This window comes from Muscardinus avellanarius (genome assembly GCF_963383645.1).
Source record: "Muscardinus avellanarius genome assembly, chromosome: 21".
NCBI lineage: Eukaryota > Metazoa > Chordata > Mammalia > Rodentia > Gliridae > Muscardinus > Muscardinus avellanarius.
This window is the reverse complement of record NC_137807.1, coordinates 1,029,937-1,310,530: the sequence shown is the minus strand read 5'-3', so window position 1 is coordinate 1,310,530 and position 280,594 is coordinate 1,029,937. Positions and strand designations below refer to the sequence as shown.

Sequence of the window (280,594 nt, the reverse complement as noted above, 5' to 3'; positions counted from 1 at the left end):
ATTTGAGAGGCTGAAACAGGAGGATCGCAGTTTGAGGGCAGCCTCAGCTACTTAGCGAGGCCCTTCGCAACTCAGTGAGACCCTGTTTCAAAATAAAGAAAAAAAAAATAGGGCTGGGGTATCGCTTAGAGGTGGAAGGCCCCTGAATTCCATCCCTAGTACCATAAAATGAATAAATTAATTAATCAAATAAAGATAAGTGGCCTATTGTGTCTCTCTCCTTTCTCCCCTGTTCCGCCATGTCGTAGCATGTATCTGAATCTCATTCCATTCCAGAGCCAAATCCCATCCCAGGATCGGGACAGGCCGCGTTTTATCCATTGAGTCACCTGCTGACGGGTACCTGGGCAGCCTCCGCCTTTGTCCATTGTGTACAATGGGGACTTGTGCTGGTACTGGCAGGGAGGTCCTCCTGCTCCTCCTGGGAGGCTGGCATCTTGGCATCAGCTGGCTCAGCTGCAGGAGGCCTCTGCTCACCTCTTATTTTAGCCTGTGCGCTCAGACCTGGACTGCAGCGTGCCGGGCGCCCAGACTCGGGATGCTTGCTCAGCGGCGGGCCTGCCATGAAACCTCAGGGCTCCTGCCAGGGCTGCCCGTCCAGGCCTCAAGCCAAAAGGCTCTGGGGCCAGGAGGTGCCCACAGGACCTCCTCTTGGAGCCTACCCTGGTCTGTGGCATGTGGGGGAGTTGTTTGCACCCAGACTCCCTGGGAAACTCCCTTCACCCCAAGTTGTAAACAAGATTTTTTTTTTTTTTTGGCAGTACCAGGGGCATTCTACCTCCAAGCTACAACCCCAGCCCTATTTTTTATTCTGTGTGTGTGTGTGTGTGTGTGTGTGTGTGTGTGTGTGTGTGTGTGTGTTGGGGTTCTGGGGATGGAACCCAGGGGCATTCTACCTCTGAGCCCCACCCCCAACCCTGTTTTTTATTCTTTATTTTGAAACAGGGTCTCACTGGTTGCAAAGGGCCTCGCTAAGTAGCTGAGGCTGGCCTGGAAACTTCGATCCTCCTGTCTCAGCCTCCCAAGTACTAGGAGTCTAAGAATACACCACCACACATGGCTGTATCATATTTTTATTTGGAAACAGGGTCTCCTGGGTTGAGAGTCTCTACTTGCTAAGGCTATCTTCAAACTTGTCATTCTCCTGTCTCCGCCTCCCAAGTCCTGGGAACACATGTGTGCGCCACCACACCCAGTAAATAAGATCTTTGACAGGAGCCCAGCCAAATTCTAGCTATTGGGATGTGCCAAGTGATAATTAGAAGCATACTAATATACTTTACTTATTTACTTATTTATTTATTCATTGCAGTACTGGGGATAGAGCCTTCTATCCCCAGGGGCATTCTACCTCCAAGCTACACCCTGGCCTTATTTTTTATTCTTTATTTTTGAAACAAGGTCTCAGTGAGTTGCAAAGGGCCTAAGTAGCTGAGGTTGTCCACGAACCTCAATCCTCCTGTCTCAGCCTCCCATGTACTGGGATTACAAGCATGCGCCATCACGCCCGGTTTATTATACTTTTTTTTTTTTTTTTTTTTTTTTTTGCAGTATTGGGAAAAGAACCCAGGGGCATTCTACCTCCGAGCTACACCCCCAGCCCTAGTTTTTACTCTTTATTTTGAAACACGGTCTCACTGAGTTGCAAAGGGCCTCGCTAAGTAGCTGAGGCTGGCTGCGAACCTTGATCTTCCTGTCTCAGCCTCCCAAATGCTGGGATGACAAGTGAGAGCCACCACGCCTGGATTAATATACTTCTCAGATGCTTGGAGAATTAGCCCTTGGAGGTGATGTTTTGGGTGTGGCCAGGCCTCCCCACCTATTCAGGGGTTTGTGAAAAACACCAGCAGATGCTGAGCCCATAGGAAGAGGAACCTCCTAGACCTTCTGACCCACCTGCTAAGATCAGGAAGCCCTAGCCCGCCCAGGTGCTTCCCTGCGGGACCCTCCCCTGAGGCAGGGGCAGGTCAGGGCTGGGCAAGAGCTCCTTGTCAGGTGGGATTCAGGCTCTGTGTGGTCTCCTGAGCTCAGGAGAACAGATCTAGACCACCAACTGCCACTCAAAGGTGGCTCTGGACGGGGCACCAGCCAAGGGACAGTTTGGACTAGGGTACGTTGCGAGGAATGACAGGCCAGTGCACACTCCAGAACCAGCTGGGATCTGGATCTGGACCGAGGTGCCATGCGGCAGCCACTTTCCACCCTGAGCATCAGAAGGCTATGCAGGGCGTGGTGGTGCCCGCCGGTCATCCCAGGGCTTGGGAGACTGACGCGGGAGGATTGCAGGTTCACAGCTGGCCTCTGAAACTCAGTGAGACTCTCGGTGATCTAGTGAGCCCCTGTTTCCAAATGAAAAATAAAATACTACCGGAGGTGTAGATGGCCTGGTTCCACCCCCAGTACCATAGAAAGAAAGGAAGGAAGGAAGAGGAGCTGGCACGGTGGTAACGCCGTCATCCCAGCTACTTGGGAGGCCGAGGCAGGAGGATGGCAAGTTTGAGGCCAGCCTGGGCAAATTACCAAGGTCCTGCCTCAAAATAAAAATAAAGCCAGGCGTGGTGGCGCACGCTTGTAATCCCAGCATTCGGGAGGCTGAGACCACAGGATGGCGGTTCGCGGACAGCCTCAGCTACTTAGTGAGGCCCTCTGCAACTCAGTGAGACCCTGTTTCAAAATAAGGAACAAACAAACAAAACAATAGGGCTGGGGATGTAGCTTGGAGGTTGAATCTCCCTGGGTTCCATCCCCAGACCCGCAAAAAAATAAAAAATAAAAATAAAATGGGCTGTAGCTGGGTGTGATGGTTCATGCCCATAGTTCCAGTACTTGGGAGGCTGAGACAGGAAGGTTACAGGTTTGTGGCAGCCTCGGCAATCTAGTGAGAACCTGTTTTTGTAGTTGTTGTTGTTTTGGTGGTACTGGGGTTTCTGGAAACCCTTCTACCTCCGGGCTACACTCCCAGACCTATTTTATATTTTTATTTGGAAACAGGGTCTCTTAAGGCAGTGAGGCTGGCTTTGAACCTGTGTGATCCTCCTGTCTCCGCCTCCCCAGTGGGAGGATTACAAGCGTGCGCCACCACACACTGCTCTTTCTTTATTTTAATCAATTGATTAATTGTGTGTGTGTGTGTGTGTGTGTGTGTGTGTGTGTGTGTGTTACCGGGGATTGAACCCAGAGACATTCTACTTCCAGGCTACACCCCAGACCTATTTTATTTTTTAGAATTTATTTAAGCCAGGTATGGTGGCGCACGCTTGTAATCCCAGCATTTAGGAAGATGAAACAGGAGGATCCCAGTTTGAGGACAACCTCAATTACCTGGTGAGGCCCTCTGCAACTCAGTGAGAACCTGTTTCAAAATAAAGAATAAAAAACAGGGCTGGGGGTGTAGCTCAGAAGTAGAATGCCCCTGAGTTCCATCCCCAGTACCACACACACACACACAAATATGTATGTATGTATGTATGTATGTATGTATGTATGTATGTATTTATTTATGACACTGGGGGTCGAACCTGGGGTCTTCTACCTCCAAGTTACATCCCAAATCCTACTTTATTTTGAAACAGGATCTCCTTAGGTTAAGGAGAGTCTCACTACTTGTTGAGGCTGCCCTCAAACCCGCGATCCTCCTGTCTCAGCCACCCAAGTCCCGGGATGACAAGCGTGTGCCACCACGCTGGACCAGGACTGTGGCTTTTTACCTTCACACTCCAGGCTGAGAAGAGAGGAGAGACTTGAGCCAGGCTGTGGTGTGTGTGTGTGTGTGTGTGTGTGTGTGTGTGTGTGTGTGTGTACAAGCAGGCGCACGTGTGTGCACGCATCTTTCAGGGTGGAAGGTCCATAAATTTGCAGGTGCTCAAAGAGGTTCCGAACCTCCAAAGAGCGACTAAGCACCAGTGTGGCCGCCGGTTGGCCCTCCAGTTTCCCCTAGGAGGTCTCTGCAGAAGGGGGCGGGCACCGCGGCGCGGTTAGCGCTGGGGACGCGTTGCCATAGCGACCCCAGCCGGGCCCGGCCGGGGCGAGGCGGGCCGGGAGCACAGGTGAGCACAGGTGAGCACCGGCGGGCAGGGGCGCGGACCCCACCCCGCCACCCTCCACTGCGGTCCCGCGTCGCGTAGGATCCCAGCACCCCGGCCGGCGTGCAAGGCCCTTCCTCCCGGTAGCTAGGCGTGAGCACTGCGCCCTGCCCCTCGGTGGAACCGGGGTTCTGGAGTGCGGGAACGAGGTGCATTTTCTGTTCCCCCAGGAAGGGGCGATACCTCCAGTGACGTCACAAGAGCGGCCAGAGTCCTGGGGGTGTCACTCGAGCTGACCCTAGCGGGGGGCAAGGCCCTGAGTTCCCTCCAGCACCCAGGGGGGAAATGAGTTACTAGATCCTGTGCTTATTTGTATTTCTTTTTATTATCAATAGACTAAAACATATTTTATTTTATTTATTTATTTTGTGTGTGTGTGTGGTACTGGGGGTGGAACCCAGGGGCTTTCTACCTCCGGGCTACACTCCCAGAACTTTTTTATACTTTATTCAGAGACAGGGTCTCACTAAGTTGCCGAGAGCCTCACTCAGTAGCTGAGGCTGGCTTCAAACCCGTGCGATCCTCCTGTCTCAGCCTCCCAAGCGCTGGGATTGCAAGCGTGCGCCACCACGCCCGGCTAACACATATTTTATTGTGTATACAATAGAATGAAATTATAGCTCAACTTAATAGTGGGGTAACTATTAAATTTATTTATTTTTCTGATATTGGGGATTAAACCCAGGGGCAGTCTACCTTCAAGCTATACCCCACCCATATTTTTATTTAATTTATTTATTTTATTTATTTTTGTGTTACCAGGGATGGAACCCAGGGGCATTCTACCTCTGAGCTACACCCCCAGCCCTATTTTTTATTCTTTATTTTGAAACAGGGTCTCACTGAGTTGCAAAGGGCCTCCTTGCTAAGTAACTGAGGCTGGCCACAAACCCGGATCCTTCTGTCTCAGCCTCCCATGTACTAGGATTACAAGTATGCACCACCATGCCTGGCTTAACTATTAAATTTAATAGTAGGACAGCTAAATATTATATACTAATGTGACATAGTATAAAGTATGATGGAATTTATTAAGTGTTCTTTTTTATATTTTTAGTAAGGCAAAGAGAAAGTGTCCTTTGAGGCCAACGTTGCATTAACAGGTCTCAGATTTATCTTAACTGTTTTTTTTTTGTGTGTGTGGTACCAGAGATGGAACCCAGGGGCATTCTACCTCGGAGCTACACCCCCATCCCTGATTTTTACTCTTTATTTTGAAACAGGGTCTCACTGAGTTGCAGAGGGCCTCACTCAGTAGCTGAGGCTGGCCTGGAATCTGCGATCCTCCTGTCTCAGCCTCCCAAGCGCGGGGATTACAATGGTGTGCCACCACGCCCAGCACGGAGTCCATTTTTATCAGCCCTGAGCAAACCCCATGGAGATGGACGTGGACATCTGTGCTGTCCATTCTGAGGCCATAAGGAACACAAGTGGGGACTCCCAGAATTCCAAGGGAAGGTTCTGGACCGCCTGAAGGCACTCTGCAACTCTACTTAGGGGGCAGAGCCAGAGGAGAGCCGGGTCCAGCGGAAACGGGGCCAGGCAGGCGCCGGGGCCACGTGTAGAAGGGGGGCCGACAGTCCGGGCCGGCCGGGTCTGTGCCAGTTTTCGCACTGCAAGTCGGAGCTCTCAGGAACCCTGTTTAGTGGTCAGGTCTAGGACAGCTCACACCTCCCTGCAAAGCAGCCCTTCGGTGCCAGGTGCCGGGCCCCGGGGTCCCTGCAAGCCCTCCAAAGCCAGCTGTGCCCTGGAGTAGATCCAGGCTCCCCACATTCAGCTCTTACGCCGCGTTTGTCCTGCCACAGGGCAGAACCCATTCGGATTGGCCCCCTCTTTTTAATTTTATTTTTTTGTGGTGCTGGGGATTGAACCCAGGGGCATTCTACCTCTGAGCTACCCCCACTTCCCCAAATCTATTTGATTTTTTAGTTTGAAACACGGTCTCAGTAAATTGCAGAGGGGGCTCGCTAAGTGGCCAAGGCCGGCCTCAAACCTGTGATCCTCCTGTCTCAAACCTGTGATCCTCCTGTCTCGGCCTCCCAAGTCCTGGGATGACAAGCGCGCGCCACCTCGCCCGGCTTGATGGGTCCTTCTAGTCATTAACTATGTGACCGGGTCCTGCCTCGTAGGAGACGGATTCTCCCTGATGCCATCACAAACCCTACCGGTCTCCCTGGGTTCCAAAGCCATTGTGATCACATCTCCCCCCTCAGGAGAAGGCAAGGGAGGGGAAGGGTCAGTCCAGCCCAAAGGGGTCCCCACCTGGGCCGCTCACCGCCCCGGGGACTCAGGACACACATGACCCACACCGCTGGCGCCGCCTCCCCGAGAAGCCCCCGGGTGCCCGTGTTGTAGGAGGCGCGCCGAGCCCCTCATGTCCCTCCCCTTCATCAGCACCCCTGCAGAAGCCCCACAGAGGCAGCCAGCATGCCGGCCTCCAAGTGCCCCCAAAAGCCGGAGCCCCCGTGGAAGGAGTGGGACCAGAAGGCGCAGAAGAACGGGCTGAGGCACCAGGTGTTTGCGGTCAATGGCGACCAGTATGTGGGCGAGTGGAAAAATAACATGAAACATGGTAAGTCAGCAGGGTCGGCGGGGCCAGCGCGCCGGGACTCAGAGGCGACCCCCTGGAGGCGCACGCTCCTCATCCCCGAACCTGGGAGGCTGAGACTGGAGCATCGAGGTTCGTGGCCAGCCTCGGCTACTTAGTGAGGCCCTCTGCAACCAGTGACACCCGGTTTTAAAATAAAGAATAAAAAATAGGGCAGGGGGTATAGCTCGGAGGTCGAATACCGTGGGGTTCCACCCCCAGTGCCACACACATACACACACAAAAAGATCCTATTTCCAAATAAAAAAAAATAAAATAAGTCTGGGGAAGCCAGGCATGGTGGTGCATGCATGTAATCCCAGTATTTGGGAGGCTGAGACAGGAGGATCCAGGTTCACAGGCAGCCTCAGCTATTTAGTGAGGCCCTCGGCAACTTAGTGAGACCCTGTTTCAAAATAAAGAATAAAAAATAGGGTTGAGAGTGTAGCTCAAAGTTACAATCTCCTGGCTTCCATCCCCAGTACTGCAAAAAAAAAAAAAAAAAAAAAAAAATAGGGCTGGGACTGTAGCTTAGAAGTACAATGCCTCTGGGTTTAATTCCCCAAAACCACACACACACACACACACACACACACACACACACACACACTAAACAAATAATCATAAAAAAGGCTGGGGTGTAACTCAGGGGTAGAATGCCTCTGGGATCAATTCCCAGTTAACTCAAAAATTAAAAAGAAGCAAAGCCCAAGAACTGAGGGATGGATTTGTACTTGGGCAATAAGTGGCCATTTGCGTTTGCTGTAGGGCAGAGGTGGAGAAGTGCTGCGGGTAGGAAGGCGCCGTGCCTGGGGTCTCTGAGGCCTCTGGATGCGCCGCAGCCTGCCCCCCACCCCCACCCCAGGGTCTGCAGCCAGTGAAGGGGCCGCAGCCGTGTCTGCAGTACTCACATCTCCCGTGTGTTACCAGGGAAAGGAACTCAGGTCTGGAAGAAGAAAGGAGCCATTTACGAAGGGGACTGGAAGCTCGGGAAGCGAGACGGCTACGGTACCCTCAGCCTTCCCGACCCAGGGACCGGAAAGTACAGGAAAGTCTACTCAGGCTGGTGGAAAGACGACAAGAAATCGGTGAGAGGTTCCAACAGGCCCGGGGCCTGGGAGGAGGGGTGCGGACTCTCGGGGTCCCTCAGAACACAACCAAAGAAAGGGGGAAACGGGGAGCAGGAGGAGGGTGAGGGAGGAGCCCCGGAAACCTTGTGGCAGGAGGCAGTAGGCTGGGGCAGGCCTTCCCCACTGCCCTGGCTTCCTTTCCCCGGCACCCCTTCCTAAACGAGGTGTGGGGATGCACCCCTGCGGAATCCCATACTTGGGAGGCTGAGACAGGAGGACGAAAGGTTTGAGACTAGATTCGGCAATTTAGGGAGACTGTCAGCAACTCAGAGAGACCTTGCTTCAATTTTTTGACTGCAGTTTTGCGGTCAGCCTCAGCTACTCCATGAAGTCCTCGGCAACTTAGTGAGACCTTGTTTCAAAGTAAAGAATAAAAAATAGGACTGGGAGTGTAGCTGGGAGGTAGAATGCCCCTGAGTTCCATCCCCAATACCGAAAAGGAAGGAAGGAAGGAAGGAAGGAAGGAAGGAAGGAAGGAAGGAAGGAAGGGTCGGTCTGGGGGTGTAACTCAGAGATAGAATGCCCCTGAGTTCCATCCCCAGTACTGGGGGCGGGGGGAAGCCTTATGACTAAGCTGGGCACATGGATGCACACCTGTGTTCCTAGTACTTGAGAGCCTGAGACGGGAGGGTCACGGGTTTGAGGCCAGTGTCAGCAATTTAGTGAGACCCTGTTTCAAAACAAAAATAAAATAGGGCATGGGGTATAGCTCAAAGGTAGAGTGCTCCGGGGTTCCATCCCCAGTACCACACACACACACACACACACACACACACACACACACACACACATTCTGGCTTTATCTTTTTTTTGAAACAGGGTCTCTAGCCGGGCGTGGTGGCCCAGGCTTGTCATCCCCGCGCTTGGGAGGCAGAGACAGGAGGATCGCGCAGGGCCGCCCGCGCTGGCTTAGGAGACCCTGTTTCCAAATAAAAAGTATAAAATAGGTCTGGGAGTGTAGCCCGGAGGTAGAAGGGCTTCCAGGAACCCCAGTACCACCAAAAAAAAAAAAAAAGAAAGAAAGAAAGAAAGAAAGAAAGAAAGAAAGAAAGAAAGAAAAGAAAAAGAAACAGGGTCTCACTGAGTTGCAAAGGTCCTAAGTAGCTGAGGGCGCCCACCAACTGCAAGCCCCCGTCTCGGCCCCCCACATGCTGGGATTACTAGCGTGCGCCACCACGCCCGGCTTAGTCTTTATTGTGAAACAGGGCCTCGCTAAGTAGCTGAGGCTGTCCTTGAACCTGCGGCCCTCGGGTCTCGGCCTCCCAAATGCGGGATGCCAAGCGCGGCCCCGCGGCTGTGGCGTGCGGGGACGGCGGGCGGCGGCCGGGCCGGGGCCGCAGAGGGGCCCTCGGCAGGATCAGGGCCCCCGCGCTGTTTTCAGGGCTACGGAATCCAGTTCTACGGACCCAAGGAGTACTACGAGGGCGAGTGGTGCGGCAACCAGCGCAGCGGGTGGGGCCGCATGTACTTCGGCAACGGCGACATCTACGAGGGGCAGTGGTGGAACGACAAGCACGCCGGCGAGGGCATGCTGCGCCTGAGTGAGTCCCGCCGGCCCCGCCCGCAAGAGCCACGCCCACCGGCCCCGCCCCCGGGATGACCACGCCCCGGCTGGCCACGCCCCCTCTCCAGCTGGGCCCTGCCCCAGAGTGGGTTAAATAGGATGAGATGCCCAGATCCGTCCCTTTTGAGATGTTTTTTTTTTTTTTTTTAAGGTATTGGGGATGGAACCCAGGGGCATTCTACCTCCGAGCCACACCCCCTGCCCTATTTTTCATTCTTTATTGGAAACAGGGTCTCACTGAGTTGCAAAGGGCCTAAGTAGCTGAGGCTGTCCGCGAACCGCGATCCTCGGTCTCGGCCTCCCGAATGCTGGGACGACAAGCGTGCGCCACCACGCCCGGCAAGATTTCTTATGCTCTAATAAAGGGACATAACTAGCAGATTAATTTTTTTTTTTTTTTTTTTGCGGGTCTGGGGATGGAACCCAGGGGCATTCGACCTCTGAGCTACAACCCCTGCCCTATTTTTTATTCCTTATTTTGAAACCGGGTCTCGCTGAGTTGTAGAGGGCCTAAGTAGCTGAGGCTGTCCGCGAACCGCGATCCTCCGGTCTCAGCCTCCCCAATGCTGGGATGACAAGCACACGTCACCACACCCGGCTTTTATTCTTTGTTTTGAAACCACGTGTCTCTAAGTTGCTGAGAGCCTCACTGAGTAACTGAGGCTGGCTGGTTGCAAACCTGCTATCTTCTTGTCCACCACGCTTGGTCCTCGGCCATTTTAATTATTATTATTTTTAAAATTTTGAGAACCTGGTGTGGTAGCGCACGCTTGTAATACTAGCATTCGGGAGGCTGAGACAGGAGGATCACGGTCCGCGGACAGCCTCAGCTACTTAGTGAGGCCCTTTGCAACTCAGTGAGACCCTGTTTCAAAATAAAAAATAAAAAATAGGGCTGGGGGTGTAGCTCAGAGGTAGAGTGTACTACTTAGTGAGGCCCTCTGCAACTTAGTGAGACCTTGTTTCAAAATAAAGAATAAAAAATAGGGTAAGGGGTGTAGCTCGGAGGTTGAATGGCCCTGGGTTCCATCCCCAGACACCCCCCCCACACACACACACACAAAATAAAGGATAAAAAATAGGGCTGGTGGTGTAATTCGGAGGTAGAATGCCCCTGGGTTCCGTCCCCAGTACCGCAAAAAAAAAAAAAAAAAAAAGAAAGAAAAAGAAATAGGGCTGGAGGTAGAATGCCTCCTGGTTCCATCCCTAGTACTGCAAAAATAAAATAAAATAGGGTTGGAGGTGTAGCTCCTGGGTAGAATTTGGAGGTAGAATGCTCCTGGGTTCAATTCCTAATACCATAAAAAAGAAAAAGAACAAGAAAAAGGTGGTAATAGCTCAGAGGTAGAACTCCTGTGGGTTCAACCCCCAGACACACACACACACACACACACACACACACACACACACACACACACACACACACAGTGCTTAGCATGGACTTTGGCACCTGCTGGTTTGTGCCCAGTGAGACTCTTACCGGCTCGACTTGACAGCAGTCTGGGGCCAGGCAGGGTGGTCCAGGCTGGCTAGGGCTCACCCTGCCTAGCACCCTGGCCTCCTCGTCTTTTCCCCAGAGAACGGGAACCGCTACGAGGGCTACTGGGAGAGAGGCCTGAAGAACGGGCACGGGCGTTTCTTCCACCTGGACCACGGCCAGCTGTTTGAGGGCTTCTGGGTGGACGGCGTGGCCAAGTGCGGCACCATGATGGATTTCGGCCGTGATGAAGCCCCCGAGCCCACCCAGTTCCCTATTCCCAAGGTAGGCGCCCGCCCTGGCTCCTGCAGCCATCCACAGAGGGAGACGGGCGGACAGACATACGAACGTCAGCCGCGCCCCGGCCCCACCAGGGAACACAGGTGGTTTTGTTTTATGCCTTCCATGGTCTCCTGACCAAACTCTGCTGCCTTCCTCCAGGTCAAAATTCTAGACCCTGACGGCGTGCTGAGGGAAGCCTTGGCCATGTTCCAGAAGCCAGAGGAAGAAGAAAATTGAGACCAGGTGAGGCGGCCACACCTGCCACCCGGGACTCAGAAGGCCGCGCAGGTCTCCTGGGGTCCCCGAAGGGCTGGGGTGTGGCCAGAGAGGCAGCTTGTCCTTAACCTTTCCTTCCTCTGGACCTTCTCCCCAGTGGTGACCAGTGCGGGCCAGTCCTGCCCGTCTCCCAGCTCGCAGGCTGGAGTCAGGGGGTCCGACTGCCCCAAATGCCCTTGAAAGAGCCGGGCGTGGTGGCGCGCGCTTGTAATCCCGGCATTCAGGAGGCTGAGACAGGAGGATCCCAGTTTGCGGCCAGCCTCAGCTACTACTTAGCCCTTTGCAACTCAGTGAGACCCTGTTTCAAAATAAAGAATAAAAAATAGGGCTGGGGGTATAGCTTGGAGGTAGGATGCCCCTGGGTTCCATCCTCAGTACCGCACCCACACACAAAAACACCCTTGAAAGGGGGTCAGCCCTGGGTCTCCCCTTGCTCTTCTGACTCGTGTGCCATAGAATTTCTCTGCATGGCGTCGCTGCAGCCCCTTCTGGGGTGGGTGTAGGTGGGGCTTTGGGAAGAGGGCGCCGGCCCGGCAGCTCTCAAATGCTGGCTCCACTATGCCCCTCTCCCCCGCAGAGTGCACGCCAAGACTCAGGAGAAACTCAAGCCATGTCACCCAACTGCTCAGACCGGTGAGGCTCCTGCTGCAGGAGGGAGCAGCGACTCTGGGCATGCCCTTGGCACCCACGGAGGGCACCTCACCCCTCCCAGCACCGGCTGCCAGTAGGGGAGAGAGCTCTCCCCAGCCGGCCTTGGGGACCGCTCACCCAGGCCTTTGTCCCGTAGCCTCAGCGCGGAGAGCATGAGAATAAAGAACCTGGTGGCTTTAGCCCGGGTCCTGTGGCATGACAAGGGACAGGGCGCAGTGGAGAGACGGCTGGCAGAGAAGAGGGGAGACCCCCACCCCGCCCTATCTACTATTTATTTGCTAGCACTAGGGATTGAACCCAGGGGCATCCTAATTCTGAGCTATACCCCCAGCCCTATTATTATTATTTTTTTAACAGTACTGAGGATTGAACCCAAGGGCATTCTGCCTCTGGGCTACACCCCCAGCCCTATTTTTTTTTTTTTAATCTTTATTCTGAAACAGGGCCTTACTAAGTAGCTGAGGCTGCCCACAAACCTGCAATCCTCTCATCTCAGCCTCCCAAGTACTGGGATTAAAAGTGTGTGCCACAGGCCGGGTGTGGTGGCGCACGCTTGTAATCCCCGCTTAGGGGGCTGAGACAGGAGAATCGCACACGTTCGAAGCCAGCCTCAGCTACTTAGTGAGGCTCTCAGCAACTTAGTGAGACCCTGTTTCCAAATAAAGTATAAAATAGGTCTGGGAGTATAACCCAGAGGTAGAAAGCCCCTGGGTTCCACCCCCAACACCACCAAAAGAAGAAAAAAAAAAAAGTGTGTGCCACCATACCCAGCTAGTTTTTATTAAAAAAAAAAAATTGTGTTGTTCTTTGCAGTACTGTAGACTGAACCCAGGGGCATCCTACCTCTGAGCTACACTCTAGCCCTTTTTATTTTTTAATTTTTATTTATTTATTTAATTATTTTGTGGTACTGGGGGTGGAACCCAGGGACTTTTCTACCTCCGGGCTATACTCCCAGACCTATTTTATATTTTATTTGGAGACAGGGTCTCACTAAGTTGCTGAGAGCCTCACTAAGTAGCTGAGGCTGGCTTTGAACCCGTGCGATCCTCCTGTCTCAGCCTCCCAAGTGCGGGGATTACAGGCATGAGCCGCTACGCTTGGCCTTTTGATTTTTTTTTTAATGTTTTTAAATTATTTTTTAAATTTTGAAAACAGGTCTCACTAAGTTGCAGAGTCTCGCTAAGTTGCTTAGGCTGGACACGAACTTCTGATCCTCCTGTCTCAGCCTCCCAAGTACTGGGAGGACAAGTTCGCGCCACCACGTGGCAATCCATGGAAATTTTAAAGCCATCAATACAGCCAAGCATGGTGGTGCAGGCTTGTAATTCCAGAACTTGGGAGGCTGATACAAGAGGATCATAGGCTTGAGGACAGCCTCAGAAACTTAACAAGATTCTTAGTAACCGAGCCAGGCGTGGTGGCGCACGATTGTCATCCCAGCATTTGGGAGGCTGAGATGGGAGGATCACGGTTCACGGCCAGCCTCAGCTACTTAGTGAGGCTCCTTGCCACTCAGTGAGACCCTGCTTCAAAATAAAGAATAAAAAATAGGTCTGAGAGTATACCCTGGAGGGAAAAGGCCCCTGGGTTCTATCCCCAGTACCACCAAAAAGAGAGACTGAGAAACCTCACAGGAGTGCCCAGAGCCTCTGACCTCGACAGTCACTCGTGTCGAGGTTGAGCGTGGAGCAGTGCCCGGGAAGCGCTGCAGCACTCTCAGGGCAGCAGCATTCCTGAGTGATAAGAGCAACTCTTGCTTAACAGCACTCTGGAGCCAGCTGCACATCTGGGGAGAGCCACCCCAAAGCTTTCGCCAGAGCTCCTCACCTGTAACCCGGGAGAATTACGAGACCTACTCCCCCAGAAAATGATTATAATTTTTGGGGTGGTACTGGGGATTGAACCCAGGGGCATGCTACCCCTCAGCTACACCCCTAGCCTCATCTTTTATTCTTTATTTTGAAACAGGCTCTAAGTTGCGGAGGGCCTCACTAAGTAGCTGAGGCTGGCCGCGAACCTCCGATCCTCCGGTCTCAGCCTCCCGAATATTAGGATCACAGGCAGGCGCCATCACACCAGACTCCCAGCCCTTTTTTTTTTTTTTTTTTTTTTAGGTTTTAGAACAGGGTCTCGCTAGGTTGCTGAGGATCCCACAACTTGCGGAGGCTGTCCTCAAACCTGCAATCCTCCTGACTCAGCCTCCCAAGGACTGTGGTAACAGGCCGTACCCCCAGGCTTGCTGTGGTTGATTGCTTTAATAAGAATGACGTTAGGTAGTATTTTCAAACAAAGTGGGATCTATGCCAGCACCTGGACACCTGGTAATGTCTGGGGACATTTCTGTTTGCCACAACTAGTGAAGCCAGGCACGGTGGCGCACGCTTGTCATCCCAGCATTCGGGAGGCTGAGACGGGAGGACCAAGGTTCACAGACAGCCTCAGCCACCTAGGCCCTCTGCAACTCAGCGAGACCCTCTTTCTTTCTTGTTCTTGTACTTATTTATTCATTTATTTAATTAAGCTTTTTTTTTTTTTTTTTTTTTTTGCAGTACTGAGGATGGAACGCAGGGGCATTCTACCTCCAAGATACAGGGTTTCCCCGAGTTGTAAAGGGCCTCGGTAAGCCGAGGCTGTCTGTGAACCGTGATCCTCTGGGTCTCAGCCTCCCGAATGCTGGGGTGACAAGCGTGTGCCGCCACACCTGGGTCAAGACCCTGTTTCAAAGTAAAGAATAAAAAAATAGATTATTATTATCTAGTGGGTAGAGACCACCCCACCCCGGCTCAATTGAAAAAATGCAACAAAAAGAACCAGTGCATGCCTATAATCCCAGTACTTGGAAGGCTAAGACCCGAGGATTGCAGGTTCAAGACCAGCCTCAGTAATTTGGTAAAACTTTGAGCAACCTAGGAAGATCTTGTTTCAAAACCAAAAGTAAAAGCTAGGCATGGTGGCACACACTTGTACTCCCAGAACTTGGGAAGCTGAAATGGGAGAATCACAGATTTGAGACCAATCTTAGCAATTTAGTGAGACTCTGTTTCAAGATAAAACAAAATAAAAAGCCGGGCGTGTGGCGCATGCTTGTCATCCCAGCATTTGAGAGGTTGGGTCAGGAGGATTGTGATTTATGGACAGCCTCAGCTACGTAGTGAGGCCCTTTGCAAGTCAGTGAGACCCTGTTTTAAAACAAAGAATTGCCGGGCGTGGTGGTGCACGCTTGTAATCCCTGCGCTCGGGAGGCTGAGACAGGAGGATCGCACGGGTTCAAAGCCAGCCTCAGCTACTTAGTGAGGCTCTCAGCAACTTAGTGAGACCCTGTTTCCAAATAAAATATAAAATGGGTCAGGGAGTATAACCCGGAGGTAGAAAGCCTCTGGGTTCCACCCCCAGTACCACCAAAATAAATAAATAAATAAAACAAAGAATAAAAAATAGGCTGGGGAATAATTTGGGGGCAGAATGCTCCTGGGTTCCATCCCCTGTACAGCAAAAATAAAATAAAAATATAAAATAAAATGGAAGCCGGGCATGCTTAAAATCTCAGTACCTGGGAAACCAGACAGGAGGATCGCAGGTTCACTGCCAGGCTGAACAAGCTACTGAGGCCATCGTCAAGTTAGAGAGCTTGTTTCAAAATAAAATAAAGCCAGGCATGGTGGCACAGGCTTAAAATCCCAGTACTTGGGAGGCTGAGACAGGAGGATCGTGGTTTGCAGACAGCCTTAGTACTTAGTGAGGCCCTTTGCAACTCAGTGAGACCGTTTCCAAAGTAAAGAATACAAAATAGGGCTGGGGGTGAAGCTGAGAGGTAGAATGCCCTGAGTCTCATCCCTGGTAATGGAAAAAATAAAAAGAAAACTGGGCTGGGGCTGTAGCTCAGAGATAGAATGGCCCTGGGTTCAACCCCTAGTAACACACACACACACACACACACACACACACACACGTCCCCAGGTGTAATAGCAGCATCTGTCTGGCATTCCTAAACACAAGGTTATAACATCTTTCACAGAGTAAACACATGTTGTAAGCCTCGTTCAGGCCTGAGTTAATAGCCCTGCTGGCTGTGAGTTCAACGGGAGTGAATCAACACTATTAAGATCCTTTAAACAGAACTGCACCTAGCTGGGCGCGGTGGGCACGCTTGTAATCCCCGCGCTTGGGAGGCGGAGACAGGAGGATCGCGCAGGTTCAAAGCCAGCCGCGCTGGCGTAAGAGATCCTGTTTCAAAAATATAAAATAGGTCTGGGAGTGTAGCCCGGAGGTAGAAGGGCTTCCAGGAACCCCAGTACCACCAAAAAATAATAATAATAAAATAAACAGAACTGCACTAAACCAAGGGGAGGTCTTCATCCAGTGACACAAATACGACAGCCAGAGGCTGACAGGAAGCTGCCCTGGCTGTCTCCCAGGGGCAGTTTCAATAGGTGTTAACGCAAAGTTCAGAGACTTCACAGAACGGACCTATGGAATTGGATGGAAACTGGGAGGGGCCCTTCAAGTTCAGAGGAGAAAAAGGACACCCCATACCAGTTCCAGGGAGTTGATGACGGTGCCTTTTTAATTTTGTGATGCTGGGGGTTGAGCCCTTAAGCATTTTACCTCCAAGGTATACATCCCCCAGCTCTGTTTATTTATATATTTATTTGGTGGTACAGGGGATGGAACCCAAGGGCATTCTATCTCTGAGCAACACCCCCAGCCTTATTTTTTATTCTTTATTTTGAAACAGGGTCTCACTGAGTTGCGAAGGGCCTCACTAAGTAGCTGAGGCTGTCCGCGAACCGTGATCCTCCGGTCTCAGCCTCCCAAGTACTGGGATTACAGGTGTGGGCCACCGCGCCCAGCTTCTTTTGTTTATTTTGAAGTTACTGAGGCTGGGTGTCTTAGCTGCAATCCTCCTGTTTCAGCCTCCCAAAGACTGTCCTGCCACACCTGGCTCAGACAAAAAAAATTTTTTGGTATTAGGGAGTGAACCCAGAAGCATTCTACCTCCAAGCTATACCCCCGACCCTATTGTATCTCTTCTTTGGAAACAGGTTCTGACTAGGTTGCTGAAAGCCTTGCTAAACTGCCAAGGGTGGCTTTGAACCTGTGATCCTCCTTCTCAGCATGTATGTGATATATATATATATATATACTCTGAGATTAAAAGCAGGTGGCACCACGCCTGGCTCTAATTGTGCGTGCGTGCGTGTGTGTGTGTGTGTGTGTGTGTGTGTGTGGTACTAGGGATGGAACCCAGGAGCCAGCTACCTCTGGGCTACACCCCCAGACCTGTTTTTATTTTTTGGTGGTACTGGGGATGAAACCCAGGGGCATTTTACCTCTGAGCTACACCCTCAGCCCTATTTTTTACCCTTTATTATGAAACAGGGTCTCACTGAGTTGCAGGAGCCTCACAAGTTGCTGAGGCTGGCCGCCAACCTGAGATTCCCATCTCATCCTCCCAAGTACTGGGATTACAAGAGTGTGCCACCATGCCCGGCTTCCCAGACCTATTTTATATTTTATTTTGAAACAGGGTCTCATTAATTCCTGAGAGGCAGCTGGGCACAGTGGGGGGGGAGGGCACACTTCTTAATCCCAGCATTGGAAAGGTTGAGACAGGAAGATAGAAGGTTTGTGGCCAGCCTCAGCTACTTAGCAAGGCCCTCTGAAACTTAGTGAGACCCTGTTTCAAAGTAAAGAATAAAAAATTAGGGCTGGGCTGGGCGTGGTGGCGCACGCTTGTAATCCCCATGCTTGAGAGGCGGAGATAGGAGGATCGCGCAGGTTTGAAGCCGGCCGCGCTGGCTTAAGAGACCGTTTCCAAATAAAAGTATATATAAAAAAATAGGTCTGGGAGTGTAGCCTGAAGGTAGAAGGGCTTCCAGGAACCCCTTGTAACACCACCAAAAAAAAAAAATAGGGCTGGGGGTGTAGCTCAGATGTAGAATGCCCTGGGTTCCATCCCCAGTACCACAAAAGAATTAAAAAGCTGCTGAGCACATCACTAAGCTGCTGAGGCTGGCTTCAAACCTGCACGATCCTCCTGTCTTGGCCTCCCAAATGCTGGGATTACAAGCGTGCGCCACCATACCTAGCTTCTAACATATTTTTTAAAACTTTGCTCAGAGGTCTCATCCGACTGAGGAGAAAACCTATCAGACGCCCAACCCAACAAATGCAGGCACGAGGAAGAGGTGTCCATTGTGAATACATTTCTGTGTTAACACACACGCACTGGACGCTCAGTGGGGCAGGGCGGGGGGGGGGTTGAGGCAGAAAGAACAGGGAGTATCCGGATGGCACGGGCACAGGGGTGGAGGAGGGACAAAGACAGCGTCTGTCTGTCCCTGCTTGGGCCCCAAGGCCTTCTCCCAGAATGTGGACCTGGAGCTGGAAGAACAGGAAGTGCTGCTCCTAGAGGAAAGTCTCAAAGTGCAGCAATTTTTTCTTTCTTTCTTTCTTCCTTCCTTCCTTCCTTCCTTTTTCTTTCTTTCTTTCTTCCTTTTTTGTGGTACTGGAGATGGAACCCAGGGGTATTGTACCACTGAGCTACACCCTGAGTCCTATTTTTTTAGTCTTTTTAATTTTGAAACCGGGTCTCACTGAGTTGCGGAGGGCCTTGCTGAGTAGCTGAGGCTGGCCGCGAGCCGCGATCCTCCGGTCTCTGCCTCCCGAATGCTGGGATGACGAGCGTGTGCCACCGCGCCCGGCCTCAACCATTTCTTTTCAAAAAGCCCCTCTCTGCCCTGAGCCCTGCGCAGGTGGTCCTCCGGGCTGGGCAGGATGAGGTCGTGGGGAAGGGCACGAGGCCCCAGCCCGGGGTGGGGGTGGGGGGCCTGGCTAGGAGCATTCAGGCGTAGTGGCTGCCGGGGGTCAGGGGGTGGTCTCCTCTGTGGTCCAGCTGGTCCTGCAAGCGGGCAAATTCGGCCAGCTCGTTGAGCTCTTGAAACTGTCGGTCCGTCTTATGGCTGACCAGCGAGCGGTAGAAATGGACGGCAAAGACGATAAAGACCAGGCCGAAGGGGACCATGATGGTGGTGGACGCGATGGCGGCTGCCTGGCCCGGGGTGATGCTGCTGCCGCCGCCGCCGCTGCTGATGTTGGTGCCTGTGCCGCCGTGGGGCTTGCTGGTGGGGCGCGGCTGGCCCGGCTGCTTCTTGAGGGGCAGGAACTTGACCCAGCAGAGCAACACGACCTCGGCCAGGAAGAGGAGCGTGCCGATGACCGTGGAGAAGGCCCAGGCCAGCTCGATGTGGCGGTGCATGCGCTCGTGCGGCGACTCCTTGACCGAGTTGAGGTTGTGCACGTTGCTCACGGCCTCGATGTTGGGCAGGATGCAGGTGCTAATCATGAGCGCAAACAGGTGCACGGCCACCAGCACCGTGGTGCAGGCGCTGAAGGCGATGAGCAGCCCCGGCGGGTAGTCGTGGTCAGCGTCCAGCTGCACCTCCACCATGGCCACCTGCGGAGGACACAGGGCGGTGAGCGGCGGCTCCTCTCCCCCTCCTAGGGAGGCGCGGGCGCGGGTGCACCTCCGTACTCGGGAGGCTGAGACAGGAGGATCGCAGGCTCGGGGACGGCCTCAGCAAGCGGGGGGGACTCTCGGCAACCTAGCGAGACCTTGTTTCAAAGTTTATTTTTGATTTTTGGTGGTACTGAGGGTGGAACCCAGGGGCTTTCTACCTCTGGGCTATACTCCCAGACCTATTTTATATTTTACTTTGAAACAGGGTCTCACTGAGTTGCGGAGGGCCTCACTAAGTAGCTGAGGTTGTCCGTGAACCGCGCTCCTCCTGTCTCAGCCTCCCGAATCGGCTGGGCTGACAAGCGTGCGCCGCCACGCCTGGCTCCAAGCATTGCTTTTTTCGGTGCCCAGCTCTGGGCACAGGGAGCAGGGTGGGGGACAGAGAGGCGGAGGCCCTTTACGTCACACCAGGCGCTTTCTGAGAAAAGGGCGCACAGGCAGACGAGGAACCGAGAGGTGAGCCCAGCCCGTGCGTGTGCGTGCGCAGCTTGGGAGCCCCGCGGCCACCCCTCCTCCGGCCCCAGGGAACACGAGCTGGCTGCTCCCCGGTTCCTGGAGACCTGCAGATCTGGGGTCACTGGGGACAGGCTCCGGGCCGGCCGCCTGCTTTTCTCTTGGGCCTTGCAAATCACCCCCATGTGAAGGAGCCAGCTCATCAGATTTGGGCCGGGGCAGCGGGCAGCCTGCCAGGGTCTGCGGGCTGGGGCTGCAGGGCTGGGGCCGGCACGCCATGGCAAAACGCCACCCAGGACAGCGACTGCACAGGAAGCACCGCTACTTGTGCGGCAGGCTTGGAGAGAGGGCTGTCTGGTCCCAAAGGGTGTCTCCTAGCCTCACCTGGGGATGGCCACAGCTGCCCTGGGCTCTGCTGCTCCCCCACACACACTTATAATCCTAGTACCTGGGAGGCTGAGGCAGGAGGAAGGAGGGGTTCGACCCTGTTTCAAAATAAAAGGATAAAATAGGGCTGGAGGTGTAGCTGAGGTAGAATGCCCCAGGGTTCCATCCCCAGCGCTGCGCGCTCTGACTGTGGGGCTGCGGAGAAAGAGGGGAGTCTCTCCTAAAGACGCCCGGGTGTCGACAGTCACAGGCCCTTCCCGGCCACTTCATAGGATTCAGAGACTTCTGCTAACAAATTCCCACAACACACAAGGATTGCGTACTTTCACCCGGGAGCTTACAGAACAGTTCAAGCTCCTGTAAAATTTGGGGCCCGGCCATCAGGACCGTGACCGTGTTTTAAGTTTGCTGGTGGCCTGATGCCAACCCGACAGTTCTCGGTCCATGCGGGCGAGGGTGCTGGGCAGCTCGGTCCATGCGGGCGAGGGCCACGGGGCATCGGGGCAGGCAGGTCAAGGGCCACATCCCAGGGCTCCCTGCTCTCTGTCCCAGGCTGCTCACACGTGGAAAATACGGGGTGCCCTCTGCAGCCAGAGCCTCGGCACCCCCCCCCCCACTTCCTCTTCCTGTTTTGATTTGCCCTCCAGGAGCCGGAAACCTGAGAAAGGGCAGGCGGGAGCGGCGCTTGGCTTATCCAAGTTACTTCTCCAGTCCCAGGGTCCAGTCCACGAGTGTCGGACACTGTGTGCACGGGAGCTTGGAGCTGGGCCTAGGGAGAAGCTGGGGCGGGGGGCTTTCAGAGAGCTCCCAGTCTCCGTGTCCCTGGCCTGCGGCTGCCGGGCACCCCAGACACCTGCGAGCCTTCTCTCTCTTGAGAGCCCTTCGGCCGGAGACCCAGGGTACACAGCGCCTCCACTTCCAAATCTGGGGACCCTGACAAGCCTTTCAACCTCTCTGTGCCCCCTTCCTGTTCTTTCTCTCTCTCCGTGTGCTACTAGAGATTAAACCCAGAGGCGTTCTACCTCGGAGCTAATCCCCCAGCCCAATTTTTAATTATTTCTTTCTTTGTTTATTTTGGTGGTAATGGGGCTGGAACCAGAGACTTTTCTACCTCTGGGCTATACTCCCAGATCTATTTTATACTTTATCTGAAAGCAGGGTCTCACTAAGTTGCTGAGGGCCTCACTAAGTAGCTGAGGCTGGCTTCGAACCCGTGCGATCCTCCTGTCTCAGCCTCCCAAGCGTGTGGATTACAAGCGTGCGCCCCACACCCGGCTCAACGATTCTTATCATTATTCTTCTTTTGCAGATGAGGAAACTGGGCTCAGAGAGGGGACTCAGTCATCCAGGAGCCTAGCTTATTGTTGGGTAAAGGATCCCAACTCAGATGTCCCAGAAGCTCGGCGGGGAGGCGCACACCTGTGATCCCGGTACTTGGGAGGGAGGGTTGCGGGTTGGAGGCCAGCCTCAGCAACTTAGCGAGACCCTCTTCCAAAATAAATATAAATAAAAGAACCTGGGAGTGTGTAGCTCAGAAGTAGACTGCCCCTGGGTTCAATCCCTGGTACCCCTCTACACACACACACACACACACACACACACACACACACACACACACACACGGTCTGTTTAGCACAGGGGGGGGCTCTGCAACTCAGTGAGACCCTGTTTCAAAATAAATAATAAAAAATAGGGCAGGGGATATAACTCGGAGGTCAAATGCCCCTGGGTTCCATCCCCACACCCACAAAAATAAATAAACAAACAAATAAATAAATAAGAAAAAAAAAAAGAAAAACGGAACTTGAGGCAGAAGAGAAAGAGCTCCTGTATATTCTTAGCCCAGGCTGGAGGGGGCGGACCCTGCACCCCAGGCCCACCCCTCCCTCTGGGCCTCCGCAGGCCCCAATGAGAGCCCACCCAGCCCCTCAGGCCCTGGGTGAGAAAATCCAATCCCCCCCCCACAGCACACCTGGCCCAGAGGCCGCAGGACACTGGCCACACCCACAGGCCCCAGGGCCAAAAGACAGCAGCTGCTAAGAGCGCCTGGCCCACAGACAGCTAGGCAGCCCTGGGAGGCCCAGCTGGGGAGAGGCCGGCCTGAGGAAGAGGAAGGAGCCGGTGCTCCGGAAGAAACCCCGCGGCCCTGGCCTGCCCAGCCATTCCTGGAACCCATTCCTGGAACCCCAGCCACGCAGGTCACCTGTGGGGCTGAGTTCAAGGCCACAGGCAAGAAACCATTCTGAGCGAGAAGAAAGCCCGGCAATGCTCTTCACAGGCAGAAAAGCCACGGCCTTTCCAGGCGGCGTCCTGCTTGGGAAATGTCCTGTCCTCTCGGGTGGGGAGAGAGCAAAGCCCGGGTAGGGGCGGGGGGGGGGGGCAGGGAGGCTCCCGTCTGGCAGCTGAGTCCCAGAGAGATCTGAAAAGATCAGATTACTCGCAACTTCACAAGGTAAATATAGCCTGACCAACCATAACCTAAAATAAACAGCTCCTGAGCAGCCGGCTGGGGGCCTCTGGAAGCCTGGACACACAGTGCTGGGGGGGACAGGAAGGGTGAGGGACCACCCGCCTGCCCGCCCACTCCAGCATCCCTCCTGGTGATACCAAGTCATTAGGGCCAAGGAAGATTACATGAGTGTGTGTGTCTGTGTGTGTTAGTTACTGGGGGTGGGACCCAGGACCTCTGAGGTATACCCACAGCCTTTATTTATTTATTTATTTATTTATTTATTTATTTATTTAATTTTGTGGTCCTGGGGATGGAACCCAGGGGCATTCTACCTCCAAGCTACACCCCCTGCCCTATTTTTTATTTATTTTGAAACAGGGTCTCACTGAGTTGCAGAGGGCCTCACTAAGCAGCTGAGGCTGTCCTCCACTCTCCTCCTGTCTTGGCCTCCCAAATGCTAGAATGGCAGGCATGCGCCACCACGCCCGGCTCTTATTACTTTATTTGGAAACGGGCTCTCACTAAGTTATGGAGGCCTCACTAAGTAGCCGGGCTGGGAGCCAGGCGTGGTGGTGCAGACATGAAATCCCAGTACTTGGGAGGCTGAGACAGGACAATCCCAGGTTCGAAGAGGCCCTCTGCAACTTAGTGAGACCCCATTTCAAATTAAAGAATAAAAAATAGGGCTGGGGGATGTAGCTCAGAGGTAGAATGCCCCTGGGTTCCATCCCCAACATACATATAAAAGAGGACAGGAGAGCGAGAAGCCTGAGGGCTAGTCCAGCTGTGTATAAAGTCTACTGACCACTGCAGTCCAGGGCTCCAAGTGTCTCTATAAATAGACGTGCGCGCTTTTATAATGGAAACAAAAGTTCCATCAAACACCACTTATCCTTGAAGCATGCTGGATTCTTACAATATACAGTATGCACTAGCGCTAATCCCCTCTACTCATTTACTTTTGGTACTAGGAATTGAATCCAGAGGTATTCTACCTCTCAGCTATATCCCCAGCCCTCTTTAATTTTAATTTTATATTTTTTACGTTCCTGGGAATGGGACCCAGGGGGCATTCTACCTCCGAGCTACACCCCCAGCTCTATTTTTTTTAATTATTTATTTTGAAACAGGGTCTCACTGAGTTACAAGGGGCCTAAGTAGCTGGGGCTGGCCGTGAACCGAAATCCTCCTGTCTCAGCCTCCCAAATGCTGGGATTACAAGCGTGTGCCAACACACCCGACTCCTGTTTTTTATTCTTTGTTTATTTTTATTTATTTATTTTTGGTGGTACTGGGGTGGAACCCAGGGTCTTTCTACCTCTGGGCTATATTCCCAGACCTATTTTCTATTTTATTTGGAAACAGGGTTTAAGTTGCTGAGAGCCTCACTAAGTAGCTGAGGCTGGCTTTGAATCTGCGTGATCCTCCTGTCTCAGCCTCCCAAGTGCGGAGATTACAACAAGCGTGCGCCACCACGCCCGGCTTATTCTTTATTTTGAAACAGGGTCTCACTAAGTTGCAAAGGGCCTCACTAAGTAGCTGAGTCTGACTGTGAACCGCGGTCCTCCTGGCTCAGCCTCCTAAGTACTGGGATTACAAGCTTGGGCCACCGCGCCCGGCTTTCATTTGTAATCTGAATCTGGGTCTTGCTAGGTTGCTGAGTCTCACTAAGTTGCTGAGGCTGGCCTCGAATCTATGATCTTCCTGTCTCAGCTTCCCAAGTACAGGCGTGCACAGCCATGCCCGGATGGATACTCGTTTCATTTAAAAAGATGCTGGCAGCCAGGTGTGGTGGCGCACGCTTGTAATCCCCGCGCTTGGGAGGCTGAGACAGGAGGATCGCACAGGTTCGAAGCCAGCCTCAGCTACTTAGTGAGGCTCTCAGCAACTTACTGAGACCCTGTTTCCAAATAAAATATAAAATAGATCTGGGAGTATAGCCCCGAGGTAGAAAAGCCCCTGGGTTCTATCACCAGTACCACAAAAAAAGAAAATCAAAGGAAAAAAAATAAAAGAAAGAAGACAGGAAAGGAGGAAAGAAAGGAAGGAAGGAAAGAAGGCAGGCAGGTAGCCAGCCAGCCGGGCGTGGTGGCGCACGCTTGTAATCTCCGTGCTTGAGAGGCTGAGACAGGAGGATCGTGCAGGTTCGAAGGCAGCCTCTGCTGGCTTAAGAGACCCTGTTTCCAAATAAAATATAATAGGTCTGGGAGTGTAGCCTGAAGTTAGAAGGCCCTTGGGTTCCATCCCCAGGACCACAAAAAAAAAAAAAAAAAAAAAAAAGAGAGAAAGAAAGAAAAGGAATCCCATCAGATGGGGGAAACCTGCTGACTTATGTTTAGACTTGATGTTCGGTTCTCTTCCTCCAAGGGCACTCGACCCCACTCTGGCCGCCATCAGCTGCTGCAGCTCAGCTTTAGGAAACCGTAGGCTGACTTCTCCTTCGCCAGCCAGGCCCTGGTACCCAGGAGTCTTCACAGCTCCCAGGGAGAACTGCGGAAATACGCCACAGGCGCTTGTTAAGTTTGACAAAAGCAGCCGGGCGAGGGGGCGCACGCTTGTCATCTCAGGACCTGGGAGGCTGAGACCCGAGCATCGCGGTTCGCGGCCAGCCTCGGCTACTTAGCGAGGCCCTCTGCAACTCAGTGAGACCCTGTTTCAAAGTAAAAAATACAAAATAGGGCTGGGGGTGTAGCTCGGAGGTAGAATGCCCCTGGGTTCCATCCCCAGTAGCAAAAAAAAAAAAAAAAAAGAAATGCGTTCTGCAAAATTCCATTCACACACAGCCCAGTGTCTCATTCTAACACACAGAACTGGGTGTGTGAAAGAATTCAAAGGCCCAGTTATCAACCAGCTAAGGGGGTGCAGGGGCAGGGGGTGGAGATTGGAAAAGGCACCAAAGCGGACAGACCAGCGCTTGAGTGCTAGCTGGTGACCTTAGCTGTTGTGTGTGTATGGGGAGGAGGGTTCTGGGGACTGAACCCAGGGGCCTTCTACCTCTGAGCTACACCCCCAGCCCTATTTATTTTTATTTTTTGTGGGTCTGGGGATGGAATGGGGGGGGTGTTTGACCTCCAAGCTACAACCCCTGTCCTATTTTTATAATGCTGGGATTACAAGCGTGCGCCACCACACCCGGCTTTTTTATATTGAAAGAGCATCTCAGTACGTCGATGAGAGTCCTCACTATGTTACAGAGGCTGTCCTCGAACCTGCGATCCTTTTGCCTCAGCCTCCCAAGTACTGGCTGGGCTTCCAGGCGGGCACTAGCGCGCCGGGCTGCCTGCCGGAGCGTCTAAGAGCCTTAGTTTTCCCCTTTCAGAGCGTGCACTTTTAAGAGCTGCAGTGAGGATTAAGCAGGAATGGAGAAAGGAGTTCGGGTTCATGCCTGGCACAACGGGGGTTCGGTAAACAGTAACTACCTTCATCATCGGTGTTACAGAACTCATGCAACTATGTCTAAAGCTTTCAATGGCTCCCCACTGCCTGGACAAGCGGTTAAGCTTCTTAAAACAGCCAACCACAGCCCTCCAGCACCCGCACCCCCAGTCGTTCAGCCTCCCCGTGCCCCCCCAACCCTGTAACTTCTCATTTTTATTTGTTTGGCTTTGTGGAACTGAGGATTGAACCCAGGGGCATTCTGCCTCTGAGCTACACCCCCAGCCTTATTTTTTATTTTGAAATGGGGTCTCACTACGTTGCGGAGGGCCTTACCGAGTTGCTGAGGCTGGCTGTGAACCTGCGATCCTCCTGTCTCAGCCTCCCTAATGCTGGGAGGACAAGCGTGCGCCACTCGCCCGGCCTAATTTCTCATTTTTGTGACTGCCCTGACTGAAGGCTCTTCTTCAAGTCCTAACGCCGCCATCTTTGAGATTTAGCTGGAATCACATTCTTCTAAAACTCAGCTAAGTCTCAGAAAGCAGCCGAAAGCCGGGGTGGTGGCCCATGCCTGTGATCCCAGCACTTGGGAGGCTGAGACAGGAGGATCGCGGGATGGAGCGCAGCCTCAGCAATGTAGCGAGATTCTCAGCAACCCACTGAGACCATTTCAAAACAAAACAAAAATAAATAAACAAATAAAAAGGGCTGGGGGTGCAGCTTAGAGGTAGATTGCCACTGGGTTCAATACCGAGTACCCCCCCCCAAAAAAAACAGCCTGTTGCCATGGGAACGGTTTCCTGGATACCTAATCAGGTATTGCCAAATGCTTTGCAAATATTAATTTGATGAAAACTTACACTAATGAGTCTGCTACAGTTATAAACCCTTCCTCCCGTTGAGCAGCACCGGGGATAGAACTCAGGGCTCACGCATGCTACGCAGCCCTTTGCCACCGAGCTCCACCCCGGCCCTTTAGTTCTGAGATGGGGTTTTGCTAAGTTAAGCAGGCTGGCCTCCGTCTTGCGATCCTCCCGCTCAGCCCGCCCATTAGATGGGATGACAGGTGTGTGCAGTCATGCCGGGCTACCCCAGGGTTTTATGTTTGTGGTTGTGAAGATTGCACCCAGGGGCATTCTACCTCCGAGCTTTACTCCCAACCTTATATATATTGTGTGTGTGTGTGTGTGTGTGTGTGTGTGTGTGTGTGTCTGGAAATTGAGCTCAAGGACATTCTACCTCCAAGTTACACCCCCAGCCCAACTTTATTCTTTATTTTGTAACAGGGTCTCACTGAGCTGCGGAGGGAGGGCCTCACTAAGTAGCTGAGGCTGTCTGCGAACCACGATCCTCCGCTCTCAGCCTCCCGAATGCTGGGATGACAAGCGTGCGCCGCCACGCCCGGGTCCCGACCCTATTTTATTCCGAAACAAGATCTCGCTATGTTGCTGAGGGTTTTGCTAAACGGCTGAGGCTGGCCTCTACCCTGTGATCCTCCTCGCTCATCCTCCCAAGTACTGAGATTACAGGTGTGTATCGCCAGCTACTGCATTTTGGAGAAGAGGTAACCACAGGCCGGAGAGGTTAAGCGACTTGGTCTCAGCCGTAAGAGGCCGAGCTGGATTTGAACCGAAGGCGTGGGACCGGAGTCCCTGTGCCTGCGCTGCTCAGCGGTACCGGGGCTCCTGGGCGCCACCCCACGATCACTGCGCTGCGCCCTCGGTCCCTACACCACCATCACGAGTCTCCGCAGCTTCCCAGACGGGTGACCTCAAGCAAGTCCTTCATCCAGGATGACCACCAAGCCTCAGAGGGCCGGAGGAAGACCAAAGAGGGCCATTCGGGCAGAGAGCTGGCACAGTGGCCGGCTTAATGCATGGGCCCAAGTGAGCCCGCCCGGCAGGGTCTGGGTGGCAGCCGGAATCTCTTGCTCAGCGCCACGCCTCTGAGCCCCGACCTGTCACTTGTCAAGCAACCTTAACCTCCCCAGGTCCAGCGTCTCGTGACGCGCGCGCTCCCCTCCAACTCCCTCTCACGGCGATCCCAACCAACTTCTGAACCCCGAGCTGCAACCCGGGAACAAAAGGGAACTTGAGCAGGCAGATAATCCCAAAATAATTGATCCCAGGTCGGGGAAAGCATTTTGTTTACTGCTGCCGGCTGACCTTCCCAATTACTGTCTGCTTAGGCTAACGTTACAGCCCGCCCTCCCCAGCGGACCGGATCGCCACGCGTGATGGCCACAGCCCTGCAGGGGACAGGGCGACACCGGGGAGAGGCGACCCGAGGCCTGAGGAGCCCCGGCCGTGGTAACCGGGCCGCAGGAGCACCGCAGGATCAGGCTGATGACCATACGCTACTATCCAGAGCCCCTAGTTTATCTACAGACCTCAGATCATTGCCATCAACAGGTGGCTGTTTATAAAAGTGCGTCAGGGCAAGATCCAGTCTGCAGACAAGAGAGGGTCTGGCCCAAGGGCATGTCATCAGATCCTGAAAATCCTCCACCCTTCATAAGTTCAGTCGTAATGAAGGCTCATGCAATTTGTGTGTGTGTGCGTGCGTGGGGGGGTCTGGGGATGAAACCCAGGGACATTCAACCTCTGAGCTACACCCCTATCCCTATTTTTTATTCTTTATTTTGACACAGGGTCTCACTGAGTTGCGGAGGGCCTCACTAAGTAGCTGAGGCTGTCCGCGAACTGCGATCCTCTGGTCTCAGCCTCCCGAATGCTGGGATTATAAGTGTGCACCACCACGCCGGCTTGCTCATGAAATTTCTGTGTGTGTGTGTGTGTGTGTGTGTTTGAAAACTGAAGTTTAAGCCCAGGGTAATTCTACCTCTAAGCTATACACCTAAGCCCTACTCTTTCTTTCTTTCTTTCTTTCTTTCTTTCTTTCTTTCTGTTTTGCAGTACTGGGCACTGAACCCAAAGGCATTCTATCTCCACGCCACACCCCCAACCCTATTTTGTTATTATTATTTTCTTGTTTGCAGTATTAGGGATTGAACCCAGGGGCATTTTTCCTCTGAGCTACACCCCTAGTCCTATTTATTTATTTTTATTTATTTATTTTTGAGCTACTGGGATGGAACCCAGGGGCATTCTACTTCCAAGGTACACCCCCGGCCCTAATTTTTATTCTTTATCTTGAAAAGGGGTCTCACTAAGTTGCAAAGGGCCTCACTAAGTAGCCGAGGCTGGCCACCAACCCAGATCTTCCGGTCTCAGCCTCCCGAATGCTGGGATGACAAGCGTGCGCCACCACGCCCAGCTCTTATTTATGTGTGTATGTGTGGCACTGGGCTGGAACCCAGGTGACTTCTACCTTTGGGGCACACCCCCAGACCTATTTTTTACATTTTATTTGGAAATGGGGTCTCAGTAGAGGGCCTCACTAGGGAGCTGAGTCTGGCCACAAACCTGCGATCCTCCTGTCTCAGCCTCCCAAGTACTGGGATGACGAGCGCGCGCCACGACGCCCGGCTCTTTATTAAGTTTTGAAACCGGGTCTCGCTCAGTTGCTGAGCGTCTTGCTACACTGTGGAGGTTGTCTTCGAACCTGGGAGCCTCCTAAGTACTGGGATTTCAGGTGTGCACCACCAGGCCCAACTCGCTCACACAAATTTGAGGGAAAGAGCTGTATCTTTCCACTTTTGTGCACCTAAGAAACTGGCTTCAAAGAACTAGACAGCCCCCCAGCTCCTCTCCAGCACTTTGCCAGGGCCTTTTGCCATGAGGCCAGGAATTGCCTGAGCCCCGCCGGGCTTTCTGGGAGACCCGAACCTCAACCTCATCTGGTGGACAGGTGAATGTGGGATCTCTCCCACCTCCCCCGGGGAGGTCAAAGGCCATGCCAGCTCCTGGGCTTTCCAGTCTCTCCAAAGGAAGCCCTCTGGGGGCAGGAAGCTGGTAGTGCTGACTCACAGGCCAAGGGAGGCAATCCAGGAAGCCTGTCATTCTGTTGCCATGGTGTCCATCCGGGCTCCCTGGCACCTCTTCCTCTCTCAACTCAAGGACCAACAGGGTTTTGCCGCAGAGCTGGGGCATGGCCAACCCCCCACCGCCCATCCAGATCTATCCCATAGAATTCGCGCTCCGGAGCAAACATGGTTACCCCCTGGTAACCAATGCCCTAGAGTGGAGGCCGTCACGGGGTTCGACCCTTCCCCGCCTGCAGAATCTGCGGGAGTCCATCGGGGTGAAGCCTTCTCCACCAAGGCCCGGAAAACGAAGGTCCCCAAGAGACAGGATGAGCCAAGGCCCACCCCACCCAAGGTCACTGCCACCCCGGCCTCCCGACTCCCCCCACTGTTTTGCCAGGGTCGCACCAGGTTGATGAGATTCTCACTACTTGCTGAGGTGGTCCTGGAACCTAGACTCTATCGTCTCAGCCTCCCCAGTACTGGGATGACAGGTGTGTGCCACCAAGCCTGGCTCGGCACAGCTGATCTTACCCTCTCCTGGGGAGAGAAGGGGCCAGGGGCAGATTGAACCTATGACCCAAAGGAAAAGAGAATAACCACCCACCATCTTGAATCCAGTGTTGTGCAGGGGAAGCACTAGACGGGCGGCTTCTCCACCTTCTCCGGTTTCAATGGGATTGAACCCAAGGGCGTCTACCTCTGAGTTACACCCCCAGCCTTGTGTTGTTGGTACTGGGGGTGGAACCCAGGGGCATCGACCTCCGAGCTACACCCCCAGCCCTATTTTTTATTCTTTATTTTGAAACAGGATCTCACTGAGTTGCAAAGGGCCTCGCTAAGTAGCTGAGGCTGGCTGAGAACTCTCATCCTCCTGTCTCAGCCTCCCGAACGCTGGGATGACAAGAATGTGCCACCATGCCCGGCTTACACCCCCAGGCTTTACTGTTTACTTTGAAACAGGGCCGAAGCTGGCCGTGACCCCGAATCCGCCACGCCCGGCTTTTGCGGTACTTCTTTTCCCTGGACCTAGTCCTACCACGCTCTTGGCTGGACACTGACCAGAGCTTCCTACCCCACAAATGGCGCTTGTGCCTATACAAGTTCTGTTTGCCAAAAGACCTGAGTTCAGATCTAACTCCACCAGACTAGCTGTGCGGCTCTGGGAAAGTCCTTCATAAAAATCAAAGGAGTACTGGGAGGCGGAGACAGGAGGATCGCACAGGTTCGAAGCCAGCCTCAGCTACTTAGTGAGGCCCTTTGCAACTCAGTGAGACCCGGTTTCAAAATAAAGAATAAAAAATAGGGCAGAGGGTGTAGCTCGGAGGTCAAATGCCCCTGGGTTCCATCCCCAGACCCGCAAAAAAAAAAAAGGTCTGGGAGTATAGCCTGGAGGTAGAAAGCCTCTGGGTTCCACCCCTAGTCCCACCAAAAAAAAAAAAAAAAAAAAAGAAATAAAGAAATCACGGTCCAGCCAGCTTTGGTTTTACCTTGTAATCCCAAGTACTTGGGAGGCTGAGACAGGAGGATGGAGGGTTCAAAGACAGTCTCAACAAGTAGCAAGGCTCTCAGCAACCTAGAGAGCATCTCAAAATAAAATTAAAATAGGAAGCCGGGCGTGGTGGCGCACGCTTGTCATCCCAGCATTCGGGAGTCTGAGACAGGAGGTTCGCAGACAGCCTCAGCTACTTAGTGAGGCCCTCTGCAGCTCAGGGAGACCCTGTTTCAAAAAATAAAGAATAAGAGCCAGGCGTGGGAGCGCACGCTTGTCATCCCAGCACTTGGGAGGCTGAGACAGGAGGATCGCACAGGTTCAAAGCCAGCCTCGGCTACTTAGTGAGGCTCTCAGCAACTTAGTGAGATCTTGTTTCCAAATAAATTATAAAATAGGTTTGGGAAAACCGGGCGTGGTGGCCCATGCTTGTAATCTCCGCCCTCGGGAGGCTGAGACAGGAGGATCGTGCAGGTTCGAAGCCAGCCTCAGCTGGCTTAAGAGACCCTGTCTCCAAATAAAATATAAAATAGGTCTGGGAGTGTAGAGCCTAGAGGTAGAAGGCCCCTGGGTTCCATCCCCAGTACCACCAAAAAAAAAAAAAAAAAGTCTGGGAGTATAGCCCAGAGGTAGAAAGCCCCTGTGTTCCACCCCCAGTACCATAAAAAAAAAAAAAGAAAGAATAAAAAATAGGGCTGGGGGTGTAGCTTGGAAGTAGAATGCCCCTGAGTTCTATCCCCAGTACCACACACACACACAAGAAATCAAGGTCCAACCAGCTGTGGTAGCACATGCCTGTAAAGCCAGTACTCAGGAGGCTGATGAGACAGGAGGATCACAGACAGGAAGTCAGCCTCAGCAACTTAGACCTCGTTTCAAAAAAAATAAAAATAAAAAGGGCTGGGGGTATAGCTCAGAGGGAAGGAAAATGCCCCTGGGGGTTCAATCTCCAGTACAAGAAAAAGAAATCAAGGTCCACCTGGGTGTGGTGGCACACACCTACGAAAGTTTGAGGTCAGCCTGGACAGCTTAATGAGACACTGTCTCACGCTAAAAACATAAAGGGCTGGGGATGTAGCTCAGTGGTGGAGTGCTGGCCTAACGTGTGTGAGGCCCTGTGTTCAATCCCCAGCAGAGGGGTGGGGTGGGGGGAGAAAACGTAAAAAGAAACCAAGAGCCAGAGAAGGAGGGCCACGCTTGAGGTCACACAGAGTTGGAGGACGGCCTCCCCGCCCCACTGCCACCCCTCCGCTAGCACACTGGTTTGCAGAACACAAGGGGACCCAGACACACTCCCTTCCCAAGAAACACTAGGGCGCGGCCACTCCTTCCTCAAGGCCCGGGGCTGAGCTCACAGGAGGGGGAGGCTGGAGCGCTGGGGGCCGGCCCCTGTCCCTGCTAAAATGCCCGCCCCAAACCAACTCCAAGACTGGAGGCCTGAAGGTATCCCCAGACCCCCGACCCCAATTTCCCACTCCAGCCTCTTGGGATGAGACAGGAAAAAAAAAAAATTAAAACAAGGGGGACGTGTCCCACCTCCTCCCCCACAGCCAGAAACCGAAGGTGGTTGTCAAACTTCGGGGCTGGGGCACTCGGAAAATGTGGCGGAAAGGGGGAAAAAAAAAAGGGTGTCAGGAAACTCCCCGTTAGTAGCTGAGCAAAGAACAGAAATTAAAAAAAAAAAAAAAAAAAATCAAGATCCAGAGAAGGAGGAGACCTCGGCCAACAGCTTCTGGCTGCAGGGTCTCCCCCTCCCCAGCTCCTGACACCTGCGCCTCAGGGTCCCTCCTCTCCCCCTGGACACACGCGGGTCTGTCCTCTTCGGAGGCGCATCCTTGGGGCTCGCTGCCCCTCCATTTGCTGCACCCCACTGGCCCATCTGAAGGCACCCGAGCCCCCAGCCAGGACCCGGGCTTGCGGCCCCTCTGAAAGCACCGAGCCCCCCGCCTGGGCCCGGCTCGCAGGGCTGGCCACCGCCCCCTCGGGGCCCCCGGCCGCCCGCCCGCGCCCCCGCGGGGCCGGAGGGGGAGGGCAGCGGCCCCGGCTCACCATGGCGAAGCCGGACAGCAGCGCCGAGGTCCTGCTGGACGCCTTGAGCTTGGCGCGGCTCAGGTAGAGCTTGCGCCAGGACAGCGCCTGCATGGAGTGCTCGTTCAGGCTCATCACCTCCGAGTAGCTCTGGCCGATCCAGTCCGGGTAGCTGACGGCGGCCGGCGGCGGCGGCGCCCCCGAGGGCTCCCCGTCCCCGCTGCGGCGGCGGCTCCGGCGGCTGCCGCTGGCGGTGCTGCCGCCGCTCGGGGGGAGCTCCGGGCTGCCGCCGCTCGGGGGCGGGGCGGGCTCCGGGTGCATGGGGCTCGCGGCACCGGCGCGGGCCGGCCCGGACGCCCGCCGCGGCGGCGGCCCCGGCCCCCACGCCGATCCGGCCTCGCCCGGCCGGCCGCACGGGGCGCGCGGGAGCTCGAGCGACCTGCCGCAGACCCGGCCCGGACGCCCGCCGCGCCGCTCCGAGAAGCCCCGGGCGGCGGCGACGCGAGCCTGCGCGCCGGCCGGCGTCCCGTCCCCGGCCCGGACCCTCGGCGCGCCCCGCGATTGGCCGCCGCCCGCGGCTGATTTGCATGGGCCCGCCCCGCACAGCGCCGCCCCGCCCGCACGCAGGTGGGCGGCGCTGGCGGGCGTCACGTGGTCCTCCGCTGCGACGGCCCCGCCCACCGTCCTGGCGCGCCGCCCCGGGGGCCCGCACCTCTTCCAGGAAGCGCGCGTGGCCCGCGGGCCTGTGCGCCCGGCGCCTCCCGGCCCCGCAGCTGCTCCCGTGGCCCCGTTCCCGGAGCTCGACTCCCGTGTCCCGCCGCCCGAGGTCACCTCCAGGTGCCTCCTGACGTCCGTTTACCCCTAGGAACGCGGTGGCGCAAGGGGTGCTGGAAAAAGAGCTCGGCGCCCCGGGCGTGGTGGCGCCGTCTGGGAGGCTGAGACGGGAGGGTCGCAGGTTCAAAGCAGCCCAGGGGGCCCTGGGCACCCAGGGACCTAGCACCCGACAAGCAGTCAGATCGGCCGGCGGGGCGGCTCAGGCCTGCCGTCCCGGAGGCTGCGATGGAAAGGTTTGCGGCCATCCCCTGCTACTCAGTGAGACCCTCTTTGAAAAATAAGGAATAAAAAAGCCGGACGTGGAAGCCCGGCTCACGCTTGGGAGGCTGAGACAGGAGGATCGCCCAGGTTCGAAGCCGGCCCCAGCTACTTAGTGAGGCCCTCTGCAACTCAGTGAGACCCTGTTTCAAAATAAAGAATAAAAAATAGGGCCGGGGGTGCCTCTCAGGGGTAGAATGCCGCTGGGTTCCATTCCCAGCACTGCAAAAAGAGCCCGACGTGGTCACGGCAGCACATGCTTGTAATCCCAGAAAAAGAAAATCATACATTCCATGGAATCTTCTTTGTTAAGGTATATTTATTTTTGCGGGGTTTTTTTTGTTTTGCTTTGTTTTTTGGTGGTGGTACTGAGGTTCCTGGAAGCCCTTCGACCTCCAGGCTACACTCCCAGACCTATTTTATACTTTTTTTAGTTTTGGAAACAGGGTCTCCTAAGCCAGCGCGGCTGACTTGGAATCTGCGCCATCCTCCTCCTCCTGTCTCCGCCTCCCAAGCGCACGCCCGCCCGGCTCTTTTTGCGGTATTGAGGATGGGACCCAGGGACACTCTACCTCTGGGCTACACCCCCAGCCCTTTTATTTTATTTTATTTTATTTTATTTTATTTTATTTTTGCGGGTCTGGGAATGGAACCCAGGGGCATTCGACCTCCGAGCTACACTCCCTACCCTATTTTTTATTCCTTATTTTGAAACTGGGTCTCACTGAGTTGCAGAGGGCCTCACTAAGTAGCTGAAGCTATCTGCGAATTTCGATCCTCTGGTCTCACCACGCCCGGCTTTTTTTTTTTTTTTTTTTCGGTACTGGAGATGAAACCCAGGGAAATCCTACCTCTGAGCGACACCCCAGCCCTGTTTTCTATTCTTTATTTATAGTTATTTATTTATTTTTGCTGTACTGGAGGTGGAACCCAGGGGCATTCTACCTCGGAGCTAAACCCCCAGCTCAATGTTTTATTCTTTAACAAGTGGCAACCAGTTTATTAAAATTGCTGACTTAGGCATCTGCAGTGGTAACTTCAACCTCCACTCCTGGCTCGATACTGATGGAAGTAATGTGTTTAACAATCTCAGAAGGGCTGTGTAAGTCAATTAGTCGCTTGTGGATTCTCGTCTGGAAGCGACCCCGTGTCTTAGAACCTTCACCGCAAGGTGTTTTCCTCCTCGTGATTCTCAGAGTCTTGGCAGGCATGCCAACAGGTCCTTTCACCTTAAGGTTCTTTTCTTTGGCGCCTCTGAGCAAATCAGCACCCACCTTTTCCAGCGACTTCACGTTCCGGCTGGTGAGGGTAATTCTGATTCTTTGAATCGCCACCTCTGGTTCCGCGGTGGTCCTTCCAGTATCTTTAAAAGCCAGAGAACAGAGTCAGGAGCGGGAGGGCGGACAGAAGCCCTGCAGCACTCACAGCCGCATCACCCTCCGAAAAAAAAAAAAAAAAAATTTATTTTGAAACAGAGCCTCCCAAGTTGCAGAGGGCCTCGCTAAGTAGCTGAGACTGTCCGCGAACTGCGCTCCTCCTGTCTCAGCCTCCCAAATGCTGGGATTGCAAGCGTGCGCCACCTCGCCCGGCTTAGAGTCTTCTATGGGGTGGGGGAGGCTGCAGACGAAGAAGAAATAAGCTGACAACTTCTTGACTGCCGCATTGGGGCTGAGCCCCAGGCCAGCAGTCAGAGCCAGCCTGGAGGTCTCCAAGCCACCGGCCGGTGGCAGGCCGAGCCAGGCACGTGACGGTCGGTGCCTGCCACCACTAGAGGGCGCCGCGCCACCCCATCACGCTCTGGGTCAAAAGAACTGCAAGCCCCTTCCGAAGTGTTTCCGGGACTTCCCGGGGAGGTATTTATTTATTATTTTATTTTATTTATTTTCCGGTACTGGGGATGGAACCCAGGAGCCTTCCACCTCTGAGCTACACCCTCAGCTCTATTTTGTAGTCATTTTGTTTTATTTATTTTTTTGGTGGTATAAGGAGTGGAACCTAGGGGCTTTTCTTTCTCCGGGCTACACTCCCAGACCTGTATATTATACTTTATTTGGAAACAGGATCTCACTAGGTTGCTGAGAGCCTCAGTCAGTAGCTGAGGCTGCCTTTGAACCTGTGTGAGCCTCCAGTCTCAGCCTAGCAAGCGCTGAAATTATAAGGGTGCACCACCACGCCAGGCTTGTATTTATTTATTTATTTATTTATTTATTTATTTATTTATTTATTTATTTATTGTGGTACAGGGGTTCCTGGAAGCCCTTCTACCTCCGGGCTACACTCCCAAACCTTTTATATTTTTATTTGGAAACAGGGTCTCTTAAGCCAGCGAAGCTGGCTCCGAACCAGCGCGATCCTCCTGTCTCAGCCTCCCAAGCGCGGGGATTACAAGCGTGCGCCACCACGCCCGGCTCTTTATTTTTGAAACAGGGTCTCACTGAGTTTCAAAGGACCTCACTAAGTAGCTGAGGCTGTCCGTGAACCAAGATCCTCCTGTCTCAACCTCCCGAATGCTGGGATTACAAACAGGGGCCACCACGCCCGGCCCTCCATGTTTTTATGTAGATTGAGAATTTGGAACTTGAAATCTCACCCCACTGGGATTATTTCTCTGGTGGACTTTCTACTTGTTACTGTCCCAGTTACCATCTGGGTCTCATCTCAAATGCATGCACCTGTTATCCCAGTTCTTGGGAGGCTGAGACAGGAGGATCAAAGGTTCACAGCCAGCCTCAGCTACTTAGTGAGGCTCTTCACAATTTAGAGTCTGGCTCAAAGTAAAGAATAAAAAAAATAAAATAGGGTTGGCGATGTGGCTTGGATTAGAATGCCCCTGGGTTCATCCTCAGTTCCAGGCCAGCCTCAGCAATTTAGCAAGACCCTGTTTCAAAATTAAAAAGTAAGCCGGGCGTGGTGGCGCAAACCTGTAATGTCTGTACTTGGGAGGCTGAGACAGGAGAATCTCGGGTTTGAGGACAGCTTCAGCAACTTAGTGAGGCTCTCAACAATTTAGTGAGACCCTGTTTTCAAATAAAAATCAGAGCTAGCCGGGCGTGATGGTGCACGTTTGTAATCCCAGCATTTGGGAGGCTGAGACTGATGGTCGGACAGCCTCAGCTACTTAGTGAGGCCCTGTGCAACTCAATGAGACCCTGTTTCAAAATAAAGAATAAAAACTAGGCCGGGCGTGGTGGCGCACGCTTGTAATCTCCGCGCTCGGGAGGCGGAGACAGGAGGATCGCGCAGGTTCGAAGCCAGCTGCGCTGGCTTAAGAGACCCTGTTTCCCAAAATAAAAAAAGTATAAAATAGGTCTGGGAGTGTAGCCCGAGGTATAAGGGCTTCCAGGAACCCCAGTACCACCAAAAAATAAAAATAATAATAAAGAATAAAAACTAGAACTGGGGACATAGCTTAGAGTTAGAGTGCCCCATCCTCAGTACTGCAAAAAATAAAATAAATAAAATAAAAAGGGCTGGGAGTAGTTCAGAGGTAGAACACGCCTGGGTTCAATCTCCAACAGCAGACACTCAAAAATATTAAAAATAAAAATGGCCGAATGTATATATAGCTCAGGTAGAATGCCCATGGGTTCAATCCCCAGTACCAAAAAAGAAGAGAAAGAAAATGGAATAGAATAAAAATATACAGGCCCGAGGGACAGGCATCTGGACGGCCACTATCCCGCCCTAGAGTTCTTGACCTTGTTAGAGCCACCGAGGCCACGCGTGGCCCAGAAGCAGCCCGTGGCCAAGCAGCATTGGAACCTGAATTCTAGTTCCTGCAAAGCTCCGGGGACCATGCGTGGCTCCCCCTAGTGGCCAGGCGGTGTGCTCTCAACTTCTGGTGTTTATATCTGAAAAAACAAAATCGAATTTTTTCCCCCACTCAACTCTGTGCTTGAAGGTGTAGAGATCTAGCTGAAAGGACCATGACAGCCCAGCCCACGGTGATTAATGGCCACAGCCTGGGGCTGACCAAAGAGGTGGCAGGTTCCATTACATCTGGAGTCAAAAGAATAGTTACCAGCCAGCTAGCATTAACTAAGGACAGGCACGATTCTAAGCACATTGTGTGTGCGTGTGTGTGTGTGTTACTGGGGATAGGGCCTAGGGGTTTCCTACCTCTGAGCAACACCCCTAGTTCTTTTGTTTTGAAACAAGATCTTGCTAAGTTGTGGAGGACCTAAATTGCTCTGGATCTCCTAGACCCTGCGATCCTCCTGTTCAGCCTCCCAAGTACTGAGATTACAGGTTTGTGTCACCACAACCAGCTTCTAAAGCGCTTTAGAAGCCCTTCAGAAGCTTCCTCAACTTAGTGAGACGCTGTTTCCAAATAAAATATAAAATAGGTCTGGGAGTATAGCCCAGAGGTAGAAAAGCCCCTGGGTTCCACCCCCAGGACCACCAAAAAACAAAATAAAGAATAAAATAAGAAGCCAATTGTGGTGGTGCATGCTTGTAATCCCAGCATTCGGGAGGCTGAGACAGGGGGATCGCAGTTCGCAGACAGCCTCAGCTACTTAGTGAGGCTCTCTGCAACTCAGTGAGACCCGGTTTCAGAATAAAGAATAAAAAATTGGGCAGGGGGTATAGCTTGGAGGTCAAATGTCTCTGGGTTCCATCCCCAGAATCGCAAAAAAAAAAAAAAAAAAAAAAGGGCTGGGGGTGTGGCTCAGAGGTAGAATGCCCTTGGGTTCCATCCCCTGTACTGCAAAGAGGAGGAGGAGGAGGAGGAGGAGGAGGAGGAGGAGGAGGAGGAGGAAGAGGAGGAGGGAGGATGTTGTTTATAGGAGCACTGGGGGTATATCTCAAAGGTAGAGTGCCCCTGGGTTCCATCTCCAGTACTACAAAAAAAAAAAAAAATTGTTCCTCGAAAGAACACTTGTCTGGCAATCAGCGTAACCCTCCATAAAACAGTGGCTACTCTTTTCTCTCTCGTGGGATGTGCTGTGCTCCAAGGGGATTGCCTCATTCCAAGTCTAATGAGTAGGCTGATCTGCATTCAGCAAAGGCAATATATGCCAGAGAATCCAACCAGCAGAAACAGGTACCAGCCTGGGCGTGGTGGCGCAGGCTGCAATCCCAGCATTTGGGAGGCTGAGACAGGAAGGATCCTGGTTCACAGACAGCCTCAGCTACTTAGTTGAGGCCCTTTGTAACTCAGTTAGACCATGTTTCAAAGTTAAGAATAAAATATAGGACAAGGGGGGGTGTAGCTCGGAGGTAGAAACTGGCTTCCACCCCCAGTTTCAAATAAATAAATAAATAAATAAATAAATAAATAAATAAAATAAGGCTAGGGGTATAACCCAGAGGAAGAAGGTCCCTGAGTTCTATCCCCAGGACCACACATACAAAATACATATATAGAGCTGGGGGACGGGGGAGGGAGAAACCCCTGGGTTCAACCCAAAAGAAGAAAGGGAAGAAATTGGGCCTAATAATTTAAGCATCTACTCACAGAGAAATGACTACATAAAAGAGCATTTGGAAGCAGTTCGGCTCCATGCTGGGGTGGGGGAGGCAGGCTGGAGGTAAAGGAGATGTTTATACCATTAGCTGTTTTTCTGCTCAGAGGATAAAAAGGGGGCCGAGGACTGGGCCCAGACAATAAACTAGGGGTGCAGGCTCAGAGCTAGTGCAGGTGATATTTTTATCCTGGGGAGGCGTCCAACTGTCCCAGGTCCATCCTAAGCTGGCGAGTCTGCCAGATTCCTTTTAGAAGTCCTGAGTCAGGACCGGCCACACCGTGTCCAGGGGAAGACGCAAGTCTGACCTCCACGAGATTTCAGATCCACTGGATTTTCCGTGGGTTTTTCTGCCTCTGCCTCTGCTGCCAATCTTTCCCCAGCCTCCCCCAGCCTGGGCCGAGCCACTCCCAGGATCTCTCTTTGTATAATTAAAAAGAAAAATAGAACACTCTGTGTTGCCAAACATGTATTTAAAGTGACACCCAGGGTTCAGGGAGTGGAAAATAAAAACGTTTAAGCTTTAGATGAAACGTCTCCGTGTGCATCTGTCTCCTGACCCTGCGATTTCTCTGAAGCTTGGCCGCCTCTAATCCCTGGCCCCGGCTCATGAAAGCCTTTCAGACTGAGGGCATTCATTTCCCAGAGAAATGTTCCAGGGTAATCACATAAAAATGCTCCAAGTTCAGGAACAACCCGCCAAGGGCAGGGCGACTGTGTGAGGCCCCCGGCAGAGCAGGGAAACTGGAGACGACACACAGAGTTCTGCACTGTGCCCTTCACCCACACACCCAAGCCATCAGGTCAGGTCCTTAACCGTTCCTTACACTGGGCATGGTGGCGCACGCCTGTAATCCCAGAAGTTGGGAGGCTGAAACAGGAGGATTGCAGATTTGAAGCCAGCCTCAGCAATTTAGCAAGGTCCTTTGCAAATGAATGAGGCCCTGTTTCTAAATAAATAAAAGGTAAAAGTCTTTCAGTAACCTATATAAGATCATGTCCATTTTCTGGCTGTATTAGTTTCTGTTGCTGCTGTAACAAGTGTTACCACAACACAGATTTATTCGCTTAGAATTCCGGAGACCAGAAGTCTAAAATGAATCGGCAAGGGGCTACAATTTCAGCGTAGGTAGGTCCGGTTCTACCTGGAGCTCGGGAAGAAGAGTCCTTCTAGTGGACACCAGGGTCCCTTGGCTTGCGGGCCCCCCTCCATCTTCAAAGCTCCTAACACCCAGCTCAGCTGGCATCATCACTTCTCCTTGTCTGTCTGATCCTCCAGTCTGCCTCTCCTAAGGACCCTGTGATGACATCAGAACACCTGGACAGCTCAGCACACCGTGTCCCCATCTCAAGACCCTCGACTTGATCACCTCTGCAAAGCCCCTTCTCTATACAGGCTGAAATCCTCATAGAGTCTAGAGAACATGGCCAGCAAGGAGGGCATCACTCCCCTTGCAACCCAGGGGCTCCGCATCTCAATTAGAATAAAACCCAAGCAGCCGGGCGTGGTGGCGCATGCCCAGCTTCTATTTTATTTTGATTTGGAAACAGAGTGTCAGTAAATTGCTGAGGGCCTCACTTAAGATGTTGAGGCAGGCTGCAAATTTGTAATCTTCCTGCCTCAGCCTCTCAAGCACTGGGATTACAAGTATGCACCACCATCCCTGGTTTATATTTTAAAACAAGGTCTTAAGCCAGGCGTGGTGGCGCACGCTTGTAATCCCAGCATTCGGGAGGCTGAGACCGGAGGATCGCAGTTCCCAGACAGCCTCAGCTACTTAGTGAAGCCCACCGCAACTTAGTGAGACCCTGTTTCAAAATAAAAAATAAAAAAATTGGGCAGGGGGTGTAGTTCGGAGGTCAAATGCCCCTGGGTTTCATCCCCACACCCGAAAACAACAACAAAAAAACACAAAAAAATAACACAAGGTCTTGCTAAGTTACTAAGGCTGGACTCAAACGTGGTATCCTCCTGTCTTAGCTTCCTAAAAACTGAGATTACAACCTGTTTTAAAATAAAGATATATAGCCGGGTGTGGTGGTGCACGCTTGTCATCCCAGCATCCAGGAGGCTGAGACAGGAGGATCGCGGTTCGAGGACAGCCTCAGCTACTTAGTGAGGCCCTCTGCAGCTCAGTGAGACCTGGTTTCAAAATAAAGAATAAAAAATAAGGCAGGGGCTGTAGCTCGGAGATAGAATGCCCCTGGGTTCTATTCCCAGACCCGCAAAAAAATTTAAAAAAATAAAGATATATATTGGGAGGCTGAGACAGGAAGATCGCGGTTCGTGGACAGTCTCAGCTACATAGTAAAGCCCTCTGCAAATTAGTGAGAACCTGTTTCAAAAATAAAGAATAAAAAATAGGGCTGGAGGTATAGCTCAGAGGTAGAATTCCTCTGGGTTCCATCCTCAGTACCACAAATATATATACATATTTTATAAAATAAAAATATGTAGCCAGCATGGTGGCACAGACTTGTAATTCCAATACATGGGAGGCTGAGACAGGAGGATCGTGGTTGAGGCCAGCCTCAGCTACTTAGCGAGGCCCTTTGCAACTCAGTGAGATCCTGTTTCAAAAATAAAGAATAAAAATATAGGGCTGGGGGTGTAGCTCAGAGATAGAATGCCCCTGGGTTCCATCCCCAGTTCTGCAAAAAAAAAAAAAAAGTTAACTCTTCTTCCTCATCATAACCCCTCGTCTGGACTTCTTGTGTGCGTGTGTGTGGCACTGGGGAGTGAACCCCCAGGCATTTTATTTCTGAGCTGCACTTCAGACCTATTTTATTTTTATTTTTATTTTGAAACAGGGTCTCGCTAGGTCGCTGAGGCTGTTCTGGAACCTGCCATCCTCCTGTCTCAGCCTCCCAAGTACTGGGATTACAGGTGTGCACTACCATGCCCAGCTTCCTTTCTTTAAAAAAAAAAAAAAATTCACTAATTTACACATTACTTTTTTTTTTGTGTGTGGGTCTGGGGATGAAACCCAGGGGCATCCTACCTCCAGAGCAACACCCCCAAAACCTATTTTTTATTCTTTATTTTGAGACAGGGTCTCACTGAGTTGCGGAGGGCCTCACTAAGTAGCTGGGGCTGTCCCCGAACCCTGATCCTCCGGTCTCAGCCTGCGAATGCTGGGATGACAAGCGTGCTCCACCACACCCGGCTATGCATTCCTTTTTAATTGTGGTTTTATCCTCAGGTAGTTTAAGACATTTACAAAGATAATTTTAATAATGTACAGACGGCTATTGTTACAAAATGACTTAAGAGTTTTTCATAGTAAAACTGAGTCAGAATTACTTTGGGAGCTACTGATGGCCAAAGTCATAAAATAGTGCTACTGAGGGCAAGTCTGAAATTAACATTGCACACTTCCTAGTATATAGGAATAAACAAACTCAGTTTCTCCCTGACCCTCACAATACAAAAACTCTTCTGACCTATGGTCAGAAAGAAATATGTAAGGATTTCTTTTCGACATTAACCAATCAATGGATGGATGGACCAGTCAGTCCTCTGGAGTCTGCAGGGGATACTAGCTGCGTATTCTGGAATTCAAATCAATCAATTCCACCGGGCGTCGTGGTGCCCGCTCGTCATCCCAGCATTCGGGAGGCTGAGACCGGGGGATCGCGGTTTGCGGACAGCCGCAGCTACTTAGCGAGGCCCTCTGCAACTCAGTGAGACCTTGTTTCAAATTAAAAGAATAAAAAAATAGGGCTGGGGGTGTAGCTCAGAGGTTGAATGCCCCCTGGGTTCCATCTCCAGTACTGCCAAAAAATAAAATAAAATAAAATAAAATAAAAAATAGGGCTGGAGGTGTACCTAAGGGGAAGAATGCCCATGGGTTTAACCCCCAGTACCAAGGGAAAAAAAAAAAAATTCTGTCCCAGTCTAGCTGGGATGGAGATAGCTTCACCTCCTACGCAGGCTGAGAAGGCTAGGCACCTAATACTGCCTTTGACTTCTGAGCCCCAAGCCCCATTTTCTCTGTGCTATAAGTTGGGGTTCCACAATCCTCTTTTTCTTGAGTTCAGTTAATTTCCTAGAGCAGCTCAGAGAACTCAGGGAAACTTTATCTTTACCAGTCGATTACCAAGGATGCTACAAAGGATACAGATGGAGATGCTGGGGCAGGTGCGGGGTAGGGATGAGGAGCATCCAGGCCTCTCTGGGTACCACCAGCCAGGAGCCTCCTGGGCTCAGATCTCAGCTCTCTCTTTTGGCTACTGAGGATTAACCCAGGGGCTTTATATCTCCCACCTGCACCCCGGCCCTCCCTTCCTTCTTTACTTTTGAGGTACTGCGATTGAACCCAGGGGCATCCTATCTCCAATCTATACCCCCAGCCCTATTTTATTAATTCCTTACTTTGAAACAGGGTCTCACTAAGTTGTGGAGGGCCTAAGTAGCCGGGGCTGGCCGCGAACCTCTGATCCTCCTGTCTCAGCCTCCCAAGTACCGGGATAACAAACAAGTGCCACCATGCCCAGCTATTTTATTCTTTTTATTTTAAAACAGGGTCCCACTAAGTTGATGAGCACTTATTAAGTTGCTGAGGCTGGCCATGAACTTTTTTTTGCCTGTCTAGGGATGGAACCCAGAGGTTCTTTTGAAACAGGGTCTCGCTAAATTGCGGAGGGCCTCACTAAGTAGCTAAGGCTGTCTGCAAATCAAGATTCTCAGGTCTTAGAAAGGTGGGATTACAAGCATGGGCCACCACGCCCGGCTGGCCATGAACTTTTGATCCTCCTGTCTCAACCTCCCAAGTACTGGGATTACAGGTGCTCGCCACCACATCTGGCTTTTATTTTTTTATTTTGAAACAGGTTCTCACTACTTTACTGAGAGCCTCAGTTAAGGGTGGCCTCAAACCTGTGATCCTCCTGGGCCTCCCCAAAAGCTGGGCTTTTGTTTTTGTTTTGTGGTAATGGGGACTGAATCCAGAGGCATTCATTCGACCTTTGAGCTACGCCCCCAGCCCGATTTTATTTATTTGGAAACAGGGTCTCTCTAGGTTGATGAGAGTCTCACTACTTGCTGAGGCTGTCCTCGAACCTGCCATCCTCCTGTCTCAGCCTCCCAGATACAGGCTCACAGGTGTGCGTCACCACGCCCGGCTTAGGCTTTTGATTTTTGAATTTCACAGTCCTGGCTGGCGAAGGGACCCAGTCACTTCTGTGTTTCGGGAAGGCACTGGACCATGGAGTCTATTCTCAGCCCCCTTCGGGGTTTTCATGGAGAAGTCAGTGCACAGGCAGAATTAATCAAGTCCCTGAGTCTTGGTAATCAATTTAACCTCCCCCCCCCCCGCCCCCGAATCTGGCCAAAGTCTAGAAGCTACCCCAACTAGAAGCTACCCACTCTAGACAGCACACTGGGCTCATCAGCATACAAAAAGACAAATCGCTTTGGAGACTCCATGGATTTTAGAAGTTCTAAACCAGGGAACAGGCTGGGAGGAAGATCAGGTATTTCAGAGAATTACAATCGCTTAATTGACTTGTTGTACTAGGGTTGGAACCCAGAGGTATTCCACTTCTGAGGTGCGTGCCCAGCTCTGTGCTCCTCCTAAGCCTCCCAAGTTCTGGGGAATATAAGCGTGCGCCACCACGCCAGGCCCTAATGTTTTTTGTTTTGTTTTCTGTACTGGGGATGGAACCCAGGAACACTCTACCTCCGAACCACCCTCAATCCTATTTTTTATTGTTTGTTTTGAAACAGGGTCTCACTGAGTTGCAAAGGGCCTCACTAAGTAGCTGAGGCTGGCCATGAACCGGGATCCTCCTATCTCAGCCTCCCAAATGCTGGGATTACAAATTATTCTTTATTTTGAAACAGAGTCTCACTGAATTGCAGAGGGCCTCACTAAGTAGCTGAGGCTGGCCACAAACCTGTGATCCTCCCGTCTAAGCCTTTCAAGTACTGAAATTACAGGCATATGCCACCATGCCTGGTTCTGGGATCTAATTTTTAAATTGGAAACAGGATCTCACTAAATTGCAAAGAGCCTTGCTAAATTGGTGTGGCTGGATGTAATCTGAGATCCTTGAGTCTCAGCCGCCCAAAGACTGGGATTATAGGCCTATGCCACCACATCTGGCTCACATTTGCTTAATTTAAAAATTAGGCCGGGCGTGGTGGCGCACACTTGTAAACCCCGCGCTTGGGAGGCTGAGACAGGAGGATCGCGCAGGTTCAAAGCCAGCCTCAGCTACTTAGTGAGGCTCTCAGCAACTTAGTGAGACCCTGTTTCCAAATAAAAGTATAAAATAGGTCTGGGAGTATACCCCGGAGGTAGAAAAGCCTCTGGGTTCCACCAAAACAAACAAAAAAAATTAGAATATGCATATACATATATGTGGTTTAAAAAATAATGTACTATCACCATCAATTTAAGAATAAAAATATTCCAGATTTGCCTGCAATCCCAGTACTTGGGAGGCTGAGACAGGAGGATTGCAGGTTCCTGGCCAGGTTCAGCTAATTAGTAAGGCCTTTTGCAACTAGTGAGACCCTGTTTCAAAAAAGAGAATAAAAAGCCAGGCGTGGTGGCGCACGCTTGTAATCCCAGCATTCGGGAGGCTGACACCAGAGGATCGCGGTTCGTGGACAGCCTCAGCTACTTAGTGAGGCCCTCCGCAACTTAGTGAGATCTTGTTTCAAATTAAGAATAAAAAGTAGGGCAGGGGTGTAGCTCGGAGATTGAATGCCCCGGGGTTCAATCTCCAGCACCATGCCCATCTCCAGCCTGTGCCACCACGCCTGGCTCCTGCCCATCTTCTTTAAACAGGACACATTTTGGAGCCTGAGGAATTCATTGATTCAACAAACATTTTTGATTAGTTATATGAGCCAGGTCCTTGGGGTTGAATACAAGAGGCAGTGAGATGGAGGGGTACTGTGTACTCAGGGTTTCCTTTCAATGAGAGACAGATACAAAACTATTTCTTGCGGTGCTGGGGATGGAACCCAGGAGCATTCTACGTCCTAGGACACCCCCAGCCCTATTTTTTTCTTTATTTTGAAACAGGGTCTCACTGAGTTGCAAAGGCCTCACTAAGTAGCTGAGGCTGGCTTTGAACCTGCACGATCCTCCTGTCTCAGCCTCCCAAGTGCTGGGATTACAAGCGTGCACCACCACACCCGGCTCATCCAAGACTATTAACACAATATTTTATTATCCTGAGAGGTGTTCCCAATGAGGAATTTAAGGTGAAGAGAAACTTTAAAAATTTATCTGCCAAGCTGGGCATGGCGGCGCATGCTTGTAATCCCAGCATTCAGGAGGCTGAGACCAGAGGATCTGAGGGCCAGCCTCCTGAATGCTGGGATTTCAAGTGTGCACCACCACGCCTGGTTCATATATATACATACACACACACACACACACAACCACACACACATATATTATATATATTATATTATATATATTATATATATTATATATATTTGGTGGTACTGGGGGTGGAACCCAGAGTCTTTCTACCTCTGGGCTATCCTCCCAGACATATTTTCATATTTTATTTGGAAACAGGGTCTCACTCAGTTGCTGAGAGCCTCACTAAGTAGCTGAGGCTGGTTTCGAACCTGTGCGATCCTCCTGTCTCAGCCTCCCAAGCGCGGGGATTACAAGCGTGCGCCACCACACCCAGCTCCAGCTCATATTTTTTATTCTTTATTTTGAAGCAGGCTCTCACTAGGTTGACGAGTCTTACTACTGGCTAAGGCCGCCCTTGCACCTGTGATCCCCGTCAGCCTCCCAGTACTAAGGTTACAGGTGTGCACCACCAGCCAGGCTTTAGAGATTTCTTTATTAGTGCTAGAGAGAAGAGCCTCATTCAGAATACTGCGTTCTTAGAATGGGGGAAGCTGCTAGCAAGAGGTGAGACCCTTATCAACCTAGGGAGACCCTATTTGTTTCAAAATAAAAATACAGCTGGGCATCCTGGCACACACTTGTCAATCCCAGTACTTGGGAGGTTGAGACAGGAGGATAAAAAAATTAAATAGCCAGGCTCATGCTTGTAATCCCAGAACTTGGGAGGCTAAGACACGAGGATCACAGGTTCTCAGCCAGCCTCAGCTACCCAGTGAGGCCGTCTGCAACTTAGCGAGCCCTGTTTCAAAATAAAGAATCCAAAAAAGAGGGGTGTAGCATGGAGGTAGAATGCCCCTGGGTTCCACCTCCAGCACCAAAATTTTTTAAATTACCTAGGATAAAATTTATTTATTTTGGTGGTATTTGGTGTGGAACCCAGGGGCTTTCTACCTCCAGGCTAGCTCCCAGACCTATTTTGTATTTTATTTGGAAACAGGGTCTCTTAAGCCATCAAGGCTGGCTTCAAACCTGCGGGATCCTCCTGTCTCAGCCTCCCAAGCGCGGGGGTTTCAAGCGTGCGCCACCACGCCCGGCAGGTGCTAGGGAGGCAAATTCTATGTTCCGAGCTACACCTCCATATTGGTTTTGTCTTTTTTATTTGGAAACAGGGTTTTCCTAAATTGTTGAGGCTGGCTTTGAACCTGCAATCCTCCTGCCCCAACCTCCCAAGTACTGGAATTATGGGTTTACCACCACCACATTTATTTATTTATTTATTTATTTATTTATTTATTTATTTATTTCTGTGGTACTGGGGATGGAACCCAAGGGCATTCTACCTCTGAGCTCCACCCCCTGCCCTATTTTTTATTCTTTATTTTGAAACAGGGTCTCACTGAGTTGCAGAGGGCCTCATAAGTAGCTGAGGCTGTCCGCGAACCACGAAGGGTGCACCACTGCGCCCGGCCTTACCACCACCATTTCACAGGTAAGAAAACCGAGGATGGGTTTGCATGCAGTGTACGAGGCCATTCTACTCTCTGGGCATTCAAATTGTTTTTCCACGTCAATCCTTTTGTTTTAGCAATGCCATTTACATGAGGCCCCGCATGCAAAAGCCCCTTTGTAATAAAGCTGTCAAAATAAGAGGCACTGTTGGTTACACTGTGCTCTGGGACCCATCCAGTCCAGGCAGCATTGAGAGCATGCAGAAAGGAAAAACGATTAAAATCAAAGGCCCAGGGCGTTCTTAAAATCCCCTAGCTCAGCCGGGCGTGGTGGCGCAAGCTTGTCATCCCCTCGCTAGGGAGGCTGAGACAGGAGTATCGCACGGGTTCGAAGCCAGCCTCGGCTACTTAGTGAGGCTCTCGGCAACTTAGTGAGACCCTGTTTCCAAATAAAGTATAAAATATTTCTGGGAGTATAGCCCGGAGGTAGAAAAGCCCCTGGATTTCACCCCAGTACCACACACACAATAATCTAGCTGTGTGCTGGGCTCCTCTTCAGGACACCTCCAGATATTATCTTCCGCTAAAGAGAGAGTCTGTTTCTCAGAAGTTGTAAACGTGGGCGGTTAAAAAGAAAAAGCAAAATCCAGCAGCAGCATCCCCGCTCTTAACCACCTCCCCGGCAGTTGCCCGCACACAAAGGGTCTGAGCTTGCAACAAAGTCGCGCTGACGCCTCCTCTCTCCAGCTGCCGCCGGGGTCTGGGGCTGCAGCAAAGGTCACTGGCTCCACATCTGTGGGCAGGAAACGCGATTCAGTCTTCCCAGCCACGGGTCAGTTTGCAAGATTAATGGCATCGTCTCCGACCTGGGTCTCTGTTCCGACAGCACAGAAAGTGAATCGAACTTCTCCCTCCCTCCCACTCCAGCTCTGCGAGGTCAGCTGGCCCCCACCCCATCTGAAAAGGTTCACAACTGTGCTCCAGCGAGCGTGTCGTCTTGGGCTAGGTGAACTCCTGCTGTCCGGGGGGAGATCCCAGTACGGCACTGAAAGGTCTGGGGACTTTGCTTCCGTCTCTTATTTCACTTTTGAAAATTGCACAAGGCAGGTCGGCGCAGGGAGGGTTAACCGCCTGTCCTCCGGTCCATCCCTGGGGGATCGTCGTCCAATGACAACCGAGCACGATGAAGTAATGCTTGGGCTTGCATGGCCATTGGCTAATACTCCTGTCAATCAATACAAAGAAGCAAGTTTTTTTTTTTTTAAGAAAGAATCTTTGAACTTTTATGACGCTTCCTGGCTTTAACCCTTTAATTAACTCACCTGTTATTTCCGAGGTTCTTTCTAATTCTCAAACAGGAAGGGACATTATAAAATACAGAATTCTAGGTAGAAAAATCAACATTTCTTACTTCTGTACACAAAGGACTGAGGGGGTAAAAAAAAAAAAGACAAAAAGGTCTTTACAGATAATTACTGTATGTGTGTATGCGTGTGGTACAGGAATTGATTCCAGGGGATTCTACCTCTACATTATATCACCAGCCCTATTTTATTTTTATTTTTATTAAATTCTTTTGCGGTACTGGGGGCCAGGGGCATTTTACCTCTGAGCTACACCCCCAGCCCTGTTTCTTATTCTTTATTTTGAAGCAGGGTCTCACTGAGTTGCAAAGGGCCTCACTAAGTAGCTGAGGCTGTCTGCAAACCATTATCGTCCAGTCTCAGCCTTCCAAATACTGGGATTACAAGCATGCCTGTCCAAGCCAGGCTCAAAAGTATATTTTAAATTGTAAATGTAGCCAGGCCTGTGGTGCTGGCCTGTATTCCCAGTACTTGGAATGTTGACACAGGAGGATCACAGGTTCAAAGCCAGCATTAGAAACTAGTGAGGCCCTCTGCAATTTAGGGAGAGCCTGTTCTCAAGTAAAAATTAAAATAGTCCTGGGATGTAGCTGGAAGGTAGAATGCCCTTGGGTTTTTCCCCAAGCACCACACACACACACATACATACACACACACACACACACACACACACAAGGGAAATAAAAAAAATCACAAAACTCTTAAGATTTAGTAATACTAGGTGCTCTTTGCTATATTTATATTTATTTTTGGTGCTTGGGATGAACTACACTCTCAGCCCAATTTTATTCTTTTATTTTGATGCAGGGCCTCACTAAGTTGCTGAAGCTCGCCATAAACCTGCAATCCTCCTATCTCAGCCTCCCAAGAACTGGGATTACAATTGTATCCCATCATACCCAGCTTTTAAATTTTTTAAAATTTTGAAACAGAGTCTGGCAAGACCGCTAAGAGTCTCACTAAGTTGCTGAGGCTGGTCTTGAACCTTTGCTCCTCTGGTTTCAGGCTTTCAAGTACTGGGATTACAGGTGTGTGCCAGTATACCTGGCTTATGGTTTAATTAAAATTTGGGTTGTGGGAGAGCCGGACGTGGTGGCACATGCTTGTAATCCCAGCATTTGGGAAGCTGAGACCAGAGGATCGTGGTTCACCTATAGCCTCAGCTACATAGTGAGACCCTCCCCAAATTAAAAAAATAGGGCGGGGGGTGGGTGTAGCTCGGAGATCAAATGTCCCCGGGTTCCATCCCCAGGCCCGAAAAGAAAAGAAAAAAAAAATGGGGTTGTGGGAGGCTAAGATAGGATGATTGCAGGTTTGAGGACAGCCTCAGTAGGTAGTGACACTCTCAGAAACCTAGGGAGACCCTTGGGGTTTTTTGGTGGCACTGGTTTCTACTTCCGGGCTATACTCCCAGACCTATTCTATTTATACTTTATTTGCAAACACTCACTAGGTTGTTGAGAACCCCACTAAGGAACAGAGGCTGGCTTCAAACCTCTGCGATCCTCCTGTCTCAGCCTCCCAAGCGCTAGGATTACAAGCACGGTGGTGCATGTTTGTGAGGCCCTTTGCAACTCGGTGAGACTCTGTTTAAAAATAAAAATAAAAATAAGGCTGGGGGTGTCGCTCGGAGGTAGAATGCCCCTGGGTTCCATCCCCAGGCCTGCAATAAATAAATAAATAAATAAATAGCCGGGCGTGGTGGCGCACGCTTATAATCCCAGCGCTTGGGAGGCTGAGACAGGAGGATCGCGCAGGTTCAAGCCAGCCTCAGCTACTGAGTGAGGCTCTCAGCAACTTAGTGAGAACCTCTTTCCAAATAAAAATATAAAATCGGTCTGGGACTACAGCTTGGAGGTAGAAAGCCCTGGGTTCCAGCCCCAGTACCAGAAAAAAAAATAAAAATAAATAAATAAATAAATAAAATAGAGCTAGGGGGTGTTGCTCAGAGGTAGAATGCCGGTGAGTTCAATCTCCAGTATTACAAAATGAATGAATAAATAAATAAATAAATAAATAAATAAATACACAAGCGAGTGTATGGAGGGTGTGACTCCGGGTAGAACACCCCTAGGAGCAACCCCCAGTACCCCAAATAAAGTAACACATATATGGTGGTTGCAGGGTAGCCAGCCCTGTGGCTCTGGATTCCTGTAAGCCCTGGGTTCAAATCTGCTCACGGTGATTTGGTAGGTATAAAGTTTGGCCGCGTGTAACCCGACCTCTTTTTAGCCTCTCCTATAAAAGTGGGGATTTGTAGCCCCTCCACACAGAGCTTTGGCAGGGATTCAAAGCAGCAGCAAATGTGACCGCCGGCCTTTGCTCAAAGACTTGGTCAATTGTCAAAAGCCAGGCACTCTTCGCTCTTAGGAGTCTGAGAAGAGGTTCTTTTCTATTTCTTTTCCCTTTTTCTTTCTTTCTTTCTTTCTTTTTTTTTTTTTTTATACTGGGGATGGGACCCAGGGGCATTCTACCACCAAGCTGCACCCCCAGCCCTATTTTTATTCTTTATTTTGAAACAGAGTCTCACTGAGTCGCAAAGGGCCTCACTGAGTAGCTGAGGCTGCCCTCAAACTGCAATCCTCCTGTCTCGGCCTCCTGAATGCTGGGATGACAAGTGTGCGCCCCCACGCCTGGCAAAGCTTTGGTTTCTTAATGGCCCCTGAAATCTGGATTCGGATTCCCTCTAGAGTGGGCCCTGTTTGTTTATCCAGCTCCAAGCATGCCTAGATGTGGAGCTGTTTCTTGTATCGCTTCTTTCTTGGGGACAGAGCTGCTCACCCGACCTTTGATGATGTGCACCGGCAGGCGGCAGGCAGATGATACAGGCAGGATTTGACCTGGCCTTTTGCAGAAACAAGCCGGAGAGGCCAGGCAAGTCATTATCACTTAGATCCCCACAAAACTGGCCAGATCTCTTCCTCCAAGAACGTTTCCCTTTGGGATAAGCACCTGTGGCTTCTCGGCCCCGCCCTCACCTCCCGGCGCTCCACTGAGATGGTCCAACTGGGAGCTCTAGGGTCTGGGCCCTTCCCCCTTGGCCCCAAATAACCCCCTCCCCCCTTCAGCAAATGCTTGGAATTCTTTCAACAGGAGGACAAAGCCTTTCATCTGCCAATTACTGAAAAAGAGAAAATGCAAATACGCCACAGAAGGTAATCCATCAAGGGCCCTACATTTATTGAGCAGACCACTTAGGACCCAGAGGCTGGGTAGGCTCTCTGGGGGAGTCCAAGGGGGACCAACCCCCAGCTGGCTCTTTCTTCTCTAGGGATGGAGGTTTCCTCCACTTCATAAAGGCAGAGGATGGGAACTCCCCCTCGTGATAAATGCGCTTAATTGTTCTTACACTAAGGTGGCTGCCTTCGGTCCTTCTGGTCCTTATCCTAATGGCTTTCGGGATACCAGTGGCTGCATGGAGAGGGAGCCCGAGAAGAAGAAATGCAGGAGGGAAGCCTAAACAAGTTCCTTTTTTTTTTTTGGGGGGGGGGTCTGGGGATGGAACCCAGGGACATTCAACCTCTGAGTTACATCCCCTGTCCTAGTTTTTATTCTTTATTTTGAAACAGGGTCTCACTAAGTTGCGGAGGGCCTCACTAAGTAGCTGAGGCTGGCTGTCAATTGCGATCCTCTGGGATCCTCTGGGATCCTCAGCCTCCCATGGGATTACAAGCGTGCACCGCCATGCCCCAGCAGTCCACACAGAGGCTGTGTGACTGGGTCAGTAGCTTAGGCTTTCTGGGACCCAGTTCCTTATTTTTATTTTGTGTGGTTCTGGGGATGAAACCCAGGGGCATTCTACCTCCAAGGTATACCACTGGTTATATATATATATATTTATATATTTATATATATATTTAATATATATAATAATAATATATATTATATATATATATTTTTGTGTGTGTGTGTGTGTGGTATTGGGGTTCCTGGAAGCCCGTCTACCTCTGGGCTACACTCCCAGACCTATTTTATATTTTTGAAACAGGGTCTCTTACGCCAGCGCTGGCTTCGAACCTGCGTGATCCTCTCGTCTCCGCCTCCCAAGCGCGGGGATTACAAGCGTGCGCCACCACGCCCGGCAAGTTCCTTATTTTTAAAATAGGGAATAACAGGCCGGGCGTGGTGGCCCACGCTTGTCATCCCAGCCCTTGGGAGGCTGAGACCTGAGGATTGAGGTACAGCCTCAGCTACTTAGTGAGGCCCTTAGCAACTTCGTGAGACCAACTCAGTGAGACCAGGTTTCAAAATAAAGAATAAAAAATAGGGCAGGGGGTATAGCTCTGAGGTCGAATGCCCTGGGTTCCATCCCCAGACCCGCAAAAAAAAAGGGGGGGGGCTGGGGGTGTAGCTCGGACATAGAATGCCTCTGGGTTCCATCCTCAGTACCAAGAAAGAAAAAAAAATAGGGCAAAACAAGATGTATCCGTACATGGTTTTCTTTCTTTCTTTCTTTCTTTCTTTCTTTCTTTTTTTGGTGGTACTGGGGTTCCTGGAAGCCCTGATACCTCCGGGCTACACTCCCAGACCTATTTTTACATCTTTATTTGGAAACAGGGTCTCCTAAGCCAGCGCGCGCGGCTGGCTTCGAACCTGCGCGATCCTCCTGTCTCCGCCTCCCAAGCGCGGGGATTACAAGCGTGTGCGCCACCACGCCTGGCTCTTCTTTCTTTTTAACTGGAGATTAAACTCAGGGGAAATCTACCTCTGATCTACACCCCTAGCCGTATTTTATTATTTTTGCGGTACTAGGGATTGAACCCAGGGGGCATTGTACCTCTGAGATACACCCCCAGCCCTATTATTTATTCTTTATTTTGAAACAGGGTCTTGTTAATTGTAGAGAGCCTTACTGAGTAGCGGAAGCTGGCGTGACCCTGTGATCTTCCTGTCTCAACCTCCCAAGGACTGGGATTATAAGCCTATGCCACCACAACCACCTGGGCAGCCTTATTTATTTATTTATTTATTTATTTATTTATTTACTGTGGTACTGGGGATAGAACCCAGGAGTACTCTACCTCCAAGCTATACCCCCAGCCCTATTTTTATTTATTTTGAAAACGGTCTCACTGAGTGGCAGAAAGGCCTCACTGAGCAGCTGAGGCTGTCTGTGAACTCAGATCCTCCTATCTCAGTCTCTCAAATGCTGCTGGGATTACAAATCTGCCCCACCACGCCTGGCTCCCTATTTTATGTTTTACCTTTTGTTATTGTGGTTGGAGCCCAGAGGCATTCTACCTCCGAGTTATATCCCTAACCCGATTTTATTTTATTATTTATTTACTTATTTATTTTTGGTATTGAAGATGGAACCCAAGGGCATTCTACCTCCAAGCTACACCCCAGACCTATTTTATATCCTTCCTTCCTTTCTTTATTTTATTTATTTATTTTGTGGGTCTAGGGATGGAACCCAGGGCCATTCTACCTCCGAGTTATACCCCCCTGCCCTATTTTTTTTTTAATTATTCTTTATTTTGAAACCGGGGTCTCACTAAATTGTGGAGAGCCTGAGGCTGGCAGCGAACCGCAACCCTCAGGCCTCAGCCTCCTGAATGTTCGTATTACAAGCCTGCGCCACAATGTCAGCCTGGCTTTTATTCTTTATTCTGAAACAAGTTCTCACTATCCTGCTGAGGCTGGCCAGGAACCTGAGATCCTCCCTTCTCAGCCTCCCAAATACTGGAATTAGGAGTGTGCGCCACCAGGCCTGGTCTTGGTTTTATTTCTTATTTGGAAACAGGATTTTACTAAGTTGCGAAGAGCCTCCGTAAACTGCTGAGGCTGGCCAGGAACCTGCGATCCTCCTGTCTTGGTCTCTCTAGTACTGGGTACCGCCAGGCCTGTCTTTATATGGCTTTCTATTCAGAGAAAAGCAAATCAAATGGTTTGGGTTTTAGCCGAGAGCTGAAGAGCCTCATTCACAGTTAAAAGCTGTCATTGGACAGAGCAGGGTCAAGTTGCTGGTTTTACTTTGGAGATAAATTTTGGTGCTTCTTTCCTACGTTAGTGAACAAGGATTAATAGAAACTTTAGAGCGTATGCCTGCAATCCCAGTACTTGGGTGGCTCAGACAGGAAGACTGCAGGTGTGAGGCCACCCTTAGAGTTAATGAGACTGCTACCCACACAGGGAGACCCTATTTCAAAATAAGAAATAAAAAGCTGGACATGTTGGTACACCTGCCTAATACCTGGGAGGCTGAGACAGAAGGATTGCAGGTTTGTGGCCCGCCTCAACAATTTAGTGAGGCCCTCTGCAAATTAGCGAGACTCTGTCTTAATATAAACAATTAAGGGCTGGGGATATAGGTCAATGGTAGAGTGCTTGCCTAGCATGCAGGACTGGGTGTGTAGCTCAGAGTTAGAACACTGCTGGATTCAATCTCCTGCACAAATAAATCTCCTGCATAAATAAATACGTTGGCCATGGTAGTGCACACACGCTTGTAATCCCAGCATTTGGGAGGCTGAGACAGAAGGATCACGGTTCACAGAAAGCCTCAGCTACTTAGTGAGGCCCTTTGCAACTCAGTGAGGCCCTGTTTCAAAATAAAGAATTAAAAAAAACAAAATAGGGCTGGGGGTGTAGCACAGAGGTAGAATGCCCCTGGGTTCTATCCCCAGTACTGTAAAATAAATAAATAAATAAATAAAGTAAAAAATAAAACGGGACTGGAGATATAGCTAAAGAGGTAGACTGCCCTGGGTTTGATCCCCAAGACACACACACACACACACACACACACACACAGAAAGATACAATGGAAAAATTTTTTTCCAGTTCTGGGGATTGAACCCAGGGCATTCTATCTCTGAAGTACACCTCCAGCTCCTCCAGCTCTATTTTTTATTATTTTGAAACAGGGCCTCACTAAGTAGCTGGAGGCTTGCCGAGAACCTGCGGTCCTCCTGTCTCAGCCTCCCAAGCCACAGTGACATCTTAAGGTGGGGGCGAGGCTCTGCCTTAGGGTGACCAATAGGAGACTGATGGATGGTTCACAACCAATCTGGAAGCCACTTCCTCCCCACAACTGTCTGACCCCTGTTCACACGGGGCCAGTAGGCTCCGAGGCCGAGTACGTATCCAGATTTCAGATTCCTAAATCCTTATAGCCTCAGTTTCCCCATCTGCTCACCGACCTGCTCCAACCAGCACAGTCAGTGGTGGGAATAAAATGCCTGGGGGACACCCGCTCTGAGCATCTCTGCTGTCCCTCCGGGCAGGGCTGGGGCCATGTCAAATGGCCAAGACCAGGCCTTGCAGGGCAGAGGGGTTGGGCTGGATGGACGCTTAGGCTTACCGTTCCTGGAAACTAATGTGGATAGATCTTCCTGGTGGAATGCAGGCCGGCCCTGGACCCACTGTGGGAGCAGACAGCAGCACTAGCGGGCTGTCAGCATCCGCACGCCACAGAGGCCGAGGTCCTGGCCCTACCCTCTCAGCAGCTCTGTAGGACCAACCAACGCGCCCTAGACCCCCGGCGCCCTGTCCCCTAGGGCCACTCGCGTTTGCACCTTCTCCTCCGGTGAACAGCCCACGGGGCTTACCTCTGGCTGGTTTCCGAGCTGCGTCAGGAGGTGCCAGATCCGCATCTCCGGGCATTCCATTCCCAGCCGTCCTCCTCTCGCAGAACTCCCAGACAGGCCTGGGAATAAAACGTCCAAGTTCTGTCTCGGGAGCTGGTCGCTGAGTCAGGGACTCCACAGAAGAAAATGAATGAACGAGCCGCTCTGTCTTCCGGTCAGCTGCGGTCTGAAAGGGCTCAAGTCGGCAGTGTTTCCTGTACCTGTGTGCGCGTGTGCGCGTGTGTACACGAGCATGTGCGTGTGCGCGTGTGTACACGAGCATGTGCGTGTGCGCGCGCGCCAGTCTGCGAGTTTAAAAGTTCCCAAGTCGGTACAGATTGGGAGTTTCCTTGTGAGCCCCTCAAATTACTAAGGCAGGTTCGCGTAGAGGAGGGGGCGGCCTGGACAGTGCCGCCCCCTCCCCCCAGGAGGAAAGCAAGCCATGGAGTAAAAAAACACACACACACACACTATATATATATATATATATATATATATATATATATATATATATATATATATATATAGCTTTGAAACTGGGTCACCAACTCAGGTAATGGGGTCCAGTAAATGAAGTAAAAAAGAGGGGCCACCCCGCGCCCGGGAAGCGGGCGCGCTGGGGCTGGGGTAGGGGTTCTGTTCTTGGGGGTGCCAGGCCCCAGGGGCGTTCCAGCCCCAAAGCTCGGCTTGCATTTCCGCGCCTCCCGCTGGGGCCAGCCGTGCAAATCTGCACCTCCCTCCCCGCCCCTCCCCCGCCGCCCTCCGCGCCCCGCCATCTCCGGGATGCGCCGGCCGCCGGCAACAGCCCACAAAAGTCAGCCGCGCTCGCCGCTCCGGGCGGCGCCTGCGTGCAGGGCGCGCTCGTGACCCGGCTGGGGGCCGCCGCCCCGGCCCCCCCCCCGCCCGCCCCGGCCCCCCCCCGCCCGCCCCGGCGGCCCCCCCCCCCCGCCGCGGGCTGAGCGCGATCGCAACAATGTTTACGTTCCGGGGATTATGACGTCGGCGCCGCCCCCCCCACCGCTGCTGAAAATGGTTTCCTAGGACTTTGCAAACGGATCTGCCTAAGTGTTGGTGCAAAACTTTGTAGATCTCGGCTCTGGCTCGCTGTATTTATTTATTTTTCCGGGCTTGTTTCCTTTGGTCTTCCCTCCTCCCCCCCGCTCCGCCAAAATGCAGGGGGCAGGGGTGTTGACAATTAATTGGTGAACTCTCCTTAAAAAAATGGAGGCAGAGAAAGACTCTGGAAGAAGATTGGTGTGTAGCGCTTTTTTTTTTTTTCCCCTCATCCCCCAAATCTGTATCTGGTATATGATAGTTCTATTTTTTTTTTTTTTGGTTTGTTTTCTGGCTGCCTTCTCTCTCTCTCTCTCTCTCTCTCTCTTTTTTTTTTCTGTATTTTGCAAGAGGACCGGAAAAAAATAATAAATTGCATGCAAACAGAAGCAAGCAGCTTACTCCTCCAGTCCCTTGTAGACACTTACGTGGGGAGCTGGTAGCGCGGAAGGAAGGGCGTGGAGGGGCCGCGGGCCGGGGTCGGGGCCGGGGCTGGGGGCGGCGGCGGGGAGCCTCCCTGGGGGGGCGCGGGCCGGGGGGAGCGCAGGCAGCGGCTCGTGCGTTTGGGGGTCTCGGAGCTGGGTGGCGGCCGAGCCTCCGCTGCCCCGCGGCCCCGGGGGGGGCGCCAGTCTCCCCCGGGCCCCCCGGCTCTGCGCTGACCGCCAGCCGGGCCTACCTCTGCCCCCCGCGCGGGTTACATAACCAGGCTGCGGCCCGAGGGGCGAGACTGGACCCATCGCGGGGGTGGGGGCCGGGAGAAGCCCCCTCCCCCGGCGCCTCGGTGCCAGGGCTCCCCCGATGCCCAGGGGCGGGCTCCTCTCCCGCCGCTGCTCCCGGAGAGCATCTTTGGGCGGGGGCGCGGGCCGCCCGGATGGCGGGGGGCGCGGGGGGCGCGCGGCGCCTGCACCTGCTCGTGCTGGGCCCCGGGGTGCCAGGCGACCCCAGCCCCTCCATTAACGCCCCGGGCTCTCCTTTGGGTCCCCGCAGCGTCCGATCGACCGCCAGAGGTACGACGAGGACGAGGACGTGTCGGACGTGGAGGAGATCGTCAGCGTGCGCGGCTTCAGCCTGGAGGACAAGCTGCGCAGCCGGCGGTACCAGGGGGACTTCGTCCGGACCATGGAGGGCAGAGGTGAGGCGCCCCTCCCCGCCGCCCTCCGCGCACGTGGGAGGGAGCCGCGGCGGCCGGGTTCGTATTTCGCGCCCGCGTCCCCCATTCCAGGGGATCCGGTGACGAAAGAGCTCTGGGGGGGGGTGGCGAGGAGGAGGGCAGGCGGCCAGGGGGCCGGGCGGGCCCAGGCCCGGCCGCAGGGTGGGCCTGCGGACCCCAGGGGGACCCAGGGCGGCCGTGAGCGCCGCCCTCTCCCTGCGCTGGGCGGCGGCCCGGTGGAGCCAGGTTCGGGGCGCCCCTGGGACAGCGGGGAGGAGGCACCCCCAGCTAGAGCCTCCTGGTCATCTCCGGCCCTGCCGCCTAGGGGCTGGTGGCCGGGCCCTTTGAGTTATTGGGGTTACGCCCCCCTGAGGCCTGGGGTCTGTAGAGCCCGGCGCGCTCCTGGGCCCTGCCAAGCTGCAGCTGGGGCTGCCCTCCGGATTTATGGCCCGACCCCCGCCCCACGCGGGCCTGAGGCCTTGGGTTCAGCTGCCTTGACAGTTTGAAGCCCCGGGTGGGGCTAAGGGGTGACTCCCCTCAGGCGTAAGGCTGAGGGCCCTGTCTGTGGAGAAACACTTGGGGCACCCCTGGGAAGCAGGGTCTCTTCCCAGGCCTGAAACCCGTCCTCTGTGGGCCGGCGGTTCCAGGGCCTCCTCAGCGGGAGACCGCAGGGCCTGGGTTACTCCCTGGCCCTCCTACTATGGGTGTGTCTTCCAGCCATTGGGGTGCTGCTGCTCCTACTTGGGCAGCCATGGCCCACCCCGTCCTGCAGCCTCAAACCCAGCCCTGCCCGTGGGGTGCGTGTTCTGAAGATGCGCTTGGCCCTCCGGGGCCTTCCTGGGATGGAGGATTTCTTTTTATTCCCACGATGTTTGAGTTTCTATTAAGTTACTCAGTTTCCAGTTTGTGCAACCCCAGCCCCCCCTGAGAAAGCCCTTCCCTCTCAGTGGGCTGGCGGCCTCCCTCCTCCTCCCGGTTCTGGTTGAGTGGCTGGGGCCTTGGGTTAGCCAGGAGAAGAGAAGAGACGTCCCTCTGTCCCAGCTTTGCTTTCCGTTTCTCTTTTGTCCCGTGGCCCCCTGGGGCGCCGGGCTCTGGTGGGGTTGGGGAGAGAGATGGGGACGAGAGAGCACATTTTCCCACCCAGCCTGCTTGGCCCAAGAGGAGGGTACCAGTCCCAACTACATTTAGAGTTTCTCTGTATAAATGGGATATTAATTCCTTTCTCTTCTTAGCCCGTTTTCCCCGAGTCATTTGGCAAAGCCCATCGGCAACCCATAGTAGACAAACTTCCTGGTGGTTTGTGGGGGAATCTCGGGCCCAGGATTTCAGAGCTCCTCGGAGGATCCTGAGGCTGGGGGTGGGGCGGTGGGCACTTTGGGTGTGTGGGTCGGGATGGGGGAAGGTTCCCGGGATGGGGCTCTGGGGAGGGGGGGGCTGTCCTTTCAAAGGACAGGGCCTTAGGGTTTTGCTAGTTAATTCCGAGTCTGGCCCCCAGACCAGATAGAGGGCGGAGCTGCAAACCCTTTGCCTGGATTTCAAATAGAACCTTCTTAAACTTTCCTTCCTTCCAGTCCTTCTCCCATTCACTGGGAGCCCCTGGGGGGCTGAGCCTGGAGGTCAGGGCTCCCACCCCCACTCCTGCCTGGGTTTTGTTCTTTCTTCTTGGCCTCCTCCTCCCCCTACGATTTCAACTGTTTCACAGGGGGCCGCGGCTTCAGCGGCCTGAGGACCCTTCTCTGTCCTTCTGACCAGCCAGCGGTGGGCTCGCGTCCTCTGGGACAGCCTTTGCCACCTGAAGAGATTTGGGGGATTGATCTCAGCCCCTCTCTGGTTTACTCTTTATTCTAAAGGGCTTTCTTGGAGGAGTGTGTGTGTGTGTGTGTGTGTGTGTGTGTGTGTGTGTACACGCGCTGCACATGGTGGGGTCTTTATGCCAGATCAACCCCAGATAGGAAAACAAAACAAAAACTCCCCTGGAAAATTTTCTTTGGGCCTTCCTGCGCTCCACCTAGAAAGAGCATCCTTCTTCTTATCAGACGAAACAAGGACCGAGCGGTGCTCCCAACAGAATTTTGCTCCGAAGGCAACAAAGCTGTGCCCAGTCCCCTAGTTATTTTGGCACCAAATACACAGTTTCCAGGGAAACCGCCCCCCCCCTCCGCTTCACCATGCAAGATATTACAATAAGATTTTCACTGATGCTTGGCTACAATGGGAAACCTCCTCCCGGCCTCCTCGCTGGGGCTTCAGATCCTCCCAGGTGGGCATTCTTCCATTCTGCGGCTCCTTCCCTCCTCGAGCCCAGTCTGGGATGGGTTTCTGGGTCCGGGGCCCCCTTTCTCAGCAAGAGCTGGGTCTCTTTCAGCGCGAGTGTTTCTAAGACTCCTCCGCAACCCTGGCTGGCCCTGGGCTGTTGGTTGACAAGTTTGGACCCGTGGGGCCTGCGCAGTAAGACCGAGTGGGCAGAGCCCATCGCTGGCTGGTGCAGCTCCTCCGGGGCTGTGTCTTCTGTGTGTGCTTGTCGTCTTCCATAGACCTGGCTCTTTCCACGCTGCCCGACCTCTGCCTCCTTCCTCTATCATTTTTAAACATGTTTTCCCCTTTAGCCAGGCGGGGTGGCACAAGCTTGTGATCCCAGCATTTGGGAGGCTAAGACAGGAGGATCGTGGTTTGAGGCCAGCCTCAGCTACTTAGTGAGGCCCTCTGCAACTCAGTGAGACCCTGTTTCAAATTAAAGAATAAAAAATAAGGCTGGGGTGTAGCTCGGAGGCAGAATGCTCCTGGGTTCCATCCCCAGACCCGCAAAAAAAAAAAATTTTTTTTAATTAAAAAGTCTTCCTGTTCTCCGATGGATAGCTGTGCATCTGTTCCTGAAGAACTTAACCAACTTGTTTTAATTCAAATATCCAAACAGATTTCAACTATGAGTACGTACAGAGAGAAGCCCTCAGGGTCCCCCTGGTATTTCGAGAAAAGGACGGACTAGGAATTAAGTAAGTTGCCCAAACGAATCGCGTCCCCGGGTCTCCCTAGCGCGGTCTGTAGCTTGGGCTGGGTTTTTTTCCTCCTCCTCTTCCCACACATATCACAGAGAAGGATCTTTTTTCTTTTTTTTTCGATCCGGGAACAGTATCTCTTTGCTCGAGGGCTGGCCAAGGAGGAAAGTCTCCAAAGATGGGTCTTTTGCAGGGGTCTGGGCAGAAGGGATACAGGGTGCTTCTGCTGTGGGGGCATTCCTCCTCCAACTATCCTGGTTCTGAGATCGTACTGAGATCACACCTCCCCTCTGTCCTTACCCTCAAACCGAGAAACCGAGGCCTAAACCGTGAGGGACTGGCCAGCCTCTAAGCCCAGACTCCAGATACCTGACCCTGCGGCTTCTACGCGGATGCTCACCGTGTGTATAATGGCTCACTCCTGCCGGGCGTGGTGACACACACCTGTAACCCCAGTACCTGGGAGGCTGAGACAGGAAGATCGCAGACTGGAGACCAGCCCCAGCAACCTAGTGAGACCCTCAAAAAACAAGGTCCAGGAGCCGGGCGTGGCGGCGCACGCTTGTCATCCCAGCATTCGGGAGGCTGAGACAGGAGGATCGCAGTTCGCAGACAGCCTCAGCTGCTCAGTGAGGCCCTCTGCAACTCAGTGAGATCCTGTTTCAAAATAAAGAATAAAAAATAGGGCTGGTGGTGTAGCTTGGAGGTCAAATGCCCCTGGGTTCAAGCCCCAGTACCCGCCCCCACAAAAATAAATAAATAATTAAAATAAAGAAAAAGTTCTGGGAGTGTAGCTTGGAGATAGAATGCTCCGGGTTCAATCCCCTGTATCAAAAAAGATAGAAAGGAAGAAAAGATAAAAGAAATGGGGTAGACGGGCGCGGTGGGCACGCTTGTCATCCCCGCGCTTGGGAGGCGGAGACAGGAGGATCGCGGGTTCGAAGCCAGCCGCGCGCGCTGGCTTAGGAGACCCTGTTTCCAAATAAAAATGTAAAAATAGGTCTGGGAGTGTAGCCCGGAGGTAGAAGGGCTTCCAGGAACCCCAGTACCACCAAAACAAAAAAAGAAATGGGGTACCAGTGTCTCCCTTGCTTTGCCTGTCTGTGTTGGGTTTGTGTGCCAGGCGAGGTCTGCCATAGCTCCAAGTGGGGCAGATGTGGGAGCGGGAAGAACAGGGTTCCTGCCCCCTGGGCAGGGGTAGGGAGGCGGCTCCGCCAGATCGCTGGGTCCCTAGAAGTAGGAGATTCATGTCCCTAGGAGGAATTCAACCTTCAGGCTCTTTGCTAAAGCATGGCTGCAGTTAAAGCAGGCAGCAACATCACATCCCTGGCACTGGTATGCCCACCCCCCAAACTTAAAGGGGCCCCTCCCATTTTCCATACAATTCTATAAGGAGAGTTTTCTTTCTCCTCCTTCCTTCCTCCCTCCTTCCCTCCCTTCCTCTTTCTTTCTTTCTTTTTTTCTTCCTTCCTTTTTCTTTCTTTTGCAGTACTGGGGGTGGAACCCAGGGAGGTTCTACCTCCAAGTGACACCCTCGGCCCTATTTTTTATTCTTTTTATTTTTTATTTTATTTATTTATTTATTGGTGGTACTGGGGGTGGAACCCAGAGGCTTTCTTCCTCGGGCTCTACTCCCAGACCTATTTTATATTTTATTTGGAAACAGGGTCTCACTAAGTAGCTGACGCTGGCCTCGAACCTGCGCGATCCTCCTGTCTCAGCCTCCTGAGTGCGGGGATGACAAGCGTGCCCACCGTGCCCAGCTGGAATTTATAGATTTGATTTATAGGATACACAGCTGGTATCCCCTTCAGACTCCACAAGAATGCCACCCGCCTGGCTTTTTTATTCCCCAGAGGTTTTCTACCTTCAAGCTACACCCCCAGCCCTTTTTTTTTTTTTTTTTTTTTTTTTTTTTTAGTACTGAGGATTGAACCCAGGGGTGTTCTACCTCTGAGATACACACCCCTGCACTTTTTTTTTTGGTGGTACTGGGGTTCCTGGAAACCCTTCTACCTCCGGGCTACACTCCCAGACCTATTTTATACTTTTATATTTGAAAACAGGGTCTCAAGCCAGTGCAGCTGGCTTCGAACCTGCGCGATCCTCCTGTCTCCACCTCCCAAGCATGGAGGTTACAAGCGTGCGCCACCACGCCCGGCTAGTCCTTTTATTTTTGAAACAGGGTCTCACTGAGTTGTGAAGGGCCTCACTAAGTAGCTGAGGCTGGGTGTGAACTTGTGATCCTCCTGTCTCAGCCTCCCACATGCTGGGATTACAAGCATGCGTCACCATGCCTGGCTCTAATTTTCTTATTTATTTATTTATTTTTATGGTACTGGGGATGGAACTCAGGGGCACTCTACCTCTGAGCTATACCCCCAACCCTATATTTTATTCTTTATTTTGAAACAGGGTCTCACAGCGTTGCAAAGGGCCTCACTAAAGTAGCTGAGGCTGTTCGTAAACTGTGATCTTCTGGTCTAAGCCTCCTGCATGCTGGGATTACAAGCGTGAGCCACACGCCCGGCTCTTATTTTTTTATTTGGAAATAGGATCTTGCTAAATTGCTGAGGCTGTCCTCAAACCTACCATCCTCCTGTCTTAGCCTTCCAAGTACTGGGATTGATTACAGGCATCTGCCATCATGCCCAGCCGATGCCCATCTTCTCCTGAGGTTTTGTTTCCGTCTTGGGGCTGAGAAGGGGCTCCCTGGTTCTGGGGTGGCCCTCCTGTAAGGACTGCCTGGTTTACCATCCGTGTGTGTGTGTGTGTGTGTGTGTGTGTTTGTGTGTGTGTGTGTTACCCGGGATGGAACCCAGAGGCAGTGTACCTCCGAGCTACAGCCCTAGTCCTATTTTTTAGTCTTTTTTTTCTTTTTTTTTTTTTTTTTGGCAGTACTGGGATGGAACCCAGGGGCATTCTACCTCTGACCTACACCCCCAGCCCTATTTTTTATTCTTTATTTTGAAACAGAGTCTCACTGAGTTGCAAAGGGCCTCCTTAAGTAGTAGCTGAGGCTGTTCCCGAACCGTGATCCTCCTGTCTCAGCCTCCCGAATGCCAGGATTACAAGCATGCGCCACCACGCCCGGCTTCATCTTTTTAGTCTATTTATTTATTTATTTATTTATTTATTTATTTTTTATTTTTTGGCGGTACTGGGGTTCCTGGAAGCCCTTCTATCTCCGGGCTACACTCCCAGACCTATTTTTATTTTTTATTTGGAAACAGGGTCTCTTACGCCAGCACGGCTGGCTTCGAACCAGCGCGATCCTCCTGTCTCCTCCTCCCAAGCGCGGGGATTACAAGCGTGCGCCACCACGCCTGGCTCATTTTATTTTTTGAAACATGTCTCACCGAGTTGCAGAGGGCCTCGCTAAGTAGCTGAGGCTGTCCTCGAACCGCGATCCTTCAGTCTCCACCTCCCAAATGCTGAGATTACAAGTGTGCGCCACCACGCCTGGCTACCATCCTCTTTTTTTATTTTTTATTTTATTTTATTTATTTATTTTTTTTTTGTGTGTGTGTGTGGGTCTGGGGGTGGAACCCAGTGGCATTTGACCTCTGAGCTACACTCCCTGCCCTATTTTTTATTCTTTATTTTAAAACCGGGTCTCACTGAGTTGTGGAGGGCCTCACTAAGTAGCTGAGGCTGTCCCGGAACCGCGATCCTCTGGTCTCAGCCTCCGGAATGCTGGGATTACAAGCGTGCGCCACCACGCCCGGCTTCCATCCTCTTTTTGATCCATCTTGATCAGGATCCCCAAACAGAGCAAGAAAAACGGCCAAGTGAGCCGGGCGTGGCGGTGCACGCTTGCAATCCCAGCATTCGGGAGGCTGAGACAGGAGGATCGCGGTTCGCGGACAGCCTCAGCTACTTAGTGAGGCCCTCTGCAACTTAATAAGACCCTGTTTCAAAAGAAAGAATAAAAAAAAAAATAAGGCAGGGGGTGTAGCTTGGAGGTTGACTGCCCCTGGGTTCCATCCCCAGACCCGTAAAAATAAATAAATAAATAATAATAAAATGGCCAACTGGGAAAATGGCTTCCCTACCCAGGAGCAAGGCCGGGTCGTTTCTGTCTTCTCACCAATGTATGTGCTTTGCTTTCTCCAGGATGCCTGACCCCGATTTCACAGTCCGAGACGTGAAACTCCTAGTGGGTGAGTTGCTGGCTGGGTGTGACTCAGATGGGGGGGGCTGGCACTCTCATGCCTGTTTGGACTTTTAACTGTTTCTAAAAAGAAAGCTGCCCTCCCCCTCCCCGGAGGAGGCCGGAGCAGGTGCGGTTTGCAACCGTCTCCTTCTGGACCATGGGTCAGGTTGCAGAGTCCTCAGGAGTCCTGTCTCAGGGGCGTTTGTTGGCCCTGGGTTTTCTAGGCCGGGCTTGGACCCTAGCCTCCAGCCTGGGTGTCAGCCATGCAATCTTAGATCTCTCCTTTGCTGTGTTTGTGGGTTGCTGGGTAAACACCGGGTGCTGTGTGACCCCTAAAAGACTTTCAGGTTTCCCTGGGCTGGGATTGGTCCTCTGGCTTCCTCCGGGTTCTAGATAGGCCCAGGGCGGGGCTCCCTACTCAGCGCTCTCAGTGTCTGTTAACTCCCCGCGCACCTGTGCACTGGGACCGATGACCTCCTGCTCCGAGCTGTCGACCAGGTAGCAGGTGGCATTTTTTCCTTCTAAAGGAAGTCTTTCATTAAATCCATTCTTTCCAGAAAAACACTTCTTTCCTTACATGGTGGGATGTGAGTTTGACAGAATGTGAGTTTCAGCCCTTTGGGTTGGAGCAACAGGCATTAAAGAACTGAACCATGAACTGGATGGGGTGGTACATGCCTGTAATCCCGATATTTGGGAGGCTGAGATAGGAGGATTGCAGGTTAGAAGCCAGCCTCAGCAATTTAGCAAAACTCTGTTTTGAATTTTTTTGAAGGGGGTACTGGGGGTGGAACCCAGGGTTATTCTACCTCCAAGCTACATCCCTAGCCCTATTATTTATTTATTTATTTATTTTTTGCAGTATTGGGAATGGAACCCAGGGGCATTCTACCTCTGAGCTACACCCCCAGTCCTATTTTTTATTCTCTATCTTGAAACCAGGTCTCACTGAGTTGCAGAGGGCCTCACTAAGTAGCTGAGGCTGTCCGCGAACCGTGATCCTCCCATCTCAGCCTCTCGGATGCTGAGATTACAAGCGTGCACCATCATGCCCGGCTTGTTTTGAAGTTTAAAAACAAAATAAAATAGCGCTAATGTTGATAACAACCTTAAGGAAATAAAGCAGAGGATGCTGGGTGTGGTGGCGCACACCTGTAATCTCAGTACTCAGGAGGCTGAGACATGATCACAGGTTCGAGGACAGCCTCAGCAAGTAGTGAGACTCTCATCAGCCTAGCGAGACCCTGCTTCAAAATAAAAATAGAAAATAGGGCTGAGGGTGTAGCTTGGAGGTAGAATACCCCTGGGTTCCATCCCCAGTGCCACAAGAAAAAAAGAAAAAAGAAAGAAGGAAGGAAGGAAGGAGAGAGAGGTGGGCGGGCAGGCAGGCGAGCCAGGCGTGGTGCTGCACACCTGTAATCTCAGTACTTGGGAGGCTGAGACAGGAGGATCACAGGTCCCGGGACAGCCTCAGCAAGAGATGAGACTCCCATCAACCTAGCAAGACTCTGTTTCAAGATAAAAATAAAGGGGCTGGTGCTGGCTCTAGCTCAGTGGTAGAGTGATGAGCAGGAACAAAGTCCTGGGCTTAATCTAGCAGCGGGCACATGCACACACAGGCGCGCACACACGCGCGCGCACACACACACACACACACACACACACACACACAGAGTGATGGGAGTGATATCTGTCACTCCAGCTGGCCTAAGCAAAACAGTTCATTGTCTTACATAATCGAAGTCCAGTGCAAAACCTGCGAGCCCAGGTGTGCCCGACGCCTCACGTCATCCCAGGAGGTTACCTCTCCCCTCTCCTTCCCTTTCTCTTTCCTCTTTCTGCCCCTTACTTTTCTTTTTGTGGTGCTAGGGATTGAACCCAGGGGCATTCTACCTCCAAACTGCACCCCCAGCCTGAGCTTTTATTCTCGATTTCAAAACTGGGCCTCAGTGAGTAGCTGAGGCTGTCTGTGAACCCGGATCCTCCCATCTCAGCCTCCCAAATGCTGTGATGACAGCGTGCGCCGCCACGCCCGGCTCTGCCTCTTTCAGTTCTGGGCAGGCCTCTCCTGGTGTGGTGGCCGGGAGCCAGCGCCTGCGGCCCCAGGGTAACATGGTAGCGGCTTAGAATTCTCCTCCCTGGACCTCCAGCCTTCCCTGCGGGGATTCTGGATCGGTTCGCAGAGGCTCCCCACGCCCCGTGAGAGCTGGTGGTCCAGGTCGCCCCGTGGAGCCAGGTGGACTGAGACTGGGGACGAGCCAGTGTCTGGGGTTGCTGGGGAACAGAGACCCAGCCCTAATATAAACAAGGATCTCTGCGGGCAGGGCAGGCGGGGCTGGGAGGCTGGCCCAGGCAGGTGGAGATCTGGGAGATCTGCAAAGGGCGCTTCCCGGAAGGCTTTTCTCTCTTAGCCGTCTGCTCCTAGCGGCCCGCCTCGGATTTATTGTAATGGAGTCTTGCTGTGCTGCCCAGGCTGGCCCGAGACTCTTGGCCTCAAATGATCCTCCTGCATCAGCTCCCTGAGAAGCTGCGATTGTGGGTACACACCACCACACCCAGCTACCTGGCTTTCAAACGACGACAGTAAGTCGGGCGTGATGGCGCACGCCTGTAAAATCCCAGCATTTGGGAGGCGGAGATAGGAGGATTGGGCTTCGAGGCCAGCCTCAGCTACTCAGAGTGAAGAACCTTTGCAACCCCGTGAGACTCTACTTCAAAGTAAAAATACCGCTGGGCTTGGTGGCGCACGCTTGTCATCCCCGCGCTTGGGAGGCAGAGACAGGAGGATCGCGCAGGTTCGAAGCCAGCCACACGCGCTGGCTTAGGAGACCCTGTTTCCAAATATAAAATGTAAAATTAGGTCTGGGAGTATAGCCCGGAGGTAGAAAGCCTCTGGGTTCCACCCCCAGTACCACACACACACAAAAAAAAGTAAAAATAAAAAATAGGGTTGGGGGTTCCTTCCCTAGTACCTCAAAATAGATAAGTAAAGAAATATAAATAAATACATACATAAAAATAAATAAAACAGAATACAGCAACACAGAGAGCCAGGTGCATGCCTTTGATCCCAGCCACTTTGGCGGCTGGGCAGGAGAATCACTAAATTGGAGGCTAATGTGGACAATTAACCGTGTCTCAAAACAAAATATAAAAGTGGCTGGGATACGGCTCATTGTGTCGAATGCCTCTGGGTTCCATCTCCAGTACTGTAAGCAAAAAAATGTAGGGTTGGGTTTGTAGCCCGGAGGTAGAATTCCCCTAGGTTCAATCTCCAGTGCTGCAGAAAATAAATACAATAAAATAGGGCTGGGGATAGAATGCCTCTGGGTTCGGTTCTCAGTACAAAACCCAAACCACGTAGTCAGTGAGCAGAGGCGCTGGGCTTGTGGCAGGTCTGTGTGGCGGCCGTTCTCGCGGTTCCTGAGCAGGGCTGTGGCTGGTTCTTGGCCCCATCATCCTGAAGTCTCCTCCTTGTTACGTCTCGGGGACTTTGCCGATTTTCCTGCCTGGTTGGGTCTAGCGGGGATTTGTCAGTCTGAGTTTGTGTCTCGTTAGGTTCGGCCATCCGTGGGGATCGCGGTCTCACAGCACTGAGATGGCGGCGCACGCTCGTCATCCCAGCATTCGGGAGGCCGAGACCGGAGGATCATGGTTCGCGGCCAGCCTCCGCTACTTAGTGAGGCCCTCTGCAGATCAGTGAGACCCGGTTTCAAAATAAAGAATTAAAAAATAGGGCTGGGGGTGGAGTTCAGAGGTAGAATGCCCTGGGTTCCATCCCCAGCACCACAAAACAAAACAAACAAACAAACAAACAAAAAACCCAGAAATATGCCCTTTCATAATTTCGGTAGCCAGAAATCTAAATCAAAAGTTGGCAGCATTGATTCCTTCTGGTGGCTCCCAGCGAGAAGCCTTCCGTCCCCTTCCATGGTGACCCCAGAATTCCTTGGCATGTGGACACATCATTCCAGTCTCTGTTCTCATGGCTGGCGCGCGCTCTCTCTCTCCCTCCCTCCCTCCCTCCCTCCCTCTCTCTCTCCACACACACACACACACACACACACACACACACACACACACACAGGACCTGCCTGTGAAGCACTGGTTTTAGGCCAGCCCTAAACCCAAGATGACCTCATCTTGAGGTCCTTAATTTAATTACATCTGTATAGACTTTTTCTTTTTTCCAAATAAGGTAATAGTCATAGGTTCTAGGTAAACGTGTATTTTTTGAGGGTGCTGGGGATCTAACCCAGGAAAAATTCTATTTCTGAGCTACACCCCCAGCTCTAGTTTATTCTTATTTTTAAAACAGGGTCTTCCTGAGCTGCTGAGACTGGACTCAAACCTGCGATCCTCCTGTCTCAGCCTCCCAAGTACTAGGTTCACAAGGAGTGTGCCACCACGTCTTGTCCTACATTTCTTTTTGTTGTTGTGCCGGGGATTCTACCTCTGAGTTACACCCCAGCCCTGTTTTAAGTGTTTATGTGAAGAGAGGGTCTTGCTGAGTTGCTGAGAGCCTTGCTCAGTTGTTGACGTTGGCTTCAAATCTGTGATCTTCCGTTTCGGCTTCCCTTGTCCTGGAATTACAAATTGTATCAACATACCTGGCTTTATACTTCTTTCTTTCTTTCTTTCTTTCTTTCTTTCTTTCTTTCTTTCTTTCTTTTTCTTTTTTTAACGGTACTGGGGATTCTATCTCTGAGCTACACCCCTTTTCCCTATTTTTTATTCTTTATTTTGAAACCGGGTCTCACTGAGTTGCAGAGGACCTCACTAAGTAGCTGAGGCTGTCCGCGAACTGTGATCCTCCGGTCTCAGCCTCCTGAATGCTGGGATTACAAGCGTGCGCCACCACGCCCGGCTCCAGCCCTTCTAATTTTTAAGCTGGGTCTTGTTCAACTGCTCAGGGTCTCATTAAGTTGCCCAGGCTGGCCTTCGGTCTGTGAGCCTCCTGTTTTAATTTTGCAAGCATTACAGGAGTACACCCCTGCACCTGGTTCAGATTTTTTTTTTTTGGTCATTATTCCCTAAATAGTACAGTATATAACTATATATGTAGCACTTAAATTATAGTTGGTATTATAAGAATTTGATGTGCCAGGCGTGGTGGCACACTCTTGTAATCCCTGCGCTTGGGAGGCAGAGACAGGAGGATCGGGGACATTCGAAGCCCCTTGCTGGCTTAAGAGAACCTGTTTCCAAATAAAAATATAAAAAGAGGTCTGGGAGTGTAGCCCGGAGGTTGAAGGGTTCCATTCCCAGTACCACACACAAAAAAAATATGATTCAATCCAAGCCTCATGGTACATGCCTGTAATCCCAGTATTTGGGAGGCTGAAAAAGGAGGATTGCAAGTTTGACAGCAGCCTCAGCAGTATAGTAAAATTCTTGGCAACCTTGTTTCTAAAAGAGAAAAAATAGCTGGGCGTGGTGGTGCACGCTTGCAGTCCCAGTACTTGAGAGACTAGGACAGGAGGATCACAGGTTCGAGGCCAGACTCAGTTACTTAGTGAGACTCTCCAGAATTCAGTGAGACCCTGTTTCAAAATAAAGGATAAAAAATAGGGCTGAGGGTGTAGTTCAGAGGTAGACTGTCCCTGGGTCCAATTCCAAGTACCAAAAAATAAATAAAATAAATAAAATGAAAGCTGGGCGTGGTGGCGCACGCTTGTCATCCCAGCATTCGGGAGGCCGAGACCAGAGGATCGCAGTTCGCGGACAGCCTCAGCTACTTAGTGAGGCCCTCTGCAACTCAGTGAGACCCGGTTTCAAAATAAAGAATAAAAATAATAGGGCAGGGGGTGTAGCTTGGAGGTCAAATGCCACTGGGTTCTACCTCCAGACCCGTAAAAATAAATAAATAAATAAATAAAATAGAAAAAAATAAATAAAATGAGCCGGGCGTGGTGGCGCACGCTTGTAATCCCAGCATTTGGGAGGCTGAGACTGGAGGATCATGGTTCGCGGACAGCTACTTAGGCCCTCTGCAACTTAGTGAAACCCTGTTTCAAAATAAAGAATAAAAAATAGGGTAGGGGGTGTAGCTCAGAGGTCGAATGCTCCTGGGTTCCATCCCCAGATCCTCAAATACATAAATAAATAAAAATAAACAAATAAATAAAATGGGTTGTGGGTATAGCTTGGAGGTAGAATGCCCCGGGTTCTATTTCTAGTAACACACACACACACACACACACACACACACACACACACACACACCACCCCGGATATAATGTATTCTGAAGGATGTGCGTGTATTTTATAGGCTATCACTTTATATAAGGAATTTAAGTATTCTTGGAATTTGGTATCTTTGGGGCTTTCTGAAATAATTCCCTCTTAGATACTGAGAGATGACTGTAATTAAAAATGAAATTGGCTACATTACCTCCCTGCAGGTACTTCTTGTATTTTATGTTTATTAACTCCTTTAAGTCTCAGGTCAACCTTTGGGCTGGCTACTATTTTTGTTCTTATATTACAGACAGGGAAACCAACAAAGAAATTTTAGAGGTCCAAAGCCGGGCGTGGTGGCGCACGCTTGTCATCCCCGCGCTTGGGGGGCGGAGACAGGAGGATCGCGCAGGTTCACCCTGTTTCCAAATAAAAATATAAAATAGGTCTGGGAGTGTAGCCCGGAGGTAGAAGGGCTTCCAGGAACCCCAGTACCACCAAAAAAAAAAAAAAAAAGAAAGAAAAAGAAAAAGAAAGAAATCCAAAGCACAGACAGGTTGGAGCCCAGCTGTACTTACAAAGTGATAGCTCAGCTGGGTATAGCAGTGCAGGCCTGTAATCCTAGTACTCAGGAGGCTGAGACCAGGGGATCGGAGGACAGCCTCAGCAACAGGTAGTGAGACTCAGCAGCCCAGGGATTCTGTTTCAGAATAAAAAATAAAAAGGGCTAGAGGTCCCAGTAATCGGGAGGCTGAGACCAGAGGATCGCGGTTCACAGACAGGAGGCCCTCCACAACTTAGTGAGACCCTGTTTCAAAATAAAGAATAAGCCGGGCGTGGTGGCGCACACTCGTAATCCCCGCACCTGGGAGGCTGAGACAGGAGGATCACACGGGTTCGAAGCCAGCCTCAGCTATTTAGTGAGGCTCTCAGCAACTTAGTGAGACCCTGTTTCCAAATAAAATATAAAAAAGGTCTGGGAGTATAGCCTGGAGGTAGAGGTAGAAAGCCTCTGGTACCACCAAAAAAAAAAAAAAAAAAAAAGAATAAAAAATTTATTTATTTATTTGTTTTGTGGTATTAGGGATGGAACCCAGAGACATTCTACTTCCAAGCGATACTCCCAGCCCTGTTTTTTTTTTTTTTTATTCTTTATTTTGAAACAGGGTCTCACTGAGTTGCAGAGGGTCTCACTAAGTAGTAGGTAAGGCTGGCCATGAACAGCGATCCTCCTGTCTCAGCCTTCCAAATGCTGGGGCTCGAGGTTGAATACCCCTGGGTCCCATCTCCATACCTGCAAAAACGGGGTCGGGGGTCGGGGGAGGCTGGGGATACAGCTCAGCGGTGGAATGCCCGGAGTTCAGTCCCCAATCCTCCCCCCCCAAAAAAAGTCTTATGATTAGCCTTCATTGTGACTAGCCTTCCATGGTGACTGGTCAGAGCCTCCAGGGCTGTGATTTAAGTACTTTTATCCCAAGTACTAAAGTTCTACTTAGTACTTTTAGCCCAGTAACTTCTCTGAACTTGACCTTGAGCAAGGTTAGAGTGAGAGGTGGACAAGGGGGTGTGCTGGGGCTCAGGCAGCAGGTTCTCTGCCAGGGGGACCTCCCAGAAAACCTGTGGGGGAACACCTATTCCAGGTGCCCTGGTTAAGGAAGGCCCGGCAAAGAGTGCCAAGATCCCAGCCAAAATTTCCCGAAGGCCAGGGATGCCCCCTGCTGGATCTGTACCTGCTGGTCATAAAAACAAAGCCGGTCTTTGGATCTACTTTCCCAGGACCTGGGGGCTGGGGAGCTGGCCTCTGCCAGCGAGGGCCCTTTGTTTTCAGCCCCAGCATGGGGTCAGTCTTACAGGGGCAGGAGGAGAGTCAGCTCTGCTATTGGACTGAATTGGCTTCTAATTCCTGTTCTGAGCTGGGCAGGCTGGCGCATGCTTGTGAGCCCAGTACTTGGGAGGTTGAGACAGGAGGATCTTGGGTTTGAGGTCAGCCTCAACAAGCAGGGAGACTTTCAGCAACCTGGTGAGATCCTGTTTCCAAATAAAAATAAAAGAGGGCCGGGCGTGGTGGCGTCCGCTTGTCATCCCAGCATTCGGGAGGCTGAGACCGGAGGATCGCGGTTCGCGGACAGCCCCAGCTACTTAGTGAGGCCCTCTGCAACTCAGTGAGACCCGGTTTCAAAATAAAGAATAAAAAATAGGGCTGAGGGTGTAGCTCAGAGTCGAATGCCCCTGGGTTCCATCCCCAGACCCGCCAAAAAAAAAAAAAAAATAGGACTGGAGGTGTAGCTCTAAAGTAGAAAGCCCCTGGGTTCAGTCTCTAGTAACACACACACACACACACACACACACACACACACACTCACACACACTCACACACACACAGACACACACAGACACACACACACTCACACACACACTCACAGACACACACACACTCACACACACAGACACACACAGACACACACTCACACACAGACACACACACACAGACACACACAGACACACACACACAGACACACACACACACACAGACACACACACAGACACACACTCACACACACACAGAGACACACACACAGACACACACTCACACACACAGACACACACACACAGACACACACAGACACACACACACAGACACACACAGACACACACACACAGACACACACACACAGACACACACACACTCACACACACAGACACACACACAGACACACACACACAGACACACACACACAGACACACACACACTCACACACACACAGACACACACACACACACACACCAGCTCTGCTGCTCACCGACTGGGTTTGGTTTTGTTTTGTTTTGTTTTGTTTTGTTTTTTTGTGGTACTGGGGATGGAACCCGGGGACATTCTACCTCCGAGCTATGCCCCCAGCCCTCTTTTTTATTCCTTGTTTTGAAACATGGTCTCACTGAAACCGGGCGTGGTGGTGCACGCTTGTCATCAGCACTTGGGAGGATGGCGCGGGTTTGAAGCCAGCCTCAGCTACTTAATGAGGCTCTCAGCATCTTAGTGAGACCCTGTTTCCAAATAAAATAGAAAATAGGTCTGGGAGTGTAGCCCAGAGGTAGAAAGCCCCTGGGTTCTACCTCCAGTACCACACACACACACACACACAAAAAAAAACCCATGGTCTCACTGCATTGCAAAGGGCCTCAGTAAGTAGCTGAGGCTGTTTGCAAGCTGCAGTCCTCCTGTCTCAGCCTCCCCAAATCTGGGATTACAAGCATGCACCACCACACCCCGCTAATGGACTGGGTATTCTTGCACAAATGAGTTGTTGAGCATCGGTTTCTCATCCATCAAATTGGTATCAGTAAAGTTCCAGCTCACAGAGCCGTGTTCAGGAGAAAACAGTAGAGGGCGTGCTCATATGTTGGCCTAAGCAAATGTGCAAAGTGTATCTCCCGAGAGCCAGGCCTGGTGGTCTATGCCTGTAAACCCAGTCGCTGGGAGGCTGAGACAAGAGGATTGCAGATTTTTGCTGCCAGCCTCAGCAGTTTAGCAAAGCCCTCTGCAACTTCATGAGACCCTGTTTCAAAATACAAAAAATAAAAAAAATAAAATATATCTGGGCGTGGTGGCACACGCTTGTAATCCCAACGCTTGAGAGGCTGAGACAGGAGGATCGCGCAGGTTCGAAGCCAGCCTCGACTACTTAGTGAGGCTCTCGGCAACTTAGTGAGACCCTGTTTCCAAATAAAATAGAAAATAGGGCTGGTGGGGGGTGTAGCCCAAAGGTAGACTCTGGGTTCGATCCCTAGTACCATGAAAAAAAAAAATAGGGCTGGGGTATAGTTTAGAGGTAGAGTGCCCCTGGGTTCAACCCCCAGTACCAAAAAAGAAAAGAAAAGGAAAAAAAGAAAAAACCAAAAACCAAAAAAACAACTCAACCGGGCAGGATGATACATATATACCTGTAATCCCAGGTCCTGGGAGGCTGAGATAGACGGATTGTAGGTTCGCAGCCAGCCTCAGCAACGTAGTGAGGTCCTCAGCATCTTAGCATAACTGTTTCAAAATAAAAATAAGCTGGTATGGTGGTGCACGTTTGTAATCCCAGTACTTGGGAGGCTGAAACAGGAGGATCACAAGCCCCAGCTACTTAGTGAGGCCCTCTGCAACTTAGTGAGATGCTGTTTCCAAATAAAGAATAAAAATTAGGGCTGGGGATGTACCTCGGAGGTAGAATGCCCCTGGGTTCCATCTCCAGTATGAAGGAGGAAAAGGAGAAGGAAGGAAGGAAAGAAAGAAAAAAAGAAAATCGGAATCTGTTGCGTTATCTCTGGGCCTAGGTTTCCTTGTTTGTAAGGTCCCTGGCTTGTGAAAATGTGATCCTCAACTCCCAGATAAGAACAGCAGCTCTAAGGGCCTCAGGGTTACTTTTATTGTCTAGTTCCTACTGTGTGAAAGGTACTGTGTTTATTTACTCAACAAATATTGACCTTTGGCCTGTTACAGGATAGGTTCTACGCCCAGAGCTGGGCAAGAATTAACCACGTCGGGGACCAGGTTCAGTGAGAGTCTTCTCTGTTCAAGGGGCTTTCTCTGTGAAGAGGCCGCCCGCCTATAATCCCAGGATTTGGGAGGCTGAGACGAGGATCATGGGTTAGAGGACAGTCTCAGCACGTTAGTGAGACTCTCATCAACCCAGTGAGGTGCTGTTTTAAAATAAGAATAAAGCAGGGCTGGGGGTGTAGCTCGGAGGCAGAGGCCCTTGGGTTCAATCCCTAGTACCCCCCCCCCAAAAAAAAGTCAGAAAGTAAACATTGCAGGCTCTGCGGCCCTGCACTTTCTGTCCCAACGGCTCAGCTCCAGTGTCATGGTAGCAAGTGGCCCTAGACAACACCCCACGGTATCACTGAGTTGCCAAGGGCTTCACTAAGTAGCTGAGGTTGGCCATGAACCACGATCCTTCTATCTCAGCCTCCCAAATGCTGGGATTACAAGTGTGCGCCAACATGCCGGGCCTAATTTATTCTTTTTGTGGTACTGGGGATTGAACCTAGGGGCATTCTACTTCTGAGCTATACTTCCAGCCCCCCCCCCCCTTTTTTCTGTGGTACTGGGGTTCCTGGAAGCCCTGCTACCTCCGGGCTATACTCCCAGACCTATTTTTACATTTTTATTTGGAAACAGGGTCTCTTAAGCCTGCGTGGCTGACTTCCAACCTGCACGATCCTCCTGTCTCCGCCTCCCAGGCGCCGGGATTACAAGAGTGCGCCACCACGCCTGGCTACTTCCAGCCCTTTTTATTTCTTATTTGGAAACAGGGTCTCACTAGGTTGAGAAGAGTCTCACTCATACCTGTGGCTGTCCTTGAATCTGTGATCCTCCTGTCGCAGCCCCCAAGTCTTGGGATGACAAGCGTGTGCAGCCACGCCTGGCTCCTGTTCATTAATCTGCTGCCTTGAGGCGGGTTCTGTTCAAGATACTCTGTACTAACAAGCAAGGTGACAAAGTTGCCACCTGCTTACAGTCTGTAGGGAAGAAAGTGTGTGGGGTGCACCTTGTAATCCCTGTACTTGGGGATGCTGAGACAGGAGGATCCCAGGTTTGCTGACAGCCTCAGCTCCTTAGTGAGAACCTTGAAAGATTAGTGAGACCCTGTTTCCAAATGAAGAATAAAAAATAGGGCTGGGGTGTGTGTGCTCAGAGGTAGAATGTCCCTGAGCCCAATCCCAAGTAGCCGCAAAAAAAAAAAAAAAATAGACGGGCGTGGTGGCATGCACTTGTTATCCCTGCGCTTGGGAGGAGGAGACAGGAGGATCGTGCAGGTTCGAGACCCTGTTTTCAAATAAAAAATATAAAAATAGGTCTGGGTGGAAGAGTTCCATCCTCAGTACCACCAAACAATAATAATAATAAATAATAATAATAATATAAAATAATAATAATGCTTTGTATTTTTTTTTTTTGGTGGTACTGGGGGTGGAACTCAGAGGCTTTCTACTTCCGGGCTATGCTCCCAGACCCATTTTCTATTTTATTTGGAAACAGGGTCTCACTAAGTTGCTGAGAGCCTCACTAAGTAGCTGAGGCTGGGTTCGAACCCGTGCGATCCTCCTGTCTCAGCCTCCCAAGCACAGGGATGACAAGCGTGCCCACGCCGGCTTTACTGCTTTGATGTGCTGATGGAGGCGCTTGGGGCTGGAGAAATCTGGGGTCAGGACACTGGCAGGCTGAGCCTGTGAGCAGACCTGAAGGAGAGCGCGCAGAGTGGGCAGCCCTGGGGAGGAGCCGTGTCGTCCTGTGGGCGCCTGGGGCCCGCGCGAGTGGCCGGCGTGTGGCTTGTGACCCCAGGGAGCCGGCGGCTGGTGGACGTGATGGACGTGAACACGCAGAAGGGCACGGAGATGAGCATGTCGCAGTTCGTGCGCTACTACGAGACGCCCGAGGCGCAGCGCGACAAGCTGTACAATGTCATCAGCCTGGAGTTCAGCCACACCAAGCTGGAGCACCTGGTGAAGAGGCCCACCGTGGTAGGTCCCGCGGACAGGCCACGCCCACCAGGCCACGCCCACAGCCCCTCCCACCTGGCCCGTCCTGACCGCCCCGCCCCTCCTGGGTCTGGCCTGCCTGGCCCACACCGCAGTTGGGCCCGCCCTCTGGCCACGCCCCGCGGCTGGGCCCGCCCCCGCTGGCCACGCCCTTAGGTGGCCTCACTCCACCCAGATGGCTCCGCCCTGTAGGTGGGCCTGTTCCACCCCAGCTGGACCCCCTCTGTACAAGCGGCCCCGCCCACTAGGTGGCCCCGCCCCGGGAGGGTGGGTGTGTCAGCTGCTGGTCCCCTGGGAGGGAGGGAGGGGATGCTTCGGCCCTGGGGGGGCACAGCTCAGGGCCCCCAGAGACTCCTGGGTGCTGTGTCCTGGCTATGGGGGCAGGAGCGCTAATGGCGGCCTGGCTTGCAGGTGGACCTGGTCGACTGGGTGGACAACATGTGGCCCCAGCACCTGAAAGAGAAGCAGACGGAAGCCACGAACGCCATCGCGGAGATGCAGTACCCCAAAGTGAAAAAGTAAGGCCGCCGGGGCGGGCGGCTGCCGCTCGGGTGTCCACCTGCCTGGCGGCTTGGCGGCCGCGGGGCTGCGCGGGGCCCGCGCTGGTGGGCCGGAGGGCGCCCGCTTCCTGGGATGCCGGTTCTGCTTTGTGCCTCTGTCCGGCCCAAGGACCAAGGGCGGGCGGACACAATCTGAGGCTGAGACGGACGGGAGCCGCCTCCGTGTGCATCTGTGTGTGTGTGCGCGCGAGTGTGTGTGCGCGTGCGCGCGAGTGTGTGTGTGTGTGCGTGTGTGTGTGTCCGCAAAGCCTTGGTCTATGGCGTCCTGTGACAGCGAGTCCTGAGTGGGTTTTCAGCGTGGACACTGCTTTGGGCCTGTGACTGGGCTCCCGTCTGGTTTCTTTTCCCTGGTTGAGATGTCTAATCTCAAAGAACATTTCCTGAACAAAGTCCAGACTCAGTCTTTTGGTTTCTTGGTGGTACTAGGGATGGAACCCAGGGACGTTCTACCTCAGAGCTACACCCCCAGCCCTATTTTAATTTTTTTTTGGGGGGGGCAGTACTGGGGATGGAACCTAGGGGCATTCTACCTCCGAGTTACACTCCCAGCCCTGTTTTTTATTCTTTACTCTGAAACCAAGTCTCAGTGAGTTGCAAAGGGCCTAAGTAGCTGAGGCTGGCTGCGAACTGGGATCCTCCTTTCTCAGCCTCCCAAATGCTGGGATGACAAGTGTGTGCCACCAAGCCCGGGTCCTATTTTACTTATTTTGAAACCAGGGCTCCTGAAGTTGCTGAGGGCCTCAGTAAGTAGCTGAGGCTGGCCGTAAACCTGCGATCCTCCTGTCTCAGCCTCCCAGGTACTAGGATTACAGTCGTGTGCCACCTTGCCTGGCCCCAATCAGTTCATACCAGAAGTGTCTTGGGTGGCGACCTCCAGGAGGAGGTCGGCGCAGGCTGGGAAGGTGACCCAGGTCAATAGCAGTGACCTTGTTAGGCAGGGGCACCTGGTGGGCTCTTCATGTTGATGGAGGAAGTCACCTTTGGGGTTTCTACCAGCTCCCTAAGTTGCTGAGGCTGGCTCTGAGCTCCCATCCCTACAGGGGATGGAGCTACTGGCTGGCCTGGGCGGGGTTAACACTCCGGGCTGCCAACTGAAGTTATCTCTAAGCCGGGTGCTGTGGCCCATGCCTGTCATTCCCATACTTGGGAGGTTGAGCGAGGAGGATCCCAGGTTCCCAGGACAGCTCCAGCAGCAACTTAGCGAGATCCTGTTTCAAAATTAAAATAAATAAAAAGGGCTGGGAGTAGTGGAGCTCAGAGGTAGAAAGTCCCTGGGTTCAATCCTCATTACCACCAAAAAAAGAGAAAAAAAGAAAAAAGAGAAAGAAAGGGAGAAAGAAAGAAAGCAAAAAAGCAGGCTTTTGGCTGTGTCGGCCTGGATCCAGCAGCCTCTGGACTTAGCCCTGCGGCCAGCACCGCCCCGGGAACTTCCAGGCTGGGACCGACCCTACCCCTTCATCCAGTGGGAACTGAATGCTGAGCGCCTGCCCGGCTCTGCAAGGGATTCCAGCTCACCGGTCCTGGCTTCTTGAGGTTTTGCCTTCAGCAACCCCCTCTTTCTCTCTCCTTCTGCTTATTTACTTGGTGGACGATTTTCTTTGTCCCTGAGCCAGAGCTCCGTCCGTCCGTCCGTCCGTCCATCCATCCCTTGGCTCTGGGCTGCATCAGAGGCAGAGGCGGGGCTCCAGGCGGGGATGGGGAGGGAGGGTGGCAGAGTTCGTTTTCAATTCCGTTTGCTTCTGGTTCAGTTGCAGCAAGGCTTACAGAAGCGGAGGGTAGGAAGAAGAGATATGAAGAAGGAGCCCCGTAGCTCGGGGGCCACAGCTTGGTCCGCATCCTGGGCGGGGGCCGCAGGTGCCAGGAGGAGGACAGGCGGGGGGGCCCTTCTGGGCTGGTGTTGTCTAGAGGGCTTCTGGGAATGGACACTTAGACTGGGCTTCGGGGCCGCTGGGAGGGCTGGGGGAGGGACGGAGGAAGAGTGTTATGAGACGTGCAGCTGGAAGAAAGGGTGTGGGTCTTTGACTACTCAGGCGCAAAGCATGGCTGCTACTGATCGATGAATTGATTCACTTGGTCAGTGTATCTGCACCTGATTGGTGCTGGGCACTGGGCTAAGGCGAGGTGGCGGTGCCTGATGAGATCACTGTCCTCGTACACCAGGGGGGAGACAGATGTTAGTCCACCAGTCGGAGAAACACCTGGAAGCACCTGACATGGTGTTGCACGCCTATAATCCCAGTCTGTGGGAGGCGGAGACAGGAGTATTTGCAGGTTCAGGACCAGCCTTCAGTGAGACCCTCCGCAACCTGGCAAGACCTTGTTTCAAAACAAAACAAAAAAAAGAGACCGGTGTGGTGCCGCACGCTATAATCCCAGCACTTGGGAGACGGAGCCGTACTGAGTTGCTAAGTCTGCCTTTGAACCTGGAAGCCTCCTGTGTTAGTCTTCCAAATACTGGCATGACGGGCTTGTGCCACCATGCCCAGCTTTGAGTTTTCTCCGCAACTCAGTGAGACCTTGTTTCAAAATAAAGAATAAAAAATCGGGCTAGGGCTATACCTCGGAGGTGGAATGGCCCTACGTTCAATCGCCAGCACCACAAAATAAATAAATAAATAAATAAATAAATAAATAAATAGGCAAAGCACATACCTGCTAATGAATCCAATCATTTCGAAAGACTTTTTTTTTTTTTTGTAGTTCTGAGGATTGAACCCCAGAGGCATTCTACCTCTGAGCTCTACCCCCAGCCCTATTTTATTTTCATTTTTTGAAACAGGGTTTCGCTAGGTGGATGAGAGCCTCACTACTTGCTGAGGCTGTCCTCGAACCTGTGATCCTCTTGTCTCAGCCTCCCAGATACGGGGATGACAGGCCCGCGCCACCATGCTCAGCTTCCAAAGGGTTTAGCGTTTTACCTCACAAGCAGATTCTAGACGGTTGTATGGAACAGGCTTTGCCATAAAAGACACAGGAAGCAGCTCCCTGTCCTGAGCTTTGACCGCTGTGAAATGGCTTCAGTGTTTGAATGCCCGGATGATGGGGCTCTTTAAAGGGTAAAATGAATTCTCATGTATTCACATGCAACAGCTCTTGTTGTTGTTATTTGTGTGTATGGTACTGCAGGTGGAACCCAGGGTCATTCTATATCCACCCCAACCCTGTTTTTTTTTTTTTTTTTTTTTTTTGTGTGTGTGTGTGTGGTACTGGGGGTGGAACCCAGAGGCTTTCTACCTCCGGCCTATACTCCCAGACCTGTTTTTGGCAACAGGGTCTCACTAAGTTACTGAGAGCCTCACTAAGTAGCTGAGGCTGGCTTCGAACCTGTGCCATCCTCCTGTCTCAGCCTCCCAAGTGTGGGGATTACAAGCGTGCACCACTATGCCCGGCTTCCAACCCTGTTTTTAATTGGTTTCACTAAGTTGCTGGGAGTCTCACTACTTGCTGAAGCTGTCCTCAAACCTGTGATCCTCCTGTCTCAGCCTCCCATGTCCTGGGATTATAAATAGGTGCCATGCCTGGCTCTATTTTACTTTTTGTGTGTGTGTGTGTGTGTGTGGGTCTGGGGATGGAACCCAGGGGTATTCGACCTCTGAGCTACACCTCCTGCCCTATTTTTTATTCTTTATTTTGATACAGGGTCTCACTGAATTGCAGAGGGTCTCACTAAGAAGCTGAGGCTGTCCGCGAACTGAGATCCGGGTCTCAGCCTCCCAATGCTGGGATGACGAGCGTGCGCCCCCACATCTGGCTCATGCTTGGCTCTGTTATTAATGTTAATTCTTGAATACTTAGAACCTATTAGTTAACATTGCTGAGTAGCCCCAGGGAATGGTGTTTGGTCAAAGGATGGAGAAATTTGATTTCTGCCCTCGCTGAGGCCCCTGGACTGTTTTGGGGAAGGGCGTGGGGACCAGGTCGGGGAAGGAGGTGGCCTCGGTGACTCGGAGGGTTGGGCTTGAGTTGAGCTGGGTAAGTCTGCGTGGTTGAGGCTTGGCGGAAACGTCTCCACTGTTTGTTAGACTCAGGGGACTCCCAGATGGGGGGGGTGAGCGGCGAGTGCCACCGCTGAACAGGCTGTGACCAGGATGAGGGGCCGTACTTCAGAGCCTCAGCATCCCATCTGGCAAATGGGACGATCCTGGGAGTGTTCACAAGCCCTTCGTAGGGCTCTGGTGAAGTTTGGATGAAATAATACTTATCATTGTTTCTGGTTAATGGGTGTTTATCTCTCTCTCTCTCTTTTTTTTTTTTTTTTTGGTGGTACTGGGGGTGGAACCCAGGGGCTTTTTACCTCCGGGCTATACTCCCAGACCTTTTTTATATTTTATTTGGAAACAGGGTCTCACTAAGTTGCCGAGAGCCTCACTAAGTAGCTGAGGCTGGCTTCGAACCTGCGCGATCCTCCTGTCTCAGCCTCCCAAGTGCGGGGATTACAAGCGTGCGCCACCACGCCCGGCTTTTTTTTTTTTTTTTTTCCAGTACTGGGGATGGAACCCAGGGCCATTCATCCTCTGAGCTCCACCCCCAGCCCAATTTTTTATTCTTTATTTTGAAACAGGGTCTCACTGAGTTGCAAAGGGCCTCACTAAGTAGCTGAGGCTGGCCGCGAACCGCGATCCTCCGGTCTCAGCCTCCTGAATGCTGGGATTACAAGGGTGGCCACCATGTCCCACAGGTGTTTATTTTAGTAAATTCTCACAGTAATTTTGTGTGTGTATGGGGGCCACTGGGGATTAAACCAGGGGCATTCTACCACTGAGATATACCCTCTGCCCAATTTTATTTATTTATTTATTTACTTTTGGTGCTAGGATTAAACTCAGGGTCATTTTAACCACTGAGCTACATCCCCAGCCCTAACTTTTTTTTTTTCGGGGGGGTGGTACTGGGTATTGGACTCAGAGGCATTCTACCTTCAAACTACACCACTAGCCCCATTTTCTTTCTTATTTGAAAATAAAGTCTTGCTAGGTTAATGAGAGTCTCAGTACTTGCTGAGGCTGTCCTTGAGCCCGTGATTCTCCTGTCTCAGCCTTCCAGGTACTGGGATTACAGGGGTGCACTACCACGCCTGGCTCCCCACTCCTATTTTTAATTTTAAAATTTGAAGCCGGGCGTGGTGGGCACGCTTGTCATCCCCGCGCTTGGGAGGCAGAGACAGGAGGATCGCGCGGGTTCGAAGCCAGCCATGCGCGCTGGCTTAGGAGACCCTGTTTCCAAATAAAAATGTAAAAATAGGACTGGAGTGTATGTTAGCCCGGAGGTAGAAGGGCTTCCAGGAACCCCAGTACCACCAAAAAAAAAAAAAAAAAAAAAAAAATTGAAACAGGGTGTCACTAAGTAGTGAAGGCCAGTTAGTAGCAGGGGCTGGGCAGGGGATCCTCCTGTTTCACCCTCCCTCAGTAATCCCTATTTTATTTTTTATTGGCTAAGTTGCCGAGAGAGCCTTTGCTAAATTGCGGAGGCTGCCCTCAAACCTGTGAGCTGCCTGTCTCAGCCTTCCAGATACTGGGATACAAGCACGGGCTGCCACACCTCGCTCCTACAAGAATTCTAAGATAGTGGGGTGTGGTGGCGTTTGCCTACAATCTCAGTACATGGGAGGCTGAGACTGGAGGCTGCCAGGTTCACGGCCTGTAGTGGTGAGGCCCTGTGCAACCTAGATCCTGTTTCAAAATAAAATAGGAAGCCGGGCGTGGTGGCGCACGCTTGTAATCTCAGCATTCAGGAGGCAAAGACTGGAAGGATCGTGGTTCGCGGACAGCCTCAGCTACTTGGAGAGGACCTTTACAACCCAGTGAGACCCTGTTTCAATGTAAAGAATTAAAAATAGGGCTGGGAAGCCGGGCGTGGTGGCGCACGCATGTAATCCCAGCATTCCGGAGGCTGAGACCAGAGGATCACGGTTGGCAGAGTGAGGCTGTCCGCAATTTAGTGAGATCCTGTTTCAAAAAAAAGAATAAAAAATAGGGCAGGGGATGTAGCTCAGAGGTCAAATGCCTCTGGGTTAAATCCCCAGACCCACAAAAATAAATAAATAAATAAATAAATAAATAAGTAAGTAAGTAAGTAAATAAATAAGCAGGGCGTGGTGGCGCACACTTGTAATCCCAGCATTTGGGGGTCTGAGACCAGAGGATTGCAGTTCTCTGACAGCCTCAGCTCTTTAGTGAGGCCCTCCGCAACTTAGTGAGACCCTGTTTCAAAACAAAGAACAAAATAGCCGGGCGTGGTGGCTTGTAATCCCGGCGCTTGGGAGGCTGAGACAGGAGGATCGCATGGGTTTGAAGCCAGCCTCGGCTATTTGGTGAGGCTTTCGGCAATTTAGCAAGACCCTGTTTCCAAATAAAATATATTTTAAAAAAGGTCTGGGAGTATAGCCTGGAGGTAGAAAGCCTCTGGGTTCCACCCCTAGTACCACCAAAAAAAAAAGAACAAAATAAAGAATAAAGAAATGGACGTGGTGGCGCATGCTTGTAATCCCAGTACTTGAGAGGCCAAGACAGGAGGATTGCAGGTTCAAAGCCAGCCTCGGCAGCTTAGTGAGACCCTGTTTCCAAATAAAACATAAAATAGATCTGGAGGTATAGCATGGAGGTAGAAGGCTCCGGGGTTCCATCCCCAATACCACCAAAAAATAAAGAAAGTATAAAAATATGGCTGGGGGTGTAGCTCGGTGGTAGAATGTCCTGGGGTTCCACCCCCAGTACCACAAAATAAGATAAAATAGGGTCAGAGGGGTAGCTTAGAGGTAGAATGCCCCTGATTTCAACTCCCAGTACAAATAAATAAGTTAATAAATATATATTCTTCGATGGAGGTAGCCACGAAAGGGTGGCCCCAGAGCCGATCAGAGTGCAGCCTTGGGCCTTCCTGGCTGGTTGGAGGGACCAGGAACTAGCTCAGAGAAGGCAAGTAAGTTGCCCAAGGTCACACAGCCCGCCTCCCGCCTCCCAGTCGGCGCCTCCTTCTGTCTTCCTTTCTGCGGCCTCCCGGACCTCCTAGCACGCAGGGACCTTCCAGGCAGGTGGCTTTGCGGGGATGTCACCCCAGCACCCGATGCAGTGGCAGGCCCTCCCCTGGTGGCTGCGCGGTGTTCGGTTTCAGCACGGGGATGAGCGAGGACCTCGGAGACAGGCGATGGGCCCTTGTCCCCGGCCACCGAGGGTAACCGCGGGGTGGCGGGGTGGGGGTGAGGGTGGCCCCGCTGGTGTCCTGGCGCCTCTTTGTGTCTCCCTGGATGCCTGCCTTCGTGCCCACCACCTGCGCCCGCCCTCTGACCTCGGGGACACTGGACGGGGCCTTCTGGGGGAGAGGAGGAGACTTTCCCTTAAGTTGGAGGGAAGATGGCCGAGCGGAGCTGCCCTTCGCCTCTGCAGACCCTGAAGTTGGTGCAGGTGCAGCGCCCCCTCTCCCGGCTCCTCCCTGCCACCTCGGCGGAGGGCGGGAAACGCTCCAGGCTGGCAGGGCTTGCAGTGGCTAACCTGGAGGGCGCCCTCCTTCCCGCACAGAGCCACCCGGGCCGGGGTGTCCGCCTGGTGGCCGGCCGGGGAGGGGCCGCCAGGACGCTGCGGAATCCGGGGCGGCGGCGGCGGCAGGGGAGGTTGGCAGCCGTGGCACCGAGCCGGGCGCCCATGTGACTGCGGTGTGCTTGAGAAGAGGAATCTGTGGAGGTCAGAGCAGAGGCATCACGCCGGAGCCAGCAGGAGCCCGGGGAGCCCGGGGAGCCCGGGGTCCGCGCCCGGCCGCCCTCGGGGTGGCCTGCGGGTTAGGGTTAGGGTTAGTGCTGCGGGGACCTGGACAGAGCCACCCTGCCACAGCCTGCCAGCGGCTCCAAGGCGAGCGGTCACGGGGTGGGAGGGGTGGCCAGGAAATGAGGGACAGCGGGAGGAGGGGCCTCCTCAGGAGGGGCGGGTCTGAGAGTGGCGCCCCCAGGCCCCGAGGGCCTCCGGGGATGCGGAGATCAGACACGGCGCAACTCGGAGAACTTTCCTGCATTACAGCTGCTAGGAGATTCCCATTTCCCACGTGCTAGGGAGATAGGGGCTGGGGCCGGAATGCAGTGACCATCCGGGCTTCCTGGGGCTGCAGCGGCTCGGGATCTGTCCCCATGCTGTACGTCCTGGGGGAGCATGCAGCTGCAGGCTGGAGGAAGCAGGATTTGGGGCTCTCCCCTCCGGACACACACACCCTGAATGTGTTCCCCCAAACTGTGTTCAGCCGAGGCCCAGAGAGGGTGGAAACCAAGGTTAGATTAAAAAAAAAAAAGAACCCTAAACCTAGACGAAGAGGTGGTTTTAGGAAAACAAGGACTAATATTTTGAAGTGGTGCCTAGAGAGGAGAGGCCGGTGTGGTCTGTGGGGGTGGGGTGGGGTGAGACTCAGGACCCCCCTAGTCCTTGGACCGGGGAGGATTCCGGAATGGAGGTTCCGCCTGGGGCTCCCCCGGCTGGCCCGGGCGGGCGGGCAGGGCGTGGAGCCCAGAGTGAGGACTTCGCAGCCCCGGTGCCAGCTTCGTGCCGGCCTGCTCCTGGACTGTCAACTACCCCTCCGATGGGGTTGCTAGGCAGCGGGGCTCTGATGTATGGGGAGGCCTTCTGATTTGCCAGCCTCCTGCAGACACATGGTTAAGGCTCCTTCCAGCCTATCCGGAGGAGGGACGCGGGCACGCTGCCTGCATACTGCCGAGCCCCGGGTCCACCTGAGCGCAAGGTGCCAAAGGCGGCCAGCGGGAGGGGGCCCCTGGAGCCCCGCCACCTTCCAGCCGGCTCAGCCTCCCTTTTTCTCCACCCCGCGCCCTGCTGGCTCCTCCCAGCCCGTCCCCGCCCCATCCCTCCCCTCTTCCCCAAACCAAAGCTAAGTGCAGCCGGAAAAGAGGTCAGTGGGGTAAGCCTGCGTGCGCTCGGGCCTCGGGCGCCTAGGTGCTTGGGCATGGGAGGGGGCTGCCCCGTCTGTGCTGCCTGGGGCTCCTGTGGGAAGGGGCGAGTGGCGGGGGCCCCGGGCACTGTTGTCTGCCGGGCCTGGACTTGGCATCTTGCTTTGCGACCCTTCCTAAAGCTCTTCCTACCTCCAGGAGAACGGGGACTGGGAAGGACGGACTCCCAGGCTCTCCTGATGCTCCGAAGGGAGGAGAGCCCCTGGCGGGCTCTTTCTTCCCCCGGCACACACCCTCCGTCCAGCCTTTAAGGCTTGTGCTCTCTCCCCTCTCTCTCTGCTTGGCCACCCGCACCCACCCACCCAGGGCTAGGGTTAGGGTTTGTTGATCTTTACTGGGAAAAAAAAAAACAGCGTTACCGAGATAAAATTCCCATACCACTCACCCATGAAAAGTAATGTGATCCCCTGGTTTTTAGCATATTCTCGGAGTTCTGCAACCACAGTCAATTTTAGAACCCTGGAATGAAACCCTGTTATTCAGTCGCCTGGCTCCTCTTCCCTCCAGCCCCGGGAGCCCTGGCCGCCCCTGGTGCCCCCGCCACCTCTGGACGCTGCGGCTGGGGGGGGGGGTCGTGCGCCGTGGGGAGTCCCCCACGTCTTGGCTATCCGGCAGCTTTGCTTACTTTGGCGACGCGATGCGGGTGGTTCTGTCATTTAACTTTCGCTGTGCGTTGCTCGGAGCCTGTGGGCGGCAGGGGCAGGGGTCTCGCGTGTTCTGGTGTGGGGCGGTGTGTTTTTCTCTGTGCCATGCCTGGCGGGGGCTGGACCGAGAAGAATGGGTGGTTCGCAACTGAATTCCAGGGGGCCTCAGCTGCTGCAGAGGGGGCTCTGGTAGGTGTGTGTGAGTGTGTGTGTGTGTGTGTATGTGTGTGCATTTGCATGTGTGTGCGTCCGTGTGTGTGTGTGTGTGTGTGTGTGTGTGTGTGTGTTGGGATACCAGGTATCAAAGCTGTGAAGGCGCAGACAGCACGGCTCTTCCTTGGGTGGGGGTTCAGCGGGGTGTCGACAGACAGGAGGAGACATGAGTGGCCTGTCCCTGGCCAGCTCTCTCGGGGGTCTGAAAAACAAGGGGCCACTGCCAGCCTCTAGGGTGTGTGGCCCCTGGGGTTTGAGACTCATCACCTGGCCTCAGGGGCATCCTCCCCTGGGGAAGGGTAGAGAGGAACTCCAATTAGATTTAGAATAAAATGAAGAAGAGCCAGGCGTGCTGGCTTGTCATCCCAGCATTGGGAGGCTGAGACAGGAGGATCGTGGTTCTCAGACAGCCTTGGCTATTTAGTAAGGCCCTCTGCAACTCAGTGAGACCCTGTTTCAAAATAAAGAATAAAAGCCGGGCGTGGTGGCGCACGCTTGTAATCCCAGCATTCTGGAGGCTGAGACAGGAGGATCGCGGTTTGCGGACAGCCTCAGCTACTTAGGCCCTGTTTGAAAATAAAGAATAACCGGCGCTTGGGAGGCGGAGACAGGAGGATCACACAGGTTCGGAGCCAGCTGCGCTGGCTTAAGAGACCCTGTTTCCAAATAAAAAAGTATAAAATAGGTCTGGGAGTGTAGCCCAGAGGTAGAAGGGCTTCCAGGAACCCCAGTACCACCAAAAAAAAAAAATAATAATAATAATAGTAATAATAATAAATAAGACGGGGTGTAGCTCAGAGGTCAAATGCCCTGGGTTCCATCCCCCAGACCCACAAAAAAAAAGGAAAGAAAGAAAGAGAAAGAAGGAAAGAAAGAAAGAAAAAGAAAATAGGGCTGGGGGTGTTACTTGGAGGTAGAATATCCTTAGGTTCTATCTTCAGTACTGCAAAAAAAAAAAAGAAAAAAGGAGGAGGAGGAGGAGGAGGAGGAGGAGACAGGAAATCCCCAGCAGTTCCTCTCAGAGCACAGGGCGCCCGCTCTATGGGTACCATCACCTCCCGCAGTACCCTGGCACCCCTGACCTGCGTCCTGCCCTCCACGCATGTCTCCGCAGGTACTGTCTGATGAGCGTGAAAGGCTGCTTTACCGACTTCCACATCGACTTCGGAGGCACGTCCGTGTGGTACCATGTTTTCCGGGGCGGGAAGGTGAGCTCCAGCAGCGTTGGGGGCTGTGCATCTCTGAGTCTTCCCGTGTTGGTGTGGGGGGCTAGCTCTCCTGTCCCCTCCCGGCCTCCGCCAGCCGCTGCCCAGGTTGTACCTTCAGGCCGCTCCATCCCCAGGAAGGTGCTTGGTTCCTTCTAGAAGGGAAGGTCAGCGTCGGCAGGACCTCCAGACCCATTCCAGCCCGCTGGCCCGGGCAGTTACTCTCGGCAGTTACTTAGGCCGGTGCGAAGCTGGGGCGTGACTCCCAAGAACGGTCAATGTGGTACTGGGGATGGAACCCAGGACCTTTCTACTTCTGAGCTATACCTCCAGTGCTATTTTTATTCTTTTTTTTTTTTTTTTTGGTGGTACTGGGGTTCCTGGAAGCCCTTCTACCTCTGGGCTATACTCCCAGACCTATTTTATATATATATATATATATATATATATATATATTTTTTTTTTTTTTTTTTTTTTTTGGAAATAGGGTCTCTTAAGCCAGAGAGACTGGCTTCAAACCTGTGATATCCTCCTGTCTCTGCCTCCCAAGCGCGGGGATTACAAGTGTGGCCACCACGCCCGGCTTTATTCTTAATTTGAAACAGGGTCTCACCGAGTTGCAAAGGGCCTCCCTAAGTAGCTGAGGCTGTCCACGAACTGCGATCCTCCTGTCTCAGCCTCCCAAGTACTGGGATTACAAATGTGTGCCACCACGCCCGGCTGCATGCATTTGTTTTATTTATTTATAAATTTGTTCATTTATTTTGTGGCACTGGGGTGGAACCCAGGGTCTTTCTACCTCCGGGCTATACTCCGAGACCTATTTTTTAAATATATTTTTATATATTTTATTTGCAAACAGGGTCTCACTAAGTTGCCGAGAGCCTCACTCAGTAGCTGAGGCTGGCTTCGAACCTGTGCGATCCTCCTGTCTCTGCCTCCCAAGCGCTGAGATTACAAGCGTGCCCACCACGCCTGGCTTGCATTTGTTTTAAACAAGTGTGTTGGAGGAGATTCTGAGAGGAAGTCTCAACACAGTAGATTCCAGATGTTTCTTTCTCTTTCTTCACAGTGAGCGGGAGCTGGGCCATTTTATCCTACTACTTAGGAAATTCCCTACTTCGCCTTCTCCCACCTCTCAGACAAGCTTGTGGCTCTGGAGAGAGAGAATATCCTGGGCTGGTATTTCAGGCAAAACAGAGGTGTTCTCTCTCTCCCTCTCTCTCTCTCTCTTTTCTTTTTTTTCTTTTTTTTTTGTGGTACTGGGGGGGTGGAATCCAGGGGCCTTATACCTCTGGGCGACACTCCCAGACCTTTTTTCTATTTTATTTGGAAACAGGGTCTCATTAAATTGCTGAGCGCCTAAGTAGCTGAGGCTGGCTTTGAACCTATGATCCTCCTGTCTCGGCCTCCCAAGCGCGGGGATGACAAGCGTGCGCCACCACGCCCGGCTGGAGCAGAGGTTCTCTGAGGCTGGTCGCAGCCTCCCCTGCCTCCTCGGAGACCTTTGGGACCCAGCCTTGAAGGAGGCCCTTGGTGGATTCATGGTCGGTCTCCGGGTGGTGACGGCCTGGAAGGATCAGAGACCCCGGCTGACCATCACCTCTTTCCCTCCCCAGATCTTCTGGCTGATCCCGCCGACCCTGCACAACCTGGCGCTGTACGAGCAATGGGTGCTATCAGGCAAACAGAGCGACATCTTTCTGGGAGACCGTGTGGAACGATGCCAAAGAATTGAGCTGAAACAGGGCCACACGTTTTTCATCCCTTCCGGTAGGTGCCGGCGTGGCTGGCCCCGGCCTCTGCTCGGCCAGAGGGTCCCCCAAGCATCTCTCTGTGGCCTGCTGGGTACGACTGGGGAGCAGGCCTTCCGTTGCTGCCACTGGGACGCTGGGAGTCCCCTCTCTGCTTTTTCTTGAAGCATCTTGGCAATGGAGCAGATAGGAACAGGCCTATCTGGCGTGGGAAGGAGGGCAGGTAGAAGCTTCTAGAATCCCTCGAATTTCTAGAAGCTTCTAGAATCCCCCGAATTTCTAGAAGCTTCTAGAATCCCTCGAATTTCTAGAAGCTTCTAGAATACCCCCAGGGCTTGTGCAGATGCTCTATCTCCATGCTGGTGACAGCAGCCCTCTCCTGTGAGGGTAATAGCTATAAGTCCGTGGCGTTGGCGTTTCTAACTGCTGGGGAAGCCCTGAGAGGCCCGGCTGATAAATGTCAGTGGACAACGTGGGCTTCATGGCCGATGAGGAGCCCACCGCCAATATCAGTGGCAACTGGTAGTTCAGGCCAAGGGAGGCGCGGGGAGGTGGCGGGCCGGCTGCTTGTCACACGTGCTGACCAGAGCCGGGGGTGGCCTTCCCGCAGGGGGCAGAGACGCGCGGGCGCAGGCCCCTGGGGCTCAGGGCGTCTGCATTAGGCTCAGGAAGTGCCGCTCCAACCCCACCCATGGTAACAAAGTGGGTGACAGGCCCGGCTCTTCCATGGGAACGGAGAAACGTGTGTGCCGGGAACCTCGGCCGCTGGCTGCTGACTGTCTTCTGTCTTTTTTTTTTTTTTTTTTTTTTTTTTTTTGCAGTACTGGGGATGGAACCCAGGGGCATTCTACCTCTGAGCGACACCCCCAGTCCGATTTTTTATTCTTTATTTTGAAACAGAGTCTCACTGAGTTGCAGAGGGCCTCACTAAGTAGCGGAGGCTGGCTTTGAACCTGTGCGATCCTCCTGTCTCAGCCTCCCAAGCACTGGGTTACAAGCGTGCGCCACCACGCCCGGCCTATCCTGGAGGATTTGATGACAAGATGCTGGAACTCTGAAGCTGGACGTGGTGACGCATGCCTCTAATCCCGGTACTCGGGAGGATGAAACAGGAGGATTGCAGGTTCAAGGCCAGCTGCAGCAACTTGGTGAGACCCTCACCAACTCAGTGAGACTCTGTTTTCAAATAAAATAGGGCTGGGAGTTCAATCCCCAGGGACCACAATAAATAAACAAAAAATAAAACAAGAAGATGTGCTGTGTTGGGGAAAATGCTCTGGTAAGATGGCATGGCTCCGAGCCGCCCTTTCTGACTCTCTGGATACTGCTTTTCTCGGGGATGCGGAGAAGCCTCTGGACAGAGGCGCGGCTGGAGATGAGGGTTACCAGCTCCCTGGGCAGCATAGACGCCGGGGACAGGGCCCGTCTCTAGATCTCCCCGCCTGGGTCACCTAGGGCTGCAAGCCTAAGTGCCCCAGGCGAGCCGGGAGCCCGGGCTTTCCGCACCACGCATCCCTGGACACCGGCGCTCCGGGCTGTAGGGGCATCCTCCTGTCGGCTATTTTTCCTTCGTTGCTGGGTAGGGGGTCCCCAAGCACCAGCGCTCACCTCCCTTTTCCCTCACACCCAGGCTGGATCCATGCCGTCTACACCCCTGTAGACTCCCTGGTGTTCGGCGGGAATATCCTTCACAGCTTCAACATACCCATGCAGCTGCGGATATACGAGATTGAGGACAGGACCCGGGTAAGGGCGCCTCCTCTCCCCGCGGCGTGCCCGCCATCGCGGGGCCTCCGTGGCCCCTCTCCCTCCCGCCCATCTCAAGCCGGGGTTCCTTCCCGGTTCTACAGGGGAGTTTTAAAACCCCCTTGCGGAAGAGGAAGTTTTTCTTGATAGTGTGAGGTTTCGGGAACCGGCCTTTCCCTTCTTCTCGCGCTTAGGAAAGGGTGTGATTGTTGCTGATGGTTGGAGGGGTTGGGGGCCTTGGAGAGGGGGCCCAGCTTGGCCCTAGGTTGGGTCTTGGCCATCCACCCCCCACCCTGGGGGACCCTGCAATCTTATGAGTCCCCCAGTCCCATCTCTGAGCTAATCTCAGTGTCTGCCGGGGGCGGCTCAAACTCCCGGGGCTGAGACTTTCCTCTGCTCCCGACAGCGATGGTGACGTTTCTTATGTCAAGTGTCCCCCAACCCCTGCCTCGGGGTCCATGGACTGCAGGTGTCATTTGCTCCCAGAGATTCTCCCTGAAAAGCTTTGGTGGCTGGGACTTGGCGCCCCCTCTCTCTTGCTGGGGTTCAATCAGGTGTCCTAGGATTGGTGGTGATGATGGTGATTATTATTATTGTTGTTATTATTATTTACTCTTACTATTTCTTCCCCTCCTCCTCCTCCTCCTCCTCTTCTTCTTTCGCTTCTTTATTTATACACGGCTGTTTTTCTTTTTCTTTTTTTTTTTTAGCAGCACGGGGGATGGGACTCAGGGCATTCTACCTCTGAGCTTCACTTACACCCCGCACCTACAGGGTCTCGCTGAGTTGCGTCGGGCCTCACTAAGTAGCCGAGGCTGTTTGCGAACCTGGATCCTCCTGTCTCAGCCTCCCGAATGCTGGGATTACACGCCTGGCTCTATTTTTCTCTTAATTCAGTTATAAGTTCCATACCATAAAACACCATTTAAACCGCACAACTCAGTGTTTTTTTTTTTTTTTTTTTGGTGGTGCTGGGTTCCCGGCTACACCCCTAGACGCCTATTTTTTATATTTTTATTTGGAAACAGGGTCTCGGCTTTGAACCTGCGCGATCCTCCTGTCTCCGCCTCCCAAGCGCGGGGATTACAAGTGTGCGCCACCACGCCCGGCGATTCAGTGGGTTTTTTTTTTTTTAGTATATTTACAGGGTTGTATAAGCATCGCCACTACATTCTAGAACATTTTCATCACCCCCAAAAGAAACCCTCTACCCATCCATTAGCCGTCACTCCTCCCCCTCCCCCAAGCCTGGCAGCCCCCAGTCTTCTTTCTGTCTAATGGATTTGCCTGTTCTGGAATTTGGTATAAATGGGATCATACCATAGATGTCTTTGGTGTCTGGCTTCTTTTACTCAGCGCTAAAGGTTTTCAAAGTTAACTTATCTTGTAGCCCAAGTAAGCTCCTCCTCTTCCTCCTCCTCATTGTTACTATTATTATTACTATTATTATTATCCTCCTTCTATTTTATTCTTATTTTGAGACAGGGTCTCTAGGTTGATGAAAGTCTCACTACTTGCTGAGGCTGTCCTCGAACCTGCCTCCCAAGCGCTGGGAGTGCAGGCGTGTGCAACACCATGCCTGGCTTTTACTATTTCTTCTAAGGGCTGGATATATCTGGTAGACGGCACCATTTCTTTTTGGGATTTACCTCAGAAATGTTTTTTTTTTTTTTGCCCCAGAGAGGCATTGATGCGCCTGGACCCTACAGAAACGCTTCACAGAGGGCTGCCAGGCTTGAGTTTGTCGTTCCTGATCTTGTCTTAGAGGTCTCGTTTTTCACAGAATCACCCACCAGAGTCACAGTCGCGACTGCACTGTGGTCAGTCCTGGCGTCCAGGGCCTGGACCTTGAGATTCTCAGGTCTGCAGAGCCCGGGCCTGGGCTGGGCCCCTCTGCGGATCCCTTGCTGTGTAAGCTTTCTGGGCCCTTCTGTGTCGGCCAGCCCTGGCTTGAGTACGCCCCCCGCGCTGTGGTGGAGGGTACGAGTGGTCACCTCATCCCTGGGTCAGTGCTGCCCGGGGCTCCAGCCAACTGGCCTTTGGCAGGCCCCGACGAGCCGGCCAGTGTGTGAGCAGGTCAGCAGGTGCGGATGGAAACGGAGCGACCTAGGGGAAGCCGGACTCGGGACTTGCCAGGCAATTCCTGAAAGCCAGATTTGGACTGGGATTTCTGACGGTTCAGCAAGCCGGGTGTGGTGGCGCACGCTTGTCATCCCAGTGCTTGGGAGACTGAGGCAGGAAGATCACAGGTTCAAGGTCAGCCTCAGCCACTTAGTGAGGCCCTCCAACTGAGTGACACCTTACTTCAAAATAAAGAAGGAGGAAGAGGAGGAGGAGGAGGAGGAGGAGGAGGAGGAGGAGGAGGAGGAGGAACTAAGCTGGGCGTGGTGGCGCGTTTATAATCCCAGCATTTAGGAGGCTGAGATAGGAGGATGAGGTTTCCAGCCAGCCTCAGCTACTTAATGAGGCCCTTTGCAACTCAGTGAAACCCTGTTTCAATATAAAGAATATAAAAAATAGGGCTGAGGGTGTAGTGTAGCTTGGAGGTAGAATGCTCCTGGGTTCCATCCCCAGTACTGCCAAAAAAAAAAATAAAATAAAATAAAATAGGGCTTGGGGTTTAGCTTGGAGGTAGAATGACCCTGGTTGGGTTCAATCCCTAGTACCTGCAATAAAATAAAATAAAATAAAATAAAATAAAATAAATATAAGGGTTTAGCCAGATGTGGTGGCGCATGCTTGTAATCCCAGTGCTTGGGAGGCTGAGACAGGAGGATCACACAGGTTCGAAGCCAGCCTCAGCTACTAGTGAGCCTCTCAGCAACTTAGTGAGACCCTGTTTCCAAATAAAATATAAAATAGGTCTGGGAGTATAGCCTGGAGGTAGAAAGCCAAAAAAATCAAATTAATCTGGAGTTCCATCCCCCGTACCACCATAAATAAATAAATGAATGAATATGTAAATAAATAAATGAATGAATATGTAAATAAATAAATAAATAAACAAACAAACAAATAAATAAATGAAGGCTTCAGCGGCTTGCAGGCAGCGGTCCCCTCCCCTGGGAGTCTGCTTGTGTGTCTCAGGGGACCTGAGCCCCATCTTTCCACCCTCCCTCCCCCACTGGCCTTGCTTCAGTCGGGGTTACGAGGGATCCCAAGCAAGCTTCAGGCCTAGCAATTAGCGAGCCCTGGTGGCAGCCCCTCCCCAGGGCCCCTTCCCTGCCCTCTGAGTGGACCCCATCTGGTTTTCAAGTGAGCGGGGTTGCCTGATGTGGGGGATGGGGCCAGCTGGCAGGCAGGCTGGGTGGGACCAGTGGCAGGCTTTTTAATCTGCTTGGCTACAAGGCCCAATTGTTATGCCTTAGGAGCCTAGGCAGACCAAAGGCACTGGAAAGAGAGTCCTGAAGCTAGATAAAATGGGGGGGGGGCTCCTTGTCAGCATTCTACAGCTTAATTCTTTGCCCCCCCCACCCCATGAGCATCCTTAAGAATGTTACGACCATATTTGGGGGGGGGTAATGGGGATGGAACCCAGGGGCATTTCTACCTTCCAGCATTTCTACCTTCCAGCTATACCCCCAGCCTTATTTTTCTTTTTATTCTTTATTTTGAAACAGGGTCTCACTGAGTTGCAAAGGGCCTCACTAAGTAGCTGAGGCTGGCCTCTAGCTGCGATCCTCTTGTCTCAGCCTCCCGAATGCTGGGATTACCAGTGTGTGCCACCATGCCTGCCTTAGTTACAGCCATGTATTTATTTATTTATTTATTTATTTATTTATTTATTTATTTGTGGTACTAGGGATAGAACCCAGGGGCATTCTACTTCCAAGCTACACCCCCATCCCTATTTTTTATTCTTTATTTGGAAACAGGGTCCCACTGAGTTGCAGAGGGCCTAAGTACTTGAGGCTGTCCACGAACCTGTGATCCTCCTGTCTCAGCCTCCCAAATGCTAAAATCACAAGCATGCGCTGCCACGCCCAGCTTGATTACGGCCATTTAAAGATATTTTTTTCTGAGTGTCCTCCAACATGACTTTGCTTGGAAACCAGATGCAGGGGTTGGGCCAGAGGAGACTGTCAGTGTGCAAAGCCCCATGGTGCAGCTCTGTCTTAGAAAAGGAATTTGCCTTTGCGGCTCCTCGTGAGGGACCCCCATCCAGACCAGGGAGCCCCAAGATTCTCCCAGATTTAGGAAGTCGTATCTTTTCCACATTTGGATTTTTTTCCTGGGCTCGATGGTAGGCGACCTCGCCCTATAATATCACTGCCCGTGACGTAGCAGAAACAGGTGCAAGCCTTGGGGGACTGGGGGATTGCTCTGGCCAATAGATGAACTCGCCCCCAATACATGAACTCACCCCAGCTTTGGAAGATTAACCTATGGGAGAAGAAGAGACATTGGTGCGTGCTGTTCTAAGATTAACCAATGGGAGAAGAGGAGACATTGGTGCGTGCTCTTCTAAGATTAACCAATGGGAGAAGAGGAGACATTGGTGTGTGCTGTTCTAAGATAACATCACCACCATGGCACTACTCCTTATAGTTAATGAGAGCTAGGGATGGTCCGAAGATCGCTCATTAAGCTGCCAACTCTCTTATGCTTAATATTATTATTTTTTTCTTCCCCTAATGGCTCTAGTGAAAGCGGCCTTCCCAGAAAAGGTAATGGTGACTTCTTCACAGCCAGTGACTCTGTCTGGAAATTGCAAATCTTTTCCGCTTCCTCTCCCCTTCCCTGTACCATTGGACTTTACTTTTTTCCCCAACCCATTGATTTTTTTTTTTTTCCAGGAGAAAAACAAATGTTAAGATACTTCCATCCACCCTGAGGTTGTGCTTTATTTTTATTTTTATTTTTTTTATTCCTTGAGACCTGGGAGTTCTAGGTTCAAGGAGACAAGGTTGGCTCTTGGGCCCCAAGGCCACACTCAGTTCTGAGAGGCCTGGGGCTTGGGGAAGGCCTCAGCTAGGCCACTGGAACTCAGATTGGACCCTTGAAATTCACGGATAGATTGAGCGCCCTCCTGGCGGGAGCAGACGGCCCTGCCTTTGGGTTTGCACTGAGTTTGCTCTAACAGCTCGATTTGGTGAGGCTCCGAGTTGGTCACCAAACAAGATTGAACAACCGCGTGCGTGCGTGCGTGTGCGTGTGTGTGTATTTAATGTTCCCAGGCATGTGGCTGAAACCTTTTGCAGGCAGAGGCTGGAAGGCGACATCCCATTTGTAAGTCAATTTTCCGCTGGACTCTCTTGGAAAAAAAAAAAAAATTTAAAAATTTTTTTAAAAACCTCAAATTCCTTCATCAACATTTGCTTTCGCCCGGCTGGTTTCCCTTGGGTTCAGCAACAAAGAAGAGAGATAGCCTCCTCCCAATTTTTGCTTTTTGCCCCCTCCCACCCCCCCCAAATTCTCAAATGTTGTGGTGCCCATCTTTGGCACGGCGGCTCTGACTGTCCAAAAATTGGAAAAGTCAAAATAAACTTCAGAGTTGTGACCCGTGGCGTCAAGAGATGTGGGTGAGGGTCTGTCTTCTTTAACTTGCCTTTTGGGGATTGGCAATTTGATCCCAAATCATTTGGCCCTTGGTCTGGAATGGGCGGGGGAGCTGGAGGCCTCCCCTAGCCCTTCGTCCTAGGAGGTCAAGGTCTGTTTCGTGCTGAAGAGCCCCTCTCTTTTGGTAAACTCCAGGGGCACTGAGCCAGTAACTGAAAAAAAAAAAAAGAAAAAAAAGAAAGAAAGAAAATGAATACTCTCCCAGTAATAAAACCGGGGTTCTAGGAAAGTAGCTGGAGCCAAGGAAAACCCTAGGTCATGGGTGTTCCCAATCCATGCATCTCCCCAAGGAAAACCCTAGGTCATGGGTGTTCCCAATTCATGCATCTTCCCAAGGAGTTGGAACGCATGTGCTGGTCTCATTTCAAAGCATCCCATCCGCCAGAGGCCGGGGAGCTGATGGACCCAGGACACAGGTGGACAGAGCGCAGGAAGGAGAACGAGCCAGGCAGAGGGGCGCCCCGTCTAGGTGGGCCCTGGAGGATGGCGGGAAACCGCATCGAGGGCAGAGAGCCGGGTGGCTGGGGTGGGGACTGCTTCCTGAGAGATGAGGGGTCAGGAGGGGTCCCCGACCCTCGCGGGCACACCCTTGGCCAGAGGGTAAGAGGCAGGCTAGGTGTGAGTGTGAACGGGCACCCAGAGGAGAGAGCCCTGCAGCGAGAGGGGGTCACTCTCCCCCATCCTCACTCCTTCCTTGCCCCCATGGGATGGAGTTTCCAGAAGGCTCCTCCGTGCCCAGGAGACGACGTTACTTCCTTCTGTCTCTGTGTAGACCCTACCCTACTGCCTGTCATAATCCTGGGGTCCAAGCCTCTTTATAGCTCCCCTACACAGACTCTTCTTTTATTCCCCGGATCCCTTAAGAAACAGCCCAGGTGGTAGTGGGGCTCCATGGGGGACTCTGGTTCCAGACCTGGGTGTGTACCCCCGGTGTCAGGACTCCAGGGTCAGACTGGGGACTCTGTGTCCCTGGGAGCCCTTGGTGGAAATACAGGTTGAGCGGTGCAGTGGGCGAGGGGGAGGAGCAGGAGGCGGGCACCTCCGAGGCCCCGCCCCCAGGCAGGTGAGGCCACACTTCCATCCTCACTGATCCTCCTGGGGCAGGAAGATGCCCAGCAGCCCGTCTACAAAATGTCTGCAATCGGGGATGGTTGGAGGGCAGAATTCTGTTTTTAAAGGGGGAGGATTAGGAAGAGCAGGGTCCGGCAATACTCTAGAACCTGGAGCCTGGCAGGTCTTCTTCTGCAGATACCCACAGCTGCTGCCCCCAGGTCAGGACAGAACTCTGATTCGGCATCATCACAGAAGCCACAGAGTAGACCCCCCTGCCTTCCCGGGGTGCTGCCTCCCCCCAGCCTCGAGCCTCGCCCTCCACCTCACCGATGCATGCTGCTGGCACCCCTTCGGCGCCTCCCTCCGGCCTCCCCTTCCGACATGGAGAATGACACCCCCATCCCAGGAGGCTGTCCTCCCGATTCCCTCCTCGCTCCTGGCCCGTCGCCCTCGGAGACTGACCTCTGCCCACCACTCTTGGCTTCCAGGTGCAGCCCAAATTCCGCTACCCCTTTTACTATGAGATGTGCTGGTATGTCTTGGAGAGATACGCGTACTGCGTGACGCAGAGATCCTACCTCACTCAGGAGTACCAGAGGGAGTCCATGCTCGTGGGTGAGTGACCGCCAGCCCGCGGCAGCCCCTCGGCTGCGGCAGAGACGGCTTCTGCAGCAGGATCTGGGAGAGGTCCTGGTTCCTAGGAGGTCTGGGATTTTTTCTTTGTTTGTTTGGTGTTTTGGTACTGAGTCACTCTGTCTCTGAGATACTCTCCAGCTTTTTTTTTTTTTTTTTTATTGGTACTGGGGATTGAACCCAGGGGCATTCTACCTACGCCCCCAGACTTTTTTTTTTTCCTCTGTACTGGGAATGGAGCCCAGGGGCATACTATCTCTGAGCTACACCCCCAGCCCTATTTTTTTTTTTTTTTTTTGGTGGTACTGGGGGTGGAACCCAGAGGCTTTCTACCTCCGAGCTATACTCCCAGACCTATTTTCTATTTTATTTGGAAACAGGGTCTCACTAAGCTGCTAAGAGCCTCACTAAGTAGCTGAGGCTGGCTTTGAACCTGCGCGATCCTTCTGTCTCAGCCTCCCAAGCGCAGGGATTACAAGCGTGCGCCACCACACCCGGCTCCCCAGCCCTATTTTTAATCCTGTATTTTGAAACAGGGTCTCACTGAGTTGCAAAGAGCCTCACCAAGTAGCTAAGGCTGTCTGTGAACAGCAGTTCTCTGGTCCCAGCCTCCCAAATGCTGGGATTACAAGCGTGCGCCACCATGCCCAGCCCCAGCCCCAGCCCATTTTTTATTTTTTATTTTGAAACAGGGTCTCACTAGGTTGCAATGAGCCTCACTACATAGCTGAGGCTGTCCGCGAACCCCAAGCCTCCTGTCTCAGCCTCCCAAATGCTGGGATTACAAGTGTGTGCCACCACGCCTGGGACCAGGATCCTTTGAGCTAGAGAGTTGGGCAAAATCCTCCAGAATCCTCCAGGGAAGCTAATTTTGTCAGCTTCCCACCTGGGATACAGAGCCTAAGAAAATGAACTCGTGACCCCCAGAGAGTCACATCTGTCACTGGGTAGCCCAACACTGTGCAGATACGGGAGGGGGGGTCACCCGCAGGGTTGCTGAAGTAGGGCACCCCCACGGAGCAGAGAACCCTGGTTCTTGGTTTCTCTGTGGTCACCAGCTGATTCGCCCGGCCAGCCAGAGGCTGGGGTTTTGTCTGGGGGGGGGCGGGGGGGAGAGCAGGCTTGTGCGCTGCAGCTAGTCCCTGCAACCCCGGCCGCCTTTGTGGCAGCCGGGGGAGAGCTTAGAGCCACGGCCGCAGCGCCCTGCCCTACTGCCTGTGCTTAAGGGACTTCATCCCCTGAGTGGCCCGGTCCTTGAATACTGACTCACACACCCGCCCTGAAACTGCGTCTGGCCACTGGTGACAGAAACACGGTTCTTCCCCTCGGAGTCCCTGAGTGCTAATGTGGAAGGCTTTTCCTGGGTGGTTTATGTCAGCTCACAGCATATTTATTCTCACGGGATAGAGACATTAGATTGGTCTGTCTCCCGAGGGGCTATGCAATTTCTCTTTCTTTTCTTTTTTTTTTTTTTTTGCGTCACTGAGGATGGAACCCAGGGGCATTCTGCCTCTAAGTGACACCCCAGGCCTATATTTTTATTCTTTATTTATTTTTATTTTTATTTTTGCGGGTTTTGTGGATGGAACGCAGGGGCATTTGACCTCCAAGCTACACCCCCTGCCCTATTTTTTATTCTTTATTTTGAAACCGGGTCTCACTGAGTTGCAGAGGGCCTCACTAAGTAGCTGAGGCTGTCCGCGAACCGCGATCCTCCAGTCTCAGCCTCCTGAATGCTGGGATGACAAGCGTGCGCCACCACGCCCGCCTTTTTTTCCTTTATTTTGAAACAGGGTTTCACAGAGTTGCAAAGGGCCTCACTAAGTAGCTGAGGCTGTCCTCGAACTGCAATCCTCCTGTGTCAGTCTCCCAAATGCTGGGATGACAAGTGTGCACCATCATACCCGGCCTCTTTTTCTCTTTTCTTACAATACTGGGAATGGAACTCAGGGGCATTCTACCTCTGAACTATACTCCCAGCCCTATTTTATATTCTTTACTTTGAGACATTCTCACTAAGTTGTGGAGGGTCTCACTAAGTAGCTGAGGCTGGCCATAAACTTGAGATCTTCTGGTCTCAGCCTCCCAATTATTGGGGTGACAAGAGTGGGCCACCACGCCCAGCTGGGCCCGTGATTTTTCTTGCAGTGTCTTGTGTTTAGATCCCACCCCCACCAAGTAAGAATTTTCCTTCCCTTGATGCCCATCTTCAGTGGCTTTTAAGGGTCCACAACCCGCATTGTGGGATGGGAATGGCTGTCTGCAGGGGTCTATATTGGGAAGGTCACGTTTGCCACCTGGGAATGGTTGACGTCCTCTTCACGGCAGGTGATATGGTTCTAAGGTACTCAAATAACTGAAACCCCTCAGCCTGCTTTTTTTGGGGCTCCCAGCCCAGTAGGAAAGATGGGAAATTATCCAGAAATAGCAGAATAGCTTCTGTGATTGCAGTGGATTCCAGTTCTGAGGGTGTGGGGAGCAGAGAGTGTGTGTATTTGTGTATGTGTGGTGCTGGGAACTGAACCCAGGGGCATTCTCCCTCCAAGCTATACCCCCAGCCCCTTTTATCTTATTTATTTATTTATTTATTTATTTATTTATTTTTGTGGCGCTAGGGATTGAATCCAGGGGCATTCTACCTTTGAGCTACACCACCAGCCCTATTTTATTTTTGTTTTGAAAGAAGGTTTCGCTCTGTTGATGAAAGCCTGAGTACTTGCTGAGGCTGTCCTCCAACCTGCGATCCTCCTAGCTCAGCTTCCTAAGTACTGGGATTACAAGCGTGCGCCACCACAGCCCACTATTTTTTTTTGGTTTTGAAACAGGGTCTTACAGAGAGACTTGTTAAATTGCCGGGGTTTGTCCTGAACCTGTGATCCTCTCCTGTCTCCGCCTCCCAAGTACTGGGATTACAAGCGTGCGCCACCACGCCTGGCTTACTCTTTATTTTGAAGCAGGGTCTCACTGAGTTGCAGAGGGCCTCACTAGGTAGCTGAGGCTGTCCAGGAACCGCGATCTACCTGTCTCAGCCTCTCGAATGCTGAGATTAAGAGCCACCACTCCTCCAAGCTGGGCATGGCGGCGCACGCTTGTAACCCCAGCATTTGGGAGGCTGAGACCCGAGGATCGCGGTTCGCGGACAGCCTCAGCTACTTAGCGAGGCCCTCTGCAACTCAGTGAGACCCGGTTTCAAAATAAAGAATAAAAAATAGGACAGGAGGTGTAGCTCGGAGGTCGAATGCCCCTGGGTTCCACCCCCAGACCCGCAAAAAAAAAAAAAAAAAAAAAAAGCCACCACTCCCTGCTTATTTTTTTATTTAGAGATAAGGTGTCATTAAGTCGCCCGGGCTGGTCTTGAAATTGCAACCCTCCTGCCTCAGCCTCTCGTCACTGGGGTTACAGGAGTGTGCCACTTCACCGAGTTTGAATCCACTTTCCGTCTTTAGAGATTTTCCTTTGTTAGGGACACTTCAAATGCGTGGAATCGTATAATCTATGCCGTCCTTGCCTTGTTTTTATAATTCAGTAAAGCACCAGGTGTGTTTAGAGAGACGCAGCAAACTCACGTGGGTACACACAGCCAGGAAGAAGCAGAGATAGGATTTGAACTCCCTTTGGAGAGATGGCACCCTTTGTAGGGGCTGGGAGGCAGAGAAAGTTCCGATCCTTGGAGAAGCCCTATCCCTACAGTGGGGGGTGTTTGGTGAAAGGTTCTAGAGCTTCCAGATGGATTGAGGCCATCAGCCCTCTGTCTTGTGCCCCCGGCCCTGCAGATGTCCCGAGAAAGGCCAGCGTAGACGGCTTCTCATCCGATTCCTGGCTGGAGATGGAGGAGGAGTCCTGCGAGCAGCAGCCCCAGGGGGAGGAGGAGAAGGAGGACGAGGGAGACGTTGGCGAGAAGTTGCCCAGGCCGCCCAGCGACGGCCCTGCCTCGCCCACCAGCACCCCGTCGGAGGAGCAGGATGCCTTCGGGAAGCAGCCCAGAGCCTCTGCCACGCGGCTCCTCAAGAGGACTTTGTCTAACGAGTCGGAGGAGAGCGTGAAGTCCCCCGCGATGTCCGTCGACTACCCCAAGACGCCCACCGGCTCCCCCACCACCGGGGTCTCCACCAAATGGACGCACCTCACTGAGTTTGAACTGAAGGGGCTGAAAGCCCTTGTGGAGAAACTCGAGTCCCTCCCGGAGAACAAGAAGTGTGTCCCCGAGGGCATCGAGGACCCCCAGGCCCTCCTGGAGGGCGTGAAGGTGGGCAGGAGTCGGGCTGGGCCGGGCCGGGCGGCCCTTTTCAGTGTGACGGGTGGCTGGTGCCAATGTCCTGGGCCCACGCAACTCCGTGCCAAGGGCCTCTGTCCAGATGAGCTGGTCGGGGGAGCTGAGCTGGGGCCGCCACTGGGAGCTGCAGAGGGGGCCCGGGGTACACGGGTACCACGTGCACCTGTGGTCTGAAGTCTGCATTCTCACCTCCATTTAACCGATAAGCCAGTAGGCCCAGAGATGTCGGGAGGCCTCCCTGAGGTCACGGAGCAGGCGATGTGGAGGCAGAGATGTCGGGAGGCCTCCCTGAGGTCACGGAGCAGGCGATGTGGAGGCAGAGATGTCGGGAGGCCTCCCTGAGGTCACGGAGCAGGCGATGTGGAGGCAGAGATGTCGGGAGGCCTCCCTGAGGTCACGGAGCAGGCGATGTGGAGGCAGAGATGTCGGGAGGCCTCCCTGAGGTCACGGAGCAGGCGATGTGGAGGCAGAGATGTCGGGAGGCCTCCCTGAGGTCACGGAGCAGGCGATGTGGAGGCAGAGATGTCGGGAGGCCTCCCTGAGGTCACGGAGCAGGCGATGTGGAGGCAGATGACCCAGGAAGGGCTGAAGAGCAGCTGAGTGTGTCTCTGGGCTCGCGGAAGCTCTGCAGAGAGGCTGCCGAGGCCCCGGCCTTCCTCTGCCAAGGGTGTGAAGTTCACCTGGGAAAGCCGCCGCCAGCCGAGGCCGCCACCTGCCCTGCTTTCTTCCTCGTGAATCGATAGTTCATTTGTTTGCTGAGGCAATGCTGCGTCAGGCCCGGGGATGTGGAACTATCAGGACCCTCCTGGTGCCCAGGGGCTCAGTGACCAGGGCTGAACCTTTGGGGGCCAAACACAGGCGACCCATTGCCCCAGTCAGAGGGCGACAAGGTGCCGCCAGTAGAGGGAGCTGGTGTGCGCAATCCTTAACCTAGGTGGCCTCGCTATCTATTTATTTATTTATTTATTTATTTATTTATTTATTTATTTATTCATGCGGTTCTGGTGATGGAAACCAGGGTTATTCACTTACCCCCAGGCTACACCCCGATACTGGGGATTGAATCGAGGGTCATTCTACTTTTGAGCTAGATCCCCAGACCAGACCCAATCTTTTTTTTTTTATTTTTGACACGCTGGGGATTGAACCCAGGGCCTTATACATGCCATTCAAACATACCAGCACCGAGTCACTCTCCCCGCCGTGTCTTATTTATTCAATGGTAACAGGGATTGAACCCAGGGGCATTCTTCCTCTAAGCCACACGCCCCTAGCCCTATTTTATTTTATTTTTTGTGTGTATAGTACTTGGGATTGAACACAGAAGCATTCTACCTCTGAGCTTCTTCTCCAGCCCAATTTTATTTTATTTAGAAACAGCGTTTCTCTAGGTTTATGAGAGTCTCAGTACTTGCTGAGGCTGGCCTCGACCCCTCAGTCCTCTTGTCTCAGCCTCCCAGGTACTAGGATTACTGTAGTGTGCTACCATGCCAGGCTTATTTATTTATTGGCATTGATAATTGAATCCAAGAGCATTCTACCTCAGAGCTACACCCCAGCCCTAGTTCTTTATTTTGTTTTGGGTTTCTTTTGTTTTTGTGGCACTAGGAATTGAACCCAAATGCATTCTACCTGTGAGCTCAACTACTCCCAGCTCGACTTTATTTATTTGGAAACAGGGTCTCACTAACTTACAGGGTCTCACTAAGTTGTCGAGGTTGGCTTTGAACCTGCGATCCTCCTGTCTCAGCGTCCCAAGTGCTGGGATGATAAGCGTCCGCTAGCACGCCCAGCCTAATTCTTTGTTTTGAAACAGGGTCTCACTAGGTCGATGAGAGTCTCACGTCTTGCTGAGGCTGGCCTGCAACCTGCAATCCTCCTGTCTCAGCCTCCCAAGTGCCGGGACGCCGGTCATGTGCCACCTTGCCTAGCTATAGATGGAGCTTTGCAGGTACGCCCAGAGGGTGGGGCTGGCGCGGAGGGCCGGGTGGAGAGACGCTAGGCTAGGTGCTCTCGGCTGTCAGCCGCCTGAGCCTGCCGCAGCCCGAGCCAGGCCTCCGCCTTTTACCAGCTGTGGCCCTTGCTGTTCCTGAGGCTGCCTCTGACCTTACAGCGGTGGTCCTTTTAGTCACTGCAGAGATGGAGTCTCTAATCATTAACGCCTTACTTGGGGAGCCATGGGTCTTGAATCCATGCTTAACTAATTTAGCTCCTTAGGGAAGTGGGCATGGGGGGTCCAAGGCCCAGACGTGCATTGTCTGAGGTCACACCCAGGGCAGTTTTCAGCAGAAGGGGCCCAGCGACCGGATCTTTGACTAGTAGCAAGCTGGCCTTGGCCTTCCGTGCCCAACTCCTAGCGTGTGGCCCTTAGGGGACTGAGCTGGTGGGGCACCCAGCCTCCCTGTATCGGTGCTTCCAGAGCCCCGGGGACTTCGTACACTGAGGCAGAGCCCAGGGAAGCCGGTGGCTTGATTCCCCCGGGCACAGTCTCTTTGCCAGAGACGGAATCTCCCCTTAGGACACTTCTCAGCCCACCTACCCCTGACAGAGGAAGATTTCCTGATGGGAGAGCCCAGGCCGCCCCCTGGTGGCCGAAGAGGCTTACCCGTGGGGGGAACTCGGCTTCCCGAGGTACCGAGCTTCTCCAAGGGCACTTGGGGAACATTTAAATGCACGTATATTTTTGTTTTGTTTTGTTTTGTTTCTTTTGTGGTTCTGGGGATGGAACCCAGGGACATTCGACCTCTGAGCTACACACCCCCAGCCCTATTTTTTTTTTATTCTTTATTTTGAAACAGGGTCTCACTGTGTTGCAAAGCACCTCACTAAGTAGCCGAGGCTGACCACGAACCATGATCCAGCTCTTATATGTATTTTTTAAATTAAAACGTGCCTTAGAAATTGAGAATGGTGGCCCACACTTGTAATCCCAGTACTTGGAAGCCTGAGACAGGAGGATCACAGGTTCGCAGCCAGCCTCAGATACTTAGACTATTTCTTTTTTCTTTTTTCTTTTGGTACTGAGGGTGGAACCCAGGGGCATTCTACCTCTGAGCTATACCCCCAGCCATATTTATTTATTTATTTATTTTTAACAGAGTCTCAGCCGGGTGTGGTGGCGCACATTTGTTATCCCAGCATTTGGGGGACTGAGACAGGAGGATCGCACAGGTCCGAAGCCAGCCTCAGCTACTTAGTGAGGCTCTCAGTAATTTAGTGAGACCCTGTTTCCAAATAAAATAGAAAATAGGTCTGGGAATATAGCTCAGAGATATAAAAGCACCTGTGTTCCACCCCCAGCACCACAAAAATATAAAATAAAATAAAACAGGGTCTCACTGAGTTGTAGAGGGCCTCACTAAGTAGCTGAGGCTGTCTGTGAACCACGATCCTCCGGTCTCAGCCTCCGGAGTGCTGGGATGATGGACTTGTAACGGCATGCCAGGCAGCGTTGGGTTTTATTTGTTTATTATAAGTTTCGCTCAGTTTACCAACTCTTTTTTATTTTTCTTTTTGGTGCTGGGGGTTGGACACACGGGCATCCTACCTCAGAGCCACACCCCCAGCCCTAATTTTTTTTTTTTTAATTTTGAAACAGAGTCTCTCAGCCGGGCGTGGTGGCGCACACTTGTAATCCCCGCGCTTGGGAGGCTGAGACAGGAGGATTGTACGGGTTCGAAGCCAGCTTCAGCTACTTAGTGAGGCTCTCAGCAACTTAGTGAGACCCTGTTTCCAAATAAAATATAAAAAAGGTCTGGGAGTGTAGCCCGGAGGTAGAAAGCCTTTGGGTTCTACCTCCAGTACCACCAAAAAAAAACAACAAAAAAACAAAAAAACAAAAACAACAAAAAAAAAAAAACCAGAGCCTTTCTAAGCTGTTGAGGGCCTTGGTAAGTTGTCGAGGTAGGCCTCAAATCTGTGATCCTCCTGTCTCAGCCTCCCAAGAAGAAGGGTGACAGGTGTGTGCCACCACATCTGGCCAAGTGATTTGCTTTTAAAAAATATTTTTTGGAAGGGAGATATTGTATCTTTTGTGGACTCCAGGGGACCCTGGGAACTTGGTTTCTGTTGCTTGGTGGTTGGCGGTAGGCAGGCACTGATACTGTGCTGGGCGAGGTCCAGCCTCCAGCCCCCTTGAGAGACCTCCGCTTCTCCCTGGGCTAATATGGCTCCTTTGTTTGGCCGCAGAACGTCCTGAAGGAACATGAGGATGACGACCCCAGCCTGGCCATCACTGGGGTCCCTGTGGTCAGCTGGCCAAAGAAGACGTCAAAGGTAAAGTACACTGGTGGCTGGGGCCTTTCCGCTGTCTTCTTTCTACACCTCCCGTAGGTTACATGTTGTCTCTTTTTTGGGGTGGGGTGGGGGAGGGCCTCCAGGAGAGGACTCCCCAGTAAAATGAATGGTTTTAGAGATATGTTCATGGAAAGATTTTTTTTAATGGTTTATTTTGCTGGGTGTAGTGATGTATGCCTGTAATCTCAATTCTTGGAAGATTAAGACAGGAGGATAGCAGGTTTCTGGCCAGCCTCAGCAACTTAGTGAGGCTCTCAGCAACTTAGCAAGACTCTTTCAAAAATAAAGAGACTAAGCCGGGCATGGTGGCGCACCTTGTAATCCCCGTGCTTGGGAGGCTGGGACAGGAGGATGGCACAGGTTCAAAGCCAGCCTCAGATACTTAGTGAGGCTCTCAGCAACTTAGTGAGACCCTGTTTCCAAATAAAGTATAAAATAGGTCTGGGAGTATAGCCCGGAGGTAGAAAGCCCCTGGGTTCGACCTCCAATACCACAAAAATAAATAAATAAATAAATAATAAAAAAATAAAATGGGCTAAAGAAGTAAGGGCTAGGTACAATGGGCTTGGAGGTACAATGCCCCTGGGTTCCATTCCCACTACCACCAAAAAAAAAAAAATGGTGCTATGTACATTGGTAATTTGGTAATTTTTGTTGCTTGTGGTACTGGGATTTAAACCCAGGGCCTCCCAGCATGCTAGGCAAGCTCTCTACCACTGAGCTACCTCCCCAACCCCACGCCAATTTTATTTATTTATTTATTTATTTATTTATTTATTTATTTATTTATTTATTGCGGTACTAGAATAGAACCCAGGGGCATTCTATCTCCGATCTACACCTCCAGCCCTATTTTTTATTTTATTTTTTATTTTTATTTTTATTTTTTTGGTGGTACTGGGGGTGGAACCCAGGGGCTTTCTACCTCCGGGCTATACTCCCAGACCTATTTTATATTTTATTTGGAAACAGGGTCTCACTAAGTAGCCGAGGCTGGCTTCGAACCTGTGCAAACCTCCTGTCTCAGCTTTTTTTTTTTTTTTTTTGAAACAGGATCTCACTAAGTTGCAGAGGGCCTCACTGAGTAGTTAAGGCTGTCTGCGAACTGTGATCCTTACGTCTCAGCCTCCCAAATCTCAGCTGGGATTACAAGCGTGTGCCACCACGCCCAGTTTACTTATTTTTATTTATTTTTTAGTTTTTGGTACTGAAGACTGAACCCAGAGGCATTCTACCTCTGAGCTACATACCACCCTCTCCCAGCCCTATTTTATTTTTATTTTGAAACAGGGTCTCACTAGGTTGCTGAGTCTCACAGGTTGCTGAGGCTGGCCTCGAACCTGTGATCCTCCTGTCTTAACCCCCCAGATACAGGGATGAGAAGCGTGTACCACCACGTCCAGCACCCACCCCAGGTTTAGAAGCCGTTTTCAGGTTTTACTTTTTCCTTCCAGTGAGGTTAGGAGGTGGATCGGCTTACCTCCGAGGTGTAGGTAGACCTGTGGCTCAGAGAGGCACATGGGCCAGTCTCAGGTTACACAGCTTGTCTGTAGGGAAGGGCAGGTCCCTGGATTTGCCTGTTCCTATCTGGGTGCCTTTGAGAACCTAATTAACCGAGGCCTAAGGCCTAAGGACGGGAAGGGGAGGCTGGAGTGATATATAAGCATTTCCTGGCTGGTGGGGTTAAAAAGTTAACAGGAAAGGAAGCAGGAACTGAACGACCCACTGCCTGGGCCACCGGGGTCCCCAGGTTCCCAGACGTGCAGCCCCCCCCTCCCTGCTGTGATGCGGGAGGAAGATCAAGGGGTGGGCTCCGCGGCTGGGGCCCGGCGGCAGAGCGGGTTACTTAGCGGGTAATTAATGCCCAGTGATGATGAACACCAAATGCTTTGAAAGCGCTTTTCTGGAACTGCTTAGGCTCCGGCGCGCCGATCTGGGGGCGGGGGGGGGGGCGCCCTGCAAATCTAAGAGGCCTCCGAGTGGCCGTCGGTCCCCGTCCACCCGCCCCAGTGGCTGTGCGCACCCACACACCGGGTGGGAATTGTTTTGATGTGTCTAACTCGCTGGCCACGGTTTCCTTTAATGACCAGGGGGCAGGCTGCGACCCTAGAGGCAAGGGGATTGAGTTTCTTTGAAGTGTGGCCTCTGACCTTGGCCTGATTAGCAGACTGCCTGCTCACAGCCAGCTACCTTCAGTAGTCGGGTTACAGGTTTACTTCCAAAGGAGGAAACTGAGGTAACAGGGAGACCGAGCCCTGGCGGGTGAGCCTGTCGGGCATCCTGCCTCTTTTCTCTTTTCTTTTTTTTTTTTTTTTTTTTTTGTGGTCCTGGGGATGGGACCCACGGGCATTCTACGTCCGAGCTACACCCCCAGCCCTATTTTTTATTCTCTATTTGGAAACAGGGTCTCGCTGAGTTGCTGAGGCTGACTTTTTTTTTTTTTTTCCACTGCGTTAAAACTTTTACTATCTTCTTTCATTTTTGAAATACTTGTTGAATCTTTACTAAAAATGAGATTTCTGTTTGGGAACTAAGAGGTTTTCTGACACAAGCTAGTTTTCATCCTTTATCACCTAAAAATCAATTTTATCCCTATTTTTACATCATTTTAATTAAATCACCAAAGAGCCAAAGAAAAGTCTTTATAACATCTTATCTTCTAAACTTTAAATCTGGAGCATAAAACATCACTCACTTCCAAGCTGCCTCTTTATTGGATTCAGCACTAATAATTTCTTCAGAAGATTTTCACAGTCTGTGGACGTGTAGAAGGGAATACGATACTTCCCTCGTAAGACTCTCTCCCGTAGTTCCTTTAAATTCTGGCCATCGAAAGGCCAGGAGCCACTGACTAGTGTACAGAGGATGACACCCAGGCTCCACACATCCACTTCCGGCCCGTCATACTTCTTCCTTGGAAAAGCTCGGGAGCAGCGTAGGGTGGGCTTCCACAAAATGTGTCCAATTTGTTCCCGACTGTGAATTCATTACTAAAACCAAAGTCAGCAATTTTAATATTCATATCAGCATCAAGGAGAAGGTTTTCAGCCTTAAGATCACGGTGAACAATGCACTTTTGATGACAATACTGTACAGCAGATACAATCTGCCTAAATTTGGCACGGCCTCTTTCTCTTTCTCTTTCTGGCCGGGCGTGGTGGTTCACGCTTGTAATCCCTGTGCTTGGGAGGCGGAGACAGGAGGATCGCGCAGGTTCGAAGCCAGCCTCGACTACTTAGTGAGACTCTGTTTCTAAATAAAATATAAAATAGGTCTGGGAGTATAGCCGAGAGGTAGAAAGCCTCAGGGTTCCACCCCTAGTACCACCAAAAAAAAAAAAAAAAAAAGAAACCCTCCCGTCTCAGCCTCCCAGGTATGGAGATGACAGGCGTGGCCCACCATGCCCGGCTCTGGGATCAGCTTTCTTACAGTGACCTTACCAGGAGCGGGAGGGAGCAAAAGTGTTCCTGCCGTCCTGGTCACCGCGGTCCAGCTGTTTCTCGTCCCCTCCGGGACAGATCTGGGAGTTCTGATCGTCCTGGGCCTCGGATGGGCCACGCAGCCATCTCGGAATGGGTCTCTCTTTCTGCAACAGCCCCTGACTTCCTATCTTGAGCTCCGAGTCCTTCTCAATTCCCGTCACCGATTCCCTGAGAAGGCCGTCTAGTCTTATGAGAAGGCCGTCTAGTCTGATGGCGATTGGTGGCTGTGGCTTCAGCTTCACCTGGGGACCTTGTTGACAAAAGCAGTTTCAGCCAGGCACGATGGCGCTCGTCTCCCCAGTCCTTGGGAGGCTGAGACCGGAGGATCCCGGTTTGCAGACAGCCGTGGCTACTTAGCGAGGCCCTCTGCAACTCAGAGAGGCCCTGTTTCAAAATAAAGAATAAAAAATTGGGCAGCGGGTGTAGCTCAGAGGTCGAATGCCTCTGGGTTCCATCCCCAGACCTGAAAAAAAAAAAAAGATTTTTAAATAAAAACATAAAGTAGGGCTGGGTGTACAGCTCAGAGGCAGAACACCCCTGGGTTCAATCCTAAATACCTCAAAAAATGATGGGAGTAGAATAGAGGACCTCAGCCGGGCGCCGTGGCGCACGCTTGGAATCCCAGTGCTTGGAGGCTGAGACAGGAGGATCCCACCGGTTCGAAGCCAGCCTCAGCTACTTAGGCTCTCAGCAACTTAGTGAGACCCTGTTTCCAAATAAAGTATAAAATAGGTCTGGGAGTATAGCCCAAAGGTTGAAAGCCCCTGGGTTCCACCCCTAGTACCACCAAAAAATAAAAAAAAAAATAAAAATAGTTAATAGTTAATAGTGGTGCTGAAATGGGCAGGTGCTTCCTGATTTAAGACGTTCTTTTTTTTTTTTTTTTTTTTTGCAGTACTGGAGATAGAAACCAAGGGCATGCTACCTCCGAGCTACACCCTCAGCCCTATTTTTTTATTCTTTATTTTGAAACTGGGTCTTACTGAGTTACAAAGGGCCTCACCAAGTAGGTGAGTGCCCTGTGTGAACCATGATCCTCCTGTCTCAGCCTCCCAAATGCTGGGATAACAAGCGTGCACCACCAGGCCCAGATCTAAGAACTTCTAGCCAGGTGTGATGGCACACGCTTGTCATCCCAGCATTCTGGAGGCTGAGACAGGAGGATCATGGTCCACGGCCAGCCTCGGCTACTTAGTGAGGCCCCCTGCAACTCAGTGAGACCCTGTTTATAAATAAAGAATAAACGCCGGGCGTGGTGGCGCACGCTTGTAATCCCCATGCTTGGAGGCGGAGACAGGAAGATTGCGCAGGTTCGAAGCTAGCCTCTCTGGCTTAAAAGACCCTGTTTCCAAATAATAAAAAAAAAAATAGCCGGGCATGGGGGCGCACACTTGTAACCCCTGTGCTTGGGAGGCAGAGACAAGAGGATCACACAGGTTCAAAGTCAGCCGCGCTGGCTTAAGAGACCCTGTTTCCAAATAAAAAGTATAAAATAGGTCTGGGAGTGTAGCCCGGAGGTAGAAGGGTTTCCAGGAACCCCAGTACCACCATAAATAATAATAATAATAATAATAATAATAATAATAATAATAATGAAAGCAAGAAAAAAAGAAAGAATAAAAATAGAGCTGGAGGGTAGGTTGAGGGTAGAATAGCTCTGGGTTCCATTCTCAGTACTGCTGGAAAAAAAAAAAGCTATTTTTTCCTTCCTACACTCCCATAGCAGGAAGAAGCCCCAGGCCTTTCCAACAGAGAGAGAGGGTGTCACCCTAGAATGCACCCCGGGGGGCTGAGGCTGTCCAACCGAGGCTTGGGTAGGAGGCCAGGGTGTCAAAGGCCGAGGTGTCAGATGTCCATGTTCTGTAGCTTCTGGGAGGAGGACGGGCTGCGGAAAGCCCTGTGGGGAAACAGCCTCCAAGAGGGACCGACCTGCAGAGAGGAGGCTGGCGACAGAAGTCCTTGGGCCAGGACAGAGGAGCCCAGAAAGCAAGCAGGCGGGGAGGGCCTCACTGAGTAGCTGAGGCTGTCCTCGAACCTGAAATCCTCCTGTCTCAGCCTCCTAAGGACTGGGATTCCACCTGTGCGCCTCGACGCCCGGCAGTGGGTGACGTTTGTATCTGTGAATTATTTACCTACTCGATCAAATTTAGGTGTGTGCCCCCTCCCCGCCTCAAATCAATACTCACGATGCTTTTGCAGTTATTTGCTGATAATGCGCACGAAGGGCGTGGAGAAAAAAATTAAACAATAGTTTCGGCCAGGCATGAAAATAAAATAGGGCTGGGGTGTAACTCTGAGGTAGAATGCCCCTGGGTTCAATCCCCAGGACCACAAAAAAAGGCATATTATTATGTTTTTTAAATTTTTTTTATTGGTGCATTAAAAAATATTATATACTTGGCTTTTTTTTTTGATCAGCCATGTTATCCCTAGCTTAGTTAAACTGGCTAAAATGGAGTCAAATCAGTACTTAGTGAGGCTCTCAGCAACTTAGTGAGACCCTGTTTCCAAATAAAATATAAAATAGGTCTGGGAGTATAGCCCGGAGATAGAAAGCCCCTGGGTTCCACCCCCAGTACCACCAAAAAAAGAAGTGGAGGCAAAAAAAATTGAATCAACGCTGGGCGTGGGGGCGCACGCTTGTAATCCCAGGTTGGGAGGCTGAGACCGGAGGATCGCGGTTCGCGGCCAGCCTCAGCTACTTAGCGAGGCCCTCTGCAACTCAGTGAGACCCTGTTTCAAAATAAAGAATAAAAAATAGGGCTGGGGGTGCAGCTTGGACGTAGAATGCCCCTGGGTTCCATTCCCACTACTGAAAAAAAAGAAAGAAAGAAAGAAAGAAAGAGAGAGAGAGAAAGAGAGAGAGAGAGAGAGAGAGAGAGAGAGAGAGAGGAGGCCCATCACTGCGGCTTTTCTTCCAGAACAGCAGCTGGTCCTTTACACTCTCAGTCATCAGATACCATGGTGTATTACAAATAAATTATCATGAAAATGGACGTGTGCTTGGCCACGTAATGCCTTTAGATCAGCATTCCTTTCCAGATTCTCTTTTTTTTTTCTTTTTTTTCTTTTGTGGGTCTGTGGATGGAACCCAGGACATTTGACCTTCTAGCTACACCCCCAGCCCTATTTTTATTTTTTATTCTTTATTTTGTGTGTGTATGTGTGTGTGTGTGTGTGTGTGTGTGTGTTTTGGTGGTACTGGGGGTGGAACCCAGAGGCCTTCTACCTCCGGGCTATACTCCCAGACCTTTTTTATATTTTATTTGGAAACAGGGTCTCACTAAGTTGCCGAGAGCCTCACTGAGTAGCTGAGGCTGGCTTTGAACTTGCATAATCCTCCTGTCTCAGCCTCCCAAGCGCAGGGACAAGCGTTCGCCACCACGCCCGGCTTATTTTTGTTTTTTGTTTTTCTTTCGTGGTACTGGGGATGGAGCCCAGAGGCTTTCTACCTCCAGGCTATACGCCCAGACCTATTTTATACTTTATTTGGAAACAGGGTCTCACTAAGCTGCTGAGAGCCTCACTCAATAGCTGAGGCTGGCTGCGAACCCATGCGATCCTCCTGTCCTAGCCTCCCAAGTGCTGGGATTACAACCCTGCGCCACCACACCCGGCTTTATTCATTATTTTTGCAACAGGGTCTCACTGAGTTGCAGAGGGCCTCGCTAAGTAGCTGAGGCTGTCCGCGAACCGCCATCCTCCCGTCTCAGCCTCCTGAATGCTAGGCTGACAGGCGTGCGCCACCACGCCAGGCTCCTTTGCTCTAGAGACTAAAGGGGGCGACCCTAGGTGCAGAGAGGCGAATTTGCTCATTTCTTTGTTTAAGCAGTGCTGCCGCCGGGATGCGGACAGGAGGGTCACAGGGGCCTGTGCTCAGCGAGGGAACCACGCCACAGCCCCGGAATTGTAGTCTTCCTTTCACCTGGCTTCCTGTTTCAAAGGTGGGGAGGAGGAGGGAGTCTGATGAGAGGAAGGATCCTTAATTACATGCGGAGGAAGTCGGCCGAGAGTGAAAGCGGTAGTGAGACCCGCTCCACCCACCAAGGAAATAACAAAACAGGGCATTCAGACCGGAGGTCGTTTCACTCACAAAATGAAATTTTAATTTTTGCTGTCTGCGTGGCACTGGGGATTGAACCCAGGGGCCTTCTACCTCTGAGTTATACCCCCAGCCCTAGTTTTTAATTTTTATTTTAAAACAGTTGATGAGAGTCTCACTACTTGATGAGACTGTCCTCAAACCTGTGATGCTCCTGTCTCGGCCTCCCAAGACTAGGAGGATTACAGGTATGTACCACCATGCCCAGCTTGAATTTTTTTTTTTTTGGGGGGGGGGACTGGGGGCGGAACCCAGAGGCTTTCTATCTCCGGGCTCTACTCCCAGACCTATTTTTATATTTTATTTGGAAACAGGGCCTCACTCAGTAGCTGAGGCTGGCTTCGAACCTGCACTATCCTCCTGTCTCAGCCAACTGCAGGGGTTAGAAGCATGCGCCACCACGCCTGGCTTGAATTTTTAATTTTATAAATTGAAAAAAAAATTCTTTTTGGTACTGGGGATTGAGCCCAGGGATGCTCTACCTCTGAGCTACATCCCCAGCTCTATTTTATTTTTTAATTTGAAGCAACTGGGGCTGGTCTCAAGCCTGGGATCCTCTTGTCTTAGCCTCTCAAGTTCTGGGATTACAGATGGGTACCACTGTGCCTGCCCTTAATTCCTTCCTTCCTTCCTTCCTTCCTTCCCTTCCTTCCTTCTTTTCCTTCTTTCTCTTCCTTCCTTCCTTCCTTTCTTCTTTCTTTCCTTCCTTCCTCCTTCCTTCCTTCCTTTCCTTCTTTCCCTTCTTCCCTTCCTTCCTTTCTTTCCTTCTTTCTCTTTCTTCCTTTCCTTCCCTTCCCTTTCTTTCCTTCTTTCTTTCTTCCTTCCTTCCTTTCCTTTTTTCTCTTCCTTCCTTCCTTTCCTTCTTTTTCTTTCTTCCTTCCTTTCCTTCTTTCTCTTCCTTCCTTCCTTTCTTTCCTTTTTCTTTCTTTCTTTCCTTCCTTCCTCCCTCCTTCCTTCCTTTCCTTCTTTCTCTTTTTTTCTTTCCTTTCCTTCCCTTTGTTTCCTTCTTCCTTCCTTCCTTTCCTTCCCTTCCCTTCCCTTTCCCTCCCTCCCTTCCTTCCTTCCTTCCTTTCTTTCCTTCTTTCTTTATCAGTGTGTGCATATGTGTACGTTTTCCTGGGATGTAATTCGGGGCAGCCTACCTCTGAGCTATGCCCCTAACCCTTTTTTATTTCACAGCCGGGTCTCACTGAGTTGCTGCTGCTGGTCTCAAAGCTGTCCCTCCTGTCTCAGCCTCACAAGGACCAAAATGACACACATGCCCCCTTTGGAGTGTCATGATGGACCGAGGTGTGTGGGAGCAAACTGGCTTACAGGGCTCATTTTGAAAAATGAAGATCAAGAACGGTGAATGGGCCGGGCGTGGTGAATGGGCGCCGTGGGCACGCTTGTCATCCCCGCTTGGGAGGCGGAGACAGGAGGATCGCGCAGGTTCGAAGTCAGCCTCAGCTGGTTTAAGAGACCCTGTTTCTAAATAAAAAATATAAAATAGGTCTGGGAGTGTAGCCTGGAGGTAGAAGGCCCCTGGGTTCCATCCCCAGTACCACCATAAAAAAAAAACAAAAAAAAGAATGGTAAATGGAAAGCCAGGTGTGGTGGCGCACGCTTGTCATCCCAGCATTCGGGAGGCTGAGACAGGAGGATCACAGTTCCTGGACAGCCTCAGCTACTTAGGCCCTTTGCAACTCAGTGAGACCCTGTTTCCAAATAAAGAATAAAAAATAGGGCTGGGGCCGTAATTCAGGGGTGAATGCCCCTGGGTTCCATCCCTAGGGCCACAAAAAGACCGAGAGAGACAGAGATAGAGATACTTGTTCCAACTCCGCTCCCAGCAATACTGCCTTATGTGTATTTGAGACCTGGCAGTCTGGTCCCCACGGAGGCCCCCCATGGAGGCCATTAGCAACTCTTAAAGGGTGAATCCACTACGGCCTTTGTTTGGGTAGTTTCAGCATATCCTAGGGTTTAGGGCCTGCTTTTCCTAGCTGGGTGGTGATCTAGCTAGCCCTAGGGAAATGGCCTCTAGGGACCCTTTGAGAAGAGAAAGTTTATTGGAAAATTTAGTGGTGGAGGAGAGCAGGTATCTCGGCTGGCTTATCCTCATCCCCGAGTTTTGGATATTATTTTTTCATGTCTCAATTTTATTTTTTATTTTTATTTTTTAATTTTTTGGTGGTACTGGGGTTCCTGGAAACCCTTCTGCCTCCGGGCTACACTCCCAGACCTAATATATATATATATATATATATTTTTTTTTTTTTTTTTGAAACAGGGTCTCTTAAGCCAGCAAGGCTGGCTTCGAACCTGCGCGATCCTCCTGTCTCCGCCTCCCAAGTGCGGGAATTACAAGCGTGCGCCGCCACGCCTGGCTTCATGTCTCAATTTTAACCAACTTAGCTAAGCTAGGGATAACATGGCTAATGAAAAATAAGTATATTGCCGGGCGTGGTGGTACAGGCTTATAATCCTAGCATTTGGGAGGTGGAGACCAGAGGATCGAGGTTCGCAGACAGCCTCCGCTACTTAGTGAGGCCCTCTGCAACTCAGTGAGACCCTGTTGACCCTGTTTCAAAATAAAGAATAAAAAATAGGGCTGGGGGTGTCGCTCGGAGGTAGAATGCCCTGGGCTCCATCCCTAGTACTGCAAAAAAATAAAGATAAAATTGGGCTGGGGGGTGTAGCTGACCCAGGTGGATCCCAGGTTCGAAGCCAACCTTGGAAGTTTAGCCAGGCTAAATAAAAAATAAAATAGGAAGCTGGATATGGTGGCACAGGCTTGTAATCCCAGTACTTGAGAGGCTGACACAGGTTCAGAGCCAGCCTCAGCAACATAGTGTAGTTTAGAGGTAGACTCCCTCTGGCTTTAATACCTGGTACAAGCAAAAAAAAAAAAAAAAAAAAAAAAAAGTGGAAGCAAACATTTATCATTAGTATGATGTTTGGTGGGAAAATGAATAAAAAATGTTCTTATCCGGGCAAGGTGGTACACATCTATAAACCCAGACGGAGACAGGAGGATCAAAGGTTCAAGGCCAGCCTCAGCAACTTAGTGAAACCTTGTTTCCAAATAAAAAATAAAGGAGAGAAGCCAGGCGTGGTGGCGCACGCTCGTCATCCCAGCATTCGGGAGGCTGAGGCAGGAGGACCGCGGTTCGCGGCCAGCCTCAGCTGCTTAGTGAGGCCCTCTGCAACTCAGTGAGACCCTGTTTCCAAATAAACAATTAAAAACAGTGCTGTGGGTGTCGCTTGAGGGTAGAAGGCCCCTGGATTCTACCCTTAGTACACACACAAAACAACCCAAACTAGAGCTGAGAGTGGTGTAATTCAGAGGCGAATGCCCCTGGGTTCAATGCCCAGCACCCCCCACCCACACACACAAGTAACTTCTCCAGGTAGAAGCAGCACTGGAAATGGAACAGACTGGGAAGCCAATGCCAGACGCCTGTAAATTAAGTAATCAATTAATTTTTGTGAGACTGAGGATTGAACCCGGGGGTGTTCACACACTAAGCTTTGTCCCCAGTCCTTTTAATTCTTAAGACAGGGTTGCACAGAATTGCCCAGGCTGGCCTTGAACCTGCAATCCTTCTGTCTCAGCCTCCCGAGTCGCTGGGATGAGATTTGTACCACTGCACCCCATTTTTTTCCTGTTAAATTAATTTGGGGGGGTGCTAGGGATGGAACCCAGTTGCATTCTACTTCTGAGCTGCACCCCCCAGCCCTATTTTTCAGTTTGGAAACAGGGTCTCACTAAGTTGCTGAAAGTCTTACCAAGTTGCTGAGGCTGGCCGCGAACCTGGCATCCTCCAGTTTCAGCTTTACAAGTACAGGGACTACAGGCATGCGCCACCATGTATGGCTTAAAATATTTATTTTTTTATTTTTTATTTTTTTGGTGGTACTGGGGGTGGAACCCACAGGCTTTCTACCTCCGGGCTATACTCCCTGACCTATTTTATATTTTATTTGGAAACAGGGTCTCACTGAGTTGCTGAGAGCCTCACTAAGTAGCTGAGGCTGGCTGCGAACCCGCGCGATCCTCCTGTCTCAGCCTCCCAAGCGCGGGGATGACAAGCGGGCGCCGCCACGCCCGGCTTAAAATAATTTTTAATCATCTATTTTGTGCATCGTCACAAATGTTCCATGCAGGTGAATATTTATGGTAGATCTGGGCAATGTGAGGAGACATAGGCGAGGAACCTCATACCAAAAGCTTGGTCTGTTTAAAGGACCCGTAAGAGCCGGGCGCGGTGGCACACGCTTACAATCCCAGCATTCGGGAGGCTGAGACCGGGGGATTGTGGTCTGAGGACGGCCTCAGCTACTTAGTGACCCTGTTTCAAAAAATAAAGAATAAAACTGCGGCAGGGGCTGTAGCTTGGAGGTTGAATGCGCCCGGGTTCCATCCCCAAACCTGCAAAAAAATAAATAGAAATAAATAAATAAATAAATAAATAAATAAATAATACAGGACCCATAAGACAAATATACGTGGGCTTTTTTTTTTGTTTTGTTTTTTGTCATACCAGGGATTAAACCCAGGGACATTCTACCTCTGAGCTATACCCTCAGCTTTGCTAAATTACTGAGGCTGGCCTCGAACCTCTGATCCTCTTGTCTCAAACTCCCCTGTACTGTATTATAAGCACACGCCACTGTGCCTGGTTAGATTTGTTGGTGTGTGTGTATGTGCGTGTGTGTGTGTGTGTGTGTGTGTGTTTTGCTGGGGACTGAACCCAGGAATGTTCTACTTCATGACCTATACCCCCAGCATGATTCCATTTTTATTTTGGATGAGTTGCTGAGAGCCTCCCTAATTTGCTGAGGCTGGTCTCAATCCTGGGAGCCTCCTGTCTCAGCCTCCCAGGCATGAGCCACCACGCCTGGATCTCTTTTTCTTCATCTTAATTAATTTGGAATTTGTTTCCAGGTGTTTTACTGTAGATTAACATACTTACACCAAATATGAATCAACAGGATTATATACAGTATCACATAGATGCATGTTCAATATAAATGATACACTGTAGCCGGGCGTGGTGGGCACGCTTGTCATCCCAGCATTCGGGAGGCTGAGACCGGAGGACCGCGGTTCGCGGACAGCCTCAGCTACTTAGTGAGGCCCTCTGCAACTCAGTGAGACTTGGTTTCAAAATTAAAAAAAAAAAAAAAAAAAATAGGGCAGGGGGTGTAGCTCTGAGGTCAAATGCCCCTGGGTTCCATCCCCAGACCCGCAAAAAAAAAAAAAAAAAAAAAAAAAAAGATACATTTTGTGCACTTCTTTCTTTTTTTTTTTTTTTATGGTACTGGGGTGGAAGCCAGAGGCTTTCTACCTCTGGGCTATACTCCCAGACCTATTTTATATTTTATTTGGAGACAGGGTCTCACTAAGTTGCTGAGAGCCTCACTAAGTAGCTGAGGCTGGCTTCGAACCTGTGCGATCCTCCTGTCCCAGCCTCCCAAGCGCGGGGATGACAAGCGTGGCCACCACGCCCGGCTCCTGTGCACACCTTTCTAACCTGCTTTACGAGTGCAATGATAAATCTTAGATACATAGCTCCTGCTACTGCACCTGTTCCGTATTGTGCACATAACATTTACATAGGGCCCAGCCCTGCCCCACTTTGAACATCAGCACTTTTTTTTTGTTTCTTTCTTTTATCTTTATTTATTTATTTATTTTTTGGTAGTGGTTCTGGGGATTGAATCCAACAAGGACATTCTACCTCTGAGCCACACTTGCAGCCCTATTTTACTCTTTCTCTTCTTTCTTTCTTCCTTTCTTTCTTCCTTTCTCTCTCTTTCTTTCTTTCTTTTTCAGTACTGAGGTTGAAACCAGGGATGTATACCTCTGAACTACACTCCCAGCCCTATTTTATTTATTTATTTATTTATTTATTTATTTATTTATTTTTGCGGTACTGGGGATGGAACCCAGGGACATTTCTACGTGTGAGTGACACCCCCAGCCCTAATTTTTTATTCTTTATTTTTGAGACAGGGTCTCACTGAGTTGCAAGGAGCCTCACTAAGTAGCTGAGGCTGTCCGCGAACCGCGATACTCGGGTCCCTTTCTCCCAAATGCTGGGATGACCAGCGTGCGCCACCACGCCCGGCTTCTTTACTTGAAACAGGGTCTCACTGGGTTGCTGAGTGTCACTACTTGCTGAAGCTGCCCTTGACCCTGGGGTCCTCCTGTCTCAGCCGCCCAAGTACTGGGATTATAAGTCTGTGCACCATGCCTGGCTCTTATCTCCTTTTATCTTTGCATAGCACCTGTTCCTGTGCTGGGATGAGGCTGTCTGGGCAACCCAGGGCTATTTCTGCGATCTCCCAGTATGACAGGCAGAAAATTAAGTCCAGAGAATTAAGTAATTAGAGTGTAAATGGAGCCGGGCGCGGTGGCGCACGCTTGTCATCCCAGCATTCGCGAGGCTGAGACGGGAGGATCGGAGGATCGCGGTTCGCGGCCAGCCTCAGCTATTTAGTGAGGCCCTCTGCAACTCAGTGAGACCCGGTTTCCAAATAAAGAATCAAAAATAGGGCAGGGGGTGTAGCGAGGAGGTCAAATGCCCCTGGGATCCCTCCCCAGACCTGCAAAAAAAAAAAAAGAAAAGAAAAGAAAAGAAAAGCAACTAAGAGATAAAGCAGAGCCGGGCGTGCTTGTAATCCCATCATTTGGGAGGCTGAGACAGGAGGATCGCGGTTCGCAGACAGCCTCAGCTACTTAGTGAGGCCCTCTGCTAGAATAAGAAAAATAGAGCTGAGGGTGTATCTCAGAGGTAGACTGCCCCTGGGTTTGATTCCCAGTAGTGTGTGTGTGTGTGTGTGTGTGTGTGTGTGTGTGTGTGTGTGTGAGAGAGAGAGAGAGAGAGACAGACAGACAGACAGACACACACACGGAAGAAGCAGGGCCAGGCGTGCTGGCACACACTTGTAATCCTAGTACTTGGGAGGCTGAGACAGGAGGATCACAGGTTGTCAGGCACTTAGTAAGACTGTTTCAAAATAGTTAAAAATAGGGGGGGGGGTAGCTCCGAGGTAGAATGCCGGGTTCTATCCCCAGTACAGAGAGAGAGAGAGAGAGAGAGAGAGAGAGAGAGAGAGAGGAGAGAGGGAGGAGAGAGGAAGAGAGCGTGTGCATGCGCGCGTGCAGGGCTGTGGGTGGTGCCTGGGGCGGAGGCGGGCTTGCCGTTTGCTTTTGTTTTACCTCGTGGTGAAAGTTCTGGATCGTCCTGGCTCCGGGCAGGCACCAGCTGCCAGGGTGGCGTCAGCTTTGGGGAACGCTTTCTAAGAACGTGAGGAAGCTTGCGCTCCGTGGAGTGGGAAACTGGTTCGTTTCTTAGGGGTGCCTCGTGGCTAAGAGTCAGAGAAAGAAAGGACCAGCCACGCTTCGTGCAGGCCACAGGGTTTAATCCCGGGCATTGACCCCAGAGACCTTCCACCTCGCAGCTGTGCCCCAAGGCCTTTTTTTTTTTTTTTTTTTGCGGCTCTGGGGATTGAACCCAGGGGCATTCTATTTCTGATCTACACCACCAGTCCTATTTTAGTTTTATTTTGAAACAGAGTTGGCTAGGTTGATGCAAGTCTCACTACATTGTTGAGACTGTGCTCGAACCTGCCATCCTCCTGTCTCAGCCTCTCGAGTACTAGGAGTAGAGCCGTGCACCACCACATTCAGTTTATTTTTGTCTTTAAAGAGGGTCTCACTACATTGTTGAGGCTGGCCTCGAACCTGCAATCCTCCTGTCTAAACCTCCCAAGTACTAGGATTACAGCACGTGCCACTACGCCTGGCTTCAGCAATGTATTTTAAGGTGGCAGTTCTACCAGGCGAGGGCTTGCCATACTTTGTCTTTTCTATACAGCCCGGCTCACTATCAATATAAAACAGATGTCGGATAATCCTGAGTACCAGTTAACTAAAGGAAATCTGGTCGAAGGAGATACAGAAGCAAGGCCTTGGAGGGTGTCTGAGGGCATCTGAGAGGTGAGGGTGGTGGCTGGCAGGCACTTTGGCAATGTTTGCAGAGAACCCAGCATGTTTTCATGTCTTAACCGCACCTTCTTTTTGCTTTATTTTTATTTTATTTATTTATTTATTTATTTATTTTGAGGTACCAGGGGAGGAACCCAGGGGCATTCTACCTCTGAGCTACACCTCTAGCCCTATTTGTGTGTGTGTGTGTGTGTGTGTGTGTGTGTGTGTGTGTGTGTGTGTGTGTTACTGGGGTTCCTGGAAACCCTTCTCCCTCCGGGCTACACTCCCACACCTATTATATATATATTTTTTAATTTGGAAACAGGGTCTCTTAAGCCAGCGAGGCTGACTTCGAAGCTGCGCGATCTTCCTGTCTCTGCCTCCAAAATGTGGGGATTACAAGCGTGCACCACCACGCCCGGCATTCCAACTCTTATTTTTTATTTATTTATTTATTTATTTATTTATTTATTTATTTTTGCGGGTCTGGGGATGGAACCCAGAGGCATTCGACCTCCGAGCTACACCCCCTGCCCTATTTTTTATTCTTTATTTTGAAACTGGGCCTCACTGAGTAGCCGAGGCTGTCCGCGAACCTCCATCCTCCAGTCTCAGCCTCCCGAATGCTGGGATGACAAGCGTGCCCACCACGCCCGGCTCCCAGCTTCTTTTTCACAGTGGTCCCCACCTCACAGGATGGTTTAAATGATTTCTGCCCTCTGACTTAAATGAGATCAGAACCGAGCACACTTTGTACCGGGTCTGATCTGTGAATGTGACTGGGAACCCCTGGCTGCCTGGATCCCCAGAGTGGGGCTGCCTCTGGATTGTGTGGTAGGGGGCCGCGGGCCCGAGAGTTACTTCCTGGTTTGCTTTGGGCTCCAGTGTCGTAGGTGAGCCCACCTGTAAGGAGGGGCAGGGTCTCGTGAGGCTCCTTCTAGCTCTGAAGTGACGCCACTGGAGGCAGAGCGCTTCTGTCTATCCATTTCCTTTCTTTCTTTTGAGCCATGATAACTGAGAATGTGCCGTTTTACTTCCTTAAGTACAGAAGCACGCTTTTGAGAGTCCTCAAAGGAAATCAGCCCCAAGGCCATTCTATTAATTTCTTTAGAAGGCTTCCTTCTGGGTGGAGTGGTCTCCAAGATGTGAGACAGACCTTAGTCCAGGTAAGAGAGAGAGCGCGCTTTTAGCCAGCTGGTTACCAGTGGAGCGTGATGGTGCACACTTGTAATCCAGTACTTGGGAGGCTGATACAGGAGGACCTCAAGTTCGAGGCCAGCCTCAGAAACTTGAGACCCTTAGCCACTTATTGAGACCCCGTTTCAAAATAAAATATAAAAAGGGCTGGGGATGTGGCTCAGAGGAAGAACACCTCTGGCTTAAAATTCCTCATACAAGAAAAACAAAGGTTACCTTTGTAGTTGGGGGTGTGGGAGTATTCTTTTGCTGTTGTTTCTGTTTTGTTTTGTTGGTGGTGGATTTTTCACAATCTACCTTGAGTGGATGGTTGAAAAATAGAAGTTAGGAAGAAACCTCAGAAGCCGGGCGTGGCGGCGCATGCTCGTCATCCCAGCATTCGGGAGGCTGAAACTGGAGGATCACGGTTTGTGGGCAGCCTCAGCTACTTAGTGAGGCCCTCGGCAACTCAGTGAGACCCTGTTTCAAAATAAAGAGTAAAAAATAGGGCTGGGGGTGTAACTCGGAGGTAGAATGCCCCTGGGTTTCATCCATTCCATTTGCAAAAAAGGAAAAAGAAAAAGGAAAGAAAAAAGAAAACTCAGAAGAGACATGTTTCAGTAAAGAATAAGTGTGCTGGGCTTTCTCTCCATGGTGTATGGGGTGTACGAATGTCAGTCTTTAATCCACTCAGCCGAAGTGGACCCCTTGGTCTTTCACTCCCACCGACTCGGTTGCCCAGGGCTCCAACACACATTCTTTCTTTCTTCTTTGAAAGCCCGGGCTGTAACCAGCCTGCCGGTCCTAGATTCCATGGCCGGTGGCCTGGACGGGAGCCGCAGGGCCCTTGCAGAGCTGATGACCTGATTTTGCAGCTCAAGGGCTCGTTTGGAAATAGCCCTTTCTCTTACAGAAGGCTGCCCATCCCTGAAAATTCTTTCCATTTTATAGATGAAAAAAAACCCTGAGCAGATACAGGTATCTGAGCAGATACAGGTATGCCCACTGACCGCCGCCGGCCGATGGCCGAGGGCCTTCTGCTCGGCCGAGGGTGCTGAAGATGGCTTTGATGCCCGTTCAGGCCAACGCTCATGAGCTCTTTCTCAGTAAGGGTTGCTGGCATAAATCCGCGATAGTCTTTCTTCCTTCCTTCCTTCCTTCCTCCCTCCCTCCCTCCCTCCCTCTCTCTCTCTCTCTCTCTTTCTTTCTTTCTTTCTTTCTTGATCAATCTGGGTTTCGAGCAACAATTTTCTGCAGGAGCGTGCTGCTTTCGGAGTAACCTTTACGGTGTTCAGAATTCAGAAACCCGCACCTCCCGGGGCCAGCCTGGGCAGCTGCCAGCCTCGTTCCTAAGGGCACGGGCCCGGGCCCTTGGAGGTCGCCTCCCGGGGCGCCCCGGGAGGGTGCGGGGTTCCCGCCGGGAGGGTGCGGGGTTCGGGTGCGGGGTTCCCGCCCGGGAGGGTGCAGGCCCCGGGAGGGTGCGGGTTCCCGGAGGGTGCGGGGTTCCCGCCGGGAGGGTGCGGGTTCCCGCCGGGAGGGTGCAGGTTCCCGCCGGGAGGGTGCGGGTTCGCGCCCCCAGGGTGCGGCGCCCGCCTCTGGGCGTTCTTTTCAACAGTCCCCAAGCCCGGTGGCTGCCCCCTGTCGCCGGCGTTGGACAGCGCCGGGTACCGGGCGGGCCGGGGCGGGCGGAGGGCGCGGCCCGGCCTCCCCTCCAGGCCGGCCTCCCCTCCAGGCCGGCCTCCCCTCCAGGCCGGCCTCCCCTCCAGGCCGGCCTCCCCTCCAGGCCGGCCGCGCGTGCGTGCCGGAGCCCGCGGAGGGCCGGGCCGGGCGGGGAGCGCGGGCCGCACGGGCGCCCAGGTGCGTCGGCGGCGGGGCCCGCGCTCGCCGGCCGCGAGGGGCCGCCCCCGTGTCGGCGCCGCCCGGCCGCCTTTGTGTGCGGCCCGCGCCGCGCCCCGCCATTGGCCCGCCCGCGCCCCGCCCCTTCCTGGCCCGCCGCATGCATATGCATGAGCGCGGCCTCGCGGGCGGCGGCTCGCGCTCCTCCCTCGCGCTCCTCCCTCGCGCTCCTCCCTCGCGCTCCTCCCTCGCGCTCCTCCCTCGCGCTCCTCCCTCGCGCTCCTCCCTCGCGCTCCTCCCTCGCGCTCCTCCCTCGCGCTCCTCCCTCGCGCTCCTCCCTCGCGCTCCTCCCTCGCGCTCCTCCCTCGCGCTCCTCCCTCGCGCTCCTCCCTCGCGCCGCCCGCCGAGCCCGGCCGAGCCGAGCCTGCGCCCGGCGGCGGCGGCGGCGGCGGCGGCGCTGCTGCCGCTCCGGCCATGTCAGCGCGCGCGAGCCGGGGCCCGCCATGAGCCATGGCCATGTCCGTGAGCGCCGAGGACGACGACTATGACTCGGAGCCGGACCAGGTCGGCGCCGGGCGCGGCCGGGGAGAAAGTTTGGCGGCGGCGCGGGCGCGGGCGGGGGGCGTGTGCGGACAATGTGGCGGGCCTCGCCGCCGAGCCGCCGACGGCCGAGCTTTGTCTGCGGCGGCGGGCGCCCCGAGCCGGGCGTGCAGCCCCGGCGGCCTCCCCTGGGGGGCATGGCGCGTGCTCCCTCCTCGTGGAGGAAGTGCTCGCCGGCGCCCGCGGGCGGCTCTGCTCGGGAGCCCCAGTCGCGGCCCTCGGCGCCCTGGGCGGCTTTGCGGGCGCGCGCCCCGGGCGCCCCCGAAGCCCACCGGGCTCTGCGCGCCAGGGACGGGCCAGGGCTCGGGGCTGGCCGGCCGGCGCCTCCGCGGCCCGCTCCGGCATGGCTCTGGCTTCTGCTTCCACGGTCCACGCGTCTAACCTGATGTGGCCGTGTGCAGCTCCGCCCGAGTCGGCCGACCGCCCAGCGCTCCGCCGTTCCGCTGGCGCCCGGTCACCGCCGGGACGTTGGCACCCCTGCGCCCTGGGCTTCGGCGCGTCGAGGTTCTTCTCACCTGCCGTATTGGGGGGTACTGGCGTTGATCGCAGGGGCACTCGACCACTGAGCCACATCCTCAGCCCCCCCCTCACTTTTTGGTACCAGGAAGCGTTCTGCCTCTGAGCTACACCCCAGCCCCATTTTCTTTTGAAACACAGTCTAAGTTGCGGAGGGCCTCGCTAAGTTGCTAAGGCTGACAGGAATCTGCAATCCTCCAGTGTCAGCCTCCCAAGTATTAGGGTTACAGGTGTGTACCGCCGCACCTGGCTGGTGTGTGTGTGTGTGTGTGTGTGTGGGTGGATAGGCTCTGTCGCCCAGGCTGACCTTGAATTTGCCATCCTCCTACCGCAGCCTCCCAACGTGCTGGGATCAACTCCACGGGCCCGTGCCCGGCTTCGTACCTGGGTTTTAAGTCTGGTCACACCCTCTGGCCTGCAGTAGATACAGACGTGGATACTGCACGGACAGGCTTCCTCTGTCCGTGGGCTTGAATACACATGTTCAGTTCCTGCCATTCCTGAGTGAGACTGTTGTCGGGAGGTGACCCGCACTCCTGTAGCCAGGTCTGTGGGCCAGCAGGCTGTGACACCTCTGGAGCCTCTAGGCACAGGAATTCTCTGCAGGTTATGATGTTTAAGGTTTTTTTCTGCTTAGGTTCACTGAGGGACGGCGGTGTCCAGGCCGGGCACTGCCCGGCAGCTTTTTCATAGCCCCAGGGGAAATGATGTCAGCTCGAGACCCTCCCTCCAGGCCGCGGCCCCCTGCCCTTTATGCCCCTCCACACTTTCCTCGGCGGTTCCCCAGCCAGAGAAGTCGCTTTCCTGGAGGACTTCAAAGGCACTAGACCTGGCTTCCTCTCCTACTCGGGGTTTGGCCCTTGTTGGTGAGGAGGAGGTGCATGCCCTGGAGCGTGCGTGCGTGTATCAGACCCGTGGGGGAAGGCCCTGCTGGGCACTTGTATGGCCCCCATCCCTGCAGCTGGGCGGAGCCCCTGCCTCACACCTCTGTCGAGTCTGGCTACAGAACCACACTTCTGGGGTCTAGTGCCTGCCGGTGTCCTGCTGGGCCGGCTGTCTGCCCTCCCGCAGCTGCCTGGGTTTCCCTCCCGCCTGCAGGACAGCCAGGGCAGCCCATGAGCCACGCTGGCAGGAGCCCCTCGCCCGTCCTTTGCTGGTGTGCGCCCTTGGCTAAGCCTTCTCCCTACGGGATGTGTCGGAAAATTCTTAAGCAGTGTTTTCCAGGTTGGGGAGGTGCCCCTCAAAGAGCAGCGGTCAGAGGAATTGTTCCATCTGGGTTTTTTTTTTAACCCTTTAAATAAAATGGCTTTATTCTCCCCTCCCCCACCCCAAATAAAAATGGCAACAATTTGTTGCTGATGGTAATAATAGTAATTAGAAGAAAATCTCAGAAATTTATGTGGCCATACTACTGAGTTATTCTTTTTTTCCTTTTTTTTTTATTTGCGGTACTTTTTTTTTTTTTTTTTTTTTTTTTTGCCGTACTGGGGATGTAACCCAGGGACATTCTACCTCCAAGTTACACCCCTAGCCCTATTCTTAGTTTTTTTATTTTTGAAACAGTGTCTCACTGAGTTGCCTTTGGAAGGGCCTAAGTAGCTGAGGCTGTCCGCGAACCGCAATCCTCGGGTCTCAGCCTCCCGAATGCTGGGATTACAAGCGTGTGCCACCATGCCTGGCTCATGATAAGTTTCTTAAATCGTGATATTTTAAGACAGGGGTCAGCTGGGCGTGGTGGTGCACGCTTATAATCCCAGCATTCGGGAGGCTGAGACCGGAGGATTGTGGTTTGTGGCCAGCCTCAGCTACTTAGGCCCTTTGCAACCCAGTGAGACCCTATTTCAAAATAAAGAATAAAAAATAGGCAGGGGGTGTAGCTCAGAGGTCGAATACCCCTGGGTTCCATCCTGAGACCTGCAAAAAAGAAAAAAAAGTGAGTCCCTGAGCCTTTCCAAAAATGTATATGGAAGTTTGGTGACTTTGGGCCCATGTGCATTTTTCTGGGGATGGGGCCCCCTGCTTTCCTCAGATCCTGTTGAGGTCCCCCATCCCGGGCATTCCAGTAGCCCTGTGTTTTTGTGGGAGTCCTCCCTGGGGTCTGCAGGTGTGTGGACACTGGCAAATCCAGCCATTTCTGGGGTGCCCGGCTCTGCTGGAGGATGTGAGGTCAGGCAGAACATCGAGGTAAACAGGGCTGTGTGGAGCGGCCCGAGGCAACATTAGCGAGTTCAGAGAAGCCTGTGGGCTGAGTGCGGTCACTTGGCGGGAAACTGGGAGCTGTCTTCATCGTAAAAACATTTAGCCATGTTTCTTTTTCTCCCTTCTCTTGGTGGCAACTCATGACCACTCCTTCCTGAGACTTCCCTGGCCTTGGGAGGCCGCGCCTCCTCCTGCCACTTCTGTCTTGCTGGTCACCGCTCAGCAGCTGGCCGTTTGCTTGGCACGTTTTCAGTCTTGAGAGGACACGAAGACTCTCTGCTCTTCCCCTGGCAGCCTGGTGGCTCCCACTAGCTGTAACTCCGTGTTGGGTTGATTCCCCCGTGTGGGCTCCGACACGCGTGGGTCCCTTAGATTCTGTGAGTCTGCCCCAGAGTCGCTGTCCTCCCCGCCCTAAGCCCCCTCCTTCCTCCCATCGCTCAACCCAGAGAGCTCCGTCTTCCAGGATTCTTCCTGTTTGCATCCACAATTCCCTCAGTCACCTGGGTCGGAAACCAGGTCATGGACAGGCGAGGTACAGCACACCCGTTAATCCCAGGGTTTAGGAGGCTGAGATGGGAGGATCGCAGGTTCAAGGACAGCCTCATCAAATAGTAAGACCCTCATCCTGATATTAACGAAGGGAGACCCTGTCTCAAAACAAAAAATCAAATAGGGCTGAGGTATAGCTCAGAGGTTCAATCCCCAGGGCCACCGAAAAATAAATAAATGAAACCAGGGCATGGGTTAGTTTGGTTGCAGCCTCCTGTTTCGTATTGTGTTCCTGCGGTGCGGAGGGTGGAACCCAGGGCCTTGCACACCTTAGCCAAGCAGGCTACCCCTCAGCTACAGCCCCAGCCACGGGCGTCTCCTGCCATCTCTGCTCACGATCATCTTCAGCCAGCCAGCCTGCTTTTCGTCTCGCTCGTGGCCCCAAAAAATCCCCCACAGCCGCTTGGAGGACGCAGCCTGTTGCTCCTGCGGGTGAAGACCGTTGGTGTCGCCCTGCAGGGTGCGTTTCCTTCCCGGCCACCAGGCCCTGCAGGCTGAGGCTCCTCGTGCCTCCGCGCTGATTGCAGTTCCCTGAATGTCTCATAGAGTTTCACATCTCTCTTACCGGCCGTCTGCCCAGAACATCCCCTCCCTAGCCCCACCCCACCCGGCTGTGAGCCCTGCCCGCCCCCGGGCCTCCTGATGGCCAGCTCCCTGGCCCGGGTGCTCCTGCCCCGCGAGAGGAGGCACTGTTGTGGGGCAGCATGCCAAGGCGCAGGCTGGGCTCAGGGCTCCACGCCCACAGGGGGGCTACACGGGCACGCGTGCAGTGCCTCGGTCTCCCCACTTGTAGATGGGCGTGACAGGAATGGCCGCCTCGCAGCGTTGGTACACATGCTGAGAAGGGGCTAGTGCTCCAGCTGGCCTTGGCTTGTAGCCTTTCTGCCCGCCCTGCCCAGACCTGAGCGCGTGGCTTAGAGCTGGGACGGATCTTACTCGTCTCTGGTCCCGGCACTTGGCGGCTGAGTCTGCTACCTAATTCACAGCCAGAACACACGGGGTGGGTGGGGGGTTAATGAATGAGTCCCAGGGCACTTCATAAGCTCTGTCACCTCTCGGTGAACTTGTTAGCTGTGTGTGTGTGGTGTGTGTGGTGTGTGTGTGTGTGCGTGTGTGTGTGTGTGTGTGTGTGGTGTGTTGGGGATTGAACCCAGGGTTGTTCTATAAGCTGCTATACCCTGTTTTATTTTATTTTTTATTTAGAAGCAGGATCTCGCTGAGTTCCCGAGAGCCTCACTAAATTGCTGAGGCTGGCTTCGAACCTGCAATCCCCTTGTTTCAGCCTCCTTAGTACTGGGATTGCAGGCTGGCACTACCACTCACAGCTCCTTTTTCTTTTTCTTTTCTTTTCTTTTTTTTTTGCACTACTGGGGATTGAATCCAAGGGCATTCTACCTCTGATACCTCTACTCCTACACCTGTCTTATTTTGAAACAAGGTCAGGACTCACCAAGTTGTGGAGGGCCTCGCTGAGTTCGTGAGGCTGGCCACAAGCTTGCGCTTTTCCCGTCTTGGCCCCCAAGTACTGGGGTTCCACACTTGCTCCGCCACACCTGGCAGGCAAAGCTCTCCTAGCTTGATAAAGCTCTCCTAGCTTGTTCTCTAGCTTGTAGAGAAGGCAAGGTTAGAGGTCTCTGGAAATGGGGTTTCTTTAGAAGCACTAGTCATTTTCTGGGATGTCTCTGCGGCCCCTGGGTGGGAGACGTACTTCTCGCTGTGGAGTGGGGGGAGTGAGCGCCTCTGGCCTTGCTGGCTGCCGCCCGGCCTGCCTTTCAGATCCTGGAGTCTCCTGCGCCAGGCCCAGCCTGCGCCCTCCCTCTAGTTGGTCCGTTCCTGGAGTCTCCTGCGCCAGGCCCGGCCTGCGCCCTTCCTCCAGTTGGTCCTTGGCGACCTCTGTCACTCACGTGGTGCTCGCAGAAGCTGTCGGTGATGTCGCCCGGGTTCCGGGGCGCGAGGACTGAGTTGGGATGGGCAGGGCGTGTGCCCTCTGGCGTGGCTGTCCTCAGTGTGCCCTTGCGCTCAGGGCCTCGAGACACCCCTGGTCTTCCCAGGGATGTGCGGCGGTGCCCGTGGGCTCTTTGGGGCCACCATTTCTGCTGTCTTGAGTCCACGCCACCTCTGCTGGCTCTGAGACCTGGACCCCCCAGACCTCCTGCCTCAGTTTCCTGATCTGAAAAATGGGGCCATGAAGGCACCTTGCAGAGTTAACTCTTGGGATTACAAGCATGTACCCCATCATGCCCAGGGAACCCAGGGGCAGTCTACTAAGTAGCTGAGGCTGGCCAGGAACCTGCGATCCTTCTGTCTCAGTCTCCCAAGTACTGGGATTACAAGCCTGCACCACCATGCCCTGTATTGAAACAATCTCACTACATTGCTGAGGCTGTCCTTGGACGGGCTCAGCCTCCCAGTGACTGGGATCCAGGTGTGCCCACTGTGCCCGCCCCTTTGGCATTCTTTCTTGCTCATTGGTGGCCAAGTTTTCAGGTTCACGGTCTGCTGTGTGCCGCTCTCAAGTCCAGAAGTGCTGGAAACATGGTGTCCTGCTTCCCCCTGGAGGCAGAGCCGACGAGATGTGGCTGCCGTGTGTGGGCTGCTGGGTCCCACTAGAAGCGTGAGCGAGGTGGGACTGTCCTTGTGTGTGAATGGGGTGAGTGGGGGCAGTCTAGACCTCGCAAGGACGGGAAGAGGCCTCCAGCCGCTTGGAGGAAGAGTGGCTTTGTGGGCGGCCCTTCCCTGAGGTGGCCATGGCGGCCCTTCCCTGAGGTGGCCATGGCGGCCCTCCTGCCCGCCTGCAACCCAGCTCTCCTTTGTCCAACAGGGCGCTCGCTGGCTCTCATCTGGGGCAGGCGGGACCGAGAGAATCCGGGGCAGGCCAGGGGCATCGGGGTTACAAGCTGAAGTTGAGAGCACGTTGAGAGCCGTGGCGGTCAGCGGCCGCGCTACCTGAGCCGAGCGCCTGGCCCCTGGAGGCCTGGCCACTTCCTTTGACCCTGCAGGCTCTGAAGGGTCTGCTTAGGTGTCCGTACCAAAGAGCGGCTCCCTTCGGGGACCGCCGTGCTGCGGAGGTAGACTGGCGACGGTGCGGCTGGGTCCTGGGATGGCACTGCTTTCCCCTGGTGGTCGGATGTCCTGGGCAGCTGGTGTGTTGTGGCGCGTCTCTGTAAGGATCCTCCCACTGGTGCGGCGCTGGGTGACAGCTCTCTAGGCCTGGGAGCTAACAGGCTGGGCCGTCTCCTCCCAGGCTGACAAACGGTGAGGTCCAAAGGGTGGCAGCCGTGGATGGTGGTCAGCTGGTTGAGAGGGGCTTAAGTGTTCGGTGCCAGTTATATCAGAGGGTTTTGGCATAACGCGTTGGCCTGCCGTATGGATTAGCCATATCCCGGTCCCCTTGGCGTTTGAGAAGTGTGCTCCAGTAGGACGGATGGTCACCCGTCCTCCACCTCAGGTCCTTGGCGGGCGCTCCCTGGCCTCTAGCTCAGCTCCTGAAGGCCTCGGGCTTGTCACTCACTGTTCAGCATCAGCACCGCTTTCTGTGCTCTGCACGGGGAGAGCAGCAGGCAGGGCCTCAGGGGCTAAGGGCCCTGTAGGTCACTGCCCACCCTTCTGGGGGCTCTGGGCGCCAGGCCGTTCTGTGGAGATACCGCGGTGCTTAAGAGCCCTCTGAGCTCGGTGCCCTGTCTCCGCGGGATCCGCTGGAGACAGACGCTGGGGCTCACAGCGCAGGGACGGGCCGTGCCGGGGGCAGGGGCCGCGTGAACTGGCCCTGCAGGACATGTGGTGCCAGCGCAGTGGGGTGGTGTTTCTGGCAGAGTAACAGGCCTACTTGGCTCCACGGCCTTTGGGGAGGGGCGGGGCCTGGCAGGAGCTCCTGGAGCGGCCGCAGGGGTGTGAGCTCAGAGGCCTTCATCCCTTACACTGTGGGCCAGGTGCGGCCAGGCCGAGCTGCCTCCTCACCTCTCCCTCCTCTGGTCTGGCTGCAGCCCTTGGCGACCTGGCCTTTATCTTTAGACGGGCAAAGTTTTAGCATTTGCGGGCACGTGGCCACTTCTCCCTGGCTCCCCACGTTCCCCGTGGGATGTCTGCCTCTTCCTCCATCCAGAAGGACGCCGTCAGGCAGGGTCAGGGTTCGCCAGGCGGATGCCCTTGAACCACATCACCTCTGTAGATGGTCACGCTGTAGCTGGTCACGGCAGGCGCGGGCGTAGTCTCCCGGGACACCGCTCTCCCGGCCACCCTGCAGCCTCCGCCTCACCCGCTGTCTTTCTCCCGCAGAACCGGGCGGTGGGTCGGCCCAAGGGCAAGCTGGGCCCGGCCTCGGCGGTGAAGTTGGCCGCCAACCGGACCTCGGCCGGAGCGCGCCGGCGCCGGACGCGATGCCGCAAGTGCGAGGCGTGCCTGCGCAGCGAGTGCGGGGAGTGCCACTTCTGCAAGGACATGAAGAAGTTCGGCGGCCCCGGGCGGATGAAGCAGAGCTGCATCATGCGGCAGTGCGTGGCGGTGAGTGCGTCAGGAGGCCGTGCGTCACGCACTCCCCGGGAGCGGCCGGCCTGCGGCTGCGGGCGACGCTTGAACGCCTCGCTTCCCGCTGCTTGAGGTGGTGGGGCAGCCCGCCCCGTCTCTCACCTCGATGCCAACTTCTAGGGGCTAGTCGTGATGGTCCCGGCCCCCCTTCCTTCCCGTTGCCTTCGGAGGCTAGGCGGAAGACCAGCCCCGCACGGAGGGGGACGGAGGGTGCGTGGGCGCCCGGCCTTGCTCCAGGATCGGGTAGTGGGGTAGCCTTTGCCAGCTTGCCACGGTCCTGGGTTCGGGTCCTCAGAGTCCCTACACACTTGCCTCCCCTCCCCCTCGGCCCTCCCTTGGGCTGGTCATCCTCCCCCCCCCTCCCCTTGGAGAGCCGGCTCAGCTGGAGGGGCAGGATTCCTCAGTTCTGGGGAGGGCCGCAGCAGGCCCAGCTTGGCACAGGTGAGCCCTTTCTCCCTGGCTGTTGATGCCCCTCCAAGCCCAGTGCGCCCCCCAGTGGCACACATACCATAAAGTTACCATCTGAACCTCGTATGTGTGTGTGTGTGTGTATACGCGCGCACTTCTGTGGTACTGGGAATTGAACCCAGGGATGTTCTGCCTCAGATCTACAACCCTCAGCCCTATTTTACTTGGAGACAAGGTCTCTCTAAGTTGCTGAGGCTGTCCACGAACCTGGGATGCTCCTGCCCCAGCCTCCCAAGTCCTGGGATTACAGGCCTGTGCACCACGCCTGCCTCATCTGAGCCCTTTTTAAGTGTTGACAGTGGTGTTGATCACGAGGGCACATTGCTATGTGGCAGATCTCCTGAACTTTTCCATCTTGCAATACTACAAATGCTGCACCCATTAAACATCTAGTCCCTTCTCCCCTTCTACCCCAGCCCGGCAGCCACTGGCCATTTCAGGTTTTTTGTGTGTGGTAGTGAGGGTGGAGCCCAGGGGCTCTTCTACCTCCAGGCTACACTCCCAGACCTATAATATACTTTATTTGGAAACAGGGTCTCACTAAGTTGCTGAGAGCCTCACTAAGTAGCCGAGGCTGGCTTCGAACCTGTGCCATCCTCCTGTCTCAGCCTCCCAAGCGCGGGGATTACAAGCGTGGCCACCACGCCCGGCTCCATTTCAGTTTCTAAGAGTGACTACTCCAGGTCCCTCATCTAAATGGAATCACGCAGTGTTTGGCTTTTTGTGGCTGGTATATTTTTTTCCCTTTGTGGTACTAAGGATCGAACCAGGGGGCATTCTACCTCTGAGCTACACTCCCAGCCCTATATTTTGAAACAGCGTCTCAGTAAGTTGCGGAGGGCCTAAGAAACAGAGGCTGACTGTGAACCCGCGATCTTCCTGTCTCGGCCTCCCGTGTAATGGGGTTACAAGTTTGTTCCGCACCTGGTTGTGACTAATGTATCTCCAGTATAATATTCTCAAGGCTCATCCATATTGTAGCTTGTGACAGAAATTTTTTGTGGGAGGGCAAATTTTGTGGATTGAACCCAGGGCCTCGGGCATGCTAGGCAAGTGCTCTACCACTGAGCTACATTCCCGGCCTTTCATCTGTTTACACACTTATGGTACTAAGGATTGAACCTAAGGATGGTCTGCCTCTGAGCTACACCCCCAGCCCTATTCTTCACCCATCTTCGTGTGTGTGTGAGGGCTGGTATTGGGGGTGCAACCCATGGGCCTCTACCTCCAGGCTACCCCGGCCTGTTTTATTTGATTGGGAAACAGTCTCTGCTAAACTGCTCAAGCTGTCCTTGAACCTGTGATCCTGTCTGTGCTCCCTTGTACTGGGATTACAGGTGTGCACTGCCATGCTCAGCTTCTCTGGCTTTCTTATTTTATATTTTGAGACAGTATCTTGATAAATTGCCTCCAATTCAGGATCCTCCTGCCTCAGCCTCCTGAATTGTAGGGCTTACTGGTGTACCACCACGCCATGCCTTCTCACGTACTGCTTGGCCATATGTTTCTTTAGAAAAAACATCTATTTCAAGCCGGGCGTGGTGGCACACGCTTGTCATCCCAGCACTCGGGAGGCTGAGACAGGAGGTTCGCGGTTCGCCGACAGCCTCAGCTACTTAGTGAGGACCTCTGCAACTCAGTGAGACCCGGTTTTAAAATAAAGAATAAAAAAAAATAGGGCTGGGGGTGTAGCTCAGAGGTTGAATGCCCGTGGGTTCCATCCCCAGACCCGCAAAAAAAAAAAAAAAAAAGAAAGAAAAATGTCTATTTCAGGTCCCGTGGCCGTTTTTAATTGGATCTTTTGGCATTTTGTGGTTAGGTTGTAGAAATCTATGTATTCTGGTTATTAACTCTCAAATTCAATACAAATCTTTGCCTGGGTTTCTATGCACGTTACTGGAGAAGATTTGAAGTTCATGTGTGGGACTCTGGGTGGTTTTGTTTTGTTTTGTTTTTTGGTGGTACTGGGAATGGAACCCTTCTACCTCCGGGCTACACTCCCAGACCTGTTTTATACTTTTTATTTTTGGAAACAGGGTCTCTTAAGCCAGCGAGATCCTCCTGTCTCAGCCTCCCAAGTGCGGGGATTACAAGCGTGCACCACCACTCCCGGCGCCCTATTTTTTATTCTTTATTTCAAAACAGGGTCTCACTGAATTGCAAAGGGCCTCACTAAGTAGCTGAGGCTGTCCTCAAACCTGCGATCCTCCAGTCTCAGTCTCCCAAATGCTGGGATTACAGAGCGTGCTCAACCACACCCAGCCCTTTGTTTTTATTTTATAACAGGGTCTCTCTAGTTGCTGCGAGTCTCACTACTGGTGAGGCTATTCTTGAACCTGCGCTCCTTCTGTCTTAGCCTGGAGTGCTGAGATGACCAGCCCGCCAGGGCCCTTCTCTCTCAGGTGCTGCCGTCTCCTGTGCCCGCTGCAGCCCGTCTGCTCTCCGGCTCCACCTCCGGGCTCCTCTCGTCCGCCGGTCTTAGGATCGGCGCCTGCCCCAGGCCTCCTGAGCCCGGGCTGGTCCCCAGCTCCAGCCTCCCGTGCTGTGGGTTTCCTGGGCGAGCTTCCTCGTCCTCCAGGCCCTCCAGAAGTCGGCCTTTGCCGCTCAGGGGACCTGTGAACGCTCTTCTTTGCCCTCCTCGGGTTTCAGCACGTCTCTGTCTGCCCAAGTACCTTTCAGGGAGCAGCTTTCTCTTCCTGCACCCCTCGGGCCCCAGGTTCAGGCCAGAGCAGATGCTCACTAAGCATTTGTTAGGTGATTGTTAGGCTTACCTTCAGTGTTCTGTTTGAATTTAAATGTGTCTTGTTTTTTTTTTTTTTTTTCCTTTCAGTACTGGGAATGGAACCCAGGGGCATTGAGTCTCCGAGCTATACCCACAGCCCTCTTTTTTTAGTGTTTTTTTTTTTTTTTTTTTTTTTGTGGTACTGGGGTTCCTGGAAGCCCTTCTACCTCTGGGCTACACTACCAGACCTATTTTATATTTTATTTATTTTATATTTTATTTATTTATTTATATTTTATATTTTATTTTGTTGTTGGTGGTAATTTCTTGTTGTTGTTGTTTTGAAACAGGGTCTCTAAGTTGCTGAGAATCTTGCTATATTGCTGAGGCTGTCCTCAAACCTGGGAACCTTTTGTCTCAGCCTCCCAAGTACTGGGATTCCAGGCATGCACTACCATGCCCAACTTGTTTTATGTTTTTATAAATTTCTTACAGCTGTTTCATTAGCAAGGACCTGGATTAAGCCGGGCACGGTGGCGCAAGTTTATAATCCTAGTATTTGGGAGGCTGAGACAGGAGGATTGCGGTTCAGGGACAGCCTCAGCTACTTAGGCCCTTTGCAATTCATTGAGACCCTGTGTCCAAATAAAGAATAAAAACTAGGGCTGGAGGTATTGCTCAGAGGTAGAATGCCCCTGGGTTCCATCCCCAGTGCCGTTTCCTATCTGTCATAATATGTTGTTTTAGAAGGAGAATAAGGAAAATTCAGTCTCACACTGGATAAGAAGTTGAACTAGGGAAGAGTATATTAAAAAGCCTTTGCAGAGCCGGGCGCGGTGGGCACGCTTGTAATCCCCGCGCTTGGGAGGCGGAGACAGGAGGATCGCGCAGGTTCGAAGCCAGCCACGCGCGCTGGCTTAGGAGACCCTGTTTCCAAATAAAATTGTAAAAATAGGTCTGGGAGTGTAGCCCGGAGGTAGAAGGGCTTCCAGGAACCCCAGTACCACCACAAAAAAAAAAAAAAAAGCCTTTGCAGATAATTGTGGGCACTCTAACACAGGCAAGGACCCGACAGGGGGCAGTTTCTTAGTTTCTTGAAGGTTGGTTGTAACAGGGATTCTGAAACTGTATCGAGCTTTTCACATGGTTACATTAAAAGCCCTGGGTTTTGCCCCAGGAGCTCATTTACTCATCTGGCTATTGTAACCATATGCATTGGTCACTCAGAATTTGCTGGCTCACTGAGGCAGATTCCCCAAATATTAGCATACATATATAAAACCTCATTTGTTAATACTACCACCAAAGCTGGGCGTGGTGGCACACACCTGTATTCTAGTACTTGAGAGTCTTAGGAGGATCGCAGATACAAGGCCAGCCTCAGCAAGTGGCAAGACTTTCCACAACCTAGCAAGACCCTGTTTTAATATAAAAATAAAATAGGGTTGGAGGTGCAGATCAGGTAGAGGGCCCCTTGGTTCCATTCCCAGGACCAAAATGCATACATAGGTACATAAGTATATCTATACCCCCACAAATCTCATCAGAAAAGCCTGTACTGGGAAAACTCCCAGTTCATAGTGGTTCATATAAGTTTTCCAGACTTTCCATTTTTCTTCAAATGCTTGAATTCTGTCTTTTGCATCAAATGCTATCGGTTGTTTTTCTGGAAATGACAGGCTGACTTCTTTGGACTTCAAGAAAATCTGTCTGGCTGGGTGTGGTGGTGCACACTTGTCATCCCAGTACTTGGGAGGCTGAGACAGGAGGATCGCGGTTTACGGCCAGCCTCAGCTACTTAGTGAGGCCCTCTGCAACTCAGACCCTGTTTCAAAATAAAGAATAAAAGCCGAGCATGGTAGTGCACACTTGTAATACCCGCACTTGGGAGGCTGAGACAGGAGGATCGCACACGTTCGAAGCCAGCCTCAGCTACTTAGTGAGGCTCTCCGCAACTTAGTGAGACTCTGTTTCCAAATAAAATATAAAATAGGTCTGGGAGTATAGCCTGGAGGTAGAAAGCCTCTGGGTTCCATCCCCAGCAACACACACACACACACACACACACACACACACACACACACACAATAAATAAATAAATAATAATAAAGAATACAAATAGGGCAGGGGGTAAAGCTCAGAAGTCGAAAGCCCCTGGGTTCCAGCCTTAGACCCGCAAAAATAAATAAGTAAGCCGGGCATGGTGGCACATGCTTGTAATCCCCATACTTGGGAGGTGGAGACAGGAGGATCGCACAGGTTCTAAGCCAGCTGTGCTGGCTTAAGAGACTGTTTCCAAATAATTAAAAAAAGCATAAAATAGGTCTGGGAGTGTAGCCCGGAGGTAGAAGGGCTTCCAGAAACCCCAGTACCACCAAAAAATAAAAATAATAATAAATAAATCAGCTGGGCGTGGTGGCGCACGCTTGTAATCCCCAAGCTTGGGAGGCTGAGACAGGAGGATCGCACAGGTTCGAAGCCAGCCTCAGCTACTGAGTGAGGCTCTCAGCAACTCAGTGAGACCCTGTTTCCAAATAAAGTAGAAAATAGGTCTGGGAGTATAGCCCAGTGGTAGAAAGCCTCGGGGTTCCACCCCCAGGACCACAAAACAAAAAACAAAAAAATAAATAAAAGAATAAAAAATAGGGCTGGGATATAGCTTGGAGGTAGAATGCCCCTGGGTTCCATCCCCAGTACTGCATAAGGAAGGAAGGAAGGAAGGAAGGAACTGTCTGTACCCACTGGGCTTTTTCAGTCTTCACATAAAAATGCCGTTCTGTGATGAGCGATCTTCCCGGCTACAGTCCCCGGTGTGCAGCGGCGCTGTGTGCGCAAGGAATGAGAATGTCATCGAATCAATAGAGCAGTGTGTGTGTGTGTGTGTGTGTGTCTGTGTGTGTGTCTGTGTGTGTGTCTGTGTCTGTGTGTGTGCGCGTGTCTGTGTGTGTGTCTGTGCGTGTGTGTGTGTCTGTGTGTGTGCACGCGCGCGTGTGTGTGCGCTTGTGTGTCTGTGCGCGTGTCTGTGTGTGTCTGTGCGTGTGTGTGCGTCTGTGCGTGTGTGCGTGTGTCTGTGTCTGTGTGTGTATGTCTGTGTGTGTCTGTGTGTATGTGCGCGCGCGCGTGTGTCTATGTGCGTGTGTCTGTGTGTGTGTCTGTGCGTGTGTGTGTGTCTACGTGTGTCTGTGTGTGTGTGTGTGTGGTACTGGGGATTGAACCCAGGGGCTTTCTACCTCCGGGCTACACTCCCAGACCTATTTTATACCTTATTTGGAAACAGGGTCTCACTAAGTTGCTGAGAGCCTCACTCAGTAGCTGAGGCTGGCTGCGAACCCGTGCGATCCTCCCGTCTCAGCCTCCCGCCCTGGGATGACAAGCGTGCTCACCACGCCCGGCTCATTGAAGCATTTTCAGAGCCAGGCATGGTGACGCACGCTTGCTATCCCAGTACTTGGGCTGAGACTGGAGGATCATGGTTTGTGGACAGCCTCAGCTACTTAGGCTCTCTGCAACTCAGACCCTGTTTCAGAATAGGGCTGAGGGTGTAGCTTGGAATAGAATGCCCCTGGGTTCCATCCTCAGTACTGCAACAAACAAACAAAAAACAAACAAGGCTTTTTGAAATGGGGCTGCTGATCCTCTCGCTGGGCTGTGGGCCTGGCCCACGGTGCCGGGGAGCCAGCAGGTAGTCAGCACAGGCCAGAAGGTTTAAGCACTCCCTGTGAAGGTCTGGGGACCAAGGACCGGTGAGACGGGCCTCAGCCCTTGTGGGTCGGGCTCACATCCCACCTCATTCAGGTCTTTGCTAAGCGGGAGGCTTTGATAACCTCTACTTTTTCTCCCCCGCCCCCCCGCCCCCCCCCCCGCCCTAGGGATTGGACCCAGGGGCATTCTATCTCCAAGCTACACTGTTTTTTAATCCTCCTTTTTTTTTTTTTTTTTTTTTTTTTGAGAGGGGTCTGGGGATGGAACCCAGGGCCATTCGACCTCCAGACTACAGCCCCTGTCCTATTTTTTATTCTTTATTTTGAAACAGGGTCTCACTGAGTTGCCAAGGGGCCTCACTAAGGAGCTGAGGCTGTCTGTGAACCACGATCCTCAGGTCTCAGCCTCCCCCATGCTGGGGTGATAAGCGTGCGCCCCCACGCCCGGCTCTGACCTCTACTTTTAAAATCAGCCTCCGCTCTGTCCTCCGCGGCCCTGTTCCTCCCTGCCTCCTTTGCGGTAGCCTTCGTTCCATCTAATACGCCCATTGCTGCCCATTTGCCTCCCTTCACTAATGGGTAAGCCAGGGCGGCAGGGGCTTCTGGCTGACCCGCCCAGCCCGCTCTTACAGCGCCCGCACACAGGTGGCCAGCTGTCTGCCCAGCCCAGCGTGTGGATGGGGCCGGGGCGGCTCCCTGCCCCTGCCCCTGCCCCTGCCCCAGCCCCGCTGACTCCCTGTCTGCTCCTCAGCCAGTGCTGCCCCACACCGCCGTGTGCCTGGTGTGTGGCGAGGCCGGGAAGGAGGACACAGTGGAGGAGGAGGAGGGCAAGTTCAACCTCATGCTCATGGAGTGCTCCATCTGCAACGAGATCATCCACCCCGGGTGCCTTAAGGTGAGCGACTCCAGGAGACTGCGCGCTGGGAGGCAGGTGCATGCCGAGGGCATTGTGTGTGCCGGAGGGTCCTGAGTGCTGACCCCACTTGTAGCGCTGCAGAGCCACAGGGCCTGGGAGTTCACAGACAGACAGCGCCAGCTGCCGCTTGCATCTGGCAGCGTGGAGACCTGAGGCCCACTGGAGGGGGGTGGCCAGACCTGGCCGGGAGGCGTGTCCTAGAGAGATGGCTTGGTGCCTCCGTTCCAAGAACCAGCTCCTGTGCCAAGCGCAGGCCGGGCAAGCATCGGGCCGGCTTGTGCCCTCTGTCCCAGGACACTGCAGCATCTGGCCTGTGTGTCCGCGTGGCCTGCCCGGGACAGTCAGGGCGCACGCAGCCTGTGGATGGGGGCTCTGGTGTCCTTGGCTTTAAAGGCAGCCTTCCTGGGGCAGTGGAGCAGTTGTCTCTCCTCTCCCGGGCTCCTGCAAGTGAGACAGCCATGCGTCGGAGCCTTGTGAGGGGCCCTGTTGTTTAACTTAGGTCCCCTTACTGCGCAGGGTGTCTGGCTCTTCAGAGGGGTGCACAGAGGTCGGAGTGAGGCTCCGGGCTCCAATGCAGAGGCTGAGCCTTTGAACCCTGGCCTGACCCAGCACTGCCACGCTCAGCTGTTTTCTTTGGGCTCTGAGTGGGATGGGTGGGGGTGGGGGTGTCCTGGAAGACTTGGCCCGCAGCCCCCATGCCCTCCAGGCACCGCCGGGCACCGTTCCCTGCCTGCTGAGTCCTGGCCTGTCTTTGCAGAGCAAGGAGTCAGAGGGTGTGGTCAACGAGGAGCTTCCAAACTGCTGGGAGTGTCCGAAGTGCAACCATGCCGGCAAGACCGGGAAAGTGAGTGCAGGCTCCACGTCTGGGGAGAGGGGGCGGGCGGGCCTTGTCGGACCAGCCTGTCCCGGGTGGTCAGGCTGGCGGGCGCTGGCAGCGGGGAGGAGGGACATGGCCAAAGATATACATTCGGGTGGTTGCTTCTCTCTTTTTGGCCTACAAGCAAAAGCGTGGCCCGGGCTTTAAGTATGCCTCCAACCTGCCGGGCTCCCTGCTCAAGGAGCAGAAGATGAACCGGGACAGCAAGGAGGGGCAGGAGCCTGCCAAGCGGCGGAGCGAGTGTGAGGAGGCGCCCCGGCGCAGGCCCGAGGAGCACCCCAAGAAGGCGCCCCCGGACAGCATCCTGCGCCGAAAGTCCGATGACATCCACCTGAGGAGGAAGCGGAAATATGAGAAGCCCCAGGAGCTGAGTGGGCGCAAGCGAGTACGAGGCCTGGCGGAGGGGCTGCCCGCGGGGCATGGGGCGGGGCGGGGCGGGTGGGTGGGCAGCGGTGAGAGGTCACCCTCCTGAGAGGCCCGCCAGGGAGGAGGGGCCAGCCAGCCAGTTGCTCCTCTTCCACCCTTAGGCCTCGACGCTTCAAACGCCCCCCGGCTCCTCCTCTCACCTCTCGCAGAGGCCCCCTCTAGGCAGCAGCCTCAGCCCCTGGTGGAGATCCAGCCTCACTTACTTCCAGCAGCAGGTGCTCCGAGGCTGTCCCCCGCCCGCCCTTGGCCGGTCCCAGGGCTGTGGGAGCTCTGGGAGGAGACAAGCTGGTTGGGGTAGAAGCTGAAGCTGCCGGGGAAGCCCTGTTGGCCCAGGGACTCTGAGATTCCGGGGCCCTGCTCCGCCCCCGCTGTGCCGTCGCTGGCCACAAGGGGGCGCCTGGAGCCTCTCCCGGCTGCAGCCCTCGCTGGGCTGGCGGTGCCCACAGGCTGCGCTCCAGCCTGGGCTCCTAGAGGCCGCGTGATGGGCAGCTGCTCTCTCTGGGTCTGTATGGAGCAGGTGGGTGGCTGGGTAGGGGCAGTCGAGTATCCCCCTACTCCGGCTCCCCTGGGAAACAGCAGCTGGTTGGGAAGGCATCCTTGCAGCCCCCAACTAGAGGCTAGGCTCATGGTGGGGTCGGCGTAGAGGAGCCCCAGCCCTCCATGTCCAGGAGCAAGCTCTGCATTCTTTCTTCCCCATGACAGCTAAAACCTGGCAAAGAAGATAAGCTGTTCAGGAAAAAGGTACCATCTCCCCACTCTCCCGTGCCCCTGGCCCGCGCTCAGCTGCCAGAGCTGCATGGCGCTCCTGGGCAGCCCACAAGTCCACAGCAAGAACTGGGAGGCTGAGGGGCACCGTCCTGAGCATGGGGCTGACTGCTGCTCTCCCGTCCGCTGTCCCTTCCTGTGCAGCGGCGGTCCTGGAAGAACGCTGAGGACCGGGCGGCGCTGGCCAACAAGCCCCTCCGGCGCTTCAAGCAGGAGCCAGAGGACGAGCTGCCCGAGGCGCCCCCCAAGGCCAGGGAGAGCGACCACTCCCGCTCCAGCTCCCCCACGGCCGGGCCCAGCAACGAGGGGCCCGACGGCCCCGAGGAGAAGAAGAAGGCCAAGATGCGCCGGAGGCGGCGGCTCGCCAGCCGCGAGCTCAGCAAGGAGCTCAGCAAGGAGCTCAACCACGAGATCCAGAAGACCGAGAGCAGCCTGGCCCAGGAGCAGCGCCCGCCCATCAAGTCGGAGCCCGAGAGCGAGAGCGAGGAGCCCAAGCGGCCGCCCAGCCTCTGCGAGCGCCCCCACCGCTTCAGCAAGGGGCTCGGCGGCACGCCCCGGGAGCTGCGGCATCCGCTGGGGCCCAGCCTGCGCAGCCCACCCCGAGTGCTCTCTAGGCCACCGCCCTCTGCGTCCCCGCCCAAGTGCATCCAGATGGAGCGCCATGTGATCCGTCCGCCCCCCATCAGTCCCCCGCCCGACTCGCTGCCCCTGGACAATGGGGCGGCCCACGTCATGCACAGGGAGGTGTGGATGGCCGTCTTCAGCTACCTCAGTCACCAAGATCTGTGTGTCTGCATGCGGGTCTGCAGGACCTGGAACCGCTGGTGAGGGCCCGCCCTGGCCCAGGCACTAGCCAGGGGCACTGAGTGTGCCTGCTCGGGTCCTGGTTCCTCCCTCCCCAGCCCCGGAGAGCTTCGTGTCCTGCTGCTCTGGGCTTCCTGACTTAGCCCCCCAGGGGCCCTTGTCTTTTGCCAGCTACTGAAAGAGCAGGGGCTGGTGCTGGCTGCAACCCCTCGCCCTCGGTGTGGGTGGCTTGGACGGTGGCTTCCAGGGGCCTGGTGAGGAGCGGCACCCGCAGCTTCCTCTGGGGGCCCGTGGCCATCAGAGCGCAGCTGCTCAGGATGGGGCTCTGCAGGGTGGGGAGGGCTGAGCTTCCCCTCGGGGTGGCAGCCCCGGGCTCCTCGGCGCGCCCTTGATGCCCCTCCTGCGGCCCAGGTGCTGTGATAAGCGGTTGTGGACCCGCATCGACCTGCACCACTGCAAGTCCATCACGCCCCTGATGCTGAGCGGCATCATCCGGCGGCAGCCCGTCTCCCTGGACCTCAGCTGGACCAACATCTCCAAGAAGCAGCTGAGCTGGCTCATCAACCGGCTGCCTGGTGAGCTGGGCGGGGGCCCGCGTGCAGCGGGCGCGAGCGCGCGTGCCTGACTGGGCCGCTCTGTCCCCAGGGCTCCGGGACCTGGTGCTGTCGGGCTGCTCGTGGATTGCCGTCTCAGCCCTCTGCAGCGCCAGTTGTCCATTGCTCCGGACCCTGGACGTCCAGTGGGTGGAAGGACTCAAGGATGCCCAGATGCGAGATCTCCTGTCGCCGCCCACTGACAACAGGCCGGGTGAGTGAGAGGCTGTGCGGCGGCGGGCTCCGGGCCGGCCGCTTGTGCTCAGGTCCACTTTGGCCACGCCCCCACCGGCTGTGTGTCTGAACCTCGTGTAGGGGGCTGGGAGGGGCCCTGCCGCTGTAAGCTGTCTTGGTCAGCTGTGGGCGCAGAGGTCCAAGAGGCAGAGGCTCCTTTGTGCATGCCAGGGCTGTGCCCAGGGCTCTGGCTGCTTCTGCTTGGACATAAACGTCTGTTGACTTCAGGCCTCTTCAAGCACAGGGGCCAGTGTGGTCGGGGAGGACTCACAGCATGGCACACGGACCCTCACTCACAGCTTAAATGGGGCTTAGAGCGGGAAGGAAAGGGTGTAGGGCTGCTCGCTGTGTGGAGGAAATGGGGCTTCAGGGTTTCTAGGCCTTCTGAGTTTTCTAGAGCATGTAGAAGTCTTTAAGTTTTACTGTGTAATCGTGGGGGAGGTTGCTGGAGATTGAACCCAGAGGTGTTCTACTCTGAGCAGCTCCTCCAGCCCTGTTTTATTTTTTTATTTGGAAAGAGGGTCTCACTAAGTTGCTGGGGTTGCCCTCGAACCTGGAACCCTCCCAAGTACTAGGATTACAGGCGTGTGCCTCTGTGCCCGGCTTCTTCTGGTTTTTAAACATTAGAATTCTGATTTGGGGGCCAGGCATGGTGGCGCACGCTTGTTATCCCAGCACTTGGGAGGCTGAGAATGGAGGATCGTTTCACGGACAGCCTCAGCTACTTGGTGAGGCCCTTCGCAACTCATTGAGACCCTGTTTCAAAATAAAGAATTAGAAAATAGGGTAGGGGGTGTGGCTCAGAGGTGGAATGACCCTGGGTTCCATCCCCAGACCTGCAAAAAAAAAGAAAAGAAAAGAATTCTGATTTGAGAGGGAAGCACTTTATGGCCAGTGAAGTCCTAGGTGTTCCATCTGGCGGGTCGGCCTGTTCGCGTGTCCCGTCAGTCAGACCTGATCTCCCTGGTCAGGCTGATGGTCGCCCCTCTCCTAACGGCCCCTCCAGGTCAGATGGACAACCGGAGCAAGCTCCGGAACGTCGTGGAGCTGCGCCTGGCAGGGCTGGACATCACGGACGCCTCGCTGCGCCTCATCATCCGCCACATGCCCCTGCTCTCCAGGCTCCACCTCAGCTATTGTAACCACGTCACCGACCAGTCGGTCAACCTGCTCACTGCTGCGGGCACCACCACGCGGGACTCCCTGACGGAGATCAGCCTGTCAGGTGAGGCGGGGCGGGGGTCCGTGCTTGGGGACAGCTGCAGGGTGGGTGCTGTGACGCACCAGTGAACAAGAGCGTCGCCAAGAGGGAAAACACCTAAGCGACTTGGAGTTGTGAGTGCAGTGGTTTCTGACCCAAAAAACAGGCTAGGGACAGTTTCCAGAGGGTGGTAGCAGACGAGCAGATGCCTGACAGCCAGGGTGTGGGGCGTGGCGGGCTCCAGGCCACCCATGGACACGTGGTCAGCAGGAAGCTTGGTTTCTACCTTTGTTGGAGGGGGAAGCCCACAGATGGTTCCATTGTTCCGTGTCTGTTACCTGCGTGCGCTCACGGTTGCTTGCCAGTGGGCAGGGCTTCGGGGCACAGGGAGATGGACCGAGGCAGCGGTCCTGGCCTTAGCTCAGCGAATCCCCTTCGGTCTGATAGCTGAGGATGGTCTGGATTGAAGATGTCACATTTGGACGAGACCAAAAGAAAAAGTGACTCAGCTACATAGGCCCTCTGCAACTCGGTGAGACCCTGCTTCAAAAATAAAGAGTAAGCCGGGCGTGGTGGGCACGCTTGTAATCCCCGCGCTTGGGAGGCGGAGACAGGAGGATCGCGCAGGTTCGAAGCCAGCCGCGCGCGCTGGCTTAGGAGACCCTGTTTCCAAATAAAAATGTAAAAATAGGTCTGGGAGTGTAGCCCGGAGGTAGAAGGGCTTCCAGGAACCCCAGTACCACCAAAAATAAAAAATAAAAAAAAATAAAGAGTAAGCCGGGCGTGGTGGCGCCCACTTGTAATCCCCGCACTTGGGAGGCTGAGACAGGAGGATCGCACGGGTTCAAAGCCAGCCTCAGCTACTTAGTGAGGCTCTCAGCAACTTGGTGAGACCCTGTTTCCAAATAAAGTATGAAATAGGTCTGGGAGTGTAACCCGGAGGTAGAAGGCCCCTGGGTTCCATCCCCCACTATCAAAAAAATAAAGAATAAAAAGTAGGGCTGTGGGTGTAGCTCCGAAGTAGAATGCCCCCCTGGGTTCTGTCCCCAGTACTGCAAAAAGAAGTGAGAGAAACTTGCCCCTCCCCCTGCCCAGCAGCGCAGTGTCAGGGCGCAGCTCGCCCCAGGAAGGTGCGTCGGCGCGGCTCCTTCCTGGTGTTTTGCTCCCCAGGGTCTGCGTGTTCTGTAGTCGTGTGCCACCTTCACACATGGTAGACACGTGCCTCTCGCTGGTGCACACTGGGTCCGCCTGCTGCGGAGGCTTCTGCTCCTCCATCAGAAAGTCGTGTGACAGGGATTGTCCCAGCCGTACAGGCCAAGCAAAGAGCCCGTGCAAGTGAGGTCTCCTCTTAGGGACACCAGCTGAAAGGTCAGAGCGGGCTTGACGGAGCCGCCCGTGGAGACGGTCCGGAGGTGTCTCGTCCTAAGGGCCGTACGTGTTACGGCTCTTCATCAGGTTCCAGTTCAGTTATTGTGGACGTGTAGTGTTCTCAGTCTAAGTCTCCTTGCAGTGTGGTGCTGGGAATGGTGTGTGGGTGTGCGCGCGCGCGTGCAAATCATATTTGGCATTTTGTTTTCCCGCACACATGGAGGTCATCTTTTCATCTCAGCCCAGACCCTTGCATTCTTGTAAGAGCGGTGGAGTCTTAAGAAATACCTCTGAAGCTGGGCGTGGCTCGTCATCCCCGCGTTTGGGAGGCTGAGACAGGAGGACCGCACAGGTTAGAAGCCAGCCTCAGCTACTTAAGTGAGGCTCTCAGCACCTTAGTGAGACCCTGTTTCCAAATAAAATAGAAAGCCCGGAGGTAGAAAGCCTCTGGGTTCCACCCCCAGTACCACAAAAAAAAAAAAAAAGAAATACCTCTGTACCTGGCCTCTGCGTTTTGCTCCCTGCCTGCCCCACCTCCATACTTAGCTGTGTTCATGGTACAGTGTAAGTCTGTACCACAAAATAACTGCCAGTGGTGTGCTTCCTGCCCCACAAGCGTGGTTAGGGGTCCTGGTCTCACCGCAGGTGGCGTTAGGATTCCAGCTGTGGTGCTTGAGGCTGAGTTTCATTTTAGAAGTATTTTTTGGAGGGTCAAGGCAGTTCTTGCTTTTCTCTTCTCCATTCTGACCTTGACCCCTCAGGCAACCACTTAAACTCCTGAGCACTCTCTTCCAGCATTTGCCCATTTCCAAGCAGGGGGCCTCCGCTCAGCCCGCGTGAAGCCACGCCGCACCCCGGGCTCGCTCCTCGGTGTCCTGGTGTGCTCACCCGCCTCTCCTTCCTCAGTTTCATCAGGTCACCGTTAGTTATGGTCGCTGCTGAGCCAGGTGGAGCACGAGCACGCTTCCCCCTCACACGGTGCCCGAGTGCTCTGCTAGAGTTAGTGGTGGCCTTAGTTTTGTTTGCTTAGTGTCTCATCAAACTGCACAGAAGAACCGAGTGGTGATCTCCCCACTCAGGCTGCTCAGTTCCACAGTCCATCTTCATGGAGGCCTCGCCTCCCGCCCTCTTGTTTTCTTCCCCTCTGTTTTTCTCTTGGGTTTCCTGCTTCCATCTGGACTGGCCGCCTCTGTTGCACTGCTGTGGTCCTGGGACTTCTACCGCCAACCTGGAAACCCCTTGTTTTCTCTCTGGTCTTGGATGCCCTCCTTCCTTGACCCCATATCAGCTCTCTTTCTCTCTCTCTCTCTCTCTCTCTCTCTCTTTGTGGTCTGAAGGTGGAACCCAGGGGCTTTTTACCTCCGGGCTATACTCCCAGACCTATTTTTTTTATACTTTATTTGGAAACAGGGTCTCACTAAGTTGCTGAGAGCCTCACTCAGTAGCTGAGGCTGGCTTTGAACCTGTGTGATCCTCCTGTCTCAGCCTCCCAAGCGCGGGGATTACAAGTTTGCGCCGCCACGCCCGGCTTCTACCTGTGTAATGTTTGATGATCTTGATTTCAGTCTGTTTTTGTCCACCATGAACACTCTCGAGCCCTTTCAATACAGAAACATGACCTTCAATTCTAGGGGAATGCATTCTTTCTTATTCCTTCTCCCTTGTTTGCTTGCTTTCTGAACTAGTCTTAATGTAAATTTCTTTTTTCTTTGCAGTACTGGAAATTGAACCCAGGGGCATTGTACCTCTGAGCTACACCTCCAGCCCTAATTTTTATTCTTTGTTTTGAAGCAGGGTCTCACTGAGTTGCAGAGGGCTCACTAGGTCGCTGGGGCAGGCCGCGAACCTGCAGTCTTCCTGTCTCAGCCTCCGGAGTGCTGGGGTGACGCGCGTGCGCTGCGCACCCGGCTCCTGCACCAGTCTTCTGACGCCTTTTCTTCCCCTTCTCCTTCCCACCTTTGCATCTACTTGCTCCGTTGTTCAGTCGTCTTCTCTCCGTTGTCACACGGCTTGTACAGTGAGTTTTTCATTTCTGCTGCTGAAGCGGAACCATATGCAGTGGCTTTTGTCTTGGTCAGAGCAGTCCAGTATTGCCAGTCCTCACGGCTCAGCCTGCGTCGTCAGCGTCAGCCGCTCTGCTGTGCTCTTCCCTGGAAGCTCTCTTTCGGTTGGGTTTCATGCTCGGTTCTCTGTCTACTTAAGGATGACTGGATGCTCTGGGTAGGGGGTCGGAGTTTGTCTGCTGTAGACAACATTGAAGAGTAGTCTGCACACTTTTTTTTTTTGGGGGGGGGTACTGGGGTTCCTGGAAGCCCTTCTACCTCCGGGCTATACTCTCAGACCTGTTTTATACTTTTATTTGGAAACAGGGTCTCCTAAGCCAGCGCGCGCAGCTGGCTTTGAACCTGCACGATCCTCCTGTCTCTGCCTCCCAAACACGGGGATGACAAGCGTGCGCACCACGCCCGGCTTTGCACACATATTTTGGGAGGAACAGGGACAGAGTTTTTTGTCTTCCTTTTAAGTTAATTAAAGTTACTAAAGACTCACCCTGATTTCCATAGAGGCGGCTGGAAGCTAGACTTCCAGTGGGAGCTGGTGGTAGGAGGAGGCTGGGCTTTAATTGGTCAGCAGGTCACTCTTCCCCGGCCGCCCATTGGAGTGGCCCCAGCCCTTTGCATGGCAGTCCCCAATCCAGAGGCCGTAGACCTCAGGCTCCTGTTGGGGAACCTAGGCATCTTACTGCTTGTAAACAGATGTTTATTTTCAGTACTGGGGATTGAACCCAGGGGCATTCTTCCTCTGAGCTACACCCCCAGCCCTATTTTTTATTTTTATTTTGAAGTAGAGTCTCACTAAGTTGCAGAGGGCCTCGCTAAGTAGGTGAGTGAGGCTGGCTGCCAACCTGGATCCTCCTGTCTCAGCCTCTCAAGTACTGCCATTACAAGTGTGCGCCACCATACCTGGCTTCATAAACAGATTTTAAGCCTACCTTCCTCTTCTAACCCCTTCATCAGCCCCTTCCATCATACCTATTGCTTCTGATAAAATAGTACCTTACACAAACGCCGCACACCTTTGGGTGCTTTGTAGAATCACTCTGCCTCTTTCCCTCGTCCATTTAGGATTATGCTTGCTCAAGGCTACTAAAATTTCCTTTCCTTTCCTTTCCTTTCCTTTCCCCTCCCTCCCTCCCTCCCTCCTTCCTTCCTTCCTTCCTTCCTTCCTTCCTTCCTTCCTTCCTTCCTTTCCTCCAGGGCTGGGGATTGAATCTAGAGCCTTGTTCCTGCTGGTTGCGTCTCTAACTTTGTTTTGGTACTGGTGATTGGGCCAGGGCCTTTCTACCTCTGAGTCACACCCCTGGCCTTATTTTTTATTTGAAACAGGGACTCACTAAGTTGTAGAGGGCCTGCCAGGCGTGGTGGCGCACGCTTGTAATCCCAGCATTCGGGAGGCTGAGACCAGAGGATCGTGGTTCGGACAGCGTCAGCTACTTAGTGAGGCCCTTCGCAACTTAGTGAGATCCTGTTTCAAAATAAAGAATAAAAACTAGGAATAGGGCAGGGATGTAGCTCCAAGGTCGAATGCCCCTGGGTTCCATCCCCAGACCCACCAAAAAATAAATAAAAGATTTCATTTTCCATAGGTCATTAGGGACTCCTGGTGGTGCCAGCGAGCTCCATCCATCTGCCCTGCGGTGCCTGGCTTGGGGCCTTCGGGCTCTGCGCTTTCCACCCTCCTCATGGTCTCCTCTTCCCCACAGACTGCAATAAGGTCACTGACCAGTGCCTGTCCTTCTTCAAGCGCTGTGGAAATATCTGTCATATTGACTTGAGGCACTGCAAGCAAGTCAGCAAGGAAGGCTGTGAGCGGTTCATCGCGGAGATGTCCGTGAGTGTCCAGTTTGGACAGGTGGAAGAGAAGCTCCTGCAGAAACTGAGTTAGTCCTAGGACAAGTATGTAAATATGGGGTGGGGGCCTCAGCCGGGGAGGGGAAAGACTTTACAAAAAAAGAAAAAGAGGGCTTTAATCCCCATGTGGAACTTGGAACCACAGACCACAGGCCACGGAGAAGCCGGGGGCCGCCGGTGTTGGGGTGAGTGGCCCTGGGTCTGCCCCCGGTCCCTGTGTCGTCATGCACTGCTCTCTGGACCATCCCGAGGCGGCCTTTGCGAGAAGACATTCCCTTCGGGCGGAGGCCGGCTTTGGAGAAGCGCAGGCCCCCTCGCCCGACCCGGGCCTTTGTTTTGGACACTGGACACCTGTTCCTTGCAGCTCCCAAGGATTCTGGTGTCAACATAATGTGGACCATACACCACATCGGCTGCCGTCTCGACACATTTTGTTTGTTTGGTTGATTTTGTTACATCTTAACATTATGCAGAACTATTTTTGTACAAATTGTTTAAAAGTTATTTATGCAAGGTTTGAATGCATAACCGTGTTTTTATTGTTTTGAGATTGCCAACTTTCCTAGTTTCCTTCAGGCAGGAGAGAACGTAACCTGTACTTCACCCACGCAAAAGCCCGTCTGCAGGTGCACCGGAGCTGACAAAGCAGGCCGAGGCCTTCCGTGGAGGAGCGTGTCTCACGGAAGCCGCGAGCCGGCTGCGTGTCACGAAGTTACATGAGCATGATGTGGACAGACGTGAACTGTCTGAAGTAAGGCTCTGCCAAGGTTGCTCAGAATCTTGCAGTCCAGACTGACTTTTGCACTCAGGAGGGCTTCGCTCCAGCACGAGCTCTTGTACTCGACGTAGATCTGATTTGCACCCGAGTCGAGAAGTAGAATAAACGTGCCCACGTCTGTCTGTCTGTCCTCCTCTGAGGCGTGAGCTGAGCTCTCGCGTGGGTTCGGACCTGGCGGCTTCCTAGGTGTGAAGTTCTGCGTCTGGTGGTGTTTCCTAGCCCTTTCCTGACCTTTGTTGAATTTGTATAAACAGTTGTACAAAAAACCACTCTCCGTGTTGGGGGTTTTTGTTTTAGGAGAGGACTAGAAATTTTCATCAGAAAGCCCAGGGCTGGCAGAGTCCCAACACTACTAAGCTATGTTTTGAGCCCAAACAATATAACTTCTCTTTCATCTGAGAAATGCAGCAGCCCCATGGTCCAAGTTTTCCTTTTTTTATTCAGAGAGATTCTTTCCAGCCAGTACAGGTGAAGGGAAAGGACTGCACAGCGGCAATGGCCCCTGCACAGACAGGAGGAGGCTTCCGAGAGGCCCTAGGAGTTCCTTCCTTGGGCTGGTGGGGCGGGCGTCCTTCCCCATCGTCTTCCCAACAGGAGGCGACTCGCAGAGCCTGCCTGCGCAGGCAGCCTCGGGGCAGCGCTGTTCCTGTGGCGGCTTCCCCAGGTGTCAGGCACGGAACTGGTGAGAAGTTATTTTATTTTTTATTTTGTGGGTCTGGGGATGGAACCCAGGGCCATTCGACCTCTGAGCTATACCCCCTGCTCTATTTTTTTATTCTCTATTTTGAAACCGGGTCTCACTGAGTTGCAGAGGGCCTCACTCAGTAGCTGAGGCTGTCCGCGAACCGCGATCCTCCGGTCTCAGCCTCCCGAATGCTGGGATTACAAGCGTGCGCCACCACGCCCAGCTGAGAAGTTATTTTTGATCACGGTTTTTAGGGCCCTGCAAAAATATCCCATGTACCGAGAGGACTCCCATACACTAGGGAAGATGACGACTTCCCGCCTCAGGACGCGAGAGCAGCGTGAGGCCCTGCGGACCCAGCAGCTCAGTATTTGCTGTCCCTCGTCTTTGTTGTTATTAAAGTGGTACACAGCCAGATCTCATCCAGTCAGGCCTCTTGTTGACCTAAATCCTAAACTCCAGCTGGGTATGGGTGGCACACACCTGCACTCCCAGTGCTTGGGACGCTCGGGTTTGTGGACAACCTTGGCAGTTTACCAAGGCCATCAGCTACTTCATGAGACCCTTTCAGAACAAAAAGTTCAACGGCTGTAATCTCAGTGCTTGAGACTGAGATAGGAGGAGCACAGGTTCCAGGACAGCCTCTGCAATGTAATGAGACCCGTTCAGTAAACATTTTTTTAAAGGGCTAGGGGTGTAGCTCCAAGGTAGAACGCACCTGGACTCAATCCCCAGCACTTCACACACATTCACGAAAACAAACTGGCTTCAGGGATACGTTCAAATACCCACACAGCCACGTGTACGCGGTACGCAAGCATGTTCTGCCACTGTGCTGTTCCCCAGCCCACAGAGTGCTGTGTGTGTGTGTTAGTTACTGGGAAGGGAACCTAGAGGCCTTTTACCTCCAGGCTGCACCCTCACACCTGCTTTATTTTTTATTTGGAAACAGAGTCTAAGTTTCCGGAGGTCTCACTAAGTGGCTGAGGCTGGCCGTGAATCTGATCCTGCCTTGGCCTCCCAAGTACTGGGATTACAAGTGTGCACCACCACACCCGGCTGGACGGAGCTGCTTTCTACCTGGGATTTGGACAATTCCTGTTTTCTTTTTTTTGTGGCACTGGGGTGGAACCCAGGGGCTTTCTACCTCCGGGCTATACTCCCAGACCTATTTTATACTTTATTTGGAAACAGGGTCTCGCTGAGTTGCTGAGAGCCTCACTGGCTTTGAACCTGCGCGATCCTCCTGTCTCAGCCTCCCAAGCGCTGGGATTACGAGCATGCCCACCACGCCCGGCTCCTTCCTTTGTTTTTTTATTTGTTCAGAATGATATTGAGGATTTGCTGGAAAGTGTGCGGCACCCAGCATGCCTGGTCAGCGGACAGATGGCCGCGGCTCACCGTCCTGGGAGCACGCGGCAAAGGGCACCGTGGTCGTCCGCACATCTTTTTCTCTCCTCTGCTGGGACTCACCCAGGAGCGTCCCACCTGAGCTGCCCCCCAACCCTTTGTATTGTTTTGACACAGGGTCTTGCTAGCGTGCTGAATGTCTCACAGGTGCGAGGCTGGCTTTGAACCTGCGAGCCTCTGGCTTCCCAAGTGCCGGTTCTGATGTCCTGGAAGGCGCTCCCGTCTCGCCTGCAGCAGAGCAGGGCGCAGACCCGTTCAGGCTGCATCAAGTGAGCGAGGGGCTGGCTGAGGCAGTGAAAAGCATCTTTCAATCTTAATTTTATTCCTAAAGTTGAAATCAGCTAGCAGGTAGCACTAAAAATACACCTCCACTCTACCAAACAGTGTAGACGGATTACGTTTTAACAGGGAAGTCAGCACACACGTCCTACAGTGAGAAGCAGGATGCAGCCCTCCTGTGAAAAGCTGAACCTGAACAGAAAGGATAGCTTAGTCGAAGGCCCGGGCAGGCGACTACAGAGTGTCCGCTGCTCCCAGCTGGGTTTAAATGCAGCAATAGCAGTAACGTGGAAACTTACATTCATCAAATATTAGCATTTAAGATACACAGGGCCGACAGGTGAGCCTTGGCAGGACGCTGCTCGGCAGCCTCCAGCCTGGCCACGCGGCCCGTGAGCCCAGCAGCGGGTGGTAAGCACAGGACGGGGAGCGGGCACAGGCGGCGTCCTCCGAGGGCAGCGGCGGCCTCTGCCCTCGGTGCTCGTGGCGTCCACTGGCAGGGCGGCTCAAGGCTCAGACCAGGTTTTCTTCAAGGTAGGATAAACCTTTCTGTCCCCAATCAGTAATGAAAATAACTTTTAAAAATAGCTTCTGCCTTTGAACAGTAGGCTTCCAGTCCGGTCTGTGCTGTGCGCTGAAGGGCGGCGAGCCTCGGCGTCAGGACTTGAACACGTGCACGGCGCGCACCACGTACTGCCGGCAGATGGGGCACTCGCTCATGCGCTTGCCGCACTTGGTGCAGGTGACCATGTGGCCGCACTCCAGCAGGACACAGTCGATGAGGGCGTCCATGCAGATGCGGCACAGGCCGTCGTCCTCCGCGTCCTGCAGGTGCAGCCGCTCGCCATCTGAAAGGCAGGAGGGCTGGGTGAGGACACGCCGCGGCCCAGCCCATGGCGGCCCCAGCCCACCCCGCCCTGCACACGCGGCTCCCACCCAGCGGGCAGCGCCTCCCCCGGGCTGTGAGTAAGTGGAAATGCTCCGGGCCGGTAAGAAGCGGCCAGGGAACAGCACTCGGTTCTGTTTATCTCAGTGCAATCCAAGGTGTTTGTGATCATGGTCTACTAACTCTGCACTTAGAAAAAAGAAAGGCGGCCGGGCGTGGCGGCGCTCACTTGTAATCCCAGCATGTGAGGCTGAAACAGGAGGATCGCAAGTCTGAGGCCACCCTCAGCTACTACTGAGGCCCTTCACAACTCAGTGAGAAGAATAAAAAATAGGGCTGGGGGTGTGGCTCGGAGGTCGGATGCCCCTGGGTTCCATCCCCAGCACTGCAAAAAAAGACAGACAGACACAGAGGGGCATGGCGGTGCACACTTGTCATCCCAGTACTAGGGAGACCGAGACAGGCAGTCTGAGGCCAACCTCAGCGACTTAGTGAGACCCTGTCTCAAAATAAACAGGGCCGGGATGTAACTCAGAGATGGAATGCCCCTGAGCTCAGCCTTTAGTACAAAGAAAAAAATAAACAGGAATTCAAGCTTGAAGGACCAGCAGTCTTTGAATATAAGTAAACGGTGCGCGCTGCCAGCCGTGCCAGGAGCTTGCTGTGACCCGGGTCTCGTCCGTGGCGCTGACCTGGGAGAGGGCCCTAGGCTGACATGGCAGTGAGCCAATGGAGGAGACGTGGGATCCTGGTTTTCAGGAGTGTGTGGCTCTGGGGATGGAAGCCAGGCTCTCTACCTCTGCGCCACACCCTCAGCCTCATTTTTCTTTGGAAACAGGGTCTCTCTAGGTTGATCAGTCTCACTACCTGCTGAGGCTGTCCTCAAACCTGCCATCCTCTTGTCTGAGCCTCCCAAGTACTGGGATTACACGCAGGCGCCGCCACGCCTGGCTCCTATTCTGTTTATGAAACAGGGTCTCGCCAGGCACCAGGTTGCTGAGGCCATCCTCCGACCTGCAATCCTCCTGTCTCGGCCTCTGAGGCTGGGGATGCAGGGGTGCGCTCCCAGGCTGGGCTCCTCGGGGGGCTCAGGGCTGACTCAGGCTCCGGGCCTCACTTGGGTCTGCCTGCGTGGGACGTTCCCTCCAGCTCTACAACTTGGGGGATGCCGCGAAGAAGCCAGAGTCAGGGTCGGCTGTGCTCAAAACGTGCTCCACCGACCTGAGGTGAGCGAGCGTCCGGTTAAGCAGTGAGTTAACTTGGGAAAGCCCCCGCGGCAGCCTCCCCTCCGTTACTGAGGCTGGAGCCGCGATGCATCTCCGCCACACACCACGTGGCTAAGAGCATTCGCCACGTAAGCCGCTCTCCTCACTGCCAGGCCAGCCGAGCCAGGAGCCTGCCATCGTCCTGGAAGTGGGCAAGCCAAGCTGCCAGCACCCACGCTAGACGCAGGCCCGATCAACTGCATTACAACCAGCTTTTTTTTTTTTTTTTTTTTTTTTTTTTGCGGGTCTGGGGGTGGAGCCCAGGGGCATTCAACCTCCGAGCTACACCCCCTGCCCTATTTTTTATTCTTTATTTTGAAACCGGGTCTCACTGAGTTGCAGAGGGCGTAAGTAGCTGAGGTTGTCCGCGAACCGCGATCCTCCAGTCTCAGCCTCCTGAATGCCGGATGACAAGCGTGCGCCACCACGCCCAGCTTATAAACAGCTTTTAAGGAAAATCAAGATGATAAAAGAGAACGATGAAGCCGGCGGTGAGGGTGTGCCCATCATGCGCGTCACGGGCGAGGTAGCTCAGAGGTCCAACGGACTCGGCCTCCATCTGCAGCACCCCCTGCGCACATGAGGTGCGAGGGCTGCCTGCGTCTAGGTGAGAAGAGGCTCTGTCCATCTCCACGCCAGCTTGTTAGTTTCTCCCCCCATACATGCTCTGTGGCTCGGCCAGTGAGGGAGAGTTCTGTGCAACGCTTCATCAATAAAAAGTTCGCAAGTAGCTGGGCATGGTGGCACACGCTTGTCATCCCAGCATTTGGGAGGCTGAAACTGGAGGACCGCAGTTCGCGGACGGCCTCAGCTACTTAGTGATGCCGTCTGCAACTTAGTGAGACCCGGTTTAAAAATAAAGAATAAAAAAAATTTTTTTAAATAGGGCAGGGGGTGTAACTTGAAGGTCAAATGCCCCTGGGTTTCACCCCCAGACCCGCAAAAAAAAAAAAAAAAAAAAAAAAAAGTTCACCAAGTTCTCAAATTCAGGTTTGTGACATACTCAGAAACCTACTAAATAACACTTGATGCTAAGAACTATGTAACATCTGGGTAAGGCGAGCTTCCCCCACCACCATTAGGGCTTAAAAGCCACAATTGAAGCCGGGCGTGGTGGCGCACGCTTGTAATCCCCGCGCTTGGGAGGCTGAGACAGGAGGATCACATGGGTTCAAAGCCAGCCTTAGCTACTTAGTGAGGCTCTCAGCAACGTAGTGAGACCCTGTTTCCAAATAAAAATATAAAATAAGTCTGGGAGTATAGCCTGGAGGTAGGTAGAAAGCCCCTGGGTTCCGCCCCAAGCATCACCAAAAAAAAAAGCCACAACTGAGACGACCAGGTACAGGCCTACCGGAGGGGTTCACAAGAAAACAAGCATTTGACCAGGTGAGAGCGTGCAGGCCTATCATCCCAGGACCTGAGGCTGAGACAGAAGGATGGCAGGTTTGAGGACAGCCACAGCAAGTAGTGAAGACTCATCAACCTGGCCAGACCCTACTTCCATATACGAAATAAAATTGGGCTGGGGTGTAACTCAAAGCTAGAATACCTCTGGGTTCAATCCCCAGTACCCACACACACACCTACACGCATTTGTTTAGACAGAGTTTCATTAGAGTTCTAACAAATAATTATGGGAAGAAAAACCCGACTGAAAAATTTGGACGAGCCTGTGTACGGATGGCTAGGAACGTCCATTATGTGGTTGCTCCAGTGCCACCACTCCACTGAACCATCCACACACAGGCTCACATAACAACGAGCTCATACTTGGTAAGAAGGTACATGGTTTTTAAAAGCCGACGGGAAGGTACTATAGGGAAACGATGAACCTACATGACTTTTGGTTTTCTGCGTTCTCCTTGTATAACCGGTTTACTTTCTCCACCAGCTCCCACTTTTCACAACAGCCGGAATAGTTGACAAAGTTCCGAGCCAGGATTTCCTTCAGCTGCCGCACGCTCATCCCCTCCACCTCTTGGAGGCTCGACAGGTCAGACAGCGAGGCTCTTGCTCTCTTCTTGGAGACGCCCAGGGTCTGGAATCAGAGTGTGCGTCGCCTCTGCTCCACGCCGGGGCCTCCCGAGCCAGCTCAGCCCTGGGGACCCAGGTTTCTCACCTGCGCCTCCGACTGCTCGTCGTCCTCGTCGTCCTCATCGTCCTCGTCGTCCTCGTCCTCGTCGTCGTCCTCGTCCTCAGCGTCGTCCTCGTCCTCAGCGTCTTCTGCGTGTGCGGAGACCACTTCACTCTGTGCCTACACACACCATGTTCTTTGGGTCAGGGACTAAAGCCACCCAACTCGTGTTACCCGGCTGGCCTCAAATTCGCGGTCCTCCCGCACAGCCAGGGTGCGGGCCTGTGCCCCCGAGCCCAGCTCCAGCCACTACTCTCCGCTGCTTAACAAAGACCGGAGGGGGGCAGGGCACGGCCTCCGCTCTGAAACCGCCTTCTGGCTTACTCACCTCCACAGGCACCAAGACCCCGCCACGTGCGGCCGAGAGCAGGCCGCCCGGCCCACCATCACGCCCTCCTACCTGTGCCAGCGCTGCAGACCTGGACAGCCGCTCGCCGCCCGCGAGCTCTCCCTGGAAGGAAGACACGGTGGCAGAGGGGACGGTGTAGTTTGAGAAGAATGACTGTGAGAAAAAGCTCGAGGTCTGCGAGCGCGAGGAGTCGAGGCTGCTGGCGTCCAGGTCGTCCTCGGGGCCCAGCCCCTGGTGGCACAGCACGAGGTCCACCAAGTCCTCCTTCTCCCGACAGGTGTCGGTGGGGATGTTCCTCAGCAGCAGGTACTGCCGCAGGTCCTTCACCCTCAGCCGCATGAGCTCCGGCCGCCGGAAGGCCGTCGCCTGTAACAGGTGGCAGGTGGCGCACCGCCAGAGGCTTTCTTGTGAGACCGAGCACACGGAGCAGAAGTCCTTCTTGCAGTCACAACACACGTGCTGCAGGACGGAAGAGCGAGTGAGGCGAGGCAGCCGCGCCTCCAGGGACACCGCGTTCCTTCGCCGCCTACTAAAACGCACCGCCAATTCCCAGCCATCCAGGGTCCCACGCCAAGGCAGCCTGTCCTCAGACGCCGAGACGCTGCGCTTGGCGGAACGGATGCGCTCGCGCTCGTGTTAGTGAATTAAACCCTTTCCACCCCTTGGTGCAAACATGTAATTAGCAAAACAGCGCTGACTTGAACCAAACGGAACACAAGGAAAAACCACAAACCTCCTCCCTGGTCTTCTCCCATGAGCCGTTCCCCCGCTTAAAGAGGAGGGGGAAGGGGCACGACAGGAAGAGAGGAAGCGCCTCCCCAAGTCAGCCCACGGACAGAGGACCCTACCGAACCCGCCGCCGCCCACCGGAGGGCCAAGCCCCCTTGGTGGGTGGAGCCCAGGGGGCTACCTCCAAGCTTCACCCCCAGCCCTATTTTATTTTTTACTTTGAAACACAGTCTCACTAAGAAGCAGAAAGCCTCACTTAGTAGCTGAGGCTGGCTGTGAACCTAGGATCCTCCTTTTTCAGTCTCCCAAGTACTTAATTATAAGCATGAGCCACCTCACCCAGCTAACTCTTTCTTTCTTCCTTCCTTTCTTTCTTTCTTTCTTTCTTTCTTTCTTCCTGTCTGTCTGTCTGTCTGTCTGTCTTTTTTTTTGGCGGTATTAGGAGTGGAACCCAGGGACAAAATAAATAAATAAATAAATAAATAAATAAAACTCAAGAGGAATAGAATCCCTTCAACTCTTTTTCTCAATGGGACATGGTTAGTGGGACTTTTAATATTTTTATAAAAAGAAGAAAATTTGATATTCAAAATAACCTACAATCAGGAATTCTTCCCACAAATCTTCTGTACGGAGCACTTGATCCGACTCACCTTCTTTCTAAACACTGAAAAGGAAAGTCCACAGGCTTTGCAAACTATATTCGGGCCCTCGGCAGCTGCTGGTGGGTAGGTGGGGAAGTCGGAGCTGGGCGCGAATCGGAAGGGACCAGCACCTCCGGCGAAGCCTGACTGCTGGCCCCTGACGGCTCCGGTTCCCATGACTTCATTCAGCAGTCCGCAGCACGAAGCCCACATCGACGTGGCACCAGCCTGCAGAGGAGAAGATGCCCATGGTGAAGCTCAGGGAGCCCGGGCTGCCCTGCCCTCGGGTGCCATTCTGAGAGCCAGGTTTGCCCCAAATAGCTGAAAACTGGAAATCAACACAAAGTCCCAGGTGTGTCAGATGGAGCCAGGCGTGGTGGCACACACTTGTAATCCCAGGATTTGGGAGGCTGAGACGGCAGGGTCACAGGTTCACAGCCAGCCTCAGTACTTGGGCCCTCTGCAACTTAGACCCAGAGTCAAAATAAAAAAATAAAATAGGCCGGGCATGGTTGCGCACGCTTGTAATCCCAGCATTCGGGAGGCTGAGACCAGAGGATCACGGTTCGCGGGCAGCCTCAGCTACTTAGTGAGGCCCTTCGCAACTCAGTGAGACCCTGTTTCAAAATGTAAAATAAAAAATTGGGCAGAGGTTGTAGCTCAGAGGTCAAATGCCTCTGGGTTCCAGCCCCAGCCCTGCAAAAAATAAAATAGGCCGGGTGTGGTGGCACAGGCTTATAATCACCGTGCTCGAGAGGCTGAGACAGGAGGAAAGCACAGGTTCAAAACTAGCCTCAGCTACTTAGGCTCTCCATTTATTTGGAGACCCTGTTTCCAAATAAAATATAAAATAGGTCTAGGAATATAGCCCAGAGGTAAAAAGCCCCGGGGTTCCATCCCCAGTACCACCAAAAAAAAAAAGAAAAAAAAAAAGAAAGGGAGAGAGAGGTGCTCACCAGATAAAGCCTATATAAATATTTTTTCTTTTTCTTTTTCTTTTTGTGGTACTGGGGTTCCTGGAAGCCCTTCTACCTCCGGGCTACACTCCCAGGGGCTACACTCCCAGACCTATTTTTTAACTTTTTTTTTTATGTGGAACAGGGTCTCTTAAGCCAGCGAGGCTGGCTCCAAACCAGTGCGATCCTCCTGTCTCCACCTCCCAAGCGCGGGGGTTACAAGCGTGCGCCACCACGCCCGACTATATAAATATTTTAAATATTCCTAAATCTGAAATGCTTCTAATCCCAAGCTTTTTTTTTTTTTTCTTCAGTTCTGGAAATGGAACCCAGGGGCATTCTACCTCTGAGCTATATCCGCAACCCTATTTTTTATTCCTTATTTGGAACCAGGGTCTCACTGAGTTGAGAAGGGCCTCACTTAAGTAGCTGAGGCTGACCACGAACCGTGATCCTCCTGTCTCAGCCTCCCGAGTGCCGGGATGACGGGCACCACCACATCCAGCTAGTGCCAAGCATTTTGGATTAAAAGATATTCAACCTGTATTCTTTTGGGCATCAAAATCTTGAGCTATTTGGAAAGAGAATTTTTTGGCATTCCAAAGAGTACTTGGCATTGAAGATACTTGTCATATTTTATTTAAAAGATGCAACGTATCTAAGCAGGGCCTGGCTCAAGTTTGTAATCCCAGCATTCGGGAGGCTGAGGAGGAGGATCACCATTCTGAGGCCAGCCTCAGCTACTTAACAACTCAGTGAGACCCTGGTTCAAAATGAGGAATAAAAAATAGGGTTGCAGATATAGCCAGGCGTGGTAGTGGACGCTTGTAATCCCAGTACTTGGGAGGCTGAAACAGGAGGATCACAGGTTGGAGGCTGGCCTTAGCAAGCTAGCAGGGCCTGGTTTCAAACCAAAACTAGGCAGCATATCGCCTGGAGGTAGAATGCCCCGTCAATCCCCAGTGCCACCGGAAGAAGAACCGGAAACGGAAGTGCTTTTGTGCAGGTCACACCCGTGGGACCACAGCGCAGCCCTGAAGCCAACTGCTTGGTCTTCTTTGAGGACCAACTACCCGGTCCTCAAAGCGCTGCGCCGAGCACATTCAGCCCTTCTTGGCCTTCGCTGGAGCCCGAGGACACCCGAGGCCTCCTCTGGTGGGAGGACGGCTAGGATTCCTCCCGCGCTTTCCTCCCCTCAGGGCCAAGCAGCGCGCACAGGAGCTCCCGGCGCGGGCACTGGTCTCCACGATACCGAGATGACACTCGGCTCCTCGGTCACCTCCAAACAGTGCAAGCCCAGCCCTCATCCGCCAGCACAGCCCGGCAGACGCGCCCGACGGGCAGCGCTGAGCCCAGCCCTCGGCCCCACGGCCAGTTCCCACACGGCCTCAAGGCCCAGCCGTCTCTAGACAAGGCCCACGGGTCGCAGGGGCTCTCAGAATGTCAGCAGGAATTAACTGAGGACTGCTACAGATCCTGTGTTCCATTTAGGACGTGATCCCTTTAATGATTCCATCAAATGTAATACTAACAAGCCAGACTAGAATAAAGAACTAGAAAAGGGCCGGTGGTTTCCATGAAGATTAAATGACAGAAGGGAGGATAAAAGCCCAGAGCCTGGGGAGAGCGGGGCAGGAAACAACAGAAAGCTTGTGTGTGTGTGTGTACGGGCACGCAAGAGCGCACAGAGTGCTGAGGATTGAGCTCAGGGGCACTGTACCTCGAGGCTCCACCACTAGCCTTTTCTTATTTTGAAACAGCCGGGCGTGGTGGCGCACGCTTGTAATCCCCGCGCTTGGGAGGCGGAGACAGGAGGATCGCGCAGGTTCGAAGCCAGCCGCACACGCTGGCTTAGGAGACCCTGTTTCCAAATAAAAATGTAAAAAATAGGTCTGGGAGTGTAGCCCGGAGGTAGAAGGGCTTCCAGGAACCCCAGTACCACCAAAAATAAAAAAAAAAGAAGAAAGAAACAGGGTCTCACTGGGTTGCCAAGACTCTCGCTATGTTGCTGAGGCTGGCCTCGAACCTGTGCGATCCTCCTGTCTCAGCCTCCCAAGCGCTGGGATTACAAGCGTGCGCCACCGCACCCAGCTGCCTTTTCCTATTTTGAAACAGGTCTCACTGGGTTGCCGAGACTCTCGCTATGTTGCTGAGGCTGGCCTCGAACCTGCAGTGCTCCTGGAAGTGCTGGGATTACAAGCGCGCGCCACTTCACCCTGTAAGTCATTTGCTTTTGATTAAGTAAACAGCAATAGTAATGCCATCTCCTAAGAGTCGACTTTTCTTGCCACAACTGCAAATACAGTAATTTTTTTGTTTTTATGGCACTAGGAATTGAACCCGGGGGCATTCTACCTGAGGCCCCAGTCCTATTTCTTTCTATTTTTTTTTTTTTGGGGGGGGGGTCTGAGGATAGAACCCAGGGGCATTTGACCTCTAAGCTACACCCCCTGCCCTATTTTTTATTCTTTAATTTGAAACAGGGTCTTACTAAGTTGCAGAGGGCCTCACTAATTAGCTGAGGCTGTCCTTGAACCGCGATCCTCCAGTCTCAACCACCTAAATGCTGGGATTACAAGCATGCGCCACCACACCCGGCTTTTATTCTTTATTATTATTATTATTATTATTATTAGTGTGTGTGTGTGTGTGTGTGTGTGTGTGTGTGTGTGTGGCACTAGGGTTCCTGGAAACCCTTCTACCTCCAGACTACACTCCTAGACCTATTTTTATTTTTTTAATTTGGAAACAGGGTCTGTTAAGCCAGCGCGGCTGGCTCCAAACCTGTGTGATCCTCCTGTCTCCGCCTCCCAAGCGCGGGAATTACAAGCGTGCACCCCCACACCTGGCTTTCACTATTTTGAAACACGGTCTCACTGAGTTGCAGAGGGCCTCACTAAGTAGCTGAGGCTGGCCTCTAACCATGATCCTCTTGTCTCAGCCTCCCAAATGCTGGGATCACAAGCGTGCGCCCCCACACCTGGCTTTCACTATTTTGAAACAGGGTCTCACTGAGTTGCAGAGGGCCTCGCTAGCTGAGGCAGCAGCAGCAGACCCGCAATCCTCCCGTCCCAGCCCCCAGTGCTGGGTTATAAGTGTGCGCCACCGCACTTGCCTGGCTCTGCACCCTACTTTCTAAAGGAATTTTCATTCTACTCAAAAGTACCTGCTTACACATTCACATGTTAGTAACTCCGTGACATCAGGGATCACTGAACTTGCCCCAAATTTACAGATGAGAACGTCTACAATGAAATAATTTCAATATAAGTTAACATAATAATAAGCAAACTGCCCAAATCCCAAATTTGCGAATCTGGTTTCAGGAAACCAAACATGGATGCTAGGTTCCTGGCTATCATCCTACAGACTGACGGCTATTAGGCTGGCATTTTATTTTAGACAATACTTATTTCCAGTTGCCACTGAACTCTGTTCCTAAAACTCCACCTGGAAAGCAGTAGCTTTCACTTAAGTTCAAAAACACTTTTAAGCCAGGCATAATGGTGCACACCTGTAATCCCAGTACTTGGGAGGCTGAGACTGAAGGATCACAGGTTCAAGGGCCTGAACCTCGGCAACTCAGTGAGACCCCCCAGCAACGTGGCAAGACCCTGTGTCAGAATAAAAATCAAGCCGGGCGCGGTGGGCACGCTCGTCATCCCAGCATTCGGGAGGCCGAGACAGGAGGATCGCGGTTCACAGCCAGCCTCGGCTGCTTAGTGAGGCCCTCTGCAACTCAGTGAGACCCTGTTTCAAGATAAAGAATAGAAAATAGGGCTGGGGGTGTAGCTCGGAGGTAGAATGCCTCTGGGTTCTATCCCCAGTACCACAAAACATCATCATCATCATCATCATAATAATAATAATAATAATACAAACAACAATAATAAATAAAATAGGGCTGGAGGTGTATCAGAAATAGAATGTCCCTAGGTTCAATCTCCAGTCTCACCAAAAAAAAAAATTTTTTTCAATTTACTTAACTTCAATACTGGATCTATCCCTAATTCTTCCATATTTTGCTTTTTTTTTGCGGGTCTGGGGATGGAACCCAGGGCATTTGACCTCCGAGCTACACCCTCTGCCCTATTTTTTTATTCTTTATTTTGAAACCGGGTCCCACTGAGTTGCAGAGGGCCTCACTTAAGTGGCTGAGGCTGTCCGCGAACCGCGGTCCTCCGGCTCAGCCTCCCAGATGACGAGCGCGTCCACCATGCCTGGTATATTTGGCTCCTTGATGGGCCACAATTTTAATATTAACAAAGACACCTCCATCCTTTGAGATATTATATACAAAACCCTCTGCTACCTTGGCATGGTGGCGCACACTTGTCATCCCAGTACTTGAGAGGCAGAGGCAGAAAGGACCACAAGTTCTCAGCCACCAGCGGCAGCGATTTAACGAGGCCCTTTGCAACTTAGACTCCTCCAAAATAAAAATTATACAGAGCTGGGGGTGTAGCTTAGACAGAGGTAAACTGCCCCTGGGTTCAATCTCTAGAAGGAAAACACACAAGACCCCTACTTTGTTTTTTGAATCTTAACACAGTAAGATGATGATTTTCAGTAAATATGCCTACACCTAGGCATTGTTTTGGGGATACTCCCCCAGTTTCTTTTATTTTGAAGCAGTCTAGCTAAATTTCTGAAGCTGGCCTCAAATCTGCAATTCTCCTGTCTCAGCCTCCTAATCACTGTGATTACAGGCATGGGCCACAGTATCCAGCTTACATCTAGTTATTTTAATAGGTATTCTAAGTTGAAATATTCTATAACTAAACCGGGAAGTTAAAAATAAGCCTTTGCAATATCCTCATTACTTCCAAGACACAGTTCAAGTTACCTATTCCAAAACTCTCTTTTGCTTCCTGAATCCAGAGGCATTTTTTCCGACCCCCGAGGGATCTGCATTTTTACCTTACATCATTCCACCCGGTACTGTGCCTAGCTGCAAATGTCTCTTCTCTTTTGATTGGCGGAAAAGGCCTCCCTAAAGGGTGGGATTGCATTCTGAACTATGTCTGCTCACCATGCCTTCCTCTCGGCTGGCGCGTAGGAGGCAGTAACAGAAACAGTGGCCCTAAGCCATCCCTCGGCCACCTCGCCCAGTAAGCCTCCGACGCTCTGCGGGCCCGCCGGCCACGGTCCTTACCCATCACACACTCCACGAGACCAATGGGCGAGCGCGTCTCCCCATCCTGATTCATCCCACTGGGTCGGAGTTGGGCGAAATAAAGCAACACCTGAATCGATCCCTGCACACCAACCTCTTCAAGAACTCTCGGCGATCAAGTTGGGAGACTCGGTTCCCAAAAGTAGGCCAAAAAAAAAAAAAAAAAAAAAAAACCAAAAAACAACTCCCCTCTTTCCCCTTTTGCTTGAACTTCTCGGCAGGGAGACTCCCACGCTCACCTTCTCCCCCACCTGGAAGAAAAGCTGCCAAATTCCTTGCTGCGTACCTAGCCACCGGCCGCGCCGCCCTGGAACTCCCGGGTGGGATGCTCGGGCCGCCCTGGGACCCCCGGGTGGGATGCTCGGGCCGCCCTGGGACCCCCGGGTGGGATGCTCGGGCCGCCCTGGGACCCCCGGGTGGGATGCTCGGGCCGCCCTGGGACCCCCGGGTGGGATGCTCGGGCCGCCCTGGGACCCCCGGGTGGGATGCTCGGGCCGCCCTGGGACCCCCGGGTGGGATGCTCGGGCCGCCCTAGGACCCCCGGGGTGGGATGCTCGGGCCGCTCTAGGACCCCCGGGTGGGATGCTCGGGCCTCCCTAGGACCCCCGGGTGGGATGCTCGGGCCGCCCTGGGACCCCCGGGTGGGATGCTCGGGCCGCCCTGGGACCCCCGGGTGGGATGCTCGGGCCGCCCTGGGACCCCCGGGTGGGATGCTCGGGCCTCCCTAGGACCCCCGGGTGGGATGCTCGCCCAGGGCGGCCCGACCTGTTGGCCCGGCCCTCCCGCCCGCCAGGCGCCCGAGCCCGGCGAGCTCAAGGACTCGGGCGGCAGGGCACCCAGGGGCGCAGGCGCCGGTCCTGCCCGGCCCCGAGGAGGCCCGGCGGGCTGCGCGCGGAGGGCGCCGCCGGCCCGGGCGGGGAGCGAGGCCGATCGGGGGCTCCGGGCCAGCCCCTCGCCCAGGGCCCGGGCGCCGGCCGGCGACCACCGCGCCCGAGGTCGCCGAGGAGCCGGCGCGCCCGCCATAGAAGCAGGCGCTCAGGGCCGGGCGGAAGAGGCGAGGAGGCCTGCCCGGCCCCACCAGCCCCTCACCTTCATGGCCGCGACAACCCGAGCCCGGTCGGCGTTCCCCGGGAACTCAACACCATAGCCGCTCCGCGCCCCGCCGACCTCCTTTCTAGGCGGCGACTACGGCGCCTCCCGAAGCGCCCGAGCGTCCCGACGTAAGGGGCGTGGCCGCGCGCGCGCGGGAGCCGCCGACCGGCGGCCGGCCCGGCCAATCAGCGGCCGAGGCTCAGGGGGCCGGTCCCCAGAGCCAATGAGAGGGCGAGAGCTGGGCGGGGCCTCAGGCGCCGCCGGGCGGGCCGGGGGAGGAGCCCATTGGGTGTGCGAGCCGCGCGGGGCGGGGCGGGGCGGGGCGGGGCGGGCGGCGCTTCCCCAGCCGCTGTCTGAGTGGGGAGGTTGAAATGGGAGCCGGCGTCGCCCGGGAAACCTGCAGAGGCTCCTTGGGGAAGGTAGTCGAGTTTCGGGACGGGAAGAGGAAGAGCAGTGATGAATTTGAAAGTGCCTTTGGTTGGAAAGCTTTTGTTAGGACCCTCACCGTGGGGCCTCCCTGGTCCATGCTCTTCCGAGACCCAACCCCTCGGGACGAGACCCTCGCAGCTGACCTGGGGTCTCCTCCAGGAGCGGGCCTTTAAAGATAAGGTGCAAGCCGGGCGTGGTGGCGCACGCTTGTGATCCCAGCATTCGGGAGGCTGAGACCTGGAGGATCGCGGTTCGCGGACAGCCTCAGCCACTTAGCGAGGCCCTCTGCAACTCAGTGAGACCCGGTTTCAATATAAAGAATAAAAAATAGGGCTGGGGGTGCAGCTCTGAGGTCAAATGCCCCTGGGTTCCGGCCCCAGACCCGCAAAAAATAAAAAAAAATTAAAAAATAAAAATAAGGTGTAAACCCGACTCGGGAGGAGGGCAGGGGTAGGGAACACCTGTAATCCCGGGACTTGGGAGGCTGAGACGGGACCATCTCAGGTTAGAGGGCAGCCTCAGCAAGCAGCGCGACTCTCCTCAACCTAGCCAGGCTCTGCTTCAAAACAAAAAATTTAAAATAGGGTTGGGGGTGTCCCTGGGTTCAATCCCCAGTACCACACACACACACACAACAAGAAAAAGTTAAGCATGGGGTTACGATATAACCCAGCGAGGCTCCTAGTTATAACCCCAAGAGAAAGTGGGCCACCCCACAAAGACACTGGCACCTTAATGCTTATAACAACATTATTCATGAGGCCAAAATGTCCATTATCTAATGAAAGAAAAGATGTGGCCTATCCATACAATGGAATATTTTTAAGCCCAAAACGAATACATTACTGACACAGCTGCAACCTGGGTGAACACATGCTCAGTAAAAGAAGCAGACACAGAAGGTCACGGGGTGTTCGGTTTTATTTATATGAAAAGTCCAAACTAGACAAATCCATAGAGACAGTGGTGGTTAACTTACTGAGACCCTCTCAGCAACTTAGTGACCATTTCATTTTTACTTCTAACCTTGGTGGTTCTGGGGATGGAGCCCAGGGGCATTCGACCTCCGAGCTACACCCCCTGCCCTGGTTTTTATTCTTTATTTTGAAACAGGGTCTCACTGAGTTGCGGAGGGCCTCGCTAAGTAGCCGAGGCTGTCCGCGAACAGCGATCCTCCGGTCTCAGCCTCTCAAGTACTAGGATTACAGGTGTGCACCACCGTGCCAGGCTGAGACCCTCCCTGCTTCAAAATAAAAAATAAAGTAGGCGTAGGGGTGTAGCTCAAAGTTAGAATTCCCCCTGGGTTCAATCCCTAGCACCAAAAAAAAAAAAAAATTACTGAATAATTTCTCTTTTTCTATGTGGTACTGGGGATAGGACCCAGGGGCATTATACCTCTGAGCTGCACCCCAGCACTATATTTTATTCTTTATTTTAAAATAGGGTCTCTCTGAGTTGCAAAGGGCCTCGCTAAGTAGCTGAGGCTGTCCAGGAACCTGGGTCCGCCTGTCCCAGCCTCCCAATGCTGGCATTACAAGCGTGCGCTACCACGCCCAGCTCCCTGACTTTTTCTCATCATCCTGTGTACTCAGTACTCCTAAGGCAATCAGGGTAGCCATTATTAGTCTAGCAACGGAATCTGAAAGATACCACGCATGGTAGGAACACAGTCTGAGGCTTTGGCAGAGTGGGTTAGCTAGCAGTTTGCTGCACCAAACACTTATTTTGGAAAATTGCAAACATATAGCAACTAAATAAAAGAGTGCCGTGAACCCCCTTGTGCCCATCACCCAGCGTTAACAGCTCCGTGATTCTGTCTCGTCTGCAGCATTGCGTCTCTCTGCCCACTCCCACCCACCCCACCGAGTGGGAGTGCATCATTGCCTGGGTGCCTGACTGGTTGCCTAGATATGAGCCAGAGGAAGGAATCTGAGCATCGGATCTCGTTTGCCATGTTTTATTTGTCCTTGTTCACTTTTTCTGTATAACTATGCCACCTAGTCAAGGTAGTCTACTCTGTAGCCATTGCTTAATTTTTTTTTAAGGCGGGCGTGGTGGCGCACGCTTGTAATCCCCGCGCTTGGGAGGCTGAGACAGGAGGATCGCGCAGGTTCGAAGCCAGCCTCAGCTACTTAGTGAGGCTCTCAGCAACTTAGTGAGACCCTGTTTCCAAATAAAATATAAAAAAAAATAGATCTGGAAGTATATCCCGGAGGTAGAAAAGCCCCTGGGTTCCACCCCCAGTATTACTAAATAAATAAATTTAAATAGATAAACAAACAAATTAATTAATTAATTAAAAAGGGCCGGGGGTGTAGAGATGAAAATGCCACTGGGTTCAAACCCCAGTACCAATACATAAGTAAAAATAAAAGACCATTCTTGTTTAATTTGAACTTGCGAATGGCAAAGTTGGAGACAGGTCATACGATCCACACACGAGTAGGATGTAAAGGTTCCTCTGCGTGTGGTCGCTCCAGGTCTTCTGTGAGCCCCGCCTGCTGGGATGACACAGCTTACTGAGCCTCGGAGAGCCCTCTGCAGCTGGAGAACTGCTGGCTCCAGGGACTCTTTTGTTTTGGACTCATAGAATATTTTTGGTATTCTGTCAGAGAATGATTTTGGCCCCTTGAACAATTTTTGCCTTCAATTTTTCCATCTGTAAAATGGAGGTGATTAATTAATTAATTAATTAATTTGCGGTACTGGGGATGGAACCTAGGGACATTCTACCTCCGAAATACAACCCTAGCCCTATTTTTTTTTTTCTTTTTGGTACTGAGGATCGAACTCAGGGGCATTCTACCTCTAAGTTATACCCCTAGCCCTATTATTTATTTATTTATTTTTGGTGGTACTGGGGATGGAGCCCAGGGGCTTTCTACCTCGGCTACATTCCTAGACCTATTGACCTATTTTATATTTTATTTGGAAACAGGGTTTCTTTTTCTTTTCTTTTTTTTTTTTTTTTTTTTTTTTGGTGGTACTGGGGTTTCTGGAAGCCCTTCTACCTCCGGGCTACACTCCCAGACCTACTTTTACTTTTTTTTTTTTTTTTTTTGGAAACAGGGTCTCCTAAGCCAGTGCACGCAGCTGGCTTCAAACCTGCACGATCCTCCTGTTTCTGCCTCCCAAGCACGGGGATGACAAGCGTGCGCCACCACGCCCGGCTGGAAACAGGGTTTCTTAAACCAGCTGAGGCTGGCTTCAAACCTGCGCGATTATAACCGTGCACCACCATGCCCGGCTCTAGTTTTTATTCTTTATTTTGAAACAGGGTCTCAATGAGTTGCAAAGGGCCTCACTAAGTAGCTGAGGTCCGCGAACCACAATCCTCCTGTCTGAGCCTACCCAATGCTGGGATTACAAGTGTGTGCCACCACACCCAGATCTGGAGGCGATGATTATTAACTGGCAGCTTTGATTTTATTTTGTTATTGTTGGTGGTGTGTGTGTGTGTGTGTGTGTGTGTGTTGTACTGAGGATTGAGGCCTGGGGCATTCTAATTCTCAGCTACATTCCTGACTCTGTTTATTTTCTGCTTTGAAACAAGGTCTTGTTTAATTGCTAAGGCTGGCCTCTATCCTGAAATCCGCCTGTCTCAGCCTCCCAAGTTTTAGGATTACAGGCATGCCCAGCTAGCAGCTTTAGCTTAAACTTTGCTGAATGGCTGGGAAAATGCTAAAAGTGAAACAGAAATAGAACATGCAAGTGGTTTCCAGACAGTAAAAGAAATAAGGGAGGGCCAGTTTTACAGCCGACTCTCCCTCCTCCATGATCCTCCTGAGTAGGCAGAATCAAGACCGGGTCTTCCTCTTTTCACAGCTTGGGAAACTGAGTCACGACTGAACTCTCTTCCCTGAGGCTTCGTGGGCAGTGAGGAAAGTTAGGGTAGCCGCCACCTCTTTTATCCCCAGCCCGACGTCATGGTCACTTGTATTTTTTTTCCCTAATAAAGAGCCCCTGCAAAAGAACGTGACCCTTGAACTTGTCAAGTCAGTCCGCGTGGCAGGCAGCCTCTTTACGGTGACCATAAAACATGCCCAGTATCGGGACGCAGGGCCCGCCTGGAGTCGCAGGGGCTGTAGCCCGCCCCTGGGACTCAGAGTCTGTATCGGTCCATTCATACTGAGCTGAGAAAAACGAACCCAGCCCTCTTCTCGCTGAGGTGAACCGACCCCGGTGAACGGAAAATGCAGAGCTGCTGGCTCGGCCTCTCGGGCCGCAGCTGCAGACCCACGAACCGCTGGCTGGAAACAGCAGAACGTGACTCCTTCGGAGCTTTGAAGCAAAACTGAGGTGTTGCACCTCCAAAGGCAATACAGGAAGATCGTGTGTGTGTGTGTGTGTGTGTGACTCAACCTCTGAGTTATACACTCGGCCCCATTTTATTATTTATTTATTTTTGTATTTGCAGGTCTGGGGATGGAACCCAGGAGCATTTGACCTCTGAGCTACACCCCCTGCCCTATTTTTTATTCTTTATTTTGAAACCGGGTCTCACTGAGTTGCGGAGGGCCTCACTAAGTAGCCGAGGCTGTCTGCAAACCGGGATCGTCCTGTCTCAGCCTCCCAAATGCTGGGGTTACAAGCGTGTGCCACCACACCCGGCTCTTATTATTTATTTATTTATTTATTTATTTATATTTTGGGTGTGGGGGGTTGAACCCAGGGGCATTCTACCTCAGCCCAATTTTTTAATTATTTTATTTTATTTTATTTTTGTGGTAGTGGGGATGGAACCCTTCTACCTCTGGGCTACACTCCCAGACCTATTTTTTATTTGGAAACAGGGTTTCTTAAGCCAGAGATGCTGGCTTCAAACCTGCGCGATCCTCCTGTCTTCACCTCCCGAATGCTGGGATTACAAACGTGCGCCACCACGCCCGGCTTTTATTCTTTATTTTGAAACAGGGTCTCACTGAGTTATAAAGGGCCTCATTAGGTAGCTGAGGCTATCTGGAAACCGCAATCTTCCTATCTCCACCTCCTGAATGCTGGGATTACAAGTATGCACCACCATGCCCGGCTAATTCTTTATTTTTTTTTCTTTATCTTTGTTTTTTGAAATAGGGTCTCACTAAATTTTAGAGGGCCTCACTAAGTAACCTAGGCTGGCTGCGAAGCTGTGATCCTCCTGTTTCAGCTTCTCAAGTACTGGGATTACAAGTGTGCACCACCATGCCCGGCTCCCAAAGAAACTAAATTGCTGAGGCTGACCTCGAACCTGTGATCCCCCAACTCCGCCTCCCAAGTACTGGGATTACAAAACCCATATGACACCATGCCCGGCATCTTTTTTGTTTGTTTGTTTGTTTGTTTTGCGGGTCTGGGGATGAAACCCAGGGGCATTTGACCTCCGGCTACACCCCCTGCCCCATTTTTTTTATTCTTTATTTTGAAACAGAGTCTCACTGAGTTGCAGAGGGCCTCACTATGTAGCTGAGGCTGTCCGCGAACCGCGATCCTCCAGGTCTCAGCCTCCCAAATGCTGTGATGACAAGTGTGTGCCACCACGCCCAGCTGCCGGCATCTTATTTTTATTTTGAAACACCTGTAATACCAGTATTTGGGAGGCTGACACAGGAGGATCACATATTTCAAAACAGCCTCAGTAACCTCACAAGACCTATTTCAAAATAAAAAAAATAAGCCACACATGGTGAGCACGCTTAGAATCTCAGCATTTGGGAGGTTGAGACCGGAGGATCTGGGTTCGCAGCCAGCCTAAGCTACTCAGCGAGGCCCTCTGCAATTTAGTGAGACCCTGTTTTAAAATAAAGAATAAAGATAGCCAGGCGTGGTGGTGCAGCCTTGTAATCCCAGCATTCAGGAGGCTGAGACCTGAGGATCGGGGTTTGTGGCCAGCCCCAGCTACTTAGTGAGGCCCTCCGAAACTCAATGAGACCCTGTTTCAAAATAAAGAATAAAAAAAATTGGGCAGGGGGTGTAGTTCGGAGGTCAAATGCCTCTGGGTTCCATCCCCAGACCCGCAAAAAAAAAAAAAAAAAAAAAAAAAAAAAGGAAAGGAAAGAAAAAAGAGCCTGGCGTGGTGGTGCACATTTGTAACCCCAGCATTCGGGAAGTTGAAACAGGAGAATCACAGTTCGCGGCCAGCCTCAGCTACTTAGTGAGGTTTGCAACTCAGTGAGACCCTGTTTCAAAATAAAGGATAAAAAGTCGGGCTAAAGCCGGGCGTGGTGGCGCACGCTTGTCATCCCAGCATTCGGGAGGCTGAGACCTGGAGGATCGCGGTTCGTGGACAGCCTCAGCTACTTAGTGAGGCCCTCTGCAACTCAGTGAGACCCGGTTTCAAAAGTAAAGGATAAAAAATTGGGCAGGGGGTGTAGCTCGGAGGTCAAATGCCCCAGGGTTCCATCCCCAGACCCAAAAAAAAAAAAAAAAAAAAGGTCGAGCTAGGGAACCTGCTCTCCTCTGGCCAGGGTTTCTGGAGGGACTCAGTCTTCGGTGCACCACATTGGCCCCGCCCTCACACACTCATGGACACTCTGATTGGCTGTAGGTCTTCCAGCTGCTCTATGATTGGCCGCTGGCGCGTCCGGAAAGCGAGGACGCGCGCTTCCCGGGATCCAGCGCCGCGGGAGGGAAGATGGTGCGGGTCGCGAAGATGGCTTAAGGCGGCTGCTGGACGCGGCGCGTGGCGGCTCTCCGAGACCTAGTCTCGGGGAACCGCCATGGCCAGCGTCCACGAAAGCCTTTATTTCAACCCCATGATGACCAACGGCGTGGTGCACGCCAGCGTGTTTGGCATCAAGGACTGGGTGACGCCGTATAAGATCGCGGTGCTGGTGCTGCTGAACGAGATGGGCCGCGCGGGCGAGGGCGCCATCAGCCTCCTGGAGCGGCGCAGGCTCAACCAGCTCCTCCTGCCGCTGCTGCAGGTGAGGGCGCCCGACCCGCCGGGCCCCGGCCCAGCAGTTACCCCGGAGGAGCCTGAAAAGTAGACACCTAACGGGGGTCGAGGGCTTCAGATGGGTCAGGCACGGATGCATTATTATTGTTGTTATTTATTTATTTTTGTAGCACTAGGGATCGAACCCAGGGGCAGTCTACCTCCGAGCTACACCCCCAGCCCTATTTCATCTTTACTTTTTTATTTTATTTTATATATATTTTTGGTACTGGGGATGGAACCCAGGGGCTTTTCTTGCCTCCGGGATATACTCCCAGACCTATTTTATATTTTTTTAATTTGCAAACAGGGTCTCACTAAGCTGCTGAGAGCCTCACTCAGTAGCTGAGTCTGGCTTCGAACCTGTACGATCCTCCCGTCTCAGCCTCCCAAGCTCGGGGGTTACAAGCAGGCGCCACCGCGCCCGGCGAGCATTTGCATTTTTAAAAAAATCTTTTATCAGTCTCCAGCTCTTTAACACTTATGTACACCCTTCTCTCTCCTTTCCACAGGGCCCAGACATTGGGCTGAGAAAACTGTACAAGTTAATTGAAGAATCTTGTCCTCAGCTAGCAATTTCAGTGCAGATCAGGTAAACTTCATTTTCTCCTGTATACATGAAAGATATTAAGATAGAGGGAAATTTAAAAGGGGCATGTGATGATTATCTTTAGAGCCGGGCGTGGTGGCACACGCTTGTCATCCCAGCATTCGGGAGGCTGAGACCGGAGGATCGCGGTTCGCGGACAGCCTCAGCTACTTAGTGAGACCCGGTTTCAAAATAAAGAATAAAAAAAAAAAAAAGTCTTTATAATCCTAGCTACTTGGGAGGCTGAGGCAGTAGATTCAAAAGTTTGAGAGGGCCGAGCGTGGTGGCGCACACTTGACAGGAGGATCACACAAGTTCGAAGCCAGCCTCAGCTACTGAATGAAGCTCTCAGCAACTTAGTGAGACCCTGTTTCCAAATAAAGTTTAAAATAGGTCTGGGAGTGTAGCCCGGAGAAAAGCCCCTGACTTCCACCTCCAGTACCATAAAAAAAAAAAGTGTGAGCGCCACCTAGGGAGACCCTGTTTGAAAATAAATTTAAGGGGTGGGGGCTGAAAAGCGGGTTTGGTGGTGCACACTTGTGATCCCAGTACTTGGGAGACTGAGACAAGAGGATCACAGGTGTGTGGCCAGCCTTGGCTACTTAGTGAGGCCCTTGCAACTTAGACCCTGTTTCAAAATAAAAATAAAATAGGGCTGGCGGTATAGCTCAGAGATAGAATGTCCCTGGGTTCCATTCCCAATATTGTTTAAAAACAACAACAACAACCAAGAAGGGGCTGGGATATTGCTGAGCAGTAGAACGCCTGCTTAGCAGTCTCATGCTCAATCTTCCTTTCTGAAAAAGAGCAAAGTTGTCATTTTTCTAGAGGTTGTTTCTGTTTGTTGGTTTTTGTTTTTTGTTTTGCTAGTCTGGGGGTGGAACCCAGGGGCATCTGACCTCCGAACTACAGCCCCTACCCTATTTTTTATTCTTTATTTTTAAACAGGGTCTCACCGAGTTGCAAAGGGCCTCACTAAGTATTAGTTCAGGCTGACCCGAACCTTGATCCTCTAGTCCCAGCCTCCCGAATGCTGGGATGACAAGTGTGTGCCACCACGCCTGGCTTAGAGGTTGTTTTTCAAAACCAAGTATCTTTACCTACCTTATTCTTTTTAGTTATGCATATAATCCCGTTTATATGGGTTAATGTGATTCTTTAACTGTTTTTATGATCAAGAACACAGCCATAGCCAGGCGTGGTTGCACACACTTGTAATTCCAGTCATTGGGAGGCTAAGACAGGAGGATCTCGGGTTCACAGCCAGCCTCAGCTACTTAGAGAGGCTCGCCAGAACTCAGTGAGATCCTGTTTCAAAATAAAGAATAAAAAATAGGGCTGGGGTGTCCCTTAGAGGTAGACTGCCCCTGGGTTCAATCCCTAGTAACACAGGAAAAAACAAACCATAGCCACGATACTTTTCAGAAATATGGAAGTGACTTTTTTTTTTCTTTCTTTTTTTTTTTTTTTTTTTTTTTTTTTTGGCGGTACATGGAACCCAGGGGCATTCTACCTCAAATGACACCCTCAGACCTTTTTTTTATTCTTTATTTTGAAACACAGTCTCACTGAGTTGCAAAGGGCCTCACTAAGTAGCTGAGGCTGTTTGCGAACCACGATCCTCCTGTCTCAGCCTCCCGAATGCTGGTATTGCAAGCGTGCGCCACCACGCCCGGCTCTGGGAATGACATTTCTGATTATAAAGTTTGTTTTATTTGCCACCAAATGCCACAAATCTCTGAATCCCCCTTTAAAGTAGATACAGTGTAGATAAATCAGGAATCTGAAACGTGGGCTTTCCTAAAATGTGCACCTCAATTTTCTCATTCAGAATCAAACTGATGGCTGAAGGCGAATTGAAGGATATGGAACAGTTTTTTGATGACCTTACAGATTCTTTTTCTGGAACTGAACCAGAGGTTCACAAAACAAGCGTAGTAGGTATGGAACTCTTGTCAGAAGAGCGCAGAGTCTTTGCACTGCTGGGAGCAGCGTTCTAAGTGACAGCTGTCATTCATTCCTTGGCGGTCTCTCTGAACGAGCGCAGCAGGGGTAGCCGACGTGCTGTAGCGTGCGTTCACTGCCTCGCTCTTTTGACCTCTCTGAGAATAATTAACGTGTGGAAAAGTACCTTCTGTTTTGTCTACGATAGTCAGAGTGGGAGCCTGGTGCTGGGGTGTTTAGGGTTTGCCAAGCTCTTCCTCACAGATCTTTCTGGATCCCTTGTCTACCATGTACAACTGTAAGTGAGGGTCACCAACCAAACTTCCGAAGAGAGGTAAGTAAGAACACCGTACCGTTGCGGTCTCTTGAGATGAGGGGACACGTGACTGTTTCTTCGATGCTTTCCTTAGTGTTGTGTTGAAGGGTTTTCTGCATGGTCATTTTTATGTTACTCAACATTAGTTATTACCCAGTCCCCTCCTGTGTGCCACTTTCTGGACTGTACAGTAGACGTGAATTTTCCTTGTATAGAGATGCCATTCTGGTGGGAGAGCCAGAGGGCTAAAAAGTAAACAAACTAGGCCGTTTCAGATGGTAAGAACAACCCTGAAGAAAGTAAACCGGAGGCTGCGAGGGCTGGAGTCGGGGCCGCGGGTGGGAGGTGGTGCCTGGCCAGGAAGAGACCAGCTTTGTCAGGACCAGGCCGAGGAGGCGGAAGGCGCTACTCCTGAGGGGCGAGCTGGGGCAGTGGTGGTCGCCGCACCCTCCCGTCCTGGACCTCACTTACGCTTCCCCCGGTCTGTGGTCTTGTCTTGTAGGGTTGTTTCTGCGGCACATGATCCTGGCCTACAGTAAGCTTTCTTTCAGTCAAGTGTTCAAGCTGTACACCGCTCTTCAGCAGTATTTCCGGGTCGCCGAGAAAAGGGCGGCGGAGGACACAGACATGGAAGTGACCGGCGGAGAGCAGGGAGAGAGAAAGATGGAGAAAGGAGACCTGGATGCCTCCCTCAGGTGACCCGTGGAATTCTTGGCACGAAGAATTGGTGCAGGGGCCGAGCCCTCAAGCCCTGGGCCTCTTTTCTTTTGGAACAGGGTCTCACCAGTGTGTAGAGAGCCTAGGCAGCTGAGGCTGGCTTTGAACCTGGGATCCTCCTGTCTCAGCCTCCCAAGTGCTGGGATCACACGCGTGCACCAGCATGCCCGGCTTGACTTGCATCGTTCTTTTTCTTTCTTTCTTTTTTTGTGGTACTGGGGCTGGAACCCAGGGGCATTCTACCTTTGAGCTCTACCTCAGTCCTATCTTTTATTCTTTATTTTATTTTATTTTTTTTGGTGGTACTGGAGGTGGAACCCAGAGGCTTTCTACCTCCGGGCTATACTCCCAGACCTATTTTCTATTTTATTTGGAAACAGGGTCTCGCTAAGTTGCTGAGAGCCTCACTAAGTAGCTGAGACTGGCTTTGAACCTGCGCAATCCTCCTGTCTCAGCCTCCAAGCGCGGGGATTACAAGCGTGTGCCACCATGCCCGGCTTATTCTTTTTTTTGAAACAGAGTCTCACTGAGTTGCAGAGGGTCTCACTAATAAGTAGCGGAGGCTGGCCACGAACCCTAATCCTCCTGTCTCAGCCTCCCAAATTCTGGGATTAGAAGTGTGCGCCACCACGCCTGGCTTATTCTTTCTCTTGAAACAGGGTGTCCCGGAGTTCTGTTTCAGAGAGGAGAGAGTTCAGGTTTTGAACTCTCCTAAGCAAGAGTCTGTGGTTTGTAAACATGACCCCTTTACTCTCCTGTAATTCTTTACTCTCTCTGCTTTTATTTTCCAGAGAAGAGGAGGCATCGTGCAGTGGGCCTCTGTCCCAGAAACAAGCCGAGTTTTTTCTTTCTCAGCAGGTATGTTACAGCTGTGACTTGTTAATGAACCTTTTCTGTGCTGTGACATTCTGTTTCATGGCATATGCCTGTTGAATTAGTCGGTTTATTAGTGAGTCTGCATTGTCCTTGACGCTTGGTCTTTTTTTTTTCTTTTGGTACTGGGAATGGAACCCAGGGCAATCTACCTCCAAGCTACACCCCCAGCTGTATTTTTTATTCTTTCTTTCTTTCTTTTCGTGGAACCCAGGGCTTTTCTACCTCAGGGCTACACTCGCAGTCCTATTTTATACTTTATTTGGAAACAGGGTCTCGCTAAGTTGCTGAGAGCCTCACTAAGTAGCTGAGGCTGGCTTCGAACCTGTGCGATCCTCCTGTCTCAGCCTCCAAGCGCGGGGATTACAGGCGTGCGCCACCACGCCTGTTTTTCTTATTTTGAAACAGGGTCTCACTGAGTTGCAAAGGGCCTAAGTAGCTGAGGCTGTCCTTGAACCACCATCCTCTGTCTCAGCCTCCTGAATGCTGGGATTACAAGTGTGCGCCACCACGCCCGGCTTGTAGCTGAATTTTAAACAGATTAGAAAGGCCCACGTCCACGATTGGTTAACCATCAGGAAGAAATACTGGTCTGCTGGGTCCTCACCTCTTCCTCACATCTTGCTCCATGACGGTAGATTAAAGGGTTAAGTGTAAATGCTTAAAACTATCATTAGGCAAGATGGAACTGTGTATTAACTTTTAACTGATCTCTGGGGGTGGGGGACTCTCTACAAAGGAAAACATGGAGAGCATTTGCTTTTTCAGCATAAAAGCTAAAAGTGTCCTCGTGTCATAACCTGCTGTAGCAAGATCAAAGGTAGCAGTAAAGTGGGGAGAAGCCTTCGCAGTAAACAGGAGCTAAGACCTTTGGTTAGAAACCACTTTCAAAGACTACTTGGTGATGAGACAGTTTATAATACATTGTTACACATCTTACATGAGCGGAAGTGAAGTTACTTTGGAGAAAGGAGACTGGATGGAACTGGGGGCATTCAACCTCTAAGCTACACCCTCTGCCCTAGTTTTTATTCTCTAATTTGAAACTAAGTTGCAGAGGGCCTCACTAAGTAGCTGAGGCTGTCCCCAAACCAGGATCCTCCCGCCTCACCCTCCCGAATGCTGGGATGACGAGGTGTGCTTGTTATTATCCTTGCTGGTGCCACCCGAGCGCAGCACCTGGGGCGGGCAGGACACTTGTCAGGTGGGTAAGTGAACCTGTGACCTGCCTGGAAGGCGCTCACCATCCCGCGAGGCTGGGAGTAGCCATTTTCGTGTGCTCCAGGGAAGAGAGAGGACAGAGGACTCGCAGGAGCACAGGGGCTCAGAAGACCTCATCTGACCACACGGTGATGGGAGCAGGTAGCCGGAGTCTAAAGTGGCTCTGGAAGATGAGCTGGACGTGGGCATGGCCGGCCAGGAGAAACTGGGTGGGAGCGGTGTTTGTGTTTGGACAGGATGGTCAAGAAGGGAGGGTGAGCCCGGCGTGGTGGCGCACGCTCCTCATCCCAGCATTTGGGAGGCTGAGACCAGAGGATCGCAGTTCTCGGACAGCCTCAGCTACTTAGCGAGGCCCTCTGCAACTCAGTGAGACCCGGTTTCAAATAAAGAATAAAAAATAGGATACGGGGTGTAACTCAAAGGTCAAATGCCCCTGGGTTCCATCCCCAGACCCACCAAAAAAAATTAAATAAATAAAAGAAGGGAGTGTGAAGCCAGACGTGGTGGCGCACACTTGAAATCTCAGCATTCGGGAGGCTGAGACAGGAGGATCAGGAGGCTGGCGGTTCGCGGCCAGCCTCAGCTACTTAGTGAGGCCCTCTGCAGCTCAGTGAGACCCTGTTTCAAAATGAAGAATAAAAGTAGGGCTGGGGGTAGCTTTAAAGTAGGGCGCCCCGGGCTCCACCCTTAGTACTGCAAACAGAAGAAGGGCGGGGACGTGAGCTGGGCCAGGTGGTGTGTGCTCGTAATCTCAGTACATGGGAGATTGAGACAGGAGGATTGCAGATTTGAGGACCGCCTCTGCAATTTAGACTCTCATCCTCTCAGGGAGACCTTATTTCAACATAAAAGTAAAATCGAGAGCCGGGCGTGGAGCCGGGCGTGGTGGCGCACGTTTATAATCCCAGCATTCGGGAGGCCGAGACGAGGTTTGCGGTTTGCAGCCAGCCTCAGCAACTTACTGAGGCCCTGTGCAACTTAATGCGACCCTGTTTCTAAATAAAGAATACAAAATAGGACAGGAGGTGTAGCTCGGAGATTGAATGTTCCTGGGTTCCACACCCAGATCTACACACACAAAGAATAAAAAATAAAGCTGGGTGTGGTAGTGTATACTTATAATCCCAGCATTCGGGAGGCTGAGACAGGAGGATCGTGGTTCAGGGACAGCCTCAGCTACTTAGTGAGGCCCTTTGCAACTCAGTGAGACCCTGTTTCAAAATGAATAATAAAAAATAGGGCTGGGTGTGTAGCTCAGAGGTGCAGTGCCCCTGGGTTCCATCCCTAGTACCGCAAAATAAAATAAAATGAAATTGGGCTGAGGGTGTAGCTTGGAGGTAGAATACCCCTGGGTTCAGTCCCCAGCATCACACAAAAGAGAGAGGTGTGTGCCCTGGGCTCCACAGCGGGTGCTGGGGAGGGCAGCTGAGGCTAGACGGGCCGGCAGAGCCCCGCACCGTCGGCTGGCGTGCTGGAACTGCCTGTGTGCTTACTGAACGTGTCGTCCACTGCGGTGTCCTTTTTAAATTTCAGGCTTCCCTGTTAAAGAACGATGAGACCAGAGCCCTCACCCCAGCTTCCCTGCAGAGAGAACTGAACAACCTGTTGAAATTTAACCCCGACTTCGCAGAAGCGGTGAGTTTTTCAGAATCTGTTGCTGAGTTGGGAGGAGGCCAAGGCTGTTCAGTGTGTCAAGTGGCCACACTACGGGGAGCAGCGTAGGATGGGCCCGGGCTCTTGAAAGAAGCGGCGGCTGGTAACACCCCGTGCAGGTCGGGCCCGTCCGCGCGCGCGCTGTCCGCCACTCCTCATGCTCTCCCGTCCCGCCCCGTGCCGGAAGCTTTGCGCGGGGCACGCTGGGAAGGACTGGACAGCAGCAAAGACTCAGGGCTGAAAACTTCTCTTTTTTTATTTGGCCCGTGGTTTTTATTTGTGTGTGGTCCCCAGGGGAGTACCAGGGGACTTCCACCTCTGAGTTACACCTCCGGCCCTATTTCACTAAGTTGCTGATGCAGCCCTTGATTCTGTGCTCCTCCTGACTCAGCCTCCTAAGTACCAGGATTACGAGTGTGCGCCTCCAGGCCTGACTGTCACTGGGGATGGGACTCAGGGGCAGTCTGCCTCTCAGCTACACCCCCAGCATTAATCTTTTTTTTTTTTTTTTTTTTTTTTGTGTTACTGGGGTTCCTGGAAACCCTCCTACCTCCGGGGTACACTTCCAGACCTATTTTTATATTTTATTTTATTTGGAAACAGGGTCTCTTAAGCTGGCTTTGAACCTGTGCGATCCTCCTGTCTCTGGCTCCCAAGCGCGGAGATTAGAAGCGTGCGCCACCACGCCCGGCCCCAGCACTATTTTATTTTGAAACTCTCACTAAGTTGTTGAGGGCCTCACTAAGTTGCTGGCTTTAGCCTTGAGCCTGCGCTCATCCTGCCTCAGCCTGCAAGGACTGAGTTCATGGGCCTGCGCCTCTGCGCCCAGCCGGGTTTGTGTTCTTATATTGCTCGTCATTTAATTCCTTATTGGGTTCATTGATTTTTTTTGCTATTGGAGTATGGGGTTGAACCCAAGAGCATTCATTCTACCTCCCAGCTATATCTCCAGCCCTATTTTTAATTTAATTTAATTTTTTGGTCCTGAGGTTTGAACCCAGAGAGACATTCTACCTCTGAGCTGCACCCCAACCCCAATATTAAATAAATATTTTTTGTACTGTGTATTGAACTAGGGGCATTCTCCCTCTGAGCTACACCCCCAGCCCTATTTTTTTGAAACAGGGCCTCACTAAGTAGCTGAGGCTGGCTGCGAACCTGTGATGCTCCTGTCTCAGCCTCCCAAATGCTGGGATTATAAGCATGCGCCACCACACCCGGCTAACCCTAATATTTTATTTTTATTTTGAAACAGGGTCTTGCTAGTTTGATGAGAGTCTCACTATGTGCTTAGCCTGTTCTTGAACTTGTGATCCTCCCGTCTGTGCCTCCCAAGTACTGAGATTACAGACGTGTGCCACCACATCTGGTTTCTTATTCTTTATTTTGAAACTGTTTCTCACTAAGTTGTGAGGGCCTCACTGAGGAGCTGAGGCTGGCCATGAACCTGCGGTCCTCCTGTTTCAGTCTCCCAAGTACTGGGATTCCAAGTGTGCGCAACCATGACTGGCTGGATTCATTTATTCTGAAATTTTTTTTTAATAACATCTGGATTCAAGTCATACTTTATGCCGGGCGTGGTGGCACACGCTTGTAATCCCAGCATTTGGGAGGCTGAGACCCGAGGATCGCGGTTTGTGGACTTCCTCAGCTACTTAGTGAGGCCCTCTGCAACTCAGTGAGACCTGGTTTCAAAATAAAGAATAAAAAATAGGGCAGGGGGTGTAGGTCGGAGGTCAAATGCCCCTGGGTTCCATCCCCAGTACCTCAAAAAAAGAAAAAAAAAGTCATACTTTATTATGTGGAGGTTTATTCACGTTGCTTCATTATAACCGAGATCTGCCCTTTAGGCAAGAAGTTAATCCAGTGACTCGAAACAAAATGAAAAGAATTAACCTGGTGAACCTGTGAGAGCCTGTGTCCTCTGTTTTTCTTTTAGTGGGACCCAAGGGCAATTTTACCTCTGTGCTGCACCCTCAGCCCTTTTTTATTTTTTGAAACAATGTAAGTCTGTAATCCTAGTACTTGGGAAGGTGAGACAGGAAGATCACAGGTTCAAAGCCAGCCTCAGCAATTTGGTGAGGCCCTCCGCAGCCTAGCAAGACCCTATTTCTAAATAAAAAATGAAATGGGGCTGGGGATGTAACTTGGAGATAGAGTGCTCCTTGAGTTCATTTCTCAGCAACACACACACGTACGTACACACACACACACACACACACACACACACACACACACAAGAAAAAGAAATAGCTAGGTTGTTGGGATTTTTTTTTATTTTTTTATTTTTGGTGGTGCTAGGGGTGGAACCCAGGGGCTTTCTTCCTCTGGGCTACACTCCCAGACCTACTTTATATATTTTTTGGAAACAGCCTCACTAAGCTGCCGAGGCTGGCTTCGAGGCTGCGATCCTCCTGTCTCAGCCTCCCAAGTTCTGGGATTCCAAGCGTGTGCCACCACGCCCGGTTCACACTGTTCTTGCACAAGAAGAAGAGGCGTGTGTAAAACGTGTTGGTCGCTTTTTTTTTGCAGCATTACCTCAGCTACTTAAACAACCTCCGCGTCCAGGACGTGTTCAGCTCCACGCACAGCCTCCTGCACTACTTTGACCGGCTGATCCTCACCGGCGTGGAGAGCAAGGGCAATGGCGAAGAGGGCTACGGCCGCAGCCTGCGCTACGCCGCCCTCAACCTGGCCGCCCTGCACTGCCGCTTCGGCCACTAGTAAGTGCCTCCACTCGTGTCCCTTGCACACCCTGAGGAAATGAATTCGCTAATGTGCCCTGAGATGTGCTGTATAAATAATGTTACTTAGCCAGGTGTGGGGGCATGCGTTTATAATCCTAGCACTTGGGAGGCTGAGACAGGAGGATCACAAGTTCTCAGCCAGCCTCAGCAATTTATTAAAACCCTGTTTCAAAATAAAAAGTAAAAATACAATAGGGCTGGGGGTGTAGCTCAGAGGTAGAATGCTCCTGGATTCAATCCTTAGTCACACACACACACACACACACACACACACACACACACACACAGTTTTTTGTTTTTTGTTTTTGTGGTACTGGGGGGTGTAACCCAGAGGCTTTCTCCTCCAGTCTACACTCCCAGACCTATTTTATATTTTACTTGGAAACAGGGGCTCGCTAAGTTGCTAAGGGCCTCACTAAGTAGCCGAGGCTGGCTTCGAACCCGTGTGATCCTCCTGTCTCAGCCTCCTGGCCTCACACAAAGTACTTTTAAAGGTGGGTGTGGTGATGCATGCCTATAAACCCAGTGCTTGGGAGGCTAAGATGTGAGGAATGCAGGTTGGAGGCCAGCCTTGGCAACTTAATGAGACCCTGTTTCAAAATAAATAAAATCTGGGGATATAGCTCAGAGGTAGAATGCCCCTGCGTTCAATCCTCAGTACTAAAATATAATAATAATTTTTTTAAAAAGAAGAAGAAAGAGACCCTTCCACCTGGACTTGGTAGGAACTTCCAAAGAGTGAATCAGCCTTTGTGCCCTGAGGCAGAGATGTGCGAGCCCCCTGCCCCGCCCTGAGCCTTGTCACTTCCAAGAACAACACAGCTGTTCAATCAAAAGGAAGTTAGGTCACAAGGCCAGGGGTTCCTGGAAGGAGTTTTTGGAAGTAATGAGTGGGCTGCAAAAGCTATTTTCAGTATTTAGAAAAGCAAAAAGGAAGTCGTGTCTGTACTGGGTGAGAGACTGCGTGCTTGCTAAAAACCACGTGGCGTAGCTGCTTCTGGTTGGTTCAGGCTGCCGGGAGGGCGATGCTGGCTATTTCAGTGTGTGTGTGTGTTACAGTACTGGGGATGGAACCCAGGGACATTTTACCTCTAAGGGGGTGTTGCTAAGGGAGCAACACCCCCTTAGCCCTATTTTTTATTCTTTATTTTGAAATAGGGTCTCACTGAGTTGCAAAGGCCTCACTAAGTAGCTGAGGCTGTCCACGAACCGCGATCCTCCTGTCTCAGCCTCCCAAATGCTGGGGTTACAAGTGTGGGCCACCACCCTGGCTTCTGTGTTTTTAATGAGTACAAACAGGAAAGAGATTCAAAAAGAGAAAAAATCTTTCAAAACATAGAGGCTTTTTTTTTGTTTTGGTGGTACTGGGGATGGAACCCAGGGGCTTTCTACCTCCGGGCTGTACTCCCAGACCCATTTTATATTTTATATTTTATATTTTATATGGAAACGATCTCACTAAGTTGCTGAGAGAACTCCCAAGCACTGGATTGCAGGCAGGGGCCATCGCGCCTGGCTTGGTTGCCAGTTTTTAATCAACGTAGACAGGCTGCTTCTCCCATCGGGAGCATCGTCAGGTATTAAGATGGTGTTAGCTAGGCCATGTGAGTGACGGGGGAGGACACGAGACCCTTGAGCCTGGAGAAAGGATTCAGTCATGCACCTGTTGCCTCCATGTAGTGAAAGGTCACAGGAAAAGGACTTGACTAATTGAGGGTGTGGCTGCTGCGGAAGGGAGAAAGCTGACGAGCCAGGTCAAAGGGCATGATTTGTTTGCTTTGTTTTGCTTTTTTTAGGTACTGGGGATGGAACCCAGGAGCATTCTACCTCAGAGCTACGCGCCCAGCCCTATTTTTTAGTCCTTTTTATATCTGAAATAGGGTCTCACTGAGTTGCACAGGGCCTCACTAAGTAGCTGAGGCTGGCTGTGAACCTCGATCCTCTGGTCTCAGCCTCCCGAATGCTGAGATTACAAGTATGCACCATCACGCCCTGCAAAACTTTTTTTTTTTTTTTTTTTCGGGTCTGGGGGTGGAACCCAGGCGCATTCAACCTCCGAGCTATACCTCCTGCCCTATTTTTTATCCTTTATTCTGAAACCAGGTCTCACTGAGTTGCAGAGGGCCTCACTAAGTAGCTGAGGCTGGACGTGAACCGTGATCCTCCGGTCTCAGCCTCCCGAATGCTGGGATGACAAGTGTGCGCCACCACGCCCGGCTCTGCAAAAAAGTTTTTAAAAAGGAAAAAAATGATATGTACGTAACAAATGCACCATTGTAAAAAAAACAATTTGAAAAGCCAGGTTGGTGAGGCTGAGCCAGGAGAATCGCCGGTTCAAGGCCTGCCTCAGCAACTTAATAAGACCTTGTGCCCAAATAAAAAATAAAATGATCTGGGATGTGGTTCAGAGTAGAATGTCCTGGGTTCGATCCCTAGTACGACCCCCTCCCCGGAAAAAAAGAGAGAAAGGAAAAAAACAATTCAAAGAATGCAGAAGGGAACGAAGTGAAAAATCAGACTTTACTGTGCTCGCCTCTCCCCGGGTGGAGAAGAACTGCAGAAAGCTGGGGGAGCCGAGATAAAAGCCATCCTCCTTCCCTGTTGCGTGGACACTCAGCGTGGCAGGGACATTTCTGTATCCCCCCGCCTGGGCCTCCTGCTGCTGGGGTGGGCTTCCCGGGAGCGGCACCCGCTCCCGTCGCGCTGCGGGGCTGAGGGGTACTAATGTGCAGTCTGTCCTCAGTCAACAGGCAGAGCTCGCCCTGCAGGAGGCGATCAGGATCGCTCAGGAGTCCAACGACCACGTGTGTCTCCAGCACTGTCTGGTGAGGCCGTCTTCCGTCCTGGGGGTTTGCCATAGGCGGCCTAGGCCCGCCTGGACCGTGCCGGTTTGCAATTGGAGCCAAGGTCCTCGGCGCTGGTGATGGGGGGTCAGAAAGGGCCACACGTATTCTTTCTTTCTCCGCGCATGACCTCTGACATCTGATATGCTTTGGGGACATTTCCTGTCTACAGAGTTTAAGAGGAGGAACGTAAACAATTCCTACCACATTTAGCATTGACCTTCACAAAGACACCGCTACATGCACCTGGCCCCTGGGCAGCCCCTGTCCTGTAAAAGCACGGGCACCAGGCACACCCAGAACACAGCCCCGTGACGGCTGCCGAGAGTCCCCCCAGCCCCCCGGGGGCTGGATGGTCTTCTCTGAACCCTGCCCCTCAGTCGCTGCCCGAAGCGAGCGGGCTGGTCCAGCGAGTTTCTTAGGTTTCCGCTTGCTGGGAAGACTTGTCGAGGGCTCTTGTCCCCTCTGAGTTTTCCACACGACCACGTAGGTAATTCACGGGACGCTAGACACCATTGTCGGGTTCATCCTGCCGATTGTCCCTTCCAGAGCTGGCTGTACGTGCTGGGGCAGAAGAGGGCCGACAGCTACGTCCTGCTGGAGCATTCCGTGAAGAAGGCCGTGCACTTTGGGTTACCGGTAAGGCTCTTCCTTCTGTGAGACTGTTAGGCCCGCGGCTCCAGCCTGCGCCTCTCCGCCCTCCTGGCCGGCGGCCGGCGGTGGTGCTAGAATGGGTGTCACAAGTACCTTTTATTCTTGGTAGTTTCCTCTGACTTTTTTAACCCAGCTGCTGGCTTCTCCTCGGTAGGTTTCTCTCTGTTCCCTTTATCCTGATAACATCCGTGGAAGCTCTGTTTATCAGTTTGTTAAGAGATCTTTGCTTAGTTTCTTGAGCAACACTTAAGTATTGACTCAGAGAACTTGTAGGAAAGACGTGTTCTGGTTTTGATTTTTGCAGTGCTGAGGATCAAACCCAGGGCCCGGCAGACGCTACGCAAGCACTCTCCACTGAGCTGCTCCCCGGCCCTCGAAAGGCTTTTCTTTCTTTTTGGTGATCCTGGGGAGTGAACCCAGAGGTGCTGTGCCACTGAGCTATAGGTCTAGCCTTCTTTTGAAACAGGGTCTCATTAAATTGCTCAGGCTGGCCTTGAACTTGTGATCCTCTTGTCTCCGCCTTCCAAGTACTAGAATTACAGATGTGACCCTCTATGCCTGGCAAAGAAAGGCTTATTTTTAAACCCAGGATTGGCCAAACTTCACAGCCCGTGGGCCAGATCTTGGCAGTCTGCCTGCTAACAAATGGCTTTCAGTGAAGAACGGGTTTAACATTTTAAATGATTAGCGTGGAAAAAACACGAGCAAAGAATATGCAACAGGAGCCAAATGTGGCCGGCAGACTTCAATTATTTGCTCTTTGACCCTTTATAGAACAAGTTCGCTGGTCTTTGTTTTAAAAGACTGAATAAAGCCACGAGTTGGGCGCGGTGGCGCACGCTTGTCATCCCAGTATTTGGGAGGCTGAGACGGGAGGATCACAGGTTTAAGGCCAGCCTCAGCTACTTAGTGAGGCCCTGCTTCAAACTAATAAATAATAGGGCTGGGGATACAGCTCAGAGGTAGAATGGCCCTGGGTTCAATCCCCAGTACTGCAAAAAAAAAAACGCCAGAACCCATAACCCTGCCAGGCAGATTTGTCCTCCCTCGGTTTGAGTTGTAGGAAAGGGCCTGAGTTCGTCCTCAGTGACAGGGACGGAGGGCGTTGAAGGAGCGAGGTCTGCCTACAGGAAGCAGCGATGACCTGGAGTCTAGGTTACTGCTGCTGGAAGGACTTTATTCTCAGAAAATCTATTGCAGACTGGACCGTAGACAGTGGGACTGCTTACGCTTCTGTCTCCAAGAACTTGCAACAGACGTCAATAAAATTTAAAATAATCATGAGCCGGGGGTGGTGGTGTGTGCCTGTCACCCAGTACTTGGCAGACTGAGACAGGAGGATCGCAGGTTTGAGGACAGCCTCAGCACCTGATTGCGGCTCTCATCAACCTAGTGAGAACTTGTTTCACAGTAAAAATGAAAAGCCGGGCGTGGTGGTGCACGCTTGTCATCCCAGCATTTGGGAGGCTGAGACAGGAGGATCGCGGTTCCTGGGCAGTTTCAGCTACTTAGTGAGGCTTTTTGCAACTCAGCGAGAACCTGTTTCAAAATAAAGAATAAAAAATAGGGGATGTAGCTTGGAGGTAGAATGCCTCTGGGTTCCATCCCTAATACTGCAAAATAAATAAATAACTAAATTAATTAATTGAATTAAAAAATAAAATAGGGCTGGTGTAGCTCTGAGGTAGAATGCCTCTGGGTTCAAACTCCAGTACCCAAAAACATTGTGTTTAAAAACAAACAGAAGCGGGGTGTGGTGGCGCACGCTTGGGAGGCGGAGACAGGAGGATCGCGCAGGTTCGAAGCCAGCCGCGCTGGCTTAAGAGATCCTGTTTCCAAATAAAATATAAAATAGGTCTGGGAGTGTAGCCCAGAGGTAGAAGTGTTTCCAGGAACCCCAGTACCATCAAAAAAAAAAAAAAAGAAAAAAAAAACCCAAACAACAGAAGCTCTCAGCCACCCATTTTCTAAATAAAATAGGGCTGAGGAATAACTCAGAGGTAGAACGCCCCTGACTTCAGTCCCCAACACGACAAAGTAAATAAAAAATAAAGGAAGTACGTACTTGGCTGTAGCGCACCTGCGTGTCGACGCTCCGAGTCACCGTGCGGCTCAGCTCTGGGGACGGAAGCTTCCACGGACAGGACGGGAGGCTCCCTGAGAGTCACGCGGGCTTCTTATGTACGATTCTTGCTGTGGGTTCAAGCTGACGTTTTGGTTTGTTGTTTTTTTTGTTTTTGTTTTTACAATCTTTAAGATTGTGCCAGGCGTTAATGAGAGGATAACCTGTCGCTCACCGTAGGCCTCCTTTTTTAAAAAATGTCTGTAACCTGATGTGCCCAGCGCTGTTGGACATCTGCCTCCCTTGTAATCCTGACCACCATTCTTTATGATAGGTTTGGTGCCCATTTTACAGATGAGGAAGCTGGGGCTTAGCTAAGAAGCCAAGTGTCTGGCGCTAAGTCGCGCAGTAAGTAGCAGAGGCCGCGCCCCTGGTGCGCGCGTCCTCTGCTGGCCGCCAGCCCGTTTTTTCAGGACACACGTCTGGGGTCAGGGTCAGGGCCAGGTCGTAGGTGCTTTCCTTTTAAGTAGAGCTGTCTGTGCATGTGCTGAAATGTGAACTCCACCACGTTTCTGAAGAGCGGAGCGAGTTCTGTCATGTAATCTCTATCTTGGGTCGTGGGTATATCTGTCCCCTTAGTACCTCGCCTCCCTGGGAATACAGTCCCTTGTTCAACAGAGAGCTTTTGCTGGGAAGACAGCCAACAAATTGATGGACGCCCTAAAGGACTCCGACCTCCTGCACTGGAAGCACAGCCTGTCGGAGCTCATCGACATCAGCATCGCACAGAAGACGGCCATCTGGAGGCTGTACGGCCGCAGGTAGGCCTTGCAGAAGCCCGCTCGGCATGGCGGCGGCGGCTTCAGCCCCGCGACCCGTCCCGCGCGAGGCCCGGCGCCTGGGGTGCCGCAGAGCGCACTGGCGTCTTTAGTTTGCATGGACCGTGCAGAGATCTGCCCGTGCATGTCACCCACTCCTGCCAGCTGCTCTGTGCATGACCGGCGGGTGACCCCCGTCCTGGTTCACACCGGGTCTGCCCCAAAAGTAGCCGGCCAGCGGCCCGGGCGCAGGCCCGAGCTTCGAGAGCTGAGCCTCTCTTCCTGTCCGTAGGTTGCATGGCCGTCTTCCTCCAAATCGAGCCTCCTCTCCCCCCTAACTGCCGTGCAGAGGGAGCTGCTTTCCCGCCCCCAAGGGGTCTGCCCTGGAATATTCCAGCCTCAGTTCCTGTTTGTATTTAGCCGCCTTTTAGCCTAGAAGGAAACTCGTAAACCAGATTGTAACCCGGGAGCCCTGTCTCACCTCTTGCCTAGACAATCTGTTTCTAGGAGTTCAGGAATGACAGGAAGTGCCTCTTTTACCAGTCTTGTTTTTGTATTTCAGATAATTTTTTGGCACGGTGTGCTCTCACCAGCAGCCGACCTTGGCCACTGCCTGGATTGCCAGAGCAGCCGGGCCAGCATGGCATCGGGTCTGACTTTGCCCGTGAAACCTAATTAGCATATCGTGCCGTCAGGGGCCGTGGGTGGAGGGGGGCGGTGGCGATGGGGGCTGCGCACCAGGCTGCGCCTCTGCGCGCCGAGACCGAGGGCAGCAGACGTGGTGTCGGGGCGGCTGCCTCCACTCGGCCGGAGCGGCGGAGGGCCCGCTGCCTTGCGCGTCCGCTGAGGGCATTTGTTGGTCGTGGCCGGCGCAGCCGGGCCGCCACTGAGGGCGCGCCTGCCCTCTCCTCCCCAGCACCATGGCCCTGCAGCAAGCCCAGATGTTGCTGAGTATGAGCAGCCTGGACTCGGGCAGCGCGGGCGTGCAGCAGAACAACACGGAGTCCTTCGCTGTCGCCCTGTGCCACCTGGCGGAGCTCCACGCAGAGCAGGTCGGCGGGACGCGGGCGGCCACCGGAACGGGGGGCGGTTCATTGGGGCGGGGGGCGCCAGCCTGGGTGTCCAGGACGCACCTTAGCCGGGCTCCTCGCCTGACGCCCGCCTCCTAAAGCGTGGCGGGCTAGCTGGCGACCAGGCCTTGGGAACATTTCAGAACCAAACTCGTGCTCCCCAGCGGCCCTGAGGCCCTGGCGCCAGGTCTTGTTGGGTGGCTGAAGAACTGGGTCCCGCCAGGTGTAGAAGTTAGCTGAACTTGGGGTCTTCTTTTAGCCTTAGTGTAGGGAATAAGAGGTTGGCTAGCTCTACAGAAAGATGGGAAAGCCGTCGCCTTTATACTTACGTTTCCATTGTTGAAACGTTAGGAAGTGAGGTGTGTGTGTTTATAGGAGAGGGGAGACTAATAATGAAATTATAGCCAACCCCAACACTTGGGAGGCTTAGACAGGAAGAGGAGACCGAGGTTCAGAGCCAGCCTCAGCACCTTACCAAGACCCCGTTTCCAATAAAAAATAAAATAGGGCTGGGGCGTAACTCAGAGGCAGAATGCTGCTGGGTCTCATCCTCAGCACCACCAGAAAAATCAATGGTCGCGCTAGCTGGTGGTGTTCACGCGTGCTCCGAGCGGGCCCGTCTCTGGCTTCCTGTGTACTTCTCTGGGCATCATTTCAGTGGCCCCTGTGGCTCAGCGTTTGTGTCAGCTCTTCACAGCAAGGAAGCAGGTCCCGGGAGCCAAGCCGATCCCACGCCCAGCACCAGGCTCCCACACTGTGGGGTCTGCGGGACCCCAGAGAAGGGTGCTGGGAATCAGACATAACCTTGGCCTACAGCCCACGGAATCTACGTGCTTCTCGTAGGGGTTGATGACAGCGCCTCTCGTGCTGCCCTAGCAAGTCTCCTCTTGCTCACAGTATCTTCTGGGGAAGAGGTGGGGACGCGCATTTATCTGCAGTCTCTATCTCAGGGAACGCACTGGCTCCCAGGACGTTGCTTTGATCACTCTCTTCTCTATTTCTGACGCTCAGTACCTCCAGTCTGAAGCCTGAAGATATTTGGGTGGTTTCTACCCCTTTCGGAAGTTTAGGAGTACTTCTCCACAGACTGTGCCTAGGTGTTTAGTGGGCGCCTCCTATGACTTTGTTTGTTGGTGTTTGGTACTAGGGATGGAACTCAGGGCGTTCTGCCTCTGACTACGCCCCCAGCCCCCCCTTTTTTGTTTTGAAACAGGGTCACAGGGTCTCTCTAGGTTGCTGAGTCTCACTACATTGCCGAGACTGTCCTTGAACTTATGATCCTCCTGTCTCAGCCTCCCAAGTATTGGGATTGTAGGTGTGTGCCACCACGCCTGGCGGCCTGTGACCTTTTTTATCTCAACCACTTTATTGAGATATAATTCAAATGCCACGTAATTCGTCCATTTAAATTATTGCAAGATAGGGATGGTGGTAGAACTGGGGGTGTAGGTCAGAGAGTGCCCCTGAATGCTATCTCCAGTACCCCTCTAAAAGCTGAATGATTACTAGAGAGAAGGACATGGAATACTAGTATGGAAATTTTAGTGTATTTCTAGAGGGTAACTTAGTAACATATCAGTGTAAAAGTGCCCATCATTTCTTTTTTTTCTTTGGTGGTACTGGGGTTCCTGGAAGCCCTTCTACCTCCGGGCTACTCTCCCAGACCTATTTTATATTTCTTTTATTTGGAAACAAGGTCTCTTAAGCCAGCGAGGCTGGCTCCGAACCAGCGCGATCCTCCTGTCTCCGCCTCCCAAGCGCGGGGATGACAAGCGTGCGCCACCACGCCTGGCTGTGCCCATCATTTCTACTTCTGAGGTTTTAGCCTAAGGAAATAATTGGACATATAAGCATAGCTGTACATGTTGAGGTATACAGTGTAGCAATTTTTAAATAGAAAAATTAAGCCAGGCATGGTTGTGCACGCTTGTCATCCCAGCATTTAGGAGGCTGAGACCAGATCGCGGTTCGCGGACAGCCTCAGCTACTTAATGAGGCCCTCTGCAACTCAGTGGGACTCGGTTTCAAAATAAAGAATAAAAAATAGGGCAGGGGGTGTAGCTCAGAGGTCAAATGACCCTGGGTTCCATCCCCAGACCCGCAAAAAAATAAAAATAAAAATAAAAAATAAGCCGGGCGTGGTGGCGCACGCTTGTCATCCCCGCGCTTGGGAGGCAGAGACAGGAGGATCGCGCAAGTTCGAAGCCAGCCGTGCGCGCTGGCTTAGGAGACCCTGTTTCCAAATAAAAACCTAAAAATAGGTCTGGGAGTGTAGCCCGGAGGTAGAAGGGCTTCCAGGAACCCCAGTACCACCAAAAAAAAAAAAATAAATAAATAAATAAATAAAAAATAAAAAAGTAGAAGAATTAAAAACAACCAAAATAAGCATAGAAGGTAATTTTGATATACTGTAGTTTACTTACTTAGGAAAATACTATGGTACTAAAACTTGTATTTATTGACAATGAAATGATTTAAAAATCTTTAAAAATTTGCAGACTCTATTAGAACCTTAACAGGCTGGTCCTCTGAGGTTTGACGGCCTGTTCCTAGTGACCCCGGTGCCACCCCTGGAGCAGGCGGGCGCGTCCCTCCTGCCGTGGGCGAGCCAGGCGTGCGGACCAGGTCTCCTTTCTGTTTCAGGGCTGTTTCGCTGCAGCTGCCGAAGTGTTAAAACACCTGCGAGAACGCTTCCCGCCCAACACTCAGCATGCGCAGGTGAGCGGCCAGCTGGGGAGCGGGCTCAGCCGAAATGTCAGGCAGTCGGGCATGAGGGGTATTCGACAGTCCTCTCTCAGAAAAATAATACTGAGCCAAAAAAAAAGTTATCAGAGAGTGTATTTGTGATGCTTTTTATTTGTACAAAGCTCAAAAACGTAACAGGTGTCACAGGCTGCTAACAACACAGGTCTGTAATCCTAATAATTTAAATGGATTTTTTTTTTTGAACTGAGGATAGAATCCAAGGGCATTCTCTTCCTAACCTTCCCGCTTTTTAAAAAAATCTAGATATTTATTTATTTATTTATTTATTTATTTATTTATTTATTTTGGAGATTTGGGGATGGAACCCAGGGGCATTTGACCTCCGAGTTACACCCCCTGCACTATTTTTTATTCTTTATTTTGAAACCGGGTCTCACTGAGTTGCAGAGGGCCTCACTAAGTAGCTGAGGCTGTCTGTGAACCGCGGTCCTCCAGTCTCAGCCTCCCGAATGCTGGGATTATAAGCGTGTGCCACCACGCCTGGCTTGGTTTTTATTTTTTATTTTTGGTGGTATTGGGGGTGGAACCCAGAGGCCTTCTACCTCTGGGCTATACTCCCAGACCTATTTTCTATTTTTGTTTGGAAACAGGGTCTCACTAAGTTGCTGAGAGCCTCACTAAGTAGCTGAAACTGGCTTCGAACCTGTGCGATCCTCCTGTCTCAGCCTCCCAAGCGTGGGGATTACAAGTGTGCGCCACCATGCCCGGCTTTTATTTTATTTTTATATATATATTTTTTTGTGGTACTGGAGATGGAATGCAGGGACATTCTACCTCTGAGCTACACCCCCAGCCCTTTTTTTCTTTTCCCTTTATTTTGAAACAGGTCTTCTTGCCTGGGTGTTGTGACGCACGCTTGTAATCCCTGCACTTGGGAGGCTGAGACCAGAGGATCGCGCAGGTTCGAAGCCAGCCTCAGCTACTTAGTGAGGCTCTCGGCAACTCAGTGAAACCCTGTTTCCAAATGAAATATAAAAAGAGGTACGGGAGTATAGCCTGGAGATAGAAAAGCCCTTGGGTTCCTGCTCCACTACCACAAAAAAAAAAAAAAGAAAGAAACAGGGTCTTGCTAAGTTGCAGCGGGCCTCACTAAGCAGCTGAGGCTGTGCACGAGCCGCAAGCCTCCTATCTCAGCCTCCCAAGTGCGGGGATGACGAGCGCGCGCCACCGCGCCCGGCCACAATTTTAGTTTTTGAAACCAATTGCTGAGCGTCGTGCTAAGCTGCTGAGGCTGGTCTCAGGCCTGTGATCGTTCTGTCTCCGCCTCCTAAGTACTGATCTTGCGAGCACACGCCACCAGGCCTAGGCTGCCTGCCTGCCTGCCTTCCTTCCTTTCTTTCTTTCTTTCTTTCTTTCTTTCTTTCTTTCTTTCTTAGCTTATGTTTTTTTCAGAGGGAATCTTTGGAACCGAGGATTGAACCCAGGGCACGGCACCTGCAGAGCAGGCCCTTTCCACTGGTCTACATTCCAGCCCCGCCTAAGCCTTTTATTTTATTTTATTTTATTTTATTTTATTTTATATTTTGGGACTGATGATTGAGCCCAAGGGCTTTCTACCTTCCAGCCCTATTTTATTCAGAAACAGGATTTTGCTAAGTTACTGAGACTGGCCTGGAACCTGCAATCCTTCTTTCGTAGCCTCCTAAATACCAAATGCTGGTATTGTAAGTGTGCACCACCATGCCCTGCTCCAGCCCTGTTTTATTTTTTTGTTTTGAGGCCAGGTCTCAGTGTCTCAGTGGTTTGCTCAGAGTCTCACAACTTGCTGAGGCTGGCCTCAAACCTACAGTCCTCCTCTCTCAGCCTTCCTAGTACTGGGATTACAGGTGTGCGCTACCATGTCCAGGTAAAAATATGGGGTTTTTTTTGGGGGGGGATTGAACCCAGGGGCAGTCTATCTCCAAACTACACCCCCAGCCCTATTTTATTTTTTATTTTGAAACAGGGTCTCACCAAGTTGACAAGAGCCTCACTTGCTAAGGCTGACTTTGAACCTGCATTCCTATTGCAGCTTCCCAAGCACCGAGATTACACGTGTGCGCCACCACGCCTGGCTGAAAATAGGTTTTAATTTTTTTTTTTCTTTTTTTTTTTTGTGGTGCCAGGGATTGAACCCAGGGGCATTCTACCTCTGAGCTACACCCCCAGTCCTATTTTCTATTCTTTATTTTGAAATAGAATCTCAGTTGCAGAGGGCCTCACTAAGTAGCTAAGGCTAGGCACAAACCGTGATGCTCCTGTCTCAGCCTCCCAGATGCTGGGATGACAAGCGTGCGCCACCACAACCGGCTTATTCTTCTTTTATGATTTATTTATTTATTTATTTATTTATTTATTTTTGCGGTACTAGGCATAGAACCCAGGGGCATTCTACCCCCGAGCTACACCCCAGCCCTATCCTTTATCCTTTATTTTGAAACAGTCTCACTGTGTAGTAGCTGAGGCTGGCTGTGAACCACGATCCTCCTGTCTCAGCCTCCCAAATGCTGGGATGACAAGCAAGCGCCCCCACACCCGGCTGGTGCATTTTTAATTTCAAAGAATGGAGTGCGTGTGCGTTTCTGTGATGTTATTTGCTAAACAAGCCAAAGTACTTCCTGATGCCACTGAGTCATAATGCTAACATTCTGCCTGGCGTGGGGGCGCATGCTTGTAATCCCCGCGCTTGGGAGGCTGAGACAGGAGGATCGCACGGGTTCGAAGCCAGCCTCAGCTACTTAGTGAGGCTCTCAACAACTTGGTGAGACCCTGTTTCCAAATAAAATATAAAATAGGTCTGGGAGTATAGCCCGGAGGTAGAAAGCCTTTGGGTTCCACCCCCAGTACCACCAAAAAAAAGTAATAATGCTAACATTTGCCACTTTGTGCTCAATTCTGTTCTAGTTATGGATGTTATGTGATCAAAAGATACAGTTTGACAGAGCCATGAATGACGGCAAGTTCCATCTGGCCGACTCACTGGTGACGGGCATCACAGCGCTGAACGGCATCGAAGGCGTATACCGGTGAGAAGCCGTGCGCCAGCCTGAGCGCAGATGCTCGTAATGACTATTTTCGTTGTTGTTGTTGTTGTTGTTGTTGTGTGTGTGTGTGTGTGTGTGTGTGTGTGTGTGTGTGTTACTGCAGGTGGAACCCCGGAGCATTCTACTTCTGAGCAACACCTCCAGCCCTATTTTTTTATTCTTTATTTTTGAAACAGGGTCTCATTGAGCTGCAAAGGGTCTCGTTAAGTAGCTGACCCGATCCTCTACAAACCCAGATCCTCCTGTCTCAGCCTCCCGGAAGTTAGGATTACAAGTGTGCGCCACCACACCTGGCCCTATTTTTTATCCTTTATTTTGAATCAGGGTCTCACTGAATTGCAAAGGGCCTCACTAAGTAGCTGAGGCTGGCTGAGAACTCTGATCCTCCTGCTTCAGCCTCCCAAATGCTGGCATGACAAGTGTACACCACCACGCCCGGCTCTATTTTATTTTTTTGAATCGGAGTGTAAGTGACTGCGGGTCTCGCTACATTGCCGAGGCTGTCCTTGAGCCTGAGATCCTCCTGTCTCAGCCTCCCTAGCCCCAGGCTTACAAGCGTGCCCCCCACGCCTGGCTCACTTGTGTTTATTTTGAATGTTTCAGAAAAGCAGTTGTCCTCCAAGCCCAGAATCAAATGACAGAGGCACACAAGCTTTTGCAAAGACTCCTGACCTACTGTCAGAAGCTGAAGAACACAGAAATGGTGATCAGGTAAGGGCGCCTCGGCGCTGCGGCGTGGCCCTCTCATGTCCGACGGTCCGGCATGTCCTGCTGTCGGTGGCGAGCTGTGCCCGCGCCCTCCTCCCGGGGCTGGGCAGTGGTGGCCTCTCACGTCTGTCTTTCCTGCAGTGTCCTGCTGTCTGTGGCTGAACTGTACTGGCGCTCTTCCTCCCCGACCATCGCCATGCCGGTGCTCCTGCAGGCCCTGGCCCTCTCCAAGGAGTACCGGCTGCAGTACCTGGCCTCCGAGACTGTGCTCAACTTGGCCTTTGCCCAGGTAAGCCGTCGATCGCCTGGCGCGTCTACACCCAGAGGTGCTGAGCCTGTTCTGCTTCTTAGTGTTGAGAATAAAATTGGACCCTTACCTAATCCCATATACAAATATTAACTCAAAATAGATAAAAGACCTAAATATAAATCTTAAGACTATAAACTTTTAGAAGAAAATCTGGGTCATAAAACATCATAACATTGAAATTGGCAGTGGTTTCTTGGATATGATTTCAATGGCACAGGCAACAGAAGGGTAGACAAACTCCCTAAAAAATAAAAATATTGTATATCCAAAGACAATGTAAACAGAGTTAAAAGTTACTGATAGAATGGGATAAAATATTTCCAAATGCTATATCTAAAGGTATATTAATATTCCAACTAGAAATGCTAAAAATTAACAACAATAAAAGCAAACAATACAATTTAGAGATAGGTAAAAGACTAACATAAATAATGAATCTCCACAGATAATCAATCTTAGTTGTCTGTTGGATGGAAAATCTTGTTTCTCTGGTTCTGGTGTGTGTTACCTAATTCTTCTTTGTAGTTAATCTCTTTGAGTATTTTCTCTAGCGCTGGTTTTGAAGACATAAATTCCTTCAGTTTCTGTTTGTCATGGAAGCTTCTTATTTCCCCATCTAATTTGATAGAAAGTTTTTCTGGGTAGGAAATTTTTGGCTGGAAGTTGTTTTCTTTCAGAGTTTGGAATATGTTACTCCAAGCCCTTCTGGCTCTCATGACTTGGTTTGGGAAGTCTGGAGTGATTCTAATTGGTTTGCCTCTGAATGTCACTTGGCCCTTTGTTTTTGTTGCCTTTAAGATTCTCTGCTTGACTTCCACATTGGTCATTTTGACAATTATGTGGCGTGGGGATCCTCTTCTCTGATCCTGCCTAAATGGAGTTCTATAAGTTTCCTGGATCTGTGTATCGACCTCTTGCTCTATGTTTGGAAAATTTTTTGCTATTACTTCCTTGAAGAGATTGTTGATCCCTTTGGTTTCACTTTCTTTTCCCTCCTCTATTCCAATTATTCTTAGGTTAGCTCTCTTAAAATGGGCCCATATTTCTTCAATGTCAGATTCCTGCTGTCGGATTTTTTTTTCTAAGTTAGAAACTATGCATTCATTTTTGGAATGATCATCTTCTAAGAGCTAGATTCTATTCTCCATGTGGTCTAATTGGTTGTTTGTACTTTGAATTGAGGCCTTTACTTCATTAATTGCATCCTTTATCTCTTTTTGGCTCTCTCTGAATTCTTTTTGAAACACCTCTATTATTTCTACAGTTATTTTCCTGATTTGATCTTCTAGAAATCTCTGAATTTCTGTTTTATCGGGTTCTGATGTTGGGTTGTGGGCATTTATTGCTCCATTGTTATTCCTCTTTCCCATGATTTCGGAAGTTTGTGCCTTCTCTGGGTTCTTCCCTTGGGTCACTATGATTTTACTTAAGGTGCTCTGGATCTCGAGTCTGTGGTATCTCAGACCCCACTACTCCTTTACTGGGTTGTATCGCAGAGTCTCAGACCCAGGGAGTCAATCGAGGCTGCTTTAGACCATGGGGGAGTGCCAGGTTGGTCGTTCTCCTATGGTGTGATATCTCTGCCACCGCCACTCCCCCACTGGGTCAAGTCCCTGGGAGTCAGTACTGGGATTTCTCCTCTGGGGCCACAGTTTGACTCACTGTTGTTGAGTACGCAGATGGAGCTGTCGTGGACTTGGTGAATTCGCTGCTGCTGCCACCTGTGGCAATATGGTGCTGCTGCTACGCCCTCGGCCGTGAGGGTGGCGTATTTCTTCTCTGGTTTTGAGCTCCGCTCTGAGTCCCTCAGCTCGCTGTCTGCCGCTTCTCTCTGGAGCCTGGTGGGCTGTTGAGTGCATTGGTCTGGTGCTGTCCGGTGAACTCACCGCTGCCACCGGCAGTAAGGCGCTGCTGTCGCGTCCTCGGGCATGAGTCCGGCGTGTCTCCTCTGTGGCTCTGAGCTCCGTTCTGAGTCCCCCTCCTCTCTGGAGCCTGGTGATTTTTTTGTTTCTCTGGTGATGGTGTTTTCTGGCTATGAAAGGCGCTGATTTTGTGGTAATGGAGATTGGTTGTTAGCGGGGCTCTTAAGCCCCGCTTTTCTCGGTCGCCGTCTTCCCGGAAGTCCTCAGGATTGCAGTTTTGAAGATAGCCTCAGCTACTTAGTGGAGGCCCTGTCTTAAAATAAAAATAGGTCTGTGGGTATAACCCAGAGGCAGAATGACCCTGGGTTCAATTCTCCAGTGCCACAAAAAAAAAAAAAAAAAAAAAAAAAAAAAAGCTAGGTGTGGTGGTACACACCTGTAATCCCAGTAGTTGGGAGGCTGAGACAGGAGGATTGCGGTTCTTGGCCAGCCTTAGCTACTTAGTGAGACCCTGTTTCAAAATAGAGAATAATAATAGTGCGGGAGGTGTAGCTCAGAGGGAGAATGCCCCTGATTTCCATTCCCAGTACTGCAAAAAAAAGGGGGGGGGCGGGGACTAGCTGGGCCTGATGGTGCACGCTCTGCTCCCAGCCCATGAGAAGTGGAAACAGGACCATGCCTGAGAACGGCCTCAGTCACAGAGTCAGACTCCCAGCAACCCGGCAAGACCCTGTTGCAAAACAAACAAAAAGGGCTAGGGTTGTAGCTCAGAAGTAAAATGCCCCTGGGTTCAATCTCTAGTACCAAAAGTAAATTCATTAAAAATTAAAAAGAAAAGTAAGCCAGGTGAGTGGCCACACCTGTAATCCCAGTACTGGGGATGCTAAGACAGACGGAGGACTGTAGGTTCTAGGACAGTCCCAGCAAGTAGTGAGACTCAGCACCCTAGCGAGACCCTGTGTCCGAATACAGTAGGGCTGGGGGTGCGGCCCAGGGTAGAATGCCCTTGGGTTCAATCCCTAGTATCACAAAAATAAATAAGTAAATAAATAAATAACTTGGGTTGGGAGTGTAGCTCAGAGGTAGAGCGCCCTGGGTTCAATCCTCAGGCCCCCAAAATAAATAAAGGCTATGAATTCTGAGTCTCTTTGTGAAGATGAAACCTTTCCATATGATAACCACTCTCTGCTGTATCTGTGAATAACCCCCTGCTACTGCTAGATCGGAAACTAGCTTGGCACACGCTCTTTTTTCTTTCTGTGCCACCAGGGCTGGAGCCCGAAGGTGTTTTGGTCCCCAGTCCTTTGTCATTTTGAGACAGGGTCTTGCCACGTTGCCCAGGCTGTCCTTGAACTCGTGGCACTCCTGCCTCGGCCTCCTGAGCTGCTGGGAGTATGGGAGTGTGCCGCCCAGCCAGCACACGCTGTGGCGGGCCTGGGGGCGTGCGCGGGGTCACGCTGCGGTGTTTCTCTTTCAGCTGATCCTGGGCATCCCGGAGCAGGCCTTGACACTCCTGCACATGGCCATCGAGCCCATCCTGGCCGACGGGGCCATCCTGGACAAAGGCCGCGCCATGTTCTTAGTGGCCAAGTGTCAGGTGGCTTCTGCAGCTTCCTACGAGCCGCCGAAGAAGGCGGAAGGTAGGCGCCTGAAAAAACTGCGAGACAGAGAGTGAGGTCTGAAGCCCGGCCGAGGGGGCTTTATTTGGGAGTACTTGGGGGGCTGAGACAGGAGGATCACAGGTTCGCGGCCAGCCTCGGCAAGGACTGACACGCTCAGCAACTTAGACCCTGTTTCAAAATAAGAATAAAAGGTCGGGCGTGGTGGCGCACGCTTGTAATCCCAGCATTCGGGAGGCTGAGACTGGAGGATCGCGGTTTGAGGACAGCCTCAGCTACTCAGTGAGGCCCTCTGCAACTCAGTGAGACCCTGTTTCAAATAAAAAATAAAAAATAGGGCAGGGGATGTAGCTTGGAGGTCAAATGCCCCTGGGTTCCATCCCCAGACCCGAAAAACAAAAAACAAAAAAAACAAAATAAGAATAAAAAATAGGGCTGAAGGTGCAGCTGAGAGGTAGACTGTCCCTGGGTTCATTCCCCATTACCCCCCCAAGATGATGATGATTATTTTTTTTTTACTTTTTTTAATTTTATTTTTTATTGGTGCACTGTATTCATACATCATAATGGGATAAAAAAAAAAACTTGTGTACACATACGTGCACACATCGCCCAGTTAGCCCCTACCCCACAACATTCCCTCTCCCCAAGATTTATTAAATAAAACGCCTGTAGTTTAGGACCCAGAAGAGGAAAAGACATTAAATTGATAGCATTTAAGTCCTGAGAGTTCACGAGTCTGTGTCGACCCACACGTGGCACTTGGAGGGCTTTGCCTGCCCATTTGGGGAAGCTGGAGGGCAAGTCAGTGGTTATTTTAACCTGGTGGAGCCAGGTGCCAGGCTGGAGATCGGGACCAAAGGTCCATTGTTAAGCCTCACCACAGTACGGTGTTGTCTTTCAGTTTTCCTTTTTTGGGTGGAACTTAGGGGCTTTTCTACCTCCGGGCTATACTCCCAGACCTATTTTATACTTTATTTGCAAACAGGGTCTAAGCTGCTGAGAGCCTCACTAAGTAGCTGAGGCTGGCTGCGAACCTGTGCGATCCCCCTGTCTCAGCCTCCCAAGTGCTGGGATTACAAGCGTGCGCCACCACGCCCAGCAGTTGTCCATTTCTTAAGGAATGGAGACCCTAACAGTAGCCGGTGCGTGTCAAATGCAGCCAGCTGGCGAGTGCAGTGCCCGCTGAGCTGGCCCTGTGCGCTTCTCCCTGTCCTTCAGCGCTGGAGGCCGCCATCGAGAACCTCAACGAGGCCAAGAACTACTTTGCCAAGGTGGACTGCAAGGAGCGGATCCGGGACGTCCTGTACTTCCAGGCCAGGCTCTACCACACCCTGGGCAAGCCCCAGGAGAGGAACCGCTGTGCCATGCTGTTCCGGCAGCTGCACCAGGAGCTGCCTGCCCACGGAGTGCCCCTGATCAACCACATCTAGGGAGGGGCCTCCGCCCTGGCGGCTGCTCTCGGTCTTGCCAATAAAGCGCCTTCTGACAGGTCTGTCTGTGTGATTTGCTACGAGCACGTAATTGTCTTAGAACCCGTTTCCTTTTTGTAGCCAAGACTCCGACCCTTTGTTAGTTACCAGCTGCTTTGCAACGCAGCTACTGCAGTGTGTCCGGGGTTGTGTTCTCTGGGGGAGCTGCCGGTGTCCTTATGGGAATTTGCACACTCCCTTTTTTTTTTTTTTCCCCAGTACTAAGGATGGAACCCAGGGGCATTCTACTTCTGAGCTACACCCCCAGCCCTGCTTCAAAAGAAAGAATAAAAAATAGGGCTGGGGATATAGCTCGGAGGTAGAATGCCCCTGGGTTCAATCCCCAGTACCACAAAATGAATAAATAAGTGCTTGGGAGGCGGAGACAGGAGGATCGCGCAGGTTCAAAGCCTGCCGCGCTGGCTTAGGAGACCCTGTTTCCAAATATAAAATAGGTCTGGGAGTGTAGCCCGGAGGTAAAAGGGCTTCCAGGAACCCCAGTACCACCCCCCCCAAAAAAAAAAAGAATAAATAAAATTGGGCTGGGAGGTAGCTCAGAGGGAGAATGTGAATGCGCCTGGGTTCTATCCCCAACACCACAAAATAATAATATTAAAGGCCTTATATTAAAAAGGATTTCAGGAAGAAACTTTCTTTTTCTTTTATTTTTGGTGGTACTGGGGTTCCTGGAAACCTTCTACCTCCGGGCTACACTCCCAGACCTATTATATTTTTTTAATTTGGAAACCGGGTCTCTTAAGCCAGCGCGGCTGGTTTCGAACCTGCGCGATCCTCCTGTCTCCGCCTCCCAGACGCGGGATTACAAGCATGCGCCACCACGCCCGGCTGCAACTTTATTTTTCAGTGTGAAATAGCATCTTGTTAAATTGCTTAAGGCCTCAACTAAGTAGGTGGAGCTGGCCATGAACCTGCAATCCTCCTGTCCCAGCCTCCTGAGTACTGGGATTACACACACGTCACTACACCTGCCTTGTATGGGGTCTGTTAAACCTGTCATCCTCGCTGGGTAAGGTGGCGCATACCTGTCATCCGAGTACTTGGGAGGCTGGGACAGGAGGATTGCAGGTTCAAGGACAGCCTCAGCAACACAGTGAGACTCTTAGCAACCTAGCAGGACCCTAGTTCCAAATAAAAATAAAAAAGATGAGGGTGTAGCTCAGAGGCAGAGTGCCTTGGGGATCAATCTCCAGTGCCAAAAACATAAATCTATTATTAATCTCACTGCTGAATAATGATGAGAAACTTAGCCTTTTTTTTTTTTTGAGGTACCAGGGATAGAACCCAGGGGCATTCTACCATGTACTCTCAGCCCTATTTTTTATTCTTTATTTTGAAACAGAGTCTCACTAAGTTGCAGAAAGCCTCACTAGCTGGTTTCAAACCCGTAATCCTCCTGTCTCCGCCTCCCAAGTGCTGGGACTATAAGAGTGTGCCACCTAGGTGGCCTGATTTTTATTTTGAAATGGCCTCACTAAGCTGCTGAGGCTGGCCACGAACCCGTGATCCTTCTGTCCCAGCCTCCCAAGTACTGGGATGACAAGCGTGCGCCACCTCGCCTGGCTCTTTATTTTTTATTTTTTCGCCGCGGTGTACATAATTCTATGAATCCAGTACGTCGGTGTGACGTAGCCCTCTCTGTGGCTCTGGATGTCCGGGGCTGGGGGAGGTAGAACTCGGAACAGCTCAGGAAGGCAGGCCCAGGCTTTGGAGATCCCAGTACCAACCCGGCAGCTGAGGTCACTCTCAAGTCGTCAGCGTTCTGCCCCCGCCTTTGTACTGTCCAAGTTTTCTTTAAAAAACAAGCCTCAGAGGTTTCATTTACTTATTTTCCTGACAGTCTGTGTCGTCAGGACAACAAGACCTGTTCGCCTAGAGTAGAACTTTCTGGTGCTCTTGGGAGACCCAAAACATACATCTTAATTTTTTTTTTTTTAATTCTACTTCCAAGAAGAAAATGGGTTCCTTGTGTGGGATGACTTTAAGGGGGGCTGAGCGCCAGTGATAGGCAATTATAATGTTCTGCGCTTGGTTCTAATTTAATAAGAAAGGCGCATAAATGGATGGGGGTTTTTGAGCCTGTGCTAAGTGTATTAATAGCACTATTGAGCACTTGTGTGCTAGGCACCGAGCGGATATCTTTACACAAAGTATTGCATTTAAACCCCATGCCAAGCCTGGGCGCTGGGAACTATCATTATCCCCATTTGACAGCTGATGAAACCCAACTGGGAGTCATTTGCTCGAGCCCGAGGAGCGGCTTCCTGATGGATGTGGGGTTCGAAGCGAGACTCTAGAGTTACAGCTTTTGAACTTGCAAAGGTTTTGGGCGAGGTCCCTGCCTGGACTCCAGGAGTTTATAGCCTCCTGGCAAGGCAGGGCTGTGAGCGGGGCTGGGGGTGGCTCAGTGGTAGAGTGCTGACTTCCCATGCCTGAGCTCAGTTCAATCCCCAGCCAGGTAGGAGGTAAGTGGTCTTTTTTCTTTTCTTTTCTTGGTTTTTGGTGGTACTGGGGTTCCTGGAAGCCCTTCTACCTCCGGGGCTACACTCCCAGACCTATTTTTTATATTTTCATTTGGAAACAGGGTCTCTTAAGCCAGCGCGGCTGGCTTCGAACCTGCGCGATCCTCCTATCCCTGCCTCCCAAGCGCAGGATTACAATCGTGCGCCACCACGCCCGGCAAATGGTCTTTTTCTTTTCTTTTTTCAGTAGTGGGGATGGAACCCAGTGGCATTCTATCTCCAAGCCACATCCCCAGCCCTATTTTTTTTTTTTATTCTTTATTTTGAAACAGTCTAAGTTGCAGAGGGCCTAAGTAGGCGAGTCTGTCCGTGAACCCCTCAACCTCCCAAGTACTAGGATTACAGGTGAGTGCCATCATGCCAGACTCTGATTTTCTTTATTTGGAAATAGGATCTAAGTTGAGAGTTTTAGTATTTGCTGAAGCTATCCTGGAACCCGTGATCCTCCTCTGTCAGCTTCCCCAATACAAGGGGTTACAGGTCTGTGCCGCCTTTCCGGCTTTATTTGTGGCACTGGGGATGGAACTCATGTGCACTCCACCTCCGAGCTACACCTTCAGCCCTATTTTTTAATTATTTTGAAACAAGTTCTCACTAAGTTACGGAGGGCCTAAGTAGCTGAACCTGTGATCTTCCTGTCTCAGCCTCCTAAGCGCTGTAATTACAAACGTGCGCCGCCATGCCTGGCTTTACTTATAGGCCTGTGCCACACAGCTGCCCCTAAGGCACTCTTACTTGGGGAGGCTGCCCCAGGTCCTTGCTATTCCCCACAAATGCGTGTACGTGGCGGCTCATCAGGAGAGGAGGCCATCTTCCTGGAACGCCCGCTGGAGTCCTGGTCATCTCCTGGAATTGTTTGCAGTGTCTGCAGCTTGGAAGCACCGGGGAAGCTTAACGGAGGCAGCCGGGAGTCCACGCAGCCGACCGGAGGGCTGGGGCCTTTGGTAACTGTGGCCTTTGCTCTTCCCAGCCCCCTCGAGAGATCCGGGAGAACTCCCTGGGTAGCTCCCGGGGCTGCGCCTGTGGCCTCCAAGGCCAGCCGCCCGCAGCCCTGGACTCTCCTGCGCCCTGCGGCCCCTGCTGTTCACCCAGCTGGAGACTGAGCCGCCCCGGGCCGCAGCAAGCCTGGCGCCACCACCAAAGACGTATTTATGACTGGCATGCAGGCACTCCGGCGGGACACCCGCACTTTCGCTGGAGTTGGCTGGAAGGGAACTCCTTCCCGGGCCTCTGGGACGGGCGGCTGCGGGAAGGGGCTCCGGCGGGCCGCGGGGCCGGGCCCTGGGCTTCCCGCGGGCTTGGGGACTTCCCTGCGCCCAGCCGCCGCCCGCAGCGCCGCGTGGGGCCGGCCCCGGGGCGCGAGGGCGCGGCGCTGGGCTCGAGCCGCCGGCAGGTGCGCGACGCGGGCGGCGGCCAGCTCCCGCGCAGCCGGGCGCGCCTCCTCCTCCGCGCTCCCGCCCCGCCCCGGCGCGCGGCCGAGCGCGGGAGCGCGCGCGCAGGGTCCCGGCGGCGCCGGCCAATCCGCGCGCAGGGTCCCGGCGGCGCCGGCCAATCCGCGCGCAGCCCGAGCCCGAGGCCACGCCCACCCGCGTCCCGCGAGCGGCCGAGCGAGCCGAGCCGAGCCGAGCCCAGTGAGCCGGGCCGAGCCGAACCGAGCCGGGCCGAGCCCAGTGGGCCGAGCCCAGTGGGCCGAGCCAAGCCGGGCCGAGCCGAGCCCAGCGAGCCGGGCCAGGCCGGGCGCCGAGCGCGGGAGGCGGCGCGGAGCCCAGGTGAGCGGGGCGCGGGCCTCCGGGCGGGCGGCCCTGGCGGGCACGGGGCGCCCTGGGGTCTCGGCGGCGGCGGCCCGCCTTGGTCTGGGGCGACCTCGCAGGCCCCGCCGGGCTGCGGCTCGGGAGCCGGGTGGAGAAGCGGGGCCATTTCGGAACCGACCGCGCGCGCCGGGCGGAGGCGCCGCCACCTCGCGGGTTGCTGCTCACGGTGGAGAGGGAGCCAGCCTGTGCCGCCAGAGCCCGCAAGATGTATTTGTGACCCAAGAAAGCAGTTGTCATTTTGTAAGCCCCCACCCCGGGTAATGGTGTGTGTGTGTGTGTGTGTGTGTGTGTGTGTGTGTGTGTGTGTGTGTGTGTGTGTGTGTGTGGGGTCCTGGAATGGAACCCAGGGGCGTCCTACCTCTGAGCTATTTTTATTTTATTTATTTATTTGTTTATTTATTTATTTATTTTTTGCCGTTCTGGGGATGGAACCCAGGGGCCTTTGACCTCCGAGCTACACCCCCTGCCCTATTTTTTGACTTTGCAACAGGGTCTCACGGAGTTGCAGAGGGCCTCACTAAGTAGTAGCTGAGGCTGCCAGCGAACCCGGCTCCTCCGGCCTCAGCCTCCCGAACGCTGGGATGACAAGCGTGCGCCACCACGCCCGGCTTATTTTTATTCTTTGTTTAGAAACAGGGTCTCACTAAGTTTCAGAAGGCCTCACCAGGTAGCTGAGGCTGGCCTTTCTCAGCCTCCCAAGTACTGGGATCAATTTTATTTTTGAAACAGAATCTCACTAGGTTGATGAGAGTCTCACTACTTGCTGAAGCTGTCCTCAAACCTGCGATCCTCCTGTCTTAACCTCCCAAGTCCTGGGATTACCGGTCAGCAGGCCTGGCTGATAATAATGTTAATAACTTTTTTTTCTTGGCACTGAGGTTTGAAAGGAGGGCTTGCAGCATGCTAAGCTCACTGCCACTGAGCTCCACCCTCACCCCTAATAATGACCATTAGTTGAGTTTTTGTTATGTCAGATCTGTGCTATATGTGTTGCCTGTGATATCTCATTTAATGCCTACCCAGGGGCATTCTACCTCTGAGCTACATGTCAGCCCTATTTCTTTTTTGAAACAGGGTCTCACTAAGTTGCAGAGGGCTTCACTAAGTAGCTGAGGCTGTCTGCAAACTGCGATCCTCAGATCTCAGCCTCCCGAATGCTGGGATTACAAGAGTGTGCCACCACGCCCATCTTATTTTAATTTTGTGTGTGTGTGTGTGTGTGTGTGTGTGGTACTGGGGGTGGAACCCAGAGGCTTTCTACCTCCGGGCTATACTCCCAGACCTTTTCTATATTTTATTTGGAAACAGGGTCTCACTTAGTTGCTGAAAGCCTCACTAAATAGCTGAGGCTGGCTTCGAACCCGTGCGATCCTCCTGTCTCAGCCTCCCAAGCACGGGGATTACAAGCATGTACCACTATGCCCGGCTGTTATTTTAATTTTGAAACAGGGTCTCGCTAGGTTGATGAGAGTCTCACTACTTGCTGAGGCTGTCCTCGAACCTTCGATTTTCCTAGCTCAGCCTCCCATGTACTGGGATTACAGGCATGTGTGCCACCATGCCTGGCTCCAGGCAGGGCTTTTACGTCCATTGGAGAGATGACTGGGGCCTATGGAGGGTAAGCGGTTCTTGGTGTTTCTGGGATTTAGCCTCCCTCGCAGAAGGGCGCGGGGAGGTTGGTTAACCTGCTGGGTGGGACTGCCAGTGCTCGCACACAGAATGCAGATCTTAGCAGATCCTTGGTTTTTTTTTTTTTTTTTTTTGGTGGTACTGGGGTTCCTGGAAGCCCTTCTACCTCCGGGCTACACTCCCAGACCTATTTTTACATTTTTATTTGGAAACAGGGTCTCCTAAGCCAGCACGCGCAGCTGGCTTCGAACCTGCGCGATCCTCCTGTCTCTGCCTCCCAAGCGCAGGGATTACAAGCATGCGCCACCACGCCCGGCAGATCCTTGGTTTTGATGCCCGGGTTTTGGCTCCCCTCTGCCCCAGGGTGTGAGTGGGCTGGTCGCGAAATATATTCACTAATAACTGTGTGGTTGGACTGTGAGGGGGCGAGCGTGTGGAGCAGTGGGGGCTCATAACTGACAGGTTGACACTCGGCACTCCTGGCGTTTCCTGGGCAGGAGCTGGGGACTCCAGCTGTCCCATAAGTGGCAAGAAGAATGCCCCCACCCCCACTCGGGGTGCCAGCCCACCACCTCAGAGAGGGGCGGGGCCGGGTGTGCGGCATCTCTTCTGCAGTGAGAATCCAGGAGGCTCCCCAGGGAGGTGTCTTTGTGCTGAGCCTTGAAGGATGAGCCAGCAGAGGGGATGTACAGTAACTCAGGCTGCACGAGTAGGAGCGCCAGGTATCTTGCTCCGAGGAAAGGCCAGGCTGTGTGGGGCAGGCCGAGCCTGCTTTTAAGGCTTTTTGGTTCAATTTTAAAAAATTTTGTGTGTGTGTGTGTGTTTCTGGGAAAGGAGCATTTTACCTCCAAGCTACACCCCCAGCCCTATTTTATTATATTTGTTTATTTGTTTGTTTGCGGTACTGCGGATGGAACCCAGGGGCATTCGACCTCCGAGCTATACCCCCAGCCCTATTTTGTATTTTTATTTTGAAACCGGGTCTCACTAAGTTGCAGAGGGCCTCACTAAGTAGCTGAGTCTGTCTGCGAACTGCGATCCTCCAGGTCTCAGCCTCCCGAATGCTGGGATGACAAGTGTGCGCCACTACACTGGGCTTTTTTTTTTTTTAACAGTGTCTTACTAAGTGGCTGAGGCTTCCTAGAACCTGTGATCCTCCTGTCTCAGCCTCCCAAGTCCTGGCATGTCAGGGCTGCGCCACCACACCTGGCTCTTGGTTCCAATTTTACTGGGCCACAGAGTCCCGACCACCTGCCACCCTCTCCCCTGAGCGCCTCCCGGTGCCAGTGGGAATTGTGTAGGTCTCATTTCCTTTCGCCATGGGGTGGGGTGGGGGGGGGACATGCTGTTTTAAATTTCTTTGAGTCAGCTGGGCGTGGATAGGTCTGGGAGTGTAGCCTGGAGGTAGAAGGGTTTCCAGGAACCCCAATACCACCAAAAAAAAAAAAAAATTCTTTGAGTCAGAGAGGATCCTGGAATTGCTGTTTTTCTCAGACATTTTGTTTCCCAATAGCTCCCCTTTGGTGGGACCAGAGGACTAGAACTTGGGGCTTGGTGTGGCACCCCAGGCTTTGGTGCCCATTTTGCTGGAACTGTTCTCTTTCAGAACTTGTCCCAGGAGGAGGGTTGAATCTTCAACTCGGTATCTGTAGGGTCTTTGGATTATGCAATGGAAAAAAAATTTATTTTCAGCACGCCCTGGTCAGAGACATAGAGGTTTACTTAGGAAGTAAGAAAACCGTGTGTAGGAGAGAATGCGGGCCCCGGGAGGGACACACACTTGGGATCCCAGGACTTGGGAGGCTGAGATAGGATTGCAGGTTGGAGGCCAGCCTCAGCTACTTAGCAAGATTCTGTTTCCAAATAAAAAAGAAATAAAATGGGAGTGGGCATGTAGCTCCGAAGTAGAAGGCCCCTGAGTTCAATCTCCAGTCGGAAAAAAACAAAACAGACTGTGGGCTTTCTCCGAAGAGAGACAGACAGACCCCTAGGGGTCTTAGTCCTCCTCCTCCTCCTCTTCTTCTTTTTTTTTTTTTTTTTTTTTTTTTTGCGGTACTGGGAATGGAACCCAGAGGCATTCTACCTCCCAGCTACACCCCAGCCCTGTTTTTTAATCTTTTAAAGTGTCTCACTGAGTTGCAAAGAGCCTCACCAAGTAGCTGAGGCTGTCCTCAAACCATGACCCTCCTGCCTCAGCCTCCCAACTTCTGGGATTATAAGCGTGCGCCCCCAGGCCGGCTACTGCTCTTTATTATAGGAGATGGCGGGGGCGGGGCGCCTGTGTCCCTCAGAATCTTCTTTCTGTGGTCTGATTGATGGGTGGAGTCTGCCTTGACCAAGGGTCAGTGACCTTTTAACAGCAAGCCCTCTGGACCCTCCCTATCAGTCTAAAATACACTCTGCTGTTCCACAAGAGCTAGTGAGTAATAAACTGGGCGTGAGTGCTCCAGGACCTCGGGTGGGGGGCACTGGGCCGTGTGGGTTTGGGGTGCGTGCCTAATGGAAAGCAGACCTTGAGGGTGGAAGTGAGGACACTGTGGAGTTTTCTGCTTGTCTGCCACGCTGGGGCTGGAACCCAAGGCCTTGTGCACAGCGCAGCCAGCAGCTACTCTCCTAGCCCCGGTGGGTGCTGATATTTAAAGCTACGGTCTCCCTCCCTCCCCGGAGTGTCTTCTTCCTTTCTACCTGTTACTTTGATTTCTCCTGTCCTACCTCAGACTCATCTCTTAGCGTGTACCTGTCACTTCATGCAGTGATGTGTAGGATGCCTGCTCCTCCTCCTCTTCCTCCTCCTCCACTTCCTCCCCCTCCTCGTCCCCCTCCTCCTCTTCCTCTTCCTCCTCCCCCTCCTCCTCCTTCTCCTCCCCCTCCTCCTCTTCTTCCTCCTCCCCCTCCTCTCCTCCCACTCCTCCTCTTGTAGTGCTGGGGGGGTTGGACCCAGGGCCTCACTACTGCCAGACACAGGCTCTACCCTGAGCTACATCCCCAGGCCTTTAAAAAAGTTTAGGGCAAACTGGGCGTGGTGGTGCACGCTTGTGATCCCAGCATTTGGGAGGCTGAGACAAGAGGATCATGGTTCGAGGCCAGCCTCAGCTACTTAGTGAGGCCCTCTGCAACTCAGCGAGACCCTGTTGCAAAATAAAGAATAAAAAATAGGGCTGGGGGTGTTGCTCATAGGTAGAATACCCCTGGGTTCCGTCCCCAGTACTGCAAAAAAAACCACAAAACAGTATAGGGCAGCCGGGCGTGGTGATGCACGATTGTCATCCCGGTCCTTGGGAGGCTGAGACAGGAGGATCGCAGGTTTAGTGAGACCCTCTGCAACTTGGTGAGACCCTGTTTCAAAATAAAGATAAAAAAATTGGGTTGGGGGTGTAGCTCTGAGGTAGAGGTAGAATGCCCCTGGGTTCCATCCCCAGCACTAAAAAAAAAAAAAAAGGAAAAGGTCTAGGGCAGCCAGGCTTGGTGGTACACACCCGTAATCCCAGTACTTGGGAGGCTGAGACGGGAGGATCGCAGGTTCGAAGCCAGCCTCAGCAACCTAGCGAGGCTCTCAGCAACCCAGTGAGACCCTGTTTCAGAACTGAAGTCGGGCTGGAAGTGTAGCTCAGAGGCAGAACGCCCCTGGATTCAGTCCCCGGTACCACCAACAAAGCGGAAAGAGGAGGTGAGGGTTGTGGGATCGGGGCCCCCCCGGCCCCGCATCTCCTGCCCGGGGGTCCACAGGCAAAATGGGGACAGGGTTATTTTAGCCAGCCCGTGTTTCTAGTTCGCGTCTTGTTTGTTGTGTTGCTATTGGATTTTTTTTTTCCAATTACGAAACATTTTAAGCGTAGAGAAAAGCCCAAGGTTTGTTTTGGCTTCTTCGGACTGGCTGGGATTTGGGGCGGCTGGAAAGGGGGAGCTGGCTCGGGACTTGAGTGATACTCACTCTACCCGTTTTTTTGTGGGGGGGTCTGTCCTGGGGAGCTGAAGAATGCTGGGGCTTGGTCTCTGTCCCCTCAGAGTGCCCAGCCCACTGGGAGGGCCCACTGGAAAAGAAGAACGATTCCAGCCTCATCGGCCCCCTCTGGACAAAGAGAGAAAGGAATCTAGAAGATTCCGCCGCGCCCCGCCCCCGCCCGCCATGCTGCTGCCGAGCAACTATTTTTATGTTCCCCCTTTTTATCCTGGCGGCTTCTGTAAATAGAGGGATGGCAGTTGCAAAGATAAAAATGCTAATTCCAACCTGGAAAGGAGAGACGGATGGTCCCCTGCAGAAATGGGGGTGCGGGAGGGGAGGCCAAGGCCTGCCCCGCCGCCCCCTGGCTCGGGCCGGAGGCCATGGCGGATGGAGGCGAGACCTGCTCCTGTTGGAGAAGGTTAAAGGGGAGCCAGTGGCTAGGTGGGGGCGGCGGGAAACAATCCCCTTTGGGCTTTGTTTTTGTTTGTTTGAGAGGATTAAACCTCCAACCTGTACCCCCAGCCCTTTTAATTTTTTTGTTTTGAAACAGGGCCTCACTAAGTTGCTGAGGTTGGCTTCGAACCTTCGATCCTCGTGTGTAGCCAGCATGCCTGGCTTCTTTTCTGGTTTTTTTTTTTTTTGGTACGGAGATGGAACCCAGAAACATGAAACATTCTATCTCTGTGCTACACACCTAGCCCAGTTTTATTTTTATTTATTTATTTTTTTGTGGTACTGGGGGTGGAACCCAGAGGCTTTCTACCTCTGGGCTTGTTTCTACCTCTGGGCTTGCTACCTTTTTTTATATTTTATTTGGAAACAGGGTCTCACTAAGGTGCTGAGAGCCTCACTAAGTAGCTGAGGCTGGCTTCGAACCTGTGCGATCCTCCTGTCTCCGCCTCCCAAGCGCGGGGATTACAAGCGTGCGCCACCACGCCCGGCCTATCGTTATTTTTGAAACAGAATCTCACTAGATTGAGAGTCTCACTACTTGCTGAGGCTGTCCTCCAACCTGCAATCCTTCTGTCTCAGCCTCCCAGGTCCTGGGGTTCCAGGCGTGTGCCACCACGCTCTGCTCTCTTTTGTTTGTTTGTTTTGTGTTTTTCTGTGGTGCTGGAGATGGAACCCAGGGGCATTCTACCTCTGAGCTACACCCCCAGCCCTACTTTTTTATTCTTTATTTTGAAACAAGTTCTCACTAAGTTGCAGAGGGCCTCACTAAGTACCTGAGGCTGGCTGCGAACCTGGATCCTCCTGTCTCATCCTCCCGAATGCTGGGATTACAAGTGTGCGCCGCCACGCCCGCTCTTGTGCCCGCTCTTGTGCCCGCTCTTGTGGGTTTTTAAAGTGCGTTGGGATGTTGTTACCTTCAAGGCCTCTGGAGAGATTGCATTTAGGTTCACCTGGGTGTTTTCTCCCGCCCTGCGGTGCAGGTGCAGGTGCAGGGACAGGGAACGGGGTGCCCCCTGGGCTCTGGCTCCCTGCGCCCGCCTGGGCCCTCTGCCCACCACGCCAGGGTGGGGAGGGCGCTAGCTGAAAGGCCCCCGGGACAGCAGCGAGGCGGAGGGAGCGGGCGGGTGGGTGCCCTGCCTGGGGTCTGCCTCTGTAGAGGGCTGGAGAATGAGCGGTGTGTGTGTGTGTGTGTGTTTTGCCTTTGAAACCCCACCGTTCCTCCGTCGGTTCTCCTGCCCAGTGGAAGATTGGGAGGCGCTCACTGGCTGAGCGGCAGCCCCAGGCCCACGTCTCTGAGCCGGCGTCCCGGGGCCTGGGCCACCATGGACCAAGGACCCTCCGCTCTGGGTCTGCGCCGGCTCAGCGGCCGCTGCTTCTTGGTCCCTGAGCACCCAGGGCCGCAGGGGACATCGGGCCGCAGGACCCTGGTTCCCTCCTTCGCTGCCCCGGTCTCAGCACCAACTCTGCAGCCTCTGAGGATTGGCTTGTGGGAGCCCTGTAGGTCTGTAGGTGAGCGTGACTCAGGCCAGTGAGTGTGCACACTCTGCTGTTTTTTTGGTGGTACTGGGAATGGGACCCAGGGGCTTTTTACCTCCGGGCTATACTCCCAGACCTATTTTATATTTTATTGGAAACAGGGTCTCTCACTAAGTAGCTGAGGCTGGTTTCCAACCTGTGCAATCCTCCTGTCTCAGCCTCCCAAGCGCGGGGATTACAAGTGTGTGCCACCACGCCCGGCTTTATTTTTTATTCTTTATTTTGAAACAGGATTTCACTGAATTGCCGAGGGCCTCACTAAGTAGCTGAGGCTGTCCGCAAACCGCAATCCTCCTGTCTCAGCCTCCCAAATGCTGGGATTACAAGCGTGCGCCACCATGACTGGCTCCCTATTTTTTAGACTTTATTTTGAAACAGGGTCTCACTAAGTAGCTGAGGCTGGCTGCAAATCTGTGATCCTCCTGTCTCAGCCTCCCAAGTCCTGGGATTCCGGGTATGTGCTGCCCACAGGGGTGTCGTCTAGTCTGGATTTGCCCAGCTCATCAGAGCGGCTGCTGCCTGTGGCCAGGGCCGGGTGCCGGGTGGTGAGGCAGATCGCACCGAAGGATGGGTTCCCAGGCAGAAACGGGGTTGCTCTTCTCAGACTATGAGAACCGTGACTCTTGGCCAAATAAAGACAGCTTCTGCCCTTCTGGGTGACTTGGGCATGGGCGAAATACACAGCGGCTTCCAGCTAATATTTACTGGGTGCCAACAGAATCCTAGAAAGTTCTAGGCCCTGGAGTTCAGCCACAAGCAAGAAAGGCCAAGCCGCGCCCGCCCAAGCGAGTCCACCCAAGGTGTAGGCACCTGAGTCCCTGAGCACAGGCCCTGGCCCTGCGGCCCCCTTCCTTGGGGGTGTCGCCCAGCCTGGACTTAGCTCAGGCCTCGGCCGGGAGCGTGGCCGTGGCTGAGGGCGTGGCCAAGGGTCAGCAGGGCTGGCACACAGTCTGGGGTAGGCCCCAGCGCTGCTAATAAAGCGAAACTGCAGACCTCAGTCATTCTGCCTGGGACCACTGCAGGACCGTGGACGAGTCAGACTCAGCTGGCGATGGTGAGCTGTGCCTATAATCCCAGGGCTTGGAGGCCAAGACAGGAGGATGTCACATTCGAGGCCGGCCTCAGCAGCTTAGCGGATCCTGTTTCAAATTAAAAGAGTAAACTAGAGCTGAGAGTGTAGCTCAGAGGTCCTTGCATTCAGATGTGCATTCAGATGCTATTGTCTCCCCCCCACACCCGAAAAGAAAGAAGGAGTAGAAGTCAGACCGGGACACCTGCAGGGTGAGGTAGGTCCTGAGAGCGCTAACCCTCGCTGCAGGGCTGTCTTCTGCCCAAAGCCGCCTCCTGCTGCTCCCGGCCTGCGCCGTGCTGTCCATTGGAGTCAGGGTGCCTGATTCCTCAAGAGATTCTGAAGCCGGTGTGGTGGCGCACACTTGTAACTCAGCATTCGGGAGGCTGAAGTTTCCCTGGCTCAGAGTCATCCTCCATCACTTCTTAGCGGAACCGAGGAGCCGGGCCTGGCGCACACCTGTAATCTCAGTGCCTTGGAGGCCGAGGCAGGAGGATTGCGAGTTTGAGACCAGCCTCTGTGACTTACTGACATGACACCCTGTCCCAGAATAAACTAAAAGGGCTGGAGTGTCGCTCCGTGCTAGTGTTAAGGCTCGGCAGGTGAGGGGCCTGTGTTCTTAATCCCTCCTACTGCAAAGGGAAAAAAAAAGCATTGAATTCCTCTACGACGGATGGCACGGGGCCTCAGTTTCCCCCAGGAGAGGTGATGTGCCTGGCTGAGCCTGTCAGCCCAGGAAGGCCCTCGCCCTGGCCTTGGCGGGCCCTGGGGCGCCGGGTTGGGCCGAGTGTAGCCTTGGGGACCCCTGGCCCTCCGCATCGGCGGGCTTTGTCCCGGGCGATAGCAGGCAGCCGCAGCAGGTTGGAAGCGGCCCCAGGAAGTGGGGCGGCGCTTCCTGGAGCCCGAGCAGAGGAAGGAGCGGCCGTGCGGCCGGGCCATCTGCCGCAGGCGGGCGGGCGGGGTGTGGAGCAGCCCCGCGGCCGGTGGGGGGGCTTCCGGAGGGGCCCGGAGGACGGCGAGGGCTTGGCGCCTCATCAGAGCCGCGCGTGCTGCTTTGGAGCTAGGACCTCTGAGCCCGGGCTGGTCCCTGCCTGGTCCCTGCCCTGCCGAGGGCTGTCCCCGGAGGAGTGCGGGATCGGGCCCTGCGGTGAGCTCTGAGCTTGTGAGTACTACTGCTGCTCTTATGTTAAACGTGTGTGTGCGCGTGTGCGTGTGCGTGTTGCTGTATTGGTTATTGAACCTAGTGGCATTCTACTTCTGAGCTACACCCCCAACCCCTTTATTATTATTATTATTATTATTATTATTATTATTATTTGGAAACAGGGTCTCATTAAGTTGCAGAGAGCCTCACTAAGTAGCCGAGGCTGGCTTTGAACCTGTGATTCTCTAAGTACTGGGATTCTAAACCTGTGCCGCCACGCCCAGCTAACCTGTTAGGTTTTTTTGTTTCTTCTTTTAGTGCTGGGAATTGAACCCAGGGGCATTCTCTCTCCGAGCTACACCCCCAGCCCTAATTTATTGATTTGAAACAAGTCTTACTAAGTTACCGAGGACCTTATTTAGTTGCTGAGGCCGGCCTCCAACCCGCAGTCCTCCTATCGGAGCCTCCTGTGTATGGGCATGTGTTCTGTGTCCCACAGGACTAGTGTCATTTTGTATGTTTTTTTTTTTTCCTGCTTGGTAAGGGTTTTCTGGCTGTCTTTCTCTTTTTTTCTGTCTTTTTTTTCTTTTCCTTTTTTTTTCTTTCTTTTTTTTGTAGTATGGAGGATTGAACCCTGGGGGACAGTCTACCTCTGAGCTACACTCCCAGCTCTATTTTTTTATTTATTTATTTATTTTGGCGGTACTGGGGATGGAACCCAGGGGCATTCTAACTCCAAGCTACACCCCCAGCCCTGTTTTTTTATTCTTTATTTTGAAACTGGGTCTCACTGAGTTGCAAAGGGCCTCACTAAGTAGCCAAGGCTGTCTGTGAACCGATCCTCCTGTCTCAGCCTCCCGAATGATGGGATGACAAGCGTGCGCCACCACGCCGGCGTTTTTTTTTTTTTTTTTTTTTTTTAATTTTGAAACAGTCTCACCAAGTTGCTGGGGTCTAAGTTGCCGAGGCTGGTCTCCAACCTGTGATCCTCCTGTCTCAGCCTCCTCTGTACTGGGGAGCTACATGCCTTTTATTTTTTATTTGAAACAGCGACGTGCCAAGTTAGGGTGCACTGTTCTCGGACTCGTGACCCTCTTGCCTCCGCCTCCTCAGCTGCTGGGGTTACAGGTACGCACCAGTGCTCCGGCTTTGCCAGGTTCTTACAGGGCCCATGGCCCCAAAAGTATTCAGAACGCTGGCTTGGGCCCTGTGGGGTAGCAGGGACACAGCCATCTTGTCTGGACGTGTCCCTCTCAGCCCCGAGGCACCAGGGCCAGTCCTCTGGGCCTGTTCTTCCTGAGGCCCGGACGCACCACTCCTGCACAGTGACGCCAGTGCAGCTCTGGGCACGGACGTTTCTCCTCTTCTCCCTCCTCCAGCCCTTGAAGGCCAAGGCCACGCTGGAGGCCGTGAGGGAGGCCGGGCCAGACGCCAGCTGGCCACAGACTGATTAAAAGCATCTCCGCTGGGCGGACGGCTTGGTGTCCTTGGCCTGCGTTGAGATCAATAAACAATTATTTTTCTGTTGCCAAGAAAAAAAATGTCTCCCTTGACGTTCGCAGGTCTGGCTGGGCCGCTTTCCTTTTCAGGAATGCCTGTGCCCTGTCTGAGGCAGCGCAGGGGTGGGGGGAGGACGGCCCAGCCAGGTTGGGGGCGCTCACACAGCAGCGGGGGCCTGGGGCTTGGACCCGAGTCCCTCGTGGAAAACTGGAACCCGGCCTTGCGGGTGGTAGACAGTCGCTGGGTTTCACTGGGAGGGATGGTGTCTGAGTGCCTGGCCTGTGCACGCCATTTTAGAGATGAGGAAACAGAGGCCAGGAGCGTGAGAGGACCAGGAAAGGAGGAGCCCAAGCTGTGGGACTTCAGGGCCCTGCCTTTCTTCCTCCTGATCCAACACTAGCTTGTCGAAAGGATTTGCAGTTGGGCGTGGTGGGACATGCCTGTAATCCCAGTGCAGGAGAGGCCGAGGCTGGAGGATCACAGGTTCGAGGACAGACTCAAGTAGTGAGACTCTCAGGAACTTAGCAAGACTGTTTCCAAACAACAACACAAAGTAGACGGCGTGGGAGCGCACGCTGGTCATTCCAGCATTTGGGAGGCTGAGACAGGAGGAGCGCGGCTTGCGGCCGGCCTCAGCTACTTACCGAGGCTGTTTCAAAATAACGAATAAAAAATAGGGCTGGGGGTGTCGCTCAGAGGTAGAATGCCCCTGAGTTCAATCCCCAGTCGGTCTCAGTCTGTCTCTCTCTCTCTCTCTCTCTCACACACACACACACACACACACACACACACACACACACACTCTGAACACTGAGCTAGGTTTGTTTCGTCGATAGGGAAGCCGAGGCAGGGGCACAGGTAATGATCTCTCTCGGATACGCGAAGGTGGCGTCACGGTTTGGATTTAGATTACCGCTCCAAGTCTCGTGTTGAGGACAAGGCAGCCCTGTGGGAGCGGTGTTGTGTGTGGGGTGGTTGCTGAGGAGGGTCCCCGGGGCGCTGGACACATGTCCCCCTTCCTGGCTCTCTGCTTCTGGCCTCCGTGACTTGAGAGAGAGCCCCTCTGTGTTTTCTCTCTGCTTCCCGCCACGTTGCCCCCAGCGCCGCAGACTCCGCCTGACCTGATGTGGGCGGAAACCTTGGAACCTCCACAGCTGTGAGCAGATGAATCCTTCTCCCTCCAAGAATGCTGATGGAAGCGGTGGCGTGGAGGAGCAGGAGCTGCAGAGAGCCCCACGGCCTCCCAGGGGCCCCACGGCCTCCCAGGGGCCCCACGGCCTCCCAGGCCTTCTCTGCCGACCCCTGCTAATGATCGTACTTCTCCCTTTATGGTGCCAGGGACTGGATCCAGGGCCGTTCTACCTCTGAGCCACATCCTCAGCCCTTTACTATTTTATCTTTCTTTTCTTTTTCTTTTTTCTTTTTTCCTTTTTTTTTTTTTTTTTTGATGCTGGGGATGGAACCCAGGGGCATTCTACCTCTGAGCTACACCCCAGCCCTATTTTTTTATTCTTTATTTTGAAACAGGGTCTCACTGAGTTGCAGAGGGCCTCACTAAGTAGCTGAGGCTGCCCGTGAACCGCGATCCTCCCGTCTTACCTTCCCAAGTGCTGGGATGACCACGCCCGGCTTGCTGTTACCACTTTCTTGTGTATTCTTCCAGAAATATGCCCTGACGTGTAGTCATGTGTGTAGGGACAGCTCTTCCCTCCTACGCCAACAGCACCCTATCACGAGGATTTGTAGAGCCACCTCTCAAAATCATGGCATTCGCTGGGAGTGGTGGCACACGCCTATGATCCCAGTCTTTGGGAGGCTGAGACAGGAGGATCACAGGCTTGAGACCAGTCTCAGCAATTTCACAAGACCCTCAGGAACCGAGTGAGATCCTGTTTCCAAATATAAAGAGTTGAGGGTGTAGCTCCGAGGTAGAATGCCCTAGATTCAATCACCGGTACCTCCAAGAATAATAATAAGTAAATTATCTGCTTTGCAGTGCAACCATCAGTCCAGTACATTTTCAGAACTTCTTGCCCGTCCTCCTGTCTCTGCCTCCTCAGTACTAGGATCACTGGCGTGCGCCCCCACAGACAGGCTGTTTTCTTCCATTTTTATGGCTCTTCCTGTGTTTCTGCCACTTTTTTTTTTTTTTTTTTTGATGCTGCGGATGGAACAGGGGCATCTGACGTCCGAGTACACCCCCTGCCCTAATTTTTATTCCTTATTTTGAAACCGGGTCTCACTGAGTTGCAAAGGGCCTCACTAAGTAGCTGAGGCTGGCCACGAACCATGGACCTCCGGTCTCAGGCTCCCGGATGCTGGGATGCCAACCGTTCCCACCTCGCCAGCCCACACACATGCTTTTATTCACTCAGTCTCCCCAGAGTGCGTGCTGTGCCGGCCCCAGAGAGACTGCGCCAAGTGGTTGGCGTGGACCCGCCGCGCCCGCTCGCGCACCTGCTGGGTCCCAGGGGCACTGTGGCATTTGTCCAACGCCTGAGCCAAAGGTTAATATTCCGCTCCAGAGCCTGTGAGCACTGGCTTGAGGGAGGGGCCGCGTGCCCCCAGCCACTCCCCCAGCCCTGGTTGGCTTGCTATTTGGAAACAGGGTCTTACGAAATTGGGCGCGGTGGGCACGCTCCGCAGCCCAGCATTCGGGAGGTCTCGGGAGGCTGAGACGGGAGGATCACGGTTCGCGGACAGCCTCAGCTACTTAGGCCCTTTGCAACTCAGACCCTGTTTCAAGATAAAGAATAAAAAATAAGACTGGGGTTAGAGCTCAGAGGTAGAGTGCCCCGGGTTCCCTCCCAGTACTGCAAAAACAAACAAACAGAGCCGGGTGTGGTGGTGCACGCTTGCAGTCCCAGCGTTTGGGAGGCTGAGACAGGAGGATTGTGGTTTGCAGACAGCCTCAGCTACTACCTAGCGAGGCCTTCTGCAACTCAATGAGACCCTGTTTCAAAATGAAGAGAATAAAAAATAGGGCTGAGGGTGTATCCTGGAGGTAGAATGCCCCTGAGTTCTATCCCCAGTGCCTAAAAAAAAATAATAAAAATGAATAAATCAGCTGGGCTTGGTAGCGCATGCTTGTTATCCCTGCGCTTAGGAGGCTGAGGCAGGAGGATCGCACAGGTTCAAAGCCAGCCTCAGCTACTTAGCAAGGCTCTCAGCAACTTAGTGAGACCCTGGTTCCAAATAAAGTATACAGTAGGTTTGGGAGTAGAGCCTGCAGGTAGAAAGCCTCTGGGTTCCATCCCCAGTACACTAAAAACAAAACAAAAAAAAAACCCTGGCGTGGTGGCGCATACTTGTAATCCCAGCATTTGGGAGGCTGAGAATAGAGGATCATGGTTCGCGGACAGCCTCAGCTATTTAGCGAGGCCTCTGCAACTTAGTGAGACCCTGTTTCAAAATAAAAAATTAAAAATAGGGCAGAGGGTGTAGCTTGGAGGTCGAATGCCCCTGGGTTCCATCCTCAGACCTATAAAAAAAAAATGCTAAACAGGTGTCAGTAATGGCTGAGGCTGGCTAGAGATCTGCAGCGATCCTGTCTGGGTCTCCCCCGGCCTGAGGTCTTTTTAGGCCGTGGACCCAGGGCGGGAGTTAGACACCGTCCGGTCTGTTCGTCTGGGGCAGCGGGCGCGGACCCTCCTTGTCGCGGCCTCCTGAGCCTGGCTCTCTCCGCAGGTGGCCCCGCGGCCCCATGGGCGTTGGATGCCGGGGCCTGCACCATGTCATCATGTGTCTCTAGCCAGCCCAGCGGCAAGAGGGCCGCCCCCCAGGATGACAGCCAGAAGCCCTGCGAGGCCCTGCGCGGCCTCTCGTCCCTGAGCATCCGCCTGGGCATGGAGTCCTTCATCATGGTCACGGACTGTGAGCCTGGTGGCGCCGTGGACCTCGGCCCGGACGCCGCCTCGGGGTCCCTGGCCCAGCCCCGCCTCTCAGGCCGCAAGCTGTCCCTGCAGGAGCGGTCCCAGGGCGGGGTGGACGCGGGCGGCCGCTGCTTCTGCCCGTCCCTGCCCAGCTCCCCGCAGTCGTCCCCGCGGCTGCCACGGAGGCCCACGGTGGAATCCCGCCACGTCTCCATCACTGGGATGCAGGTGCGGGCGGGCGCTGGTCCAGGAGGCCGGCGGAGGCCGGAGTGAGTAGGGACAGCACCGCAGGGCGGCCTGGCGTCCCCCGACACACTCGGTGGCAGCTCTCGCTGTCACTAGTGAGGGCTGCTGGGTGCCATGGCCCTTGAGTATGACCAGGGCCAAGGACAGGCCCCGGCAGAGAGGCAAGGCCTGGGCGGAGCTCCAGGCGGAGGCCCGGGTTCCATCCCCAGCCCCGCGAAGAAAGGTGCAGGTGCTGGCTGTTGGCTGTGCGTGGAGCAGGGGGTGGCCCTTGGCAGTCCCGACAGTGAGCCGGCCTAGAGCAGGCCTGGGCAGGGCACTTTGGGGCGTTTCCCTCCCCCTCCCTCTTTCTTTTTTTTTTATATTGGGGGTTGAACCCAAGGCCATTCTCTCAGCTTCATTTCCAGCCCTATTGTATGTATTCATTTAGAAACAGGGTTGCTGAGGGCCTTTCTAAGTTGCTAACTCTGACCTTGAACTTGTGATCCCTACTTAAAAAATTTTTTTTGTGTGTGGTCCTGGGGACGGAACCCAGGGGCATTTTAACCTCTGAGCTACCCCCCACCCCTATTTTTTATTCTTAGCTTTGAAACAGGCTCTCACTGGGTTGCAGAGGGCCTCACTGAGTAGCAGAAGCTGGCCGCGAACCGGGGTCCTCCTGTCTCCCGAATGCTGGGATGACGAGTGTCACCACCACACCTGGCCTGTAATCCCTTTTTTTTATTTTTATTTTTATTTTTATTTTTTGCAGTACTAGGGATGGAACCCAGGGGTATTCTGCCGCGGAGCTACACCCCCAGCCCTATTTTCTTTTTTCATTTTGAAACACGGTCTGGTAGGTTGCTGAGGTTGCAAACCCGCCATCCTCCTGTCTCGGCCTCCCGAGTGCTAGGATTACGGGGGGGTGGTGGTGTGCCCAGCTTAGCTCCAGAGTCTAACAAGTGGGCTCCTTGCTCTGCCGAGTCTTAGGGTCAGTTTCTTTCACAGCCTCAGGGTTTGGGGACCAGTCACCGTTGTTACAGAGCCAGCCCCGAGCCTGCAGACTCCCCCAAGCTAAGGTGGACAGGACCTCCTCGTTGACGTGCATGTGTGCAGAGTGACAATGGCTCCCATAGCTGACCTTGTACCACATATGAAAGTCATCTGGAGTTGATGTAAAGCAGAAGGCCTCTGGTGCACCTGCAATACTTGGGAGGCTGAGACAGGAGGACCGCAAGTTGGAGACCAGCTTCGGCAACGTAGTGAGGCTCTCAGCAACCTAACAAGACCATTTCCAACGCCCCCCCCAAAAAAAAAAAAGAAACAAAAAGGGCTGAAGTAGCCGGGCGTGGTGGCGCACACTTATAATCCCAGCGTTCAGGAGGCTGAGACAGGAGGATCGTGGTTCGAGGACAGCCTCAGCTACTTAATGAGGCCCTCTGCAACTCAGTGAGACCCTGTTTCAAAATAATAAAACAGGGCTGGGAGTGTAGCTTGAAGGTAGAATACCCCTGGGTTCCATCCCCAGTACCACAACAAACAAACAAACAAATAAATAAGAGTTAAGGTCGGGCGTGGTGGGCACGCTTGTCATCCCCGCGCTTGGGAGGCGGAGACAGGAGGATCGCACAGGTTCCAAGCCAGCCGCGCGCGCTGGCTTGGGAGACCCTGTTTCCAAAGAAAAATATAAAAATAGGTCTGGGAGTGTAGCCCGGAGGTAGAAGGGCTTCCAGGAACCCCAGTACCACCAAAAAAATAAATAAATAAATAAATAAATAAATAAATAAAAGCAAGAAATAAATAAATAAACAAATAAATAAATAAATAAATAAATAAGAGTTAAAAAATAACGGGGCTGTGTGTGTAGCTGGGAAGTAGGATAGCCCATCCCCAGCTCCCCGGGCAGGAGAGCGGGCGCCCCGGAGCAGGGCCTCTGTCTGGGGTGTGTCTGGGCGCGGGGCTGTTCACTTTCCTGAGGGGTCTGGGCTGTGTGTGTGTGTTTAGTTTAAGTGTATCTGCTGCGGACTTAGAGTGTACCCCCGTGTGTCTCCTACTTGCTAGGACTGTGTGCAGCTGAACCAGTACACGCTGAAGGATGAGATCGGGAAGGTAAGTGTCCCAGAAGCCAGGCCGGCTCTGCCTCACCTGGGCGAGGGGCCCACAGACGAGAGGAGGAGAGGAGTCTGGAGGCGAGGCTGGCGGGCGCGGCAGAGCTTGTTGTAAATGGCCTATTTTTTGTGCAGTCTTTAAAATTAAATGTATTTCTGCAAATCTGCCAAGGCTCAGGAAGCAGTCGGGCATGGTGGTGTACACTTGTCCCAGTACTGGGGAGGCTGAACCAGGAGGACGCGGGTTTGAGGCCAGCGGCCTCAGCAACTTAGACTCTGTTTCAAAATCACAATCAAATAGAGCTGTGGGTGTAGCTCGGGGTTAGAATGACGCTGGGTTCATTCCTCAGTACCAATAAAATCAAAAACAAAAACAAGGACGGTTAGGAGCGTAGAGAAAACCGTGACAACTTAATTTTTAGAAATGAGGGCTAGAGCTGGGCGTGGCGGCGCACACTTGTGATCCCAGCATTCGGGAGCCTGAGACAGAAGGATCGCGGTTCGCGGCCAGCCTCAGCTACTTATGAGGCCCTCTGCAGCTCAGTGGGACCCGGCTTCAAATAAAGAATAAAAAATAGGGCAGGGGGTGGAGCTCAGGGACAGAATGCCCCTGGGTTCCATCTCCAGTACTGCAAAAAAAGAAAAACGAGGGCTGAACGCCCAGCAGGCTCGGATGAGAGTGAGGTTTATGTAAATTGCTGTATATAGAAATGAGATCTACATATGGCTGGATCATAAAGCAGTTAGAAATAGGGATTTTTATAACAGAACCTCCTCTCGCTTTTCCTCTCTCCCTCCCTCCCTCCTTCCCTCCTTCCTTCTTTCCTTCCTTTGGTGCTGGAGGTGGAGCCCAGGGGCATTCTACCTCCAAGCTACACCCCCAGCCCTTTCTAGCTTTGGTTTTGAAACAGAGTCTCGCTAGGTTGCCGAGGGTCTCACTGCATCGCAGATGCTGGCCTCAAACCCGCGATCCTCCTGTCTCAGCCTCCCAAGCGCTGGGATGACAGGCGTGCGCCACTACGCCCGGCTCCAGCGCCTTCTCTTTACCTGTTGGCAACGAATCCCCACTTGTGAAGACTGCAGGTCCAGCCAACTGCAGGCGCGGGCCCGCGTGAGCGCGAGGCCGCCGCTTTGCCACCGGGTGTTAGGGTCCAGGCTCTGTCGCCGGCAGGCTCTGGATCGCACGTCATGGGCATCTCCTTCCTCCAGGGCTCCTATGGCGTGGTCAAGTTGGCCTACAACGAGAACGACAACACCTACTATGTGAGTAGCCTCCCTGAGGCCACGCCAGGTCATGTGGGCAGGAAGCCATGTGCCCGGTGTACAGACTGGGAAGTGGGGGCCAGGGACTGGCCCAGGGAGAGCCGCCTCCCACGGCCGGCCGCCCCTCGGGCTCGCTCTCGCCGCCGTCTCTGCTCCTCTGTGTGCCGGAGCCCACAACTTGCCTTTGCAGCTGGGATTTGGAGTCCGCCCAGCGTGGCTTCCGGCCCCAGTGTGATCGTGTGCCCTGGACAGGCGGCGCTTTCCACGTGAGACAGCCCGCCTCGGTGTCCCCGGGCTGCTCCTTCACGGCCGCTGGTACTGGGGCAGTGACGGGGCATTCCACCTCCGAGCCACACTCCCAGCCCGACTTTTCATTCTTTATTTAGATACAGGGTCTCGCTGAGTTGCAGAGGGCCTCACTCAGTAGTAGCGGAGGCTGGCCTTGCTCACACTTTGGCCTGGGGCGGAGAGGTCACGGGCTGGGACTTTCCAGCAGGGATTGTTGGCCCGGAAGCTCGGAAGCACCGCAGGCCTTGGGCGGCTCTAGGAGTCCAGCCTCTCCCCAACCCGGCGGCTGCTTGGTCCCCTCTGGTGATGGAGCGCTCACTACCTTGTCCCGGGGCCAGGGGTCCGGGGAGGCCTGGAGTGGGGACCCTCCTCGTCCTGTCCTCCTTCCTCCTCCCCAGCTTTAACCAGGCCGGGGTCTTTTCTTCTGCAGGCAATGAAAGTGCTGTCCAAAAAGAAGCTGATCCGGCAGGCTGGCTTCCCGCGTGAGTGGTGGGCAGGGACCGGGACCTGGGGGCTGGGGCCGGGGCAGGACGGGGGGGGGCGAGCCTGAGGTGGCGTCCCCTGCAGAGCGCACCTGGGAGAATGCCCCCTCCTCCCGCTGGAGTTCCGAGTTCACCATAAGAACATTTATTAAAGTCATAGAGGAAGCCGGGCGCGGTGGCGCACGCTTGTCATCCCCGCGCTTGGGAGGCGGAGACGGGAGGATGGCACAGGTTCGAAGCCAGCCGCGCTGGCTTAGGAGACCCTGTTTCCAATAAAAAATTATAAAATAGGTCTGGGAGTGTAGCCTGGAGGTAGAAGGGCTTCCAGGAACCCCAGTACCACCAAAAAAAAAAAAAAAAAAAGAGGAGCCGGGCGTGGGGCGCACACTTGTAATCCCAGTGCTTGGGAGGCTGAGACAGGAGGATCACAGGTTTATAACCAGCCTGTGCTATTTAGTGAGGCCCTTTGCAACATAGTGAGACCCTGTTTCAAAATAAAGAATAAACAGTAGGGCTTGGGGTATAGCTCAGAGGTAGAATGCCCCTGGGTTCAATCACCAGTACCACACACACACAGAAAATAAAATAGTAAAATAGGGCTGGAGTAGCTGGGTGTGGTGGTGCATTCTTGTAATTCCAGCATTTGGGAGGCTGAGAAAGGAAGATTGCGGTCACAGATAAGCCTCAGCTATTTTGTGAGGCCCTCCACAATTTAGTGAGACCCTGTTTCAAAATAAAGAATGGAAAATAGGGCTGGGGTGTCGTTCAGAGGTAGAAAGTTCCTGGGTTCCACCTCCAGTACCACAAATAAAAAACGAGAAATAGGGCTGGAGTGTACCTTGGAGATAAAATGCCCCTGGGTTCCAGCCCCAGTGCCCCAAAATAGCTAAATTCAAAGTTACTGTATGACCCAGTGATTTCACTCTCAGGCATATACCCAGGAAAATTAAACATACACTTCTCACCTTGTAAGAAAAGGCTGTCGAGCTGGGCGTGGTGGCACATGCCTGTGATCTCAGCACTTGGGAGGCTGAGACCGGAGGATCGCAGGTTTGAGGACAGCCTCAGCAATTTAAGAGAGACCCTTAGCAATTTAGGCCGTGTTTCAAAATAAAAAAGAAGATCCGGGCGCGGTGGGCGCGCTCGTCATCCCAGCACTCGGGAGGCTGAGACCGGAGGACCGCGGCTCGCGGGCAGCCTCGCTACTGAGTGGGGCCTCTGCAACTCAGTGAGACCCGGTTTCAAAATAAAGAATAGGGCCGGGGGTGTAGGTCAGAGATCGAATGCCCCTGGGCTCCGTCCCCTGTGCCTGTGCAAGGCGCCCGGGCGGAGACAGACGGGCGGAGCCCTGGGGAGCTCCTGCCCCGCCGCCGTCCTGCAGGGGAGAGTCTGCCCTCATCCTGCTGCCTCGGTGTCCCCTCCAGGTCGGCCCCCGCCCCGAGGCGCCCGGCCTGCGCCCGGGGGCTGCATCCAGCCCAGGGGCCCCATCGAGCAGGTGTACCAGGAGATCGCAATCCTCAAGAAGCTGGACCACCCCAACGTGGTGAAGCTGGTGGAGGTGCGGAGGCCTGGGGGGCGCGGGCTGGGCTGGCCGCCGGGCCCTCGTTCGCTAGTTCTCACACTTTTGTCCTAAGACCTCGAGTCTCAGGTGGTGGCACACGCCTGTCATCCCAGCTGTTCGGAAGGTTGGGGTGGAAGGCTTGCAGGTTCAAAGACAGCCCGGGCAATTTAGTGAGTCCCAGGCTCAGCATGAAAACAGTCAGAAGGGCCCGGGATGCCGCTCAGAGGCAGAGTCCCCAGGACTGTGAAGAAAGCACCAGAAATCCCTCCTATGCTCCTAAAAATTAAGCTGGGGGCGTGGTGACCCATACTCGTAATCCTGGTGCTGAGGGAGGCTGAGACGGGAAGATCGCAGGTTGGAGGCCAGCCTCAGCAACTTAGTGAAATACTAAGCAGCTTAGCCAAATCCTGTTTCAAAATAAGATAAAAGTCAAGCCAGGAAAATAGCTTGGAGTTAGAATGCCTCTGGGTTCAGTCCCCAGAGCCCTCCCCCGCCGAATTACATATTTATTTGAATTTACCATGAGATTTAGTGAGGCCCTCTGCAACTCAGTGAGACCTTGTTTCAAGATAAAGAATAAGAAATAGGGCTGGGGGCGTAGCTGGGAGGTAGAATGCCGCTGGGTTCCAGCTCCAGTACTGCAAAAAAAAAAAATACAAAAGAAAAAGAAAACGCCATGTTGGGAGCAGCCGGCCGAGCCCAAGGCATCCCAGAGGGGCCGCCTCGGCCTGCCCGCCAGGCTCCCTGGGCGTCGCAGGGAAGGAGAGCATGTGTGCGGCCACGGCCTGCCTGGACCCGGGACCCCGGCCTGCGCTCCTGCCTCAGGGCCGCTCTGGTGTCTTCTCGGTGACGAGCCTGTGGGAAGGGAGCCTGGGACCCAGGGCTGGGCCCCTGCTCTCCAGGAGGCCATTGGGGTGATGCACCCTGGGGGTTTCTCCTCGCCCTCCATCAGGAGGAAGCAGCCCTGGGCGCGGTCTCCCGTGGGCAGGTGCAGCCACACGTGAGCCTCCTCCCTGCTCACCTGTGTGTCTGCCTCTCTCCCCCCTCCGCCCTGCTCCCGGTCCTGGCTGCCCGGGCTGTGACGACAGGTCCTGGATGACCCCAACGAAGACCATCTCTACATGGGTAAGAGCCCTTCCTCCTGAGCCTGGCACGAGCTGGCGCCCCCCAGGCAGCTGCGGCCCTTTGCGGTCCGGATCCCCCCACCCACAGCCGTGCCCCTGGTCCCAAGCAGGAGTGCAAGAGTGTTTGCTGCGACTCAATTGCAGACTGTTACTGAGCTGCATGCAGTGCACACGCCTGTTACCCCAGTATTTGGGAGGCCGAGATAAGAGCGTAGGAGTAGGTTTGTGGCCAGCTTCGGCAACTTAGAGAAACCCCGTTTCAGATTTAAAAATAAAAGCCGGGCGTGGTGGCGCACACTTGTCATCCCAGCATTCGGGAGGCTGAGACAGGAGGGTCTGAGTTCGCGGACAGCCTCAGCTACTACTTAGCGAGGCCCTTTGCAACTCAGTGAGACCCTGTTTCAAAATTCAGAATAAAAAGTAGGGCTGGGGGTGTAGCTCGGAGCTAGAATGCCCCTGGGTTCCATCCCCAGTACTGCAAAAATAAAATAGTATAAAGCCCACTAGGGTATGAGGAGCCGGGAGTTCTGGGTTGGGGCCGTGGGTACTAGTGTGTCTTTGGGGGATGTCTCCCTGAGGGGGTGTGTGGAAGGATGGTGGGGACCAGGAGGCAGAGGGCGTTTCACAACAGTATAGGAATTAGGCTTTGATGGCGGGCCAGACAGGAGCGTCTGGGGGTCTCTGGGCAGACGAGTGGAGCAAGTGTCACGACAACTTGGCCCAGGCTTTAGAGAGCAGTTTTCTAAGCTGATTGAGCCACTCGGCTTCAGGGACAGAGTTCCCACCTTGAGGCAGAAAAGAGACATGCTAGGCTGGGGTGGTGGCACACGCCAGTAGTCCCAGTACTTAGGGGGGCTGAGGCAGGAGGATCGCAGGTTCGAAGCCAGCCTCACCAACTTAGCGAGGCCCTCCGCAACTTAGGGAAGACCCGGTTTCCGGGTAAAAAGTAAAGTAGGGCTGGCAGTGGAGCTCAGAGGTAGGATGCCCCTAGGTCCCATCGCCAGCACCGCGCACGCGCCCGCACACGGGAAAGCGAGGTCGGGATCCTCCCAAGGATGGACCGCTCTGGTCCTTTGCCTCCTGATGAGAGCCGAGTGGATCCGGGTCTGGAGCCGGTCTCACCCCTGCGCCAGCATCCATCTCTGAGCCTGTCCATGTCCCTGGAGGCGCCAGCATCCATCTCTGAGCCTGTCCGTGTCCCTGGAGGAGTGTAGGAGGCAGCAGGGCAGGGAGAGAGCGGTTTCTGCTTCCGCAGCCCTAACAGCAGCCCCTTCTCTTCCAGTGTTCGAGCTGGTCAACCAAGGGTGAGTGTCCGGCGTCGGGCCGGCGCCCCGGGCTCCGAGGGCCACACGGCTCCGAGGGTCTCATCGGGGGGTTGCCCTTCCAGGCCAGTGATGGAGGTGCCCACCCTCAAGCCGCTCTCAGAAGACCAGGCTCGGTTCTACTTCCAGGACCTGATCAAGGGCATCGAGTACCGTAAGCCGCCCCGGGGTGGGAGGGAGAGGGGCCTCCGCTGGGAGGAGGTGGGCGGGAAACAGACTTCTAAACCTTGAGGCAAGAACTCTCCTGGGGCTGCGCCCTGCTTCTGTCTCAGATAAATGAGTACTTGAGGCTGAGAAAGGAGGGTCGCAGGTTTGAGACCAGCCTCCACACCTCCACAGTGTAACGAGGCTTTCAGCAACCTTGTAAGACTCTGTTTCAAAATTATTTATTTATTGGCCGGGCGTGGTGGCGCACGCTTGTAATCCTCGCACTTGGGAGGCAGAGACAAGAGGATCATGCAGGTTCTAAGCCAGCCTCACTGGCTAAAGAGACCTTGTTTCCAAATAAAAACACATATAAAATAAATGCCAGGCATGGTGGCACTTGAGCAGAGACAGGAGGATCTCAGATTCAGAGCCTCCGCAACTTAGTGTGACTCTGTTTCAAAATAAAAAAATAGAGCTGGGGGTATAGCTCAGAGGTAGAATGGCCCTGAGTTCCACCCCCAGTATGAATCAGTCAGTCAACAAATAAACAAACAAACAAATAAATAAATAAGCACGGTGATGTACCCTTGTAATCCCAGTACTTGGGAAACCAAGACTGGAGGACCACAAGTTCGAGGTCAGTCTCAGCGAGTAGTGAGATTCTCATCAACCTAGCGGGACCCTGTTTCCAAATAGAAATAAAATAGGTCTGGGGTGTAGCTTGGAGGTAGAATGTCCCTGTTCAGTCCCCAGTGCCACACCAAAAATAAAAAGGCTGTAGGTGGAGCTCAGAGACAGAAGGCCTCTGCCTTCAAACCCCAGTAGTACACACATATACAAAATAAAATAGGGCTGGGGGGAGCCCACAGGTAGAATGCCCCTGGTCCAGTCTCCAGTACAAAAAAAATACTGTGATAGGAAAGTTTGTTTGTTTGTTTTGTTTTGTTTTTGTTTTTTAGCGGTACTGGGGATGGAACCCATGGGCATTCTGCCTCTGAGCTACACCCCCAGCCTTATTTTTTTATTCTTTTTTTGTGTGTGTGTTACTGGGGGCCTTCTACCTTCAAGCTACACCCCCAGCCCTACTTTTTGTTCTCTATTTTGAAACAGGGTCTCACTGAATTGCAGAGGGCCTCACTAAGTAGCTGAGGCTGTCCGTGAACCGCGATCCTCCTGTCTCAGCCTCCTAAATGCTGGGATTACAAGCGTGCGCCACCGCGCCCGGCTCAGGAGTGGGTATTTTGAGTGCAGGTCCTTATGAGAACCAGCGTCCTTGAAGACTCTTTCCCCCTTGTCTTTTGGGGCCTGTGGGTGCCCAGCAGGTTAGGGGAGGGAAGGAGGCCCGGCCGGGGCGGGCCCACACCTTCTGTCTCTGGGCTACGCAGCCACGTGGAGACCCACGGTCTCCCGTCCTCTCCTCCCTTGCTGTCCACCCACCTGCAGTGCATTACCAAAAGATCATACACCGGGACATCAAGCCTTCCAACCTCCTGGTGGGCGAGGACGGGCACATCAAGATCGCCGACTTTGGCGTCAGCAACGAGTTCAAGGGCAGCGACGCGCTCCTCTCCAACACCGTGGGCACGCCGGCCTTCATGGCGCCCGAGTCCCTCTCTGAGACCCGAAAGATCTTCTCTGGGAAGGTAGGTCGGGGCCCACCCGAGCCGCCAAGAGCTGCTGCCTGGGGGCCTTTGGGTTGTCAGCAGCAGACGTCCGATTCAGGCCGGCCGTGGCGGGGCACACTTGCCATCCCAGTGCTTGGGAGGCCGAGACAGGAGGATCACAGGTTCCGGGCCAGCCTCAGCAACTTAGCGAGGCCCTCTGCCGCTCAATTAACCTTGTTTCAAAATAAAAAATAAAATAAGGGCAGGGGTGTAGGTCGAAGGTAGAATGCTCTGGGTTCTCTAGTATAGCAACAACTACTAAAAGTCCAGTTCAGCCGGGCGTGGTGGCGCACGCTGGGAATCCCCGCACTCAGGAGGCGGAGACAGGAGGATCGCGCAGGTTCGAAGCCAGCCGCGCTGGCTTAAGAGACCCTGTTTCCAAATAAAAATGTAAAATAGGTCTGGGAGTGTAGCCCGGAGGTAGAAGGGCTTCCAGGAACCCCAGTACCACCAAAAAAAAAGTCCAGTTCAGTGTCCTTAAATAGCAGATCACTGGTTAAATAGCCAAGGATCGGGGATAGGGGTTCAGATGAGGCTCTGCCTCCATCTTTTACCTCTGCACCTCTCAACTGACTGCAGCGCTCCCTGCAGCTCTCTGTCAGTTCCTCAGTAGCAGGAGCAGTCCCTTCAGCGAATAGCAACAACTGGAACCCGGAGGCTGGCTGCGATTGGCCCAGCTGGGTCATGTGCCTATCACTGTGGCTGGGGGGGGGAGGTGGTGCTCTCATTGGCCAGACCTGGGTCACGTGACCACTAAAGAGGCCTATGGACTGGGTGGGCCTCTCCCCAGCTGCGCAGACAGAGTCAACAAGAGGTGCTGCTCCAGGGACAGCCCGAGGCTTGGGTGCCAGCTGGGCAAGCTAGAATCGGGCATGGTGGCGCACTCCTGTAATCCCAGGACGACATGGGAGGCTGAGACAGGAGGATCGCAGGTTCTAGGCCAGCCTCAGCAACTTGGCAAGGCTCTTAGCAACCTAGGGAGGCCCATTTCAAAACAAAAAGATTAAGAAGGGCTGGGAAGCCAAATACTCCTGCGTTCAATTCCCGGTACTTAAAAACAGAAGGAAGAGATTAGTAAAAGCTGTCCCAGGCCTGGCATGCGAGGCTCTCTTTTCTCTGCAGGCTCTGGATGTCTGGGCCATGGGCGTGACGCTGTACTGCTTTGTCTTTGGCCAGGTAAGAGGGTGGGCTGTGTCTCCTGCAGCCGTGCGCCCCCCCCCCAGTGATCACTGGCGGGGAGGGGGGGAGCGTACTTGTTCATTAGAAGGTTGCTGCAGCTCCACCCCTAGATGTGCATAAGGAAAAAGAAAGCCCGCCTAAACTAGATACCTGTGGGTGATACTCTATCCGTGAAAAATGGTCTGATAAAACAGTGATTGGCCGGGCGTGGCGGCGCACGCTTGTCATCCCAGCATTCGGGAGGCTGAGACCTGAGGATCGCGGTTCGCAGACAACCTCAGCTACTTAGTGAGGCCCTCTGCAACTCAGTGAAACCCTGTTTTGAAATAAATAAAAAATTGGGCTGGGGGTATAGCTCAGAGGTACAATGCTCCTGGGTTCCATCTTTAGTACCGCTAAATAAATAATAAAAAATAGGGGTGGGGGTGTATCTCAGAGGTAGAATGCCCCTGGGTTCTATTCCTAGTACTGCGCCCCCCCAAAAAAAAAGTATACTGAAACTACAGAGGGAGATCACAGTTCACAGTGTGTTGGGGAAGGACTCAGACATTCTAGAACATTCCTGGGCCTTCCAGAACTTGGGAGGGCGACGAGTGCCCCCTGCCCAGCCTGGGCCAGGGCTGCTGAGTTCTCTGCTGTGTCCCTGCGGGGCTCCTCACGGCGATCTCGGAAGGACGGACGCGGCAGCCGGTGACGGTCTCTCCTCCCGGCCTCTCTTGCAGTGCCCGTTCATGGACGAGCGGATCATGTGCTTACACAGTAAGATCAAGAGCCAGGCCCTGGAGTTTCCAGACCAGTGAGTGTGTCCGTCCGTCTGTCCTTCCCGCCCCGGCCGTCCCCGCCCCGCCTCCGAGCCTGACGCGTCTCCCCCCCCGCAGGCCCGACGTAGCCGAGGACTTGAAGGACTTGATCGTGCGGATGCTGGACAAGAACCCCGAGTCGAGGATTTTGGTGCCGGAAATCAAGGTACCCGGGGTGGGGGCACCGTGGGCCCCGGGGCTCGGCCTGCGCTTGGGATTGTCTGGCTGTACCCCTTGTCCACAGCGCCAACTCCTCCTCCACACTGCCGCCCTCCGTGCCCGCGGCCTCTGGGCTGACCAGCGGTGGGGAGCGGGGTTGGAGGGTATGATCTCGTGGCCCGGGGTCTGACCGGGGAGCGGGGCAGCCTGCGCTTGCTCCGACCTGCTTGGGCTGATGGTGTCCGTGTTCTGCAGACCCAGTAGGGGGGCGTCCGTGCGCTCCGACTGGCCGCTCAGCCTCTGGTCCTTCCCCACGTGGCCGGCCCCGTGCAGAAATGACATTGAGAGCGAGAGGAAATCTGTGAGCGATTCAGGCTCCTCCCCTGCCGCAGCAAGCGCTCGGGAGAAACCCCTGTCTGTGCCCAGTGGCCTGCCAGTGCCACGGGGCCTTTAATGTTCTCTAGAACCTGCTAGGCACCTGGCGAACTGGTGCCGGAAGGGGCAGCCACAGGGGACGGATGCCGGCCTGGCTCCTCCCGATCGTGATCTAATGCGTCTGTCCAGCTGGTCTCTGCCTCCCGAGACCCTGGTTCTCTTCTGTGAGGGGGGAGCGTGCCGCCTGCTCCGAGCAGAGCCTGCTGGGTGTCGGGGACAGTTGCCGAGCCGTGCTGGTGTTCCTGGACCACTGGGCCTAGCTGATGCCAAATTCTAGTCGTGCCTCTGGCCCTCTAAGAGGCTTGCCGATCTCTGGAACCTGTGGGCAGCTGGCTTCCACCTGGGGCCCGAAGGCGTCTTGAGAGGGGGCAAACGCAAAAGATAAGGACTTGGTCCCTGAGCTGGGGTCTAGGAGTGTCTGCGAGACCTGGGCCAGATGGGCGTCCGGGGTGCCACGTCTCAGCCCTGCCCGTCCGTCTCTGGCTTCTCCGACGTTCCTCCTCCATCTCACCCACCTGCCTGCCCGCCCGCCTCCTGGCTCCCCAGTGCCTCCAGCATGCCCGACCCAGGCCTGGCCCCCTGCCCCGCATGCCCTTCTTGGCTCCACAGCTGGCAGGGCCTTCCAGGGGCGGCCGCACCTGCGCCTCACCCTGCTGTCATTCATTGAAGCTGCACCCCTGGGTCACGAGGCACGGGGCCGAGCCGTTGCCGTCCGAGGACGAGAACTGCACACTGGTGGAAGTGACCGAAGAGGAGGTCGAGAATTCGGTCAAACACATTCCCAGCCTGGCGACCGTGGTAAGGCGGGTGATCCACCCACCCAGAGCAGGGACCGAGTGAGCCAGAGTGGAGCTGGGCGCAGGCAGGGGCCCGGGTAGCAGACGTAGGCCCAGAGTCAGGGCACGGCCACTGGCTCCGGGCCTTGGCCACACGTGGCGCCCACCACAGAGAGGGGTAGCCCCCTGCAGGGGTCATACCGCCCCCTATCCTGCTTTCAAAGCACACTGGGGAGAGGCAGGCCCGGGCTGGGGCCACCGCCGCAGTCTCTTAAGGTCTGGCTCCCCAGGCTGGGTCCCCTGTCTCCAGGGTAGACGGCCTGGCAGGTCTCATGTGGGCCGAGGCTGCCACTCCTCAGAAAGTCCTTTCCTAGGCCCGAGGGTGGTATTTTCTGGGGCACCCCACAGCCCCGGTTTTCTGGCCGATTCAGAAAGAAGGTGGAGTCCTCAGACCTCGCCGTCGGGGGCTCCGGGGTGGGCACGGATGGCCCGTCCCAGGGGCAGGGCCAGCAGGCTGCCCTCCGTGTGCAGCGGGCAGGCGGGGCCCAGGCTTGGAAGGGGCCTGGCCTCGAGGGATGGTCCCTCGAGCTGGCCTTTCTCTTCTAACTCTGCTCTGCGCCCTCCGGCTTTGCCACACGCTGCCTCTGTCCCCCAGAGCCCCCGCCGCCTCCTGCCCCCAGGGCTTTGCATGACCTTCGCTGGCACCCACTCACCCGCACCCACTCCTCCTGCCCCACCCTCCTCGCACCGGCCGCAGGGAACCCACAGCGAGCCAGTCCCTCGAAGCTCCAGCCTAGCCCCTCCCTTTGCAGATTCAGTGGGGAGCTCCTGGAGTGGGTGTTATCACACAGGGAACAGTCCTTAAACAGAGCAGGCCAGACACGCCTTGGGAGGCGGAGACGGGAGGATCGCAGGTTTGAGGATAGTCTCGGCAAATGGACTCATCAACCTAGCAAGACCCTGTTTTGAAATAAAAATAGGACTGGGGTGTAGCTCAGAGGTAGAATGCCCCTGAGTTCAATCCCCAGTACCAAGAAAATAACACAAACACAGAGCGGGTTCCCAGGCAGGGCTGCCATGGTGAACAAGACTACCCGGCCCCACCATCCCTAGAGACAGGTGCTGGTCACACCACCACAGGCGCGTGCACCGTGGAACCGGCCACGGGCGCCCCTGACGGAGGCTCCTGGCCCAAGTGACAGCGGGATGCCTCCAGGAAGGCTCACGAGCGCACGCGTGTGCAGCAGGAATTGGCAGGTGTTCCCCGGGCGGAGCCTGCAGAGGGCCAGGTGGCCCGGCAGCAGGAAGCCGCAGCGCCCCCTGGTGGGAGGGAGCTGGCCAGCAAGAAGCTTCCAGAAAGCCAGGACTGCACAGGAGGGAAGGCAGATGGGAGAGGGTGCAGCACCTTGTCCCCAAGGGCAGGGAATTCCTGAGGGTTTGAGTCGGGGCATGGGGGAACGGGGTGTTGTGTTCAGAAGTGTCTGGTTGGGGGTTTCGGGCTCGGTGCCTCCTGCTTGTCACCCGTCGTGTGCTGAGGGGACGGGGAGCGTGTGCGGCCGGTGCCGGCTCCGGGGCTCCCGGCCACCCAAGAAAGGGCCACAGAGGCACCCTCCCCTGGGCCCGGGGCCGGCGTGGGGAGGAGGGCCGGCTCGGACGCCGGCTTGGACGCCGGCCCGGCTGAGGGCGCGCCGCACAGGGAGCTGGCTGCGGCCCTTGTCGTGTTCTTTCTTTCCTTATAGAGATGGGACGCACATAGCATAAACTAACCGTTTCAAAGCGGCAGTTCCCGCGGGGCGCGGCGTATGCCTGTGATCCCAGTACTTGGGCGGCGGAGACCGGAGGAGCGCAGGTTCAAGGCCAGCCTCGGCAACTTAGCGCAACCCTCAGCAACCTGGCAAGGCCCTGTTTCAAAATAAGAGAGGGGCTGGGGAGCGGAGCTCCGGGGCAGAACGTCCCTGGTGTCGTGTGGGAAACAGAACAGCGAAGCAGCAGCTCGGCGGCCTTGCGGACATCCGCAGTACTGCACGGAGAGCCGGGCCCGGCCCTGCGGCCTCCCTCCTCCCTCTGGCCCCAGGACTGGACGCTTCCTAGCAGTGGAATCATCTACTAAGTTCAATGCTTTTTTTTTTTTTTTGCGGGTCTGAGGCTGGAACCTGGGGCATTTGACCTCTGAGCTGCACCCCCTGCCTTATTTATTTATTTATTTATTTTGAAACAGGGTCTCACTGAGTTGCAGAGGGCCTCACTAAGTAGCTGAGGCTGTGCGCGAGCCGCGATCCTCCGGTCTCAGCCTCCTGGATGCTGGGATGACGAGCGTGCGCCTCCACGCCGGCTCATTCAGTGCTTTTTGTATAATTCACATCACCATTATCTGGCTTCCCGGCATTTATATCACACCAGAGGGAGCCCCATCCGGGGCTGGGGTGTAGCTTGTGGGGAGCGCTTGCCCAGCTTCGGCCCCCAGTGGGAGGGGGAGGAGGCAAGCCGGCCCGGCCCGTGCACCACGGCCTTTTGTCTGTGTCCATGTGCGTGAGATTGCAAGGTGCGGCCCTCTGCGTCGGCTTCTTCCTCTTAGCACCGTGCGTTAGACTCATCCATTCTTCAGCACCCGCCCGCTTCCGTCCACAGCCCGCTCATATCCTCTGTGGGCTGCTGCTTCTGTTAAGCAGCAGTTGTCTGACATCTCAGTGGTGTCGTGTGTGTGTGTGTGTGTGTGTGTGTGTGTGTCACTGGGGATTGAGCCCAGGGGCACTCTACCTCCAGGCTATACCCCCAGCCCGATTTTATTTTTATTTGGGAAAAGGGTCTCGCGTCCTGCTAGGTTGCTGTGAGTCTCACTACTTGCAGAGGCTGGCCTCAAGCCTGCGATCCTCCTGTCTCAGCCTCCCAAGCACTGGGATTACAGCGTGCGCCCCACAGCGGCTGCTTCCATGCTTTGGCAGGTGCAGTAGTGTGGCTGATAGGCGTGTTCGTGCTCATCTTTTTGTGTCAACGTGTTTTCTACGTTAAATGTTTTCATTTTTCTTGGTTATATACTAGAGATAGACCTTGTGTTCTTTTGTTTTTGTGGTGCCAGGGATGGAACCCAGGAGCGTTCTCCCTAGGAACTACATCCCCAACCCGATTTTACTTTTTATTTTGTAAGAGTCTCACTTAAGTTGTGGAGGGCCTTGCTTAGATGCTGAGGCTGGCCTCAAACCTGTGATCCTCCTGTCTCAGCCTCCCAAGCACTGGATTACAGTGTGTGCCACCACGCCCAGCTAGGAATAGACTTTCTAGATCCTATAGCTACTCTGTTTAACCTTTTTTTTTTTTTTTTTTTTTGCAGTAGTAGGGGTGAAACCCAGGGGCATTCTCCCTCTGAGCTATACTCCCAACCTTTTTAAAATTTATTTTGAAACAGGGTCTCACTAAATAGTAATTGAGGCTGTCTGTGAACCACCATCCTGAGACAGCCTCCCAAATGCTAGGATTACAAGCCTGCGCCACTACACCCAGCTTATTCTTCATTTTGAAACAGGGTCTCACTAAGGAGCTGAGGCTGGCCCGAACCCTTGGTCCCCCGGTCTCGGCCTCCCAAGTACTGGGATTACATGTGTGCGCCACCACGCCCGGCTTATGTTTCACATTTTAAGGTGCCACCAGTGTACCTCTCCAGAGGCGGAACCACTTTACACCCCCAGAAAATCATTATGGCGGCAGCTCCTGAGAGGGCGGCGTTCTCAGCGAAGGCCGGGAAATCCCAGCACGCTACGCATGCGCCACTTTGTAGGCGTGGCGTGGCGTGGCCTGTCCGTACCGGGGAATATTGCTCAGCCATAAAGAGAAACGAAGCCGGCAGGGCGTGGGGGCGCACCTTGGGATCCCAGCATTCAGAGGCGGAGACAGGAGCATCTCAGGTTCGCCACCAGCCCCAGCTCCTTGGTGAGGCCCTTTGCAGCTTAGTGAGACCCTGTTTCAAAATAAAGAACAAAAAAACGGGGCTGGAGTGTTGCTCAGAGGTAGAATGTACCTGGGCTCCACCCCCGGTACTGCAAAAACAACAACAAAAACCCCACTGAGTTGCATGGTTGGCCTCCGCGTCTGGACTTAATCAACCACAGACTGGAAACATCAGAAAAACAAAGCTGTGCCCGTGTTGACACGTGCAGACTCGCCCGCCATCTTTATTCCCGACGACACGGAGCCGTAACTGTCCACATGGCACCGGCACCGCATTAGTACTTACGTCATGAGCGGTGATGTGAGTACCTGAGCCGGCGCGGCGCCAGCCTGTCATCCCGGTCCTTGGGAGGCCGAAACAGGAGGCTCGGAGGCTGTGGCCCGCCTTAGCAGCCTAGCGAGACCCTGATTCAAAAATTTAAGTGAGCCAGGCGTGCTGGCGCACGCTGGTAATCCCCGCACTCGGGAGGCCGAGACAGGAGGATCGCGCAGGTTCGAAGCCAGCCTCAGCTACTTAGTGAGGCTCTCAGCAACTCAGGGAGACCCTGTTTCCAAATAAAATATTAAATAGGTCTGGGATTATAGCCCGGAGGTAGAAAGCCTCTGGGTTCTACCTCCAGTACCACCAAAAAAAAAAAAAAAAAGTTAAAAAAAAATATATATGGCTGGGGTGTAGCTTGGAGGTAGAATGTCCCTGGGTTCCATCCCCGGTACCATAAGTAAAACAGTGAATTTATACTATGTGAACGATATCTTTTGTGTGTGTGTGGTACTGGGGTGGAACCCAGGGACTTTCTACCTCTGGGCTACACCCCCAGCCCTATTTTATATCTTTTTTGGAAACAGGGTCTCACTAAGTTGCTGAGAACCTCACTAAGTAGCTGAGGCTGGCTTCAAACCTGTGCGATCCTCCTGTCTCAGCCGCCCAAGCGCAGGGATGACAAGCGTGCGCCACCATGCCCTGCATATCTCAGTTTTTAAAGAGCAGCCTCGAAGCCAGGCATGGTGGCGTACACTTGTAATCCCAGCATTCAAGAGGCTGAGACATGAGGATCGCGGTTCGCGGCCAGCCTCGGCTACTTAGGGAGGCCTTTGCAACTTAGTAAGACCCCGTTTCAAAACAAAGAATAAAAAATAGGGCTGGGAGTGTAGCTTGGAGGTCGAATGTCCCTGGGTTCCAGACACACACACACACACACACACACACACACACACACACACACACGCCTCCATTCCTTGGAGAAACAGTGATTTGTCTCTGTTGGGGGTGTTGGTGTGTGGAGGGCCAGGTGTGGCCAAGGGACCTGCATGCTGCATGCTGTAAGCTCCAGGGCGCGGGGCTGGAGGGTCCGCAGGCTGACACCGGCTTGTGTCAGGCCTCGTGCGTTGGCCCCGGGCACCTGGGTCTCCACTTGGTGGCAGCCAGGGAGCGGGAAGTGACCAATTGGACCCGTGTGCTGAGCGGAAGACGCCACCCAGTCCCCAGAAGCCCTTTCGGGGCTGTGAGCCCTGGGCGCTGGCGCTCCGGAATCGCCCATCCCCGGCCTCCCTCTCTCCCTCTTCAGATCCTGGTGAAGACCATGATTCGGAAGCGTTCCTTTGGAAACCCCTTCGAGGGCAGTCGTCGGGACGAGCGGGCGCTGCCAGCCCCCGGGAGCCTGCTGAGGTGAGTGCCTGCTCCTCCCTCTGGCCCGCGCCCCGGAGCTCACCTCCAGCACACTCAAGTCGGCCTCTGGGGCTTCGGCGCCTCCCCGGGGGCCTACGGCAGCAGCACTTCCATGCCCAAGGGTGGGATCTGAGGCCCGTGTTGGGTGCTTGGCGTGGCCTCGCTCTAGCCTCTCAGCGTTAAGGCAGAGGCGCCCACCTGCCTGCCGGGTAGACCACGGAGCTGGCTGCGTGAGAGGCATGGGGGCGGGAGTGCCATGGCTCCTCAGGGCCCCCTCTTACTTCCCTCTTCCCTCCCTCTGGCGATTCCAGCAAAAAACCAACCAGGGAGTGGGAGCCCCTGTCTGAGCCCAAGGTAACGCCTGCCTGCCTGTGCGGGGCTCTGGGGGGCCTGGGGCGGGGCCGTGCCGGCCTTCAGGGGCTTGGGCCCGCCCTGCATGCGTGCTGGGGCTTCGGGTGCATGGCGCTCCACCGGAATGCCTGTGAGTTCACCCAGGTGGCCCATCCTCCCTGCACGCCGGTTCAGTCCCCGCCAGGGCTGCCCCCAAGTGCAGGCCACTGTGCTCTGCAGCTCCTCACCGGGCTGCCCAGTGCCTGCCCTTGCCTCTGCTGGGCCAGACGAGCCCCTTTCAGCCTGTTGCAAAGTGCTCTAAGAGCCCTGACCCCCGTGGGGCCTGTCCTCCTTCCTGGTCAGCTGTCCTTCCGAACACACATCCAGGTCATGGTTACTAGCACCTCCCACAACAGTCGGGAGCAGAGCTGGGTGCTGTTCCAGGACAGCCTCCTCAGCTGCTTGGCGAGGCCTCTGCAACTTAGCGAGACCTGTTTCAAAATAAAGAATAAAAAATAGGGCAGGGGGTGTAGCTCAGAGGTAGAGTGGCCCTGGGTTCCATCCCCAGACCCGCAAAGAGAAAAAAAAAACCCACTGGAAGGACGCCTGCTGCCATCTTCCCCCAGTGCCCGGCAGTGGCCTTCCTGTGACCCCCAACGCGGCACCCACTGCTGCTCAGAGCTCCAGGCAGCCACTTCTACTGTTAAAAATAGCTGAGACAGGAGGGCCACAGGTTCAAAGAAAGCCTCAGCAAGAAGTGAGACTCTCATCAACTTAGAGCATGTTTTAAAATAAAAATAAAATAGTGCTGGGAGTGTAGCTCAATGGTAGAATGCCTCTAGGTTCAACCCGAGTGCCCCCAAACAAACAAAGAAATAGCTTTAGAGGGCCAGAGATTAACGCAGTGGAAGAGTGCTTGAGGCCTTGGGTTCCATCCCCAGTGCCAGGGGGGGAAATAATAGAAAAGCGCTTGATTGACAGACAAGTCACATTCCATGCAGTTTACTCATGTGAAGTGCAGACTTGCAGCCGGGCATGGCTGCACACGCTTGTCATCCCCGCGCTTGGGAGGCTGAGAGAGGAGGTTCAAAGCCAGCCTCAGCAACTTAGTGAAACCCTTTTCCAAATAAAGTATAAAATAGGTCTGGGAGTGTAGCCCAGAGGTAGATAGCCTCTGGATTCCACCCCCAGTACCACCAAAAAAAAAAAAGCATAATCCCAGTACTTGGGAGACTGAGACAGGAGGATCACAGGTTTGGCCTCAGCTACTTAGTGAGGCCCTTTGCAATTTAGACCCTGTTTCAAAATAAAGAATAAAAAATAGGGCTGGGGGTGTAGCTCGGAGGTCAAATGCCCCCGGGTTTGAGCCCCAGTATTGCAAACATTAAAAAATCTTGATTGACAGACAAGTCACATTCCATGCAGTTTACCCATGTGAAGCGCAGACCTTGCAGCCAGGGCTGGCGGTGCACACTTGTCATCCCAGTCCTTGGGAGGCTGACACAGGAGGAACACGGGTTCTAGACCAACCTCAACAATTTCGTGAGACTCCCATCAGCCTAGCAAGACCTTGTTTCTTCTTCTTTATTTATTTTTTAAATATGGCACTGGGGATTGAACCTAGGAGCATTTCACTTCTGAGCTACGCCCCTCAGCCCCAGTTTTTTATATTTTATTATTTTTTTGTCTTTTTTTTTTTTTTTTTCCAGGTCTGGGGATGGAACCCAGGGGCATTTGACCTCCGAGCTACACCCCCTGCCCTGCTTTTTATTTTTTATTTTGAAACAGGGTCTCACTAAGTTGCGGAGGGCCTCACTAAGTAGCTGAGGCTGTCGGCAAACCGCAACCCTCGGGTCTCAGCCTCCCAAATGCTGGGATTACAAGCGTGCGCCACCACGACCAGCTTATATTTTATTTGAAAACAGGGCCTCACTAAGTAGCTGAGCCTGGCCACAAACCTGCAATCCTCCTGTCTCAGCCTCCCAAGTACTGGGATGACAAGCTTGCGCCATCACGCACGGCTCAACCCTATTTCAATACAAAACAAAACAAAAAAATAGAAGCCCCGGGTTCCATTCTCAGCACCACCAAAAAAAAAAAAAAAGAGGAAGATAAAATGTATGTTGGGGGAGGGGAGAACCTAGAACCCCAGGCCAGGTGCTGACGCCCCACCTGGATGGCTGGTTCCCCATGCGGGAGGCTGGTCGGGGCCTGCCTCCGGCTCTTAACGCTGGTTTTCTGTTCGGGGAGCAGGAGCCACGGCAGCGAAGACAACCTCCGGGGCCCCGAGCCGGCCCCCGAGGGGGAGGAGGAAGTCCTCTGGTGAAAGGTGGTCCCCGCGTGGAGAGTTGGGGGGCCCCCGCACGCACGCATCCGCTGCAGCCCGAGGAGGCGATGGAGCCGGAGTAGCCGCCTGGACCAGCGAGCTCGCATGCCTGGCCGCGCGGGCTGCACAGCCTCCATCCCATGGCTGCACGCCCTACGGGAACGGCGGCGTGCGCAGCCTTGACCGGCTTCTCTGGTGATTGTTTTTCTTCCCTTTTTTTGTTGTTTTAAAGGGGACAAAAAAAAAGAGAAAGGACCCCGTGACGTCGACCTCGGCCTCTGGCTGGCCAGACCCGCGGGTGTGAGGGGCCCACTCAGACCCGCCCGCGTTGCGGGACAGTCACTTTTTTAAACATTTTTATGCCAAAAATCCTTCCCACCCGCATCAGACGTCCCAAGTGAATTGTGTGGGGTTTGTGCTCCGGCCGTGGGCTGGAGAGGGAACGGAGGAGAGGAGCCCCGACCCTGGCGCCTTCCAGAACCACGGACAAGCCCCTGTCGCTGCAGGGAGTTTGGATGCGACCTCTTTGCAAGAAGGACTTTTTTTTTATGGGTAGAATTGTCTGTAATCAGGAAAACCGAAAGGGCTTGAAGTTTTTAAGGGTTTGCCCGGAGAGTTCTGTACCCCGTTCCTTCTCAAAGCAGGGTTTGGAGGTGACTAGCCAAGCTCTAGAGCGTCTCTGTTAAATTATAAAAACTTCAGGGTGAAATCCTGCACTTCCATGTACATTACGTGGCTTACCAGTCAACAGACAACAAAAACTCAGTTCTCTGACTGGGCTGGACTCTGGGGGAGCTCGGCCCCTCTTTCGAGCTTCCAGGCCCTCGGTCACGGCGTCTGCCAGGCAGGGTTAGAGCCGACGGAACTCAGCGTGTGCAAGAGCCCCGCAGGCCGGTGGTCCGGAGGCTGCGCGCTCTGCTCTCCAGTCCTCGCTTGTGGAGGAAGGCCGCGGGGGAACCGCGCCCGGCCAGCGAGAAGACACAGACGGTCGTCCTTGGTATAGAAGCTCCTGCAGGATCCGCACGGTGTGCGCAGACACTCTCCTAAAGAAGATGGTCAAGCCTCCTCTGGTCCAGGGGGTCAGGGACTGGCACAGGACAAAGAACAAGGTGACCTTTGTGACCTCCAACCAGCATCGGGAAGCTGGGCTGAGGGTTGGGTGTTACTGGCCGGAGCCACAGCCCCGCCCACAGGCCAGCGTGATGTCCACGTGGTGGCACCCGGGCGGGCCGTGGCCTGGAGCGGCCGGCCTCGGTGCCCATGCCGCGGGGAGCTCTGGTCTTGGGGGACGGTAGCGGTTATGGGTCCTGAGAGCCCCCGCTGCGGGCCCTGGCCAGCCACGCACAGCGCGCGTTCCCGGCTGCTCTAGATTTCCCTCAGCTCTTGACTGTGGTCTAGCCGACCTTGCTTGCCCCCTAGCAGCACTTAGAATCGGGGTGGCCGGCTCCCGGAGACCCAGAGAAGGGGTCTTCTCGCCTGCTTGCGTTGTCTTCACGTAGTGCTTCTGTCGCGCCCCCCGTCCTGGTAGGGATGGGTTTGCCCCCTTTGCAATAAGCGTGTTTGCAGTGGTTAGAGCCGGCCAGCCCTTCAGCCTGCCCGGCCTGTGCATGGACTGCCCGCCGCGCCCTGCACGTCTACCGCGTCTGCGCCAGCTCCACGGACGCCCCCTGCAAGATGCCTGCGCGGGATGCCGGCGATCCGCAGCGCCAACTGTCGGGGGTGGGTGGGTGGGTGGGCTGGGGAAGGCCTGCGTCCGTAAAGCTGCTTTCTTTTTCTCTCTTGCTTCCTTCCTTCCTTTCTCCCTCTGCTCACTCTTTCTCTCTCTTTCTGGTACTGGGGATGGGATCCAGGGGCTTTCTATGTCTGGGCTACACCCCTAGTTCTATTTTTATTTTTATTTGGAAACAGGGTTTCACTGAGTTGCAAAGGGCCTGGCTAAGTAGCTGAGGCTGGCCACAAACCACAATCCTCTCAGCCTCCCGAATGCTGGGGTTATGAGTGTGCACCGCCACGCCCGGCTGTCCTCCCTCCCTTTCGTTTTCCTTTCTTCCTTCTCTTTTCTCCCTCCCTCCCTCTTTCTTTCCTTCCTTTCCTCTCTTTCTCTCATCTTTCTAAAAAACACCAAAGAAAGCTGTGAAAGGAACCCCCCCCATGGCAAGTGTAAGCGAGCAGACGGGCTCTCAGGCACCAGGAACCACCGCGCGCTCAGAGCACACACACGGGTTTTCAAATGGCAGCTCGTGAGGACGGCAGAGCTGTCCCAAGCAGCCTGTGGGCAGACGGGTGCTGCCTGCCTGGGGCACCAACGTGGCGCCAGCCACGTGCGGCCTGCACCTGTGACCTGGAAGGAAGCCCGATCCTCCATCACTTTTCTCCTGTGCCCCGAGAAACCGTACGGAGCCCCTTGTAGGCACTTGGGCTGCAGAGGCCTCCCCTGCTGGCCCGGCGGCCGGCCTCAAGCCTTGCTCGGGCGAGGTGGACAGGCAGCCCCTGTGCAGACGCCGGCCCCGCCCATCTCCCCGACGGTGCAGCCGGGCCCCACTCTCCCGAGGTGCTAGGGAAGGTCTCGAGGGCGCCTTTCAGTCTTCTGTCCGGCTTCGTGGGCCGAGGCTCGTGGCCTCTTGACTTTCCAGCCCGTGCGCTCATCAAATGCCCGATGCTTCCGTTTTCTTCCTGACCCTTTCTACTATATATTTTCCTTTTATTGGTGTCCAAGGCTAAATACTGTGTATTTATCACTGACGAGTCCGTGAACCTCAAGACAAGCCTTTGGTGTTCGCCACAGACGATGAGGCTGCTCTGTGAACTTGAAATAAACAGACACAAAATGGTGCAAAGTCTGGGCCTCTCGGGGGTTTTTTGGTTGGGTATTTACTTATTTGTTTTTGTATTGTGGTACTGGGGATTGATCCCAGGACGCGGTCTGTGTTATACCCCTCCCCCAGCCCTATTTTTTTAAAATTATTATTATTATTATTATTATTATTATTATTATTTATTTTTGCAGTACTGGAGATGGAACCCAGGGGCAATGTGCCTCAAGCTACACCCCCAGCCCTATTTTTTTTAGTATTTTATTTTATTTATTTATTTATTTATTTATTTTTGTGCTACTGGGGGTGGAACCCAGAGGCTTTCTACCTCTGGGCTCTCCTCCCAGACCTATTTTATATTTTAGTTAGAAACAGGGTCTCACTAAGCTGCTGAGAGCCTAAGTAGCTGAAGCTGGCTTCGAACCTGTGCGATCCTCCTATCTCAGCCTCCCATGCGCAGGGATTACAAGCGTGCGCCACCACACCCGGCTGTAGTCTTTTAAAATTTTGAAACAGGGTCTCACTGAGTTGCAAAGGGGCTACCTAGCTAGCTAAGGCTGTCTGTGAACCATGATCCTTCTGTCTCAGCCTCCTGAATGTTGGGATCACAAATGTGTGCGGCCATGCTTGGCTTTTATTCTTTATTTTGAAACGGGCTCACCAAGTTGCAGAGGGCCTAAGTAGCTGAGACTGGCCATGAACCCAGGATTCTCTTTTCTCAGCCTCCCAAATGCAGGGAGCACAAGTGTATGCCGCCATACCCAGCTTTTATTTTTTATTTTGAAACTGTCTTACTAAATTGCTGAGGCTGTCCTCAAATTTATAATCCTGTCTCAGGCTCCCAAGTGATGGGAGGAGGAGAGCGTGCACCGCCACGCCCGGCTCGCTGGCTATTTCTTGAGGCGGTCTGCCTCCCTCAGGCAGACAGCAGGTCAGATGGCCACATCAGGCTAATGTCCCTGGTTAGGGCCTGGCTGTCCTTGTCCACTGTTAATCAGTGTGACTTCAGGACTGGCCGGGTCACCAGCCCCTGGGAGCTGAGCAGAATGCGCATGCCCGGCCCCTGCTCCCGTGAGCATCCAGGACTCACCTGCCAGTTGGAGTTGGAGACGCTCGGCCCCACCAGGCAGGTAAGGAAGGGCAAGTCTCTGAGCACCCCAGGTGGTTCGGTCCCATAGAGCAGGTGCCGTGGGCTGACCTCGCTGTCTGATACTCTGCCCTGTGAGGTTGGGATGAAACCCATTCTATGCATCAGAAAAGCCCAGCCATAGCCAGGCGTTGGCGGCCGTATCTGTGATCCTGGTAGCCGGGAGGCTGAGCCAGGAGGATCGCAGGCGAGGCCCACTTCAGCAACGTAGCGAGACTTTTAGCAAGAGCTGGGGGTGTAGCTCAGAGATAGAATGCCCCCGGTTCCATACCAGTACCAAAAAGAGAAAAGTTTAGCCAGGGGACCGGCAGGGCCCGGGAAAACAGCACAAGCTGCTCCTGAGCTTCGCTTCTGTGCAGCCGACAGCTAAGGCTGGGGCACTGTCACTGCTGTCTGGCTCGGAGCGGAGCCTCCGGTGAGGGATACTTTTGAAGTATTCCTAACTGGTCGTTTTGCACTAGCAGGAGACGTTGCTGTCTTCAGCTCCCTCCTGGGTCTTCTCCCCCTTACGCAAAGCAAACAAAAGGTGTGGTAAGACAGACAAGAAAGGCAGTCTTCTGCCACAGCAATCAAAAAGCGAGAAATCAGCCTGGCATGGTGGCGCACGCTTGTAATCCCAGCATTCGGGAGGCTGAGACGGGAGGATCCAGGTTCATGGACAGCCTCAGCTACTTAGGCCCTGTTTCAAAATAAAGAATAAAAATCAGGCTGGGGGTGTAGCTCTGAAGTAGAATGCCCTTGGGCTTAATCCCCAAAACACAAAATTAAATAATTAAATAATAAATAAATAAAAGAAGTCCCAGCTGGGCGTGGCTAGGCATGTCTGTAATTCCAGTACTTGGAAGGCTGAGACTGGAAGATTGAAGGTTTGAGGCCAGCCTCAGCAACTTAGTGGGACCCTGTGTTGAGATCGGCGCGCCGTGCGACAACCAAGGAGGACCCCAAGCCACTCTTCATGCAAAAGCAAAGGCTTTATTCTTCCAGCATGCTGGGGCTCAAAGCATGATCAGCAAAGCTGAACAGAGGCTGAGAGCCCCGAGCTTTGGGCGCAGGGGTTTTTATAGGTCTTACAAACAAAGGAATAAAGGTTTGGCAAACATCAGCAACCTTGTGGTTGTTCCAAGAATACAGTGATCCTTACACCGGATCCAGCTTCAAGCACGTCTGCATCCCTAGTTTAGTCTCAGGGCTCCCTCCAGGTTGTAACTGTCGAGGTCAGCCGGCTATGCAGCTGGAGCACAGTTCTCCCTTTGTTAACCACAAGTGTGGTGTCAGCACAAGCAGGATAAGGGGAGAGAAGTGGGGGAGAAACGGGAAAGATCCTGTCTTGCTGCCTTAGTTTGATCTCCCCCATTTCTTAGTCTGATTTCCCTTTCACCTGTTTCAAAACAAAAGGGCTGGGGGCATAGCTCAGGTAGAACCAGAGCTTTGTTGAAAGCGTGTGTGTGTGTGTGTCTGTCTGTCTGTCTGTCTTACTGAGAATTTAATCCAGAGGCACTCTACCTCCAAGCTACATCCCCAGCCCTATTTTATTTTTTAAATTTGGAACCAGGGTCTCATTGAGTGGCTAAGTCACAGTGGCTGGCTTCAAACCTGCGATCCTCCTATCTCAGCCTCCCGTCTGGGATGAAGCCGGCCACCTGCCCACGTGCTGAGCGCCAGATGCAGAATTAAGTCGGTGTGAAGTCCGGGCTGGAAATAGCTGTTCGCAGTTCACACCTGGGCAAGGGCGGTGGAGGATGGCCCTGCTTTGGGTTGGAGCCTTGGGAGGCACACAGGGAGGGGACGGGATGTTCTCTAAAACAGTCACCTACAGGGCAGTACTGTGTGGGGGGGGGGTTACTGGAGATTGAACCCAAAGGCATTCTACCTTCGAGCTAAACCCCAGCCTGATTTTATTTATTTGGAAACAGGGTCTCACTAAGTTGCAGAGGGCCTCACTAAATAGCTGAGGCTGGCCATAAATTTCTAATCCTCCTTATCTCAGCCTCCCAAGTACAGACCACCAGCCCTATTTTTTTTTTTTTAAACAGTCTCCCTAGGTTTATGGGTCTCACTACTTACTGAGGCTGTCCTTGAACCTGTGATCCTCCAGTCTCAGCCTCCTAAGTACTGGGATCATAAATATACACCACCACACATGACTAGTGACTCCTTTTTTTTTTTTTAGAACTGGGGATGGAACCCAGGGGCCTTCTACCTCTGAGCTATACCCCCTGCCCTATCTTTTGGTCTTTTTATTTTATTTATTTATTTTGTGGAACCTGGGATGGAACCCAGGGGCATTCTACGTCTGAGCTACACCCTCAGTCCTGTTTTTTGGTCTTTTTATTTTATTTATTTTGTGGGTCTGGGGATAGAACCCCGGGGCATTCTACCTCTGAGCTACATTCCCTGCCCTATTTTTTATTCTTTATTTTGAAACAGAGTCTCACTAAGTTGCAGAGGGCCTCACTAAGTAGCTGAGGCTGGCCTCCAGCCTGCAACCTTCCTGTCTCAGCCTCCCGAGTACTGGGGTGACAAGCGTGCGCCACCACGCCGGGCTGGCCGAGCGACTCTCGATGCTGGTAACTTCCATAAAGTCTGAGAGAAGGAAGGGAAATTCTAGCACACGCTACAAGACCGAGGAGGATTAAGAAAATCATTCGCTTTAATGCTCAGCATCCAACCATCTCAGCACGAGCTGTTCTCAAAGGAGAAATGCCAACTCCGTGCTGACGGCGGGGAACAGGGACAACAGCCCGCCTGCCGGACGGCAGCAGCCACGCCGTCTTACAGTGCCGGGGCCGGCGCTCCCGAGCACGGCACCTGGCCAGTGCCTCCGCAGCTCACCAACACCTGCCGAGGGCGCCACGGCGGCCCAGCCCGCAGCACGCTGGCCAGCTTTTGTGCCGACCGGGACGCAAACTCTCCAGCCAGATGCAGCCGCTGCCGGGCGACCTCTGAGCTGGTGGAGCGGGGACCGCGTGGGAGTCTGGACTCTTCTCTGGGATGACTTAGCCGCCATTTGGTGCGGGGCGGGCATCACTGGTCCATCTGGCTCCCGAGACCCTGCAGAGATGGGTGAGCAGGTCAGCGCCCAGACAGCCAGGTGCGCCGGCCCCTGGCAGAGGAGAGCGGGTTGCTCTTCGCGCGCACTTCCAGACGCTGCTAAACCACAAGGCTCAAGCTGGCTCCAGGCCTCTCACAGCTTGGGGCCGACCAGTCCAGTTACGCCAGGTGATCTGCTTTTTTTTTCTTTTTCTTTGATACTGGGGATTGAAGCAGGGGCCTTGCTACCTCCAAACTACACCCCCGCCCCCCCCCCCCTCCTCCTCTTTCTCTCTTCTTTTTTGCAGTACTGGGGATGGAACCCAGGGGCATTTTACCTTTAAGCTACACCCCCAGGCCTAATTTTTGTTCTTTATTTTGAAACAAGCTCTCACTGAGATCCAGAGGGCCTCACTAAGTAGCCGAGGCTGGCCATAAACCACGATCCTCCTGTCTCAGCCTCCGGAACGCTGGGATTCCAAGCGCGCTCTCCAGGGTTCCCTTTCTATTGACACCAGAGTCACCCAGGTGCCCACACTTCCTGCCGGCACAAGGGCCTACCTGCTCGTAATCCTCCACGTACTTATATTTCTTCTCCCGATAGTAGAATCTTTTTTTCATGCAGTAGAGGACTATGACGTCACATAGCACGGTGGCCTGGATTCGACACAGTGAGGAAAAGTATGAGCCAGAATGCTTTTATTTAAAAATATTTTTTTGCCAGGCGTGGTGGCGCACGCTTGTAATCCCCGCGCTTGGGAGGCGGAGACAGGAGGATCGCGCTGGTTCGGAGCCAGCCTCGCTGGCTTGAGAGACCCTGTTTCCACATAAAAAAGTTAAAAAAAATTAGGTCTGGGAGTGTAGCCCGTGGGAGTGTATACCGGAGGTAGAAGGGCTTCCAGGAACCCCAGTACCACCAAAAAATATATATATATATTTGTGTGTGTGTGTGTTTGTGGTAATGAGGATTGAACCCAGAGGTGTTTTACCTCTGGGCTATACCCCTAGCCCTTTTTAGTTTTTTTTGTTTTGTTTTTGGTATGGGGGATTGAACCCAGGGACATTCTACTTCTGAGCTACACCCTCAGCCTTATTTTTATTCTTTATTTTTATTTTTTTTTAATTTTATTTTTTGGTGGTGCTGGGGGTAGAACCCAGGGGCTTTCTACCTCCGGGCTATACTCCAAGGCCTATTTTATATTTTATTTGGAAACAGTCTCACTAAGTTGCTGAGAGCCTAAGTAGCTGACGCTGGCTTTGAACCTGTGCGATCCTCCTGTCTCAGCCTCCCAAGCTTGGGGATTACAAGTGTGCGTCACCACACCCGGCTTATTCTTTATTTTTATTTTTATTTTTAAATTATTATTATTATTATTTTTGGTGGTACTGGGGTTCCTGGAAACCCTTCTACCTCTGGGTTACACTCCCAGACCTATTTTTTTATATTTTTATTTGGAAACAGGGTCTCCTAAGCTAGCATGGCTGGCTTCAAACCTGCGTGATCCTCCTGTCTCCACCTCCCAAGCGTGGGGATGACAAGCGTGCACCACCACGCCCGGCTTGTTCTTTATTTTTAAATAGAACCTCACTAAGTTGCAGAGGGCCTCACAAGTTGCCAAGAGTGGCTGCAAACCTGTGATTCTCCTGCCTCAGCCTCCCAAGTACTGGGATTACAAGCATGCGCCACCATGCCTGGCCAGGCTGTATTTTTTATTTATTTTTATTTTTATTTTTAATTTTTTTTTTTGTGGGTCTGGGGATGAAACCCAGGGGCATTCGACTTCCAAGCTATACCCCCTGCCCTATTTTTTATTCTTTATTTTGAAACCAGTGTCACTGAGTTGCAGAGGGCCTCGCTAAGTAGCTGAGGCTGTCCCTGTCTGCGAACCGCGATCCTCCGGTCCCAGCCTCCCAGATACTGGGATGACCGGTGGGCACCACCAGGCCAGGCTCCAGATACTTCTTAGCTCCTGCTCTTTCTGCGCACCACCTTTCCTGAAGCCTGGGACCTTTCACGGGGAGGGAAAAGTACCTCTCTCTGCTTCTTGGGAGAAGGTCAGGCACCAGGCACAGAGCGGTGGCTCTTGGAGAAGGGACAGTGGGCGGAGAGGGGTCTAGGGCCAGAGGACTAGAGGGTCCGAGTCTAAGGTCCAGGGGAAGGACTGGGGTGCCAGCCGGGGTTGCCTCCGGCCCGGGCAGCAGGCAGGGCGGGCGCCGTGGTCACTCACCACCCCTAGCAGCGCCAAGCCGGAGCCAACGTTGATCATGGTGGGGATGATGTTGAACTTCCCAGCCTGCACGTGAGTGGAGAAGAGAGCTCTGAGAGGCCAGGGGAGGGCGATGGAAGGCCGGGAGCGCCCGCCCCATCTTGACGGGGCACGCAAGGACCACCTTAAGGGCTGGTACCTTCCCAAACACGATGATGTCGACGCGGATGCCGTAGGCCTTGATGAGTGTGCGCTGCTCGTGGCCGGCCGCGTCCCTGTAGTACTTTGCAAACCTGGGAGAGGAGGGCAGCGTGGAGGGAAAGGACAGGCCCCTCCTGCTGAGCCGGGTAGCAGAGAGGCCCTCCATCTTCGCCTTCTCCTCCCGCCAGGTGACTTAAGCCTTGTAGCTGAGCGCGCCGCCGTCAGGGGGAGCCATGGGCCCCGCGGCCCCACCTGGGCCGCAGGTGGGGAACGGACGCGCCCTCCAGGTCTCCAGCGGCACGGAGTGAATGCGCCCGCCCGGATCCAAGCCCCCGCAGCCTGTGAAGGGCCTTACTGGAAATGGGGGCTCTGCAGAGGTAGCTGGCTGGCCACGGGCCGGGGCGGCCCTCTACCAACCCGACTAGTGTTATTTTGTGGTACTATGGATTAAGCCCAGGGCATTCTCCTTCGAGTTCCATCCCCAGCTCTATTTATTTTTATTTTATTTGTTGTTGTTATTATTATTATCGTTATTTGTAGCACTGAGGATGGAATTCAGGGGCATTCTACCTCTGAGCTACACTCCCAGCCCAATTTTTAATTTTTTTTAAATTTATTATTTTATTTATTTATTTATTTATTTATTTTTTTTTTTGTGGTACTGGGGGTGAAACCCTTCTACCTCCAGGCTACACTCCCAGACCTATTTTATATTTTTATTTGGAAACAGGGTCTCTTAAGCCAGCGCGGCTGTCCTCGAACCTGCGCGATCCTCCTGTCTCCGCCTTCCAAGCGCAGGGACTGAAAGCGTGCACCACCACACACTGCTTTTATTCTTTATTTGAAACAAGGTCGCACTAAATTGCAGAGTGCTGCGGGTGTGGTGGCACAGGCTTGTAATCCCAGTACTTGAGTGGCTGAGACAGGAGGATAGGGTTCACAGACGGCTTCAGATACTTAGTTAAAAAAAAAAAGAATAAAAAATAGGGCTGGAGGTATAGCTTGGTTCTACCCTGGGTTCCACTCCTAGCACCACAAAAACAAAACAACACAAAATTTGCAGATTGCCTGCTAAGTAGCTGAGGCTGGCTGCAAGCCCAGACCCTCCTGTCTCAGCCTCCCAAGTAGCTGAGGCTGGCTGAAAGCCCAGACCCTCCTGTCTCAGCCTCCCAAGTACTGGGATTATGGGTGTTCACCACATGCCGGGCTATTTAAAAAATTTCTTTTGAGCCGTGCGTGCTGGTACACACTTATAATCCCAGCGCTTGGGAGGCTGAGACAGGAGGATCGTGCAGGTTCGAAGCCAGCCTTGCCTAGTTTAAGAGACCCTGTTTCCAAATAAAATATGAAATAGGTCTGGGAGTGTAGCCCGGAGGTAGACGTTCCCTGGGTTCCATCCCCAGTACCATAAAAAAAATAATAATAATAATATTTTTTTTTTTTGGTGGGTCTGGGGATGGAACTTAGGGGCATTTGACCTACGAGCTACACCCCCTGCCCTATTTTTATTCTTTATTTTGAAACAGGGTCTCACTAAGTTGCAAAGGGCCTCACTAAGTAGCTGAGGCTGTCCGCGAACCGCGATCCTCTGGTTTCAGCCTCCCAAACGCTGGGATTACAAGCGTGTGCCACCATGCCTGGCTGATTTTTTAAATTTTGGAACAGTATGGCCAGGTTGCTGAGGCCGATCTTGAGCCTGCGGTCCTCCTGTCTCAGCCTCCCACGTGCTAGAATCACAGGAGTACACCACCACACCAGCTTGCAAATCGCTTGACACAGACAGAGCAGGGTGCTGCCGGCCCACAGCTCGCGGGCCTCAGATGGGGGCAGCTCAGCCTGCCCTGGGGTGCTGCCCCAGTGCCATCTTTGGGGGCACAGATGCCCCGACAGGGGGTATAACCCATCCACCGCCGCCCTCGACTCCTGAGTGACGGGATCGGGGCTCAGACCCACCTGAAGTTGTAGCCCGGCGACACGTTGTGGTCCAGGTCCCGGTTGTCCAGGCGACGGAAGGAATACCTGGGCAGGCAGTGGGCCGCGGCTCTGTCCAGGTTGCAGTCCCAGTTGATCTGGACGCCCATGATGCCTCCCTGCGGTGGACAGCAGAGGCGCGGCCAGGTGTTCACGCAGCCGACTCGGACCACAGTTCCCCGGGGCCGGGAGCAGGGCCGGGGCCTACCTCCTGCGCCATGTCGGTGAAGCTGTGCCCCGCGCGTTCCACGATGCTGCCCAGGCGGAATATGGGGCAGAAGGGATCGGTGTGGGCGTCGTAGACGCAAGACTTGAGGTGAGCGGTGCTGATGTTGGGCAGGATGTTCCTCCTAGGGCCGGGAGGGGCCGGGGTCAGGGCACGGACAGGCTGAGGGAGGCGGGAGTGTCCAGAGGCCGGGTGAGCTCACACCCGGCTGCCACTTACTTGCTGAAGTTAAATTTGGGGTACCAGATATTGTTCTTAACCAAGACAGTGAAGTTCTCCGCAGCCCTTAAAAAAGCAGGTCTGGAAAAAAAATGAGAACAGATGGTTCCCGAAAGGAAGAACATATGCGTATATGTTTCTGTGTGTGTGTGTGTGTGTGTGTGTGTGTATAACTAGGATTAAACCCAGAGACACTATACTTCTGAGCTACACCCCTAGCCTTTTTTTTTTTTTTGGTACTGGGGATGGAACCCAGAGGCATCCTACCTCCGAGCAATACCTCCAGCCCTATTTTGTATTTATTTATTTATTTATTTATTTATTTATTTATTTGTTTATTTATTTTGCAGTGTTGGGAATGTAATTCAGGGGCATTCTACCTCCGAGCAACACCCCCAGCCCTATTTTTTATTCTTTATTTTGAAACGGTCTCACTGAGTTGCCGAGGGCCTCGCTAAGTAGCTGAGGCTGTCTGCGAGCCCCAATCCTCCCGTCTCAGCCTCCCGAACGCACACACCGCGCCCGGCTCCGCTAGTGCTCTTTAGCCTTGGCTCTCGCCCTGCGGGGTCTCGGTGGCTCCGGAATGATGGACTCCGTGTTACGCGCAGCTGTGTCTAAGGCACCGTGACACCCGCTATTATCAGTTATTTGCGACAGAGTCCTGACACAGAAGTCCAACTGCACTGATCAAGCCAGGCGTGGTGGCGGACGCTTGTAATCGCACGGGTTCGAAGCCAGCCTCAACTACTTAGTGAGGCTCTCAGCAACTTAGTGATACCCTGTTTCCAAATAAAATATAAAATAGATCTGGGAGAGTAGCCCGGAGGTAGAAAGCCCTGAGTTCCACCCCCAGTACCACAAATGACGGACAGACAGACAGACAGATCCAAGTGGCAGGCGCGGTGCTCACTGTGGAGGCTCCGGGCACTGACTCCAGCTGACACCCCAGAGCTCTGGCCAGAGCCGGGCGCCCTCCCTGCCCCCCCAGGCCGCGCCAGGGTCCGGGGACTCACCTTGGCACGTGCGTGTCGTCCTCCACCGGGCACCACGCTGCCACCTCGCAGGTCATCAGGGACCCGTTGAACGGCACGCATCTTCCGGTCTGGACTCCTATGGGGCCGGGGCCAGGTCCACGGGGTCCTGATCCCCCCACCCCCACGGAGCCCCTCCAGCCCTGGGGTGTGGACCACGTCCAGAAGTTGGGAGCAGAGGACACGGGGCCCCGGCGACACCAGCTCACAGAATGGGGACGAGCTGGGCTGGCTCTGGGCCCTGGGGGTCGTGCGACACTGGGGAGTTGGGGGCTCTTTCTGCTAGAGACTGAATCCAGGGCTACCTCTGAGCTACACCCCAGCCCTATTTTATTTTATCTATTTATTTACTTTTTTATTTTTATTATTATTTTTTTTGGTGGTACTTGGGGTGGAACCCAGAGGCTTTCCTACCTCCGGGCTACACTCCCAGACCTTTTTTATATTTATTTGGAAACAGGGTCTCACTAAGTTGCTGAGGCTGGCTTCGAACCCGTGCGATCCTCCTGTCTCAGCCTCCCAAGCACAGGGATGACAAGCGTGCGCCACCACGCCCGGCTTGATCGGTGCAGTTGGACTTCTGTGTTCACCTTGGCCTTATTTTATTATTTACTTACCTACTTACTTACTTATTTATTTTTGCAGTCCTGTGACTGAACCCAGGGGCATCTATCTCTGAGCTACATCCTCATCCTTGTTTTTTATTCTTTACTGTGAAACAGGGTCTCACTAAGTTGTGGAGGGCCTCACTAAGTAGCTGAGGCTGCCCCTGAACCTGCAATCCTCCTGTCTCGGCCTACTAAGTACTGGGATTACAAGTATACGCCACTATGCCCGACTTTATTATTTTTTATTTTGAAACAGGGTCTCACGAAGTTTCTGAGGGTCTAAGTTGCCAAGGATGGCCCTAAACCTGCAATCCTATCTCAGCCCTCTAAGTACTGGGATTATAGGTATTGCATCGCAGTGCCTGGCTACCCCTAGCCCTTTTTATTTTGAAACAGGGCCTTGCTGAATTGCTGAGGCTGGCCTCAAACCTGTGATCCTTCTGTTTCAGCCTCCCAAGTACTGGGATTACAGGCTTGTGTCACCACGCCTGGCCTGAGGAAGGGGTGGGTTTCTCTATTCCCGGGTTTCTCTATTAGACACGCCACATACAGGCGGATGTCATGGGGAGTGCCTCCTGGGCTAAGCATGCCAGGGCCCCCTCCGCTGCCCCTACCGTTGCTGTGGGTGCCCATGGAGCCAGCAACACAGTCAGCATCGGATTCACACACGGTGCTATGATCAGGAATCTGGAAAATACAGGAGCGTAGACGAGTCCCATGTGGTCCAGCCCCTCACACAGCTGGCCAGGTGTGGAGAGCGGGCGGCCGGGCCACCTACCTCGGGACAGGTGCCCTGGGTCTGGTTCACGGTGACAATCATGTTGGTCATGATGAAGAGGGAGTTTTCCTCCTGCAGAGACGGCCGGGGAGTCCCGTGGGTCACCTCGCGGCTCGGCAGGCCGCGGAGGAGGCCGAGTTTCCTTACTCAGGCAGTTCACGCTGGCCTGTGGTCTCCCGTTCTCTCCCATGACAGTTTATATTCTGGGGTATTAGGAATGGAGCCCAGGGGCATTCGACCTCCGAGCTACACCCCCTGCCCTACTTTTTATTCTTTATTTTGAAACAGGGTCTCGCTGAGGTGCAAAGGGCCTCACTAAGTAGCTGAGGCTGCCCGTGAACCCAGATCCTCCTGACTCAGCCTCCTGAATGCCGGGGTTACAAGCGCGCACCACCACGCCTGACTTTTTGACCTCCATTTTAAAAAATGGAATCTCTGACCTGAAATGGTTCCCCCACAACCTTGATTTGAGGGGGGAAAGAGCCGGCCACAGCCCCCACCACTCTCTGCCAATCCATGACCTCAGCCGCATAAACCCAGATGGCGGCCAAGGCCCCGGCTTGGCCTTTTGCCAGCTGTGATTAAAAATAAACAAGATGTTCTTAAGAAGCTCAATCAGGGTCAGCGATTGACATTTCTTTCTTGGACAAAGTTCTCTTTTCTCCTTGCAAGTTGGAAGGTGCCAAAGTATAGACTCAGAGTTTCTGGAAAGGTATTTATTCACTGGGGGGCGGGGAGACTGAAGAATTACTAATTATTGTGCTATGGGCACGGCTCAGCTGGGCAGAGCGGAGGACGCCTGTAATCCCAGTACTTGGGAGGCTGAGACAGGAGGATTGCAGGTTTGAGACCAGCCTCAGCAACTTAGTGAGACTGTTTAAAAAAAAAAAAAGAGTGGGGGTGTAGCTCAAAGGTGGAATGCCCCTGGGTCCACCTCCATTGGGCACTGGTGTGTGTGTGTGTGTGTGTGTGTGTGTGTGTGTGTGTGTGTGTGCTTGTGCACGTGTGTATGTGTCTGTTAGGGGGTTCTGGAGATGGAACCCTGGGACATTCTACCTCTGAGCTACACTCTCAGCTCTTTTTTATTTTTATTTACTTATTTTGCAGTACTGGGGATCGAACTCAGGGGCATTCTACCTCTGAATTACCAGCCCAGCCCAATCTATCTATCCATCCTTTCTTTCTTTCTTTCTTTCTTTCTTTCTTTCCTTCCTTCCTTCCTTCCTTCCTTCCTTCCTTCCTTCCTTTACTAGGGATGGAACCCAGGGGCATTCTACCTCTGAGCCAGACCTCCAGCCTTATTTTTTATTCTTTATTTTGAAACAGGGTCTCTCTGAGTTGCAGAGGGCCTCTCTAAGTAGTTGAGACTGTCTTCCAACCACAATATCCTCCTGTCTCAGCCTCACAAATGCTGGTTACTCTTTATTTTGAAACAGGGTTTTACTAAATTGCAGAGGACCTCACTAAGTAGCAGAGGTAGCTGTGAACCATCTCCTTGTCTCAGCCTCCCAAGTCCTGGGAGCCACCCCAGCCTATTTTATTATAATTGTTTTTTTTTTTTTTAAAGGGTCTCACTAGGTTGCTAAGAGTCTTGCTAAATTACTGAGGCTGTCCTTGAACCTGCGATCCTCCTGTCTCAGCCTCCCAAGTATCGGGGTTACAGGCGTGTGCCGCGACGCTTGGCTGGCAGCAGCATTTTAAAGATTCCAGAAGCTTCCGGCATTTCGCACTCGCTCCGGGCGTCTCAGGGTCAGAGTCTCTGTGGACGCCCTCACCCCCGGGCTCCTGGGGGTGGAAGCTCTGGCAGCCAATGGCGTCTTCCAGAGTGAGTCCTAGTACAGACCTAGGTCTCTCCTGACAGCCGCCAGGTTCCCAGGTGTTTAAAAGACAAACACAGGTGTTTACAGAAGGCTGCTCCTCTCTGCCGAACAGCCCAGGGTGTACACCGTGGGCTCCCTCCCTCCTCCCTTCCTTGAGGTTAAACCCAGGGGCACTCTACCTCCGGCTACACATCCAGCCTATTTTATTTTATTTATTTATTTTGTGGTTTTGGGGATTGAACTCAGGGCCATTCTACCTCTGAGCTAAACCTTCAACACTTTTATTTATTTATTTTTGTCTGTTTTGCGGTACTGGGGATGGATTCCAGGGACATTCTACCTCCATTTTACATCCCCAGCCCTATTTTTTATTCTTTATTTTGAAACAGGGTCTCACTGGGTTGCAAAGGGCCTAAGTAGCTGAGGCTGGCCACGAATCCAGATCCTCCTGTCTCAGCCTCCCGAATGCTGGGATGACAAGTATGTGCCGCCACGCCTGGCTCCAGCCCTTTTTTTAAAAAAATTTTATAATTTGGAAACCAGGTCTCACTAAGTTACTGAGAGCCTCACAAAATTGCTGAGGCTGACTTCGAACCTGTGATCCTCTTGTCTCAGCCTCCCAAGTACTGGGATTACAAGTGTGCACTACCGTGCTCGGCTCTTTTATTTTTTATTTGGAAATAGAGTCTTGCTAAGTTGCTGAGGCTGAGGCCGGCCTCAAGCCCGAGACCCTCCTACCAGCCTCTCAAGTACTGGATGCCACGCCAGGCTTGTTTTTTCTTTTTTCTTCTTACTAGGGATTGAACCGAGAGGCATTCTGCCTCTGAGCTCCACCACCAGCCTGATTTTATTTCTTATTTGGAAACAAAGCCTGGCTAGGTTGATGAGAGTCTCACTGCTTGCTGAGGCCGGCCTCAAACATGTGACTCTCCGCTTCTGTCTTCCGAGTTCTGAGATGAGTGTGCACGCCAGGCCGGGCTCGTCTATTTCACACTTAGGGAAATTTCGATGAACTCAAGAGGCACGGGTTCTGACCCATCTGCGGGGACCGCACGGCAGGTGACAGCTGGCCAAGGAGGCTCAGCCGCTGGGCGGCCCTTCCCGCCAGGGGAGGAGGCCGGCTCTTCCCTCCCTGGGCAGGACAGTCCCAGAGCCTGCCGGGATGTGGCCACGTCTCCATGGGAACCAGGTCACAGGTGCCTCCAGGGCACTGCCCACCTGCAATCCCCTGGCCAAGACCTGCGCGGACCATCAGCTCTGTCTCTCTGAGAGTCCCTTCTCCTCCCCCTTCCCTCTCTTAGTACTGGGGATGGAACCCAGGGGCATTCACCTCCGAGCTACACCCCCAGCCCTATTTTTTATTCTTTAGTTTGAAACAGGGTCTCACTAAGGAGCTGAGGCTGGCAGTGAACTGAGATCCTCCTTTCTCAGCCTCCTGAATGCTGGGATTATGAGCGTGCACCACCGGGCCTGGCTCCCAGGCCCCCCCCCTTTTTTTTTTCAGGTCTGGGGATGGAACCCAGGGGCGTTTGACCTCCAAGCTACACCCCCTGCCCCCCCTTCCTTTTTTTTTTTTTTGGTGGGGCTGGGGGTGGAACCCAGGGGCTTTTCTACCTCCGGGCTATACTCCCAGACCTATTTTATATTTTATTTGGAAACAGGGTCTCACTAAGTTTCTGAGAGCCTCACTTAAGTAGCTGAGGCTGGCTTCGACTCTGCGGATCCTCCTGTCTCCGCCTCCCAAGCGCTGGGATTACAAGCGTGCGCCACCACGCCCGGCTCTTATTCTTCTATTTTGAAACAGGGTCTCACTTAGTTGTGAAGGGCCTCGCTAAGTAGCTGAGTCTGTCCGCGAACCGCGATCCTCCTGTCTCAGCCTCCCGAATGCTGGGATGACAAGTGTGTGCCACCACGCCTGCTCTATAGCTCCCCTTTTAAAAAACAAACAAACAAGGTCTCACTAAGTGGCTAAGGGCATCACTAAATTGCAGAAGCTGTCCTCAAACCTGTGATCCTCGTGTCTCAGCCTCCCAAATGCTGGGATTACAGGCGTGCACCAAGGCACCCCACTGGGCCTTCTCTTGAGAAGCAGGAAAGGGGGGAATGAGCACTCTCAGAGGCTCCTAAGTTCTTCTCACAGCCCGAGCCAGCGCTGGCAACTTATCTGGGTTTGGGGCCCCAGGCACGGAGCCAGCAGCCACATGGAGGGGTGCATGGGGTTTGGCCGATGGCTGCAGAGTCAATGTTTAACTGGAAGCTTCGGGCTGGTTGGAGGCTCAGGGTAGAGCGCTAGCCCGGCGTGCACAGGGCCCGGGTTCAGCCCCAGCGCACGCCCCTCCCAAAGGCCGACCTGCCGCTTTGTGGGTTAACAGACCGGAATCAAACGCCGTCTCCCTCCTCTCTCTGCCTGATGGGGTCCTGGGCTTTCTCTCCAGTTTAGGTTTCAGTCTCTAATTGCTGTTGAATTCCTGACATTGTCTGACAAGATTTCCCTTGTGGGTGTAAGACAGTAAAGTAAGTACAAAGTGTGGACCGGCGCCAGGCGCGGTGCACACCTGTCATCCCAGCACTCGGAGGCTGGGACGGGAGGATCGCGGATCAAGGCCGGCCTCAGCTACTTCGTGAGGCCTCTGGAACTCAGTGAGACCCTGTTTCAAAATAAAGACTAAAAAACAGGGCTGGGGGTGGAGCTCAGAGGTGAATGCCCCTGGGCTCCATCCCTACTATGGCCCCCGGCATACTACACACACACACAAATAAAAATAAGGCAAAATGTGATAAGGTACTATTTCCACTTGAATTTTTCCCAGGATTTAAGATCAATTTGTACGCCAGGCGTGGTGGCGCACAACCTGTATTCCCGGTACTTGGGAGACGGAGACAGAAGGCTCGCAGGTTCAAGGACAGCCTCAGCAACCCAGCAAGATGCTTTTTTGTCTTTCTTTTTTTGGTACTGGGGATTGAACTCAGAGGCATTCTACCTCCAAGCTACGACCCCCAACCTGATCTTTTACATCTCCTATTTGGAAGTAGGGTCTCACTAGGCTGCTGAGAGCCTCGCTAAGTTGCCAAGGCTGGCTTTGAACCTGCGAGCCTCCTGTCTCGGCCTCAGTACTGGGGTGACAAGCGTGCACCTCCACGCCCAGCTGCAAGATGCTTGTTTGAAACAAAAAATAAAATAAAGCAGGGGGTAGAGCTGGGAGGTAGATGCCCCTGGGTTCGGTCCTCAGTGCCACAGAGAGACTGACAGACAGACAGACAGACTCGCCGCACCGGCAGACAGACAGGCTTCAGTGTCAGACAGAAGCCGCCGTGGCAGGCCTACCTGAGCCGGAACCACATAATCGGCCACGTCCCAGACCCGGAACCCAAGTGTGGACGAGTTGGTCACAGCCACGCCCTTGGCCTTCGTGGTGACTGAACTGACCACAGAGTCCGTTTCCTGGTAGCCCTTTTCCCATACGAACACCCACCTGCAAAATAAAACCTCTTTTAAGTGGCTGTTAGGATCCAGGGAGTGAGTGTGTGCGTGTGCGTGCGTGCGTGCGTGTGTGTGTGTTTTCCTGGGGATTGAACCCTGGGGGGCAGTCTACCTCTGAGATATACCCTCAATCATTTTTTTTGTTTGTTTTTATTTTATTTTATTTTGCGGATCTGGGGATGGAACCCAGGGGCATTTGACCTCTGACCTGCCCTGTTTTTTATTCTTTTATTTTGAAACAGGGTCTCACTGAGTTGCAGAGGGCCTCACTAAGTAGCTGAGGCTGTCCGCGAACCTCAATCCTCGGGTCTCAGCCTCCCCAATGCTGGGATTACAAATATGTGCCACCACACCTGGCCAATATTATTTATTATTATTATTATTATTATTATTATTATTATTATTATTTGCAGTAGTGGGGATGGAACCCAGGGGCATTCTACTTTCAAGCTACACCCCCTGCCCTATTTTTTATTCTTTATTTTGAAACAGAGTCTCACTGAGTTGCAGAGGGCCTCAGTAAGTAGCTGAGGCTGGCCGCGAACCTGTGATCCTCCTGTCTCGTCTCCCAAACACTAGGATTCCAAGCGTGCGCCACCACGGCCGGCTCTTCAATTTACCTGTTAGTTTACTTATTACGGTGCTGGGGATGGGACCCAGGGGCACTCTACTCCTGAGCTACATCCAGCCCTATTTCATTTTTATTTTGAAACAGGGTCTTGCTAGGCTGAAGAGAGCCTCGCTATTTGCTGAAGGTGTCCTGGAACCTGCGATCCTCCTGTCTCAGCCTCCCAAGTACTGGAATCACAGGCGGGCACCACTGAGCCTGGCTCCGGGCCTAGGGAATTTTGAATTGATGTCAGAGAGACTGGGAGCCTGAGGCCGAAAGTATGAGAATGTTTACTGATTATATGACCTTGAAAAGGCTTAACTTCCGGAGGCTCCATTCCCACTTCTGTAAAAAGGGGTGGGGGTCAGAAGCTCCTTTATTTATTTTGCAGGAAATGAAAAGACAATACAGGAAAAGCACGATGACCGGCACACAGAAAACTTGATGAATGTTACTTTGTTTTGTTTTTGCAGTACTGGGGATGGAACCCAGGTGCGTTCTACCGCCAAGCTGCACCCCCAGCCCTATTTTTTATTCTTTATTTTGAAACCGGGTCTCACTGAGTTGCAGAGGGCCTCACTAAGTAGCCAAGGCTGACCAAGAACCATGATCCTCCACTCTCAGCCTCCAGAATGTTAGGATTACAAGCGTGTGTCATCACGCCTGATTCTTTTCTTTATTTAGAAACAGAGTCTCAATAATAAATTGCTGAGAGCCTGGCTAAGTTGCTGAGGCTGGCCTCAAACCTGCGAACCTCCTGCTTCAGCCTCCCAAGTACTGGGATGAGCAGGTGTGCACCACTGCGCTTGGCCGATCACCCTTTCTCCTAAATCCTAGATGGTGAGACTCCAGGAGTTCACAGGTTGCGACTCACGAGTGTTTAATCTGAGCGGTCTTCAAACTCACTATTCATCCTGGAAATGGGCTTTTTGCTTTGTCAGGGCTTCTAGAAATTCAGCTGCAGTAAAGCTTTTGTTTGATTTTGGTCTGACCCATAGATGCCTGGGCAGGAAACCACCATTATTTCAGGAAACCACCATTATTTTACTGCCCAAGTACAGTGCCTTGCTAAATCAGAGACAGACGGTATCACAACAGTTATTATGTGATTAAACTTATTCCTCAGCATGTTACTTTTTTTTTTTTTTTTTTTTGGTGGCACTGGGGTTCCTGGAAGCCCTTCTACCTCCGGGCTACACTCCCAGACCTATTTCTTAACTTTATGCGGAAACAGGGTCTCTTAAGCCAGCGAGGCTGGCTCCGAACCAGCGCGATCCTCCTGTCTCTGCCTCCCAAGCGCAGGGATTACAAGCGTGTGCCACCACGCCCGGCAGCACGGGATTGTGGATTTGGTCTCTTTATGTTTTTCTTTTTTTTTTATTGCAATACTGAGGATTGACCCCAGGAATGTTCTACCTCTGAGCTACACCTCCAGCCCTATTTTTTATTCTTTATTTTGAAACAGGGTCTCACTAAACAGCTGAGACTGACCTCTAACCTTCCCGTCTCAGCCCTGTAAACCCTGGGATTGCCTGTGTGCTCCCCGTGCCCAGCTGAGTGGTTGTGTTGAGTCCACAGCTGAATATTTAGGTGTGTGTGTGCTGGGAACTGAACGTGGCACCTCTAGCAGGCTAACAATGCCCTTAGCACTGTACGCCCCAAGGAGGCAAAATCCACTACTGGACCATATGCATGCACTGCCTCGTGGTGTTAACAGTCCAGACCCCACCCCCAAGGCGGGGAGCTATAGTTTTCCCCTCTCTCTCTCTTTCTCACTGGGGATTGAACCCTGGGGCCTTCTACCTCTGAGCTACACCTCTAGCCCTATTTTATTTTCATTTTGAAACAGGGTCTTGAGCTGGGCATGATGGTGCACGCTTGTAATCCCAGCATTTTGGGAGGCTGAAACAGGAGGATCGCGGTTTGTAGACAGCCTCAGCTACTTAGCGAGGCCCTCTGCAGCTTAGTGAGACCCTGTTTCTTTATTTTGAGAGTCTCAGGACTTCCTGAGGCTGTCCTGGAACCTGTGATCCTCCTGTCTCAGCTTTCAAAGTACTGGGATTACAAGTGTGCACCACCATGCCCCGCTGATGTTTTATTTATTTATTTACTTATTCAATTCTGTGGTCCTGGAGATGGAACCCAGAGGCTTTCTACTTCCGAGCTACAGCTCCAGACCTATTTTCTATTTTATTTGGAAACAGGGTCTCACTAACTTGCTGAGAGCCTCACTAAGTTAGTGAGGCTGGCTTCGAACTGGGAGCCTCCCCTCTCAGCCTCCCAAGTACTGGGGTTACAAGCACGCTCCACCAACAATTCTTCAGACAAGCCTCTCACAATGAGCTCAAACTCGCAAATACCAGGTTAATGGTTCCCGGGCTTTGCGAACACCAGCATCACCTGGGGGGTTGGATATACTCTATGGCGGACTCAGCAGGTTGGGGAGGGGATGGAGAAGTCGGTATTTCCTACAGATGGCTCCAGTGTGAGCCTGGGGATCTAGGCCTTTTAGAAAAACAAGAATCCAGACACATCTGTCCTGATGTCCGCAGCTGCAGCCGCAGTGCTGGGGGCGGGAGTGCAAGGTGGGGCCCCTTCCCTCCTGGTGACAGGTGCATTCTACTAAAATTAAACACTTACTGCAGCCTGGGCGCGCCGGGCCTGTATCCGCCCAGGAGGGCAGGCCAAGGCGGACGCTTAGCCATCCTACGAGGCCGAGTGAGCGACCTTTCCACCTTCGGGAAGCGGGACGTGTCGGTGGAGGAGAGCCACGGGTGCCGAGGGACCCGTGAGCAAATTCCCAGCCTGGGTTTTGCCCCGCGGACCCGCAGACGGGAAGCCAGCCGAGCCGCAGCCCGCAGGAAGGTAACCCAGCTGCGCGCCGCACACCCGGCATCAAAGCCGGGCGCTCGGGGCCGCCGGGGCTCCCGTCCGGGGTCCCCGCGCCGCACACCCAAAGGCGGGGTAGCACATCCTCGCTGGGGGTCTTCGCGGGGGGGGGGGGCGCAGCGACAAGTGCGGCCGTTGGGAATCCCCGCACCGGGCCCCCGCGCCGCTCACCCAATGGCGAGGCGCGCGGCCGGGCTGGGGTCTCCACCGCGCGGCCGTCGGTTACCCCTCCGCGCCCCCCGCGCCGCCCACCCAATGGGAGGCGGCGGCCGTCGGGAGCCCACCCAATGGGAGGCGGCGGCCGTCGGGAGCCCACCCAATGGGAGGCGGCGGCCGTCGGGAGCCCCCTCGCCCTCACCCGATGACGTAGGCCAGGATGAGCAGCTGCACGCCGCGGTTCATGAGCCCCACTTTGCGGCTGCGGATGAGCACGATGCGCGGCGTGTCGTACTCGAACAGGAGGGCGCCCAGCGCGCCGCAGCAGCCCGCCATGCCGCCGCCGCCGCCGCCGCCCGCAGGCCCGCAGCCCGCCCGGCCAATGGGCTCGGAGGGCGGCGCCGAGGGGCGGGGAGAGCGGGCGGGGCCGGGCGTGGGGGGCCGAGACGCAGGGTCGCGGTTCGAGGCCAGCCTCCCTACCGAGCGCGGCCCTGCGCAGTCAGGGGACCCGGTTACAGAATAGAGAATAGAAAGTAGGGCTCCGGGTGTATGCATTTCGAGTCACCCCCCCATGCCACTTTGGCATGGGGCTGTATTTTTTTTTGGGGGGGTGGTACTGGGGTCCCTGGAAGCCCTTCTACCTCCGGGCTACACTCCCAGGCCTATTTTATATTTTTATTTGAAAACAGGGTCTCCTAAGCCAGCGCGCGCGGCTGGCTTCGAACCCGCGATCCTCCTGTCTCTGCCTCCCAAGCGCGGGGATGACAAGCGTGCCCACCGCGCCCGGCTGTATTTCTATTTTTTATATTTCTATCTTTATAATAAACTTCTTTAAATCAAATCTTCAGCCAAAAAAAAAAAAAGTAGGGCTCGGGTGTAGCTCAGAGGCAGAATGCCCCTGGGTTCCATCCCTAGTGCCGCAAAAATCAACAAAACAATTGGTGGCGACGCTTGGGAGGCTGGGACAGGAGGATCGCAGGTTTGAGGACAGCCCCCCAGTAGTGATAATCTGGTCAATCGAGTGAGACCCTGTCTAGGGCTGGGCGTGTAGCTCAGAGGTAGAATGCCCCCGAGTTCAGTGTCCCGGACACACACACACACACACACACACACACACACACAGAGTTGGAAAACCAGGGAGAGGGCAGGGATGGGAGAAACTAATACGCTTACGTGTTACTGGTGGGAGTGGAAAATGGTGCAGCCGCCTTTGGAAACAGTTGGGTAATTAAAACTGTTAAAACATAGGAGCCCGAGTGCTGGTGTCTCAATCCCAGCATGTGCAAGGTGGAGACGGGAGGATCGCAGTTCCAGGACAGCCTCAGCAATTAGGGGACCTTGTTTCAAAGGAATAATAATAAAATATGGCTGAGAGTGTAGCTTGGAGGTAGGAAGCCCCTTCTTCAATCCCCAGTGTCACACACACACATACAAAGTTAAACAATTACCACAGGACCTGGCAATTCCACTCCTAATGAGAGTCTTAAAGTTATGTTCATACAAAAACGCGCACATGGGCCGGGCGTGGCGGCGCACGCTCGTCATCCCAGCATTCGGGAGGCTGAGATCAGAGGATCACAGTCCGCGGACAGCCTCAGCTACTTAGGCCCTCCGCAACTCAGTGAGATCCTGTTTCAAAATAAAGAATAAAAAACAGGACAGGGTCTGTAGCTTGGAGGTCGAATGCCCCTGGTTTTCATCCCCAGACCCGCAAAAAAATAAAAAATAAACATCAGGCTGGGGGGGTAGCTCGGAGGTACAGTGCCCCTGGATTTAATCTCCAGCGCCACCAAAAAATAAATAAAATAGAAGCCGGGCGTGGTGGTGCACTGGCAGTAATGATAATCCCCGCGCTTGGGAGGCTGAGACAGGAGGATGGCGCGGGTTCGAAGCCAGCCTCAGCTACTTAGTGAGGCTCTCGGCACCTTAGTGAGACCCTGTTTCCAAATAAAATGTGAAATCGGTCTGGAAGTGTAGCCCAGAGGTAGAAAGCGTCTGTGTTCCACCCCCAGGTCCATACACACACACACACACACACACACACACACACACACACACACAAATAAATAATAAGTAAATAAAATAGGGCTGGGAGTGCAGCTCAGAGGTAGAATGGCCCTGGTTCAACCTCAATTACCAAAAGAAACGAGAAAGGAGGAGGAGAGGGCCAGCGCGAGTCACATGCTAAACGCAAATCGCGGCAGAGGAAAACCCAAAAGGTGGTTTTTATTGTAGTTCTTGTTTTTTTGGTGTTGTTTTTGTTTTAGTGCTGGGGATGGCACCCAGAGGCCTTCTCCCTCTGAGCTACACCCTCAGCCCTATTTTATCTTTATTTTGAAACAGGGTCTCCCTAGGCGGGTGAGAGTCTCACTCTGCTGAGGCTGGCCTCGAACCAGTACTGGGATTGCGCCGTGCGTGGCTCAAAAGACCGTTTTTAGGTTTGATTTCTGTGAATGCAGTTAAGCTTTTCTGATGCCTCGGAATCCTTGAATTGGTTGTAATCTGTGGCACATTCTGATGAACCACGAGACAATTTTTTGTCTCTTTTAGCATTGATCGTATGATTGGTACTGAGGATCAAACCCAGGGGGCTCTATCACTGAGCTGCATCCCCAGCCGGTGAGTGTGTGTGTGTGCGTGCACGCGTGCGTGTGTGTGTGGGTGTGCGTGCGTGTGTGTGTGGCTGGGTATTGAACTAAGGGGCATTCTGCCTCTGGGCTATATCCCCAGCCCTTTTTATTTTACTTAATTTTTTTGTGGTCTTAGGGATGGAACCCAGGGGCATTCTACCTCCGAGCTACACCCCCTGCCCTGTTTTTTATTTTATTTATTTATTTATTTATTTATTTATTTATTTATTTATTTTTGGTGGTACTGGGGTTCCTGGAAGCCCTTCTACCTCCAGGCTACACTCCCAGACCCATTTTTACATTTTTTTTTTTTATTTGGAAACAGGGTCTCCTAAGCCAGGGCACGGCTGGCTTCGAACCTGCGCGATCCTTCTGTCTCTGCCTCCCAAGCGCGGGGATTACAAGCGTGCCCTCCATGCCCGGCTATTCTTTCTTTTGAAACAGGGTCTCACTAAGTTGTGGAGGCCTCACTAAGTAGCTGAGGCTGGCCATGAACCGCGATCCTCCGGTCTCAGTCTCCCAAGTGCTGTGATCACAAGCGTGTGCCACTGAGCTTGTCTAAAGAGCTTGAATAAAAACTCTCTTTGCAGAGAGAGAGAGAGAGAGAGAGAGAGAGAGAGAGAGAGAGAGAGAGAAAGAGAGAGCTAATCAAAGTCCCACACTCTCTAGAAATGTCATACACATGGCGTTCTGCCTTGAGCGTCTGTCCGTGTCCATCGCTGGCCTTCCGTGGTATCGTTTTAAGTAGCTGCAGATTCTCCGTGTTGCGAAGCGCTGTGGTTTACTTTTCCCGTCTCCTACTGTTGGACTTAGGGAATTTTTAGAGATTCTCTTTCAGATCCCGCTCCTTCTTTCCATCACTAGCTCAGGAGTCTGCGTGGCGCAGAGTCAGCCGCGGAATCCCGCAGCCTCTGGAGTGAAGGCCCAGCCCAGCGCCTCCCTCCCACGGCCTCCCCGTCCTGTGACTAGCTGAAGGGTGTTCTCAAGTCACCGCTACTTCCTGTCGGCCCAGGAGTGGCTTTCGGTGACCTGTAACTGGCTCAGATACCTCCGAGCTACGCGCCCAGCCCTATTTTTAATTTTTAGGTTGTGTGTGTGTGTGTGTGTGTGTGTGTGTGTGTGTGTGTGTGTTACTGGGGTGGAACCCAGGGGCTTTCTACCTCCAGGCTATACTCCCAGGCCTATTTTTTCATTCTTTATTTTGGAACCGGGTCTCACTGAGTTGCAGAGGGCCTCACTAAGCAGCCGAGGCTGTCCCCGAATGGCGATCCTCCTGTCTCAGCCTCCCGAATGCTGGGATGACAAGTGTGCGCCACCACCACCCCCCCCTCTCCCAGGCTTATTTTATATTTTATTTGGAAGCAGGGTCTAAGTTCCCTCAATGAATCTTTTGTTAAATGAATGTGAAAGTAAAATAAGAATCTCGGATTTGGGGACTTTTTGCAAAAAGGAATCCAAAAGGAGGCTTAAATAAACAAAGTATACGTCATTTTTATTATCAAAACAATCAGGTTAAGAATGCCTACATTGCCAACCTAGAATTAGAGGTTTTTAAAAAATAATTCCCTTTAAAGAGAGCAGTGAATTCCACTATCAATTTTCCATGTAATCAGCCAGCAGAAATCTCTTTTCTTCTATATGAAGCTAAAGCAGCGAATCCCAGGCAATCGCCGTCACAGAAGCGCGCGTCTAACTGTAAGGATACAATCCTACAAACATGTCACCCGGTTGCCTTGGTGACAACATTATTGTATGTGGCGGGTGAAAAACAAGAGTATTGATGTGATCCCTGTCACCAAAGGAAGTATCAGATTATTTTTTGTGGTACTGAGGAAGGAACCCAGGGCCATTCTACCTCTGAGCCACATCCCCAGCTCTGTTTTTAATTCTTTATTTGAGACAGGGCCTCACTAAATCGCGGAGGGCCTAAGTAGCTGAGGCTGGCCGCGAACCTGCGATCCTCCTGTCTCAGCCTCCCAAGCACAGGAATGACAAGCGTGCGCCGCCGTGCCCGGCTGAGTCAGATGTTTTATACACGGTCTTAGTAACACGTCACCCACACCCCGAGGATCCATGGGGAAGGAGAGGGAAAGCAGTTGAAGGCTCCTTCGCTTATTTGTGATTCCAGATTCCGACTCCATCTCGGGCCTCGACAAGGTGATAGAAACACACAGAAGGAAGGTGCCCAAAATAAAGGCATACACACTCAGACGTGTAGCCGTGACACAGGCATCGTGAGCGTGCAGAACTGGGAATTGAACCCACAGGCATTCTGCCTCTGAGCTATGCCCCCGGCTCTATTTTATTTTATTTTTCTTATTTATTTATTTATTTATTTATTTTTTGGGGGCACTGGGGTTCCTGGAAAACCTCCGGGTTACACTCCCAGACCTAATTTATATTTTTTATTTGGAAACTGGATCTCACTAAGTAGCTGAGGCTGGCTTCGAACCTGCGCGATCCTCCTGTCTCCTACTCCCAAGTGCAGGGATTACAAGCGTGCCCACCACGCCTGGCTTTATTTTATTTTTTTAGAGTCTTATTAGGTTGCTGAGAGCCTCACTAAGTTGCTGAGGCTGTCCTCGAACATACGATCCTCCTGCATCAGACTCCCAGGTCCTGGGATTATAGGCATGTGCCACCACGCCCGGCTTTAAATAGATTTCTTGGAAGAAAAAAATTTGAATTCTGGGGCTGGGACTGTGATAGAGTATGTGTGAGGACCTGGGTTCCATTCCCAGCACTAATAATAATAATAATAATAATAATAATAATAATAATAATGATAATATAATGTCACGTCTAGTTCATTTTTCAAGAATATATTTGAAAAGACAGTAAAAATGAAAATTCAATCTGGCACAATGAATTTGATTCTTGAGTTTAAATCCGGATAAAACCCTGGGTCAAAGAAAAAAACAGCACGCTTGTAATCCCAGTATTTGAGAGGCTGAGACAGGAGGATCGCGGTTCGTGGCCAGCCTCAGCTACTTAGTGAGGCTCCTGACAACTCAGTGAGACCCTGTTTCAAAATAAAGAATAAAAAATAGGGCAGGGGGTGTAGCTCAGAGGTAGACTGCCCCTGGGTTCCATCCCCAGTACCTCAAAAGCAAAACAAAAGTTTTTTTTAATCCATCCATGCTGATTTATATTAATACAATAGAATGCTTCTGGTTTTAAGAAAGTACAAAAATGGTAAGTCTTAGAGTTTGTCTAAAAATCAGTTACAGCCAGGCGTGGTGGCGCACGCTTGTCATCCCCGCGCTTGGGAGGAGGAGACAGGAGGATCGCGCAGGTTCGAAGCCAGCCTCACTGGCTTAGGAGACCTTGTTTCCAAATAAAAATGTAAAAATAGGTCTGGGAGTGTAGCCCGGAGGTAGAAGGGCTTCCAGGAACCCCAGTGCCACCAAAATAAAATAAAATAAAATAAAAATCCGTTACAGTACTTCAGTGCTATTCATACTGGTCTCTAAACTATCTAGTCATTGAAATAGTTATTTAGAAATACATAGCCAAGCCGGGCGTGGTGGCGCACGCTTGTAATCCCCGCGCTTGGGAGGCGGAGACAGGAGGATCGCGCAGGTTCGAAGCCAGCCTCAGCTACTTAGGCTCTCAGTACCTTAGTGAGACCCTGTTTCCAAATAAAAAATATAAAATAGGTCTGGGAGTATAGTCTGGAGGTAGAAGGCCCCTGGGTTCCACCCCCAGGACCACAAAAAAGAAAAGAAAAAAGAAATACATAGCCAATTGTAGTGACGGTCTCACTACGGAAAGGAAGTCCAGAGACGGGGTCCCCATTCCTGTGACTGCTCATTTTCTGAGCCTTAGTGGTTGATGTTTAAAATGGCGAAGGTCGGGGTGTGGGTTGATTTTAAATAAGTTCTGGGCTCCGTCCCCTCTGATTGGCTGCTGAGCCCAGGTGTTAAAGGCGCAGAGGCGGCTTTTTCTAGCTTCTCCCAGCACTCATCACTTGTGGCGCTGAGAGCTGAAATGTATGGGGCAGTGTGTGGATTCATTGGCTTCCAGGGCTGGGCTGGGGAGTGGCCTGGTCTGGTCTGCAGCCTTCCGAGAACTGTTCAACAGAGACCTAGGCTGTTGAAGGGCACTAGGGCTAATGGTCTGGGCTCCTTTAAAAGTTTAGAACCTGGGAAGATGTGAGCTGGGTCTGTGTCCCCAGGTATCAGTTTGCTCTCTGCCTCAGTTATCGGTTGCTGTGTAACAAACATCCCCAAACTGTAGTGACTTAACAGAGCCGTTTGGCTCTCTGGGCTGGCCAGGAAGTTCTTTCTGGAGTGTCTCATGAGGTTCCCATCCTATGTTAAGAGACCCTGGGATCACCTGGAGGCTGTTTCTCACCCTCGGGTGGTGCCTGGACTTGGGTTGCCTGAGGGCTGGGACTGAGCATCCTGACGTGGCTGCCTGGGCTTCCCCACAGAAGGGCAAAGGCAGGCGACTTTGCCCTGGGGCCCGGCTTCCCGCTCAGCAAGACTTCCAAGAGACAGAGGACAGAGTGGGAGCTGCTGCTTAAGACCAAGCGCCTGGCCGGGCGCAGTGGGCACGCTTGTCATCCCCGCGCTTGGGAGGCGGAGACAGGAGGATTGCGCTGGTTCCAAGCCAGCAGCGCTGGCTTAGGAGACCCTGTTTCCAAATAAAACAGTATA

General features: G+C 52.9%; 8 protein-coding genes across 12 annotated transcripts; 4 read left to right on the top strand and 4 right to left on the bottom strand.

The window, feature by feature from the left end:
* Window positions 1-6,509: 6,509 nt before the first annotated feature.
* On the top strand, window positions 6,510-11,359 carry MORN3 (MORN repeat containing 3; the record flags this gene model as incomplete). The annotated part of the gene is made up of 5 exons (XM_080717581.1): window positions 6,510-6,654; window positions 7,600-7,757; window positions 9,181-9,340; window positions 10,941-11,125; window positions 11,282-11,359. The coding sequence occupies 5 exons, from the start codon at window positions 6,510-6,512 to the stop codon at window positions 11,357-11,359; spliced, it is 726 nt and encodes a 241-aa protein (XP_080573707.1).
* A 7,361-nt stretch (window positions 11,360-18,720) lies between these two features.
* Window positions 18,721-34,004, bottom strand: LOC308277933 (calcium release-activated calcium channel protein 1-like; the record flags this gene model as incomplete). The annotated part of the gene is made up of 2 exons (XM_080717454.1): window positions 18,721-19,508; window positions 33,705-34,004. 2 exons carry the CDS (start codon window positions 34,002-34,004, stop codon window positions 18,897-18,899), a joined length of 912 nt encoding a protein of 303 aa, XP_080573580.1. The 3' UTR covers window positions 18,721-18,896.
* Window positions 34,005-35,791: 1,787 nt separating this feature from the next.
* Window positions 35,792-36,142, bottom strand: LOC308277915 (small ribosomal subunit protein uS10-like; the record flags this gene model as incomplete). Its single annotated transcript, XM_080717431.1, has 1 exon — window positions 35,792-36,142. A coding segment is annotated over one exon (351 nt), but the record flags the coding sequence as incomplete, so codon positions are not given.
* Window positions 36,143-59,169: 23,027 nt separating this feature from the next.
* KDM2B (lysine demethylase 2B) lies at window positions 59,170-155,867 on the top strand (the record flags this gene model as incomplete). Of its 4 annotated transcripts, XM_080717934.1 has the most annotated exons (23): window positions 59,170-59,202; window positions 59,989-60,133; window positions 63,066-63,144; window positions 67,264-67,310; window positions 79,812-79,990; window positions 80,420-80,526; window positions 91,478-91,571; window positions 93,188-93,341; window positions 94,953-95,068; window positions 102,169-102,295; window positions 106,087-106,559; window positions 110,775-110,861; window positions 137,599-137,823; window positions 145,490-145,633; window positions 146,412-146,498; window positions 146,656-146,916; window positions 147,059-147,172; window positions 147,660-147,698; window positions 147,867-148,546; window positions 148,938-149,101; window positions 149,172-149,333; window positions 150,360-150,578; window positions 155,686-155,867. In XM_080717934.1, 23 exons carry the CDS (start codon window positions 59,170-59,172, stop codon window positions 155,865-155,867), a joined length of 3,918 nt encoding a protein of 1,305 aa, XP_080574060.1. The 4 variants fall into 4 exon arrangements, with proteins under 4 accessions (XP_080574060.1, XP_080574062.1, XP_080574061.1 ...); XM_080717936.1 differs by lacking the exons at window positions 59,170-59,202; window positions 59,989-60,133; window positions 63,066-63,144; ... (7 more) ...; window positions 106,087-106,559; window positions 110,775-110,861 and adding an exon at window positions 129,970-130,023; XM_080717935.1 differs by lacking the exons at window positions 59,170-59,202; window positions 59,989-60,133; window positions 63,066-63,144; ... (7 more) ...; window positions 106,087-106,559; window positions 110,775-110,861 and adding an exon at window positions 129,970-130,023 and having other exon boundaries at window positions 146,647-146,916.
* A 3,775-nt stretch (window positions 155,868-159,642) lies between these two features.
* RNF34 (ring finger protein 34) lies at window positions 159,643-167,051 on the bottom strand (the record flags this gene model as incomplete). Its single annotated transcript, XM_080717580.1, has 7 exons — window positions 159,643-159,833; window positions 162,973-163,174; window positions 163,256-163,390; window positions 163,445-163,519; window positions 163,599-164,078; window positions 165,002-165,220; window positions 166,962-167,051. 7 exons carry the CDS (start codon window positions 167,049-167,051, stop codon window positions 159,643-159,645), a joined length of 1,392 nt encoding a protein of 463 aa, XP_080573706.1.
* Window positions 167,052-179,340: 12,289 nt separating this feature from the next.
* On the top strand, window positions 179,341-208,786 carry ANAPC5 (anaphase promoting complex subunit 5; the record flags this gene model as incomplete). The annotated part of the gene is made up of 17 exons (XM_080717710.1): window positions 179,341-179,547; window positions 180,071-180,150; window positions 181,979-182,088; window positions 182,910-183,102; window positions 183,916-183,982; window positions 186,752-186,853; window positions 189,404-189,594; window positions 192,362-192,443; window positions 193,011-193,100; window positions 195,817-195,998; window positions 196,912-197,047; window positions 199,709-199,783; window positions 202,715-202,836; window positions 203,458-203,565; window positions 203,704-203,851; window positions 207,212-207,374; window positions 208,575-208,786. 17 exons carry the CDS (start codon window positions 179,341-179,343, stop codon window positions 208,784-208,786), a joined length of 2,268 nt encoding a protein of 755 aa, XP_080573836.1.
* A 19,395-nt stretch (window positions 208,787-228,181) lies between these two features.
* Window positions 228,182-250,199, top strand: CAMKK2 (calcium/calmodulin dependent protein kinase kinase 2; the record flags this gene model as incomplete). 2 transcript variants are annotated; one of them, XM_080717976.1, is made up of 16 exons in its annotated part: window positions 228,182-228,550; window positions 230,606-230,653; window positions 231,862-231,915; window positions 232,634-232,685; window positions 234,110-234,243; window positions 235,335-235,371; window positions 236,653-236,674; window positions 236,758-236,846; window positions 238,283-238,482; window positions 239,626-239,679; window positions 240,405-240,478; window positions 240,561-240,648; window positions 241,746-241,874; window positions 247,360-247,460; window positions 247,772-247,814; window positions 250,044-250,199. In XM_080717976.1, 16 exons carry the CDS (start codon window positions 228,182-228,184, stop codon window positions 250,197-250,199), a joined length of 1,650 nt encoding a protein of 549 aa, XP_080574102.1. The 2 variants fall into 2 exon arrangements, with proteins under 2 accessions (XP_080574102.1, XP_080574103.1); XM_080717977.1 differs by lacking the exon at window positions 241,746-241,874.
* Window positions 250,200-259,326: 9,127 nt separating this feature from the next.
* Window positions 259,327-273,639, bottom strand: P2RX4 (purinergic receptor P2X 4; the record flags this gene model as incomplete). Its single annotated transcript, XM_080717676.1, has 9 exons — window positions 259,327-259,606; window positions 261,468-261,604; window positions 261,694-261,835; window positions 261,931-262,011; window positions 262,944-263,040; window positions 264,184-264,256; window positions 264,348-264,419; window positions 269,493-269,640; window positions 273,506-273,639. The coding sequence occupies 9 exons, from the start codon at window positions 273,637-273,639 to the stop codon at window positions 259,327-259,329; spliced, it is 1,164 nt and encodes a 387-aa protein (XP_080573802.1).
* Window positions 273,640-280,594: the final 6,955 nt, after the last annotated feature.